This window comes from Mobula hypostoma, chromosome 5, assembly GCF_963921235.1.
Source record: "Mobula hypostoma chromosome 5, sMobHyp1.1, whole genome shotgun sequence".
Classification (NCBI taxonomy): domain Eukaryota; kingdom Metazoa; phylum Chordata; class Chondrichthyes; order Myliobatiformes; family Myliobatidae; genus Mobula; species Mobula hypostoma.
This window is the reverse complement of record NC_086101.1, coordinates 157,632,642-157,876,434: the sequence shown is the minus strand read 5'-3', so window position 1 is coordinate 157,876,434 and position 243,793 is coordinate 157,632,642. Positions and strand designations below refer to the sequence as shown.

Below are 243,793 nucleotides of genomic sequence, written 5' to 3'. Positions count from 1 at the left end.
CATTACAGTATGCTGCACCTCAGCATACCTCTGCTCATGGCAATAAACTGACGACTCGAACTTCTTCACACAGAATGTGCTCAGTATGCGGAACGAGCTTCCAGTGGAAGTGGTTGAGGCATTAACGCTATTTAAAGAAAGGTTTGAAGGAATATGGGTCAAACGCGGGCAAATGGGACTTGATTACATGAAAATCTTGTTGGCATGGACAACGAAGCTAAAGGGCCTATTTCCGTGCTACGTGACTGGATGTCAGGTGGATGTAAACGGGTAGTTGGGTCAGCACGCACTCGAAGGGCCGGTTTCCACCAGCTGGACAACCTGCAGTCGCTGCGAACCGCCCCTTTTCAGCCAACTTTTCGACTCATTGGCCTGGCCAATGGCGTAAAGTCTTTGGAAAGGAAATTCGGCTTCTGCGTCACCCTCCGCAGCCGCAGCCGATGACGTAGCTGCGTTTGTTTTGGCGCGCGCCGGCCCGACGCCTTGTACTAGACGCGCGACCTACGTTTGAACGGAGGAGGAAAAAACCGCGAAAGCGGCAGAGTAACGGCTGGCGGCGGCGGCGGCTCACGATGAACGAACAGGCGGCACTGCCTCGGCTGGTGGGTCTTCGGCGGCCTTGGGTCTGGGCTGGGGAAGCGTAAGGAATTATTAAGTTGTCAACGTTACTGTCAAGAAAGGAAGTGGGAGAGGGTTGAGGGAGGGGAGGAATGGATAGGGTGGGAGAGGAGGGTGTGCAACATGTTGTGTTTAGGTTCGTTGTGAAAGTTGGCGGACTATCCACCCGTTCTCCGGACTCTCGGACTGACAGACCGCCCCAACAGCGCAGTTCAATTAGTGAATAAAAATGGGCGTGGGGGTGTTAATCGAAATTGTGGTTATAAAAGTGATGAAAACAAAGTCTATTTCCCTAATAGAATGGGAGTTAATATAAAACTCGGAGCAGTCCCCATAACTTGAAAGTTATTCAAATATTTATTGGTGCAACAGATTGACCTGAACTATCCTAGATAATTAATGTGAGATTTCTTTGTCGTAGACTTGGAGATCCCTGTATGTATAATTATTAAGGGACATGAGAAAGATCTTGTACAAAGACAAAGAACAGTATGCAATTCAGTGATTATAGGGATAGAAAGCTGTAAGGAAGGTGATCAGAGTTGCAATGAATTGCCAAGTAAAAGCTTGATTGAAGTCTGAATCTGAAAGACTGCACTGAGGCTTCCAAAGATACTGTAATTTAAAGGTATTCTGTAATCTTTCCACGGATGCTGGCCGACCTGCTGAGTTCCTCCAGGGTGTTGTGAGTGTTGCTTTGACCCCAGCATCTGCAGATTATTTTGTGCCTGTAATTTAAAGGTTCTTTGATATTGGAAGCAGGCAATGAATGAGTTGGCAAACAAGTTGAAATAAGTACTTGGTATCAAGTTTTGTGATGCAGAATGAAAATGATGTATCACTGGAACAAGAAAGGCTCAATGAAAAAGAAGAAGAGCAGTTAGACTATTGGTGTGTGAGATCTGAGAGCACAGCCTCAGAATAAAGGGATGTCCATCTAATATAGGTCAGGAATTTCTTCAGCCAGAGGGTGGAGTTATTGCTTCAGAGGGCTGTGGAGGCCAGGTCAATGGGTGTGCTTAAGACAGCAATCGATTGGTAATTGATCAATAGGATGGTTTAAGGTTATGAAGAGAAAACAGGAGAATGGAATTTTGAAAAAATCAGCCATGATTGAATGGTGGAGTAGACTCAGTGTGCTGAATGATCCCTGTATCTTATGGTCTTATGTGTAAAATTAGACTTGTATTTCAACGTATTTCAAACTTTCTGTTTCACAGTATTTAAAAGGAAAGGATGCATTTGCTAATCCTTTATTCCAGTTTCAAAAATAATGTCACTTGAGAAATTATTTCTTTGAATTGGGAAAACCATTATCTCTCCATGATGGGAACACCCGGCACCACTTTGCTGTCCTCCTTCAATTTGGGCACTGAGGGTCTAATGATTCTCAGGAGTAGTGGAGATGCAAAAAATTTCAGTGAAGCTAAGAGAACATCCTTGAATTTCTTTCTTTGTCCATCTGGTAATCTTTTGTTGTGACAAAGCCCAGAGTAGAGTGCTTTTTCTAGCAGTTTGAAATCTGGTGTGTGTGCATCATAGTCTGTGGCATTGTGGCACCAACTGAGTTTATCAGAGCCTCCATGCTGGAGATGTTAGTTTGGGTGGTTACTTTGACATTTATTCATTTACCTTGCCTGTGGACTTGAAGGATTTTTGCAGAGACAACATTGGTATTACCACTCCAGTGTGCCTTGAGCAAAATGCTCTAAATAGTCCAGTCTAACCAGTATGGCGCTGGTGATATACTGTGATGTTTTGTGGAAAACTCAGTTGAAAGTACATTTATTGTCAAAGCAGTATATAGCATACAATCCCGAGATTCATCATCTTGAAGGCAGCCACAGAAACAAAGAAACACAATAGAACCTGTTGAAAGAAAAGCCCCACTCAACAAGACCATCAAGCATTCAATGTGTGAAAAAACAGATCGTGCAAACAATAAAAATTAAACAGCTGATATTAACCGCAAAGTCCATGGTTGCAGAGTCAGTTCAGTTCAGCACTGAAGTGCCCTGATCAAATCGCGATCAAAAGAAGTAAACAAAAGCTCAAGGAACATGAACTGCAGTGTCCCCAAAAGTGAGTCCACAACGGAGGAGTGTGGTAGAGCAAAGGGATCTGGGAATACAGGTGCATAATTCGTTGAAAGTGGCATCAAAGGTAGATAGGGTCATAAAGAAAGCTTTTGGCACATTGGCCTTCGTACATCAATGTATTGCTTACAGAAGGTGGGGTTTTATGTTGATATTGTATTTGGTGTTGGTGAGGTCTAATTTGGAGTACTGTGGGCAGTTTTGGTCACCTACCTACAGAAAAGATGTAAATAAAGTTGAAAGAGTTCAAAGAAAATTTACATGGATGTTGCTAGGTCTGGAGGACCTGAGTTATATAAGGAAAGATTGAATAGATTAAGACTGTATTCCTTAGAATGTAGAAGTTTGAGAGGAGATTTTGTCGAGGTATACAAAATTATTAGGGATATAGATAGGGTAAATGCAAGCAGGTTTTTTCTGCTAAGTGTGGGTAGGACTACAACCAGAGGTCATGGGTTAAGGATGAAAAGTGAAATGTTTAAGGGGAACATGAGGGGAAACTTCATTCAGAGGGTTGTGAGGGTGTGAATGAGCTGTCAGCACAAGTGCTGCATGCGAGCTCGATTTCAAAGTTTTAGAGAAGTTTGGATAGGGACATGGATGGTAGCGGTATGGAGGACTATGGTCCCAGTGCAGGTTGATCAGAGTAGGCAGTTTCAATGGTTTCAGCATGGGCTAGAGGGGCCAAAGGGCCTGTTTCTGTGCTGTACTTCTCTATGACTCTATGAGATGAGTGGAAGCTATCTAGAAGCCCGATGACTGTAGGGCGACAGCTGCACCTGAACCTAGGTTCCAATACCGCTGCATTTTCCGCATGCTGACAGACAGTGCTGAACACCAGTTCATTTTCCCCTCTCGTCCTTGATGATCTTAATTCTGTTTGATGCCTAAATTGGCACAGAGCAATGGAGCCAACCACAGGTTCATGTTCTGCCATAAGGCGCAGTGTACTTCCTCAGCGGTGGCCGTAGCTGCACGTAACTAGTAAATCCTCCAGAAGATCACAAAAGCGCCAGGTCATAGAGTAGCCCAAAAATACATTCTTAAAAGGGAAATTACATGCTGCAATTGATCGCAGTTCAGAAGAAGTATGTTAGAAGAAGAGTATCTAGTAGTTTTGTAAGCTTGCTGCAATATGTTGCCATGGTCACTGGCGCCTTCTTGCCAGAGATGGATGACAGGTTGAGCACCCTTTATCTGAAATAGAAGTTGATGAAAATTTCAGAAACATTGAATAAAGTGAAAAACAAAGACCTTGATTGAGTATTGAAAGAGTGGATTTATCAGCATTGGAGTAAATATATGCTGTTTAAATATAGGCTAATCATGAAAAAAGCAAAGATCTGTCATAATGATCTGAAAACTGAAAGTAATTGTGAATATTCAGGAGGCTGGTTGCAGAAATCTAAGAAAAGGCACAGTATTAACTTTTTAAAGATTTATGGTGATAAAGCTTTTGCTCATCACAAAGCAGCAGAGAAATTCATTGAGTTTTCCATGATCGTTGTTGATGGAAATCTAACACTCTGCATCAGTAGATATGTGTGATAAACAAGATTAAGACAAAGACTGCTTACTGGTAACATACAGATTTCGAGTTGGAACCCGAACTATCTCATTATACTGTATATTCCAAAACTCGAAATGTTTTCAGCCTCAAGCATTTCGGATAAGAGGTACTCAAGCTGCAGTAGATGTACTTCTGAACTGTGATCATTGCAATCCGCGACCTGTAATTTCCCTTTAAGAAACATACTTTTGAGCAGTCTCAACAAACCAGCGATTTTGAAGGATTCAGTAAACTTGACTTTGAGGAATGCATGTATGGTATTGCATTTGCAGTGGATGAAGGTTGGCCGTTGCTAGAAGAGCCAAATTAAACCGTGGAGGCCTGAGAATGGAAAACAAACCGGTGCTCAGCTTCACCACTCTGCCAGCCAAGATGACCCACCTAAACCCACCCTGCCTGCCTGTGTTTGCCTCCTCCTCCCCCTCCCCCCTTCTTACCACCATCTGGTGGGTGGTGTAGGAGTCTTGGGTCCTGTGCCGTAAGGATCAGGAATAGTTGCTGCCCTATAACCATCAGATTTTACTTGCCTCAACGCTGAACTGAATAGACACCCTGTAGACTCACTCTTGGAGACTCTGCTGTGTTGTGTATGGTTTTCGTGGATTCTGTTCTATCTTTTTATTTTCCTGTTAGTGCTGCAAAAAATGAATCTCAGTGCTTTATATGGTGTACATACTTTGATAATAAATTTACTCTAAGCTTTGGTTCAGAGGTGTAGAGGAGGCTGGTCTTCATTGCTACTTGTTCAACCATAAGAATTGTGCTAGTTTTGAGATGTTGATCTTCAAATATTCATGCATTTACGGTCAAGGGCTGTGTTATTGCACTGATGGTAATGCTGATATTCCTTATTGATGTCCATCTTCAGTGAGATATAGTTATAGAGAAGTGGTCCATAAGTGGAGACGAAGGTAGACAGGATGGTGAAGAAGGTGTTTGGCATGTTTGTTTTCATCATTGCTGCTAGAGGGACATGAACTTGGTGAAAGACACCTTGGTGATTGCACTGCTCCTGGGAAACGCGGTCTCATTCTGCCCTGCAGAGCTGATGTACGGTTAGAATGACAATAAAGTTTTTTGAATCTTTTGAATCTTTGAATCTTTGGTCTCTGAAACTTACTGGTTTTCTGACAGTGTAAGATGTCTGATAGTGAATATTGCAGACTGGCATGTTCCAGGCAACAGGAGTAGGTGCTGAGGTGTGCACTGAAGCTTGGTGCAACCATTGCTTAAGGCTCTGAGAAGGATCACAGTCTAAGGTCCTTCTGCTACCGCATATGGAGTGGAGTTGAGTGGGAAAGCACCTCAAGCAATGAAAGGGGTATCATCTCAGTGAGCCATGTATGTGGCTGTGGTCTTTTTCTTTAAAAGTTTACAATACTGAATGCAATGACCGTGAAGGCAAGTTTTTTTTGCTCTGTTCCTTCTTTTGTATATATATATTTTTATTTTGAATAAAGTCTATTTTTGAAACAGTGGATTCCAGGTACTTGGGCCACACCCGGACCAGTATATTTTAGCCCAATTAAGTGGCTATCTAAATTAGCCAAATGGAAAGAGTTAAAATGTATAAAAAAGACAGACAACTGTTTAGCTGAGTAAATTATGTATTTAAATGAAGTACAGAACTAATATTGCTACAGCACTATAAAACTGTATTAGTTCCTAATAGTTACCAACGTAGGAATTCATCTAGTGTACATCTGTTCTTTTGACTGTAAATGAACAAAATCAGTGCAACATTATCTAGTCCAGATAATGGACTGCCTTCATATAATGCTTTAGACAATTCCAACCTCCAAATCTTCATTTTCATTGTAACATTCAAGATAATTATTGATACCTTCAAATTCTTCATAGTTCCTAGCTTGTTGAATTAGTGAAATTGTTTCATTTTCAGTCCTGGCCATTTCTGGCATCTCTAAGCCTGAATGCTTGAAACTGCAGTGAGCAAAACAGTTCTGAATTGTCTTGCTGCTTATTTCTTACTAATGATCAGTGCAAAAATTACTGTCTTCTGAATGCAAATGCATGCAACTGAGGCTATTTAAAAAGTGTTCAATCTAAGCACGGTGTAGTATCTAGTGGCCACACAAGTGCACGCAACTGCGAGTAGTTAGAAACTGTCCCAATTGAAGGGCATAGTGTCCCAAATAAATGTCGGGAATCCTGGCTATTTTCTCAATTAGTTTTTGTCTTTATTAGTTGTCCCAAATAAGTGGTTGCCCTGATTAACTGATGACCCAATTAACCAGAATCCACTGTATTAAAGAAAAAGGCATTGGGATGTCATGTTTCAGCTGTATAAGATGTTGATAAGACTGCATTTGGAATACTGTGTATGGTTCTATTTGCCTGGGTATAGTAAAGATGCAGAAACTATTCATGAGGATGTTACTGGGACTGGAGGATTTGAGGTACAGGTTAGGCTGTTTAGAAACTGTGATTAGACTGAGACCTTCTGCAATGTAGGAGGCTGAAGGATGACCTCATGGAGGTTTATAAAATCACGAGAAATGTAGATGAGGTGATGTTCTTAGTCTTTTTCCTAGGCTAAAGCAATCTTAAAACTAGAATGCATATGTATAAGGTAAGAGGAGAAAATTTTAAAAGGGATCTGAAGGGCATCTGTGTTTTATATGGAATCTACAGAATGAGCTGCTGGTGGAAGCTGAGGAGGTGGGTTCAATTTAAAGTCTAGAAGACAGTTGGGCAGGCACAGTACTGTGCAGAATTCTGAGGCACGTATTCTGTATATAGCTAGGGTGCCTAAGACTTTTGCATGTTAACATGGAGAGGAGAGCAAGTTTGTAAATCTGGCAAGAGCAAATAGATGTTGAGCGCCACGGGAGGGGTGTGAGACAGGTGGCAGAGAAGAAGTGCTAGGGATGGGAGGGGGGGTGCATGCAGACACACACAACTGTGAGACACCAGGCAAGGTGATCTGATTACAAACAATTGGTTTATTGATCATTACAGAATGCCTCTCTGGTGCTTCCCACTCTCTCCCCTCTCCCTTCTCTTTTTCCCAACCATGATTCCCTTCTCCCTGCTCCTTTCCCGCTCTCAGTTTACAATAGAGACCCATATCAAAATCAGATTTATCATCACTCACATGTCATGAATTTTTTTGTTGTGGCAGCAGTACTGTTCAATACATAAAATTACTGCAGTACTGTGCATAGGAAAGGTTTAGAGGGATACGGGCTAATCGTGGGGAAATGGAAGTTTGACATCTTAGATGAGTTGGGGCATAGGGTTTACCTCATGTTCTTTGACATTCCAGGATATTGTTGCAGACCTTCATTGTATAGGGTTGTACAATAACCTTTATTCTACGGGGTGTCTGAAGTATCTACAATCTGATGAACTGTGGAAATAGCAAATGGCATGCTCTCAAGTTACAATTGGAGAGAACTATGTTTTGAAGTGATTTGGAATGTTGTATTAGTGTGTAGCTCAGGTAAAAAAAAATCTGAGAGGGGTGGCAAATTTAAGGGATTTAAATGGTTACTATTTTGGTTAGTGGGCACATGTCCAAGTGGTTAAGGCCTTCGACTAGCGACCTGAAAGTCGTGAGTTGGAGCCCCAGCCGAGGGAACGTGTTGTGTCCTTGAGCAAGGCACTTAACCACAAATTGCTCTGCGACGACACTGGTGCCAAGCTGTATCGGCCCTTGCCCTTCCCTTGGACAACATCGGTATCATGGAGAGGGGAGTCTTGCAGCATGGGCAACTGCCAGTCTTCCATACAACCTTGCCCAGGCCTGCACCCTGGAGAGTGAAGACTTTTCAGGTGCAGATCCATGGTCTCGCAAGACTAACGGATGCCTTAATTTTGGTTAATCACGATAAAGCACTGATCCTTTTAAGATCTTTTGAATTACAAGAATAGAGAATTTAGGGCCCTTAGATTGGCCATTCTGCAGTTGTGGTTTAAAACACCTTCAAAAAATCTAGAATATTTATCCCTAACATGCTGATTGAGGCAAGGTCAGCAGAAAATATCAAAATATGACATGTTTAAGCTTTTGTAGTACAGTGTGTTCAGGTTTACAGAGCAATGATGAGAGTGATAGAACTACGTCAATCTGCTGTGCCACCTCTTTGGAAATCTCAGTAGCTTGACATCTGGTTCATTTGATTTTGTTTCTTGTGCTCCCTTTGAGCTTATTGGAACCCCATTACAGCGTTCTGTTTAACCTAATCAGGGTCTTGTTTTCCTTTGTCCTTTTAAACGCAACTGATTCACTGGAAAACTTTGTGTTTTATTGTGAAAGATCTTTAAAAAAAAATCTTGGATCTGTATTGGGTAATAGTATTAATTACATATGTCCATATCTGTCTATCCAGCAATACAAAACTCGTGATGGTGCTGGATTGTCAGATTTTACAATAGATGGAGTTAACATACAGATCAACCATGATTTAGGAGAGGAGAAGATGGCGGCGCGACGCAGTGCGCAGCGGCCACTCTGGTGATGAATATCTGTTTTTTGTCAAGTAGGGTGCCGTGCCCTTCAATTGAGACAGTTTCTAACTACTCGTAGTTGTGTGCACTTGTGTGGCCACTAGATACTACACTGTGCACAATCCTGATTTGATGGAGGCAGACGTGAGAGCACAGAGGAACATCTGGTGAGACTTCTGAAATGCCTGTTTCGCTGCCACTGCTACTGTGTGATCCAGAATCTCCGGAGGGGAAGGCCCCCGAGTCCTCTGCTTTGCTTGTTGCTCGGCAGCCGGGGCGGGGTCGAAGCACTCGGCAGAGATGGTGCTTGGTGTCGGAGGGCTGGTCGCAGGCTCGAAGTTTTCGGATGGACTTAGAGTCAGCTGTGGTTGGGTGCTTCCAGGGTGCTGCGTTGGCAAGTTTGCGGTGCTGGAGGTTCATGGCAGGGAGAGTTTCTCCCTTCTACCGTCTGCGTGAGATGATGAGGCTGTCGGGACTTTGAGACTTTTTTTCTTATCGTGCCCATGGTCTGCTCTTTATCAAATTACGGTATTGCTTTGCACTGTTGTAACTATATGTTATAATTATGTGGTTTTTGTCAGTTTTAGTCTTGGTCTGTCTTGTGTTTCCGTGATATCATACTGGAGGAACATTGTATCATTTTTAATGCATGCATTTCTAAATGATAATAAACAAGGACTGAGTGTCCTCATAGTCTAGTCTAATCTAATCTAATTTATTTGAAGAGCAGAACAGCAAAACAAGCCCTGTTTCTTATCCCCACCTAGGCACTCACACAGTCCTCTAATCCCAGAACAAGCAATTTTGGCCTCCAGCCTCCAATGAACTTGCAGATTCACAGATATTGGGTTTCAACTTCCTCAGTGAACTCGGGGCTCCAGCCATCAAGTGTCAACCTATGGATGACCCTATATGGGGACTGTGAACGCTAGACCTCAAACGCTACACTCTTTGATGACAGGACTCCAAACAGCCCTTGACCTGAACACTCTGATGACTGAGACCCTGAACACTAGGCCTCGAATGTTGATTCACCTACCCAGCAGCTCATGATTCCTGCCCGCATGGTACTCCAATCCTGGAACCCACTGACACCTCGCTGGTGGGGGGGGGGGTTGCCACCAGCCTTTGTCAACACTGATCTGCTCGCCCGACATCCAACCATGGACGTCCTTTACTCCGTGTTCAAGTCACTGGTCAGACATAAAATGGAGGCCTAGAATCCAACCTGACCCTTAACTCTATACTGCATGACCATCCTTACAAAGTTTAAAAAACAACCAAGTCTGATCCATGACCTTGACAGAGATCATAGTTCTTTATCTTTTGACTGAAAACATTTTATCTGTTCCTATACAGTTACTAATGTTAAATCAAGTGCCAGTACACCCTATCCTCATTATATGCGGGGGATACGTTCCTTGAAGTTGACGCATAATGTGAATAATTATTTAAATAGAGAAAATAGGGATGCGTTCTTGAGGGCTTCCTAAATATGTTTTATCTGTAATTTATTCACATTTTAATACCAATATGACACAAAAGCAGTATCACAAGGCAACATTGGTATTATATTTAATCAATTTAAGGTAATATTCAACGTAATAAATCATAGAAAGTTTACATACTAGGGAGTACAAGTCTCACCAACAGTGGCGGGTGTGTTTGCTCCCCGGGAGACGAGTGGTTGTTGTGGTGTCGGGCAGCTTTACATGGATGAGGTGGATGGTTGTGTGTCGTCAGGATCATCAAGGACAGCCAGGAGTGAAGGAAGACTCACAGAACTCTCAGTACTGCCGGTAGCAGGAGATGACACTGTTTTGAAGAAGGTGGTGAGGATTGTTTGCTTGGCAGCATTTTGTTTTTCAGCATAAATTTGCTTGTAGGGAAGAAGGCTTGACTGCAGGGAACGACTGAAATGCTGACTCCGTTCTAAACTTGGGTCCGTGTCCATCGCCATTTGTGCCAAGTGTTCTGCAACCTTAAAAAAACTCTGCCAGTTGCTTCAGAGTGGAAGACCTGACCTCTTTCCAGGATTCTTCAATGTTGTTGATGGCGTGTCTGATGTTGAAGGTAAACTCCTGGGATTTTCAGAATCGTCTGTTGCTTGCACATCTGAGAGACAGTTTGCCGTAAAAAAAAACGCCTTGAATGTGGATATCACACCTTGGTCGAGTGGTTGAATAAGCGATGTTGTGTTAGGTGGCAGGAAATGTATTTATGTTAGGATAAATGCTGTCCAAATGTTTAGGATGGGCTGGTGCATTGTAAAGCAACTAAAGAACTTTAAAGGCAAGATTCTGTTCCCGGCAGTAGTCTTCAGCCTCAACAGCAGAATGATTAGCAAACCAATCTTCAAAGATTTGACCAGTGACCCATACTTTCTTGTTAGCTGCCCAGTGGACAGGAAGCATATTCTTACTCAAACCCTTAAGAGCACAGGGGTTTAATGAATGGTAAATTAAGAGAGGCTTCATCTTACAGTGTCCTTTGGCATTGGAACACATAAGCAAAGTCAATTTATCCTTTGCTGCCTTGAAACCTGATGCAATTTTTTCATCCTTATGTAGCCCCCCTGGCCACCCTCAGGGTCGCTCGGCTCGCTGTCGTCTAGGGAAACAGCCTCGGCCCCGCCAAACTGGATAATTTGTTTGTGTGGATGCCGTGTGAGGTACCCGACCCCGCCCAAATAACAGACAATACACCAGATGCAATTAAATGATTTACAGTTTATAGATATTACTGGAACTATATAATTAAAAGAGAATAAAATATAAAAGGAAAATAAAAGGCGCCACACTTATCAAAGTTCAATCTCTTTGTGCACAAAAACCATTGGAGCTCAAGGACCTTCTTCTTCACCCTGCGACCCCCTCGGACCACCTCGACCGGCCGCCTGGGACCAACAACGGTGGTTGACCAGACGCTCCACATGAGTCCGTCTCCGTCTCCTCGCCGAACGTCCCACTCGGGGTCCGACCCCGTTAGCGGACTCACAGCACCTCGTCCATCCTCTGTCTCGCTCTCCCGCCTTCTGCCCCAAAACCCCGCGCATACAGTATTTTCAAATACACCAAAACCGTAACAACTATCCCAATTGGTTAATAACGTATTTCTTATCACCCTCTAAACCACAACACGCTGCTAGCGCAAACTTTCTCAGCGTTTAACACAACAAAGCCGCATTCCCCAGATTAACATAATAAAGACGCCATTTTAATTAGCCTCCGTAGTAACATAAAAATCGAAACTCCCTTACACTTACTTATGTAAGTGCGTTTCGGCATACGCTTCCAAAAAAGCCCGGTCTTGTCTGTATTAAACACCTACTTTGGTGTGATGCCCAACTCAGCTCTCATAGCCCGCAACTGCACAGGGTAGAGTCCCAGAGCTGTGTTACCTTCACCTGACGCCGCCTTGTTTATAATTTCCAACTTTTTTTCCAAGTGTTAAAGCGGTTCTCTGCTGCTTGGCTGATGGCCCAGGACTTGACATCGGACGCTTAGGAGGCATAGTTAAATATTTCATGCACAAAATCACTGCGCCATAGGTAAAAACACAGAAGTTTAAGAGTGCAAGATCGCACATCCACACGTTGCCAAAACCAATGCGAGACTGGTGGGAGTGAGACTGTGAGGCATGCGCATGTGACTTGTATTGGCGGGAAAGCAGTGCTCCTCACATATCTCTGAGTTTTGGATGCATAAAGCAAGAAGTTGGTAGAAATAGGTTCCTCACATAACTGTGAATTCGCATTGTCTGAAGATGCATATATCAAGGATAGGGTGTACCATTTCTATAATTTTTCATCCAGTTAAATGGACGACATAATTTTGAGCCTGGCATTGATTCTGACATGGTCCCGGAGGACTGAAAAATTGCAAATGCCACTCCACTCTTTAAGAAGGGAAGAAGGCAAAAGGAAGGAAATTATAGGCCTGTTAGCCTAACCTCCATGGTTGGGAACGTGTTGGAGTCTATTAAGAATGAGGTTTGGAGACTAATGATAAAATAAATCAGTTGGCATGGTTTCTGTAAAGGGAAATCTTCCTTGACAAAACTGTTAAGAGTTCCTTGAAGAAGTAACCAGCAGGGTGGACAAAGGAGAGGGAGTGGATGCCATTTACTTAGATTTTCAGAAGGTGTTTGATAAGATGCCACACATGAAGCTGCTTAACAAGATAAAATGCTGTGGTGTTATGGGAAAGATGCTGGCGTGGGTAGAGGCAGGTTAACAGCAAGTGGGAATAAAAGGGGCCTTTTCTGGTTGGCTGCCAGTGGTGTTCTTCAGGGGTAATTATTGGGGTTGCTACTTTTCACACTGTTGTCAGTGAATTAGATAATAGAATTGATGGCTTTGTGCAAAGTTTATGGATGATACGAAGACAGGTGGAGGGGTAGGTGTGTTGAGGAAGCAATGTGATTGCAGCAGACTTAGACAAATTGGAAGAATGGACAAAAAAGTGGCAGATGAAATACAGTGTTGGGAAATGTATGATAATGGATTTTGGTAAAAGGAACAATAGTGCAGACCATTGTCTAAATGGGGAGAAAATTCAAACATCAGAGGTGCATAGGGACTGAGGAGTCCTCATGCAAGACTCCCAAAAGGTTAATTTACAGGTTGAGTCTGTGGTAAAAAAGGCAAATGCAATGTTGGCATTTATTTAGACCATAAGACATAAGAGCAGAATTAGGCAATTTGGCCCATTGCGTCTGCTCCATTCAGTCATAGCTGATCCTTTTTTTCCCTCCTCAGCCTCAATTCCTGGCCTTCTCAGAATCAGAATCGGGTTTATTATCACTGGCATGTGTCGTGAAATTTGTTAACTTAGCAGCAGCAGTTCAATGCAATACATAATATAGAAGAAGAAAAATAGATAAATAAATCAATTACAGTATATGTATAATGGATAGATTAAAATTCATGCAAAAACAATTATTACATACAGGTGTCCCCCGCTTTTCGAACGTTCACTTTATGAAACCTCACTGTTACGAAAGACGTACATTAGTACCCTGTTTTCGCTAACAGGTTTTTTCACTGTTATGAAAAGAGCAGTGCGCGAAAAATGGCGGCGTGCGAAAAAAAGGCTGCATGTGAAGAAAAATGGCGGCGTGCGGAAAAAAAAAGCAGCGCGCGCCCTGAGCAGCCAAGCTCCTCCCCCAGAACTGCATTCTAGCCGTCATTGCTTAAACATGTGCTTTATCTTGATTTATTTTGTGCATCCGTTAGCAAGATGAGTTCGAAGGTATCGGAAAAGCCTAAAAGAGCTCGTAAGGGTATTACACTTAGAGTAAAACTAGACATAATTAAGCATTTCGATCGTGGTGAACGAAGTAAGGATATCGTCCACATGTTGAACTTGCCTGCATCCACCATTCGCACTATTTATACGTAGAGAGAAGAAATCTTGAAAGCTGCCGATGTTACTGTTGGTTCTGCTCGTAGCAAAGTGGTCTCTCTTAGTCGGCATCTAGTAATGGATAAAATGGAAGGTCTATTGCTTGAATGGATTGATGGGTGTACAAAACGTGGTGTTCCTTTAAGTTATCTTATACTTAAGGAGAAATCAGTCAGTCTTTTTAATAAGCTGAAACAGAAAGCACTGGCCGATGGTGATGAAAATTTTGCAAAAGTGGAATTTAAGGGTAGTCACGGGTGTTTGATCGGTTTCTGAGGCAAGGGCAGCTTCGTAGTTTAACATTTACTGGAGAGAGTGCTTTGGCTGATAACTGAAGCTGCTGAAAGGTTCCCAGCAGAACTGAAGAAAATAATTACAGAAGGTGGTTATTCGTATAAGCAAGTGTTTAACTGTGACGAAACTGCAATTTATTGGAAAAAATTGCCGAGTAAGACATTTATTTCGAAAGAAGAAAAGCAGGCTAAGGGACACAAGGCATCGAAGGACAGGTTTACCCTAATGCCTATTATTAACGCCACTAAGCCTCTACTAGTGTAACGTTCAGAAAATCCGAGGGCACTTAAAGACATTGATAAGAAAACACTTCCCGTTGTGTTCCGTTCACATCCAAGCAGTTGGAACACCCAAGTGCTTTTTTCTGAGTACATGAGCAGATATGTTAGTCCTTTTGTTGAAAAATACTGTAGAGAAAATAACTTCAATAATAGGTGTCTTGTGATTGTCGATAATTGTGCTGCTCATCCGCCTGCCATTACCGAGTATGGCAGTAACATTCATGTTGCGTTCTTACCGCCGAATACGACATCGTTGCTGCAGCCCTGTGACCAAGGCCTAATAGCCACAATTAAGGCTTACTATACACAAAATGTGATGCGTTTTATTGTAAATGCTATGACAGAGAGGGCAACTCCAAAGCATCTTTGCGAAAGATCTGGAAAGACTACAATATAAAACTGGCAATCGCCAACATTGGAGATGCTCTCGATAGGCTAACAGTCTCGATGAGAAATTGTGTTAGGAGGAAACTATGTCCCGAAGCAGAGAACGATTTTAAAGGCTTCGAACCATCAACAATAAATATGACAATAGTGAGCTTGGCTAATGAGGCTGGGTTTGTGGAAGTTGACGATGATGATGTTGAAGAGGTTTTGGCATCCCATGACCAAGAATTGACAGATGAAGAGCTGATGCAATTGCAAGAGGAAAGGATAACAATCGAAACCGAACACAGTATTGAAAATGAAGTCGTCCAGGGACTGAACGTGAAGCAGTTGCGTGAGATTTTCGCTGTGATTGACAGCGCTGCAATGATTGCAGAAAAGTATGACTTTAATTTTGAAAGGGCACGTAGGTTTAGGGCAGGTTTGCAGGATGTTTTGAGTGCTTACAAAGAACTCTGATCTAAAAATGCACGAGGCTCAGCAGTCAAATATACTGTCGTTTTTCAAGCCTTGCACATCAGCCACAACAGATGACGAACCTCGATCTTTGACATCGAGGCAGGCAGACATAGAAGAAGATGACCTGGCTGCCCTATTGGAAATAGACTACGATGAGATGACACCCCAGTCCCCTCTACCTCCCACCACCCCAATTTCCGATGACTCAGCCTAAAACACCATCCCGATTCCCGTAAGTGAAACTACACTGTACATACATTATTTCTACTTTATATAGGTTGTGTATTTTTGTGTTATTTAGTATGATTTGTTATTTGGTATGATTTGGCAGCCTCATAGCTTAAAGGTTACTGGAGAGAGTGCTTCTGCCCAGAGTGCATGCGTGAGATTTTCGCTGCGCTAGACAGTACTTCAATGATTGCAAAAAGTATTTCTACTTTATATAGGCTGTGTATTTATCATATCATTCCTGCTTTTACTATATGTTACTGTTATTTTAAGTTTTATGTGTTATTTGGCATGATTTGGTAGGTTATTTTTTGGGTCTGGAAATGCTCAAAAATTTTTCTCATATTAATAAATAGTAATTGCTTCTTCACTTTACGACATTTTGGCTTACGAACTGTTTCATTGGAACGCTCTACCTTCGGATGGCGGGGGAAACCTGTATATTAAAAAAGTGAGGTAGTGTTCATGGGATCAATATCCATTTAGGAATCAGATGACAGGGGGAAGAAGCTGGTCCTGAGTTGCTGAGTGTGTGCCGTCAGGCTTCTATACCTCCTACCTGATTGTAACAGGAGGAAAGGGAATGCCCTAGGTACTAGGGGTCCTTGATAATGGACGCTGCATCTCTGAGACACTGCTCCTTGAAGATGTCTGGGTACTTTGTAGGCTAGTACCCAAGATGGAGCGGACTAAATTTAAGACCATCTACAGCTTCTTTCTGTCCTATGCAGTAGCCACCCCGCCCCATCCCCCATACTGGACAGTGAGGCAGCCTGTCAGCGTGCTCTCCCATGGTACATATATAGAAGTTTCTGAGTGTTTTTGTTGATTTATTCAATCCCTACAAGGTCATAATGAAGAATAGACACTGTCTTGTCTTATTTGTAGTTGCATCGATATGCTGGGACCAGGTTAGGTCCTCGGAGATCTTGACACCCAGGAACTTGAAACTGCTCACTCTATCCACTTCTGATCCCTCTGTGAGGATTGGTATGTGTTCCTTCGTCTTACCCTTCCTGAAGTCCACAATCAGCTCTTTCATCTTACTGACGTTGAGTGCAAGGTTGTTGCTGTGACACCATTCCACTAGTTGGTATATCTCGCTCCTGTACACCCTCTCGTCTCCATCTGAGATTCTAATAACAATGATTGGATCATCAGCAAATTTATAGATGGTATTTGAGCTATGCCTAGCTACACAGTCATGGGTATAGAGAGAGTAGAGCAGTAGGCTAAGCAGACATCCCTGAGATGCACCAGTGTTGATTGTCAGCGAGGAGGATATGTTATCACCAATCCACACAGATTGTGGTCTTCTGGTTAGGAAGTTGAGGATTCAATTGCAGAGGGAGGTACAGAGGCCCGGTTCTGTAAATTCTCAATCAGGATTGTGGGAATGATGGTGTTAAATGCTGAGCTATAGTCAATGAACAGCATCCTGATGTATGTGTTTGTATTGTCCAGGTGGTCTAAGGCCATGTGAAGAGCCATTGAGATTTCATTTCGTCTGCGTCGACCTATAGTGGCGATTGGCAAATTGCAGTGGGTCCAGGTCTTTGCTGAGGCAGGAGTTCACTTTAGTCATGACCAATCTCTGAAAGCATTTCGTCAGCATAGATGTGAATGCTACTGGGCGATAGTCATTAAGGCAGCTCACATTATTCTTCTTGGGCACTGGCATAATTTTTGCCTTTTTGAAGCAAGTGGGGACTTCCGCCGTTAGCAGTGAGAGTTTGAAAATGTCCTTGAATACTCCTACCTGTTGGTTGAGAGAAGTTTTCAGAGCTTTATCAGGTATTTCGTCAGGATCTTCTGCCTTATGAGCGTTCACCCTCTTTTAAAGACAGCCAAACATCGGCCTCCAAGACAGAGATCAAAGGGTCACTGGGTGCAGCAGGGATCTTCACAGCCGTAACCTTCGATGCCGTGTCCAATCAAGAACCTCTCAAGCTCTGCCTTAAATGCACCAATGACCTGGACTCCACAGCTGCCTGTGGTAATAAATTCTGGAAAATCAGCACCCTCTGGCTAAAGAAATTACTCAGCAACCCTGTTTTAAATGGACACTCCTCTATCCTGAGGCTGTGCCCTCTAGTCCTAGATACCCCCACAATGGGAAACAACCTTTCCACATCTACTCTGTCTAGACCATTCAACATTAGAAAGGTTTCAATAAGAACCCCCTCATCCTTCTAAATTCCAGTGAGTACAGACTCAGAGCTATCAGACTTTCCTTGTATGATTACCCTTTCATTCCTAGAATCATCCTTGTGAATCTCTGTTGAACCCTCCAATGCCAGCACATCTTTCCTGGATGAGGAGACCAAAACGGTTCACAATACTTAAGGTTAGACCTTACAAGTGCCTTATAAAACCTCAACATCACATCCCTGCTCTTGTATTCTAGACCTTTTGAAATGAATGCTAACATTGCATTTGCTTTTCTTACCACGAACTCTAGCTGCAAGTTAACTTTAGGGTATTCTGTACAAGGACTCACAAGTCCCTTTGCATCTCAGAGTTTTGGATTTTCGCCCCGTTTAGAAAATAGTCTGCACATTTATTTCTACTGCCAAAGTGCATGACCATTCATTTACCAACATTGTATTTCATTTGCCACTTTCTTGCCCATTTTCCTAATCTAAGTCCTTCTGTATCCTACCTATTTCTTCAACACTACCTGTCCCTCCACCAATCTTCATATCATCTGCAAACTTGGCAACAAAACCATCTATTCCATTATCTAAATCAGTGGTCCCCAACCACTGGGCCGCGGACCGGTACCGGGCTGCAAAGCATGTGCTACCGGGCCACGAAGAAACAATATGATTTGGCGATATGAAACGATATGAGTCAGCTGCACCTTTCCTCATTTCCTGTCACGCCCACTGTTGAATTTGAACGCAAGCGAGGTCATTACTCACGCGAGGTTATCAGTCGGTCATTAACCTGCAGAGACAGCTGAGGCCGAGATTGCAAAAAAAAAAGAAAGCTTCCTTCAACAGAAAATACAACGAGTCGTACATAAAATATGGCTTTATTGTGACCGGTGACTCGCACGCTTCAAGCCCCCTGTGTGTGATATGTGGAGACAAGCTGTCTAATGAGGCAATGAAGCCCTTAAAACTGCTTTGGAGCCTTGAGTCCGAGCACCCTGCACTTAAAGACAAACCCGTTGAGTTTTTTGAGGGGAAAAAACGTAAGCAAGTGCTGAGAGCAACCACCTCCACAAATGTTGCTGCTGTGAGAGCATTGTACTTAGTGGCTAGCTATATTGCTAAGGCTAAGAAGCCTTTCACTGTTGGTGAAGAATTGATTCTGCCTGCTGCCAAGGACATGTGCCGTGAACTGTTGGGAGAAGCTGCAGCTAACAAGATGATACAGGTTTGTCTTTTAGCTACCGTAGTTTCAAGGAGAATCAATGACATAGCGGAGGACATCGAAGCACAGCTGTTGGAACGGCTTAACGAGTCTGGTTTCACGACCCGAGTCAAAGAGGTTGCTCCTGAATGCCATTCTACACACAGGGAAATGCTGGCTAGCCGAAAAATGTCACTTGATCTTAACAGCGTTTTGAGTGATGTTGTTGAAGTTATCAATCACATCAAAGCAAAAGCCCTGAACTCGCGTCTGTTTGAGCCCCTTTGCGAGGAAATGGATGCAGAGCACAAACGCCTTCTCTTACGCACTGAAGTCAGGTGGCTATCAAGGGGGAGAGCCCTGGCCAGGGTTTTTGAGATAAGAGAGCAGCTACAGAGATTTCTTTCAAGAAGAAAGTCACCACTGACAGCACACCTCAGTGACGAGGAGTGGATAGCAAAACTCGCTTATCTGTGTGACATCTTTCAACCTCAGTGAACTCAATTTGTCACTTCGGGGGAGAATGACAACTGTCTTCAAGTTGACAGATAAAGTGTCTGTTTTCACAGCCAAAATGGAACTGTGGGGACGGCAAATGGACAGGGGCATATTTGACATGTTCCCAACATTAGCTGGGATTTTGGGAGAGACTGAGGCTGCATCGTACTTCTCTCAGCTGGTGCGTGATCACCTGTCTTCACTGTCGACAGAATTCGAGCATTATTTCTCAACCGCAAATGACCCAAGACGTGCAAAGGAATGGGTCCGTGACCCATTTGTGAATGTCCCTGGTGAATCATCCTTGTCAGCGCAGGAAGGAGATCAACTCCTTGAGCTAGCAAATGACGTTGGGCTGAAAAGTATATTTGACATAACATCTCTGCTGGCATTCTGGATCAAAGTCAAGGCTGAATATTCTGAGATAGCCACGAAAGCACTGAAAACATTGCTTCCATTCCCAACATCATATCTCTGTGAAGCGGAGTTTTCTGCAATGCATGCAACGAAAACTACAAACCCCATTTCCAGAAAAGTTGGGATATTTTCCAAAGTGCAATAAAAACAAAAAATCTGTGATATGTTAATTCAGGTGAACCTTTATTTAACTGACAAAAGTACAAAGAAAAGATTTTCAATAGTTTTACTGACCAACTTAATTGTATTTTGTAAACATACATAAATTTAGAATTTGATGGCTGCAACGCACTCAACAAAAGTTGGGACAGAGGCATATTTACCATTGTGTTATATCACCTTTCCTTTTAATAACACATTTTAATCGTTTTGGAACTGAGGATACTAATTGTAGTAAATTTGCAATTGGAAATTTTGTCCATTCTTGCTTGATATCAGATTTCAGCTGCTCAACAGTCCGTGGTCTCCATTGTCTGGTTCTCCTCTTCATGATGCGCCATACATTTTCAGTAGGAGATAAATCTGGACTGGCAGCAGGCCAGTCAAGCACACGCACTCTGTGTCTACAAAGCCATGCTGTTGTAGCCCGTGCAGAATGTGGTCTGGCATTGTCCTGCTGAAATAAGCATGGACGTCCCGGGAAGAGGCGTCGCCTTGATGGCAACATATGTATCTCTAAAATCCAAATATACGCCTCAGAGTCAATGGTACCTTCACATACGTGGAACTCACCCATGCCATGGGCACTGATGCACCCCCATGCTGGCTTTTGCCAGTGATGCACAGATGCTGGCTTTTGCACCTTTCGCTGATAACAATCTGGCTGGTCGTTTTCATCTTTGGCACGGAGAACTCGATGCCGTTTTTTCCGAAAACTAGCTGAAGTGTGGACTCATCTGACCACAGCACACAGTTCCACAGTCTTTCGGTCCATCTGAGATGAGTTCGGGCCCAGAGAACTCGCCGGCGTTTCTGCATAGAGTTGATGTATGGCTTCTTCCTTGCGTAATACAGTTTCAAGTTGCATTTCTGGATGCAGCGATGGACTGTGTTGAGTGACAATGGTTTTCCGAAGTACTCCCGAGCCCAGGTGGCTATAATTGTCACAGTAGCATGACGGTTTCTTAGGCAGTACCGCCTGAGGGCTCAAAGATCGTGCTCATTCAACAGTGGTTTCCGACCTTGCCCTTTACGCACTGAGATGTCTCTGAATTCTCTGAATCTTTTCACAATATTATGTACTGTAGATGTTGAAAGACCTAAATTCTCTGCAATCCTGCGTTGAAAAATGTTCCTTTTGAACTGACTAATAATTCTTTCACAAATTTTGGCACAAAGGGGTGAGCCACGACCCATCCTTGCTTGCAAAGACTGAGCCTTTGATGGATGCTACTTTTATACCCAGTCATGACCTCACCTGCTACCAATTAGCCTGCTTAATGTGGAGTCTTCCAAACTGGTGTTACTTGAATATTCTGTGCACTTTTCAATCTTATTTTAATTCTGTCCCAACTTTTGTTGAGTGTGTTGCAGCCATCAAATTCTAAATTTGTGTATGTTTACAAAATACAATTGAGTTGGTCAGTAAAACTATTGAAAATCTTTTCTTTGTACTTTTGTCAGTTAAATAAAGGTTCACGTGAACTAACATCACAGATTTTTGTTTTTATTGCATTTTGGAAAATATCCCAACTTTTCTGGAAATGGGGTTTGTAAATTGTGGAATAGACTGGACATAAGGAACTCCCTTATAATTGACTTATCACTATATTCATGCAAGGAAAATATGCACTGTGTGTTTAGTATTAAATTCGTTTGATAAACCCTTTTAGAAAAGAAATTGAGTGATTAGCCTCTGATAAGTGACTTATAGTTGACTTATCACCTATATTCTGGTCGTGATTAACAACCATCTCCCCCCCCCCCAGTTGGCCAGTCCGCGGTGCAAAAAACATTGGGGACCCCTGATCTAAATCGTTGATGTACCCCTGCGGAACACCACTAGTCATTGGCAGCCGACCAGAAAAGTATCCTTTTATTCCCATTCACTGCCTCTGACCAATCAGCCAATGCTCTAATCATGTTAGTCACTTTCCTGTAATACCACGGGCTCTTAACTTGGTAAGCAGCCTCATGTGTGGCACCTTGTCAAAGGCCTTCTGAAAGTCCAAATAAACAACATCCACTGCATTCCCTTTGTCTATCCTACTACTTGTAATCTCCTCAAAGAATTCCAACTGGTTTGTCAGGCAGGATTTTCCCTGAAGGGAACCATGCTGACTTTGTACTATCTTGTCCTGTATCACCAAGTACTCCATCATCTCATTCTTAACAATCGACTCCAAAATCTTCCCAACCACTGAGGTCAGGCTAACTGGTGTATAATTTCCTTCCTGCTGCCTTCCTCCTTTCTTAAAGAGTGGAGTAACACTTGCAATTTTCCAGTCCTCTGGCACCATGCCAGAGTCCAATGATTTCTGAAAGATCATTTCTAATGCTACCACAATCTCTATTGCTACCTCTTTCAGAACCCTTGGGTGCATTTCCTCTGGTCCGGGTGATTTATGTACCTTTAGGTCTTTCAGCTTTTTGAGCACCTTCTTTCTTGTAACAGTAACTGCACCCACTAAATTTTTGCTTTTTTGTATGCCCTTTCTTTTGCTTTTGCATTAGTTTTGACTTCCCTTGTCAGCCACAGTTGTACTACTTTGCCATTTGAGTATTTCTTTGTCTTTGGAATACATCTATCCTGCACCTTCCTCATTTTTCCAAGAAACACATGCCTTTGCTGCCTTGCTGTCATCCCTGCCAACACTGCCTTCCAGTTTACTTTGGCTAACTGCTGTCATGCCACTGTAATTTCATTTACTCCACTGAAATACTGCTACATCAGACTGTACTTTCTCCCTATCAAATTTCACGATGAACTCAATCATATTGTGATCACTGCCTCCTAAGGGTTCTTGTACCTTAAGCTCTCAGTTCACCTCTGGTTCATTACATAACACCATGTCCAGTACAGCTGATCCCCGAGTAGGCTCAATGACAAACTGCTCAAAAAAGCCATTTAACGGACTTACCACTCTTGAGATCCATTACCAACCTGATTTTCCAAATTGACTTGCATATTATAATCTCCCATGACTATGATAACATTTTGATGTGCTTTTTCTATTTTCTGTTGTAATCTGTGGTCCACATCCCAGCTACTGTTTGGATGGCAGTATATAACTGCCATCAGGGTCCTTTTAGCTTGCAGTTTTGTAACTCAACCCAGAAGGATTCAGCATCTTCTGATCTTATGTCACATCTTTCTATTGATTTCATGCCGTTCTTTACCAGCAGAGTCATGCCACTCCCTCTGCCTACCCTCCTATTTCTCCAGTACAACGTAACCTTGGACATTCTGCTCCCAACTACAACCATCCTTTAGCCATGATTCAGTGATGGCCACAACATCATACCTGACGATCTGTAATAGTGCAACAAGATCATCCACTTTATTTCTTATACTTCGTGCATTGAGATTTAACATTTCGAGTACTGTATTTGCTACCCTTTTTGACTCCCTATTCCTAATGCACTGATACTTACCCTGCTGGCTGCAATTATGTCCTATCATCTGCCTGCCCTTCCTGACAGTCTTTCCTTTTTTACCATCCATCCTATCCTGAGTCCCTTCATTCCAGTTCCCACACCCCTGTCAAATTAGTTTAAATCCTCCCCAACTGCTCTAACAAACCTGCCATGAGAATATTGGTCCCCCTTGGGTTCAGGTGCAACCCGTCACTTTTGAACAGATCATACCTCTCCCAGAAAAGATCCCAATGATCCAAGAACCTGAAACCCTGCCCCCTGCACCAGCTTCTCAGCCACACATTAATTTGCCATATCATCCTGTTTCTCCCTTCCATGGCATGTGGCACAGGCAGCCATCCAGAAATTACTACTCAGGAGGTCCTTCTTCTCAGCTTTCAGCTCAGCTCTCTAAATTCTCTTTTCAGGACCTCTTTGCTTTTCTTTCCTATGTCATTGGTACCGATATGTACCAGATGTCTTGGCTGCTCTCCCTTAACTCTACCCAGAAGGATTTAACTTTCCTGTAACTCTTGATTAATTATCTCCTTCTCTCCCGCACAAGCTGAAGGTCATTCAGCTGCTGCTTCAGATCTGGAACGCAGCCTCCAAGGAGCTGCAGCTGGATGCACTTAATGCAGATGTAGTTCGCTGGGAGACTCTGAGTCTCCTAGGACAGCGGTCCCCAACCACCGGGCCACAAAGCATGCGCTACCGGGCTGCGAGGAAATGATATGATTTGGCGATATGAGTCAGCTGCACCTTTCCGCATTCCCTGTCACGCCCACTGTTGAGCTGGAATGCACACAAGGTCATTACCCACGCATCATCCGTGTCAGCGCGGGAAGGAGATCAACTCCTTGAGCTTGCAAATGACGGCGGGCTAAAAAGTATGTTTGACATAATATCTCTGCCAGCATTCTGGATCAAACTCAAGGCTAAATATCCTGAGGTAACCATGAAAGCACTGAAAAGGTTGCTTCCATTTCCGATATATCTCTGCAATGAATGCAACGAAAACTAAATTGCAGAATAGACTAGACATAAGGAACCCCCTTTGAGTATCGCTGTCTCCCATCACCCCTCGATAGGACTGTCTTGTTGCAGGAAAACAAGTATTCAGCCCAGGGCTCCCACTGATTCAGCGATATTGGTGCGTTGCAATGATTTTATATGTTCATATGGGGAAAATATGTGCTGTGTGTTTAATATCCAAACATTACTTAAAATGTTATGATGCTATTGACTTATAAGTGACTTATATAACCATATAACAATTACAGCACGGAAGCAGGCGATCTCAGCCCTTTTAGCCCGTGCCGACGCTACTCTCACCTAGTTCCACCGACCTGCACTCAGCCCATAACCCTCCATTCCTCTCCTGTCCATATACCTATCCAATTTTTCTTTAAATGATTATATCAAACCTGCCTCTACCACTTCTACTGGAAGTTCGTTCAATACTTTCTTCAAGCTCCACTGTCCTCCCCTGATAATTGACTTATCACTATATTCATGCAAGGAAACTATGGGCTGTGTGTTTAATATTAAATTTGTTAGATAAACCCTTTTAGAAATGAAATTGAGTGTATTAGCCACTTATCACCTATATTCCGGTCATGATTAACCCCCCCCCCGAACAGAATCGCCAAAAACGATTTGTAGGGGGAAAAAATTGGCACGTACACACATGCACACTAGTGCCCATGCAAGGCTTCATGGTCATTGTAGTCTTTCTCCGGGTAAACACAATGTATTTGACCGCTACTTTTGTCAGTTGGCAACCCTACTCCCCCCCCCCCCACCTCCCAGTCGGCCGGTCCGCAAGAATATTGTCAATATTAAACCGGTCTGCAGTGCAAAAAAGGTTGGGGACCCCTGTCCTAGGACTCCAGCATCTGGCATGAAGAACACACAACAGTCATTTACTGCACTAGGGATAGTAAGGGGGGAAGAAAAAAGGGAACCTTAACAAAAGCTTACCCAGAGCCAGCACCTCTTTCGAGCTGAAGCCTTCTTTGAGTCACAGCTTGACACCACTGGCCTACTCCTAACAATGGCCGCCCTGCTTGTCCCTTCTGTACTTTTAAACAAGCGTCCCTGATCTGCAAGAAACCTTGTCACTGTGACCTGCTCCTGCTGCTGATTGGGCTGCCAGAATGAGTTTGAATGCCTGCAAAAGTCTCCTTTTAAGGGGAATGGAATATAAAAGCAAGAAGATAAGGCTGAGCCTTTACGAGACACCAGTCAGGCCGCATGGAGCGTTGTCAACAGTTTTATCTCAGAAAGGATGCGTTGTCATTGGAGAAAGTCTTCACGAGGATGATCATTTGGCAGCGTTGGGCCTGTACTCAGTGGAATTTAGAAGAATGCATGGTGATCTCATTGAAACCTACTGAATGTTGAAAGTACTAGATAAAGTGGATGTAGAGATGATGTTTCCTACAGTGGGTGTATCTAGAACTAGAGGGTACAGCCTCAAAATTGAAGGGTGACCCTTTAGAACAGAGGAAAGGAAGATTTTTTTTAACGAGAGTAGTAAATCAGTGGAATGCTGTGTCTCACAGTATGGTGGGGGCCAAGTCAGTGGGTAGATTTAAAGTGGAAGTCGATAGTTTCCTGATTGGTCAGAGCATTAAAGGATATGGCAAGAAGGCCATTATGTAGTGATGGGATCCAGAACCAGCTATGATGGAATGACTCTATGGGCTGAATGGCATAATCTGCTGATATGTCTTATAGTGCTGTAGCAGTCTTACAGCTTCAATGAATATGGTTTTATTCTGATCTATGATATCATTTGAGTGGCTGCATGATATTTCTCCAAGTGCCTCCTTCATCCTGTAAGTGCGATGGTTGTTGGTTTAATTGACTATTTAAAATTTTTGCCTAGCATGTCTGACTGATGGTGCTTGGGAAACTGAAACGTCTGAAGGTAGATAATTCACCTAGACCAGATGGGTTACACCATATCCTTAACAATCGATTCCAGCATCTAGCCAAACACAGGTCAGATTAATTGGTCTATAATTTCCTGTTTTCTCCCTCTCTCCCTTCTTGAAGAGTGGAGTGACATTTGCAATTTTCCAGTCATCTGGAACCATTGATTCTTCAAACATTATTACTACTGCCTCCACAAGAGACATGCCTCTTCTGGTTAGGAAGATGTTAGAGTCATTTGTTAAGGATATGGTTTCAGGGTACATGAAGGCATGTGATAAAATTGGCTGTAGTCAACATTGTTTCCTTGAGGGAAAATCTTGCCTTTCAAATCTGTTGGAATTCCTTGAAGAAATAACAAGCAGGATAGACAAAGGGGAATCAGTGAAGGTGGTTCACTTGGATTTTCAGAAGATGTTTGACAAGGTGCCACCCATGAGGCTGCTAAACAAGTTAAGAGCCCATTATATTATAGGAAAGATTCTAGCATGGATAGAGCATTGGCTTATCGGCAGGAGGCAAGGAGTGGGAATAAAGGGAGCCTTTTCTGGTTGGTTGCTCGAGGTGGTGTTCCATAGGGGGTCTGTGTTGGGACTGCTTTTTACATTATATGCATTGGACACGTGGCCAAGTGGTTAAGGCGTTCGTCTAGTTATCTGAAGGTTGCTAGTTCGAGCCTCAGCTCTGGCAGCATGTTTGTGCCCTTGAGCAAGGCACTTAATCACATATTGCTCTAGTCTGTGCAAGGAGTGGCACCCCACACAGACTTCCGATCTGCGCCTTGTAAGGCATGAAAATGCCCGATGCAGGCCTCTCATGGTCTGAGTCGACGTTCCTCCCTTTACATTATATGTCAATGATTGGATAAAGGAATTGATGGCCTTGTGGCCAAGTTTACAGATGATTCGAAGATGGGCGGAGGGTTAGGTAATGTTCAGGAAGCAGAGAGGTTACGGATGGACTTAAACATTAGAAAAATGGACAAGGAAATGGTAGATGGAATACTGTGCTGGGAAGTATATGGTCATGCACTTTGGTAGAAGAAGTAAGAGCATTGACTATTTTCTAAATAGAGAGAAAATTCAAAAGTCTGAGGCACAAAGGGACTTGGGAGTCCTTGTATAGGGTAGGATTCCTTAAAGGTTAACTTGTAGGTTGAGTCTGTGATGAGGAAGGCAAATGCGATGTTAGCATTCAATTCCAGAGGATTAAAATGTAATAGCAAGGATGTAAAGTTAAGGCTTTATAAGGCGCTGGTGAGGCCTCACTTGGAGTATTGTGAGCAGTTTTTGACTATAAGATATAGGAGCAGAATTAGGCCATTTGGCCTATAGAGTGCTTCACCATTTGATAATGGCTGACGCAGTTTTCCTCTCAGCCCCAATCTCCTGCCTTCTCCCCAAATCCCTTCATGCTCTGACCAATCGAGAACCTCTTGTTACGTACCCCGTAACTGGGTTGCCAAACCAGCAGAAATGGATCACTCAGTTGGAGTCTGGATTACTAGAACTAAGAAAGTTTTATTAAAGAAACGAGCAACACAGTAATCGAAAGGATAATAAATGCAACAGTTCAGCAATGATAAACACACATGTACACCGAATTAAGATAACAGGATCAATCAAGCTCTATTGTTGTCTAGGGGTAAATGACCAATTTCAAAGTGACGCAAAGTTCAGTCCAATTTAGTTCAGTTCGCAGTAATCGTTGCCGTGGCGATGGACAATGTGGGGGAAGGAGAGAGAGAACAAGAATGAATGATCATTCAAAACGGCTTCCACACACAGACCTGCGATATTGCTCACAAGCAGCTTTTTGGGCGAGTCCTTTGTGATGTCACCTGAGGTCATCTGTGACCCCTCCTCCAGATGCGGTCGATCCTCTGCAGTGAACCTGGCACCCAAGCAAGGGTGGACACACACCGGGTTCCCGCTGATCGTACCTTTCCACCCTGTGCGTCTATGGCTTGGTTCCGCAACCAGCCTTCCAAATGACTCCCGCCGACTTGCGGGGGGGCACCGCTTCCAGGGTCTCGTTACCTTGTGGTGTCGTGTGTGTCTTGCCTTAGCGAACCTGTCCCTTTTTATCCCCCTGCTGGGGTATCGCTTGTCCGTCACTTCAAACAGTTCAGGGTTCAAAGGGGGAGCCGCTCTTGACAATACCCAGACTGATGGCTCCTTCATTAACATCTCCAAATGCTGCTTCATTGTGTTCCTTATCGCTCCCTCCCCTGAGGACAGGTGGCAGACCAACTGCTGATGCCACTGGTGCTAGCCCAGGCCAGCAAACATCTTAATTTATGTGTATTCTCGTCACACTCTCCACCTCTGTTTTATATATACACATAAAAAACTGGCCTCCCCAGCTGCTTGTGTCAAAGAATTCCACAGGTTCACCACTCTCTGTCTAAAGAAATTCCTCCTCATCTCCATTCTAAAAGGACACTCTACCCCTCTATTTTGAGGCTGTGTCCTCTGCTTTTAGACTCTCCCACCATTGAAAACATTATCTCCTCATCCACTCTATCAAGGCCTTTCATCATTTGATAGATTTCAATGAGATCACCCCTAATTCTTCTGAACTCCAGTGAATTCGGGCCCAAAGCCAACATACGGTCTTCATATCAAATGCCATCCAATCCTGCAATCATTTTTATGAGCCTCTTTTGAACCTTCTCCAGTTTCAGCACATCCCTTCCAAGATGAGGGGCCCAAAACTGCTCGCAATACTCCAAGTGAAGCTTGACCGGTGCTTTATAATGTCTCAACATTACATCCTTGCTTTTGTAGTCTAGTCCTCTTGAAATGAATGCTAACATTGCATTTGCCTTCCTCACCACAGACTCAACCTGCAAATTAACCTTTAGAGAATCCTGCACAAGGACTCCCAACTCCCTTTGCACCATAGTTTTTTGGCATTTTCTCTCCATTTTGGAAATAATCAACCCTTTCATTTCTTCTACCAAAGGCATATTTTCCTGACACTTTATTTCATCTGCCATTTCCTTGCCCATTCTCCTAATCTGTCTTAAGTCCTTCTGTAGCCCCTCTACTTCCTTAAAACTACCTGACCCTCTAACTATCTTCATATTGCCTGCAAACTTTACAACAAAGCCATCAATTCCATTATCCAAATCATTGAGATATAATGTAAAAAGAATCTGTCTTAACACCGACCCCTGTGAAACACCACTAGTCGCTAGCAGCCAGCCAGAAATGGCCTCCTTTATTCCCACTCTTTGCCTCTTGACAATCAGCCACTGTTTTATCCATTCTAGAATCTTTCCTGTAATACTGTAGGCTCTTAACTTGATAAGCAGCTTCACGCCTGGCACCTTGTCAAAGGCTTTCTGAAAATCTAAATACACAACATCAGCCGATTCTCCTTTATCTATTCTGCTGTTATTTCTTCAAAGAATTCCAACAGATTTGTCAGGCAAGATTTTCCCTTGAGATAATCATGCTGACTATGGCCTATTTTATCATGTGCCTCCAAGTACCCCAGGACCTCATCCTTAATAATCGATTCCAACAGCTTTCCAACCACTGAGGTCAGACTAACTGTTCTATAGTTTTCTTTCTACTGCCTCTCTCCCTTCTTGAAGAATGGAGTGACATTTGCAATTTTCCAGTCTTCTGGAACTATTCCATAATCTAGTGATTCTTGAAAGATCATTACTAATGTCTCCACGATATCTTCAGCTCCCTCTTTTAGAACTTTGTGGTGTACACCATCTGATCCAGGTGTCTTATCTACCTTCAGACCTTTTAATTTCCCATGAACCTCCTCTCTAGTTATGGTAACTTAACACACTTCATGACCCCTGACACCTGGAACTTCCACTATACTACTTGTGTTTTCTACTGTGAAGAATGATGCAAAATACTTATTCAGTTTCTCCACCATTTTGTTGTTCCCCCATTACTACTTGTCCAGCATCATTTTCCGGTGATACATTATCCAATCTCACCTTTTACACTTAATGTATTTGAAGAAACTTTTGGTACTCTCTTTAATATTATTGGTGAGCTTACTTTCATATTCTGTCCTTACCTTTTTAATGACTTTTTAGTTACCTTCTGTTGGGTTTTAAAAGCTTCCCAGTCCTCTAACTTCCTACTAATTTTTGATCTGTTACGTGCACTCTCTTTGGCTTTTATGTTGGCTTCGACTTCTCTTGTTATCCACGGTTGTGTCATCTTTCCTTCAGAGTACTTCTTTGGGATGTATCTATCCTGTGCCTTCCAAATTGCTCCCAGAAATTTCAGACATTACTGTTCTGCCAATGTTGTTTTCCAGTCAATTCTGGCCAACTCCTCTTTCATGTCTCTGTAATTCCCTTTACTCCACTGTAATACTGATACATCTGACTTTAGCTTCTCCTCAAATTTCAGGGTGACTTTGATCATTTGTGATCATTTGCCCTAAAGGTTCTTTTACCTTAAGCTCTCTAATCAATTCTGGTTCATTGCACAACACCCAATCCAGAATACCTGATCTCTTAGTGGGCTCAAACATGAGCTGCTCTAAAAACCCATCTCGAAGACTTTCTAGAAATTCCCCCGACTGGAATCCAGCACCAGGCTGATTTTCCCAATCTACTTGCATAGTGCAGTCCCCCAGAACTATTGTAACATTGCCCTTTTAGCATGTATTTTCTATCTTCTTTTGTAATTTGTAGGCCACATCCTTACTACTGTTTGGGGGGGCGGGGGGGCGTCTGTATACAACTCCATTCAGAGTCTTTTTACTCTTGCAGTTCCTTAGTTCTATCCAAAATGATACAACACCTTCTGACCCTATGTCACCTCTTTTTATTAACTTGATTTAATTTTTTACCAACAGAGCAATGCCGCCCCCCCCCCCGCTTTCCTGCCTATCCTTTCAATACAATGTGTATCCTTGGACATTAAGCTCCCAGCTATAATCTTCTTTCAGCCATAATTCAGTGATGTCTGCTACATCATTTCTGTCAATTTGCAGCTATGCTGCCAGTTCATCGACCTTATTTTGTATACTGTGCGCATTCAAACACAACACCTTCAGTCCTATATTCACTGTTTTTGATTTTGTCGGCCTTTTACATTGCAACTCATCCTGTTGACTGCAATTTTGCCCTATCAACAGCCTTTTATCTAAGAAAGGATGTGTTGACATTGGGAGAATTTTCAACAGAGGTTCACAAAAATGATTCAGGGGTTGAATGGCTTATCATATGAGTCTCACTGGAATTGGGAAGAATGAAGGGGGATCTGATAGAAACCTATCAAGTGTTCAAAGGCCTGAGTAGGGTGGATGTGGAAAGGATGTTTCCTATGGTGGGGGAGTCTAAGACCAGATGACACGGCCTGAGAATAGAGAGATGTCCGTTTAGAACAAAGGTGAGAAGGAATTTCTTTAGCCAGAGTGTGGTGAATCTGTGGAGTTCGTTGCCCTAGGTGGCTATGGAGCCTTAGTCATTGGGTATATTTAAGGCAGAGGTTGATAGCTTTGTGATTTTCTCACTGTTACCATCAGGTAGAAGGTAATGAAGCCTGAAGGCACACACTTAGCGATTCAGGAAAAGCTTCTTCCCCTCCACCATCCGATTTCTAAATGAACATTGAATCTTTGGACACTACCTCACTTTTTTTAATATATAGTATTTACGTTTTAAAAAAATCTGTTTAATATATGTAATTGATTTGTTTATTATTGTTTATTTATTTTTCTCTCTGCTAGATTATGTATTGCATTGAGCTGCTGCTGCTAAGTTAACAAATTTCATGTCACATGCCGGTGATAATAAACCTGATTATGATTCTGATTAGTCAGGGCATGAAGAGATACGGGGAGAAGCCAGGACATTGGGGCTAAGAGGGAAATGGATCAGCCATGATGAAATGGCGGAGCGGACTCGATGGGCCAAATAGCCTAATTCTGCTACTTTGTCAGATGGTCTTATTTTGGCTTTATATCACTAATTTTAGATTTTTCTGTAAGCTTACTGGCCATGCTAATTACATTATCATCAAAATAATAAATATAGATGACAAACAATAGTGCAACCAGCACCAATAGCTGTGATACACTACTGGTCATAGACCACCAATCTGGAAGATAAGCCCCCATTATCACCTTTTGACTCCTTCGTCTACAAGCTAATTTTGTATCCATTGGCTAACTCAACCTGGATCACTTCTATACTAATTTTCCTGACTAGTCTATCGTGCAGAATCTCATAGAATGCTTTGGTGAAGTTATTGTAGACCACGACTACCTTAATTCTATTCATCCCCTCTTCAAAATATCAAAACTTAGTCATATTTGTAAGATATAATTTCCATGTACAAAGCCATGTTGACTATCCCTAATCAGTCAAGAGAAAATCTGCAAATTCTGGAAATCCAGAGCAATATACAGCAACAAAATGCTGGAAAACTCAGCGGGCCAGGCAGCATCTATGGAAAAGAGTCAATGTTTTGGTCTGAGACCCTTCATCAGGACAGGAAAGAGAGGAGAGAAGTCAGAATGAGAAGGTGCGGGAAGGGGGAGGAAGAAGCACAAGGTTGCAGGTGATAGGCAAAACCAGGAGAGGGTGAAAAAAAGAGCTGGGAAGTTGATTGGTAAAAGAGATAAAGGGCTGGAGAAGGGGTAATCTGATTGGAGAGGACAAAAGACCATGGAAGAAAGGGAAGGGGGATGGGCACCAGAGGGAGGTGATGGGCAGGTAAGGAGATAAGGTGAGAGAAAGAACAGGGAAATGGTGACATGGGGAGAGGGCGGTGGGGGGGGAGGCAATTACCAGAAGTTCAAGAAACTGATGTTCATGCCATCAGGTTGAGGGCTGCCCAGGGGGGTTGCTCCTTCAACCTAAGTGTGGCCTCATCGCAGCAGTAGAGGAGACCATGGACTGATGTGTCAGAATGGGTCTGATAAGTAGAATTGAAGTGGGTGGTCATTGGGAGATCTCGCTTTTTGTGGCGGATGGGGTAAAAGTGCGTGGCAAAGGGGTCTCCCAGTCTACGTTAGGTCTCACTGATATACAGGATGCCACATTAGGAGCACCAGATACAGTACATGACCCCAACCAACTCGCAGATGAAGTGTTGCCTCACCTGGGAGGGCTGTTTGGGGTCCTGAATGATAGTGACGGAGGATGTGTAGAGACAGGTGAGGCACTTGTTCCACTTGGAAGGGTAAGTGCCGGGGGGAGATTAGTGGGGAGGGACAAATGGATGAGAGACACGTGGAGAGCGATCTCTGCCAATCGTGTGAGGGTAGGGAAAGATATGCTTGCTGATGGAATCTTGTATGTGATGGTGAAAGTTGCGGAGAACTATGAGCTAGATGTGGAGGATATTGGGGTAGTAGGTGAGGACAAGAGGAACCCTACCCTTGACGTAGCAGTGGGGGCATAGGGTGAGGGCAGATGTGCTTGAAATGGAAGAGATGTGGGTGAGGGCAGTGTTGATGGTGGAGGAAGGGAAGCCCCTTTCTTTGAAGGAGGAGGACATTTCAGTTGTTCTGGAGTGAAGAGCCTCCTCCTGAGAACAGATGCAGCAGCAATGGAGGGACTGAGAGAAGGGGATGGAATGTTTACAGGTGACAGGTTGAGAAAAGTTATAGTCCAGATAGATGTGAGAGTCAGTGGTTATATGAAAGATATCAGTAGATAGACTGACCTCCGACTTGGAGACAGAGATTGAAAAAGGAGAGAGAGAGAAAGGTGTCAGAAATGGACCAAGTAAATTTAAGGACAGAATGGAACTTTGCCTCCATCTTCTACCCCTGAGGCAGTTGGGTACCTTAGACTGCTGAAGCAGGAGGTTAAACATATCAGTGAGCACTCGAGTCAGTTGATCAGCACAGGTATTTTAGCACTTGACCAGGTATCCAATCTGGGTCTGATGCTTTCTGTGGGTTCACCCTCCTGAAGGATGTGCTCACGTTATACACTATCTTTCTTTTATAAAGTAGATATATCCAAAGTATTATTAATTTCCATTAAGTGTCATCTTTTGCTTATTTAATACAGATAAAAATATTCATTTAAGACCTTGCCCACCTGTCGTTCCATACATTGAAGAGGACTTCCTCCCTATAGATAGTCTTTTGCTTTTAGTATATTTGTAGAATCTATTGGATTCTCTTCTACCTTATTTGCCAGAGATATCTCATTTTCCTTTTCGCCCTGCTGATTTCCCACTTAAGTGTACTCCTACATGTCTTATATTTAGGGTTTCACTTGTTCCCAGCTGCTGTATGCCTCATTTTTCCTGACTTGACCCTTAGGATTCTTTGTGAACCAGGATTCCCTCATCTTCTCTTAGTTAGTCCTGACGAAGGGTCTCGGCCGGAAACGTCGACTGTACCTTCTTCCTATAGATGCTGTCTGGCCTGCTGCGTCACTAGCAATTTTTATGTGTGTTGCTTGAAATTGCAGCATCTGCAGATTTTCTCGTGTTTGCGTTTTTAAATTCCCTAATTTTGCCAACCTTGTCCTTTTCTCTTACAGGAACATATTGTAACTAAAATCCCCATCTCACTTTTAAAAGCCTCCCACTTGCCAGAAATCCACTTACGTGCCAACAGCCTCCCCCAATCAAACTTTGGAAATTCCTTCAAAATCTGTCTCCCCACTTTAATTTGTGGGCCAGTCCTTTTCCACAACTGTTTGTAAAACTAATAGAATTATGATCGCTGCACCCAAAATGCTCCTCCACTGACACTTCAGTCACTTTTCATTCTGTTTTATTTATTATTTAGAGCGCAGAACACATCCTTCTAGCCCAATGACTAATGAACTTACTAACTGGTATGATTTGGAAAGTAGGAGGAAACCAGAATACACTTCAGTCACTTTCCATGCCTCATTTAAGAAATCTAGAGTTGTGGATCCTCTCCAATTGAACCATCTACATTGATGTAGATTGTGGGACTGCTTTATTGAGCGCATTCGCTCCATCTGTAAAAAGCAAGATCCAACCATTTGAATTCAAATCCCCGTTCCCATTTTGACGTGTCAATCCATGGTTGCCTGTATTGCCATGATGAGGCCACTCTCAGGTTGGTGGAGCAACATCTCATATTCCTATTCCAACCTGCTGGCATGAACATTGATTTTACTAACTTCCAGTAATTCCCCTCCCCTTTCGATTCCCCACTTTGGCTGCCCCTTAACTACTCTCTTCTCACCTACATGCCTGTCTGTCACCTCCCCCGGTGCCTTTCCTCCTTCCCTTTCTCCTGTGGTCCACTTTTTTTCTCCTATTAGATTTCTTCTTCTCCAGTCCTTTACCTTTTCCATCCTTCACTTCTTCACTTCTCAGTTTCACCTATCACCTTTTAGCTTGTACTCCTTCTCCTTCCCACCCATCTTCTTATTCTGGCTTACTCCCCCTTCCATTCCAGTCCTGATGAAAGGTCTTGGCCCAAAACATCAGCTGTTCATTTCCATAGCTGCTGCCTGACCTACTGAGTTCCTCCAGCATTTTGTGTGTGTTGCTCTGGATTTCCAGAATCTGTAGGATCGCTTGTGATTACAGGCCATCTACCTGCTTTAGAAAATTGATGTTACCGTGATAAATTGTTGGCATTTTATACTACCTTTTGTTTTTCAGGAATTGCCTAAACAGCCATACAGAAGTAGATTCTACAGAGGCAATGCATTTGGGAGGTAAAGGACCATTGAATGGTTTCTGTTTGGAATAGATGAATGATTTGTGAAGGCCTATGCTGATACTAAGTAAAATTTCATTTATCTGCATGTATTTACAAAATTAGTGATTAAAGTTCAAAATAAAAGTATTACCAAAGTACATATATATCACCATGTACAACCCTGAGACTGGTTTTCAAATAGTAAATTACATAAACAGTAAATCCAAGAAACGTAATAGAATCAGTGAAAGACCACACCCAACAGGAAGGACACACGACCAATGTGCAAAAGACAACAAACTGCAAATATAAAAGGGAAAAAAAATATTAATAATAAATAAGCAATAAATATTGAGTACATGAGATAAGAGTCCTTGAAAGGGAGCCCATAGGTTGTGAGAAGTTCATTGATGGGGCGAGTAAAGTTAAATGTAATTCAATTGCATTTCCTGGAAAATTGTCCACTTTTTTGTTTTTCCTTCTGACATATGAATAGCTGAGTAGGTGTCCTTTGAATTTATAGTTTTACAATCATAAGAAAAGTGAAGGGGGGAAAAAACCCTGGATTCTTTGCAGTTGAATTGTAATGTTTACTAGAATATCTGCATTTGAGTAAATGTTGCGTAATTTAGAATCATAGAACCTTAGAACACCGCAGCACCAAAACAGGCCTTCGGCCCATTGTGTCTCTTTCGAACTATTAATGTGCCTAGTCCCGTCGATCTGCACCTGGACCATAGCCCGCCACACTCCTCGCTTCCAAGTAGCTATCGAAATTTCTTTTAAATGTTGAAATTGAACCTGAATCCACCACTTCCACTCTTAGTTCATTCCACACTCACACCACCCTCTGAATGAAGACATTCCCCCCTCATGTTCCTCTGAACATTTCACTTTTCACTTTTAACCCATGACCTCTAGTTGTACTCACCAAATCTAAGTGGAAAAAGCCTGCTTGCATTTACTCAACCTATACCCTTCATAATTTTGTATACCTCTATCAAATTTCCTCTCATTCTCATACGCTCTAGGGAATAAGATCCCAAGTTATTCAACCTTTCCCTTTAACTCAAGTCCTGGCAGCATTCCTGTATATTTTCTCTGTGCTCTTTCAACCTTATTCATGCCTTTCCAGTGTGCAGGTGATCAGAGTTGCACACAATACTCCAAATTGGGCCTCACCAACATCTTATACAACTTTAAGATAACATCCCAACATCAGTACTCAATACTTTGATTTATGAAGGCCAGTGTGCTTAAAGCTCTTTACAAATGTTATCTATGTCTTCCTAGAATCTTCTCTTCTACCGCATTCCTCCATGCCCTACTGGTCACCGTTTAAGTTCTACCCTGGTTTGTCCTCCCAAAGTGTAATACCTCAGACTTGTTTCAAAGGTACATTTAATGTCAGAGAAATGTATAGAATGTACATCCTGAAATGGTTTTTCTTTGCAACCATCCATGAAAACAGAGGAGTGCCCCAAAGTATGAATGACAGTTAAATGTTAGAACCCTAAAGTCCCCCCAGCTAACCTCCCTCCCTCATGTAAGTGGCAGCAAGCACGATCCCCCTTCCCCCCACCAGCAAAAAATAGCATTGGCACCCATCACCAAGCACTCAAGCATGTAGCAAAAGCAACAGCAAAGACACAGACTTGCAGTACTCCAAAAACTATGCGTTTACCCAGTATTCGACATACCACGTTCTCTCTTTCCCTAATAAGGGGGAAAGAGATGTCTCCGTTTCACAGTGAGAGGGAAGAAATAACAAATAACTCGCTGGTTTACGATATTAAAAGTCCGTTGTGTCGCTTTTTCCGAGCTCTGTGCCCAAAGATCTCAGGTCTCTGGGCACACAGCCAAAGATCTTCCAGTTCCCATGGCACACCGGTCTGTAGGGACACTGACTTTCGATCTGCCTGTCTCCAGAGCCTCGAGATCCTAGGCCTCCAAAGGAGAGCCGAACTTTTAGGCCACGCCCTTGGCATGTCGGATAATGGCCAGTCGTGAAATCCTGAGAGTGGGTGCCATTCCCGCAAAGAACTGAAGTCAGCGTGCAACTCCAGGTCAAGGTCTTCAAAAGAACCCTGAAAGGGAAGAATGGAGATATTAAAGATGGAAATAGAGTTGTTTCTGAAGATGCAAGCAAAGGAGTCGCCGTTTAGTGCCATCTTGACTAAGCTCCGCCCTCCAATCTTGTCTACATTAAATTCCATTTGCTGTATTTCAGCCCTTTTGTTTTTTAGCTGGTCCAGGTCCCACTGCAAGCTTTCCTTGCTGTTCACTATGTCCCCAAAATTGGTGTCATTCACAAATGTTCAGTTTACGACATTTTCTAGATCTTTAATTATAGCTGACAAACAACAGACCCAGCACCAATCCCTGCGGCACACCACTTGTCACAGGTCTCCAGTCAGAGGCAACCATCTACTACCACTGTCTGGTTATTCCCATCAAGCTAATGTCTAATCCAATTTACTACCTCATCCTGAATGCCAAGGGACTGAACCTTTTCAATAACCTTCCATGCGCAATCCTGTCAAAGGCCTTGCTAGAGACAACATAGATAACATCCGCTGCTTTGCCTTCATCGACTTTCCTGGTAACTGGTAACTTCCTCGAAAAAGATTGGTTTGACACAACCTACTATGTACGAAACTATGTTGATTATCCCTAATCAGTCCTTGTCTATCCAAATACATGTACTGTATATCCAGTCCCTTGGAATGCCTTCTCACAATTTACCCACTGCTGATGTCAGATGTACTAGCCTATAATTTCCTGGCTTATTTTTAGACAATGGAACAACATTAGCTATCCTCGAATCCTGTGGCACCTCAACCTGATGCTAAGGATGTGTTGAATATCTCCGTAGGATCCTTGCAATTTCTGCACTAGCCTGTCAAGGGAACACCCTGTCAGGATCTGGGGATTTATCCAACCTAATTTGTCTCAAGACTGCAAGCACTCCCTCTTTAATCTGTATATGGTCCGTAACCTTGCTGTTGTTTTGCCTTACTTCCATAGACTCTATGTCCATTTCCTGAGTAAATACAGAAGCAAAAATTTTATTTATGATTTCCCCCCATCTCTTTAGGCTCTGCAAAGAAGACCACATAGGTCTTCAATTTTGTCCCTTGCTATCCATTTGTTTTTAATCTATCTATTGAAGCCCTTGGGATTCTCCTTCACCTTGTTTGGTAGTGCAACCTTATGCCTCCTTTTGGCCCTCCTCATTTCCTTCTTAAGTGTACTCCTCGAGTATCTCATTTTCTCCTTCCTATCTGTACCTGCTATGCACCTCCTTTTTCTTTTCCCCTCATTCAGGTCCTCAATATTTTTTTGAAAACCAAAGTTCCCTAAACCTGTTATCCTTGCCTTTTATTCAGACAGGAACATAAACTCTGTATTCTCAGCATTTCACTTTTTAAAGCCTCCCATTTACTAAGTACACCTTTGCCTGAAAACAACCTGTCCCCATCTACACTTGCCAGATCCTTTCTGATACCATCAAAATTAGCCTTTCTCCAATTTAGAGTCTCAACCTGAGGACCAGACCTATCCTTTCTCCTTAATTATATTGAAACTATTGGCATTGTGATCATAGATTCAAAGTGTTCAATGATTTAAAGTTCTGTCACTTGCACTGTCTCATTCCCTTACTGGAGATCTAGTATTGCATTCTCTCTAATTGGGACCTCTGTGTATTGATTAAGGAAATTTTTCCGAGCATATTTGATAAACTCTATCCCATTTAGCCCAATTGCAGTATGGGAATCCCAGTCAATATATGGAAAGTTAAAATCACCTACTATCACAACCTTGCGTTTCTTGCAACAGTCTGCGATCTCTACAAATTTGCGCCTCTAAATCCTGCTGACTATTGGGTCGTCTATAGTATAAAGTGGATTTCTGTTATTTGGGGCACACAGGGACCAGTACATTTTTGCCCAATTAAGCAGCGGCCTCAATTAGCCAAAGTTTCATGGAAATAGTTAAAAAGTATAAAAGACAAACTACCATTTAACAGTGTAACAAATTGTGTATTTAAATGAAATACAGGACAAATTAGAACACTGTCAATACTGCTAGCACACCATGGGCTAACGTTGTCCCAGTATATAAGAAAGGTGACCACACTGACCCTGGTAGCTACAGACCAGTAAGCTTAATGTGTATCGTTGGTAAGATAATGGAAACGTTAATAAAGAATAAGAAGGAAAAGTAGCTGATAAGAATAGGCAGAAAGCTAGCATGGGTTCAGAAAGGGGAAATCATGTTTTACTAATATGCTGGAGTTCTAAGAAGAGGCAACTAAAATTTGTGATAGCAATCAAGTGGTTGATATTATTTACTTGGACTTTCAGAAAGTTTTTGACAAGGTATCCCACAAAAGGCGAATAATCAAATTACAGGAGGTAGGGATTCAGGGAAGGTATGCGAATGTGTGTAAAATTGGCTCAAAAACAGAAAACAATGGTTTATGGTGAGAGGATCATTTTTGGGATCTGCAGGGATCAGTTCTGGGGCCACATCTATTTCATTAATGATTTGGATAAGCACTAACAAATAAACTAGTAAAGTTTGCAGATGACACAAAATTAGGGGATGTGCTGATAACGTTCAGGCAGCAGAATCAATACAGTTAGACGTAAACAAAATCCAGATCTGGGCGGAAAATATGGTACATGAAAGTTAATGTAATAAATGTAAAATATTACATTTAGAAAGTATTACATTTTAGGAAATAGAAATATTAAATATGAATATACAATGGGGCAGGGTCTTGAGTTAGAAAGTATGAGAAGTATTTGGGTATCCTGGTAGACCCATCACTATCAACATCTAGACAATGCACAGAAGCAATTAGGAAGGTTAGTGGAATGTGGAGTTCAAGTCTAGAGCCATTCTCCTTAAGCTGTATAATGTGCTTGTGAGGCCACACCTTGAATAGTGTGTACAATTTTGGTCTCCATATTTTGTGTTGGATGTGAAGGCACTGGAGAGAATTCATAGAAGGGTGACGAGACTCATTCCAGGTCTGCAGGACATGAGCTATGAAGAAAGATTGAAAATATTAAATCTTTTTAGCCTAAGTAGATGTAGAATGAAAGGAAACATGATAGAAAATTTCGAAATCATTGAGGGTATATGTAAGGTGGATGCCAGCTGCTATTTCAAAATTAATCTATCAGCAAGTACACGGGGCCATAGGTGGAAACTGGTTAAAGAGAGATTTCAAACTAACATCAGGAAGCATTTCTTTACACAACAAGTTGTGGACACAACGAACAAACTACCTAGTTGTGTAGTTGAGAGTAGTACCTTAGCGACTTTCAAATCTAAACTCTATAATTATTTCAACACACTATGTGAATAAGAATTTGGCAAGCTTTGAAGACTGTCGATACCTTCAAATTCTTTATAGGTCCTAACTTGTTGAATTAGTGAAATTGTTTCGTTTTTACTGAGCCATTTCTGACATCTCCAAGCCTGAATGCTTGAAGCTGCAGTGATCAAAGCTGTTCTGAATTGTCTTGCTGCTTATTTCTCTCCAACTATTATTGACAAAAATCACCCATGTTTGAACACAAACACGAAACTGACACTATTTAAAAACTGTTCTCTGTTAGCACAGTGTAGTGTTTAATGGCGACACAAGTGTATTTGTCTGCTGATAGTAGGAAGTTGGTCGGCAACGGTCCCCTTCCTTAATTAACCAGCATAGAGTCCCAAATAAATGAAGAGGATCCCATCTATTTTTGTGACTAGTTTCTGTTCTTTAAGAGTTGTACCAAGTAAGTGGCTGTCCCAATTAACTGATGACCCAATTAACTAGAATCTCTTGTAATCCCATTAACTTGATCATCCCTTTCTTATTCCTCAATTCCACCCATATAACCTCAGTAGATGAGCTCTCTGCTCTGTACTGTCTGTACTCTGCCTTAACATCTTCCCGCACTAGTATTGCCACTCCTGCCTGTTTAAACTTCCCTGCTCTATCATGTCTAAAGCAAAGGAGCCCCGAAACATTGAGCTGCCAGTGTTGCCGCTCCTGCAACCAAGTCTCATTAATAGCTACAAAGTCATAATTTGATGTACTGATCCATGCCCTATGCTCATCTGCCTTTCCTAGAGTACTTGCTTTGAAATATACCTAACTCAGAACATTAGTCCCACCATGCTCAACCTTTTGATTCCTGACTTTGTATGTAGGCTTAACAATGTCTTTCCTTACCACCGCTCTATTATCTGCTCTGGTGCTCTGGTTTCCCACTCCACTGTAACTCTAGTTTAAACCAAATCCCCACCTATTATCTTCCTATTTCTGGCCTGCTACATGGCACAGGAAGCAACCTGAGATCACAGCCCTGGAGATCCTGTCCTTTAACTTGGCACCTAACTCTACACTTACTTTGCAGGACCTTATCACCCTTCCTACCCATGTCATTGCTACCAACGTGGACCACTGCTTCTGGTACTCACCCTCCCACTTAAGAATATTATGGACTCGATCCAAGATGTCCTTGACCCTGGCACTCAGGAGTCAACATATCATCTGGGAATTTTGTTCTTGCCCTCAGAACCTTTTGTTTGTCCCACTAACTGTTGATCCCCCTATCACTACAACTTTCCTATTCTTTCCTTCTGAGCCACAATATAGTTGTCACACTGAATTATTAATGAGCGCACAGTATTTACATTGCATTTTACACAGTTAATGAATATTTTGCTTGCAGTTTCATGTGAAATATGAAAAAAAATTGTTGAATGCACGGAAAGAGTCTTTTAGGCTTTTTTGCCTGCAGCATTTCTTTGAAAGAATTATCCCCCTCTCATGTTCTTTCCTAATAGCTTTTAAAATATTTCCTTTTCAAGTATATATCCACGTCCATTCTGAAGTGTATGTATGTGATTGGGATACAGCCTTTCTGAACCCTGGTATTTAATTTAATTTTGGAAAAACATTGATGTTATGTTTTGTTCAGCCCGTGCAATTCCTCTGATCCAAGGTGTCACAGAGATACCTCTACATTGAACCTGTTCTCTCAGATTCTCCTTAAGAAAGTAATTCGGGTATAAAACCAAGTAAACAACAGGGATTCTGCAGATGCTGGAAATTCAAGCAACACACATCAAAGTTGCTGGTGAACGCAGCAGGTCAGGTAGCATCTCTAGGAAGAGGTACAGTCGACGTTTCAGGCCGAGACCCTTTGTCAGGACGAAGGGTCTCGGCCTGAAACGTCGACTGTACCTCTTCCTAGAGATGCTGCCTGGCCTGCTGTGTTCACCAGTAACTTTGATGTGTGTTGATAAAACCAAGTATTTGCTTTCTAAATAGCTGCAGTGGAATGGTTCTGTAGTCTTGGAAATATTAATTGAAAATCTCTCTTTTGCAGGAAACATAAGGTGTAGCACTATTGTGGCCAATCTGTAGTGGGAGGCATGTTACATGATTGGCTAAAAATCCTGCTGTAGGGTTCCAGTCTGAAACATGGGCATACACCTTTGCCTCGAGGAATGCTGCTTGAACGATTGAGTTCTTATTAGACCATAAGACGAAGGAGCAGAAGTCGGCCATTCATCCCATCGAGTCTGCTTCGCCATTTTATCATGAGCTGATCCATTCTCCCATTTAGTCCCACTCCCCCGCCTTCTCACCATAACCTTTGATGCCTTGGCTACTCAGATACCTATCAATCTCTGCCTTAAATACACCCAATGACTTGGCGTCCACTTCTGCCTGTGGCAACAAATTCCATAGATTTACCACCCTCTGGCTAAAAAAATTTCTTCACATTTCTGTTCTGAATGGGCGCTCTTCAATCCTTAAGTCATGCCCTCTCGTACTAGACTCCCCCATCATGGGAAACAACTTTGCCACATCCATTCTGTCCATGCCTTTCAACATTCGAATTGTTTCTATGAGGTCTCCCCTCATTCTTCTAAACTCCAAGGAATACAGTCCAAGAGCGGACAAACGTTCCTCATACGTTAACCCTCTCATTCCCGGAATTATTCTAGTGAATCTTCTCTGTACCCTCTCCAACGTCAGCACATCCTTCCGTAAATAAGGAGACCAAAACTGCCCACAGTACTCCAAGTGAGGTCTCACCAGTGCCTTATAGAGCCTGAACATCACATCCCTGCTCCTATACTCTATTCTTCTAGAAATGAATGCCAACATTGCATTCGCCTTCTTCACCACCAACTTAACCTGGAGGTTAACCTTAAGGGTATCCTGTACGAGGACTCCCAAGTCCCGTTGCATCTCAGAACTTTGAATTCTCTCCCCATTTAAATAATAGTCTGCCCGTTTATTTCTTCTGCCAAACCATACACTTTCCAATGTTGTATTTCATTTGCCACTTCTTTGTCTTTGCTGTGTTCTTTATTTTTTTTTCTTCTAACATTTGTATATCTGTGCACTTTTAATGCTATTGTGACTCTGTAATTTCCTTTGAGATCAATAAAGTATCTATTTATCTTCTTTCATTGTCAAAAATAATCCCAGGCCAAATTATTTTATAGTGTATAATTACTTGAAACTAGTTCACAAATATAAATTGTATAGGCTATATAAATGGTCATTAACAACAATAAAATATTACATACTATAACATACTAATATTTAATTTGCCGATTTTGGTTATAGCCCCAAGAGGTGACAATTGGTAATCTACATTTATTTTATAAAGCTGCAATCTTGTATAGTGAATTTTATAACTAAATCTTTAGGTTTCACAAAATATGCTAAGTTATTTGGATTTGTGTCAGGAAAAAAATAATGTTTTATTTTAATTTCTTTCAAACTTTCTAGACTGACGGGAAGACCAATGAACATCATCTTGCAGAAAAATGCAAACACATCAGCGATTGTTAACAACTTCTTGGCTGGACTAGGTGAACTGAAGTACTCAATTTAAATGCAATCCATTAAACAATATAAACGGTTAAACAAAATGTACTTACTGAACTATGATCTTTTGCAACAATAAGTCTGATTTTGGCTGTATCTGATGGATTTGGAAGGAAAAGGTATTTAGAAATTACTCAGCAGTGGTCCAGGGAGGTATTAGTGGTGTGGCAGTGTGCTCAACTAACGTTTGAGGCGTGTGCTGAAGGAGTGGCAAGAGAAAATTTGTAAGGGTGGATAAAAAGAAAGGTCAATTAAAGATAAAGCTGATCTGATGTTAAATGCTCCTTTCTTCCTCTGCTACCTCACGTTCTAGTAATCATTTTGTTCATGCATGATGTTATTTTCAGAAATATTTCTGAGAACGAATCTTTGACAAATTAATTGAGGGTAAAAGATTTATACTCCTTATGGTGACCATGTAATAGAGAAGTGAAATAGGAAATAAATGTTTGTGGTTATTCTTTGGATATTTTGTTTATTACACCTATAAGGATAGATGAGATGGTAGGTGAACCTTCTTGCATCTCTCTCTGAACACAAGCACAGGAAAATAAGAGCAGAAGTAGATCACCTGGGCCCACAAGCCTGCCTGCCTGCCTTACCATTCAGTTTGATCATGGCTGATCTGCCACAGCCCGAGAAACCTCTGTGCCATATTAGCTAAAGGTGATTCACCATTCTTTTGGAGAGGAACGTTGTGTGTTCCTCAGTTTAAAATGATCACCCACAGTTTAAAATCCTCCCATTGATGAACCATCTTAACATCTACTCTATTGTGCCCCACTTTGATCTTTTATTGTTTAATGTGATCACCCCCTCATAAATAACCCTATCATTTTTTAAATAAGGGCTTTAAAGCTGTAACAGTACTTCATCCTTACCAACATCCTCTGCAATTGTAACAAAACGTCCACTATTTTTAAACAATATATTCCTTTGCAATGAAGCATAAACTACTATTTGTCTTCCAGCTACCTGCTGCATTTTCATGCTAACTCTGTGTTTCATGAACAAGGGTCTATAAATCAATAGTTCTCAACATTCTTCTTCTATTTAGATAGTTATGTTTTTGGTTCATTTTACTGAAGTGCTTGACTTTGTACTTTTTCTATATTAGACTCCATTTTCCAAGTTTTCACTTGCCACTCAACCTATCTTTCAATTTTGCATGTTTCAGATAGCCTCATTGTAATATATCCTTCCTACAATTTCTTATGTCATCAGCAAACTTTGATTTCTTTCCAGTAGTTCCTATTATAGATAGTAAATAATTGAAGGCCAAGAATCAATCTTCGTAGTACTTCAAAGTCAAACTACATTTATTATGAAAGTATGTATACCATATTCAACCTTGAGATTCATCTCCTTACAGGCAGCCATAAAAGAAAGAAACCCAATGGAACCCATTTTTAAAAAAAACTGTCAAACACCCAATGTGCAGAGGTAAAAAAAATCATGCAAACAACAAAAGTAAGCAAATAACATTCAGAACTTAAGTTCATGGAAGTGAGTCCACTGTCAAAAAGCCTATCGTCACTGCAGCCGATTCAGGAGCCTGTTAGTTGCAGGCATCAGTTCAGCGCACAGCCAAGTAAACCTCATGGAGCAGCGATCTGAACATTAGCCTGTACCTCTCTTCCAGCCCTGACATCTTGACCTTTTTAGTCTGACCCGACATGTAAATCAGCCAAACCTTGTGTAGTTCCTCGCTGTTGGACCGGACCCTGCAGCTTCGATAAGCTCTTGGGCCTAGGCCCTGCCACCTCAATTCGGCCCGTCCCGGCCCTTTCCAAGCTGCTTATATCCTTAAAATATGAAAAAGACCCATTTCTTCTAATCCTCTTTGTGATAATCAGTCACCAATGTGTGTTAACAAATTTCTATCAGAATCCTGAGCATCTTGTCTTGTACATAAACCTTTCATGTGATACCTTATCAAATACCTTTTTGAAATCCAAATGTACTACATCGGATTTCCTTACTGTTGACTCTGCTATTTACCTCTTCAAAGATGTAATGCAAATTTGTCAAAAGTATTCCTTTCACAAAACCATGTTGACATGCTGTAATTGCATTAACTTTCTCTATATGAACATATCTCCCTTGAATATTGACTTCGGCATCTTATCAACAGAAGATTATTAAAAGGTCTACCATTTCCTCCTTTTTGTCTCACTCGCTTCCTGAATGAGAAATTTACATTTGTGGATGCCCAATCTATAGTATTTCTGTAATATTTTGGATGGCTATGATTATTTACATAGGCTATTTTTAGCTGAAAGAATTTGCCTTGATTTCACAGTTGACTTCCAGACTCCATCTTGAAATTTGGAAAGAGAAGACCACTGAACCTCTGGAATTGCCAAATACACCTAAAGAACAAAACTAAATAATCTTGACATTTGATGCAGGAAGAAAGCTACTTCTATAAGAGAGGATTTTTTTTTAAAGTTGTAGATGTATGTGTAGAAACACATTTGTACCTGGAATAGAGATATATGGCAAATTCCTGTAATGGCCATCAAATACTAATAAGTCCTAAAGCTGTTACTAGACAAATAACAGTATATGTAAACTGCTGTTCATTCTAATTTCAAATTGAGAAATCTTGATGTTGGTCTCTATCAGCATTGCTGAAACCCGTTTGGCTAATTTGTTAAAATTGTCATCTTGTGGAGAAAATGACACATGGACTGTTTGACAGATATTAATTCTCAATTATTTTTCCAGATAGTATTAATAATACTGGGCCACAAATAGATTCTACATCCCATTTTGAAGTTAGGTTTTCAAAAGGGGAAAACCCAATGAATGAATCTCCGAAGGATCTTCAGTGTAAAAAGGTGATTAAGTATATTTTATTTTATCTTAAGTAGTTTCTAATTTAATTTTTTAGTTTTATCTTTTTCCTTGTCTTTTACTGAAATTTGATATTAGTGATGGAGTGATACAGCCGGGAAACAGGCCCTTTGGCCCACCAAGCTCGTACTGACCAAAAGCCCATTTATGCTAATCCTTTAATAATTTATTTTCCCACATTCCCATCCAATACCACTAGATCTTACCACTTATACACAGTTTGCACAATTTGTAGCAGCCAGTTAATCCATTAGTTCGCACATTTGGGATGTGGAAGGAAACCAAATGTAACTTTTTGTGATATGTTTCCGTTTGGGTGGTGGGGAGAAGATGCGTGTATCAAAGGAGGTGTAAGATACTCCTGCCCTCCACTAAATGCAGGTCACCCTTGGGCAAGGTGTAGCACCTGCTTAGCCCCCTGATGTGGGTCAAGTGAAGCTATGGGAGCAGGTGGTGGATGGTTGTATGAACAGCTGGTGCATATAACAATTCCTGGTTATGCGACCATTGACGCCAGGCAGGCAGTCTCTGAAGAGTATTGGTAATGGCTGGGGTCACCAGTCTTGTAAAGGCACTGCCCAAAAGAAAGCAATGGTAAACCATTTCTATAGAAATAATCTATAGAAGTATTTGCCAAGAACATCCCTGGTCATGGAAAGATCATGGCTGCCTACGTCATATGACTTGGCACATAACGAATGAATGCACCTCCATTGTGAATAACATGATAGATTTTATTCTTGGGTAATTGAAATTATTTTTACCTGCTCAGGAACAAATACAGTTTAAGGTACTCTGATACCCAGGGTTTTGGAGCTAAGCTCAATGCCTGTGGTAAGGATTGTATGTAAGCTGCTTTTCTTTTCAAACTTTTTTATTGTTGTACAAAAGAAATAACATGAGTACATTGAAGTAACAACATCTACAACGTCTCAAAAGACATTATCTTAAAGATTGAAAAAAATTTTTTTGATAACAAAAAAAACCTACTAAGCAGAAAAAGTGAGAAAAAAAAAGAACCCATTAGGTGTACAACCCCGGAGTCATGCGTCATACAAAAAGCTTCTAAAAAATAAACATCAAACCGCCAGCAAGAAAAGAAAATATCCTAAAAAATTTCCAATTAGATCATGGAAAAATCTATCAATTAGCTCAAATGATAGTAACGAGCAAATGAGCCCCATCTTTTCTCAAAATCAAATAAAGGTTCAAAGGTTTGACTTCTAATTTTCTCCAAACTAAGACATAGCATCACTTGAGAGAACCATTGTACAAAGTGGGAGCTGATGTATCCTTCCACTTCAACAAAATGGCCCTCCTAGCTATCAATGTAACAAATGCAATAATATGTTGGTCAGACACAGAAATACCATGAATATTTTGAGGAATTATCCCAAAAAGCACAGTTAGCTGCTTTTATGCATGAGCTGTGGTTTTTGAGGTTTGTTTACTGCTGGATTCTTCTTGATAAGTGCTCATGTAATTAAATAATGCATGCTAGATATTGGCCATGATACTCATATTGCCATATTTCATTATAACCCAGAAAATTGTCAGTTGGCTCACCAAGTCCTCCACTAATTTTCCCTTTAACCATTTGTTCCACATTCCCGTCAAACCCACCCCCAAGTTTCAGCCGCCAGTCTAGTCTAGGGGCAGTGTACTGCAGCTGATTAACCTACCAGTGCAGTAGAATTTGAGATGTAGGACGAGGTAGGGGGAAAACCCATGTGGTCACAGGGAGAAGGTGACCTATTTAATTTAGTAGTGTTCCATCAGTTTTGGATTGCCTTCTGACCAGATCCTAAAGTTGAAAGGATCTCTGTCATTCCTTGTTATTTTAGCACAGATACATTGCGAACCATCTTCTATTGGCATACCCATTTTTGCTAAGAACTGCAGAACAGTGATTGTAAACTATATGATGCAAGCATACAGTTAATTTTTAATTTTCAAAGTGCAGGGAAGATTTTTTAAAATACTGAAAAAGCATTTCTTTTTGCACCTAGGAACAGTCTATTACTAGAACACAATTGCAGCCACCTGAAAGTAGTCAATCTCATCAGGCACCAGAATATTACACAGTCAAGGAGGGAGAAAATAATGGTTTGTACTATTTATTTAATTTGGTCTTTTTTATGTTCAGTTCATCTCAGCAGTATTTGCCCTGAACAGTCCTTTCAGGTGAGGCAGCACTTCACATATGAATCTATCGGTGTCATTTATTGCATCTGGTGCCCTAGGTATGGTCTCTACATCAGCGAGACTTAGTGCATATAGGGGGTTCGCTTTGTCAAGCATGTTGCTCAGTCTGGAACTGCTGTTGTCAAGCTATTTTAATTCCATGACCCATTCCCATAATGAGATGTCTGCCCATGGCCTCCTCTGCTGCCAAGTTGAGTCTAGATGTAGATTAGAAGAACAATGTCTCATTCATCTTGGTAATCTTGAACCTGATGGCATCAACGGAAATTTCGCTATTTCCAGTAACTACTCCGCTTCCCAACCCCACCTTCTGTTTTCGCTTATCCTTCTGACTCATTATCCTTTCTCTTTCTCCTTACAACCTACTTACCAGCTACACCTTCCTCCCTCTGGTCCCTGCCTCCTTCCATTTATTCCATAGTCCACTGTCCTTTCCTCAGATTTCATCTTTTTCTGCCCTTTTCTTCTTCCACCTATTACTTTCTAACTACTCACATCATTCTCACTTCTACCCCTCCCCTCCTTACCCATCTTCCTCCCCTCACCTAGATTCACATATCTGCTGCCAGCTCATGTTCCTCATCACCTTCTCCCCAGTCTTTTATTTTGATTTCTGTTCTACCGTCCAGTCCTGATGAAAGGTCTCGGCCTAACTTTTGCGATTGTTCCTTCCATAGATGTTGCCTGAGCTGCTGAGTTCCTCCAGCACTTTTAGTGTGTTGTTCCATTTCGGCATCTCCAGTCTTTGTGTCCCTGTAGTTTTAATATACATTTTGCCACATGCAGTATGATGAGAAAGACAGCATGCCGGTGGATCAGCTTGCACGTAGCTGAAAATTATTTTTAAACTTTGTCAGAAATTCAAAGTCCAGGAAGCACTGGTACCTTCATTGTGAAATTTATAGAAGTCCTCCACAGGGATTAAAATGTTTAAAATAACATGCTGTTAATTCTTTGCAATGTTGACTGAATTTCATGTTCTTTATCATCTACCACTCTAACTTCAAGACCTGTAAAATCCACGGCCTGTATTAACTTCTTGTGGGTGGGGGGAAGGAATCTCATACATAGAATCTTAGCAGCTGTTACCTTGTTTACTTGAATTTCTTGTGCTGTGCTACTTGACTCCCTATGTTTTGTTGGTTACACCAAGTATGCACTTTTTTTCAGGTATGGTGCAACAGATTATTTCGAATAAATCAGATAGATAAATATCTGGTGAATTCAACACGATAAGTTTCAAATCAACTTGGGTGTGAATTGAGAAGGCAGATTATATAAGGGCAAATATGGAGGCTAATCCTTTGAAGGACGAGTTATTCTCTGTAGACCATGCTATTTGTTGTTCATCATCTTTATTCTTCAATGCAGTTATTGCTAGCATTGCTGTTTATGAAGCAGTTTGCTGATGTTGTGTTCTTTAGCGACTTATGATGACAAGCGACCTTTGCACTTTGCCATGTGTCTGGCATTTAGCGTCTGTGTCTGCATATCAATTAAAATGAAAATTGTTTTTTAAAATTCCTGTTTCCAGAATTTTAATGCGATGATCATTTTATGTATTCTCCTTTTAAAGGCTCAAGCAGTTCAAAAAAGCAGACTGCTCTTCGGGTAGAACAAGCAGCTATTGTTTCTGACAAAGCCAATGCAGGTGCCGATGGTGATGGTGTTCACATCTCTGATGCTAATGAAGATGGAAAAGATTTTGATGAACCAGAAGGATCGCTCCTCATTGATGTAGAGACACTAGTATTGGAGACTGATGCATTCCCTGCAGAAAAATTTGGGACCACTTATGATGTAGAAACATCAATAGTTAACTCAACTCCATATCCTTCAAAACCTTCGCAAAGTTCTAAACCAAACATGAGGTATGAAACTAGTGTCTTAATATAATAAGAATTGAGTGATAGTATACAGACTTGAGGAAAATATTAATGGTAGCAAATTTTCCAACTTTTCCAGTACCACTCATTCTTTTGACAAGGATAATTTACAAAAAAATTACATATTAAAAATACAAGTAACTTGCAGAATTCACAGTTTAAGAAAACAGTTGCTGGCAACATGTAAAGCACAATCCCTCTTTAAAACGTCTAAATGTAATATATAGACCTTACAGCACAGAAATGAACCATCAAGTAGTAGAGGACACTTCATTTGAGCCTCCTATTCTTTTTAATCTAACCATCAGCCTAATCTTGTTTTCTTCTCCCTAATCTGTTGATACGGTTTTCTCTTAAATGCACTGATGCTATTAACTTCAGCTTGTTGTAGGCTGTTCCTGTCCTCTCATTCTTTTGGTAAAAACACTTCATTTGAATTCACTTTTTTTGAGATGATAATCTTACATTGATGAACTTTAATTCTGCATTTTCCCATAAATACAAACACTGGGTAAACTTACTGAAATCTTTTAAACTCCTCTGATTGGTCACCTTCCCTCATATGCCTTGTCCACTAGCCAACACCAGCATGTTAGTTTTCAAGCTAAAGGAGACCATCCTTTCCTGAGAAACGAGAGATGCAATTGTGCAGTTGTGGCAACCTCGTAAATTGTTTATTTTATTATCATATCTCCTCTCTGTTATCTTTCACAGAGCTGAGAAGAGTTGGAAGCAGATACTATAGCAATGTTTATGAGACAATTTGACAGACCCATGAACATGCAGGGAATAGAGAGATATAAGCTATGTACAAGAAGGTGTACTGTTTAAAATGGCATTATGATCAGCACAGTCATTCCTGTGCTTTATCTGCTGTGGACTTAACCTTTTGAAATCCATGCTAATGTTACAACAGTACAAGTCTTTATTGAGACCACTTTTGAGTATTGTGTGCAGGTTCGGTCAGCCAGCTGCAAGGAAGGATATCATTCAGCTGAAAAGGTTGCAGAAAGATTCATGAGGATGTTGTCAGGACTGGAGTACTTGAATTATTGGAAGGAGAGGCCAGATAGGCATGGACTTTTCCTGGAGCATAGGAGGCTGAGGCGCTGATCATATAAAATCCACATTCTATTTTTTCCTTTTGTATCTTTAATCATTCATGATGTGCTGTCATTGTTTATTGTGTTTTTAACGGAGTATATTTTTCCCAAGGTATATACTCGTGTTTCCTGTTCCTCTTCTGTGACATATTTGCCAATATTATTGGTCATTTTAGTTTTTCTAAATTCCATTTCCAGTATTTTAGTACCAGATTTTTTAACGTATAGTTTATATCTTCCATATGCAGATTTTGAAATTGCTACTGAGCTCATTTTATAAAATTCCATTTCATAGGTTATGTTTTAATACAAGTGTAACGCCCATTGCTGTGAAGAGTCCGAATGTAAGAGCTCAACAGAAGAATATCGTCTCAAACGCTTTAGGAGTTGAAGAACCCAAGACTTTGCCAAGCTGTTTTGGAAAGAAGTATGTATATCTTTAGGTATATAATGCACACCAATGTTCTCTCAGCTTTAGACTGAATTCCTTAACTGTGGATTGTCAATGGATGTTTCGTCTCTCTGGACCATTGCCTTTAACCCTAGGTATCTATTTCTCTGACATGTGCAGAGCTTGCTGGAAATTTGTGAAGATAGGAAATCTCTGCCTCATCCTAGAGATATTGAAACTATGGTCAGCACCACTGCCTGTGGTCAGTTAAGTGAGAGGCACAGGCTAGCCATTAAGCTTCCAATGTATTTCAGTGATTCATGTTTTGGGGCAGTGAACTATTGATTGACAAATGAGCTATAGATTTTTTTTACTGTAACTTTTAAGCATGGCTGCATATTTTAATATTTATTTTATGTCTATTCATAGAGAAATTAGTCTAAATTCAGAGCTGCTATCTATCTTTAGTTATTCAGATGGAGAGTAAAAAGCCTACCACAGCTATTAAAGATAAAAGAGAGATCAGGAGATGGGTTATAATGGAGGAGATACCAGACCAAGCCATTGAACCTATCAGGTTCTCTGTGTTCCGAGTGGACGGGTCTAAAGACCTCTCTGGGAAAAGTAAAGGTGGGGGAGTATGCTTCATGGTGAACAATGCTTGGTGTGACCCAAATCCTTGTGCACGCCCTCAAATCCTTTTGCTCCCTGGATCTGGAGTACTTTGTGCTGCTATGTCGACCTTTCTGGCTGCCTAGATAATTCACATCTGTTATTATTACAACTGTGTATATCCCACCACAGGCTGATACCAACCTGGCTGTCAATGAACTATGTAAAATCATCAATATCCATGAAACCACACACCCAGAGGCTCCTTTCGCCATCGCTGGAGACTTAAATCAAGCGTTGTTGATTACAACTTACTTGAAGTTCTGCCAACACATCGAAGTGAGCACACGAGGAGGAAGCATACTTGACCACTACTACTCTCCCTTCCACAACCACTACAAAGCACTTCTCTGCCCTCCGTTTGGAAAGTCTGATCGTTCCTCCATCTTGCTCCTGCCCGCTTACAGGCAGAAACTGAAACAGGAAGCAGCCATAGTGAAAAACATCCACTGCTGGTCCAACCAGTCAGACTCAATGTTACAAGACTGCTTTGATCGCTTCACCTGGGAGGTATTTCGAGCTGAGAACATCTCCGAGTATTACAGAAGTGGTCACAAGCTTCATTTGGAAGTGCAGTGAAGACATTATTCCCCAAAGTTGCTCCGGTCTACCTAAACCAGAAGCCTTGGATAAATAGTTAAGTGCCTGTTGTTCTCAGCGCAAGGGACAAAGCCTTCACCTCCAGAGAGCAATGGTTGCTCAAGAGATGCCACTATGATTTACATAGAGCCGTCAAGGTGGCAAAATGGCAGCACTGTGATAAAATGCAGTCACAACTCTGCAACAATGACACACACAGCATATGGCAAGGACTGCACACAATCAAGACTTAAAGAGGAAACATGGCAGTACAGCCATTATTGCAGCCTTACTCCCGGATGAGTTAGGTGTTTTTTATGCTCTGTTCAAGGTTGATAAGACTGAACCTCTGAAGAGAGCCGCCAGTGAGACCTACTCCTTGGTCATCTCCAAGGCTGAAGAATGTGGAGCATTCCAACATGTAACCAGCTGCACAGTAGTGGGGCCGGACGGCATTCCAGGAGGGTCCTCAAAGTATGTGCGAAACAGCTGGCTGGTGTGTTTACGGACATTTTTAATCTCTCCCTCTCCAGTGCGTAGTGCCCTCCTGTTTCAAATCGTCCATCATTGTCCCTGTACCTAAGAAAACCAAGGTAGCATGTCTAAATGATTGGTGCCCTGTTGCACTCATCACAATTATAAGCAAATGCTTTGAGAGGCTGGTTAAAGACTACATTTGCAGCCTGCTACCACCCACACTGGACTCCCTACAATTCACCTACCGACGGAACCAGTCCACTGATGACGCCATCCTCATTCACCTGGAATGCTGTTGCTGGAATACAATTCAGCATTGAACACCATAATTCCCTCCAGACTTTACAGGAAGCTTAGAGACCTCGGCCTGCACCCTGCCTTGTGCAGCTGGATCCTAGACTTCCTATGGGATTGCAGAAGGTGTAAGGATGGGCTCCCTCACCTCTGCCCCTCTGATGCTCTACACAGGTGCCCTCAAGGATTGTGTACTGAGTTCCCTCCTCTACTCCCTTTACACCCACACTGTGCTGCCACACACAGTTCTAAGCTGCTGATCAAATTTGCAGATAACACAGCATTGATCAGCCTTATTTCTAGTGGTGATGAGACAGCCTGCAGAGAAGAGGTTAACATCCTGACACAATGGTGCCAAGATAACAACCTCTCAATGTTCAAAAAACAAAAGAGCTGATTGTGGATTGCAGGAGGAACGGAGACAGGCTCAACATCAATGGGACTGCCGTTGAGAGGGTGAGCAGTTTCAATTTCCTCAGTATACACATCATTGAAGATCTCACCTGGACTGTACACACCGGCTGTACGGCAAAAAAAGCACAATAATGTCTCTTCCACCTCAGGCATCTGAAGAAGTTTGGCATGAGTCCCCAAATCGTCAATACCTTCTACAGGGGCACCACTGAGAGCATCCTGACTGGCTCAGCCTTGACCTCTGAGCACTACAGAGAGTGGTACAGACAGCTCAGTGCATCTGTTCCCTCAACTGAGGACATTTACAGCAGCAGGTGTGTAAAGGAGGCCTGGAAGATCATCGGGGACACCAATCATTGCAACCATAAACTGTTTCAGCTGCTTCAGTCTGGCAAATGGTACTGCAGCATTACAGCCAGGACCAACAGGCTACGGGTCAGCTTCTTTCTACAAGACATTAGACTTGTAAATTCACATGTCTGCACACTGCGATGGAGCTATGATGCAAAGACTCTTACTCCCTCACGTTGTGGGACAGATGTAAGGTATAAAAAAGTAAATAAATTAGTTGACACCAGTTTTGAATTTCAGAAAAATGGAGTAAGATAAGAAATTATACGTTATGACGGTGACTGAGCTGCTGTAGAAGGTACTAGCATCACATTTGTGGCAATTGCCTTCAGAAGGAATTTGTGCATTTATTGTCTGCACTTTATTTTTCTCCATTTGTTGAGCTTTACTAAATGGAAATCAATAATTTGATATTGTGTAAATATTACAAGTATTTGGTAATATCTAATTAAACAATAATTGGTGCCTGAGGCATATTTACATTTCATAGAACATAGAATACTGCAGCACAGTACAGGCCCTTTGCCCCACAGTGTCGTGCTGACCCTTAAACCCTGCCTCCCATATAAGCCCCCACCTTAAATTCCTCCATGTACCTGTCTAGTAGTCTCTTAAACTTCACGAGTGTATCTGCCTCCACTACTGACTCAGGCAGTGCATTCCATGCACCAGCCACTCTCTGAATGAAAAAACTTCCTCTAATATTCCCCTTGAACTTCCCACCCCTTACCTTAAAGCCATGTCCTCTTGTACTGAGCAGTGGTGCCCTGGGGAAGAGGCACTGGCTGTCCACTCTATCTATTCCACTTAATATCTTGTACACCTCTATCATGTCTCCTCTCATCCTCCTCTCCAAAGAGTAAAGCCCTAGCTCCCTTAATCTCTGATCATAATGCATACTCTCTAAACCAGGCAGCATCCTGGTAAATCTCCTCTGTAGCCTTTCCAGTGCTTCCACATCCTTCCTATAGTGAGGCAACCAGAACTGGGCACAGTACTCCAAGTGTGGCCTAACCAGAGTTTTATAGAGCTGCATCATTACCTCGCAACTCTTAAACTCTATCCCTCGACTTATGAAAGCTAACACCCCATAAGCTTTCTTAACTACCCTATCCACCTGTGAGGCAACTTTCAGGGATCTGTGGACTTGTACCCCCAGATCCCTCTGCTCCTCCACACTACCAAGTATCCTGCCATTTACTTTGTACTGTGCCTTGGAGTTTGTCCTTCCAAAGTGTACCACCTCACACTTCTCCGGGTTGAACTCCATCTGCCACTTCTCAGCCCAATACAGTTCCTGAATACAGCTTTATATTGGGTGTTCTGTGGTTCTGATTACTATTCATGCAGTTTCTGTACAGTTGAAGCTTAACCTGAATAGTTAAGTCCATTCAGTGAAAGTGACAGGATAACTTTATGGTTGTTTTTTACTTATGGGAACTGTGGCCTTATCAGTGAAGGAAAAACCAAGAGCACAGTATGAAAATAATAAGGTTACAGTAGCGGGTGTAAAATGCTGGTTACATTTCACCTGGAATATGTCTTTGAAACGATGGCAAAGCTTCAGAGAGGGGGTTCCCCGACCTTTTTTTTAATGCCATTAACCCATGGGTCCTACTTTAGAGGAATAAAGAAAAAACTTACTCGAATGACATGAGGTGAGCGATTTCAGCAATATGGAGAGATTTAAGAAGCTGGAACACAAAAGAGACTCTGGATGCTGGAATCCAGAACAAAAATCAGATTGCTGGAAGAACTCAAAGGGTACAGCAGTACAGGTCGACCTTCACTAATCCGGCACCATTGTGACTTGAGGAGTGCCGGATTAGTGAAAATGCCGAATTACAGAAGGATCACATTAAGCTTAGTCAGTGCCGGATTATCGATGGAACCGGATTACAGGTAGTCAGATTAGTGAAGGTCGACCTGTATCTGTGGAGACGATATGTGTTTGGGTTAAGGTATCTGAATTTTTCTATTCCAGGTAATAACATATACTTGCATATACTCACCTACTTGTTCTCTTCTCTGTTTTTGCTTAACTTTCTAACTCTCCTTCACCTGATTTCACCAATCACCTATTTTGTTTTTACCTGGTGTTTGTTCCTCAAATTCTCGTAATGCACGTTTTAATTTCTTTCCTTTCTTTACCTCCAGTTGTATTTGGCTTACTTGTGGAACAGAATTAATTAGCTTTAATTTCAAATCAGCCTTTTTGATAGTTGCAATCTTTTATCTAGCCCTATACTCTGCTTCACAAGCTCAATCCTTTTCTCTTGTTCTCATAAGCTCTTGTTCTCGTATTTCCAGCTCACCATTTTTTCCCATTCACACGTCTTTAGCTCTTATCTCCCTGGGTATCTGAGGTATTTGGTATATTGCAAAGCACAAGTGTTATGGATCCAGTTGGATTCAGATCTCTGTCACAGTGACAATGGTTTTGCTAGTCCAGAGAGAGAGAGTTGGAGTAGCATAGAATATCCTGGGGTCCTTCAGCCAGCTGAAATCTCCCTGCTTTCCACAATCACTGTCACCTGGGCCAAGGCAAGCTGACCTGCACTGAAGAAGCATTGCATAAGGTGAAATGGGTTCTTTAGCACAAAGGCTTAGGGTACATCCACACTACGCCAGATAATTTTGAAAATGAAGCTTTTTCTCTTCGTTTTGACCTTCTGTCCACACTGAAACGGTGTGTTCATCCCCCGAAAACGGAGATTTTCAGAAATGGTCTCCAGAGTGAATAAATCTGAAAACGCCTAATATCCGTTGTAGTGTATATGGGGTAAATGGAGAGATTTAAAAATGCTGTCATGACAACACCACAACAACGATGCTTTTTCTGCTTCTGCTTGGTACTGCGCAAGCACTGCCGGACGGCTGTTATAACGCGCAGTCAGTGTGGACGGCGTGACAGTTAAATTGTAAAGTGAGCTGTTTTGACTATTTAAAAACGCTGTCATGGCGTGCCTGAACAGATGGCCGCAGCACGGCATTTCGTTGTTTTCTTGAACCACATAACCTAACAATTTCAGAACAGACGGCAACGAGACTGAAGCCAGAAGAGTTAGAAATGTACTCACCAAATACTTTGACCCATAGCTTACTGAATAAATAAGTATACTCGCTTTGTCCTGTTTTCTGTCCTTGCTTGTATGAAGGTGGTTTACCTATTTATGCAAGTACTTCTCTGACAATAGATGTGTAACAGCCTAGTGTAACAGCCTAATGTAACGTTGTATGGAAACACAAGATAACACTGATGCAGACATGTTTTATACATTTAACAAGATGTTTTATTAATGCAACAAAGTTAGTCAGTTTTTCAGTGTTCATTGTCAGCCGGGTCCTACTGTCCATGAACTCCCTGTCGGTTGCCTCCATACGCTCCAGTATTTGTTTTTTTTAGCTTTAAGTCCTCCTGCATGAGCGCCAAGAGCAATTCCTTTGACATTTTCCTACTCTGTAACCGGACAAACGCGCACCAAGTACACAGTTTCCTCTTCCCTTGTTTTCTGTGTGTCCTGTGCGTGCCCAGTAGGAGGAGATTTGCCCAAATATCGGCCTAATGTGGACGGAGATATTTTAAAAAATGCTTAGTGTGGACGCCTGTCGTTTTTACTCGAAACCGGCGTTTTCAAAATTATCTGGCGTAGTGTAGACGTAGCCTTAGTCTTGAAGTATCCTAACAGCTGACTTTATCTTGCCAGGTAACAGATTTTCAAACAGTTTTTAAGGGTGTGTCATGGATTGTTAAGAATAATTAAAAACTAAGAGTTAAGTAAAATAAATTGAATTCAGGTTTATTAAATATGAATAAATTATAATAGCTCAACTATATCTGCATTTATCTTTTACTCAGAGTCAATAACCCCATTCAAATGTTCAGTTGCCATTTCTTAGTGTAAAGTACTTTTCAGCATGTTAGAACTTTGCTGCTGGATTCCTTACTATGTCTGGAGAAATGGATGGACAGATGCTTTAAGTATCTGTGAATCTGCAAAAGTCACCTTTCTTTCACCAAGCTGAGGTTTGAATGACTGAAAAGCAAACTGTTTGTATTTTAACACCTGCAGCATGAACAGAAATTACAGTATTTTCCAATCCATAGGAGAGATTGTGGTTTGTTTCAAAATTTAAATTGGATTGTTAGACAGAATTGCCCACAAGACTGTTCAGGAGAGGATCTCCGAATCGTACATAAAGCCAAGCAGGTTGGGCCTTAAAGCTGACCAGAATGGCATCCTTTTTTTTAATGCTAATTCAGTCTGCTTGTGTAAATGAAAAGTTCCAGTATGGTATGGTTCCTTTATTTGGACAATTTGTGATTCTTTTTATTCTGAAAGCAAAAAAAATGATTAATTAGTCTGCTTGAAATATTTTTGAAGATACTAAAATTTTATTTATGAACTGCAAAAACAAGTTCTGTCATGAATCACTTTAAAATGTCACAATGTTATAATTTTTAGCAAAGTGAACTAGAATGTTTGAACCAAGCTAAACTAACTGGACAAAGTAGTTTCGACGCTAGAGGATAAGTTCATGGAATGGATTTGAGACAGCTTTTCAAAACTTAGTTGAACCAACAAAGCAATGTGACGTTTTATATTAATGGACAGGATTAGTTATTCATAGAATAAAACATAATTTAAGGAAAATTATCATATGTAGAATTGATCCCATGTTTGCGAGCAATATGTTAACTAGAGAATCAGGGCATTCAGTTTAAATGGATGTTCGCTAAAGTGTAAGGGGGAGAGATAGCTGATAAATTCAGAAAGTAGATTAAGATATACTGTAAATGGTAATAAATTACAGACATTCTTGATATTCCTTTGAATGCAAATTTCACAGAACAAGTGGTATATTAATGGTTAACTAGAGAAGATAAGGATAATGTTGGACTAAGAGTTTCGTCATATTCCAAAATAGTTCAATTGATTTGAGAATTGAAACGAAATAGAATGTGAATGAAAATTAACAAGAATTATGAACAATGTACAAGTTTCTACAAGTATGCAAAAACCACAAATATAAATAGACAGGAAAAAGATGAATTATTATAGAAGATATGTAAATGGCAATGATGTTTAACAAATATTTAGTGCATTTTCATTGTAGGAGAAACAAAAAAAAAATAAAATTGCAAGGAATCATGGGTCAAAAAAGCATGAAACACTTTGCTATGACCAAGAGAAAGGAGAATATGATGATATGAAAAGTTGACATACTCTAGGTGTGTTGGCAGCAGAGGAAGTAAATGCTTCATATTGCAGCTGTAATTTGGTCATATTTTCAGTACAGAGTGGAAAAAAATATATCAGTTCTTCAAAGTAGCACTATAAAAACTTGGTTATTATTCTAGTTTATACTATGAATTTAACAGACTGAATAGGGAACACAGGATTGTAAAATTCTGACTTTTGAGTGCAAGGTGCAGTATTATTTCTCCGTTTAATTTCTCTCCGTGGGTTCTACAGTAAACCACCTTGTTTTGAGCATAAACTACAGATAGAAGAAAAAAGGACTAAAACAGGGTGAAGAAGAGCTCTTGTCCATTGATTCTCTCTGATCTGAACTCAACTGATCTGATTCAGGTCTCGATCTGAACTCTCCACAGATGCTGAGTGATCTGCTGAATTAGTCAATCATCTTGTTTGTTGCTCCAGTATTTTTAATCATGCACTGGCTTTAAGTTTATTGTGGTCAGGCAGATCCATTGGCTGTGGCGTGTGGATGAAAGATTATTGGGATTTGACTTTACAGGTGTGGATGCGAAGTCTGTTTCAGATTTAATATCCAGGTACCAGACGATGCAATTGCTCATTGGTCAGGCAAGTATGTCTGAAGAAAATTCTAAGTGCCCTGGTTGGATTTATACTGGGTGTGGTTAAGTTTTAATTTTGTACCTCAGCAGATCTTTGAGCATTCAAGTTGATGTTTAAAAATAATGAATACAGTTAATTACATTTGTCTTACAGACCAACTGTTTTAGGATTGACACAGCCACCACAAGTTGGGCCTCGTGTTTTTACACCAAAGTGTAATGACTTTGAATTTGAATTGGTGGAAGAAGAGAGCTTCTGTTTTGAATCATGGACTTCCATACCAAGGAAGGCACTGAGCCAGAAATCCATAGAACAAAGAAAGAAATCTATCTTGGATGTGAAGAATATAACAAAGAAAGAAAAGCATCGGAAAGCAGATGGAGACCATGTTGCTGCCTCAGATGTAAAACAAAGGGAATCAGCAAAGGAGCATTTGCCCCTTCATAAACAATCAGAGGATGCAAAATCTTGCCAACAAAACAAGCAGGGATCTAGCAGAAGCTCAGTTGTATGTACTGCAAAGAATAATACTGAGAAAGAGTTACAAAGCGAACCTTCAGCTGCCTCCGGACGGTCTTTGACCTCCAAGAAAAGAACAAAACTGGGATATGCAAAACAAGGAAAGTCAGGAGAAAAGTGTGTCGAGTTTCAGGAGAACAGAGATGATTGTGAGGCATTCCAGGAAGATTCACTTTTATGCCTTGTAAAGAAGACTAATAAAATGGATCCTAATGTACTTGAGCAGGGTGCTTTAAGTTGTAAGAACTCTGCAGAAGCTGGCAGTTCAACCAATTTAGCCAAAGCAGATGAAAGTAACAGAAAAATGCCTAGTAAAAGGCTTTGCTCTAGATTTGACACTTCAAGCAAGCAGTCTTTGACTAAACGACCAATATCAGGTAAATTATATTGTGTATTTCCTAAAATAGCATGTGATTAGTGCTACTTTTCCTGCTAAAATTGATTTGTATGTGGTATGTCAGCCAAACTAAACAGAATTATTTTACTTTGAAGCTTTGAATCGTATTTTGTGCTCATATTCTTCTGAATATTGTGTGCATTAACATCTTTTTGAGTTTTACAGCTCATGTTGCAAATAGAAGCAGAGATCGGTTTGACTTTCCACACAAAATTCATACTTTATCTACTTGTAATAAGCCACTTTGCAGCATTCTTTTTGAATAAACTTGAAGGGCTAATAACTACTGGATGTTGTTATCTCCTGCCCTGGGCAGTCCCTTGGGATTGAGGATGATCATGTCCAATTCTAGAAGTTTCTTTTAGTTCTGAAGTGGATAATGAGTCCATTGTGGGAATTGCAGATGGGTAAGTGTCGGCTAAAGGCCAGGCAAGTGAGTAGTGAGATGGTCTGCTTTTCAGCTGCTTGCACAGGGCCTTTGCTCCCAATGTGTGGTCGTAAGGTTCTCAAATCCATCTTGATCGTTTCTCCTTCATTTGTGAACCAGAGATTCCCTGGAGTCACTGGGAATGTATTTCTTCATTGATGTTTTGAGTACACCCTTTGAAAATTTGCCCCTCTGCATGGTAATCTCTTATTTGGAATAGTCTAGTCGTCGTGGCTATCCCTCCAGGTCGAGGATGATGGTCTTCGTTCTGAAGAAGTGGCCCACAGAGCAAAGATGCCTGTGCGTGTATTTGTTTACCGTGTACTTGATGTTGCACTCCAAGAAGCACACGATACTTCGCAAATCAACCAACTTATTCCAATGGCATGGAAACCACGATGATTGGAGCTGATGGATTTGTTGCAGCCTTCATCCGCCTTCACAGCCTTCATCCGCCTTCACAGCCGTTGAGTTCGAAGCAACTTCGCCCACCTGTCCACCGTTGAGGCCTTGGTTGGATTGTTCTTGGTCAAGGACCTCACCCTCGACCTTATCGCCATGGGTGACCCTACCAGGAGCATAGCTCCAGATGGCATTGCTCTCGGGATCACAGGACCACACAAGCTTCTCCACCACGACAAGGTGACAATCCACGGAGAAGAGTAGTCTAGTGTTGGGTATGTGAATGATGTTTATTGCTCAATATTGTAAATAAGATCTAACCAGAGGATCTTAATACTGGTGGTGGTGGCTTAGGTGAGGGTATGTAAATAGATTTACTTGGCCTTACGGTGATTTGGGAAATTTAGCAGAGATGGTTTGATGATATTTTTCTAGTGCTTTAATAAGCCTGATTTTGACACTTCAGGTCTCAGTGGCCTATAGGAGAATAAAAACCTGGCAAACCATAAATTTTCTGCTAGATCTAAGATCTTCATCTTTAAATACTCCTTTTCCACAATTAACCAAAGGCTGTGCTCATTCATTAAGGCTGTAGTGCATCATTGGCGTCTGCCTTTGCTGAGAGGTGATTCTTGAGATGCAGCTTCCTGTGATCTATCACTGGATGTAATCTTGAAATGAATTAACAAATCCACGGCCTCCTCTACTATAAAGATGAAGCCACACTCAGGTTGGAGGAATAACACCTTATATTCCGTCTAGGTAGCCTGCAACCTGATGGCATGAACATTGACTTCTCAAACTTCCGCTAATGCCCCACCTCCCCTTCGTACCCCTTCCGTTATGTATTTATATACACACATTCTTTTTCTCTCTCTTCTTTTTCTTCCTCTGTCGCTGTCACTATACCCCTTGCCCATCCTCTGGGCTCCCCCTCCCCCCCTTTTCTTTCTCATGTCCCATGATCCTCTCATATCCCTTTTGCCAGCTAACTGTCCAGCTCTTGGCTCCATCCCTCCCCCTCCTGTCTTGTCCTATCATTTTGGATCTCCCCCTCCCACTTTCAAATCTCTTACTAACTCTTCCTTCAGTTAGTCCTGACGAAGGGTCTCGGCCTGAAACGTCGACTGTACCTCTTCCTAGAGATGCTGCCTGGCCTGCTGCGTTCTCCAGCAAGCTTTATGTGTGTTGCTTGAAATTCCAGCATCTGCAGATTTCCTTGTGTTTGCGTAACAAAAAACACACTAGTTTCCATTCAGATTTTATATGACATGCTGTGTTTATTTTATCTACCACATTTGTGAACTCTCCAATACCTTTCTGATTTTCTGCTTAAGGAAATTTGTATTATTTGCTTGTTACCAGATCTTAATTTCTTTATGAAAGAGAATGAACTGAGGGCTCAGTGACCTTACAGTTAAAAATTTTAAAGCCAAATTCTACAGTTATTTCTCACTAAAATCAAAAATTAATTTTAAGCAATGAGCACAGTTAGGATGCAGGGTTTGCATTGAGTTGCTACGACTTGTTGCATTCGGAAGTACAGAATTATTACCACTTGAATCTTGCGGTCTGAGGGAGTTACTTTAATTCTTGTAGATGTATTGTAGTTTTCGACAGTTAAATGTTACATTTGAATGAGGAATATTAATAGAAAATCCTGCAAATCACATAACTGTGGGGAGGGTGTTGGTTAGACTGTCTTTTCATTGAATCTTGGAAATTTAGTAGACGAAGCAAGTTAGCTCATTGTGGATTTTCCTGTTTTAACTCAAAGGGAATTCTAAAAAGTTCCTTTAGAGTTAAAATGTTGGTGAAGTGAAAGGAAAATTTTGATAAATTGAGACTATCTGGTTCTAATCAGTGCTAGTTTTTAATCATAGTGGAAAATCAGTTGTATTCCATAAATGCCTTTTATAAAGCAGGTCACCCTTTTTTTAAAAAAACTGTTTTGATCAGAAATTCATGAGAGAATTGTATTACTGTACTTTATATTAAATGTTCTCATGTATTCATCAGGTAAGTGTCCAAATTGGTAGAAGTTCATTCAGTTGCAACCACTAGTTTAATGTTCATTTACAGGATCAAAAGTAGATTCTTGACGCTGAATGTCTGTCCTGAAACAAGTGTGTTCATTCCTTTTGAGAATGAAGGGGCACCTTATGGTTGCTTGAGGTTTGTTATTGCCAGGGGTGGTAGTGGGGATATTGTGAGGGGATCCAGGAATGCCCCTATTAACTGTTTGAAGAGACATAGAGAGAGACATTCATCATTGATGGTTTGTTTGGAAAGGAGAGAGAGAGACAGAGTTATTTACCACCGATGTGTTGCTTTTGAAAAGAGGGAGAGAGATGAAGATTAACGGTTGGACTGTCACTTTAAGGCATTGGAAGTAACTTTGGATTTTTACTGAGTTTGGAGTTGGAGACAGCACCGAGCAGCTTGAAAGTTGCTATGGTGACCAAAGGCTGGTTGTTGATGTTACTTTCAAGGACAGGTTGCCTGCTTGTGCACTCCTTTACAGACAAAGGAAGGAAGGACTCTTTGAGTGACAGGTGATGCTCAGCCTGGTGAAATAAATAGGAGGTCAGATGATAAAGACCTCAGGACTTTTTACCCCTAGGCTTAAAGAAGCTTGGTTTTCATACATATATATTCCACACTTACTTTATTGCTGACCTGTGTGAATTATTTACCTTGATATTACTGTATTGCGTAGTTACTAATAAATATTATTAGTTGTTAGCAATACGAGACCCCAAAGGGGTTTCTATTTCTGCTGGTTCTTTATCCCCGTCACAAGGTACGTGACAATATGCTCCCAATACCTGTTAAATGCCCCCAAATAGTCTCGTGGCCTTCACGTGTGGTGTAGCTACTAAGCCTGGCAGAACAGTTTCTACTGATAGGAGAAGGGACAAAGGTGGGTTACTGGCGCTTTAAAACCAATTGCTTTAGGCAGGTAGGGCTCACCAGCCATGGTTGGCAGCTCATCTAGGAGAAGGAAAACTGAATTCAACCCTCTGCTGCCTTGCAGCTATACCCACTCATGGAGAAGGCTTCGGGAGTAAACTCTAAGGAAAAATCTGGAGATGGAGTCCCTAAGGTAGTTCTATGTTGTGTCCAATGCTGATTGGCAACTCCTGCAACGTTGATAGTGCCATCTATATCGGTCTCTGCTTGGAGAGGGGAAGCCTGCTATATGGGTAACAACTTGGTCTCCACATCGTACTTCTCCGGCTTGCGTATCGCCAATGGAGAGTTACAATCAAATGGGGGGGGAGGGGTACACTTCTTTTCAAGAAGGGAAAAGCTTTTATCCACTACTCCAGTAGTCTTTCTCTTTTAAGGCCCTATAAAAGGTTATATTACTGACTGGCATAACTTTGGTTAGCTACTTCCTTGTATTAATTTGCTGACTTTCTTTTAAAAGAACAATTTACTTTTCCAAAGTAATGTTTTATATTTTCAGTAGGAACTATTTGAACAAATATGTTATTTCAAATTGTCAATATTTTATTGCTTATCACTATTGTGGAAAGATTTATTTGGAGCACTGTTGATAATGGCATTACGTCAGAGCCCAGTCCTGATGAAGGGTCTTGGCCCAAAATGTCAACTGTCTACTCTTTTCCATAGATGTTGAGTTGATCTGCTGAGTTGATCTGCTGAGTTGATCCAGCATTTTGTGTGTGTTGCTTGGATTTCTGCAATCTGGAGATTTTCTCTTGTTTGTGATAAAACGATGTAACTTATTTTTCTGCCCTATTTTCGTTACAGACCTGTACACTAAATGTGTGGATCTGGAATCTATCCCATTAGCTCAGAATACAGCAGATAATAATGATGAATCAGCCGGATTTGAAACATATCAGCCAAGAAAAAGCTTGTATAGTGGGAAGAATAAAGAAACTACCATTGTGAATGGATCTCTAGCTCTTTCAAGACTTCCACAGAAAAGTAAATCAAAAGGGTAAAGTCAATATATAATTTCCTAATCAGTATATAATTTCCTTTATAGTTTCCCATTGCTTCTGCTTAAAGCTAACTCTGTCTTGCTGAAGCATGGTTCTACAAGTATGATAGATTTTCACTATTTTACACAGCAACTTTCTGTATTTGTAAGTGAATAAGTAAGTTCCAGCATGTGGACTGAGCTTGACCATTCCTCATGCATCATTTTCGCTGGCAATGAAAATAGTATTTATTTGAATTCCTGATTTTTCACGCTGAATACTACTGTGCTTGTTTTCTACAAACTGGTGTGCACCTTACTTGAATCTATTCAGTTGTGGACCTATATGGAACATAAACTAACAAAATATTAAATAACAAGCAACACACATCAAAGTTGCTGGTGAACGTTGTTTGCGTTTTTTAAAATATTAAATAAATCTGTTTAAAATGGAGTCACTAAGAAACTGTCAGGAAAAACTCACAGGCAGTTATAGATTCAAGATTCATGTTTATTTATTATGGGCTCACAGAAACACTATATTCATATGTGGATATATTCATGTATGGTTGAAAGATAATTGAACTTGAAACATATAGTGAATTGTGCTGTTTGCATTAACAATTAACACACGCATTTAGTGAACTTGGGCTCAGGCTTGCAGACATGGGCTTTGCCTTCCCCTGTGGACTTGCAGAGATTCGCAGCTTTGGTTCCTGCCAATGGCTCTTGACTTCTGTATTTCCAATTTGACCCTTGGGCCTCAATCATTGGACATTTGTTCTCGAACTCTGATCCCATTGATTTGTGGGCCCAGGGGACCACAAATTCCAGAACCCGCTGATAATTCAATGAGCTGCGAGGAGGCTCTTGTCCACCTTCAACCACCCAACATCTGAATATGACTGTCCCACAACCACATCGATGGCCTGATTTTTAATTCCCCCTCATCATTGCCCATAAACCCTAACCTGATTCCCCTTTCTGTCCCCAAAACAATCCTTGCGAAGCTTAAAAAAAATTATAAAAACTGAATTTGAACCATGACTCAGCAAATAATTGTATAAATATTTATTGCCAAGAAAGTTGGGCACGACGGAACTATCTCTAAAACAGGAGAAGTTTTTAATTAGGCAAACTTATGGGTGATAAAATGCTAGTTAACTGATTCCATCTGTGAATTTTGAATTCCCCTAAAGAGAAGAAGCACTATTGGATATGTTTAATAACTAATTAAAATAAGGTACTTTGCAAGAGTATTGTGAAATTGCTAAAATTATAGTTATTTGTAAGAAGGGAGATGTAACAGGATTATTAAATAATAGGCCAGCTGGAATCAATGAGTAAGAAAGATGTATGAAGAATCAGGGATAGTTATTTGGCTGCAAGACAAGAAATGCAGATCAATGAATCAGAAGGAAAGCAAACTTTAAAGGATAGTTTATATGTTGAGGGTGAGAATGAAGTTGTGCTAAAAATGTATTAAATGATTGATGACTTAAAATATCAGTAAATGAAAAGTTCTGATGAGAGGTCCTGGACCTGAAGTATTGGCTATTTCTCTGTCCACACCTTTCCCTCCTGAATATTTCTAGCGATTATTGGAGAAATTACAAGAAAAGCTTCTGAAGACTTAATTGGGGATATTGAGCATGGATTTGTTAAAGGAATGACTCGATCATATAAGACCATCAGATAAGATATAGGAGCAGAATTAGGCCCATCGAGTCTGTTCTGCCATTTCATCATGGTTGATCCATTTCTTTCTCAGTCCTAAACTCCTGCCTTCTCCCCATAACGTTTTATGCCCTGACTTACCAAGAATTTATCAACCTCTGTCTTAAATATACCCAATAACATGGCATCCACAGCTGTCTATGGAAATGAATTCCACATATTCACACTCTTTGGCTAAAGAAATTCCTCCTCACTCTGTTCTAAATGGACGTCCCTCTATTCTGAAGCTTTGTCCTCTGGTCCTGCCACTGCCTGCAAGGAGTTTGTACGTTTTCCCTATAAATATGTGGGTTTCCTCCCACAGTGCAAAGATGTACTAGTTGGTAGGTTAGTTGGTCATTGTAAGTTGTCCCATGATTAGGCTTGGATTAAAGTGGGGATTGCTGAGCAGTGTGGCTTGAAGGGCCAGAATGGACTATTCCTCATTTTATCTCAATAAGTAAATACATTATAAAGCCTCAACATTACATCCTAGTTTGTATATGCTAGTTCTCTCGAAATGATTGTTAACATCACATTTCCCTTCCTCAACACCAACTCAACCTGTAAATTAAGGGAATTCTACACAAGGACTCCCAAGTCCTTTGCACATCAGAATTTTGAATTTTTTCTCCATATAGAAAATAATATGCTTTTATTTCTGTACATGTGCATGACTATACAGTTCCTGGCACTGCATTCCATCTGCCATTTCTTTGCTCATTCTTCTAATCCGTCTAAATTCTTCTGTAGCCTTTCTGCTTCCTCAACACTACCTGACCCTCCACCTATCATTGTTTTGCCCGCAAACTTGGCCAAAAATCCATCAATTCCGATTCACTGACATTTCATGTGAAAGGAAGCGGACCCAACACAGACCCCTGTGGAACACCAATGGTCTACGGCAGCCATTTTGTTCCAACATTTTGCCTCCTGTCAATCAACCAATGCTCTATCCATGTAATATAGTGAGCTCTTAAGTTGTGAAGCAGCCTCGTGTGGTACCTTCTCAAAGGTCTTCCGAAAATCTAAGAACACAACATCCACTGATTCTCCTTTGTCTATCCTGCTTGTTATTTCTTCAAAGAATACCAACAAATTTGTCAGGCAGGATTTTCCCTTAAGGAAACCATGCTGACTACGATCTATTTTATCAAGTGCCTCCAAGTACCCCGAAACAACATCCTTAACAATCAACTTCAGTGTCTTCCTAACCACTGTGGTCAGACTAACTGGCCTATAATTTCCATTCTTTTGCCTTCCTCCCTTCTTGAAGAGTGCAGTGACATTTGTAATTATGCAGTTCTCTGGAACCATGCCCTAATCCATTGATTCTTGAAAGATCACTACTAATGCCTCCATAATCTCTTCAGCCAGCTCTTTCAGAACCCTGGGGTGTAGACCGTCTGGTCCAGGTGACTTATCTACCTTCAGACCTTTCAGTTTCCTAAGCATCTTCTCCCTAGTAATAGCAACTGCCCACACTTCTTCCCCTTGACACTCTTGAGCTTCTGGCATATTGCCTGTGACTTCCTCAGTGAAGACTGATACAAAATACTTATTTAGTTCATCTGCTGTAACCTTGTCCCCTATTACTACCACTCCAGCATCATTTTCCAGTGGTCCTAAATCTCCCCTCTCCTCTCTTTTATACTTTATATATCTGAATAAACTTTTTGAATCCTCTTTAATATTATTGGCTTGCTTATCTTCGTATTCCTTCTTTTCCTTCTTTATGACCTTTTTAAATTGTCTTCTGTTGGTTTTTTAAAAGCTTACCAAGCTTCTAACTTCCCACTAATTTTTGCTCTATTATATGTCCTCTTTTTGTTTTTCATGTTGGCTTTGACTTCTCTTGTCAGCCATGGTTGCATCATCTTGCCTTTAGAAGTCTACTACTTCTTTGAGATGTATCTACGCTGTGCCTTCCAATTTGCTCTCAAAAATTCCAGCTATTGTTGCTCGTCATCCACACACTCACTACCCTCTGCGTAAAAAAAACCCACAAACAAACAAACTTACTCCTGACATCCCCTCTGTACCTGCTTCCAAGCACCTTAAAACTGTGCCCTTTCGTGTTAGCCATTTCAGCCATGGGAAAAAGCCTCTGACTATCCTCTCATCATCTTATACACCTCTGTCAGGTCACCTCTCATCCTCCATCATTCCAAGGAGAAAAGGCCGAGTTCACTCAACTTATTCTCGTAAGGTATGCTCCCTAATCCAGGCAACATCCTGGATTGGATGATGCAACAAGACTATGATCCAAAACAGAAATAAACAATAGAATAGGTTAAAAAGAGGAAAATTCATGTCTTGGAATGGCCAAGCCAGAGTCCAGACCTTACCTATTTGAAACGCTTGGTGGAGATTATTACTGCATAAGGAGGTTCTACCATTATTAAATACAAGGGTTCACATACTTTTTCCAACCTGGACTGTGAATGATTAAACAATGTGTTTAATAAAGACATGAAAAGTACAATTGTTTGTGTGTTATTAGTTTAAGCAGATTGTCTTTGTCTATTAACCTGTCTCAAAACTAGCTGTCAATCAGTACCCTTTGCTTCTTGTCACCAAGCCCATTTGGATCCAACGTATCACTCTCCCTCAGCTCTGCAGGCTTTTACTCCCATATCAGCTGGCTTCATCCTCCAAGAGGACCATGACTTTGTCTTAGGGTTTGGAGGCTCGCATGCTTCAATGACCCGGAGTGCTATGTTGGCTGTAGTGAGAGCGTTATGCTCCTGGTAGGGTCACCCATGCAAACAGGTCAAAGGGTAGAGGCCAGAGTAAGAGTAGTCCACCAGTCCTCCAGTTTCAGGGTTTCAGCTCAGGGCTAACAAAGCCTGACTGATAGAACAAAACTAACAAAACAACAATGAAAAATCCTTTTACATCTGAGTCTCGACCCGGAACTTGCATGACTGACGGTAATGAAAATCGAGCTACTGACATGATGAAGGAAGCCCTGAGCACCGGCAGAGATGGAGACCACTGTAATACTGATACATCTGTCTTTGTGGGCACGTGGCCAAGTGGTTAAAGCATTGGACTAACTACCTGAAGGTCGAGAGTTTGAGCCCCAGCCAAGGGAATGTGTTGTGTCCTTGAGCAAGGCACTTAATCACACATTGCTCTGCGACGACACTGGTGCCAAGCTGTATGGGTCCTAATGCCCATCCCTTGGACAACATTGGTGTCGTGGAGAAGGGAGACTTGCAGCATGAGCAACTGCTGGTCTTCCATACAACCTTGCCCAGGCTTGTGCCCTGGAGAGTGAAGACTTCCCAGGCGCAGATTCATGGTCTCGCATGACTAATGGATGCCTTATCTTTGTTTAGAATTTAGAAGAATAAAAAGGATATCTGATTTAAATTTTTAAAATCCTCATAGGATCTGACAGATCATGCAGAAAAAAAATTGTTTTCCTACTGTATGATTAATACATTGATAGCATTTGGAGTAATATTATGTTGTTATGTACTTAAATTCCATTGGTTCTTGATCGGTCATGTTACTATAGAAAGCTGCAGCAACTTCTACTTAAGAAATTAGAATTGCACATTAGTCTTGCAAGTTGCCACATTTCCTAAACGCTGTGTTTAAGTGTTACTCATTTTTTTTTATTGCAATAGAAGCTTAAATACAAGTAAAACACTTGGGGTCTTGAGCAACTTTTTTGTGAATCAACAAAAAGGATATCCATCTGAGAACGTTGTCCCATCTACCTCTGGACTTGAAAAGCAACAGGAAGAAGCACCACTTATTCCTCAAGCAAGATTTGGGATAAAGTAAGTTTTCATCTTATTTTCTGGAATTTTATGACCGATAATTATTATGACATTTTAAAATCAGGAACAGTCATGGCTTTCAATTGGCTTACTTTTGATATTTTTACACTCGGGGAAATGTTTCTGAGATAGTAAACCTGTTTTCCATCTGAGAAGGCAAGGAATTTATTTCTCCAGTAGAGATCCTGTGACCGTGGTATCCTTCTTGATAAGGGAGAACCTGGGGGAAGAAAAATCATGAAGCAAAGTATTATGGAAAACACATGGTATAGAAAACTACAGCACATAAACAAGCCCTTTGGTCCATCTGGCACACACCGAACAACTTAAACTGCGTAATCACAACAACCTGCACCCAGGCCATAGCCCTCCCATCCATGTACCTGTCCAAACTTCTTTTATACGTTGAAATTGAAATCACATCCACCAGTTGTGTTGGCAGCTCGTTCCACACTCTCTCCACCCTCTGAGTGAAGAAGTTACCCCTTGTGTTTCCCTTAAACATTTCACCTTTCACCCTTAACCCATCACCTCTAGTTATAGTCTCACCCAAGCTCAGTGGAAAAAGTCTGCTTGCATTTACCTCAAAATTTTGTACACCTCTATCAAATCTTCCCTCAATCTTCTATGTTCTAGGGAATAAAGTTCTATCCTATTCAATCTTTCCTTATAACTCAAGTCCTCCAGTTTCAACAACATCCTTGTAAATTTTCTCTGTACTCTTTCAATCTTATTGACATCTTTCCTGTAGGTAGGTGGCCAAAGATGCACACAGTACTCTAAAGTGAGCATTACCAATGTCCTGCATGATTACCACATAGCATCCCAATTCCTGTACTCAATACTTTGATCTATGAAGGCCAATGTGCGAAACGGTTTCTTTACAACCCTATCAACTTGCAACCACTTGTGTTGCATTATGGACCTGTATTCCCTGATCCCTTTGATCTACTACATTCCTCAGTGCTCTACTGCTCCCTGTGTATGACCTACCCTGGTTGGTCCTCCCAAGGTGCAACACCTCAGACTTGTCTGCATTAGACTTAATCTGCTAATTTTCAGCTGGTCCAGATTCTGCTGCAAGCTTTGGTAGTCTTCTTGGCTGTTCACTACACCCCTAATCTTGGTGGCATCCGCAAATTTGCTGCTCCAGTTAACCATATTATCATGCAGATCTTTGATACAGATGGCAAACAGCAATGAATCCAGCACCTATCCCTGTGGTACTCCACTAGTCACAGGCCTCCAGTCAGAGAGGCAACCATCTACAACCCACTCTCTAGCTTCTCCTGCAAAGCCGATGTCTAATCCAATTTACTACTTCATAATGAATGCCAAGCAACTGCCCATGTGCAACCTTATTACCTGCCTTGCTGAAGTCCATGTAGCCAACGTTCGCTACCTTGTCTTCATCAACTTTCCTGATAACTTCCTCGAAAAACTTTATTAAATTAGTTAGACACAACCTACCATGCACAAAGCCATGCTGACTATCCCTGATCAGTCCTTGTCTATCCAAGTACTCATATATGGTTCCTCAGAATACCTTCCACTAACTTTCCCTCTACTGATGTCAGACTCAGTGGCCTATATTTCCTGGCTTATTTGTAGAGTCATTCTTAAACATTGGAACAGCATTAGCTGTCCTTCAATCTGTGGGCACCTCACCATTGGCTAAGGATATTTTAAATAGTGGAGTGGTGCCGCAGCAACAACCTGGCACTCAGCTTCAGTAAGACAAAAGAGCTGATTGTGAACTTCTGGAAGGGTAAGATGAAGGAACACATACCAATCCTCGGATCAAAAGTGGAGAGAGTGAGTAGTTTCAAGTTCCTGGGTGTCAGGATCTCTGAGGACCTAACCTGGTCCCAACATAATTGATGCAGTTGTAAAGAAGGCAAGATAGTAGCTATACTTCATTAGGAGTTTGAAGAGATTTGGTATGTCAACAAATACACTCAAAAACTTCTATTGATGTATCGTGGACAACTTTCTGACAGGCTGCATCACTGTCTGGTATTGGCGGGGGGGGGTGCTACTGCACAGGACTGAAAGTAGCTGCAGAGTGTTGTAAATTTAGTCAGATCCATCTTGGGTACTAGCCTACAAAGTACCCAGGACAACTTCAAGGAGTGGTGTCTCAGAAAGGCAGCGTCCATTATTAAGGATCTCCAGAAACCAGGGCATGCTCTTTTCTCACTGATACCATCAAGTAGGAGGTACAGAAGCCTGAAGGCACACTCTCAGCGATTCAGGAACAGCTTCTTCCCCTCTGCCACCCGATTCCTAAATGGACATTGATCCTATGAACGCTACCTCACATTTGTAATAATTGGTTTTGCATAAATTTTAATCTATTCATTACACGTACACCGTATGAAGTATACGTAATAAGATTTATTTATTTATTTTTTTCTATATTATGTATTGCATTGAACTGCTGCTGCTAAGTTAACAATTTTCATGTCACATGCCGGTGTGATAATAAACTTGATTCTGATTCTCATTTTGAATATCTCTGCTAGGGCCCCTGCAATTTCTGCATTTGCCTCCCACAGAGTCTGAAGGAGCACCTTGTCCACACTAATTTGCCTCAAGACGGCAAACACCTACTCCTCTGTAATCTGTATAGGGTCCATGACTTCACTGCTGCTTTGCTTCACTTCTGTAATCTCTTTGTCCATCTCCCTTGTAAATACAGATGCAAGAAGTCCATTTAAGATCTTCCCCATCCTTTTTGGCTGCATGCATAGATTATCATTCTGATCTTCCAGAGAGCCAATTTTGTCCCTTGCATTGCTTTGCTCTTAACATATCTATAGAAGCTCTTAGGATTTTCCTTCAACTTGTCTGCTAGAGCAAATTCATGTCTTCTTTTAGCCCTCCTGATTTCGTTCATAAATGTTCTCTTGCATTTCTTATACTTGAGTAATTCATTTGTTCCTGCCTGTTATGCACCTTTTTTTTTAGTCAACCAGGACCTCAATATTTCTCAAAAACCAAGGTTCTCTAAACCTGTTATCCTTGCCTTTTATTCTGACAAACGCATAGAAGCTTTGTACTCACAAAATTTCACGTTTGAAGGCCTCTCACTTACCAAATGTACCTTTCCCAGAAAACAGCCTGTCTCAATGCACATTTGCCAGATCTTTTTTGATAACAATCAAAATTGGCCATTCTCCAATGTAGAATCTCAACTGGAGGATCAGACCTGTCCTTCTCCAGAACTACCTTGAAACTAGATGCAATGATACAAACTTCAGTTACCTGCCCTAATAGAAGATAAAGTATTGCATACTATCTTGTTGGGACTCAACATTAGTCCCACAATGTCCAGCCTTTTGATTCCTGACTTTATCTGAGGTCTTAAGAACATCTGTCTCCACAAACACTCCACTATCTGGCACTCTGGTTCCTATCTCCCTGCAACACTAGTTTAAACCCACCCTGTGCAGTTTAGCAAACCTTTCTGCTAAGATATTTGTCCCCCTCCAGTTTAGGTGCAAACATCTCTTCTGTATATGTCCCACCTTCCCGGGAAGAGAGGCCATTGATCCAAACATCTGAAGCACTTCCTCCTACACAAACTCCTTAGCCATGTGTCAAACTGTATGATCTTCCTACTTCTTGCCTCACTAGCACGTTGCACAGGTAGCAGTCCTGAGATCACAACCCTGAAGGTCCTGTCCTTTAACTTAGCACCTAACTCCATGAACTCACTTTGCAGAATCTCATCTCTTACTGCTTATATCATTGGTAACTATATGGACTAGGATCTTCAGCTGCTCATACTCCCACTTAAAAATGCTGAGGACTCTATCTGAGATCTCCCAGAACTTGACACCAGGAGGCAACATACTATCTGAGAATCTTGTTCTCATCCACAGAACCTCCTTTCTGTTCCTGTAACTAATGAATCCCCTATCACCACAGCTCACCTCTTCTCCTCCCTTCCCTTCTGAGCCACAGAGCCAGACTCAGTGCTAGAGACCTGATTTGCTGTTACTTTCCTCTGCTAGGTCACCCCAACGGTATCCGAAGTGGTATACCTTGTTGTTCAGGGGGATAGCCACAGGGGTACTCTGCATTACCTGTTTAACCCTTTTCACCCTCCTGACTGTCACTCAATTTCCTACGTCCTGTATCTTGGGTGTAACTACCTCTCTATATGTCTTATCTATCACCCCTCAGCCTCCTGAATCATCCAGAGCTCATCCATTCCAGCTCCAGCTCCTTAATGCGGAGTCTTTGAAGGTGCAGTGAGATGAACTTCTTGCAAGTAAAGTCGTCAGGGACACTGGAGGTCTCCCTGCCTTCCCACCTCCTGCAAGAGGAGCATTCAGCTATCCTGCCTGGCATCCCTATAGCTCTAACTGTGCAATTATAAAGAAGGGCAGAATAATGAAACTGGAAAAGAAATTCGACCTATAGCTTTTTGCCTTCTCTCACTCAAGCCTCTCCTTGCTGAAGCCTCGAAGAGCTAAAGCCTCAAATCCCCACTCTAAGACTGTCCACTTCAACAAAGGCTCCTCTGCTTTCCCCTGCCTTATTTTTATTTTCCCTTGTTAATGGATCTCTATTTCTGATTGGCCGATGATCAACTGCTGAAACTCCCACAAAGTGCTGCTATTTAATGCGCACTCGCTGACCGGTGTGAGTCACCTCATCTCTCAAAGAGAGGAAGGAAACTTATGAAAAACTATGATTTGCTTTCAACAGCAATTGTTGGTAGTGATTCCAGCCATTGGAGAGTGTGCCCTTATTATTAATATCTTTGGTATTACCAAGATTTGTTAATGTTGCTCTTGGTCAAATTCTGTTTTCAAGTCACCTTTGCCTTGGTGCTGGAATTTAGCTCTTTTCCCCAGGTTGGAACCAAAACCACTGGTCTACAGTTGAATAGTCTTGGCCAAGCCAAAATTTAAATTCAGTTACTAAATTCACTTGGTCACCTTATGTTCATGTGGTTCATCTCTTGACACCTCACTTCCACTTCTTGATCTCTGATTCCATCTCTGGAAACAGATTGTCTGCTGATATATTTTATAAACCTACTAACTCTCATAGCTATCTTGATTATACTTCTTCCTTCACTGTCACTTGTAAAAATGCCATTCCCTTTTCTCAGTTCCTCTGCCTCCGTGACATCTATTCTCAGGATGAGGCTTTCCTTTCCAGAACAACTGAAATGTCCTATTTCTTCAAAGAATGGGGTTTCCCTTCCTCTACCATAGATGGTGCTTTTACCACATCTTCTCTGTTTTCCGGACCTCCGTTCTCGCTCCATCTTCCCGCTGCCATAACAGGGATAGAGTAGCTCTTGTCTTTATCTACCACTCCAATGAGCCTTTGCATCCAACACATCATTGCAACTTCCACCACCTTCAGGGGCATCCTATCAGCAAACACGCAATTACCCTCCCCCCACTCTCCGCTTTCCGCAGGGTTTGCTCTCTCCATGACTGTCTCATCCATTCGTCCCACCCCACTGATTTCCCTTCTGGCATTTATCCCTGCGGGCAACACAAATACCACAACTGCCCATTAACCTCCTCCCCCCCCACCCCCTCCACTATTCAGAGCACCAAGCAGTCCTTCCAGGTGAGTCAACACTTAACCTCTGAGTCTGTTGGGGTCAACTACTGTATACGGAGCTCTCGGTACTGCCTTCTGTACATCATTGAGACGCGACATAGATTGGATGACAGTTTTGTCAAGCATCCTTGCTCCATTTTCAACAGGCAGGCTTTCCTGGTGGCCAACCATTTTAATTCCCCTCCCCAATCCCATTCTGACATGTCGGTCTATGGCCTCCTCTACTGCCACAATGAGGCCATTCTCCGACTGGATACCTCATATTTTGACTGGGTTGTCTCCAACGTGATGGCATGAACATCAATTTCTCTAACTCCCAGCAGCCTTCCCCCCCACCTTTTTTCCATTCCCCATTGTAGCTCCCGTCTCACTGTTTTTCCTCACTATTCTACCATTTCTTTCTAGTGCTGCCCTCTTCCTTTGCTCTCATGGTTCACTCAGCACTCCTATCAGATTTCTTCAACCTTTTTATCATTTCCACCCTTTGTGTCCCAGCTTCTCATTTCATCCTCCTCCCCCACCCACCTACCTTTCCCCTCACTTGGCTTCAGCTATCACCTGCTAACTTGTACTCCTCCACCCTGCTCCCCAATCTTATCGGGCTTCATCCCGAATAAGGTGAGCCTGTCTGGAGCTCGGACAAGTTACCCACCTCAGGTTCTGTGTTCCATGGGTAGAGGAACCGCAGGTGCCTCTGGCTCATCTAGAGGTGCTTTGACATGCTCATGGTCATATTGTGATGCTGGGTGCATGGCAGTGGAATACTCCAATTCTTGCAGAGCTGATTAAGGTGATCTACTGAAATATGTTCAGCTTTACCTTTCTTATCAATGATAAAAGTCTTTTCTCCATGTTCCATCATAAGGGAGCCTAAGGGGATGTTGGTGTGCATCATGGTGGATGAGAACAAACGAGGCGGAATGTAGGTCAACAGGTACCCAAGAGTGCTGTATGCCATGATGGGAGGTAGGAATAGGTGAAAGGGAATTGTATTTACTGAGGAGGGTGGAACACTGTTGAGAGGCCGTCCCAGCGGTCTTGGCATCAGGAATGAAATCACCCAGCACTCATAACAGCTGCCCGTATACCAACTCATCCATGGATGACTGTAGGTCCTCCTTTGGAACAGTTGTGAGCCCCAGCAGGATCATCATACGAACACTTGGGTCAAGCAAACCCTCAGAGCAGTCTTTAAGGAGAGATGAAACTATTCACATAGGCCATTGTACTATGGGTGATATTCTGAGGTGTGGTGTATTCTAACGCCGTGGTTCTGGGCCATCGCAGCCCAGTGGTCTGAAATGAATTGGGGACCGTGGTCAGAGGAACTATCAGATGATCAGATGGAGTGCCAAAGCGAGCAACCCAGATGCTGATGAACGCCCAAACCACGTCTGTGGTCGTCTTTGATGCTAGGGTGATGACCTCTGGCCACCTGGTGGTATGGTCCACCTTGGTAAGAAGGTGTGTAGTATTGCAGGGGGACGGGGGGTGGTAGGGAAGAGGACCAACACGGACCACCATGACAGTTAATTTTTGCCCGCTGGCACAACACACAAGCTGCGTTCCAATCATGCATGTTTTTTCTGAAGCCATGCCAAACAGTCTTTAGTGCAACTAGTTTTGGTGAGGCCTTCTGGCCTGGATGCAAAAGGCCATGTATGGAGATGAACAGTCCATCTGCAGTTTGTGGGCATGGTGGGGCAAGAGTAATTGGTTGAGACATTGCATAGGAGAGAAACCCCAGCTTCCTCGAACTTAATGTCTGCCAGCCACAGGCCCATGACTGCTGTTTGGTAAACCTAGACCTCTGTTTCAGTAACTTGGTCGACTAACATGCTGGCAGAATCAACCCCTATGTGTACGGCTTCATTAACTGTCTGTGAGAGGCAGTCGGTCACGGCATTATTTTTCCCCTTGATGTGTTGTATATCCACTGTGAGCTCGGATATGTAGCCCAGGTGGCGTTGCTGCCATGCAGACCAAGGGTCGGATATTTTGGTCATTGCGTGCACGAGGGGTTTGTGGTCAACAAATGCTATAAGATGGCGGCCCTCTAGAAGAAAATGAAAATGGCAGACAGCAAGATAGAGTCTGAGAGCTCATGGTCAAATGTGCTATACTTCCTTTTGGGGGAATGGAGCTGCCGACTGAAAGAGGCGAGAGGCTGCCACATGCCTCTGACCAGCTTTTCGTGTACAGCACACACAGCGTAGTCTGAGGAGTTAGTTGTAAATGGCTATGGATTCATTGGGGAGCAGGTGCACCAGTAGGGTTGAGTGAGGAAGAGCTTGTTTTTGGCACCATCATGTCTGCTGACCAATCAAATGTCTGATTAGAGGTATTTCCTTTAAACGCTCTATATGGGGAGAGTACAAGTTCAGAAGCTCGCAGAATAAAGCGGTGATAGAAAATTACCATGCCTAAAAACTCCTGTAGTTTTTAGTAGTAATCCATAATAGCGGCTACCTTTGATGGGTGGGGTTTCTCACCTTCTGCAGGTATGTGATGTCAGAGAAAGCCAATAGTTGACAACCCAAACTGGGACTTAGCAAGGTTAATAATCAACCCGCGTTGGCTTAAGCGCTTAAAGTATGCAGAGATGAGATACATGTTCGGATTTGGAAGCACTGGTGACAAGTTTGTCATCCAGATAAGCGAAAAGAAAATTTAAGCTTTTAATACAGAGTCCATCAGCCATTGGCTGCTGCATTTTTCAGTCCAAACAGCATGTGCAGAAATTCAAAAAGGCCAAATGGGTTTATCACAGCTGTTTTGGGAATGTCCTCTAAGCACATAGGCACCTGATGATAACCCCCAACTAGATCAACTTTGGAAAATATTAACTGTAGAATAGTCTTGAATATGTGGGACCCGGTAATGATCGGGGGTGGTAGCCTCGTTAAGGCGTTGGTAATCACAACATGAGCGGCAAACACCATTGGGCATAGAGCTCCTAATTAGATCAACTTTGGGGAATAAAATTTAACTTTCCAGCTAAACGTGCCGAAACGTCTTGAATGTGTGACAGTGGGTAACAATCGGGTGGTGGCCTTGATAAGGCAGTTGGTAATCACCACATGGGTAGCAACCATCATCGCACTTAGGGACCATGGGCTATTCAATGGTGTACAATTCCGAGTCTTTCCATGTTGGCATGCTCACCCTTCACGCTTGCCAGCTTTCCTGGGTTCAGTCTGTGCACACGGCGTGGACTGGCAGGCCAGTTGTGGGAATGTGGTGTTCAACCTCATGTTTTGCAACTAGTGGAGAACGTGGGCTTCGTGAGGTCTGGGAATTCTCCCAGCAGTTAAGTAAACTCAGATGTGGTGGTGCATGTACTTGACAGAGCTTACTGGGGGAGCAGGTTAATGACCCAGAGTCCTTGACATCTGCAAGCTGGCAGTTAAGATGGATTAACAGTCATTGGCACACAGGAAATCTGCACCAAGCAGAGGTCTGGCCACTTTAGGCAGGATGAAGTCCCATGTGTAACTTTGCCCACTGAAGCAGAGCATCACCCGTTGTGTCCTATAAGTCTGGATCTTGCAACTATTGGCAGCCTCCAGCGAGGTTTCATCACTCTTTGCCTTTTCATTAATAGGCGATGCAGGCAACACACTCAGTTGAGTACCCGTGTCACACAGGAAGTGTTGCCCAGAAAGAGTGTCTGTGATGGACAGTAGATGATCCTGGCAGCTGGAATCCACGGTGTTTACAGATCTCTGTTGTCTCGAACTCAATGTAGGACTGCCTTAGGGACTCCAGCTTCGGATATTTCCCTTGGGGTTTACTCCTGAAGCCTTCCCTATAAGTGGATATAGCCGCAAGGCAGCGAAGGTTTGAGATCAGAGCTTTCCTTCTCCGAGATGACCTGCCAGCTACGGTTAATGAGCCCCATCCACCCGAAGCGACTGGTTTCAAGGTACCAGTAATCTGCCTTTGCCTCTTCTCCTGTCAGCAGAAATAATAGCGAAGCCACGTGTGAAGGCTAGGAGCTGGGCTTGATTGTCAGAGATTATTTGTAGCGCATGCCATTTGCATCATTAAATAGGTAGTGGGAGCTTGTCCCCATTACCACTCCCGGCTATAACAACCTTAAGGAACACACTTTACTGAACTTCAAAAACTACACAACAAAATTGTGCGTAAAACCTTTTATATAACGTCATTACATAAGACCAGCCTCTTAGAGTGAAATCCCAACTCAATGTCAGTGGTTGTGAATTATGTATGTTTCTTCCTATTAGGTTATTCTACGATATTTATTGCTGTCTGTTTTGATTTTAACTATATCTGAATTTAATGTCATCTATAAATTTTCAAATTTTGTTTGCAATTTCTGTAAGCATATTATTTACTAATGTACAGTAGTTATGTAACTCCAATCCCTGAAAGCTAGTTTATCAAATCTTCAACAAATGTGATTTATGAACAGCATGTGGAACTTCCTGTTACAGCTGAAAGGAGAACCATATGCCTTCAATGTTGAGTTGTTCTGTCATTGTCATTTCTGAAATAGCATGGGACTATTAGCTGCCTTGATTTAATTTAGTTGGGCAGGAAGGTCTTATTTGGACAATGTTGCTGAGCCAGAAACTTCCCAGATAATCTAGTGCCTTTACTAACTCAAGGTGTTATTTTTATAATTTGTTTGTTATGGAAGCAGCATGATGAAGCAACATTTTACAAACATACAAAAATCAAAACAATTCTATGTTTCTCACTCTCATGTACAGTTATAGATTATAAGATGGGAAATTATTAGTTATTGTGGAAACTTAACTGCATTCTAAATAATGCACAGCCATAAGTGGTTTTCTTATGTTCAGACAACAGGTGGAACTGTAAGTGCTTAAGGACAACCGTCCTTCTATTGGACATGTAACATCAAACAACTGATGGCAGCGGAGGAATTCCTTCAAAGCTGCAGAGACCAAATTTGATCCTGACTTTGAGGATTGTCAATGTGGAAATTTCAGATTCTTAATACCATGTTTTTTGCTGATGGGTGTTCCTTGTTCCTTCTACATTTCAAAGACCTGACAATGGGTTAATTGGCTGTAGAAAATTACTACTTGCTGTAGATAATTATGTATTAACCATGTTTGTACTAGGGATAAAATACAAAAGTAGCTTCCCTTTGCTTGCTTCCGATGCAGTGTCTTTACAAGACGGGTGACCCTGACCATTGTCCATTTAAAAGGATCTACTGCTCAGCATCTGAGAAGCAGGAACCATTGATTGTGTTACTCACAACTTGCCTTCTGCTTCATTCACCACCTGTATTCCGCGGCTTCACTGTAACCCAAGTCGGGAGGCTAACAGGTGCTACACCTTGCCTAAGGGTGGTCTGGAGGTAACTGTGGTTAATGGTAACCTCATTACCCAAAGCAAATGCTCCACAGCCGGATGTAGTTTATCTTCATACCCAGAGGTAGAAATGCTACAAACCCATAACCCTGGAACAAAGTTGATGCACAGTAAGATTAAAGAATGAACGGGGAAATTACTGCTCAGCAAGTGGATGCATCAAGGCAAAAGACGGCAGCTTAATTATGAGCAAAAAGGAAATCCTAAACAGATGGACAGAATATTTAAGAGAACTTTTTGAAGACCAAAGAGGAGAAAAACCGAACATAAAGAAGAATTTTGAAGGACCTAGCATTCTAAAATCAGAAATTTGAGCAGTTGTAAATAAAACAAAACATAACCAAGCAAATGGTCCAGACAACATCGCTGTTGAAATGATACTTGCCTTAGGAGATTTTGGAATAGAGGAAATAACAGAAATAGCAAATGAAATCTATGATCATGGGGAGATACCTGATGACTTAAGTAAATCAATGTTCATCACACTTCCAAAGAAAGAGGTAGCAACAGAATGTGAGTTACATCGTACAATAAGCCTGATGAGCCACGTGGCAAAAATTATTCTCAGAGTAGTCATGATGAGAGCAAGGCGCTATATAAAACCAGAAATCACTAAAGAACAATGTGGCTTTGTGGAAAACACTGGAACCAGAAATGCATTTTTCATGCTACAGATGATCTGTGAACGAGCCATCCAGGTACAAAAAGACATCTACCTATGTTTCATTGACTTTACAAAAGCTTTTGACACTGTCAGACACCAAGATCATCTAGAAATGTTTCAAGATCTTGACATAGATGGGAAAGATATACGTTTCTTAAGAAACTTATACTGGAACCAGACAGCATCCATCAGAATAGAAGGAGAAGTGAGTGAGTATGTGAGTATCATGAGAGGAGTCAGGCAAGGTTGTGTCTTTTCGCCAGACTTATTCAACCTGTATAGTGAAAATATCTTGAGAAGTATTAAAGAATTGGAGGTCATAATATAAATAACATCAGATATGCTGATGACATCATACTAATAGTTGACTCAGAAACAAAACTTCAAGAACTACTATAGTGGCAGCAGAAAGTAATCACAGAGGCCTCTCAATCAACACCAAGAAGACAGAAAGTATGGTCATCTCCAGAAAGGCAAACATCCCACAATGTGTGATCAAGATTGGAAATACAAACATCAAACAAATCAACAAATTCAGATATCTTGACAGCCTAATAACAAGTGATAGCAGGTACGACAGATGTCAAATACAGAATAGCAATGGCGAAACAAGCCTTCCAAAAAAAGGAAGACCATATTAACAGACAGGAAGATGAGCATGTGCACTAAAAACAGAATACTGCAGTGCTACATTTATTCTATTCTGACTTATGGAAGTGAATGCTGGACCATTTCCCCAGCAATGGAAGAGAGACTGGAAGCAGCTAAATTATGGTTCTACAAGAGAATGTTGAAAATATCATGGACCACACACACATCAAATGAAGAAGTTCTCAGAAGAGCCCAAGCAGTTAGATCACTCATACCAACAATAAGAGAAAGACAACTCAGATTCCTAGCACATATCATAGGGAAAGGTGAACTAGAAAAAACTCATAGTTTCTGGAAAGATCGAGGGGAGCAAACCTAGAGGAAGACCTCGGCTTATGTACATCAAAAGCCTAGCCAGGTGGCTACACATTGAGGAAATGGAAGTTGTTCAAAGAATGAGGGGAAACCATGGTCAACAACGTCCGCATCGGATATGGTCCCTAGACAGACAGACAGTAGATAAGTGGCAAAATAATTAAAGGGAGGTTTATGTGAGGACATGAGAGAGTAAATTAAGAGTGTGTATGAGACCGGTGGGATTTTGCTGCTGGGTGCTGGCTTGGTCTTAATCTACCTCTTGTGTTGTAATAAGAAGTGTCTATTTTCATACATTAGGTTTAATGCCAGTAAAAGTCTTGACGCTAGAGAAGAATTTGATTTTCTTTTTTTTTTTTTTGCAGGTCTGCTTTAACCCCATTACCACACCCAAAACAACTTACTTCTGTAACTTCAGCACCCAACACTGAATTTGTATTTGAATCGGAAGAAGAGGAAAACTTCTGTTTTAAGTCATGGATTACAATACCGAAGAAAGCTTTTGTGCAAAAGCAGGATCCAGTTGAACTGGAGAAGGAATGTGTTGTGGGTGTGGATGCAAAGACAACAAAAAAGAAGGAAAGAAAGCAGAAGGCGGCAAAAGAGAGAACGTTCACTATTCAGTCAAAGATAAGTGATAAAAATCAGTTACCTCAAAATGAAAAAAACAAGGCAAAATATGAAAATCAATCTCAGAAACGTTCTGCATATCCATTAAAAAGTGCTGCTGAGAAGGAGCAAAAGGAAGTACACAATGAATCTTCATTCCACTCACCTCCCAGACAAAAAAAATTGAAGTCTGCCAGACCAAGGAAAAAATCTATAGTTGAATCCAATAGAGGCGAAGATCAGGAAAAGTTACAAGAGGAATTACACCAAGAACCTCATTTCTATGTTAAGGAATCTAAGAACAAAACTGAAAAGGCTGAACTTTTTGATTACAGTATGAGGGCTTCTAATAAGTTTTCAGAATCAAACTCAATACGTTTATCTTCATCCCATTCAAAACACTTGTTGCCTTCTGATAAAACAAAGTTAGAAGGCAAAAAAGGAAGACAAAGAAAGAAATTTGTGGCAAAGTCTAAAAGAGCCAAAGAACAAGAAGAAATTAAGGCCAGATTTTGTGTTCAGGAAAATGAAAATGGAATGGAAGAGTTCAGAATGTCTAAGCAGAATGCAATTCCAAAGAATCCCTCAGAATATGGATATTCAGTAAAGGATTGTAATGAAAAGAAATCAAAGCTGCCTTTATTTGCAAAATCAGGATCTGAGAACAAAAAGAGAACCAAAAAGAAACAAAAACAGAACCCAACAGGTAACAATTTATTCAGAAAAATTGTCATTTCAGCTTTATGAAAATATTATAATCCAGTACATTGTTGTTGAATATTGTAGTTTCAATAGTTGGCCAATATTCATTGGTATTTAGTCAAAGAAAAGTGGCTTTTCTGAATCCAAAATGATCAGTGAATATCACAAATTTTTAACACAAGCACAAGTGTGAGAAAACAATATGAAACAGAATTTTCTCATCTTATGTTTGCATGCATGTTTATTTTGCTTCAGGTTGTTGGCATGCATCAGCTTAGCTTGCTTCAGGCTGTTTCCATTTACTTCAGAAAATTGCATAGTTGTATGAAAATAAGATTCTTGGGAAAAGTCTCTTGCCTGTTATTTTTTTGGAAATTTATATCTTCAAGGCACTATCAAATGAAATATTAGTCTTCCTTGGCTTAGTTTTTTGTTTTCTGTATGCCTGTTTGAAATGCTTTAATGTGTTTTTCTTCTTGGGGAATATTATGTCTCTATATTGATACAGATTATCAAATCCCAAAAAAGTTTCTTTTTTAATCAGAGAATGCCATTTGACCTATAGAGTCTTTTTTAAACTAATGAACAAACTTTGCTGAATGACAATCATTGATAACATACAGTCCAGCTCATAGCATAAGAAGCATTGATTGAAATTGCAGCATTATCAAATTCTTTTTTTTTATTTTATTTTTATTTGGATAAGGAATTCACAATTATCATGTACTTTTTTCACACATATAACCTTTTCCATTTTTTTATATGTATAAAACTACAATTATTTATACATTCTTAAGTACACATTGAGATGATATAAAAGGAAAATAAACATTTAAATAGATAATTATGTACTGTGGTAAATCTAACCTATTGGGCTAAGTAATGAAATTAGTTGTTAAGAAAAATGGTAATAATAGTTTCCATACAACCCTTCTGGACCATTTCCACTGGTCCAAAATGTTGCATACAAGCCTATATACCAACCATTGTAGGTGTTTATATCCCAATTTGTTCGTGCTTGTTCCTGCCCGCAGACATAATTATCCAATCCCTATGTACTTATTTACTTAATTTTTTCATTTTTTTTTTATCCCTTTCCCAAATCTTTCCCTTTACTTGTGTTAATTCTCTATTTTCCAAAAAAAAACAACAAACATTTAGACTAGGTGTGCTTACGTTAGCAATATTACTGTGTTGATGAGAAGAGCAATATAAATCATTAGGAGAGTCATCTAAAGTCTGCTCGCATTGGGGTTATATATTCAATCCATTTATTCCAGATTTGATAAAATGTTTCTTTTTGAGTTCTCAGGGAGTAAGTCAACTTTTCCATTTTAAATATTTCCAAGATAATTTCGTACCAATCTTCTAATGTAGGTGGTATTGGATTTAGCCATTTTCTAGTGATTGATTTCTTACTTGCCGCTAAGAGGGCCTGCAGCAACTTTAAATCTTCCTTCTGTTCAAGGAACAATACATGCCCCAAATAGAGCGCCTCAAAGTTCAGAGGTATCTGGGACCTAAGTACCTTAACTAATGTTCTATGAATACCTTCCCAAAATAGACTTAATTTAGGGCAATCCCAGAAAATATGAAAATGATTTGCCTCCTTGGAGCCGCACCTTCTCCAACACATCACATTTGTATCTTTATATTTTTCCTGATATGGGGTCTTGAAGTATCTTATAATATTTTTCCAACAATGTTCTCTCCAAGTCAAAGAATTAGTCGAGGACCATTGAAAGCTGCAGACTTTCCCCCAAGCCTCCTCTGAAAGTACCAACCCCGCTTCTTTCTCCCACTTCTCTTTAATATACAGTGTATTTACATTTTTAGCATGGGAGAGTGCATTATATAGGCGAGAAACTGATTTACTAGGTATTGAACTGCAAGCCAAATTCAGAATCTTGAAAAATTCTAATTCTACTGTTGATCTATTCTATTGTATATCTACTGTATATCTACAACTCTGGTTAACATAGTTTCGTATTTGAAGGTACCTAAAAAAGTCATTATATTCTAGGCCATGTTTGTCCTGCAGGATTTGGAAACTTTGTAATACTCTTTTATCTATAAATGAGAGGTAGGTTGTAAGACCTTTCTTTATCCATAGCTCAAATCTTTTATCTCCTCTGTTGGGAAGGAATTCGGTATCATATGCACACCATCTAAAGAGTTTTAGCATGTTATTAATTCCACATGAATTAACCACCTTCTGCCATACTTTTAATGTAAGATTTATCCAAGCATTATTAAATTTTTCCAACTGGGCCATCAATCCTTTGTCAGCTATTGAGGCCTGAAGAGGAAAACTGTCAACTAATCCAAATTCTATTTCCTTCCATCTAGCCTTATATTCCCTATTACACCAATATAACAGAGGGGTTATCTGTGAGGCATAAAAATAATTTCTCAGGCAAGGAAGAACCATACCTCCTCTTTCCTTCCCTAACTGTAAGGTGTTATATCGAATTCTAGGTTTCCTTCCTTGCCAAATGAAGCGGGAAATCCATTTGTCCCATTCCCTGAATTGATTATCATCCACCTCCACTGGTAAAGTACGGAAAAGATATAATAACCGAGGAAGAATATTCATTTTTATAGTATTTATCCTTGAATTTAAACTTAAAAAGGGGATAAGATTCCATCTATGTATATCTGCTTTTATCTCTGAGATTAATGGCCCATAATTTACCTGTGACAGTGTTGAAAGATCCTTCGGCAGGGTTATTCCTAAATATTTTAATGATTTAGCTTCCCACTTAAGATCGTATGTATCCTGCAATTTTTTGGATGGTGTATAATTTAGGGACATAACCTGCGTTTTCTTTACATTTATTTTATAACCTGATATTTTCCCAAAGTCATCCAACAGTGTAAACAATCCTATAAATGATTTTTCTGGTTCACTCAGATAGACCAAAACATCATCTGCGAATAATGCCACTTTCTGTTCAATCCCTGCCACCTTGATACCTTTTACGATTTCGCTCTGTCTTATTAGTTGGGCAAGTGGTTCAATATATAGCACAAAAAGGAGAGGAGAAATTGGGCATCCCTGTCTAGTGCCTTTCTCTAAAATGAAGGAGTCAGAGAGGTCCCCATTTATCTTAATTCGGGCTGTAGGGCTATCATATAGAGTCTGAATTACTTTAATAAACCTTTCTTGAAAGCCGAATCTTCCTAACACTCTGTATAGGAATGCCCAACTAACCGAATCAAAAGCTTTCTCAGCGTCCAATCCTACTACCATTGTCTCTGTCTCGTTCTTATTAACCTGTTCTAATATGTGCAGAGTTCTCCTTATGTTGTCCTGTGTTTGTCTTTGTTGAATAAATCCAGTCTGGTCTAAATGGATTAGGCCAGGTAAAAGCTTTTCCAATCTGCGCGCTAATTTAGATGTAAATAGTTTGTAATCTAAATTAAGAACACTAATTGGCCGATAATTGCCACATTGTAGTTTATCTTTACCCTCTTTAGGAATAACTGAAATAATCGCTTCTCTCCAGGAAGGTGGAGTTTCTCCTCTCTGCAAGATCCAGTTAAAGGTGTTATGTAGTAATGGGGCTAACTGTGTCTTCAGGGACTTGTACCACTCTGAGGTAAACCCATCAGAACCCGGGGACTTTCCAGCCTTTAACCTAGAGATGGCCACGTTCAGTTCTTTGACAGTTACTGGTTCTAATAAACTTTCATTTTGTAAATCTGTAAGTTTAGGTAGATCTAAAAAATTCAATACACTGTCTATATAGGGCTCATTGGGGGCCCGGGGTTGGGAGTACAGCTCTCGATAATATGTTTCAAAACTCTCTTGAATTTTCCCTATTGTACTCTCCACAAGCTTTGTCTTTGGATTCTTTATTTTATGAATTGTATTGTCTGCTTGTTGTTTTCGTAATTTATATGCTAATAATCTAGCTGATTTACCTCCTACTTCATAATTCTTTTGTCTCAGGTAAAGAAAATTTCTTTGAGTTTCCAACGTATAAATATCATCAATTTCACTTTGCAATTTCCTAATTTCCTGTTTTCGATTTGAATTACTTTTGTTGCTATCTACAACTTGAAGTTGTTTTAATTTTCCTTGAAGGCCTGCTAATTTTTGTGCATTGATTTTTTTCATGTGAGTAGTAATGGAAATAATTTTCCCTCTCAGTACAGCTTTCAATGTATCCCATAAAATCACTGGTGATGTTTCTCCCGTGTCATTGTCTAGATATTCTTTGATTTCTCCCCTTAATCTCTCCATTACTTTTGGGTTATTAAGTATATGTGAGTTTAGCCTCCATAGTGTTTTCCTCATTTTCCTTTCCAGGATTAGAGACATAGAGACTGGGCTATGATCCGACAGATCAATTGTTGCAATATTACAGTTTTTTATCCTGAGTCTATCTGTATTAAAGATAAAGAAATAGTCTATCCTTGAATAGGCTGAATGAGGGAAAGAGTAATATGTATAATCTTTACTAGTGGGGTGTAATTCCCTCCAGACATCTATAATTCCCAACTCCTCCATCAATGAATTCACTTTCCGAGTCAGAGGTTTATTCTGAGTAACTATTCTTGGAGAATCTAATATAGGATTTAATCTAATATTAAAATCCCCTCCACAAATTACTACCCTTCGAGAACTGACCATTAGCTCAAAAATGTGTCTATAAAATGACCATTCACTACCTGGAGGAGCATAAACATTCAGCAATGTTATTTCTGTACCTTCTATTCTTCCTGTGATTTTTACAAACCGTCCTTCTTTGTCTCTAGTCTCTGAAATATGTTCATAATTAAGAGTACTTGATATTAAAGTAGCTACCCCTCTTTTGTGACTCAATTTATATGATGAATAAAATACATGCTTAAAGCCCATTCTTTTAAATTTTCCATGTTCAGATTGGCTCATATGTGTTTCCTGGAGGAAAGCTATTTGTGCCCTCTCTTTTTTCAATTTAGACATAATCTTATTTCTTTTAATTGGATTCAAAACCCCATTAACATTATAGGAAATTATTTGTACCAATTCAGTTTGTATTTTTCTCTAGTAGAAAAAAAGCACTCTCCTTTTCTAACCAAACAGTAAGCAATCCCTTCTCAACAGTAAACCAAGACATATAACCACACCCTAGACATTTCTGAACGTATAACATTTGAAAATTTTTCCCGACTTCCCACAGTGAGGCCTGAGCACCGACCCGCCTCAGTTCAGAGGGATAACCTCTATCTTCACCCTGTGTTAGAGGGCCCTCAGCAGTTTGAATAATCATAGAGAATTTTCTCCTATTTATGTCTCGACCATATTGCTATCATTCAAGTTATTCCGCCTAGTTTATTTTCAGTTACCAGTTTTCATTTTACTTTTAAGTCCGATTTACTCTTTTCAGTCATTTCTCTTAATTAATCTGTATTCTCTGTACATTCGCGTCTGAATATTTGCAGCTTTTCCTTGCAGTTTGACACTCTGGTTCGAGTGGAGCGTCCTCGCCCCACTAACTGCCACGACTTCTGCCGAATCCTCTCCAGTAGCGACTCCGGTTGGGTGATAACTTTAATAGGTAGTCCCCGGTCCGCCAGGTCTGACGTTGCCTCCTCCACCGTAGCGTAAGTTTTTGTCCCTTCGTCGTAAAAGACTCTCAGCCGAGCTGGATACAGGGTCTGGAATCTGATGTTGTTTTCCTTCAGGACTCTCCGTGTTTCCATATATTCCTTCCGTCTGGCAAGAATCCCCGGTGCGTAGTCGTGGTCTAAACTGATTTTGCAGTTGTTCCACATGAAACCTTTCTTTTGCCATGCTCTTTTAAGCACCTCTTCCTTCGTTCTGTAACTGAGAAATCTGATCAGAATCGATCTGGGCTGGGCGCCTGCCGGGGGCTGTGGTGCCAACGCGCGGTGAGCCCTTTCTATCTGTAGGTCTTTTGCGGCCGGCATATCAAGGTTCTCTCTAAGCAGCTTCTCCACGAAGGGAATCATCAATCCGGGTTTACCTTCGGTTCCTTCGGGAACTCCGTAGATCCTCCCATTTTCCCTTCTCGAGCGGCCGCCTTTATCTATTAGTTTCCACTGGAGTTGGTCTTGTAGCTTCAGCATTTCTGCTATCACTTCCTCGGCGTTTTGTAGCTTCTCTTCAATTCCAACAATCCTCGCTTCGGCTTCATCTATCCGCGAGTTAGTTTTTACTATTTCTCCTTTAATATCTTCCAGCTGTTTGCTGTTATCTTGTCGGAACTCACGAATCTCTCCGAGAATCAAAGACAGAGTCACCGATTCCCCCTCATTATCTCCGTCCTGGCTTGCCGTGGGGGAGCTAGGCCCTTCGCTTTGCTGCATCTCTTTATGTTTATCAGCCTTCGAGGCGGACTTTTTATTCTTGTTCTTAGGCATCATCCTTGCCCCTTTTATTAATATAGTTATACAATATTAAGTATTTGTCTAAATTCGATTTTGGGGCAGTTTACCTTCTTTTTTGTCGAGAGACCTTTTCCTTACGCCGCCATTCCCTTGATGACCCGGAAGTCCTCCTCAGCATTATCAAATTCAAGTTCAAGATTATTTAATGTAATTTCCAGTACACAAGTGTAAAGGAGAACAAAATAATTATTACTCTGATCTGATGCAGCACAAAAAACACGTTAAGATAAACATAATAATAATGATGATTAAGAAGCACAATAAATATAACTACATACGCTAGGTTATTTCTATTGATTGTATGTCCATAAAGTGACGCTAGGCACAGGAGTTTGGAGTGGTGGGTTAGTGGGAGTAGGTGTTGATCAGCCTTACTGCTTGGAGAAAGTAACTGTTTCTGAGTCTGGCATTGATGCTGTGTAGCCTCCTCTCTGAAGGGAGTGGGACAAATGGTCCATGAGTGGGGTCTTTCTTGATGTTATTGGCCCTTTTCCGGCACCTCTCTGTATATGGGACAGTACAGTAGTGTAGTGGCTAGCACAATGGTTTTCAGTAAAGGCAAACCAGGCACCAGGCCACGAGCTCTTCCACATCCTCCCTGTAGGCTGTCTCATCATTGTCGGTGATGAGCTCCACTGTTGCTCTGTCATCGGCAAATTTGACAATGTGATTACTCAGGTGTTTGGCTGTGCAGTCAAATATGAGCAGAGAGTACAGCAGTGGGCTCCGCTCACAGCCCTGGGAATCACCTATGTTGATGATAAAGGGGAGGGAGGAGGGGTTGTGCATCCTGCCTACCTGAGGTCTATTGGTTTGGCAGCCCAACACCCAGTTGCACGGTGGTGTATACTGTATCTATTGCTATGCGAAACAATTGCATTCTCTAAATAAGAGCTTACATGGGTCCTTCCGTTATTGTTCTTAGTAATGTGCTGACTCTTAATTGCTGTTTGCAATATCTTCTAATTTCTGTCAAATGGCTATCTCAAAATAGCATGGTCTATATTGTTGTGGATGTGATCTGCTGTTGTGGACGTCTTAACATGCTGTTTATCCACACTATTGTTTCTGTGTACACAGGGTTGATTGAGATGACTTGGCTGAGAGGTATTCTGCGAAGTGGTCCAGACTCTTATGTTGTATTGCTATCATAGATCTTTGGGACTGTTTTAAATGTTAGTGGAATAGTTTTAAATGTATCTGGTCAGGTACTTAAAAACTGTTCAAATAGGGTCAATTAAATAACTAATTAAAAATAGGAATGACTGTTAATACTGTAAAAATAAATGAAACACCATAAAATGATAGCAAATAATTAAAAGCATAATTGGAAAATAAATAAACTATTTACCATTTTAGCAGATTTAGTGAATGTATCCAATTAAATAGGGTTGTGGCTCCTAATACTACTGTCATAGACAGAGGTCTCTGTAAAAAGGTAAACTGGCAAAGACAAGTTTTATTAGGCTCTGAATCTGATTCTACTGCCGCCTAATGTAAAAATAAGTATTCAATAAGTACCTTTTATAAACTGAGGGATATGATGCACTGTACATCCAGCACATCTGCTCAATGCATCATTGCTTTGCCACTATGCCCAGTGGTGAGTCCAGCTGAAGACACAGGAGGTCATATGTACAGGCATCTTTTCTGCAGATTGTTTCAAAACTGTTATACTTTGACTATGCCTGTTTTGTGGTCTGTTGAAATACTGATTGAAGTTTGCATTTCCATAGCCACCTAGCATTAAAACTGAGCAGACCTCTGGATATCAGGTTTGGGCACCATGCAATTGACTGGTAAATTCCTTCTTATGAACATCTAAACATGTGCCTAAAATGGGAGAACTACCAAAAGGCCAAATCACATAATATGCTGATAAGTCAAAGAGAATCCTTCCTTATATTTAACATGCAGATTCCTCCATCAAGATTTGTGGATATAACCTGTACCACATGTCACAACAAATTTACCAGTCTGCTGCACTGAGATATACAGTTGGGAGGAAAAGGCTCACATGGTGTCAGATCTCCCTGTCTTCTGTTAAATCCTGTTTAATACTACTTGCTCAAAGCAAGGTCATGTATCGTTGCTGAATGAGGGACTTCAGTATTCCTCACCAAGTGGTTAGCAAAACTGTCTTTTGAGACTTCAAAGGATGTAAGTTTATCAAACTAGGACTATAGTGGGTGTTAGTAGAATCAGAAACAGAACTATGAATAAAAGATGACGAGCTGCCAGAGGAAGTGTTTGACAATATTTAATCATTTGCAAGATATTTGGAGAAGTACATGGATAGGAAAGGCTTGGAGGGAAATGGGCCCAACATAGGCAAATAGGAATAGCTTAGATGGGTACCTTGGTTGGTATGCCTGAACTGGGCCGAAGAACTCATTTGGAAACATAGAAATCTACAGCATATTACTGGCTTTTCGGTCCACAATGGTGTGCCGACCTTGTGACCTACTCTGCAAGCTGCCTAGAACTTCCCCACCGCATAGCTCTCTGTTTTTCCAAGCTCTATGTACCTATCTAAGAGTCTCTCAAAAAACCTTATTGTATCTGCCTCTACCACCTTCGCAGGCAGTGCATTCCATGTGCCCACCACTCTCTGTGTGGAAAAACTTACATCTGACATCCATGGCATTTTACTTTATGACTATATAAAGAGGGGTTTCCATAAACATCCCCATCTACGTTGTTGTTTCAACCCAGCATGAGCACAGATGAGATGGCTGAAGCCTCTGTTGTCATCTTCAGCCTCTTCTAGGACAAGAGGGCATGACTTCAGGATTGAAGGCCATCCATTTAGAACAGAGATGCGGTGAAATTACTTTAGTCAGAGGGTGGTAAACCTGATAGGTAGATAGATATACTTTATTAATCCCGAGGGAAATTTGGTTTCGTTACAGCTGCACCAACCAAGAATAGAGCGTAAATACAGCAATGCAAAAACCCCCAACAATCAAACAACAAAATGCAAACTATGCCAGATGGAAAATAAGTCCAGGACCAGTCTATTGGCTCAGGGTGTCTGACCCTCCACGGGAGGAGCTGCACGTTCGATGGCCACAGGCAGGAACGACCTCCCGTGCCGCCAAGTGTTGTATCACGGTGGAATGTGGCGGAAGTCCAACAGTAAAGAGTTCAATATCCAGTCTGCAAACACGTTCCTTGATCGTAATATGCCCCAGATTGCACCATCCGTTGTTAACCAGATCAGTAAGCACCCAACTCCTTTACGCTTACCGCTCTCAGTGCACTTCTGGTCAGCCGGAACGGTATTACCCACCGGACTCCTCTTCTCCAAAAGTTTCTGTTGTCTCGACCCGGTCCTCTTTCCTCGGCTTTGTGATCCCCTGCTGCATCCTCTGTGTGTTTTCCTCCAGATTTCAGCAGGGGTGTCCGCCGCTCTGTTCGCTAAACCGGCCGGTATTTGCTGGCCTGTGGAATACACAATGCGACCTTGCTTCTGTCCAGTGCTAAAGAAAACCCAAATAAAACTCTCTCTGCCAGCATGTTAGAGAGGGTGCAGCTTTGACGTGTTACCGTGAGAAAAAAAAATACAATAAATAACGTAAATTAAAAAGTAAGAAGAAGAAAGTAAGAATAGATCGGAACGGCTGTACCAGGCTGCATGCACGACCAGCGCATGCGCACTAAGCTGGCAGTGCTTATCCTTAATTAAGGGGCCCTATAAGGGCTTTAAAAAAATATGATCAAATGCAATATATAAGTGCTTGGAGAAAATGGAAGCCACTGGGAACTGGGTGGAAATCTGGAATTTGTTGCCATGAGCGGCTGTGGAGGCCAAGATATTGGGTGCATTTAAGGCAAAGATAGATAGGTTCTTGATTAGCCAGGGCATCAACAGGTATGGGGAGAAGGCAGGGTAGTTGGGGTGACTGGAAGAATTGTATCAGCCATGATTGAATGGCAGAGCAGACTTGATGGGCCGAATGACCTTCTTCTGCTCCTATATCTTATGGTCTTAAGTAACAGATGAATGGACTATCTCTGAAATATGAAGCATCACTGCAGTCTTAATTCTTCAGACTCTGAGCTGTGTGAAATCAGTTGAGGGAAAATGTATGGGCCCTAATAACATTGCAGCTGTAGTGTTCAAATGTAGTGCTCCAGCGTCAGCAGCAGCACCAAATATAGATTGAATATCAAGATGCGGAAAATCCCTAAGATATTTCCTGTCAAATCAATTCAAATTCAACTGGATAATAAAACCACTAGTTTTGGTAGATTCGGTTTTAAACATAGTAATGGAAGGTGTCATCAATGGGGTTATAAAGCAACATACATTCACTCGTAAGACTTAGGTCTTGGGATCTCACTATTCGAGACCTCATTATAGCCTTGGTCCATTAGCGTGCTTTAAAGTGTAGAAGAAATAAGTGAATTTCAAAGCTCCAGTGGCAGTGCTTATCCTTAATTAAGGGGTCCTATAAGGACTTTAAAAAAATATGATCAAATGCAATATATAAGTGCTTGGAGAAAATGGAAGCCACTGGAAACTGGGTGGAAAACCTTTCAATGACACCACAAGATAGTTATGATTATTGCAAGCCAATCATATCAGCTGTTGAATTTAACTGCAGGAGTTCATTAGGTCAATACTATTGATCAAACATCAGTTGTTTCAGGGATAATCTTGGCTCTGTTGTAAAGTCATACGGTTGTTAGTGATTGAGATTGTTTAGTTTCAGTTTGTATTTCTGAGTTTTGAGCATGTACCCATGTGCAACATGACCCGGAAAACAATCAGAGTTCTGCTAAGTGTTGGTCAGTTATCACTTTCATTGAGAGACAACGTATCTATCTCAATATTCAATGACTTCACCATCCCTTAATCTCCAGTTATCAAAATTCCCAAAACTTAAAAGGGCCAGCCAGATAAATACTGTGGCTACAAGTGCAGGTTAAGAGCTGTATTTTCTGTGACAAGTGATTTGCCAAAATATTTCCACCATCTACAAGCAATTCTGCTCAGATGAATGTAGCTGCCGGAGCTCTCATTTTATAGCCACTGACTAGGACAATGCATCATGCTGAACTGGTGTAGTCCCCTGGTAAGCCTCAGGCTCGCTCGGCTCGCTTTCGTCTGGGGGAGCAGTCTTCGGCCCCGCCAAACTGGGTAATCAAGTTTGTGTGGATGCTGGTGATGTACCCCACCCTGCCAAATAACAGACAATACACCATATGTGATTAAATGATTACACTTTATAGATCTTACTGAAACTATGTAATTAATAGAGATAAAATATAAAAGGAAAGTAAGAGGCGCCAAACTTATCGAAGTTCAACCACTTCGTGCACAACAGTTGGAACTCAATTAATGGAGTCTTCTTTCTACCATTTGATCCCCTCCGCCGCCTGGGACCAACCACGGTGGTCGACCAGACGTTTCACACGAGTCTGTCTTTGTCTCCTCCCAATAACCCTGGGCCTTGGACTCCCGCTCGGGGTCCGTCCTGTTGCCCAGCTTACAGCATCGCACCTCCTCTCTCTGTCCCCGTCCACCTTCTGCCCCAAAGCCTGCGAAAAACAATAGCTTACAGACACACAAGAAAAATAACATCTATCCCAATTGGTTAGCAAATGAATACAATCCTCATTATCGGTAATATAACCCAAACAAGCTGCTAGAGAGAGAACTTTCTCAGCAGTTAACATAACAAAGAAGCCATTTTATATTAGCCTTAGCAGTAACATAAAAGAAGAAACCCCTTACACTGGCATCCCATCTCATTTACCCTAAATATTCACTACAGTAGTGGTCCAACAAAAGTTTGTTTGCAATGAAGGTTTGGAACCTGGATGCTTCATTCTTCATTCAGCATAGAAGTACTATCAGTCTGAAATATTGAGTCCTGAAGCTGCACATGCAACTCATTCCTCCTAAATTTGTCTATAGGGCTTGTCATCGTAGCAGCAATGAGCTCCTTATGAGGGATGGAAACTGACTTTACTGGAGCTGCCCTAGGTGGTAAAAACACTGTGCACCTGAGAGCATATGTTGTGCAACAATAGGTAGGTCACTGCTGCATAGCCGGCTTTGCTCACATCTGTAAAGTGGTGTTATTGTACATCAGTAAAGGAAAGGTACGTCGCATCTGGAGTTTCTCCGGTTAGCGGATGATTTCCCTCCACGCCTCTCTGACATAGTGGGGAACCGCGTACGAGGCAAGTTACAGCAGTGGTTTGCCACTTTCTTCTGCTGGGTGTGCTTCCAAAGAGATCACCAGCTTGTAACCCAGCACAGAGTAACTTCTGCAAAATTCAGGTTTTTCAAATATCTAACAGTCTTGAAGATTTCCAGCTGGCAGAGTTATTTCAGTCAGCTTGTCCACTCATGAGCAACTAGTGCCGTTCTAGCCAAGCTCTTTCTTACATAGATCTTGTAGGATCTTCTTAGCAGATAGCACCACCACACTCAAGATTCCTCAAGGATCATTGATGGAACTAGCTGTGGAGAGGATCCCTATTCTGCTGAGTGATCCATCTTGGATCATGACCTTAAACTTGACAGTGTCAGACTGAATGCACCATTGCACACCCAGAACTCTCTCCACTGAAGGTATATCTTGATCCAAATCCTTTGCGTCTTTCTCTCTTTGTTCTTCTGGTATCACAGCTAGCATGCTGTCTGTTGCTTAACCACTTTATGAGTTGAACGCTGCCTTTAGCACAAATGAATACAAGGTCATGATGGAGGGACACCGCTTCTTTCACGAAGGGCATTGACACAAGTCAGTCACATAGAAGCAGTGCAAAACCACATCCACTGTCTCGCAGATGAACCGTCCTTCAGTATATTCTGTGCACTTCCTCAGAGTGAAGTTGGCACAGCTCAGTGAAGATGTTGCTCCAAAGAGATGTACCACCATTCTAAAGTCCTTGGCTGAGGTCACCATCAGGCCACCAGAGAAATCTCAGCAGATCTGCATCTTCTGCTGGTACTGTAACTTGGTGAAACATTGATTCAATATCTGCCATGATCACCACTGGTTCTTTTCAAAATCTGATTATGACTCCACTCAGTGAGCTAGTAAGATCTGCTCCCTGTAAAAGCTGAGCATCAAGTTGCATAAAAGTCACACTGAAAAGATGCTCCACAGTCACACAAAACATGAAGCTTCCTTTTCTGGTGTGGTAGACACCATGATGTGGAATATATCAGACATTCCCATCAGTGCATTCCAGATCCTGTGCTGGCACTCTTTCAGCATAACTTTCAGAGATGACATCTTTCATGAAAGGTGTAGTAGTCCAAGATGGTGCTGGTGACCATTGGTAACATTCTATGGGCTGCAGAAAATAGTTCTAAAAATTCTTTTAAATATACCTCTTGAGTTACTTTCACTGCAATATGCAGCATGTAATTTGCCTCTAAGCAATGGACTTTAAAATTAACTCAATGATCTTCATATCTCACGATCATTTGAAGGGCTTGGGAAACCAGACATGAACGACACCTTTAAAAGGTCGAAGGTGCATCGCTATGGCTGAAAGCAAGGTGGGGGGCGGGGGTACTCCAAGCCAGGGTGAAACACAGAAGGATGAGGCCTCCTTTACCCAGCATTTTGTTGGCAAATGTGCAGTTACTGGAGAACAAAGTTGAGGACCTGAGGGCAAGACTGCTGTGCCAGAGACAACTGAAAGACTGCTCCATTGTATGCTTGATTGAAACATGGCTTTCTCTGGGCGTATCAGATATAGTGATCAAACCTGAAGGCTTCTCAGTTTACAGAATGAACCAAACTGCTGATTTGGGAAAGCAAAAGGTGGAGGTGTGTGATATATGATAACCCCTCGTTGGTACTCCAATGTGGTGGTTTTGTTACTGGATTGCTTTGAGTCAATGATTTGAGCTGTGGTCAAGCATTCAACTGGGGATCTGAGAGAATACACCATGGTTACAGGCTTTATTAAAAACAGTTGTAGATGAGTGTATCCCCACTAAATCATTCAGAACTAATCAATAAGCTCCAAGACCTTGGCCTCAGTACTACCTTGTGCAATTGGATCCTAGATTTCCTCACTTGTAGACCCCAGTCAGTTTGGATTGGCAACATCTCCTCCGCAATCTTCATCTGCACAGGTACACCATAAGGCTGTGTGCTTAATCCCCTGCTATATTTGCTTTACACTTATGACTGTGTGGCTAAACATAGCTCCAATACCATATTCTAGTTTGCTTATGACATCACTGTCACTGGCCAAATCAAAGCTAGTGATGGATCAGCATATAGGAGGGAGATTGAAAATCTGGCTGAGAGGTGTCATAACAACAGCCTCTCACTCAATGTCAGCAAGACCAAGGAACTAATTATAGACTTCAGGAGAAAGAAATCCGAGGTCCATGCGCCAGTCCTCAACAGATGACCAGAGTTGGAAAGGGCCAGCAACTTCAAATTCCTAGGTGTTACTCTTTGAGAAAGAATGAAAGTATGTTCGTCGACTATAACTTAGCATTTAACACCATCATTCCCACAATCCTGATTGAGAAGTTACAGAACCTGTGCCTCTTTATCTCCCACTGCAATTGGATCCTTGACTTCCTAACCGGGAAAACCACATTCTGTGCGGATTGGTGACAATATCTCCTCCTCGCTGACGAACACCACTGGTGCACCTCCGGAGTGTATGCTTAGCCCACGGCTCTACTCTATACCCATGACTGTGTGGCTAGGCATAGCTCGAATACCACCTATAAATTTGCTGGTGATATAACCATTGCTGGTAGAATCTCAGAGGGAGACGAGACAGTGTACAGGAGCGAGATAAGCCAAATACTGGAGTGGTGTTGCAGCAACAATCTTGCACTCAATGTCAGTAAGACAAAAGAGCTGATTGTGGACTTCAGGAAGGGAAAGACGAAGGAACACATACCAATTCTCATAGAGGGATCAGAAGTGGAGAGAGTAGCAGTTTCAAGTTTCTGGGTGTCAAGATCTCTGAGGGTCTAACCTGGTCCCAACATATCAGTGCAGCTACAAAGAAGGCAAGACAGCAGCTATACTTTATTAGGAGTTTGAAAAGATTTGGAATGTCAACAAAAACACTCAAAAACTTCTATAGATGTACCGTGGAGAGCATTCTGACAGGCTACATCACTGTCTGGTATGGGGGAGCTACTACATAGGACCGAAAGAAGCTGCAGAGGGTCGTAAATTTAGTCAGCTCCATCTTGGGTACTAGCCTACAAAGTAGGACACTCAGAGCTGCTGCCTAGGTTGACTCTGTGGTTAAGAAAGCATATGGTGCATTGGACTTCATCAATCGTGGTATTGGGTATAGGAGCCGAGAGGTAATGTTACAGCTATATAGGACCCTGGTCAGACCTCACTTGGAGTACTGTGCTCAGTTCTGGTTGTCTCACTATAGGAAGGATGTGGAAAGCATAGAAAGGGTGCAGAGGAGATTTACAAGTATGATGCCTGGATTGGGGAGCATGCCTTATGAGAATAGGTTGGAGCAACGGAGGATGAGAGGTGACCTGATTAGTGGTATATAAGACGATGAGAGGCATTGATCGTGTGGATAGTCAGAGGCTGGACAGGTACATAGAGCTCAGAAAAATAGAGGGCTGTGGGTAACCCTAGGTAATTTCTAAGGTAAGGACATGTTCAGAACAGCTTTGTGGGCTGAAGCGCCTGTATTGTGCTGTAGGGTTTCTATGTTTCTAAAGTACTCGGGATACCTTCAAGGAGTGGTGTCTCAGAAAGGCAGCGTCCATTATTAAGGACCTCCAGTACCCAGGGCATGCCCTTTACTCACTGTTACCATCAGGTAGGAGGTATAGAAGCCTGAAGGCACACACTCAGCGACTCAGGAACAGCTTCTTGCCCTCTGCCATCCGATTTCTAAATGGACGTTGAACCTGTGAACACTACCTTATTTTTTTTTAATATACAGTGGCATGCAAATGTTTGGGCACCCTTGGTCAAAATTTCTGTTAATGTGAATAGCTAAGCGAGTAAAAGATGACCTGATTTCCAAAAGGCATAAAGTTAAAGATGACACGTTTCTTTAATATTTTAAGCAAGATTACTTTTTTTATTTCATTCTTTTACAGTTTCAAAATAACAAAAAAGGAAAAGGGCCTGAAGCAAAAGTTTGGGCACCCTGCGTGGTCAGTACTTAGTAACAGCCCCTTTGGCAAGTATCACAGCTTGTAAACGCTTTCTGTAGCCAACAAAGAGTCTTTCAATTCTTGTTTGGAGGATTTTCACCCATTCTTCCTTGCAAAAGGCTTTTAGTTCTGTGAGATTCTTGGGCTATCTTGCATGCACTGCTCTTTTGAGGTCTGTCCACAGATTTTCGATGATGTTTAGGTCAGGGGACTGTGAAGGCCATTGCAAAACCTTCAGCTTGCCTCTTGAGGTAGTCCATTGTGGATCTTGAGGTGTGCTTAGGATCAGTATCCTGTTGTAGAAGCCATCCTCTTTTCATCTTCAGCTTTTTTTTTTGTTACAGACGGTATGATGTTTGCTGGTATTTAATTGAATTCATTCTTCCCTCTACCACTGGCTGCAACACAAGCCCAAAGCATGATCGATCCACCCCCGTGCTGAACAGTTGGAGAGGTGTTCTTTTCATGAAATTCTGCACCCTTTTTTCTCTAATCATACCTTTGCTCATTGCGGCCAAAAAGTTGTACATTAACTTCATCAGTCCACAGGACTTGTTTCCAAAATGCATCAGGCTTGTTTAGATGTTCCTTTGCAAACTTCTGACACTGAATTTTGTGGTAAGGATGCAGGAAAGGTTTTCTTCTGCTGGCTCTTCCATGAAGGTCAGTCTTACTTGTGCAGGTGTCACTGCACAGTAGAACAGTACACCACCATTCCAGAGTCTGCTAAATCTTCCTGAAGATCTTTTGCAGTCAAAGGGTGGGTTTTGATTTGCTTTTCTAGCAATCCTATGAGCAGTTCTCTTGGAAAGTTTTCTTGGTCTTCCAGACCTCAACTTGACCTCCACCGTTCCTGGTAACTGCCATTTCTTAATTACATTACAAACTGAGGAAACGGCTACCTGAAAACACTTTCCTATCTTCTTATAGCCTTCTCCTGCTTTGTGGGCATCATTTATTTTAATTTTCAGAGTGCTAGGCAGCTGCTTAGAGGAGCCCATGGCTGCTGATTGTTGGGACAAGGTTTGAGGAGTCAGGGTATTTATACAGCTTTGAAATTTGTGTCACCTGGCCTTTCCTAACGATGATTGTGAACAAGCCATAGCCCTAACAAGCTAATTAAGGTCTGAAACCTTAGTAAAAATTATCTGAGCGCTCAAATCTCTTGGGGGTGCCCAAACTGTTGCATGGTGCTCCTTTCCTTTTTCTCACTCTAAAATTGTACAAAACAAAAATGATACACTAATCTTGCTTAAAATGTTGTAAAAAATGTTTCATCTTTAACTTTATGACTTTTGGAGATCAGTTCATCTTCTACTCACTTAACTATTCACTAACAGAAATTTTGACCAGGGGTGCCCAAACTTTTGCATGCCACTGTATATTCTGTTTTTGCACGAATAGATTTTTAATCTATTCAATATAGATGTAGTATAATCGATATACTTATTTATTATTATTATTTTCATTATTATTTTTCTATATTATGTATATTATGAACGTGCCGGTGATAATAAATGATTCTGATTCAGATTCTGACTTCCTTTTGAGTTTCCGGAGATTAGACATGACATCTCACACTTCAACAAACTTCTGTAGATGTGTAGTGACTGGCTGCATCATAGCCTGGTATGGAAACATGAATGCCCTTGAACAGAAAATCGTATAAAAAGTATTGAATTTGACCCTGTGCATGGGTCTAGACATTTTCCACCGTCTAGACCCATGAATGGCCAACTTGGCCAGGCCCAGGAGCAAGCCCACTAGTAGATCCTCGTCATTACTTGTCCCCTTCTGTACTGGGTGCCCATACATAAGGAGTGTGGGGCTGAAGTGCAACCAGAACCTCAGGAGCAGCCCTTTCATATACTTAAACGGGCTGCAACCTCTCACATTCCATATAAGTGTGGTACACTGATTCCTTCCAGCCACAGAATGGGCAGGTGGATGGGGTGTCAGTGAACCTACTTAAAAACCTGTTGCATGGTATTACCTTACGCAACACTGTCCATGCCAGGTCCCAAATATATATGGAAAGGACCCCTGGAATAAAGAGATTTCCACTGTGGACCTCCTCCACTGCCAAATAGTAAAACAGACTGCCAAGGCAAGGAAGTGAAAGGTGTACATAACAGCCTGTACAAGAAACGCTATGGAGCATCACAGAAGGGCAAGGCGGGCATCTCCGTGTGATGTCCCAGATGTGGGGTCCTCTCCCACGTGGTATCTGAGGCTGTGTCTGACAGGCAATTCCAGTCAATCAGGTGGTGGTGCAGCCAGAACTTTTCCACTTCTCTGAGCCCCCTCAAAGTGGCGCTGCTGATGCTGTCTGCTTGAAGCCGTGTGCCCTCCTGCATGTTGTGTCCCCGGTGGCAAAAGTGCGTCGTCAGCACATGCCATCTCTGAGGGTGGTTGCTTCCGATCATGGAGGACTGACCGCTCTCTCCGATCGGAAGACTCAGTTCCACAGCAGAAACCCTATGCTTCCTATTGCTGCAGAAGAAGTCCACCAGCTTATTCTGGGTCCTGGAGACAAAAAGCAGTGGGTGTTACCATATCTTTACAATGAAAGCTGCTTATCAATACGTTTTACATGGACTGGTGATCCAAGTTGTCCCATTCTATTGTGCCTAGCCTATGGCAAACAACTTACAAATGTAGCAATGGCTCCAGCAAAACTGAAAAGACACTTATCTACAAATCACAGCCATATGACATGTATGATTATTTTAAATGACTATTGAAATCTCAAGACAAACAAAGCTTTTGAAAATAAAGTCACAGTCAGTAAAAGGACTTGGGAAGCAAGTAAATTCATAGCTTTAAGACTGGTTCACTTGAGAATGTTAAAAAACTGTGAAAACCTGGACAAAGAGCACACCAATCTCCTGCATACAGAAATCCAGTGGCTTAGCAAGGGAAGAGTTCTTAACAGGGTGTTTGAGCTGAAAGGTGAATTACAGGAGTAGTTTAAAGAAAATAGGCCAGATTTTGCTAAGTGCTTTGAAGATAAAGAATGCATACAGAAACTAGCCAACCTAACAGACATTTTTCATCATATGAACCAGTTTAACAAGTCTCTGCAAGGCCTTGGAGAAGATGTTTTGACTTCAAATGACAAGATTCCTGGATTTAAAAGGAAACTGAATCTTTGGAAAAAGTGTGCTGCAAAAGGAAATCTTGAAATTTTTCCACTGCTGTTTGGGCTTGAGAGAGAGGATGAATATCAGGAAGTCTTGAGTCTTATTGAAGACCAACTGGAAGAAATGCAGAACAAAATTGAACAGTATTTTTCCTCCCTTTCAACACAAGTGTATGACTGAGTGAGGGACCCTTTATCTGAATCTTCTGCTCAGCCTGAAAACTTGAATTTGAGAGAAGAGGAAGTGCTTTGTGAGCTGCACACTGATCATGCACTTAAGATGAGATTACTGACCTGAACAAGTTCTAGATTCCTGTGAAAGAAGTGTATCCTGCTATTCATAGGAAAGCAATGAATATTTTGTTGCAGTTTTCAACTTCTTACATGTGTAAGCAAGCTTTTTCTTGTTTAACAAGCATCAAGAACAAGGATAGAAAAGGAAAGAGAGTAATTTCAAGAAAGGTAAGCTAAGCTTAACAGCTTTTTTTCTTCAAGAAAGGTGGGCTAAAATTCATTCTCTATTCAAAAGAGCATTGACAATTGTTTTTGGATTATTATATCCACAATTTACTGATCATGCTAATGTACCGTGAGCTCCAGATGTAATAATTTTTATGCAGGGGTTCCCTGAGACCTGAAATTTGTTTTGAATGGTTCCTCCAGAGCAAAAAGTTTGAGAAAGGCTGTATTTGGTAGTTCACAATAGTTTTTACCATCTGAGCCAGCTACTTTCAATCCTGAAACAATATAGCTACGAGCAACCTTATTTTGACGCATGCAGTGTAAGAGAATGCGTGTCCTTTTTCCTGTGAGGTTGAGCTTGTTCATGAGGACCTCAGTGCCGAAAACTGCTGTATTCCCTTGATCTGGGAAAGCATAAATAGCCACAGTCTTGTTACCTTTTTTAGACTTCACCTGTACTTGAATTATGGGAAGTTTACTATCATGATCACCAGCCTCTGTAAGGTTGTAATTCTTTCTCTGCTTGTTTTGATTCTCCATCCTTTTCATTAGAAAGAAGAAGTATGCTGGGATGCCTGCTACTGCATACCTTGCATGAAAGACACTTTCTGCAATCCTCGCTGATGTGTCCTGTATACAAACAGCCAAAGCAGGCACCATTTTCTTTTAGGAAGGCAATCTTCTCACTCCGAGCCAAAGGAGGCATGAATCCAATGTAGAACAGACAAACCCTTTTGGCTGCTGAGATCATTTCTCTTCCAGTAGTTCCAGGTTCACTTTTAGCTTTGCTTCTCACTGTAGGCGCAGTAGTGGAAAAACTGCTTCCTTTAGCCTTAGGACTAAATCAGCCTCTGTTTTAATATGTACAGAGGAATGTAGATATAGAAGATTTTCTTCCTGCAGCAGAACTTCAAGTTCTGACATTTGACTCACTGTTGTTCGGGTTTGCATCATCCTGTAGGTCACCTGCTATATGCTTAGTCAAAACATGCCTTGGAATTTGAGAAACATCGTCTGATGGAAGGTGAGATATAAATTCACTTGTTGTAGCAACATGACCATCATTGTAACATGTTTGGGTCAACCATTGTTTCACATCCTCTAAGAATGCACTACTAAGACTATCAATGTTTGAAAATCATTTGTTCTGTTTTCTCTGTTCGTCCTTCAGAAGTAATAAGATTAGTATGTGATGTTGCTTAACAACAACTTTGTAGAGATTAGTTAAGTTCTCAAGACAAGATTGCACTTGTAAGGCATTTTCCTTATTTTCCATAAGATCCTTAATTGATGGTATTAAACCTTCAATTTTATTCACATTTGTTTTACACTTCTTTTGAAGACTTCCGATTCTATCCACTAAAGCTTTCGCAGTAAGTTCAATTTCTCTTTTGCAAGCCTCGACTTCACCGTCACTGACGGTGAATTCCATGCTTCGATTCACTCATGTTACTTTCTCCTTTCTGTGCAACTTGCAATTAACTCTTTTTTTGCCCACAGCACATTCTCTAATGTTCCAAACAATTAAACATGGGCATCAAACAAATTGTCCACATATCCACAGCACTTAAACCATGCCAAACAAATAGTATTAAATACAAATGTCAGGATAATGTTTCAACACTTTAATAAAACAAAGTGACGAATCTTCAGGCAAATCCCATGCAATCGAGCAACGGTTCCTAATGGATACATAGCGCTAACCATTCAAACAACAAAGACGTAACTTGAATCAACAGAAGGTAGCAGATAAATCCTTCTGCAAGTTGCTCCAGTTTTCCCAACAGGCAATCCTTTGGTGTAGCCTGGTTTTCATTTGGTGTAACTTTTTTTTGTTGAAAAAAAAAATTTAGTTGTTACTTGAAAACAACCAAAGCCACTGAGAGACTGAGTCAGGGTGTTGATGTGCTTCCAAATAACTGAGTTCCAAGTCGAGAAAAGTATGTTTGATCCTTTATATGAAAACAACAAAGATGAACTACCTTGTAGCTATAAATAACAAAATTGGCAATATAGCGGAATAAAAGTTAAGGTTGTTGACCAATGCGCCACAAGGCACGCAAAGGAAAAACATAATCAAATGAAGATTGTAAGTTAGTGAAACAGCGAAATAAGCACACAACAAAAAAAATCACACCCAGCTCACTCCTTCATAAAACCAGAACTAATTAGCTGAAACAAAGTACGAATATGTAACGATACTCATTCTGTTCTACCACGCCTCAACCCAAGTGATTATAAATTATAACTCCATTATAAATGTCCATCATGAGATACAATGTAGACAGACAGAAAATAGATATATGGCTTCTACATGCAGGATTGAAATAAATAGTTTGAGTTTCTGACACCAATTGTGGTCAATCAGTAGGTACTATTAGGAGGGGCCTAAACTGTTGCCCTTTCTTATAGAGCCCTTGCAGTGGCAAGTGGGTGCAGCTTCTGCGTGTCCTTAGCACGTGGTCCTCTACTTTTGTGTATGTCAATTTGTGGCAAGTGATTGTAGACCAGCTTTACATAATGAGTTTTGGGCAGATGACAGGATATCTTTCACCATATTTTTGATATTTCAGTAACAGTTGAATTTCTCTTTTTGTGTCTCCATGGAAACAGCCTATACAGAATGAAGTTGTTGGGGATGACCTTACATAAATACCCCTCTATCTCATCAAGGAAATGGGGACTCATCTCATTTTCATCGTAATTGCCAGAAAGGCAACATGCCTTGGTCAATATGGTGCCAATTATGAAAGACCTGGTGGGGAGGGCCTTTCATAGGAATAGCCAAGCAAGGCCTTGGTGAATGTTTGAAAACTTTGATGAAGCATTCTGCCGAATGACTTCAGCCTGTTTCAGCCAGTATACTGGATCAACACACATCAAAGTTGCTGGTGAACGCAGCAGGCCAGGCAGCATCTCTAGGAAGAGGTACAGTCGATGTTTCGGGCCGAGATCCTTCGTCAGGACTAACTGAAGGAAGAGCTAGTAAGAGATTTGAAAGTGGGAGGGGGAGATCCAAAATGATAGGAGAAGACAGGAGGGGGAGGGATGGAGCCAAGAGCTGGACAGGTGATTGGCAAAAGGGATATGAGAGGATCATGGGACAGGAGGCCCAGGGAGAAGGAAAAGGGGGAGGGGGGGAACCCAGAGAATGGGCAAGGGGTATAGTCAGAGGGACAGAGGGAGAAAAAGGAGAGAGAGAGAAAGAATGTGTGTATATAAGTAAATAACAGATGGGGTATGAGGGGGAGGTGGGGCATTAGCAGAAGTTAGAGAAGTCAATGTTCATGCCATCAGGTTGGAGGCTACCCAGACGGAATATAAGGTGTTGTTCCTCCAACCTGAGTGTGGCTTCATCTTTACAGTAGAGGAGGCCATGGATAGACATATCAGAATGGGAATGGGACGTGGAATTAAAATGTGTGGCCACTGGGAGATCCTGCTTTCTCTGGCCGACAGAGCCTAGGTGTTCAGCAAAACGATCTCCCAGTCTGCGTCGGGTCTCGCCAATATATAGATGGCCACATTGAGAGCAACAGACACAGTCTATCACCCCAGCCGACTCACAGGTGAAGTGTCGCCTCACCTGGAAGGTTGTCTGGGGCCCTGAATCGTGGTAGGGAGGAAGTGTAAGGGCATGTGTAGCACTTGTTCCACTTACAAGGATAAGTGCCAGGAGATCAGTGGGGAGGGATGGGGGGGACAAATGGACAAGGGAGTCGCCTAGGGAGCGATCCCTGCGGAAAGCAGAGAGGGGTGGGGAGGGAAAGATGTGCTTAGTGGTGGGATCCCGTTGGACGTGGCGGAAGTTACGGAGAATAGTATGTTGGACCTGGAGGCTGGTGGGGTGGTCGGTGAGGACCAGGGGAACCCTATTTCTAGTGGGGAGACGGGAGGATGGAGTGAGAGCAGATGTGCGTGAAATGGGGGAGATGCGTTTGAGAGCAGAGTTGATGGTGGAGGAAGGGTTTAAGTATACTGGATCTACTTCTTTTCCTGCTGGGCTCTGATTATATTTTCTGCAGTTTATTGATTAATTTATTTGTTACTGAAGGATGATCTTATGGATAAGGCATCAAAGTTGTGAAACATTCAATCGCAACGTGACTGGACAACGTTTTTGCAAAATTGGGGAAAATAAATTTAAATGTTCTCTCTGTGGCTGCATGGGTTTCCTCCGGGTGTTCAATAAATCTTGCAGTAGCACTTGTTGTATGCATAGCTAAGGTCTAAGAAATGCAGCCTAGTACCAAGGTAGCCATTAGAATAAGAGCCCTTGTTTAGTTTTATTCCTTTGATTGCAGGTTTATATATTGAGGTTTTGCAATTCAGCCAGTTTTTGATTTCCGGATTAAAAGCATGATTGCTATAGCAGTTTGAGCAAACAAGTGATTCTTTGACTCAACAGCTAATCAGAGTTATGGTAAACGTTACTTCTGCCAAAACTGATGGAAAGTGGATTGTTACAAGTAGATAGTCTGTGGTAACGGGGGAAGTGAAACATCTTTAATTTCTCCAGGCAGTAATTAAAATGCTACTTCCAATTATGTTATCTAATAATACTAAAAATAAATGAATGTGAGCACATCCTAGTATGAATTCAAATAACAAAAACTTAAAATCCTTCGACTTAGTTTGCTAATTTGTTTGAAAACAATTTGCAAATCACACTTTCCTAAAGTGGTCTGCCACTCAGCAAGCGATCGACCTGTCAATCACGTAGAAATTCCGTGATCATTTTACTCGTTTTCTGTTGGTGCAAGGTGTTCATTTCCGATGGTCAGTAGATGCAAGTAAAACTGTTTGGGTGATGCGGCTAATCGATTTGTATGCCTTCTGCAAATCATCTTCATGCATATATTACCCGTTGCTTTCGACCGAATTCAGTTTGAAAATCCAATTCGCCGCAACCACACTGTTTGCCAGAGTGAAGGATTCTGAAACCAACTTGTGTCAAACCACCATCCTCGATTGACAAGCACGGCTTCTGCCCAAAAACTCAGTTTCTTCAAGTAGCCCTAGTAGTTTAAGCAATTGTTTTCCTAATAGGTTAGCAGATTAGATGGAAATTCGGAAGCTGAGTAATGGATATTTTGCATCTAGTAAAGGACGTGTAAAATGCATGGCTTTTAGGTGTACCCTGACACTGAAACTAAATTACTCGTATATTTGCATGACAACTGGTTGATTTATTTTTGGGTGGGGTATATTTGTAAGTGTTTGAGAATGAAGTCATGTGTTTTACAGTATCTCCATGAGCCTTTGGTGAGCCTTGTGTCAATTCGAAACCTCCACTGCCTGCCGAATTTCCCGATACAGAAATGCCAAACAACACAGGGTCGAACTTTTAAGTCCTGGGGTCTATTGTGGGCTGTAATGTTTTTTCAAAGATTCCGTATGCTTGAGGAATAAGAACATTTTATGGTATCCTGTTCAAAAACTTACGTGAGGCCTTTTTTCCCCTCAAAGTTGTCGCTCGTTAAAGCTTTAAAATTTATACTGAATGAGTCATTTAAGTTTGGAGTTTCTACATGATCAGTGCATCTGATTAGTACATTGGTATTTTAGCAATCTTTTACAAACGTTAAATATAGCTAATGCCGCACTCCAGTATTAATTAGTGAGGACATTTATTGCGAATAGAAACTAATAGCATTGTTCCAAGGTATTCTTTAAGAGTGGGGGAGCCTCGTATATTACATAAAGTATAAGCACAGACATCCTGGACTAAAATACCTGTTTCTGTGATTTAAATTCCATGGAATTTATTACATAACAACAAATGTCTGGAAAAATAAGTTAACTTACAAATTTACAAACAAAAAGCATAAGAAATAAAGGCACAAATAGACTTCTCTGCAGCTTAGCATGATTATGGCTGATGTTATACCTCTCTGCCACATTAGCCCTAACACATTATCTAATTATTAATATATAAAATTTTAAAAAACATTCATCTCCTGAGATGTTGCACTTCATTGTCTAATGCCTTCATTGTTTGGTTTGTATAATTTTAGGGTCTCTTATTTTGAGTTGAACTAAATCAGTTTCAGTCTTTTAGCTGAAGTTCTATCATTTTATGATCATTGTAAAAGCATCCATCATTTCTTGAGTTCTTCTTCCATACCATTGCTGCTAATTTGGTTTGCCTAGATTTTAAATTGATATACAAGTAAGTCCTTTAAGATTATGTTATCTTTGTTGCATCCAATTTTAATTTTTTAATTTATACTATTCCCAATACTGCCATTGCCAATACTGTTTAAAGGTTTATAGTTAACTCCAACTATGTTTTCTTCCTCTTGATTTTTTTTCTTACATACAAATTATTATTTCTCTTGATTTTCTGAGCAAAGATCCTTTTTCTCCATTGCCTTTGTTTCATTCTTTAATATCAGGGCTGCCTCATTCCTTTCACAATCAAGAGAAAATCTGCAGGTGCTGGAAAGCAAAGCAACGCACACGAAATGCTGGAGCAACTCAGCAGGGCAGGTAGCATCTATGGAGAAAATTAGAATTGATGTTTCGGGCAGAGACCCTTCAGTCCTGCCAAAGGGTCTTGGCCTGAAACATCGACTCTACTTTTTTCCATAGATGCTGCCTGGCTTGCTGAGTTCCTCCAGCACTTTCTGTGTGTTGCTCCATTCCTTTTTCCTTTTTGCCAATCTTCTGTTCCAAACCTTGGTCATTTTGCAACCTTGTCTCAAAAATAGCTGTGAGATAATAATGGTTCATTTCTAATTGTGTTATTATTGCACTGACTACTACACACATTCCAAGCCATCAGTTTTATATTTTTAACACTTATCTCTGCTCTTGGTCTAATTAGAAGCATATTAGTATCCCACTCATCACTGGTACAACTCCTCTCGTCACTACCCCACAGAGCATTGGTTCTTGGTCCTTCCATCTGAATGTTTATAGGTACAAACTCCATTTTAAAAGAGACATTTCTTTGGGCTGTGAACCCTACTGGTGGTCCTGCAGCAAAGAATTACCCACAACTCATTGTGGAGCGGCTGCCAGGGGTAAGTGGTAGGACAATTTCTTTTTGTTGAAGATGATCATTTGTGGCATGTATTTCGCCTAACCCTTTTCAGTCCATGTTGGAAAATAGATAAGTACTCAAATTGAGTTTATTTTCTATTACAATAGGGAAAACAACTTAAAACATAAATTTTCATTAAACGCTTTGAACATCCTGAGATGAAATTGGTACAAAGACGGCAATTCTTGCTCTTTAATGTTATTTTCATTAATTATTGTTATTTTATTTCAGTTAACAAAGGAATGTCAAAGAAGGAAACTCAACCAATGAAACATGGCTCTTCCAAGAAAAGTCTTCCTTCTTACCATGAACCTGAAGAGAACCCTACACAAGATAATGCTTTCAATGTACGTTTAAGGAGCCGACGCCTTATCAGACCACCACCAAAGTGGTGGGTGGTACAGCATTCTGACAATGATTTGCAAACAGAGTTGAACACAAATTACTCACCAGAACCGGAGGCTAATTTACAAGGAAGGTTGGCGACCTTAAAGTTTGCAAAGGCACAAATGAAGAAAAAGATGGTTATGAAAACATCTTCATCTGCTCAACTGGAGACAAAAGAGCATAGTTCAGAGGAACACACCTCAGAGAAGGATGTTTCTGAAGATGTTTGTTATCCAGATAGTCCACCAGGAGATCATGTTCGTAATATATCAGATAAGAAGCAAGGTAGAAAACAAAAGTACACTTCAGCCTCAACCAAACCAAAAAAGCGATTGTTTTCGGAGGCTGAAGAAGAAAAGGCCAAACCCTCTGATAGGCACCAGCGCAAAAAGCAAAAATTCCTTCAGAAACAGGAAGTTCATAATATCGGTGTACATGATAAAAATGGAATGGAACAAAATGAGAATTCTGATGAACTTACAGACTCTGCACATGTTTCTCCAACTTCAAGGCAAACTAAGCGCCTTAACTCTTTATCATCAAAACCAACTAAACAAAAGCCCAAAGGATCTTTAGAATCTTTCGGCACTACTTGTGTTGTGAAGGTTACACAAAAACCTGCTCATGAATCTCCAGAAATGATCAAAGTTTCTTCAGGGAGTCCAAATCGGGCCCTAATGAGTCCCAGAAAGTCCAATTCTGGACTGGCTAATCAACCTTGTATGAGTGCACAGGTTTCCACATCTACTCCACATGCTGTTGTGAGCACAGGAAGATACCAAAATAAGACCATTCCTTCTCAACAGACACTAGATGAGAATGAGGAGGGTGATGAATGCACTACCTCTGTAAAAAGGAAGGGAACTTTAAAGCAAGGACAGCTCTGTAGCGATTTGTAAGTAGGCAAACCTTTTCAAGGACTTCAGTATTATAAAGAATACAGCATAATTGTCCAACTTATTCAACATTTCTTTAGCTGTTAAAGGACTGAAGGAAGAAAGCCTGAGAGCTACAAAATGTTATTAATCTATCTTGTGTTAAAACAAATTTCAGTCTGTTCATAATTTTAGAAGTTTCAAATTGTGTATTAATTTTTCTTTACTTTTAGGCCTGTTTTTAATAAGAGTGGGCCAGGGCCCACTGTGAACTATCAAGAATCATCAGATGTAGGAGACAGTGGACATATTGAGCATGAAGGTACGATAGTTAAAAGTTGAAATATGCTGAAGAAAATATGGTTTAATGTAACTTAAAAAAAATTCTTTCAAAGGAATTTGTTATTAATGTTACATTTTTCTTTAAATAATTACTTTCCGGCTCTGCCCCAAAATAGTAAATCTTTGTGTCTGAATGTGAAGACATTGTCCTCCTCCTCAGGCCTTTGGTCACATCAGTCCCTTATCACCAGGTTTCTTTCCCTTTCCCACCTACTATTACTCACACATTTCTCCTAATCAATTGGCCCACCCCATCTCCCTATTTAGTCCAATTGTCCCTTGTACTACCTTACCACTGTTGTAATGAAATGATCTATGTGGATGACATGACAAACAGTTTTTTCGCTGACCTTGGTACATGTGACAATAATAAAGCAGTTTACCAATTTAAATCTACTTTTCTTTCCTATCAGATGCCATTATCTACAACCCTTTGATGGCCTCACTTGTCACCTCCTAGTCTCTATTGCTGTTTCTATCCTTCCCTCTTCATGGAGTGATGAGTTAAGACTTTGGTTCATAGAGGCTTTGACGAGAAGAGGCGGAGGCTGCACATAGATTTTTTTTCATTTAATGTTTCTTTCTTTTGTATTGTGCAGTTAGAGCAATGGGGATGCCAGGCAGGACAATGGAATGCTCTTGCATGATGTGGGAAGGCAGGGAGACCTCCAGTGTTCCTGAGGATTACACCTGCAAGAAGTGCATCCAGCTGCAATGTCTTAGAGACCATGTTAAAGAATTGGAGCTGGATGAACTCCAGGTCATTTGTAAGGCTAAGGGGATTGATTGATAGGACATACAGGGAGGTCGTTACACCCAAGGTGTGGGACACAGATAACTCAGTGACCATCAGGAGAGGAAAGGGGATAGACGGCCTTGCAGAGTACCCCTGTGGCCATTCCCCTCAACAACAGATATATCACTTTGGATACCATTGGGGGTTGGGTGGGATGACCTAGCAGAGGAAAGCCACAGCAGTCAGGTCTCTGGCATTGTTGGTTTCTGTGGCTCAAAAGGGAAGGGGGAAGAAGAGGTGAGCGGTAGCGATAGGGGATTCAGTGGCTGGGGGAACAGCCAGGAGATTCTATGGCCAAGATCAAGATTTCCCTGGATGACGTGTTGCCTCCCGACTGTTAGGGTCAGGGACATCTTGAATTGAGTCCACAGCATTTTTAAGTAGGAGGCTGAGATCGTGGTCAGTACCAATGACATAGGTAAGAAGGGTGATGATGTCCTGCAAAGTGAGTTCAGGGAGCTAAGTGCTAAGAGTCTAAAGGCGAGGACCTCCCAGGTTGTGATCTTAGGATTGCAACCCATGCCATCTTCTAGTGAGGCCAGAAGTAGTAAGATAATACAGTTTAAAGCATGGCTAAGGAGATAGTGCAGGAGGGAGGGCTAAAGAGATCATTGAGCTCTCTTCCAGGGAAGGTGGCACCTGTACACGTGGAATGGCTTGTACCTGAACTGGAAGGGGTATGATGTTCTTGTAGGAAAATTTGCTTGTGCTGCATGGAGGTGAGGGGGTTTAAACTAGAGTTGCTGGGGAATGGGAACCAGAGTGCCAAAGCATATAGTGGTGTGGTCGTGGGAAAAGATGGTGTCAAGCCTAAGACAAAGTCAGGAATTGAACGATTGAACATAGTGAGAATAATAGAATCAGAAAATCTACAGCACAATACAGGCCCTTCGGCCCACCAAGCTGTGTCGACCATGTCCTTACCTTAGAAATTACCTAGGGTTAGCCATAGCCCTCTATTTTTCTGAGCTCCATGTACCTGTCAAGGAGTCTCTTAAAAGACCCTATCATATCCGCCGCCACCACCGTCTCTGGCAACCCCTTCCACACACTCACCACTCTCTACACAAAAAAACTTACCCCTGACATCTCCTCCGCACCTACTTCCAAGCACCTGAAAACTGTACCCTCTCATGCTAGCCATTTCAGCCCTGGGAAAAAGCGACTGATTATCCACACGATCAATGCCTCTCATCATCTTATACACCTTTATCAGGTCACCTCTCATCCTCAGTTGCTCCAAGGAAAAAAGGCAGAGTTCACTCAACTTGTGCTCGTAAGGCATGCTCCCCAATCCAGGCAACATCCTTGTAAATCTCCTCTGCACCCTTTTTATGGTTTCCACATCCTTCCTGTAGTGAGGTGACCAGAACTGAACACTACTCCAAGTGGGGTCTGACCAGGGTCCTATGTAGCTGCAACATTACCTCGGCTCTTAAACTCAATCGCACGATTGAGGAAGGCCAATGCATTGTATGCTTTCTTAACCACAGAGTCAGCCTGCACAGCAGCTTTGAGTGTTCTACGGACTCGGACCCCAAGATCTCTCTGATCCTCCACACTTGCAAGAGTCTTACCATTAATACTATATTCTGCCATCATATTTGAACTACCAAAATGAACCACCTCACACTTACCTGGGTTGAACTCCATCTGCCACTTCTCAACCCAGTTTTGCATCCTACCAATGTCTCGCTGTAACATCTGACAGCCCTCCACACTATCCACAACACCCGCAACCTTTGTGTCATCAGCAAATCTACTAACCCATCCCTCCACTTCCTCATCCAGATCATTTATAAAAATCACGAAGAGTAGGGGTCCCAGACAGATCCCTGAGGCACACCACTGGTCACTGACCTCCATGCAGAATATGTCCCGTCTACAACCACTCTTTGTCTTATGTGGGCAAGCCAGTTCTGGATCTAATGATCCTTAATGATCTAAGTTGTGTATATTTCAATGCCAGTATTGTAGGGAAGGCGGATGAGCTCAGGGCATGGATCAACACTTGGAATTATGACATTGTAGCCATTAGAGAGACTTAGTTGCAGGAGGGGCAGGACTGGCTGCTCAGTGTTCCAGGGTTCTGTTGTTTCAGATATGATAGAATGGGAGGGATTAAAGGGGGAGGGGTAATATTATTAGTCAGGGAAATTATCATGGCAGTTTGCAGACAGGACAGACTGGACAGCTTGCCTAGTGAGGCTATATTAGTTATACTGAGGAATAAGAAAGGGATGACTGCCTTAATAGGCTTATATTATAAATCACCCAGTAGTCAGGGAGATTGAGAGGTGCAAATTAGTAGAGAGATTGTGGACCATTGCACGAAACATTACAATGTGACTGTAGGTGATTTTAACTTTTCACATATTGATTGGGACACCCATACTGTAAAAGGGCTGAATGGGATAGAGTTTGTCAAATGTGTTCAGGAAAGTTTCCTTAATCAAGGCATGGAGGTCCAACTAGACCAAAGTGTGACACTAGACACTAGGGCAGATGATAGAAGTTTGTGTAGTGTTCATAATACCTTTCATTTCAATATAGATTTTCTTGTGTTTGTGTTATCTAATATCTTTACATTTTTAACTATTTCTCTCTATTCAGATTAGTAAATGCATGTTCTTTGCTAGTAGAAACAGAGAAAACCTACAGCACAATACAGGCACTTCGGCCCACAAAGTTGTGCCGAACATGACGTTACTTAGCACTGTCTAGGCTCACCCGTAGCCCTCTATTTTTCTAAGCTCCATTGCTCCAAGGAGAAAAGGCCGAGTTCACGCAACCTATTCTCATAAGGCATGCTCCCCAATCCAGGCAACATCCTTGTAAATCTCCTCTGCACCCTTTCTTTGGTTTCCACATCCTTCCAGTAGTGAGGCGACCAGAATTGAGCACATTACTCCAAGTGGGGTCTGACCAGGGTCCTATATAGCTGCAACATTACCTCTCGACTCTTAAACTCAATCCCACGGTTGATGAAGGCCAATCCACCATATGCCTTCTTAACCACAGAGTCAACCTGTGCAGCAGCTTTGAGTGTCCTATGGATTCGGAGCCCAAGATCCCTCAGATCCTCCACACTGCCAAGAGTCTTACCAGTCATGTTATATTCTGCCATCATATTTGACCTACCAAAATGATCCACCTCACACTTATCTGGGTTGAACTCCATCTGCCACTTCTCAGCCCAGTTTTGCATCCTATCGATGTCCCGCTGTAACCTCTGGCAGCCGTCCACACTATCCACAACACCCCCAACTTTTGTGTCATCAGCAAATTTACTATTGATAGAGAAGTTCAATGCAAAAATAGGGAGTTTATGTTTCAGGTATATAAGATATTGTTGAGATGACATCTGGAATGCTGTGTAGTGTTGAGGAAGGATGTTAGTTGAACAGAAGGTTTGCTTGTCTTTAATATGTGGAATGATTCAGTTGTCATATGGATAAGGGAAGGTGAGGTTTGTACGTACTGGTATTTGGAAAAGTGGAACTGAATTGATGGTCATGTATAAGTTGTGGAGAGGATGCTTCCTGTTATGGGAGAATCTGAAGTTAGTGTTTACTATTTTATTTTCTTTGGCGGTCTTGAATCTTTGAAATTCTTTTTCTTAAAGGCCAATATTAATGGTGTGTTTAAATATTTTTAATGTGGAGATAGCTTTTTGAGCAAACAAGTGAAAGGTTACTGGTGGAAGAAGGAATTCAGAGTTGAGGTGGCTGTCAGATATGCCATGATGTCATTAAGTAACCAGCCAGGTTCTTATTTCTGTGGTTATACCTTATTTGCCATTGCTAATGTTGGGGAATCTGTTTATGAATCCTGAGCCGGATGTAGGTGTTTTTCCTTAATTTTTGTTTTTTACATTTTTAATAATTTAAAGGTGTTTAGTGGTATTTTGATGATTCAAGAATATTTTAATTGTTTTATTTTGATTTAATAGTTTTGAAATCTTAAGCACAAACTTCTTAGCCCATTACCCCTACTGGGGCATAGGGTACCAACAGTAACTCGCCAGCATCCTTTGTCCTTGGCCACTCTTTCAAGTTGTGTCTAAATATAGCCCATCTTCAAATCTTTCCTCTCCCTGAGATGTGTCTTTGAAGCTTTAGTTGGTGTTTCTGTAGCTCTTTTTTTTTTGCAGGATGGGTTTGCTAGTCCTATGCCCAATTAAGCACATACGGAAATACTAAAAACATAGAGAGCTTTAATGGATAACAAAGTCTAGGGCAAGGCTTTGGAGGTTTCCAGAAAGATTTTGTGTGCAGATCTTGTTCTGGTTTCCTGTGCCACTCTTGAGTATGTTGTTTGAAGCCTTGTTATCTCTCGGGGTTTGCAATTTGACACTAGGACTTTCCAGACAGTGAAATCAGCTTTCCAGATGATAGGGTGTTCAAGTGGCAGGTCTGGTAGAATAGGAAATTCCAACCGATTGAATACTGTCTGCTGCTGTATTTATACCTGCTTCTAACTTTGTCGTATAATCTTCTGGAAGAATCTACCCCAAGATTATGAAAATCTAACCCATGCAAACTAATCCCACGTCCCTCCATTCCCTGCCTATTCATGTGCCTGACTAAATGTCTCTTAAGCCTTGCTATGAAAACTTCCCCTGGTTGTGCATTCCAGGCACCTAACACTGAATATTTTAATAAAAACACATGCTATGTAAATTTCTTTTAAATGTCTCCCCCCTCACCTTAAACCTCTGCCCTGTAGTGTTGGACATTTCCATCTTGAGTAAAAGACTACCCTATGTATACCTGTCGTAGTTCTACAAACACACCAAAGGAAATCAATCCAAGATTGTCCAACCTATCCTTTTATCTGATATTCTCCAATCCGACAACATCCTGGTGAATCTCATCTGTAACCTCTCCAAAGCCTTTCTGTAATGTGGTGAGAAGAACTGCACACGATGCTCCAAATGTGGCCTAACCAGGATTCAGGTCTGGGCGTGGATTAGTAGATGAGTTAACTTCTCAGTTGCTGAAGCATTCTAAGCTAAGATCATTGTATCCTCTTCTGTTTTGAGTAGGCACAATTAAGAATAAGTACAAATAACGTGGTAGTTCTGTATCGATCTTTTCCTTTGAACTGGAAGTACAATTCTTAGTCTTTCTAAGTACTATAGGGCAAGTATACTAATGCTGTTCAATTTTACTATCATATTGACTAACCTTCTAAATGATTGCTTCTTCATCTTTTGATTTTATTCTGAAAGTATGCAAAATTTGTATATTTTTTCTTCCATATTGTTCAAGGAAGAGCAATTTTTTTGATGTTATTTCTTTTTGCAGGTAGTTTGAATTCTGCTGTAAACAGATCACAAAATTGAGTATAAATTATAACATGGAAATCATCTGTTTTACAAAGCCATCTCATGAAAGCAAAGTCAGTGTACTTGTCATTGAATCCTGGAAAACAGTGGATTTTACTGATATTTACTGGCATGATATGATTGGATGCTTTATTAGCTCACACCCTGTTTGTTCTTTCTGTACACTGGCACAACTAATTAACTCATTCATAAATTATTTTTTTATTGGTACACAAAATAATCAAGTTTGTAAATGTTCTTTTTTGGAAAAATTGAAGGATGTCTTTGTCCATCTGATGTGGGGCATGTAATAGGTATTTAAAGAACAACATTTATGTTGATTTTAGTTGTATATTAGTTCTAGGTCTTCAATCAATAAATAATTTTATGTGTTTTCTAAAACATTGTTATGTTAATGATAGATTTCAACTTTCTTAAAGATTTTATTCTGTTTTATGATTTGAGTAGTTGACAACTATGAGAAGCAGCCATCTGAAGGAGAGGAAGGTTTGAAATCAACCCGTGTGTGGAGCGAAAAGGAAAGCAGTGAAATATTTATGGGTTGGTATCCTTATTTAAAGTCTGTTAGGTAGTATGTTGAACTTACTGGTTCTAGTATATTTAAGAAGATGTTCTTTAATTTGCATGAAGAGAAATGGGATAAAATTGTAATTGGAAGTACAGTAGTAGCTGAGTCTGGTACTCTAGTTTCCTTGATTTGTAGTTAGGTTTGATGAACATAGGCAAGTAGTTATTAAAGTGCTACTTTATACATTATGAAAGCTTTACCTTTGCACATTCCTCACACAATTAATTTAATCTTCACACAAAAATGCATTGGTCATCACTAAAACAAGACGGATAATGCGAACATATAAAAATTTAAATTATGACCTGTTTTTGTTGTGTGCCAAAGGCATATCTAAGTGCATAGAAACCTTTATAGTTCTGCTCATTTAAAAGAAAATGGTTAAGTTACAAGAATAATATTAATTGTGATAAGATTATAATCCCAGCACAGAGGAAGACAATTTGGTCCAATATGCCTGTACCAACTTTTCATCAGAGCATTCAATCTGATTTCATTGCTCTTCTTATGTGCCCTTTTTAGCCACATGTCACTGTTTCAAAGGTCACTTGCAATTTCTGCGTTCTAATAACCAGGAAACCTAATCTTTCATACTGTCAGTAAATGTTGATTTTCCCCCCACCCCCATGGCCCAGTCAAATGTAAAAAAAATGTTGAGGTTCCAGTACATATCCATTGTTCACTATTAGCTGAATCTTGCCAAGCTAAGAAATAGGAATTTATTCCTATTCTCTATTCAGTTACTTCGTCTTGCCACTGGAATGTAAATGTCATTTGAACCAGTTTATTTTATAAGGCATTATTATATATTTTGAAATTCTAACTACCAGGCATTTAAAAAATATTTTTCCTGCATTATCACTGTGAATTGCACTTATCCCAATTTTCCTGGTATTAATCAGTTCAGCTTGCATATAATTGGTTGATCCTGTTTCTAATTTTTCAACAGTTATATTATTGAACCTAGTTCTTTGGAATACTACTTCTTTTGTGGAATTTAGATAAACTCAGATTAGTAATGCTATTTCATCATTTACACTTCTATGTATTTTTCAGTGTAGAACCTCAGACTGGTGACTTATTAATTGAGATTCATTCCAATGCATTTTAATACATCTTTTTAATATACTTAAGATATACACTTATTTTAGCAGTGCTCAGAAAATTAGCTGCTATTTGTAGAGTGGATAATATTGCTTGAGACAATTGGTTTGAGACATTCAATACCTTTTTTCACTTTGATCATCATCCATTGGCATAGGCTTTGGTCATTTGTATTAATGGGATAAGTTACAGAATGGAAAAATAGATAATTTTTGATAGAAAAATGTACAACAAAAGGATTTAAATATGAATGATAGATCAGTGTTTTTTCTTATGCCCAGGAATAATCACTTTGAATTTGATGTCAATAGTTTAACTCTTTTTCCCCTTCTTTTTCAGATTGTGTTAAAACTTCTGAAATGTGCAACTTCTTTTATCCTTTAAGGACTGAGTATGATGATAATAGGTCCATTGCAATCTGCAAGAGTTTAAATATGAAAACATTTTCTTGTGGGAAACTTGTACTGGGACCATACAAAGAAAAGGGTTGTCAGATGGTTTATAAAGACACCATGGTAAGTTAGTTTTTCCATTTGAAACTTTGTGTGGTTATTGATAACTATGGCTGCAGGTAATATAAGATACTGAAGTAAGAGATAGAACATTTTCTGAAGGGTAATCTGTCCAGAAATAAGGAAGGTTAAATTCGTTGATACTCTGCTGTGATGCGTTTTTTTAGGAAGAATGGGGAGGTACATTTTTTTGAAATGGTGATTTTTCTTAAAGGTTGATAGACAAATTAAGAATACTTTGCTTTCCCAAATAGAGGGATCCTTGGCCTTATATTTAAAAAAAACAAAGATAGTCATCTCAAACAGCAGGAATTCTGCAGATACTGGAAATTCAAGCAACACACACCAAAGTTGCTGGTGAATGCAGCAGGCCAGGCAGCATCTCTAGGAAGACGTACAGTGGACGTTTCAGGCCGAGACCCTTCGTCAGGACTAACTGAAGGAAGAGTTAGTAAGAGATTTGAAAGTGGGAGGGGGAGGAGGAGATCCAAAATGATAAGAGAAGACAGGAGGGGGAGGGATGGAGCCAAGAGCTGGACAGGTGATTGGCAAAGGGGATATGAGAGGATCATGGGACAGGAGGCCCAGGGAGAAAGACAAGGGGGGGGGGAGGAAACCCAGAGGATGGGCAAGGGGCATAGTCAGAGGGACAGAGGGAGAAAAAGGAGAGTGAGAGAAAGAATGTGTGTATAAAATAAATAACGGAGGGGGTACGAGGGGGAGGTGGAGCATTAGCGGAAGTTAGAGAAGTCAATGTTCATGCCATCAGGTTGGAGGCTACCCAGACGGAATATAAGGTGTTGTTCCTCCAATCTGAGTGTGACTTCATCTTTACAGTAGAGGAGGCCGTGGATAGACATATCAGAATGGGAATGGGATGTGGAATTAAAATGTGTGGCCACTGGGAGATCCTGCTTATCGAAAAGTTGAAGAGCTGAAGAAATTACAGATGGGGAGCAGTGAGAGATGGTTTCACTGAACTCCCGTCGAAGAGAGGATCTAAACTTCCGCCACCTCTAACGGGATTCCACCACTAAGCACATCTTTCCCTCCTTCCCCCCCCCCCCGCTTTCTGCAGGGATTGCTCCCTACGCGACTCCCTTCCCCCCATCCCTCCCCACTGATATCCCTCCTGGCACTTATCCTTGTAAGCGGAACAAGTGCTACACATGCCCTTACACTTCCTCCCTTACCACCATTCAGGACCCCAGACAGTCCTTCCAGGTGAGGCGACACTTCACCTGTGAGTCAGCTGGGGTGATATACTGTGTCCGGTGCTCCCGATGTGGCCTTTTGTATATTGGCGAGACCCGACGCGGACTGGGAGACCGCTTTGCTGAACACCTACGCTCTGTCCGCCAGAGAAAGCAGGATCTCCCAGTGGCCACACATTTTAATTCCACATCCCTTTCCCATTCTGACATGTCTATCCATGGCCTCCTCTACTGTAAAGATGAAGCCATACTCAGGTTGGAGGAACAACACCTTATATTCCGACTGGGTAGCCTCCAACCTGATGGCATGAACATTGACTTCTCTAACTTCTGCTAATGCCCCACCTCCCCCTCGTACCCCATCCGTTATTTATTTTTATACGCACATTCTTTCTCTCACTCTCCTTTTTCTCCCTCTGTCCCTCTGACTATACCCCTTGCCCATCCTCTGGGTTTCCCCCCCACTTGTCTTTCTCCCTGGGCCTCCTGTCCCATGATCCTCTCATATCCCTTTTGCCAATCACCTGTCCAGCTCTTGGCTCCATCCCTCCCCCTCCTGTCTTCTCCTATCATTTTGGATCTCCCCCTCCCCCTCCCACTTTCAAATCTCTTACTAACTCTTCCTTCAGTTAGTCCTGACGAAGGGTCTCGGCCTGAAACGTCGACTATATCTCCTCTTCCAAGAGATGCTGCCTGGCCTGCTGCGTTCACCAGCAACTTTGATGTGTGTTGCTCAAAGATAGTCATCTCATTTGTGTCATGAGTGGTACCAATGATGATTGGACATACAAATAAATGAACAAATCTGCCCTATTATCTCCATCAGTCTTGCTGCAGTAAAATTAGCATTGATGGTTTCAAGGATCTGCAAAGATGGTTCTTCTTCATTAACTGCAAGTTGCCATTTGCTTCAAAGTAATTGAAGTGACACAGTGCACAAAGTCTTAGAACTGCTCTGAAATCCATCATATGTTGTGTATATGAAAAACTTACTTGCAGCATCATCACAGGCACATAGCATTAGCAATACAATGTTCACAAGAAAATACAAATTAAACATATTATACAAATTTATATAAGAAAGGGCACAACTAAGACAAAAAAATAACGAAGTTCATTGTAGTGCAAGATGGTAAAAGTCATGATGTTGCTGAGCTAGTGATTAGGGTTGTAGACGTTGTACAAATGCTTGAAGAGAAGTAGTTGTTCTTAATCCGGGTGGTGTAGGACCTCAGGCTTCTGTACCACTTGCCCAATGGTAGCATGCAAAGATGTTATAGTCTGGATGGTGGGTATATTTGATGATAGTTATTCCCCTCTTAAGGCCCTCGTTTAGGTATTTTCGATGGTGGGGAGAGATGTGGCCATAATGTATTGGGCTGTGTCCACTATTCTCTGCAGCTTCTTAATTACTTGTGCATTTGAACTGTTGTACCACACCATGACGCAACCAGTCAGGATACTTTCAATAGTGCATCTGTAGAGGTTTGTTAGTGTTTGGCGATATGCTAATCCTCCCACTTTTCTAAGAAAGTAGAGTTGCAAGTGTGGCTTTCTTGTGATTGCATTTATGTTCTGGGCACAGGACAAGTCATTTTGCTGAAGCATATTAGGCCTTAAGATTTTTCTTCAGTACTGGTGTTTTAATATGACATTAGTATGACTTTGAAAACTGCCTTGCCTATCCAAACCTGAGTCCTGCCTATGTTTTATGATCCAGTGTTTGAACGTTCCAATTTTCCATTCTAACTCCAGCATTTGATTACTGCCTGTGGTTATTTAAATAGTTTCTTTCCAGTTTTTTGAATTCAAATCTTCTAAAGATTTCTAATGGTACTTATGAAAGCATTGAATAAACTGTAAAATAGCAAAAGTGGACCATAGTGTGATTCAGTACTTGCTTTCTAGATTGTAAGCTTTCAGGATCTCTTCATTGATGTTTCTGGGATTGCAAATTCATGCTTGTCTGATTGATTAAGCTGCTATATCAATTGGATTTAAAGAAAAACTTTGTCTTTTTGCCTGTCAACTTTGTTTTTGATGCACATTAATTATATTACAGATATTTCACATCCTAAAGGGTGATCTAGTTATTACAATATACCGTACAACATACCGTCTCAAAGACGGCGATTACTTCTTCGTACCTTCAGGTAATTGGTCTTTTGTCCTTTAAACTTGTCTCAATGCAAGTTTCACAAGAAGCTGTTTTGTGTAATACTACAATCATCGAAGTTTCAGACAAACAATATATACACATACCCAGTGTGCACATTCTTTCCTGTCATCCCTTCCAATTTAAACATATCGTATTAATTTCTATTTCTATAAACTAAATGGATGTATCAGTCACCAGTGAGTAAAATATCAGTAACTAAAACAGAAAGTTAATTTTCTACTATTGTAGAGTTATAGAGTTTTACTGCACAGATATGAGCCCTTGGGCTCACTGTGTCATGCCAGGTTTTTTGTCTAGTTTTGGATCTAATTAACCAATTCAATTTGGATCCGATGTGACTTAATCTTCTGGACCAGCCTACTGTGCAGGTTATTGTCAAATGCCTCACTAAGTCCATATACAAGCATGTATTCTTTTTAGTTATCTGAAACTCAAATTAGTAATGCAAGATTCTTCCTGCAAAGCCATGCTGATTATCCCTATCAGCCTCTGTCTTTCCAAATATAGGTAAATCCTTTGATGTTGTAGTGTTCACCAGGCTTGGTAATTAGCTTGCAGATGTTTCATCACCAGTTGAGGTGACATTCTCAGTACGTAGTTGTTGGTGTTTCTCTCTTGGAGTGTGTGTGTTTATATAGTCCCCCTGTCATGAGGAGGACAGACGATACACTGGAGACATTCAACTACAAGAAGGGTACACACACGGACCAAGTATTGAACTACCACCCAGGCTGCCACAAGAAAAGCTGCATTCGTACCTATTTAAGAGAGCACAAAGACACTGTAGGACCACTCAATTTCAGACCAGGAAAGAGAAGTATTTATTCAGAGTGCTCCGTAACAACAGTTACCCATGGAATTTCATCAGGAGATGCTTACTAAGGAGAGAAGGTTGCGCAGACCTTACTCAACACACATTGAAACATGTGAATATATCAAGATTATCTCAGAAATGACAGCTCGACTGTTCGAACTTCATGGCATCACAGTCACTCAAAAATTAACTGCAAATTTAAGGAAGCTTGTCTCTAGAACCAAGTTACCTGTAAAGACAAATGACAAGCAATGTGGTGTACAGAATCATCTGTGAAGACTGCAGCAAGAGCTACCTCAACCAGACAGGATGTAAACTCACAACTCGTTTATGGGAACACAATCTGGTGGTACGGAGACGTGATCTACTGTCACTGGTCTTGGTACATGAAGGCCAAGAAGGGCGCCACTTTAGCTGGGACACTGTAGAGGTTCTGGCGCAGGCAAACATGATGCAGGCATGAGAATTTTTAGAAGCATAGTTCTCTTCTGATAACTCTGTAAGCAAACATATTTAAATAGATGCCATCTATGAACCCCTTGGAGCCAAAGAAATGAAAGTCAGTAGTTTGCAACTAATTGCCAAGCTTGGCGAGCACTGCAACATCAAACGCCTCGACCCAAGCTACCAGTATTCACCACCATCCTATGCATAAATCCTGTCCCTTAGAAATTTGTCCAATAATTTCACTGCCACTGATTTAAGGCTCACTAGCCTGTAGTTATCTGGCTTGTCCCTGATGCCCTTTTTGAATGGCCTTCCCTTTGGTCAGGGTACTTAAGGAGGTGGCTTTAGAAATCGTGGACGCATTGGTAATCATTTTCCAATGTCCTGTAGATTCAGGATTAGTTCCTGTGGATTGGAGGGTAACTAATGTTGTCCCTCTCTTCGAGAAGGGAGGAAGAGAGAAAACAGGGAATTATAGACCGGTTAGCCTGATGTTGGTGGTGGGAAAGATGCTGGAGTCAATTATAAAAGATGAAATTACGACTCATGTGGATAGTAGTAACAGGATTGGTCCGAGTCAGCTTGGATTTATGAAGGGGAAATCGTGCTTGACTAATCTTCTGGAATTTTTTGAGGATGTAACTATGAAAATGGACAAGGGAGAGCCAGTCGATGTAGTGTACCTGGACTTCCAGAAAGCCTTTGATAAAGTCCCACATAGGAGATTAGTGGGCAAAATTAGGGCACATGGTATTGGGGGCAGAGTACTGGCATGGATTGAAAATTGGCTGGCTGACAGAAAACAAAGAGTAGCGATTAACGGGTCCCTTTTGGAATGGCAGGCGGTGACCAGTCGGGTACCGCAGGGTTCAGTGCTGGGACCGCAGCTGTTTACAATATATATTAATGATTTAGATGAGGGAATTAAAAGTAACATCGGCAAACTTGCCGATGACACGAAGCTGGGTGGCTGTGTGAAATGTGAGGAGGATGATATTAGCCAGAGAAAGTGGCTCACCTGAGGACTGGGAGAAATTCAGAGTTCAGCAGAGGAGGACAAAGGGCTTAATTAGGAAGGGGAAAAAAGATTGAGAGAAAACTGGCAGAGAACATAAAAACGGACTGTAAAAGCTTTTATAGATATGTAAAAAGGAAAAGACTGGTAAAGACAAATGTAGGTCCCCTGCAGACAGAAACAGGTGAATTGATTATGGGGAGCAAGGACATGGCAGACCAATTGAATAATTACTTTGGTTCTGTCTTCACTAAGGAGGACATAAATAATCTTCCAGAAATAGTAAGGGACAGAGGGTCCAGTGAGATGGAGGAACTGAGTGAAATACATGTTAGTAGGGAAGTGGTGTTAGGTAAATTGAAGGGATTGAAGGCAGATAAATCCCCAGGGCCAGATGGTCTGCATCCTAGAGTGCTTAAGGAAGTAGCCCAGGATATAGTGGATGCATTAGTGATAATTTTTCAAAACTCATTAGATTCTGGACTAGTTCCTGAGGATTGGAGGGTGGCTAATGTAACCCCAATTTTTAAAAAAGGAGGGAGAGAGAAACCGGGGAATTATAGACCGGTTAGCCTAACGTCGGTGGTGGGGAAACTGCTGGAGTCAGTTATCAAGGATGTGATAACAGCACATTTGGAAAGCGGAGAAATGATCGGACAAAGTCAGCATGGATTTGTGAAAGGAAAATCATGTCTGACGAATCTCATAGAATTTTTTGAGGATGTAACTAGTAGAGTGGATAGGGGAGAACCAGTGGATGTGGTATATTTGGATTTTCAAAAGGCTTTTGACAAGGTCCCACACAGGAGATTAGTGTGCAAACTTAAAGCACACGGTATTGGGGGTAAGGTACTGGTGTGGGTGGAGAATTGGTTAGCAGACAGGAAGCAAAGAGTGGGAATAAACGGGACCTTTTCAGAATGGCAGGCGGTGACTAGTGGGGTACCGCAAGGCTCAGTGCTGGGACCCCAGTTGTTTACAATATATATTAATGACTTGGATGAGGGAATTAAATGCAGCATCTCCAAGTTTGCGGATGACACGAAGCTGGGCGGCAGTGTTAGCAGTGAGGAGGATGCTAAGAGGATGCAGGGTGACTTGGATAGGTTGGGTGAGTGGGTAAACTCATGGCAGATGCAATTTAATGTGGATAAATGTGAAGTTATCCACTTTGATGGCAAAAATAGGAAAACAGATTATTATCTGAATGGTGGCTGATTAGGAAAAGGGGAGGTGCAACGAGACCTGGGTGTCATTATACACCAGTCATTGAAAGTGGGCATGCAGGTACAGCAGGCGGTGAAAAAGGCGAATGGTATGCTGGCATTTATAGCGAGAGGATTCGAGTACAGGAGCAGGGAGGTACTACTGCAGTTGTACAAGGCCTTGGTGAGACCACACCTGGAGTATTGTGTGCAGTTTTGGTCCCCTAATCTGAGGAAAGACATCTTTGCCATAGAGGGAGTACAAAGAAGGTTCACCAGATTGATTCCTGGGATAACAGGACTTTCATATGAAGAAAGACTGGATGAACTGGGCTTGTACTCGTTGGAATTTAGAAGATTGAGGGGGGATCTGATTGAAACGTATAAGATCCTAAAGGGATTGGACAGGCTAGATGCAGGAAGATTGTTCCCGATGTTGGGGAAGTCCAGAACGAGGGGTCACAGTTTGAGGATAGAGGGGAAGCCTTTTAGGACCGAGATTAGGAAAAACTTCTTCACACAGAGAGTGGTGAATCTGTGGAATTCTCTGCCACAGCAAACTGTTGAGGCCAGTTCATTGGCTATATTTAAGAGGGAGTTAGATATGGCCCTTGTGGCTACAGGGGTCAGGGGGTATGGAGGGAAGGCTGGGGTGGGGTTCTGAGTTGGATGATCAGCCGTGATCATAATAAATGGCGGTGCAGGCTCGAAGGGCCGAATGGCCTACTCCTGCACCTATTTTCTATGTTTCTATGTTATGAGAATGCAGTGTGACTTGGACAGGCTGGGTGAGTGGGCAGATGCATGGCAGATGCTGTTTAATGTGGACAAGTGTGAGGTTATCCACTTTGGTGGTAAGAACGGGAAGGCAGATTATTATCTAAATGGAGTCAAGTTAGGAAAAGGGGAAGCACAATGAGATCTAGGTGTTCTTGTACATCAGTCACTGAAAGCAAGCATTCAAGTACAGCAGGCAGTGAAGAAAGCTAATGGCATGCTTGCCTTCATAACAAGGGGAGTTGAGTATAAGAGCAAAGAGGTCCTTCTGCAGCTGTACAGGGCCCTGGTGAGACCACACCTGGAGTACTGTGTGCAGTTTTGGTCTCCAAATTTGAGGAAGGACATTCTTGCTATTGAGGGAGTGCAGCGTAGGTTCACTAGGTTAATTCCCGGGATGGTGGGACTGTCATATCTCGAAAGATTGGAGCGACTGGGCTTGTAAACTCTGGAATTTAGAAGGCTGAGAGGGGATCTTATTGAAACATATAAGATTATTAAGGGATTGGACGCGCTGCAGGCAGGAAGCATGTTCCCGCTGATGGGTGAGTCCAGAACCAGAGGCCACAGTTTAAGAATTAGGGGTAGGCCATTTAGAATGGAGTTGAGGAAAAACTTTTTCACTCAGAGAGTGGTGGATATATGGAATGCTCTGCCCCAGAAGGCTGTGGAGGGCAAGTCTCTGGATGCTTTCAAAAAAGAGATGGATAGAGCTCTTTAAAGATAGTGGAATCAAAGGTTATGGGGATAAGGCAGGAACTGGATACTGATAGTGGATGATCAGCCATGATCACAGTGAATGGTGGTACTGACTCGAAGGGCCTACTCCTGCACCTATTGTCTATTGTCTATTGTTCCTGAGGTCCACAGACCCCTCGGTTAATAGAAAGGGTCCATGGCATAAAAAAGGTTGAGAACCCCTGCCTTTTGTGAATGAAGATGAAAAGTGTTCAATTCAGGTATTGTACACATTCTCTGGCTCCATACATGGATTACTCCTTTCCCTGGCTACCCTCTTGCTGATTATATAATTGTAACTGCATTGTAAATCAATAGCTAAGTTAACTGAGCCTATCAGCATTATCAGTATGTGTATTACATACGCTAGTAAAAAAATTTCTCTTTTCAATATTTTTATTGATATATAAATTGCATGAATACAAATACAAAATTCATAAGGATACAAGTAAATAATATGAATTACATTACATTTAAATCACAGTAATATGATCACAGTATCCCATATTCCAAATCAATCATATAGAAAAAAATGATTGAATTATGAAATGAAATAGAATAAAATAGTTGTATTTTATTTAAAAAGATCTACCTCCACTACCAAAATAAGCTGGTTGGTAAAAAAAAAAGAAGAAAAAAGAAAAATACCTTACCATATGATATTATAATAATAATGGCTCAGATCCATACCTTAATAACAGTTCAAAAGATTCTAATATTACATTGCCAATAAATTTGATAGGCTGGAAAGTGGTTGTCAACCCATCCAGTTAATTGTCAAATAAATTTTCAATTAATGTATGAAAATTATCCTGTCTTATTTACTGAGACCTATTTTCTCTTTCATAGGTAACACTTACAATGTTACGAATCTTCAGGATACTGAGGCTGTTCTGCTTTTTACGCAACTGAAAGGAGCCGCAGTTATGTAAACAATGTAGTCAAAGAACAATTTTTGACGCTTGTAATTTGGACTGTATTTCAAAATAGTTTGTGAGCAATTTTGCTTTGAAAATTTGTACACAATGAAGTTGATGTAAGAAACTCATCATTTGTAATAAAAGCAAATAGCTTGTATCATTTATTAGAATAATTGAGTATTATGGAATTTTTGAATTATTGTCTGCTTTGAAATATACCAGTACTACATAGACTTTGCAATTTTTTATGTGTATAATACACTGGAATAAGGACTGATAAATATTGTAATTAGGCTAGAATTTTAAACAAATTTTCAGTAGTTAAGTGCAATCTGTTGCTTTATTTACATAAATTTAGTTTTAACAGCAAAAGATGAATTTCTTTCAAATATGCAGTGGGATTTATTGTAAAATAGTAACTAAACATAAATCAACATCTTAGTGCTCTGAATTTCTGTAGAGAAATGAAAGATGATAGGAATCCAAAATAGGCCCACACTCAGCAAAATAATTTAAGCAAAAACACCTCTGCAGAAGTATATTTAGTTATGTCAATGCTAAGGAAATGTATTCAACAAACTATTATTTTTCTGGGTCTTCTTTCTTTTTGTTGAGATTGTCCAAGATAATTTTTAATTTTTCAGTTAAGGTGCAGAGGAAATTTCTATTTTGAATAGTACATAATGTTGTGAGATTAGTACTTGTATACTGTAGATGAATTATTTAGTTAAGAAAAAAGGATGTAGTGAAACAATTAATAAAAGAAAGTGTTCCCCTTTTTCCTTATTTGTCACAATGATATTAATGTAACTGAGAATCTTAACTGTTTATAATTAGAATTAAACAGTACTCCCCCCTTACTAATTCTCTGTACAGTAAACAAATTAATTTATTTTTCTATCTTCAACTGTCGTAAATGAGTGGAATATTTTGTAAACTGAACTGTACTTGTAACAACTCATTAGTTTTTCTAAAAAAAAATTGACTTTCAAAAACCTGGGGAAGTTAAAAGATGCCGAAGTATCTATGTATAAAATAATGCTTTGTTCCAGCTAGAGAATATTTGCAGGGAAAACAATGTTGGTGCTTTAAAAAAAAAATCTTGCATTTAGAATGAACAAATTATGATTTTTTCTTTTGCTGCTGAACTCTGGAGGTACTTTCATTAATTTGTAATTTTACATCATGATGGGATTTTGTCATGGAACTTCTTCCCCAATTTCCTGCTCTCATCTAACGTTGTTTATTTCCTTGGATGAAACTGACAAACTCATGTCTGTTAACTGGTTTCCACCATTTGTAGCATTAACTCCAATGACAGGCCTACTGTCTGCTCAGGATTTATCCAGTTACATCTTGTGAAGCATGCCATCCTTCATTAACATTTTAAAATTGTATTTACACTGGCTAGCTAAAAATATTTCCTCAAATTCAATGTGACCCATTTAATTATCTCACTAAATTTGCATTCTGTGTCTTAAAATTTTATTTTTTTTCTTCTGATAGTTGTACTACTGTGGTTTTGTGCATGGAGTGACTGTTGGTGTCCAGAAATGGGTCATTAACAACTCGTACAACTGGGAATTATTCTTTGGCACAATGGCATGCTGCATTTAAGAATCCATTTTGTAAATATTTTGATCTTTTTCTCAACTTCATTCTATATTTTTTCCAATTTTTGTTTTATTTTATATCTCACTCATAACCGGAATGCAGATTATCATAAGCTAGATCTCTGCTGAGGCATTTATTAAAAAAGATTACTATTTAAAACAAAAGAAATAAAGCGAATCACTTACTTTCAGTTACCTTGTCCATCTAGATCAACCCATTCAAATGGAAAGGCTATGCTATGTATGGAAAAGCTGACAGGTTGGATATGAAACAAGTCTAGGAGCGAAATGCGTGGTCAATGCAGTGGGCATCTGACTTCAACCATGTGCCATAATTTCACGGTGAAGTGTGCAGGTGCAGAAGTAATATATGCTTAAACTTATGAGAAGCATCTTGCGCAAAAGGCAAGTACATTTTTGGCTGGCATAAATTGTCCATGAGTTCTGGATGTACTCTAAAATGCCTCCTGTTCAAAGGACAATTAAGAGCTAATTACATTAATTAGTCTTGAGCAACATGACTGGATCATCATAGGATGGCAGGTTTCATTCCATAAAAGACGTTTATAGATCAGAAGAATTTTTGTAATTATCTGATACATTTGCCATTACCAGTATTTAAAATTTATAAGATTTTGTTTAATTATTTGAATTTAAGTTTTCCAGCTATATTGAGCAGGGCTTAAACTTATTGTCATATGAACAGATTAGGTCTTGTGCCATTAGTTCAGCTATTGTATGTAACTGCTGTATGAATGTCCTGTTTACAATTGCAGGATATTAGTAATTAGAGGATGTAGAATGAAGATATTTACCAAAGAAAGTAATTCCACAACAATTTTTTGCCTTTTATTTAACTGGTAAAATTACCCATTTGAATATCAGCAAGTCTGGTTTATGTATGTTTATCGTAAAATATTGAATTTTCATGTTTACTCAGTGATATTTGGGGCCATGTCTTTCGGTGTGCTGTGCTACATGTTTCTAGTGGTGAATTGGCATTTGGATTCTACATCAGGCTAAATGAGGTGCAGTAAATAAAAATAGAAATCTGATAAAGGGTCCCAGGCCTGAAACATTAACTGCTCCTTCCACACGCTGCCTTACTTGCTGAGAAGTCTCTTTAAATTTTTGGTTTTATTTTAAATCTGAGAGGATCTGTGAGCCCACTGATTTTGATGATAGTAAGAAGGTGAAAAACTGTTTCCATTTCAGTTGATTTTAATTTAAAATAAAAATACAATCTTATTTTTTCAAAGAACTTCTGAGGCTTTTAGTAATATTGGGGTTTGCCTGACTGCTTATCTATCAATCCACATATTGCAACTGGCAATCAACTCTTGATAGATCCATAGAACAAATAAATAAGGTTGTTACTTGATTCTACTGAACAATTCATTAAATATCCCATTTTCCTTTAATTATGCTGTTAATTTTCCAGGGCTTAGTAAGCAATTCCCTGTAGGAAGTGGGCTGGATGCAATGACATTAATTTTGTGATGATTTCATTTTGAAATAAATTTGAAAGGATATATTTAACTTTAATAAGTGACTCACATATTTGAAAATAAGGGTTCTTGTTAGGAGATGGAATTCAATAGGCAAGGAATGCCCGTAGCTTCAAGTCTGAAATAAAATTGGCTGCATGAATTTTAAATGTTATCATTCTTTCATACTAACTTTTTCTTACCAAATTACTCCATCTAAATCAGAGATATGTTGCCTTGTATTTCTTAGGTACAAGGATGATGGTGGTCTTAAATCTGGTGGAAGACTCAGATTGAAGCAGGGAGAGGTTAAAAGATGTCTGCAATTATCCCTGCCAGCTGATCTACAGAGGATCTGAGGACTTGGCCAGGGACACTGTCCAGGCTGGTTCACTCTGGAAGACTGATCTTGGGTCTGCAATGGTGTTTGGGTTCAGGTGCTGTGGAGGCTGTAGAGGTGACTGATGACATTCCAATACTCTTCTGTTCAAAAGATGTATAGTAAGGGGTGCAGTGTTGTCAATGCTGCCTGACTTTGTTCTGTAGCCCATTATAACATGTAAGCCCTGCCACAGCTGGCAGCTGATCTGGGACTTGGCTTTGCACTGGTATTATCTCTTGTCATCCCTGTTAGCTTTACAAAGATTGTATCCCTATTTTGTGTAAATGTCAGGGTCACCCGATTTGAAACATGTTGCCCTAGACCAATAGGGAGTGGATCTCCCAATCCATCCATGCTTTTCAGTTTGGGAACATTTGGATTATCCTCTTTTATTATATATTATCCTCAACGCGTCTTCCTCAACACTCCTACCTCAACTCCCCTGTATTTGATTGCTGAGCAGTGGAAATACAAGAGTATTCTATTACTTTAGTCTTTTTAGAACAGTGCCCTTAACCTTGTCATTGAATCTCTTGGTTCCAGTCCAATGCAAATTTTTGGTGTTGAATTTTGAAAAGATGAGCCACCATACACTTTTAGCACTGTCCAATTCCCAAAATTGAACAGGAAAACTTGGATTACATAATTAGTTTGTATCAGTTTGTTAAATTATAATCAAATGTTTTAGTCAGAATTTTATAGAACAATATTAGAATAGACTGAGCATATTTGAGTAAACTGGTTAATGTTCTTGACCAAAGGTTTTTGGAGTTCAATGATAGTGTGCTTTAATTTGATTTGTGTTGTTTTGAATGAAGAAAGCTTAATGCTTTAAATGCGTACCAACCAATTATTGGAGTTAATCTTTTTCTATGCATAGATATCTTTATTTCTTTCTCAAAGAAATCAGATAACTGATTTCTCCTGTTTTTGGCAGTTTGTTCTATGTGCTCAGTGGAGAACAGTGCTGCAGAACACAGCAAGAAAAAATATTACCAAAACATCATAAAATGAATTAAAGTATACAGTGCTAGGAAAAGTCAAATAAAGCAGGGCTGTCAGTAATTGTAAACAAAATAGTGTGAGTGAGATGATTGAAAACAATCCTACCAAATTCTTCAGCATTGGATCCTCTCTGCCTCAGCCAAAGAATATTGTTTCGAAACAAAACAAAGCTGCCTGAAGAGCTCAGTAGGTCAGGGACCATCAGTGGATAAAATAGGCAGTCACCATTTCGTGTTGAGATCCTTTGTCTGGACTGATGAATCCAACATTGATTTGAATTGAACTTAAGATTTCACTCCTTTTATTCTCATAAGATAACTTGTTACTTCAACTCGCCATCAGGTGGAGCACTTAACTAATCATTGCAGTTCACTGCTTTTTGCTCAGAAAGTCAGATGTTGTTCCAAAGAAAACCTTTGTAGGGCAACAACAGCTCTGGAAATTGAATACTGACTTAAAAGAGAAAGCATCAAAGCAGCCAGCTTTGTTATTATTCTCAGTTTATTGCTTTATAGGATTCCTGACATAAACATTTATAGACATAGGTGACATCCTTGAGATGATCGATTTTTATAAGTGCAAATTAAAAGGCATAAAAAGGTGGCTTCATAATCTAACAACTTTAAGTAGCCTGGACATTTCATATTTCCAAATATAGAATCAAATAATACAGTCTGGTGCTTCTGAGGAAGTGCAATGCTTTCTGAAAAGATTAAACTGACAGTCCCTTCAGCTGTACTGGAAGAGAAATAAGAAAGTATTCCAAGATGTTATTTCTAGTATTTATTCCTAAATCACCAGCACCTTTTAAAAGAAGATTTGACAGTGAAATGATTTGAGATGTCTTAGTGAAAGGCCTATATAAATTAAAATATTTGTTGAACCATTTCTGTGGCATTTGCACAATAAATTATTCTTTTCTCAGTATAACTAGTGCTGTTGTGTGATATGTTTTAAGGCTCCAGCCTTAGGCACTTTGCAAAGGGTACAATTTGGGCTTTGTCAGATCTCTGACATAATTAGAGATGAAGATTATGTCTAGCAAGCAAAGGCACGTTTCTAGAAACAAAAAAAAAGGTGAGTCAGTTAAATAAAAGCAGAATGTTCAAATTATCCAGCAAATCAGGAAGCATTTGTTGAGGGAGAAAGCGGGTTAATGATTCAGATCAGTGAGCTTTCATCACAGCTGAAACAGTTTAGCTTCCTTTGAAAAACACATAACCCACTAGAAGTTGTCTTCTCTGGACAAAAGGGAGAGACAATAATGTTTTGCTAAAATAAAGGTACCTTTACGACACCAATGAATCTTTAATACACTATTCAAAGTAAGTTAACCTATACTTTTATATTCCATATACATGATTGTTTCTGGTGTGTTCTGCAGTATTTTAAAAGGAGTGGGGTCATTGTGAAGAAAACTGACTCTTATTAAGGTGGAGCTGGATTTAATGTTTTTTTTGTACCATAGGGGCATTGCTGGAAAGACTAGTATTTGGTGTTTATCCCCAATCTTACATTGAGAAGGTGTTGGTAAACTGCCTTTTTGAAGTGCTGCCATGCTATTCATTAATTCTATGGGAAAACCTGTCCCAGCAACAATGAAAGAATGGAGATATACGCACAGTGGCCACTTCAGTAGGTGTAGAAATGGAACTTAGTGTAGTCTCCTGCTGCTGTAGCCTATCCACTTTAAGGAATGATGTGCATTCAGAGATGCTCTGTGCATACCACTATTGCAATGCGTGGTTATTTAAGATGCTGTTGTCTTCCTGTCAGCTTGAACCAGTCTGGCCATTTTCCTCTGATCTCTCATTCACTAGGTGTTTTCATTCACTGTTATTTTCTGCTTTTTGCACTATCCTCTGTAAACTCAAGTGATTGTTGTGCTTGAAAATCTCAGGAGATCAGGTATTTCTGAGATGCACAAACCACCCCGTCTGGTACCAACAGTCATTCCATGGTCAAAGTCATTTAGATCACATTTCTTCTCCATTCTGATGTTTGGTCTGAACAACAATTGACCACGTCTGCATATTTTTATGCATTGATTTGCTGCCACGTGATTGTCAGATTGGATATTTGCATTATTGAGCAGATGTACAGCTTACTAATAAAGTGGCTACTGAGTGTAAGTATTGCTGTTGCCTGGGTGCTCCAAGACTGAGTGGTGAGCCACTGAGATGGTGTCCACTGTAGACCTAATGTTGTAGTAGGCAAATTGCAGTGGGTCCAGGGCCTTACTTAGACAGAAGTTAAGTTTAGCCATGATCAACCTCTCAAAGTAGTTCATCACAGAAGATGTGTGCAACTGTCTGAGTCGTGACAGCTCACTCTACTCTTCTTGGGCACTGGTATGATTGATGCCTTTTGAAGTAGCTGTAAACCTCTGACTGTAGCAATGAGAGACTGAAGATGACTTTGAACACTCCCACCAGTTGTTGGGCACAGATTTTCAGTGCCTTACCACATCCATGATCAGGGCCTGATGCCTTGCGAGCCTTCTGGTTTGGGTATGTCTGGTAAGTTCTCACTCACACTCATCACTCGGATCTTGAGGAAGTTGGTGACAACTGTGGCACATCAATTCACACCTAAAGATGAATCCTTGAATATTAATCCCAATGTATTAATTCAAAACAATCCCGTAAATGCTCCTCAGTCTCCCTTAACCATATCTTTGTGGTCCTCTTCACTGATACTGATAGACAAATAAGACTAAAAGCAGTCCCACAAATAGGATATTTTATATTCCGAATTCATATGCCATGGAATTTAGCAGTGTAGCCTTTAACAGCATGGTAATTTGGAAAATATATCATTAGCCTGTGCTTAAGATTTTCTTTTAATTTGTACAGCTGTGCTGTTGAATAATTTCAAGCAATCTTAGTCTTTTATTTCACTCAAGCCTGCAGTAGCCGAATAATTATATATTGTATGTGCACTCTATTTGTAGAAGTTGCTGAAGTCCTCTCTCAGAAGTCTACTTTTCTTTACATTATAAGGGATGTGTTAACATGTATTAAAAGTGTTGGAAAATCCAGTTAGTTTTGTGGGGTTTAATTCTCACAAGCCACCATAACAAAATGATTGTCAGTGTATTAATTAACAGTTTTATATGATAAAATGCAAGAATAATTTGTAAAAATCTGTGTATTTAGATGTAGTCAGATGTATCAAAGCATGTTCTATGTTAGCAGCCTTTTTTTGCAAACTGACCACAAACTGACCATAGACTGAAATCTTTGGGAATAGAATGTTAATATTAGAGAATATCTCCATCCTGTTCTCTCTCAATTTATCTCAAAATAATGCATAAAAATCCCAGAATCTGATGAAAGACAACTAATCTGATGCATCCTGCAGGGAGTTATTTAACACAGATGAACTGCCATAGCTAGTTGGATATATTCTGCAGAAATTGTTGAAGGATCAAACAGTGGTCAGCAGGTGGCAGTGTGAACAAAATTGATGTGGAGCATTAAGGCAGTCTGAATTAATATTGTGCTCTTAATGTCCTAAAATATGCCCTAAGATGTTTCTCAGGAGTGTAATTAGATAAATATTGACACTGAACCAAAGAAAGAGATATTGGACAGGTGACCAAAAGCTAGGTCAGTAGGGTAAGTTTTGAGCGGAATATAAAAGGGCTAGTAAAGAAACATTGTGATCGATATGGATTTCTGGACCTTAGTATTGCAGCTAGTGTGTGGGAAGTGTAAACGTTAACTCCATTACTTAGGAAATGCCAGAAAGTGAAAAGTAGCATCTGTAAACCAGAAAACTAAATTAGTAGTTGGAAAAATGCTGCAAATTATTGCCCATGACTGATAACGGTAGACTTTAAAAACACATTAGCATGGGCTCACGAAAGGAAAATGAGGGTTTGTTTGATGTTATAACTGTATACAGTGAGCCAGTTGTGTATTTGGACCTTCAATAAAATATTGCATAAGAGATTATTTAAAATTTAAGAGTGTGCAGTATGGCAGGTCATGCATAGAGGATTGATTAATAACATAAATTAGAGAATAGGAGTAAACCAGGTTTAAGGTTGAAGGCTTTAAAGAGTACAGTGCCAGAGGTTCTAGTGGTGAGACCCAGATGTTCATAACCTATATCTGATGGAAGTATCAGTTGTAATAGATCCTAGTTTGTTGATGGTTCAAATCGGGAACACAGTATGAACTATAAGTAGGAAGGATGTAGCAAAGTTTCAGAAGATTATAGACCTATTAAATGAATGGGCAGGGACATGGCATATGGAATATATTGTGGGAAATTGTGAGTTCAACCACTTTGGCAAAAAAAAAGGAAGAAGTTTTTTTCAAATGGTGAGGAAACCTGTGTTTCCTATATACAAGTCATTAAAAGTTAACTTGCAGGAACAATAAGCTTTATTTTGCCATTATTGCTTAAAAAACTTGAGTGCAGGAAAAGAACTGTGTTGTATCAATTATAAAAAGGCTCTGGTAAGAATGGATTTGGAATATTGTATGTAGATCTGACCCTCCTCCTGAGGAATGGGCATACCTGCAATAGAGGGCTGGAGTGAAGATTCACCTGACTGATAACTGGGAAGAGTAGACTGAGTATTTTTTTGCCTTCAATTTGGAAGAAGGGAAGGTGACTTTACTGAACTGTCTAACCTTCTTATGGAGCTGATAGGTTAGGTGTGAAGTTGATATCCCTTGTGGCTCTGGCATTAATAGCCAGAATCTTAACATGAAGGATTAGTCATTCAGGAGAGGTAAATGGAAATTTCTCCATGTAGATGTATTTCAATGGTGTATTCTGATAATGACACTCAGTCCTCAGTGCCATATTGTTTCTACAATAACTTACTGTTATATAAATTACTCTCAATATAACATCTCTCATAACAGTTAAGTATCTATATGAATGTTTGAATTGGTGAAGCATAGAAGGCGAAGGCTAAGTGATGTTAAATGTGATTAGAATTAATAGGTCCTGAATGGTCAACGCAGACATGGTGGGCAAAGCCAAAGAGCCTGTTTCTGTGCTGTTTAGCTCAAATGATATTATAAAATAAATGATGACAGAACCTGCAAAGGGCAGTTTACAATCGTTTACATTGCATGGCATACAGAAATTATTATGAAAGAGTGGAAAATCACCCGTAAACTGAGTTATAGAAATGAACTGCAATCTTTCACGAATGCTAACTGCTGCTCAGAAAAATGTAATCTGCATAATTGTGAACATTTCCAACAAAGTAGTGAACTGTGCTCTGAAACAGCTGCCTCCACTGAGCAGACCCTAGAGTACCAATGGAACCGTGAAATGCAGTGTAGCTGAGATGATCTTAAAAAGGCAATTAAAGACAGACAATAATTAAAGAGGAATGCCAAGGGTTGAAAAATTACCTGCTACTCAGTGGGGAGACACAATCAGTTTTTTAATGAAATGAGAGGTGAATTCTGACTTTGGGATTTGTTGTAACATTGTCTGTGTAGTGTTCTTTACTATATATTATATGTGCCTTGGGCTGATTGTGCTTATTACTATGTAATGTACATTAATATGAGGAAAATGCTTTTCATCCTATGGTGCCTGAAAAGAAAATACTTATTTTACTTAGAAATACAGCATGGAACAGGCCCTACTGAGTCACTGAGCCAGGCTGCCCAGAAACCCATTGATTTTAGCCGTATAGCCTAATCACAGAAAAATTTATAATGACCAATAAACCGACTAACCAATATGCTTTTGGACTGTGAGACGAAACTGTAACACCTGGAGGAAACACACGTGCACACACAGGAAGGAACGTACAAACTTGCTTACAAAGGGTTTCAGAATTGAACTCTTGACACCCTCGGCTGTAATAGTGTTGCGCTATGCCTGAATTTCTAAAGGCATGAAATAGTTAAGCAATCTCAATTTAAAAAATGAATGGTAGATTCATGTAAACTTTGGCTCCTCCCACTTCCTCCAAACTAAAGGTGTAGCCATGGGCACTCGTATGGGTCCCAGATATGCCTGCTTTTTTGTTGGCTTTGTGGAACAGTCCACGTTCCAAGCCTATACTGGTATCTGTCCCCCACTTTTCCTTTGCTACATCGATGACTGCATTGGCGCTGCTTCCTGCCCGCATGCTGAGCTTGTTGGCTTCATTAACTTTGCCTCCAACTTTCACTCTACTGTCAAGTTTACCTGGTCCATTTCCAACACCTCCCTCCCCTTTCTTGATCTTTCTGTCTCTATCTCTGGAGACAGCTTATCTACTGATGTCTACTGTAAGCCTACGGACTCACAGCTACCTGGGCTATTCCTCTTCTCACCCTGTCTCTTGCAAAAATGCCATCCCCTTCTCGCAATTCCTCCGTCTCCACCACATCTGCTCTCAGGATGAGGCTTTTCATTCCAGGATGAAGGAGATGTCCTCCTTTTTTAAAGAAAGGGGTTTCCCTTCCTCCACCATCAACTCTGCTCTCAAATGTATCTCTCCCATTTCACGCACATCTGCTCTCACCCCATCCTCCTGGAACTCCACTAGGAATAGGGTTCCCCTTGTCCTCACCTACCACCCCAACAGCCTCTGGGTCCAACATATTATTCTCCATAATGTCCGCCACCTCCAATGGGATCCCACCACTAAGCACATCTTTCCCTCCCCCCCCCCACCGCTTTCTGCAGGGATCGCTCCCTATGGGACTCCCTTGTCCATTCGTTCCCCCCCCCATCCCTTCCCACTGATCTCCCTCCTGGCACTTATCCTTGTAAGCGGAACAAGTGCTACACATGCCCTTACACTTCCTCCCTCACCAGCATTCACGGCCCCAGACAGTCCTTTCAGGTGAGGCGACATTTCACCTGTGAGTTGGCTGGGGTGATATACTGCGTCTGGTGCTCCCGATGCAGCCTTCTATATATTGGTGAGACCTGACACAGGCTGGGAGACCATTTCGCTGTACACCTACACTCTGTCTGCCAGAGAAAACAGGATCGCCCAGTGGCCACACATTTTAATTCCACATCCCATTCCCATTCTGATATGTTTATCCACGGCCGCCTCTACTGTCAAGATGAAGCCACACTCAGGTTGGAGGAACAACACCTTATATTCCGTCTGGGTAGCCTCCAACCTGATGGCATGAACATTGACTTCTCTAACTTCCGCTAATGCCCCACCTCCCCCTTGTACCCCATCCGTTATTTACTTATATACACACATTCTTTCTCTCTCTCCTTTTTCTCCCTCTGTCCCTCTGACTATACCCCTTGCCCATTCTCTGGGCTTCCCCCCTCCCCCTTTCTTTCTCCCTAGGCCTCCCGTCGCATGATTCTCTCATATCCCTTTTGCTAATCACCTGTCCAGCTCTTGGCTCCATACCTCCCCCTCCTGTCTTCTCCTATCATTTCAGATCTCCCCTCCCCCCAACACTTTCAAATCTCTTACTATCTCTTCTTTCAGTCCTGGCGAAGGGTCTTGGCCCGAGATGTCGACTGTACTGCTCCCTATAGATGCTGCCTGTCCTGCTGTGTTCACCAGCAGTTTTTTATGTGTGTTGCAGTAAATTCATGTATCTGCAGTTTCTCCATTGATGTTTTCATGGATGCTCTAGATTTTTTTTTATAGTATCTCATTACCTCAAGAATCACCTTTCTTGGCATTTGAAAAGCAGACAGAATCTGGCAGATTCAGAGCATCGGTATCAAGTGGACAAAGTAATCATAAACAACACAGGGAATATGGCAAATTAAGTTGAGGATTTCTTCAGTACATCAAAGTTCAAAGTAAATTTATTATCGAACATGTATGCAGCATGTTAATATATTCTATCTTAAGATTCATTTTCTTGCAGGCATTTGCAGCAGCAAAAAAGAAATACAATAGTATTTATGAAAAAAGCTATACATAAACAGACTATCAAACTACCAATGTGCAAAAAAAAACAAATTGTGCAAATATAACATGTTTGACAACTAAGAAAATGAGTTGTAATAATTTCTTGAAACTGAGTAGGTTGTAGAATAAATTCAAAGTAGTGGTGATTGAAGTTATGCATGCCAATTCAGGAGCCTAATTTGTTCCTGAACCTGTACCTCCTGTGTGATGGCAGTAGCAAGAAGAGGCTATGGCCTAGATGATGAGGGTCTTTGATGATGATTTCTTCTGGCTGCACTCTGTGTAAATATACTCCGTGGTGGGCAGAGCTGAATCAACTACTTTTTTTAGGCTTTTTCATTCGTGGTGATTTGTGTTTCCATACCAGGCCATGATACAACCAGTTATGATACTTTCATCTTATGGGCCGGTCTCAGGACAGATCCTCAGTTAACGACAAAGAGTTCCAGTTATGATGCTTTCATCTTATAGGCTGGTCTCAGGACAGATCCTCAGTTAACGACAAAGAGTTTAAAGACACTAATCTCTCCAGCTCTATTCCCCTAACAAGGATTGGCTTATGGACCTCTGACTTCTTCCTCTGATAGTTGATAATAAGCTCTTTGGTTTTGCTGACATTGAGCGAGAGGTTGTTTTGGCACCACTCAACCAGATTTTCAATCTTTCCTCTATATGCCACTTTGCACATGACGAGGTTTTCCAGAGGTTATACCTGGAATTGTACTTTCCTAGATCTCCAGCCCTAAACACTACCAATCTAGTTCTCAGCATATTTTGAAACTGTTGGTTCATCCAGTGCTTTTGGTTGCAGAAGATTGAATGATTGTATGTATGAGGGAGCAGCTGGGAAGTAGCCTTTGTTAGCCCAGCAGAAGCTCGATATTCCGGATGAGCTGAGACAGAGATACTGAAGCTGCAGGTCAGGTGAAAAATGGCGCAACAAGAGACGGAGATATAAACCATACCTTCCGTCAATCATTATGGGGAATGTAAGATTGCTGGCAAATAAAATGGAGGAACTAGCAATACTCACAAGGTCATAGAACAAATGCCGGGAGTGCAGCGTTACGTGTTTCACTGAGACATGGCTACATGAGCAAATCCCAGATTACAATGTTACTGTGAATGGGTTTTCAACACTATGAGCAAACAGAGTTTATCTACAGTGTGGTAAGAGGAAAAGAAGTGGGCTTGCTATGCTTGTGAACAACAGATGATGTAATCCTGGTCACAATTCTGTGAAAGAACAAATCTGCAGTCCAGACATTGAACTGCTTGCTGTGAGTTTACTTCTGTATTATCTACCTTGTGAATTCAGCTACGCTATATTACTTGTTGTTTACATCCCACCTTCCCGATTCAGTCCTGATATTGTATGTGACATCATACTATCATTGCAAGATTCCAGAATCAACACCCCGATGCTTTCATTGCAGTATCAGGAGACTTAAGTCATGTTTTTCTCTCGATAGCCCTACCCATCTTTGATCAGTTTGTCAAGTGTCATACAAAAGAAAATAAAGCACTGGACCTCTTGTATGCAAATATTAAAGATGCATAAGTTCCACGGCTCTTCCCGCACTTGGAAGATCAGGTCACAACTTGGTTCACCTCATGCCCTTGTATAAGCCCAAAGTACAGCAACAACTAGTTACCACTAAGGCAGTAAAGGAATGGTCTCCAGAGGCCAACAAGGCCTTGAAGGGCTGCTTTGAGGTTACTGACTGGAATGCACTTTGTGGACCATGTAGGGAGGACGTTAATGAACTTGCTGATTGCATCACTGGCTACATCAACTTCTGTGTGGACACTGATACCATCAAGGACTGTTCACTGCTTCCATAACAACAAACCATGGGTCAACAGTGATTTAAAGGTTCTTCTCAATCACAAAAACAGAGCCGTTAGATCAGAAGACAGTGAGGAATTGAAACGTGCAGAGGGAGCTAAAGGAGAATATCAAGGTGGCTAAAGAGGAATACAGAAGAGAGCTAGAGAACAAGTTTGGGCAGAGTAGCACATGGGAGATGTGGAGTAGCATGAAGAACGTCACTGGTTTCAATCAGCCTAGCTGTAGAGCCTTGGAATGCAGCCATGAATGGGCTAATGAGTTATACCAATTCTTCAATACGTTTGACAATTGCACTCCCCTCAGTACACCATCCCAGATGCCAAGGCACCCAATGCTCCTCAGCACCAACACCTCCCTCCTTCCTCCTCTCCTCTCCAGTTCAACATGTAGATGAACAACACAGGCTTTCACTGTCTATACCCCCTCTTACCATCCACACCTCCACATATCAACTGTTATTGTCCCAATCTTCACCTCCCCCAACCACCACCTGCCATGAACTCCCCAGTCATCATGGACTCACCTTCACTACTGGGCAGGTGAGAAGGGCTCTGGGGAAACTCAGATGCTGCAAAGCATCGGGACTGAATGGTGTAAACCCCAAGGACCTGAAGGAATGTGCTGAGCAGCTGTGAGGAGTTCTCCAGCATGCTTTCAATTTGAGTCTCAGCCTGGGAAGGGTCCTGACTGTGGAAAACATCATGTGTGGTCCCAGTACCCAAGAAGGGCTGACCGAAAGCCTTGAATGATTCCCTGACCTCATACATCATGAAGACCCTAGGGAGGCTGGTCCTGGCTCACCTCCAACTCCTGGTCATGTCAGCCCTCGATCCCCTGCAGTTTGCCTACCAGGAGCTCTGTATAGCTCTGTTTACCACACCCTGCTATCGTGGACAACCTCCTCAATACTACCATCACTTCTTACCTGGACAGTGTTAATGTGCACCCATTACTGTATAATATTGTGGCCATTCTTGTACTACTATCTTATCAGTGTGAACTTGGAAATCTTGCAATCTTTGACTTGTAAGTCTTGTGCATCTTATTTTTAAGATAATGTATGTTTTTATCCTTTTTTACTTTTCTAATATTTGTATATCTGTGCACTTGTAATGCTACTATGACACTGTAATTAACTTTGGGATGAATGAAGTATCTATCTATCTATCTATTTTGTGGGGACACCCTCACCTATGTATTTCCTTATAAAGTCCATGATAACTGTGGTGTTTTCATTCAGGTCTTCTGATGAGTCCTCGACATAGCCCAGTCCACCATCTCCAAGCAGTAACTTAGTTGCTCCTCTGTCTCCTGAAAACACCTCTTTGTTGGACTTAACTGTTCCCTTGCCTTCTCTACTTCCTGGAGTGGACATTGGATTTGAGAATGACTGGGTGCAGAATCCAATAGTTACTGAGTTAAGATAATCCAATTCACTTTTATTCAGCACCATTGGTGAAGAATATGTATAGATATGCATCCATCATCCATGGTGAGGTTAGATTGCTTCTCTTCCACTGAAGCTGCATGCCTACAGTCGGCACTCTCACATTTCTATCAAACAAATGGTACCAGGACATCCGTGACCTGTTTGCACTGATATGAAAATGGAGGAAATGATGGAACCTAGTCCTTTTCCTGAATGATGCCATAAGACTCATTCCGGTGTTTTTTTTTGTGAGCTTTCCACTTATTGGTAAATTGGTTTATTATTGTCACATATACTGAGGTAGAGTACATTGTCATGTACTTTGTCTTTGCATGCCATTCAAACCCATCATTTTATTATAAAAATGCATTGAGGTGCTGGTTAACATCCATCTGTCTTGAAGGACAATGGGTGATGATGATGATCATCATCACAGGCCTGGACGAATGTATGGAGATCCTGAGATCAAGATCCCCCTCTCAGAATCACCAGTGTAGTCCAAAGGAAAGCTTATTAAGCAATGTGTTTGGCACCAGCTTGGCTGCAGGAGCTGCTGGAAGGATGTTCAATAACGTGCAGCTGCCTAAGAGGCTCCGCTCTGGATTTGCTGTCTGTGTTTACTCCTGTAGCCTTTGTCATTCCCAAGGCTGCCCACAAGGCAGTGAGGCTATTTACCCATAGGCGGGGGTCTGGTTCATGAGTACCAGGACGTGTCCACACACCGGTGGGCCTGTGTGCTACCTGTGCAGAAGCCAGACCTGCTCCACATTCTCTCTCGTTCATCCAGAGTTGGAAAAGAGTTTAGTTTCTGTGTGTTGTCAGTAAGGAGGCACTACATGAGGTTTGCTGTTGAACAGGCTGTGTACTTGCAGAGAGAGTCATAGTCATACTTTATTGATTCCGGGGGAAATTGGTTTTCGTTACAGTTGCACCATAAATAATAAATAGTAATAGAACCATAAATAGTTAAATAGTAATATGTAAATTATGTCAGTAAATTATAAAATAAGTCCAAGACCAGCCTATCGGCTCAGGGTGTCTGACCCTCCAAGGGAGGAGTTGTAAAGTTTGATGGCCACAGGCAGGAATGACTTCCTATGATGCTCTGTGCTGCATCTCGGTGGAATGAGTCTCTGGCTGAATGTACTCCTGTGCCCACCCAGTACATTATGTAGTGGATGGGAGACATTGACCAAGATGGCATGCAACTTAGACAGCATCCTCTCTTCAGACACCACCGTGAGAGAGTCCATTTCCATCCCCACAATATCACTGGCCTTACAAATGAGTTTGTTGATTCCGTTGGTGTCTGCTACCCTCAGCCTGCTGCCCCAGCACACAACAGCAAACATGATAGCACTGGCCACCACAGACTTATAGAACATCCTCAGCATCATCCGGCAGATGTTAAAGGACCTGAGTTTCCTCAGGAAATAGAGATGGCTCTGACCCTTCTTGTAGACAGCCTCAGTGTTCTTTGACCAGTCCAGTTTATTATCAATTTGTATCCCCAGGTATTTGTAATCCTCCACCATGTCCACACTGACCCCCTGCATGGAAACAGGCGTTTCCGGTACCTTAGCTCTCCTCAGGTCTACCACCAGCTCCTTAGTCTTTTTCACATTAAGCTGCAGATAATTCTGCTCACACCATGTGACAAAGTTTCCTACCGTAGCCCTGTACTCAGCCTCATCTCCCTTGCTGATGCATCCAACTATGGCAGAGTCATCAGAAAACTTCCGAAGATGACAAGACTCTGTGCAGTAGTTGAAGTCTGAGGTGTAAATGGTGAAGAGAAAGGGAGACAAGACAGTCCCCTGTGGAGCCCCAGTGCTGCTGATCACTCTGTCGGACCTATGCGTTTGGCTCTCCTTTTTGCAAGACTACTCGCCAGCAGTGGAAGCTGAAAGTGATAACGACAAGCACTCCCCACTACACCACCACACAAGGTGCATCACAACAGCAATTTTGACACCATTGAGGTAGTATAAGGGAAAACAAAATACAGAATAAAGTATTACAGTAGAAAGAGCGGTGAAGGTAGTCAATAAGGTGCAAGGCTATAACGAGGTAGATTGTGAGGAATGTCCTATTATTTTAGGAGACTGTTTAATAGTCTTCAGTGGGGTGGAAGCTGTCCTTAAGCCTAGTGGTATGTGTTTTCAGACTTTTATCAGGAAGGTGAAGAGAGGATGTTGGGTTTCTCTACACTCACTAGCACTTCATGAAACAGCAAGTATTGATTCCTCAACTGATATCTGAGTAAGAAATAACAGGGTGAGCAAGTATACTGCTGCACAATACCACAGTTATACCCTCTGGTGGAACATGGTTGTGGGACAAATACTGCTTTGTCTAGCTATTTATGTTTATTTATTTGATTTTAAACAGAATATGGGATATAGTAGCTCAGAGTTATTGAGGAAACCGTTTCTCTCATTTGTTCTGAGAGTGCTCTTTGAATGAGTTATCCAATTATTCCCACCTCTCTACTGTTTTTCCATTGTCCTGAAAGTTCCTTTCAAATATATGTGAGTCCCTTCTGAAATGAATTTGTTTCTACCTCCAGTGAATGCAAATCAGATCATAACTGCATTAAAAAAAATCCTCATCTTCCTTCTGATTTTTTTTTTGCGGTTACCTATCAGGTGATAACTAATGAAAGCTTTTTATGATTTTGAACATTGCTATTAAACCTCCTTTAAACATGCTCTGTCCTAAGGAAGATATGCCCATTTTCTTTGTTCCCTCTGCATAACTGATGTCCTTCATCTCTAGGACCATTGTAATAAATGTCTTCTTTCCCTCTGTGACAGACTGGGGATTGAATTCAACAATAGGTGGAGGAAGGAGTACTGAATAAAACTACATTACAAATTCAAAGAAGATGGCTTAGAAACTACTTGACCCTGAAACTTTGTTGGTCTGTCAAAGTGCTTGAGAGGATTAGTTTGGAGAACAATGTTTCAATGAATATCTCAGCTTGTTCTTGGACTAATTATTCATGTACCTCTGGATATTTCTTTGAGTAGATAATTTCCTTTAAAATACAGTTGTGATTTTGCAGCAGTGAAACAACCTGTAATTACATGTTAGCTGAGTAATTTGATACTACTATTCACTTATATGTGGGCATTGGTTATGCAATGAATGTCACTTCTGAAAACCCCATATCAGCAAAATGCTATTTGCAGTTATAAAGAGGTAAGGTTTCAGGGTTTGCAATTACACTGTGATAATTACATGGTTATGAGTTTAATTTGAATTATAACAAAATCTGATTCCTTTATGCATAAAAAATGATAATTTACAACTCATACTGGTTGATTGCAAAGCTCATTTTGCTGTCCAAATATATATTGAATGGCAGATATTCATAATCTTGGCCTGGTATGTCCAGAAGCTTGGAATTAATTTTCACAGGCTTTACAAGGGGCCTTAATTTCTAATAAACTTTTTACTTTTCTACACTTCAAATTATTTCAGTCTTTGCTTGAGCACCAGGATACTCTCTTGTGGGAGAGAGATCTGTTCTCACCTCATTTTTAGAGGTAGTTCAGGTAGGCACTGTATTGCGGTTTGTCTCCTCCTTAGATTATTCTCTGTGTTTTATTAGTGTCTGAAGATTTCTGCCACCCTCACATTCTTCTCCCGTCTATGTCAGTTGAAATCTTGAGCAGTGAGGGGATGTTGGGTGGTTGGTGCAATGACAGATTATAGAGTGACACAACCAGAAACTGACCCTTCAGCCTACTGTGTCTGTGAAAACCATTAATCATTCCCTTTTACAGGGAAGGAAAGCTGCCATCCTTCCCCAGTCTCGCCAAAATTTGATTTCACATTGTAGCTATGAGGTTGACTCATAGATTCCTAGAATCATAGAACAATGAGGCTCAGTGAAGCTATCCTGGACATGTTGTCCTCATAGCTAGTCTCAATTACCAGTCTCCAGCCTATTTCCCTCCTGGCCCCTCCCCTGTATTTACCTATCTAACTGCTTCATAAATAATATTATTGTGCCTGACTTAACCACTTCCTCTAGCAGCTCGTTCCATCTGTATGAAATAGTTACCCTCAGGTCCCTTTTAAGTCTTGCACCTTTCTCCCTAAATCAATGCCCTCTACTTTTAGACTTGCCTACCCTTGGAAAAAATTGCAACTGTCCACCTTATCTGTGCCACTCATACTTTTAAATACTTTTATAAAATCACCTTCCTATATTAATTTCAAGGAATAAAGGGCATTTCTGTCCAACCTCTCCCTATAACTCAGGCTGTCTAGTCCTGGCAACATTCTTGTAAATCTTTTGCATAATCTTTTCAGTTGTCATTCCTATTACAGGGTGACCAAAACTGTACACAGTACTCAAATGTGCCCCCAACAATTACTTACACTGCAACATAATGTCCCAACACCAGTACTTAATTTCTGACTGGTGAACGTAGCCATTCTAAGCAGCTTTTCACCATCTGTGACACCACATTCAATGATCCATGCACTTGTACTCCTCAATCCCTCTGTTCCACTGCACTTCCTAGTGTCCTACCATTCATAGTTAGAGTTGTACACAGATTTGACTTTCCAAAATGCACCATCTCTCACTTAGTTGTATTGAAATCCATTTGCTACTCCTCAGCCCACCTACCTAACTGATCAAGATCCCCCTAAAATCTATGAATAGCTTCTTCACTATCAACAGCACCTGCTAATTTTGTGTCATCTGCAAACTTACTGATCCAAGCCTATGTATTCACATCTGAATCATTTAAACAAATAACAAGGAACCCAATGTCAACTCCTGTGGCACACCACTAGTCACTGGTCTCCATTCTAAGAAACAACTTTCAACCACCATCCTCTGCTTTCTACTTCCAAGGCAATTTTGAGTCAACCTAACTCACTTTCATGGATTCTATGGGACCTAACATTCCAGACTAGCTTGCTAAAGTCCAAATAAACAACATCTACCGCCCTACCTTCATCTACTCTTTTGGTTACCTCTTCAAAGAACTTAAAAGATTTGTCAAACGTGGTTTCTCATGCACAAAGCTATGGTGACTCCTAGTCAGACTATCTAAGTTTTGGTAGATTCTGTCCCTCCAGTAACTTCCCTGCTACTAATGTCATACTGACTGGCCTGTAGTTGCTTTGCTTGTTCCTGTCACCCTTCTTAAACAATGGTACAATTCTTAGTAATCTGAATTGGCCTAGTAAGATGCTAGTTACCATAACCACCATGTTATGCAGAAAAAGGATCTAACCACTCTGTATTGAACTGACTCTGTATTCTGACACTACCAGCAAACTTAGAGACCTTGCAGAGTTCTCCTGATAAATATCTGGAGACTAATGTCTACATTCAAAGACCTGTTCAACAAGCTAGTCAAACAAAATTGATCAAAGTTATCTTCACCAATTTATACCCACAGACAAAACACCAGGCAACTCGATCTGTTTTCTCCCTCAGCTGGGCAGATCTACCAGAGGTGATGGCATTGTGATACACAGAAACAAGATGATTGCCTTTGGAGTCCTCAGCATTGACTCCAGACAAAATGAAGTATCATGCTATGTGTTGAAACATAAAAGTCCATTATTAAGCACCTCCAGCACCCAGGGCATGCCCTTTTCTCACTGTTACCATCAGGTAGGTGGTACAGAAGCCTGAAGGCACACACTCAGTGATTCAGGAACAGCTTCTTCCCCTTTGCCATCCGATTCCTAAATGGACATTGAACCCTTGGGCACTACCTCACTTTTTTAATATACAGTATTTCTGTTTTTTTGCATGGTTTTTAAACCTATTCAATATACATATGCTGTAATTGATTTACTTATTATTATTATTTTATTTATTTTTTTCCCTCTTCTATATTATGTATAGCATTGAACTGCTGCTGCTTGGTTAACAAGTTTCACGTCACATGCCGGTGATAATAAACCTGATTCCAATTCTGACATAAACAAAGGAACTTCCTCCTTCAGCTACTGATTCAAAACTCCTCCTCCTCAACGCTGATAGTAGTTAGGGCACAGTATTTATTCATTTCTCAGGCTCTGGGTGTTTCACACAAGCTCCATATTTGATTCCATATCTGTAGTCAGTCGATGTAATCCTTAAAGTGAAGACATTGTCATGATTGGGTGGGGAGCTTGAGGATTAAGGACTGCTGATGTTTTATCAAGTCAGGATGGTGCATAACTTGGAGTGAAACTTTGGATAATGTTTGTTCTTGGTGGAATAGTTGCCAGGTTTGGGAATGATTGATCAGGCCTGAGTGAGTAACAGCAGTGTACTTTGTGGATGGTACACACTGAATGTGAGGGTTGTGGATGAAGTGTCAGTCAGTTGAGGTACTCTATTCTAGATGAGTGATATTGGAGCTGTACTCCTCCAGGGTAACAGAGGGCACTGCTTCTTACTCCTGAGGTGCTTTGCCGATAGTCAAAAGTCTTGTGTTAGGAGGAGAGTTGCTCACTACAACATGCCCAATATACAACTTAGTTCTGTATTACCACATCATTCTAATGGTATTATAGAAGTTGGAGTTTGATGGATTTGATCTTTTATCTTATAACATTTCCTGTGTTCCAAATTAATTCTTCAAATCACAAAATTCTAGAGCCACCTGAGAAATGGCAGGGAGGATCTCCACTTTCAACAGGTGACAAGCATGCCAGGAGACCTGCTCTGGTGTTCCTACTATTTGTGGATCTAAAAAAAAATGAGGAAGAGATTTCCAGCTTGTGGTGAATGCTAACAGTTCCCTAGAATGTGCCCACTTGCACCAGATGAATGTAAACCAAAACACACAGGAAACACAGCGGTTTTGGCAGCTGCAGAAAGAAATTTAAAAAACAGAATGAATCTTTCAGGTTGAGGACTCTTCATCTTTGAAAAGGCTTTGATCTGAAACATTAACTTTATTTCTCTTTCAACAAATGCTTCCTGATCTGCAGTGTGTGTTCCCAGCATTTTCTGCTTTAATTTCAGATTTAAAGGAAATTTTCCAAATCAGATTTTTTTCAAACCAGATGTCTGTTTGCCCAGTACGTCATTCTTAGTGGAATGGTATAATTCTTATTCCCAAATCAAGTTGCACAGATCTGTGGACATAACCTTCAGAGCTTTGTGAGGTTGTGAAATGTACGTTGGAAAACAATGCTTTTTTCCCGTCTTATTTGCCCTGCCCAAAGAGAGTATTAAAGTCAGCAGAACATTAACTCTCTTGGTGTTGATGCTGAGCAAGGCTATTAAATAAAATAGCTGTAGGATTATGATTTTAAGAAGATACCAGGAGGCAGATGGAATGAGCAAATACATGCCAGTTGAACTTTAGCACAGAGAAGTGAAAAAAAAAGGAAAAATAAGATAATTTAAATTCTACAAATGTACAAAATCATCTGGGTGCATTAGATGTGCAAATTTTTGAAGATGGTAGGACTGGTTCAGAGAGTGGTTCAGAAAACACAGACTTCTGCACCTTATAACTTGTGAGGAAGAAAACAGAACAATTAAGGTTTTGTTGAATCTCCAGAAACACCCAGTCACAAAAAGAGAACGGTGTCCAGTTTACTGTATTAGGGATGTGAAGGTGCAGGAAAATGATGGTGAATGTCCATGGGCATGAGAAATCTCCATTGTGTGGATACAAAGAGAAAAGGTGGGAGTGCCTTCCTTAGAACAGAGAATTTTGAATGGTTATATGAAATTGGTGCCCAGGTTCACTCAGAGTTTAGTCATGCTCTGGGATTTACTTCCTGAAACCGGATTCGGTCATGAGGTTCAAAGGAGAATTCAGTATCTGTGGGAAGAAAAGATTGTAGAGTATGGGAAAAGAACTGTGAAATAGGACTGACTCGGATTTTTCATGCAGAAAGCCAGCAAGGCTTGATGGGCTGAATGTCTCCATTCACACTGTAGCAATGCTGCAGTTCTACAGCCTTGGCTCACATTAATAAGCTGAAGCAGTTGATAAATTAATCATTTTCAGGATATGTAGACTTTTTCCAATCTGGTTACAAACATCTGTCAAGTTGTATGTGCCCTTTAGCTGCTGCTTTCCCTCATTCTATTTCTAAATGCATTGTACAAATTGGTTGTGTTTTAGTTGTTAAACATATTAATTAAAATAAAATCAATTGTGACAGAGAAGGACAGTGCTTGGCTTTGAGTTAACATCACGTGATTGACAAATGAAGGGCTGTCAGTAACTCCTTTAATTCTTTAGAAAAAGCTCATCAAACATCTCACAAAATGCAGGTTTGAAATGTGCTTTGTTAAACTGTTCTGACTGCTGTAAGGAGATTATACCTCCTGTTAAGCTGGAACCTAAGGAACAACTGAGTAGTTGTCAACATCCCATCTATATTAGAACAACAAAACAAATTAGGGAAACATTTTACAATGCACTGTCAATGCTTTCATTTCTGTAGTTTGTACTTTTGTATTGTGTGTGTGTATCAAAGCTCAAAGTAAATTTATTATCAATAAATGTAACCCAGCGATTCATTCTCTTGCAGGCATTCACAGCAGGACAAAGAAATACCAACAGAATCCAGGAAATACTACACACAATGACTGACAAAAACCAATGTGCAAAAGAAGACAGGCTGTGCAAATACAAAACAAAATAAGTAAAATTATTGATAGATAAATAAGATCGAGAACACAAGTTATAGAACCCTTGAAAGTGAGTTCATAGGTTGTGGAATCAGTTCAGTGAAGTTATCCACATTGGTTCAGGAACCTGATGATTGAAGGGTAGTAACTGTTCCTGAACCTAGCTGGTGTGGGACCTAAGGCTCCTGTACCGCTGTTATGTTTTGTAAACTGTAAAGCATTAAACTAATTGCAAGAAAAAGACTGGCGTACAAGAGAATGGGTCGTATTTCATTTGGACCTCATGACTTTAAGAGAGGTGTGCACATGTGATGATGTATGCCATTTATGTACTTTTACATATAACCTGTAAATAAATATTTAAGCAAACAATGCTTAATCAAACAATATATTTACAATTTTACTCAAATATTACTGAAATATTAAATACTCAACAGTCCTCACTGTTTAGCTATAAACTCAATAGAGAATGTATCTCAACTCCTGTTTATACACAATATATTTTATAATACATCTGCTATATACAGACATCCACAGCAGAGTAAATTTTAAATTGTCCCATTCAGGCCTAAATATTTAATTGCTGTGGAGGCTTTCTTACCCTTGTGGGGTGATGTCCTTCCTGACAAGGGGTTGATGGTGCGGGGATCACTCTAGGTGAGACTTGTGCCTGCGATACAATCTCAGATTCTGGAGCCACCTCAGTGGTGGTTGTGGACATAGGCTCTGAGACTGCAGGCAGTAGTTCTGACAGCTCAGGAGTTGATTTTGGACACCCTTCTTCTGTATGTTTTGGCATCTCGAACAGTACTTGGGAGCTTCACGATACGGATTATAATTGCAATTTCAAATTCCTGGATGTCAACATCTCAGAGGACTTAAACTGGAAGCAACATATTGATGCAGCTATAAAGAAGAAAAGACAGTGGCTATATTTCATTAGGAGTTTGACAAGATTTGGTTTGTCAACTAAAACACTTGAAAACTTCCACAAATGTACCGGGTAGCACATTTTGACTGGCTTCATCACTTCATCATGTCTAGTATATTGGGGGGGGATTACTGCACATGATCAAAATAAGTTGCAGAAACTTGTAAAATTAGTCAACTCTATCATGGGTATCAGCCTCCATAGTACCCAAGATATCTTCAAGGAGTGGTGCTTAGGAAGGCGGCATCCATCATTCAGGATCCCTACCAATCAGGACGTGCCCTCTTCTCATTGTTACCATCAGGAAGGAGGCACAGAAGCCTAAAGGCACAAACTCAGCAATTCGGGAACAGCATCTTCCCCTCTGCCATCCATTTTTTAAGTGGACATTGAACCCATGAGCACTGCCTCACTGCTTTTTTGTTTCTGTTATTTTGCACTACTTATTTTAACTATTTTATATATATATATATATTTATTTAATGTAACTCAGTTTTTTCCTCCATACTTATTGATCATGTATTTCATTGTACTGCTGCTGTAAAGTTGTCGCATTTCTCAACATATTTCAGTGATATTAAATCAGATACTGAGTACAGTGTCTGACGTCACCAGTCTCTTTACCTTTTTGAAAATACCCCACACCGCCTTGCCCATTGCCAGTTCTTACTGATCTGTCGTAATGAGTTCAAGGGGTGGAGCACAGTAGCTAGGTTTGACAGGAGCCTGTTATAGTAACTGACAAATCCTAAAAAGGACTGCAACTGTGACACATCCTTTGGCCTTGGGGCATCCACCACTGTTTGTTGAATTTTCTCAGCACACTTGTGTAATCCTGGCACATCAATGCTGTGACCACAGTCAGTGACGTTTGGTTTAAGGAGTTCACACTTGTTGCATTGTGCTCTGAGCCCATATTCTTTTAATCTTTTTAACACTGTCTTGGAGATTTTGGCAATGTTTCTTGTCATCTTTGCCAGTAACAATGATGTTATCCAAGTTCACTGAGGTGTGGGCACGTGGCCAAATGGTTAAGGCATTGGACTAGCGACCTGAAGGTTGTGAGTTCGAGCCCCAGCCGAGGGAACCTGTTGTGTCCTTGAGCAAGGCACTTAATCATACATTGCTTTGCGACGACACCGGTGCCAAGCTGCATGGGTCCTAATGCCCTTCCCTTGGACAACATTGGTGTTGTGGAGAGGGGAGACTTGCAGCATGGGCAACTGCTGGTCTTCCATACAACCTTGCCCAGGCCTGTGCCCTGGAGAGTGAAGACTTTCCAGGCGCAGATCCATGGTCTTGCAAGAGTAACGGATGCCTTTAATCCAGGTTCACTGAGTGCAGGTGTAGATGCTACTCTAAAAATAAGTCAATTATAGCAATAAAGCAATTTTTGTGAGTGTTTATGGTGATAAACACTTTGGACTCTTCTTCCATCTCTATCTGTAGGTACCCCTCAGCTAAGACCACTTTGGTTTTGGTTTAGCCATTGCAATTTTGTTCATACTCACTTTCATTCCTGACTGCAACTCAGTTGTGTCTCTGCTGTTTCCATTGATACAGTTATTTCCACTGCTATTTTAAATGAGAGTTTGCTTCAGTTAGGAGTTTTTTAATGCTTTCCTAGATTGTAAGACCATAAGGCATAGGAACAGGTTTAGACCATTCAACCCCTGAGTCCACTTTGCTATTTCATCATGGCTGATCCCAGATCCCATTCAACCCCATATACCTGCCCTCTCACCATATCTCTTGATGCCCTGAGCAATCAGGAATCTATCAACTTCCCTATTAGGCATACCCACGGACTTGGCCTCCACCACAGTCTGTGGCACAGCATTCCACAGATTTACCACTCTGGCTGAAAAAAATTCTCCCTACTTCTGTCATAAAAGGTCACCCCTCAAGTTTGAGGCTGTGCCGTCTAGTTCTGGATGCCGCCACCAGAGGGAATGTCCTCTCCACTTCCTCCTTATCTCGTTCTTTCAACATTCATTAGTTTTCAATGAGATCCCCTCACATTCTTCTAAGTTCCAGTGAATACAGGCCCAAAGCTGCCAAACACTCCTCACATGTTAACCCCTTCATTTCTAGGATCATCCTTGTGATCCTCCTCTGGACTCTCTCCAATGAAAATATATTCTTTCTTAGATAATGGGCCTATGGGGCCCTTCTTATAAGACTCCATAAACTAAATGATTTCTCAGTGCATCTTTAAGTCCATCATTAAAATGGCAATGCTCAGACAATCGCTTCAATTCTGCCACATACGTTGAAATGGCCTCCCCTTCTTTTGGATTCTACTTATGAAACCTAAAGCATTTTGCAATCAACATTGGTGTCAGATCTGAATGCTCCTGTATTACCTTCGCTCTATCAACAATGCTCATTTCGGCTGGTTTGATTGGAGCAGTTAAACTTCTAAGCAAACTGTATGCCTTTAAATCTAATGCACTCAATGATACTGGTACTTGTTTTTCATTGGCTGTTTCATTTTCTTTAAAATACTATTCAATTAGCTCAGTATACATATCTGGAGAGGAAGAATCTCAGAGTTGTATACTTTGATAATAAATGAACTTTTGGATCCTTTAAATATTCCAGTTATCTCTTGTGCAAATGAATGTGTCAGTCTTTCCAATGTAACCAGGCATTTCTGCTGTTTTTTAAAATTTATTCTTATTATCATCCAGTTATCACTGTTTATGAACCCATGAATTTGTCCATTCTCTGCCTTTCTTTTAAACTTGATCATCTTTCCTTTTTTGAAGAAAATATGCTGCTCTGAAGAAAAGAAATGTGTTGTGATTTTTTTGAAAACTCAGCAGTTTCTTGCTGTGCTTTTTTTTAACTCGACCGTCTCCCTGTTTTTCAACGGGTATTTATATGTCTTGGGTTCATTTAAAAAAATACCTCGTTGCAAAATCTAACAGTAGCAAACTCAAAAACATTAAACTATTTGCAAGAAAAAGATGGGAGCCCAAGAGTATGAGTCTTGTTTTGTTTTTACTTTAAGCAAGCACATATACAGTTGAAGTCAGAATTTTACATACACCTTAGTTAAATCCATTTAAACTCAGTTTTCACAATTCCTGACATTTAATCCTAGAAAACATTCTCTGTCTTAGGTCAGTTAGGATCACTACTTTATTTTAAGAATGTGAAATGTCAGAATAATAGTAGAGAGAATGATTCATTTCAGCTTTTATTTCTTTCATCACTTTCCCAGTGGGTCAGAAGTTTACATACACCTTGTTAGTATTTGGTAGCGTTGCCTTTAAATTGCTTAACTTGGGTCAAACATTTTGGGTTGCCTTCCACAAGCTTCTCACAGTAAGTTGCTGGAATTTTGTTCCATTCCTCCAGACAGAACTGGTGTAACTGAGTCAGGTTTGTAGGCCTCCTTGCTCGCACACGCTTTTTCAGTTCTGCCCAAAATTTTTCATCAGATTGAGGTCAGGGCTTTGTGATGGCCACTCCAATACCTTGACTTTGTTGTCCTTAAGCAATTTTGCCACAACTTTGGAGGTATGCTTGGGGTCATTGTCCATTTGGAAGACCCATTTGCGACCGAGCTTTAACTTCCTGGCTGATGTCTTGAGATGTTGCTTCAATATATCCACATAATTTTCCTTCCTCATGATGCCATCTATTTTGTGAAGTGCACCATTCCCTCCTGCAGCAAAGCACCCCCACAACATGGTGCTGCCACACCCATGCTTCACGGTTGGATGGTGTTCTTTGGCTTGCAAGCCTTACCCTTTTTCCTCCAAACATAACAATGGTCATTATGGCCAAACAATTCGGTTTTGTTTCATCAGACCAGAGGACATTTCTCCAAAAAGTAAGATCTTTGTCCCCATGTGCAATTGCAAACTGTAGTCTGGCTTTTTTATTGCGGTTTGGAGCAGTGGCTTCTTTCCTGCTGAGCAGCCTTTCAGGTTATGTCGATATAGGATTCGTTTTACTGTGGATATAGATATTTGTCTACCTGTTTCCTCCAGCATCTTCACAAGTTCCTTTGCTGTTGTTTTGGGATTGATTTGCACTTTTCGTGCCAAAGTACGTTCATCTCTAGGAGATAGAATGCATCTCCTTCCTGAGCGGTATGACAGCTGCGTGGTCCCATGGTGTTTATACTATTGTTCGTACAGATGAACGTGGTACCTTCAGGCGTTTGGAAATTGCTTCCAAGGATGAACCAGACATGAAATCATTTTCTGACCTCAATCCGATAGAAATTTTGTGGGCAGAGCTGAAAAAGCGTGTACGAGCAAGGAGGCCTACAAACCTGACTCAGTTATACCAGTTCTTTCTGGAGAAATGGGACAAAATTCCAGCAACTTACTGTGAGAAGCTTGTGGAAGGCAACCCAAAACATTTGACCCAAGTTTAACAGTTTAAAGGCAATGCTACCAAATACTAACAAAGTGTATGTAAACTTCTGACCCACTGGGAAAGTGATGAAAGAAATAAAAGCTGAAATAAATCATTCTCTCTACTATTAATCTGACATTTCACATTCTTAAAATAAAGTAGTGATCCTAACTGACCTAAGACAGGGAATGTTTTCTAGGATTAAATGTCAGAAATTGTGAAAAACTGAGTTTAAATGTATTTGGCTAAGGTGTATGTAAAATTCTGACTTCAACTGTATGATATGCCTGAGTGATGGTGTATGTTACTTACATACTTCTGCATACAATCCATAATAAATTATTTAAATTAGCAAGAATACGTAATCAAACAATTTATTTACAATATTACTGAAATAACAATATCACAACAACCTGCTTCCCAAAGGCAGCAGTGAGAAGAGAGCATGGCCTGGATAGTTCGGGTCCTTGACGATAGATGCTGCTTTCTTGTGGTATCGATCCTTTGTAGATGTGGGGAGAGCTTTTCTTGTGATGGACTGGACTGTATCCATTACTTTTTGTGGGCTGTTACATTCTTTGCCATTAATATTTCCAAACTAGCCGAAGGGCCTGTACTGCTCTATATTCTATGTTAACTGGCTGAAGCTAATGCTATGTTTAAACTTACCATAATGTTTCAGTCCCCTCAATAAATCTGTACAACCACAGCAGTTGAATGAAGTTTGGAATTCCTTCCTGGAAATTCAGGACTAAGGTATATTAATTTTTGTAGTCAGCAGGTTTGAGGTGGCCTCTGATCCCTGAGAAATGAAGGCCTTCTTTCTGGCAGTCAGATGGACTTGTAAATTGATGCGCAAGCTGTACTTCAGAAAATTACTGAAGGCAGCTGTTCTATCCCAATCAGGGTACTGTTTGCCAAATGGTTTTCTGTAGGCTGCACACAATTATATCGGGTGCTTACTGAGTGACAGGAAGCCAACCTTTAAAAGACCAGCTTTACACCTTCTGGCTGCACAAGAATTCCCTGTGACCTGACACTCCAGGTTTCCCTTTGCATCCTTCAAGCAAACTCCTCATCAACTCTCCCATTAGTAATCGAAGGATGGGCTAGCTGGATGCAACATTAGCGTACTTATTTAATACCTACATTTCACTGTTTTCACACCAACAGGAGGATAACAGCTGATGCGAGATCTGCTTTGGACTTTGAGCCAGGTGAGATAGTAATTTACTGAAGTTTTTTTTCTATTTCGGACACTAAATTGTTTGCTTGTGAGATTTGTTTATTCTATATGTGCACAGTACACTGACTGCATGTGGTTAAAGGAGCTACATAATTTTTCCATTTGATAAACTAGAAAGAACTAGGATGAAAGCTGAAACATGAAAAGGGAACCATAAAGATCTGTTACAAGATGTCAGAGAGACATTGTATCTTCATTCCTCTGCTGAAGGAATGTGTGTGCGTGTGTGAGCATGGATGCTCAACATTCTGAAAAACAGATTGTGTGCCTTGCAATTACAATCTCTCCCCATCAGCAAGCCCAAAGTCTGAATCACCAATTGCAGTTGGCACCAAATTTGACACCATGGCTTGCTGCCGTAAACCCTCACACGGGTGAACAACTTCTGCTATTGTTTCAGTTCCACAGCAACAATGATGGTTTAACAAATTGGACCAAAATAATGTTGAGAATTTAGGCTGCTTTCCTTTCTACTTCTCTGGTCCCTTTCAGAATAAGCACTGCCTCTTTCCTCATGAATTTAACCTTCCAGTGAGACTGTTACTAACGTACATTTAGGTCAGTGTTCTTCACAAATCGTGCTGAAATTGTAAGCTGAACAGGAACAATGATGTACTATCCAGCAGTGCCAGTGGAATGGGGGAAGTGCGGTGGCTGGGGAATACAACCCTTATGGGACCTCCTAGGTTTGCAATGAAGAGCAGGAATTCTCGCCAATTTAAGCTTTGAAATTACTGAAGCCTGCTCACTGATCCCTCTCTTAAAGCTTGAGCAGAGAGTTGTGAGAATCTCAACAAATAAAAGTTAAATGTTGCCTTGACCACTATGTGTATAGCTGTGGCTGCATCAGGAGCCTGGAATGGGGAACACCATCATACTGCCGGTGCTCGAGGAGAAGGGAACTTCGCAGGGCAATCAGACATGGGAACACTTAAGCCTTTCCACCTTTAATATTGAGATGAGACTTCAAATGATAAAAAGCAGCTCTTCCTTCAAATGATAGTAAATCAGCAATTCCATCAATTTTATTCTCCATTGATTTCTCTACAGTCCAAGGTCTCTCACAAACTTATCACACTCCCAATTAATTGATACCTTTGGGATGTGGGAGGGAACCAGATCATCCAAAGAAATCCTCATGGTTACGGGGAGTAGGTACAAACTCCATGGACAGAAGCCAAGGTCAGGATTAGATTAGATTATGAGGACACGCAGTCCTCTTTTATTGTCATTTGGTAATGCATGCATTAAGAAATGATACAATATTCCTCCAGTGTGATATCACAAAAACACAGGACAGACCAAGACTGAAAAACTAACAAAAAACACATAATTATAACTTATAGTTACAACAGTGCAACAATACCATAACTTGATGAAGAACAGGCCATAGCACAGTAAAAAAGTTCAAAGTCTCTCGAATGTCCCACATCTCACGCAGACGGGAGAAGGAAGAAAACTCTCCCTGCCATGCCCGACCACAGTCTGACTCTGAGTCGTCCGAAAACTTCGAGCCTCCGATCAGCAATCCGACACCGAGTACCAAGCACCATCTCTATCGGAACACTTCCACCTCAGCCTCGGTCGCCAGCAACAGGCAAAGCCGGGGATTTTGGGGCCTTCCCTCCGGAAGATTCTCGGTCGCCCAGAAACAGCAGCAGTGAACCGGCGTTTCAGAAATTTCTCCAGATGTTCCTCTGTGTTTTCACATCTGTCTCCATCAAATCAGAATTGTCCACGGCCCCTATTTAACAGATACGATATCATTTCACCAGAGAGCTGTGTCGCGCTGCCATCTTTTCCTCCTGCTGTAGTTACTTTTCCCAGCAAAAATGGCCGTTTATTGGTAATATCAGATCATGTTACTCACACAGATGGTGGCAGAAATCTGAAATTCTCACCACTAAACAATGCGGCATAACTATGAATTTCAAAACTCAGTTCTGTAGGTATAAAGCACATAGGTTTTTGTTATGCTACATGAATTATTATGAAGTGTTACAGAGCCAATGGAGTTAACAGTACAGCCACAATCATATTGAATGGGGTTCGATGGGCTGAATAGGCTGCTTCTGTTTCCTTTGGGTATTTTCACTGCACTGACTGAGAATGGTAACTCAGCTAAGTCTTTGAATCAAGATATGACTCTGGACTCTTTCCTTACTTACCTGGTGCAGCCTGTAACAATGGAGTTGATCAATAAAGACTGAAAATGTGCGAAGGTGGTGTGAACTCTTTGCAGGGTTGAATTCACATCTCAGATTAAAGACATCGATCTAACATCCGAAACAAGAATCACTGGCAAATCAGAATGACTACCTCTCACTTGTTCAAAAAATTGGCCACAGGGATACAGAAAGATGCACACAAATTACTAACTGCTGTGAAAAGATCAACTTACTTTCAAAAACAAAAATGTTCCAACTTTTTTTAAGGAGATGGTGGTTGTTCTTTTTAGGTCAGTCATTCCTTTAATTGTTTGATGTTAGTGTAGAAAATATTTATAAAAATAAACATTGCCAGTTGTCTATTTGATATAACTTCATTTTCTAACAGCAGTTAGGACATCCATCAATCCTTTTGAAAGCGAGGCAGAGTCCAGATAATCTTATTTGACACCTCTTGTGCCTCTTGATAAATGACCTTTCATTGAATTTAATGATCCTTCCACTCACAGAAAACCCATTTTTCAGTTCAGTCAATGATGAGTTGACTCCCAGTTGGACATTTGCCAGTATTCTGCTGGTACCGAAACTAGTGCCAAGCATTTGAAACTCAGCTTGGCTTCAATTCTTGTTTTCTTTTGGAGGTGCGCGGCTCAGCAACAGTTAGTGAAATGGTCCTGTGGACAGTGCAGGTAGTCACTTAGTGACCTGTTTCCCAGGGTTAAGAATAAAATGCAGTCATTTTTTAAAATTATCTTACTCTTCTGAGGTGAGGTTCAACATTTCAACTTCCAGCCACTCTACTGGTTCCACTGTGCTGACAAGCTGCTTTTAAGGTACTGAAAGCTCCTCCACTGAGACACTGGGAAGGCCATTACCTTCAGTGTCCATCACAGATCTGTTCCCATTAAGTATAGTTCTTACCCATCAGCTCTCAGCCCTGCATCTGTCGATTTAAATTAGACCCAAGACCACTAATTCCTTATAATTCTGTTCTAAAAAAGGAGAAATGCAGAAGGAAGGGGAACTACAAGCCAGTTCTTGAAAAAAATTGCATTTAATTTATATGTTTTTTGTGAATGCTGCTTACGTGATGCAATATGCCTGTCCAGTGCTACAAGTAATTTTTTTTCCTTGCATGTGCTTATACATTACGTACTTGTATATTATACAATAAACTTGACTTTGGCTTTGAAAAGCTATTGGTGGCAAGATTCTAGAGTCAATAATTAAAGAAGAAATAACTAAAACTTTAGGAAAGCTGAATAAAATTAAGCGTGGTCAGCATGATTTTATGAAAGGTAAATCATGGGGTACCATGGTAGCATAAAGGTTAGTGTGACACTATTAAGCCAGGGGAGCTCCAGAGTTTGGTGTTTAATTCTGGTGCTGTTCTCTGTACGTCCTCCCTGTGGAATGCAAAGGTTTTCCCCAGGTACTCCAGTTTCCTCCCACAGTCCAAAGACGTACCAGATAGGTTAATTGGTCATAGTAAACTGTCCCGTGATTAGGTTGGGGTTGATTGGGGCTGTGGATTGCTGGGGCAGTGTGGCTCAAAGGGGCTGCTCTGTGCTGTAATACTAAATAAATAACTAAATCGAACAAATGTTTGACAAATATTTTTGAATTCTTTTAGGTTGTAACAGAGCAGGTTGACAGAGGGGAATCTGCAGATGTAATATATTTAGATTTCCAAAAAAACATTTGACATGGCACATTGTAGGAGGCTAGTGCATAAATTAAAAGCCTGTGGAATCAGAATAGATTGAAAACTGACTGTCTTGTGGAGAGCAGAGTTTTGGGAGCTGCTGGTGAATCCCTTGTGATTATATTCCTCTTGCCCGTTATGGATATTTTCAACCATGTTAACTATGCTTAAACATAAGTTGTCTTGCATTTACAGGAAATGGACCATTAATAATGAGGAATGATTTATTGGGCTACATTCACTCTAAGTGTTTCCATTTGGCATGCTTTGTGAAACAGAAATACACAACAGACCATATACCAACCAGCTTCTGAAAGAGAGAGGTGAGATTGCTGAATTAAATAGTAATCATGTGATAAAGTTAGAACAGTGCGGTGGCAGCAATTTGAGCATTTCTAGAGCAGGCAGTTTGTGTAATTCTTCTGATAAATGCTTCCATATCCATCATCATTCACTTTAAGGTACAGGCCAATCACAGGGGTTAATATCTAGTCTTCTACACTTGCGATAAGATGACAGTAAACATTGGTACAGCCCATCCCTAGGTCATAAATATCTAATCTAATGCCACCCCTACATCAAGCTCATAGTCCCAATAGTATTAAAATCAAAGGTCGATGTAACTATACACTGAACACTTGTTCATACAGATGGCACAGCTAGTTTCCTCTCTCTTTCTTTCTCTCCGCTTTGAGTAACAGTTCTTTCTTATCAATTTTCAGTGCTTTTGATGTCGGTCATTACCAGAGTGTGAATGCATTTTTAGCATAGCGAGGGATTTTTCTGTACTTTCTGACTTATGGACAAAATCAACTTCTGGACATCTACAAGAACAGAACCTGTTCATTATCGGGAAGAGTTTTATCATCAAATCCATCTTCCTTCAGTTTATTGAAATTAACGTCATGAAAAACATATGGGTTTTATGATAAGTGGACAATAAGCTCCAACATTTCACAAGAATTGCTCTAGGATCAGGAGAAGGCCAGTTGTTCCTTTGCATCTTCTCTGCCTGTAATTATCATGGCTAACCTTTCACCTTTGCGTCATTTTACTGCACTAATCCTCTACTCCTTAATTCCTTTCAAATTCAAAATCCATCTGTGTCTGTCATAAATGCATTTGAAGTCTGAGGTTCCAGAGACCCAAGTGCAGAGAATTACAAAGGTGTATCATCCTCCTGAGCGACCAATCCCTAATCTTGAGACTGTGACACTTTGCTCTGGACACTGCAGCCATAAGAAACGTCATTCCTGCATCTACTCTCATTTTCTGTAAGATATTTTCATGTTTCAGTCAGATTACCCTTTGTTTTTCTGAAGTCAAGAGAATACAGGGCCAGTATGTTTAATCTCCTCACACTGGACAAAGCTGCTACCCTGGATTTTGTCCAGATGTACCTTTGCCCTGCTCACTCTCAGAGGGGAGACCAGACCTGTACACAGTATTCCAGGCCCTACATAACTGAAGTTAGATATCTCCGGTCTTGTACTCAGCCCCTCTACAGTAAAATCCAACATCTCATTTGTTTTCCTAATTGTCTGCCATTTCTGCACGTTAACTTTGTGTACAAGGACATTCTGATCCCAGCAAAACCTTTCAATCTCCCAGCATTTAAAAAGCATTCTGCCTTCTAGCAAAGTGAAATCTTCACGCTTTCCACATTAATTTCCATCTGCCACATGGTAGCCCATTCACTCAGCCTGTCTACTATATATCACCTTGAGGCCTCTCTGTATCTTGTTGCCAATTGTAACTTGATCGTCTCATCCAAATCGATGATTGTGAACAGCTGGGAACTCAGTACTCCATTATTCACAGCTTCACAACCCAAATATGATGAACCCGTGCTCAATCAATGCCAGTATTTCATAATGTTTTGCCTTGCTTTGGATTCTGACTCTGGGAGCAGTACAGTGACAGCTGAGAGAGCTGCTGCCTCTCAGTTTCTGTGACCCGGATTCAATCCTGACCTCAGTCTGTGTGGAGCTTGTACATTATTCCTATGACCACGTGAATTTCCTTGGGTGATCCGGTTTCTTCCCACATTTCAAAAATCTTTGGGCTGGTTGGTTAATTTGCAGTTGTAAATTGGCTGTAGAATGTAAGAGATTGGTAGTTTCTGCAGGAAGTTAACAGGAATATGGGGAGAGCAAAATGGGTTTGGGTAGGATTAGTGTAAATGAGTGCTTGATAGTGAACATGAATCTAGTAGGCTGAAGGTCCTCTTTCTGCTTGATGTCGCTTTGTAACTGTATCTCTAGAACTCCTTTCCGAAGTCTGTAAATTCTTTAAGTGAAGTGGAGAGAGTGTTGGGGTGTAGTGCGAATGATGTGAAGACATTGGGCAGTCCTCTGTCCTCAGCATTATGAAGAACGTCCTTATGGAATTAAATAGTCTGTACAGATTTCCCACTTTGCACCAACATCAAGCATTCCCAGCTCAGTGAAGGAACATTCACACGCAGAATTAAAACTTCAGCCCTGCCTTCGCAGAGCCTATCAGAATCAGCTTTAGAAGAATACTACCTACCCCATACCACCAGTGAAGCATCTTTCAGTCTCCCACACCAGGTCTTTACAGCACCCCTCCAAGCAAGAGTTCCAGTGTAGTCAATTAGTGCTCAATTATAAACTCATTTGCAATGTAGTCCCATGCCTATAAAAAAATTGGGTTGATTGTCTCAAGCTTATTTTATTTGGTACCCTTCCAGATGGTAGAGAAGGGAAATTTTCATCTTATAGACTCTGTTCTGAGAGAAATTTTCACATTGACTATTTTATATCTTTATATTTTTCATACATTAAATTCTAAGAAAGTAAAAAATAGCTTTATTAACCAACCAATTTTGCTGAGCAGTTTTATCAAAATACCACCCCTCTAGATGACATTGTAAACTAACCACACATATCGGACTGTAGATTTGTGGGCAATTTAAAGCAAACTATGCTTAAATGGCTCAAGGTTTTCAAATAGAAAATTTTGTGCATTGATACTCAAGCTAGTTGTGCGGTGTGGAATTGTTCATGACCAAGCGCAATTGGGCAATGCTTTTCACATCATTTATTAAACAATATTTAATTTTGTCTACTTGGTCAGTTTGATAAATAATGCATAAAACAGCTTTACTTTAAAATAGCAACTTAATCTGTCTTAACCAATGACTTTGACAGTATATTAAGTAAACAGAAGTTACTTTGAGAAGTTACAGAATTATTTATCAGGTTTGCTGATCTGTTGGTAAATTTTTCAGAAAATTTATTGCTTTTCATCATTTATTACATACTAAAAGAGCTGAATTTTAAAAGTCAACAAATAGGCACAGAGAAGTTAATGTACGTTGTGAACAGTTTTGTTTGCAGAGAAAACTTCAACTGTCACTGTTCAGTTTGGACAGGATCAAATTAATGTTTGAAATTCTTCAATGAGTTTTTGCTAGTTTGACCAATTTTGCATGAATTGCTCTCAAAAGACCACTGTAACCTCAGAAAATCTCCCAGACATGGTCACCAAGCTACCAGATGACTCTTGCATAACAGTAATGCACACTTCAAGTAGATTTCAAATTCAAATAACTTCCAAATCTGCTCAGTTGAAATGCTTCATTTTAATAGCCCATAGCCAGGTACTAATATTTTAATCCATTATTGAAGGCACAAATACTCAAATTTATTGCCAGCCTACTTTGTATTCCAATGGAGTTTCACATGAGCAAGGGATTTGCATTGCATTCTGGTCTGAATAGGATTGTAACCAAACAATAATGAGTCAAATGATTCTTTATTTAAATTGCATTGAATTAAGTTTTTGCTTGAAATTATTTTTAGCGTCATCATTGCCAATGGCACAATAGCTGTTTGGATCTATGTCAAAACAGGATTCTGATGTGATTTTAAAATCTTTAGTATTTTGCAAATCATCAGAAATAGATACAGCAACACCACAAGTGCCCTGCTCCTCCAGACAAAAAAACCATTGCTGATCTCCTCTCTCTCTACCACCTTCCTACACAAACTCCCTGTACCAATGCTATAACCACTGTTAACATAGAGAATATGCTTTCTGAACCTTGTTCATTGAAATTAGAAAAATTCCGGAGGACTAAATTTTCACAGGTTTGCTTCCGTGATTAACAAATGAAGGATCAACACTTAATATTTTGTTAACTTATAGGTTCAAGTGGCAGAACAGGATATTTACTTCAGAATCCAGGTGAGATCCTTCCATCTGTACAAAATTTCAGGCAATTCATTCCCCAAGATACCCTGCCAGATAATCCAGAGACTGAGCTCCAAGGATTTGGCATTGGTGGAGGAGTTCGGCATGGGCTGAAGTTCTGTAAGTTCCAGTGTTTTAGCAGTTGATTCAGAAACTAACTGATAATATTTTTGTGATCAAAGGACTGAGTGGTCAATGAAGTTAAGCAAAATCATCTTTTGTCCATTGAACCCTATATGAACCCTATGGAAATACCAGCAATTGCATCTGCACCAGGCTTTAGCCTTGCACAACAGACAGAGCCTCTTTTCTCCTCCAGAAACCCAGGGTAATTTTCCAGATTTAGGACTGTGGACAGACAGATATGCTTTTTAATTTCAAAATATCTCTATTTAACTCTGCCCAGCATCTGCTGAAATCAACCAATGGCACCGATCCACTCACAAATGAGCTACAAGTGTCCTAACATCCATCCATGATCGTGTGGAAAGAGGACTGACAAGGTATGTCTTGACCTACACTATTTCTTTGTTTGGAGGCCTAGCCCTCAGTTTGGTAGGATAAAGATTTTATAGTGATTAATCTTCTGCTGCTGATTTGAAGTGATGTTCTCCATGTATCTCTCTATGTGCTGAGGGATACTATCTTCTCTCACCCTCCAGACAGTAAATTCCTGACCCTCCATATTCTTCAGCTGAATTACTTTTATCTTCAACCCTTCAACATTAACTTAACTTGTCTCTTCTTGCCGCTGACATCTCTGTCGAATTCTTTTTGCTCAACCTTGATAGGTTTCTCATAACTTTGTACCTCAGCATTAATTCACAATCAAATTATATTAAGTACAATTTCAGTTAACTAAATCAGTAAAGAAATGATCCATTCCACCAGCTAGGATTTTGTCTTCAGTTTGTTTGATGCTTTTGTCTAAATCTCTTTAAAAATATTGTTTCATGTCAAAGTATCGGAATTTTCAAAATTCTGATTGATGTGTGGGAAATGTATCCATCTCCCTCCACTAAAACAAACCTCGCTTTACTTTGGCCACCGTCAGATAATGTTTGCTGAACATTGCCCATATTCATTCCAAAGAGAACAATCCTGGATTTTTCCAGATCTATAATTCTCCTAACCTGGCGTCTTGCATACAAATCTTCTCTGGAAAGAGAGAAAATCAAATGTTGAACTTTGTTTCCAATATACTTTTTAGGAGTGGGAAGGTGTGATGTGAGGAGCTCCGCCCTGAATGTACCAGGTGCTGGTTCTCAATGTCTGAGTCAGATGTGGTGCAAGTTATTATTCCTGAGAGCCCATGTCTTTCCAATCTGTTCTTCAGTATACTACATATCTTACTGTATTTGTCTCTTTACTTTTGTCTTTGATTCTCTTTCTCCCCCCTTCTCTTTTAATTAATGATTTTTTTTTCACTTTGCATATTTTGACTGCAATCTCCCATTATCCTCCATCTGCAGAGTCCTGCATTCACATAGAAAGAATCCTCGCAAAAACATAACTGACTGGGCTATGTCTGGCTGATATGAAACTATAAAAATATAGATATTGTAATTCAGAAACATTATAGACTGCAATAAATTTAAGTTCCTAAATTGTTACCATGAAGAAATAATTTAAAATGTTTTATTTCCAAAAAGCACAGTTATTTAAAACGGGCACACTATGCCGACTGAAAAAGACAACAGGCTCACTGCTAAAGCCTTAATCATAGAGCATCTACCTGCAAATCAGCAAATCCTAAGCTTTATGAGAGCAATTAAATATTTTTGAAGTGAGTGACAAATAACCAGGCTGCTTGTTGCTTGGTGATATTACGGTCTGCTTTCTGCCAAAGACATGGTTTGGTGGGTTAATTGGCCACCGTAAATGACCCCTTCAGGTGAGAGGTAGATTCTGAGGGTATGTAGGGAGAATAAACAAATAAGTTGCATGTGTGTCTTTTGGTTGACATTGACTGGATGGGCTGAAAGGCCTGTTCCCTTAAGGTGCGTATGTGTTGCACTCCTAAGGAGAATCACCCTGCTTTCATCGTGGTATCTTGCAATCCTTCCTGTCCACCTGATAGCAGGCTATAAGTCTGGCAACTCACCCGGAGAGGACCAAAGCTTACACAGCACCTGGACAGTAGCACACTGAAGTGTTAGCCTGGTTGTCTCTGGAATGGGCTTGAGCTTAGAGGCATCAGAGGTAGATACTGAGAGAAGATAGCTTTGCTGCTTTGATGTGATTTTTGTCATTGGACCGAGCTCGGTGAAATTTTAACAGATGGAGCACACCAGTTGGGGTGCTGTTGGTATTCAGATAGAGTAGATAATTGCAATCACAAGCTGGCACCAAACCAGCAGTTCCCTGGGTGTACTGAGGTGTGTTTAGTTCTGTAAGTTCCCTTCTCAGTGGAGTTTTACATTCACTCAGCTTGTCTATATACCTAACAGCTTCTCTACATCCTCCTCTCCATTCACAATCCCATTGAGCTTAGCATCATCAGCAAACTTGAAAACATGATATTTGGTTCCCACAGCTGAGTTGTTGATAGAGATCATGGACAGTTTTAAGCTTCTGCAATTTTGCTTGGAAATCAATGCAGTTTCAATGCTTTACACAGCCACAGATTGGGAGCAGCTGGGGCTGTCAGCCGCTATTTTCTGACTTCATTTAAATTTCATTTTAAAGATGTCCACTCTCCTTAACTTACACTCTTTGTTTTTGAAACACAATGGGAAGCAGAAGTAACATGCCAGCTTTGTAAATAACTTTAATAACTGAGCAAATAAAAATGGGAATTTGTGCACACTGATGCCCCATAGTTCAGTGACTCAGACAGATAACTGCTATTTAACCTGTAGCAAATGACCTACTTTTTCACCATTCATGAAAGTACTGGTATGGCTAAATTACATTTCAGTGTTCTCAGTAATAAGGGAATAGTGGTGCATAGATCACAGCTTAAGGTCAGAGAGAAAAATGTGGTAATAGTTCGTCTAACAACATAATTATTAACTCTAATTGGGTAATGCTAAAGCTGTACATCCTTTGTGCCTATTTTTTAAATATAATGTTACAGACTGGTAAGTCAGTCAATTGGGAGTAGGCTTCCAGAACAGAGCTGGGAAGGCTGAATATTTTCTGACGGGGGATAATGGAATGAAGAATTTTTGTTGTAGGTTAATTTTAATGAAACAACCGTGAAGCTGATGTGTTCTTCTGAGGTTTGCTGGCTTGCGGTTTTTTAAAGTTTGATGTAACTTGTCAATTGTATTCACTTGGCAAAAATATTCTTCCCCAGATAGGCACAGTTTGATTCTTCAAACTCCAGTGTAACTTTTGGGTTAGTTATAGAAAAGTAATTTCTCAAGCAAGTCACTCCATTGGAAATACCTCATTATCTACAATAAAAATTTAAGATTGCTTGATGTCATTTCCAGTACACAAGTGTAAAGCAGAACAAAATAATTTACACCGGATCCAATACAGCACAAAAAACACAATAAGAGCACAATAATAAAAGAAAAGCACAATATACATATGTATACATAGTATATCAGTTAGCTTATATACATAGATTGATTGTATGTCCATAAAGTGATGCTAGGCATGGGAGTGTCTGTACATAAAGTGACTACAGGGAATGATAAAGTAGTGGTGATGGGGGCGGGGGAGGATGTGGAGGGGTGGAGTTAGTAGATGGAGGTGTTGATCAGCCTTACAGCTTGTGGAAAGCAACTGTTTTTGAGGCTGGTTGTCCCAGCATCAATGCTATGTAGCCTCCTCCCTGAGGAGAGTGGGATAAACAGTCCATGAGCAGGGTGGGTGGGATCCTTCATGATTCTGCTGACCTTTTCCAGCACCTTTCTGTACATGCTCTATGTTCCTGATGGCAATTAGGCAGGTGCCATGATGTGCTAGGTAGTTTTGACTACCCATTGCAGAGTTTTCCTGTCCACCATAGTGCAGCTTTTGCACCACGCATTGATGCAGCTTGTTAGGTCTGTTGGTCAGGAAGTTGAACACACAGTTGCACGGTGATGTATTTAGGCGGAGGAGTAGAGGTTTGTTTGCCGAGGAGTAGGGGTTTGTTCGCCAGGGTGTAAGGAACAATAGTGTTGAATGCTGAAATAAAATCCAGAAACAGCATTCTGACGCAAGCGTCCCTGTTTTCTAGGTGTGCCAGGGCCAGGTGCACGATGGATGCTATGGCATATTCGTAGAGCTGTTCTGCTGGTAAACATGTGGAGAGTGTCTATTGTGGCAGGAACAGAGTTTCTGATACGTGCCATTATCAGGTATTCAAGGCACTTCTGGATGATTGGTGTCAGTGCCACCAGGCAGTAGTTGTTTGGTTCTGAAGATGTAGAGTTCTTTGGCTCAGATTTGAAGCATGTGGGGACAGCAGCCTGGATGAGTGATCTGTTGAAGATGTCGGTGAAGACGTCAGTAAGTTGGTGTACCCACTCCCTGAGTATTCAGCCTGAGATGTTGTCTGGCATGGTTGCCTTACGGGGGTTGATTTTCTGCAAAGTCCTTCTCATATCTGCTGTTATTACAGGCAGTGGCTGCTCACCTGGGGGGGTGGGGTGGGGGTGGGGGGTAGCTCTTGTGGCTGGCATTGTGGTTGCATGCTTCGAAGCATGCATTAACAACTGCTTAGAGTGCCAGGGAGAGAGACGTCACTGTATAGTCAATGCTGTTTTCCCTTGGCTGGACAGTAGTGCCCTTGATGCCCAGGCCCATATACTGGGGATTGTTATCGGACAGGTATTGCTGAATTTTTGAGCATAGGTGGTCTTTGCCCGCTTGTGCTTTAGATGTGGCTGTGCTAAAAGTTGTTCTGCCACCAGCCTTGAAGGCAGCATCCCGTGCTTTTATTAGGGAGCACACCTCAGTGTTTAGCCAGGGCCTCTGGAAGGTCATGAGATGACTGTTCTTGATGTACCAACATTGACTACGTACTTACTGATGTAGCTGGTGACATATGAGGCATATTCCTCAAGGTCTGTGTCTTCTCTGTTTGTGGCAGCTTCCTTAAACATCTGCCAGTTGGTCTATTCAGAACAGTCTTGAAACCGAGAGACCATCATCATTTGGTGATGGTCCTCTGGATTGGCTTCTTAACTGGTAGTTAACATTCCTTTTTTTTTGATGAGCTGTCAGACTTTCCAGTTAAGTCATAAAACTGTTGTGTTTCAATACTCAGACGGACTGCCACTAACATTCACAGCTTCTCAACTGGTTCAATGGTGTTCTGCATTTGGTTTGTCTCAGCTGGTAGCATTAGTAGACTGTGGGCTGAAACACTACTGGAGGACCTGGACATGGATTTTATCCTTTCAGTTCAATGCGCTCCAAGGAAAAATGTGGTGCTGTTGGAGATACCACTTTGTCTGAACATGTCCCAGTGGTGGTAATGGTAGTTAGCCCTCATACCTTCCCAATTTTTGGTCTTATACCATCTCTAGGCCTCAGACTGACAATGCAAAACCACCTGTGCAATGTTAAAACTGAATGAAAAGCAAATGCTTTCCTCTCATACATTGTGAAGTGATCCTTGCTTTCATTCAGCTTGTTAGCTCAAACTTATTGTCATTAATATTTCATGTTGCTGTGTCAATGGAGCAGACAGCTCTCATCTCCGGAGACCAGTGATTGCTCTGTAAGATGTATTGTTTAAATCTGGCAATGGACAGTTAATTCCTAAATTAGAGCCTATTACTGAGCTAAGTAAAATTACTGCTTTTATCAGTAAACTTGAAGAGATTATACATAGAAATGTAATAGTTCTTTGTAGATTCTTCAGGGTCAGGAGTGGTATCAAGCATCCAGGATGGTGAAGGAGGATCTGGAACAGAATTGTCTGTCCCTACTTGATTAAAGCAGAGAAAACAAAATTGTTGGTCTGTGTCTGCACCAGCAAGCAATTCCTTACACAGTGAAGTAGGACCTAGCACCAATCTGATGCCCGTTACACTTCTGGACTACCTTCAGAGGTGACCTTTATCTGGTATTATGTCCCAGCAAGAAGGTGCCAAATGCAGTCAGTAACACGGGTTAAATTGGCAATGTCAGCAATACCACCAGCACTTCATAATCTAAGAAATTTATGCCCCTGCTTCCCAGGAAAGAAAGCTTCATCAGGGTGGTTATTTATAGGAACGAAAGCCCCACAGGTTCTGCCTCCAAAGGAGAAAGTTGTTTAACTTCCTCATATGTGGATCCAGGAGTAGTTTCCTCAATGACATCACAATCCAAGAGCATGTTTCTAGGTCCTGCCTCAGTCACTTCCCCTTTTCCGTAACTGTGATTGTTTGCCACCTTCCAGGACTTCCCTGAAGGTAATTTCTGAATGCTCTTCATTGAATGGGCTGCCTGAACATTTGCCACATGTTTTTGCAGCCCTCTGTTCACACAAAATGGATGTGGACTTGGGGGAAAAAAAGCTTGTGTTTCCCTCAGACATTGCGGCTACAACACTCCGGCCAGACATGGTCCTGTGGTCCACAACAGCCAAGCTGGCATATGTTGTGGAATTGACAGTACCATGGGAAGGTGGTGTCGAAGAAGCTTATGAGAGGAAAAAGACCAAGTACTCTGAACTGGCAACTGAAGCTTCCCAGAATGGCTGGAAGACCAAGATTTTCCCTGTAGAAGTGGGATGCAGGGGATTCGTTGCTACATCTACGACCAGACTATTGAAGGAGATGGGGGTGAGGGGTCACTCCCTCCAACAAGCAATCAAGTCCTTGTCAAATGCAGCAGAAGAAAGCAGCAATTGGATCTGGATTAAAAGGAAAGACAACAACTGGGCTGCAAGATGAAGACAGGAGGGTATGGAACTGAGGGGGGTGTATCTGGGACGCCAGGTAGCACTGTTGAGCCCTCTGGAGACGTCTTGGGCTTATCAGCAAAACGTCAAAGAAGGAGGGTGCCCACCTGATGACCCCGATGACGTACCTACCCTCCCTCCTTGTCACCACTCCAAACCCCCTGCCAACATCGAGAGTGCCGACTTACCATAGGGATTGAAACATCAAGTCCTAGTAGCTCTACTACTGCAGCATGTTTTCGCAGCTCTCTGTTCCCACAAACTGAGGTAGAAGTTGATTGCTCCTCAGGCTTCTGCTCACTAACCTGGGCACAGATCGTTTGGGCCGACGTGTTCTATCTGTATCTTAATCTTGATTGCAAGTAGTGGCATCGCCAGTCTATAAAAGCAATAGTCAGGGAAAGGCTAATATCATTAAGATAATTAGAAAGCACTTTTACAATCTTAATTGGAAAATTAATTGTTATGCAAATCAGCATTATAGTGTCATCTGATAGAATAAGCTGTAGAGCTCATGGAATCACAGCAAAGGTTAAACTGGTAAATTGGTTTATTATTGTCACATGTAGCAAGGTACAGTGAAAAACATAGCTTCTTTACTGATAAATTCATTACACTAGTGTATTGAGTGGTGTAAGGTAAAACAATAAGAGAGCAGAATAAAGTGTTACAGTACAGAAAGAGTGCAGGCAAAGTCACAGCGGGGTAGATTGTGAGTTCAAGAGTCCATCTTATTGCATTAGGGAGCCATTCTATAATCTTATATCAACAGGACAGAAGCTCTCCCTGAGCCTGGTGGTATGGTGCCTTCTTGCTTTTGTATGTTCTGCCCAATGGAAAGGGTTAGAATAGAGAATGCTGGAGTGGGTGGGATCATTGATGAAGCTGGCTGCTTTACCGGGGCAGTGGGATGTACAGACAGAGTCCATGGAGGGAAGCCTGCTTTCTGTGATGGGCTGAGTTTTGTCCACAATTGTCTGTAGTTTCATGCAACAATGGTCAGAGCAGCTGCCATGCCAGGGTGTGATGTATCTAGATAGGATGCTTTCTATGAGGCATCGATAAAACTCAAGCACAAGAGAGGAAATTCCACCCATGAAGTCCACCCAACTCTGTACAATTGAATCCAGCTGGCTCCACTACACAAGCTGTAATGTTCATCAAAGGGCTTCCAATCATTCTCTTGCACACCTCATGTGGATTTTATGCTTCTGCAGCTCATATTTTCTCAAAAAAAGGTGACAATCTACTCGTGCTTCTCCCTGCTACTAAAAGGCAGTCAATGTTATCACTCTGGTGCTCGAGTCTGATCTTCAGAGTAGTGTGACGTATTTGGTAAATGTGTACTCTTCAGCTGAAATGGCAACTGTCTAGATATCCATCAATTTATTCTGGAGGCCTTAGCAGTAACCAAACGGAAAAATGGATCAAGAATGGAGTGATTGAGTACTACCAGTGAGGGTTATTCTGACACTGGATTTCAGCAGGAGACACAGACAATGGCATTAGTGTAGATAGGTATCATGATGAGCATGGACAAAGAGGGTCAGAAGGTTGGTGTGAACTGCTGTGGTTCTATGGTCAGCTTTCGTAGACCTTTCCCATTTGACACTGAAGAAAAGGATTCATTCTAAATTAATAATTGCCATCAGGTTCCGGCTACTCCTTCCAGCAGTGAATAACCTCTTCATTCCTGGCATGAGCCTTGAGTGGCTTTCTTTGATGTTGGTCAGTACACCTGAGAACTTCCTGCTCCTCTGCTGGTGAATCTCTCTCCAACTTTTACATCCTTGATATAATGTTGTGAAGATTAAGGGGATCACAAAAAAGAGAAAATCCGCAGATGATGGAAATCCAACCAACACACACAAAATGCCAGGCAGCATCTATGGATAAAAGTACAGTCAACGTTTCAGGCCAAGTTAAGGGGATGTTGTGACGTTTGTAACATCTTGTTAAATACTACATCACATCTAATCTCTGCTATCTCCATGGTCCAGTGACACCAATATATTGGTGCCTCTTTTAACTCTGTTCACATGATCTAAGTCTCAGGATTCATTTGGTTTTGGTTCTTTCAGGGAACGTTTGTGTTTTCAGCTAATTGTTTAGCTGTTTACCTTTCTCACTTCCTGCTCTGTTTGTTAGTCTGTGGTGCAGATATTTTGGTTTCCTCCAGTCCTGCTCCCTGAGCTGGGCTGTGCTCCCGTTACAATTTAAACACCTATTCACGTTTATAATATTGTGCTGCTCTGGTGGGCTTTCCCTCTGGGTTCGAGTGTGTGTTTAACCCGAGGATATGCAACATCTCCTGTGGTGACTTCTGTCTCTATTATAAGCCTCTGCTGGTCTGAGAGAATACCAAGGAGATTTAGTTTTCAGACTTTCCATAAATCATGGTTGTTTATCTTTTTTAAGTATTCAAGGTGCAGTAAGTGTTGGTAACAAGCCCTTCGTGTGCTTTGGAAGTTCGACTTCATATTTTTCACTTAGTCCTTGAGAAGGACCAACAGCACCTTGTTGTGTATGATGCTACTGAATTGGCTTATTATTGTTACATTTACTGAGATACAGAGAAAAGCTTTTATTTGCATGCCATACAGACAGATCATTCCATATGTAAGTACATCGAGATAGAACAAAAAAAAACAGAATGCAGAATAGAGTGTTACAGTTACAGAGAGAGCGCAGTCACAACTGTCACAACTATGGATTCTGCTGCAGAGTCTAGGACCCGTGAAGTCAGGCTGCGCAACAAGTTTGGCAATTTTGATCATGAGTGTGCACGTTCCAACTAATTACTCTTCATTAAGGTGCTATTTAACCCCCTTCTTTTTATTTTGGTCTTGTTGAGACTTGACCAAAAGAACAGCAATATTTACATTCTCTGCTTACCCTTGTCCTGGTCTGGGAATGAAGACTACTGTTTTGACAGATGCTGTAAAGGAGCAGTACTCATTTAGCATTTAGTTATTGTTTCCACTGCAGTGTTGGCGTTAATTTTCAGTTAGAGAGCTTTTATTTAATGGCTCTGTTGGCCTGACATTTATTGTTTTCTTTTCCTTTAAATTATGCAACAGTTCTCATTAAAGTCAGTGAACTGTTGACCCACTTCAGTTTCCCTCTCCCTCTCCCTCTCCCTCTCCCTCTCCCTCTCCCTCTCCCCCCTCCCCCTCCAAATATACTTGTTTTAAATATTGTCAGTCACTTCACCCCGCGGGACTCTTTTTTTAAAAAGGAGGGATGAATGTGGTAAACCATATATATGTTGTAACTGGGTTAACTGTCTGGACACGCCCCTCTGCTGACTGCCCCTCTGGCTCCTCCCACAGAGTCCTGTATAAAGGTGTTTCGCCTTGCCCCTCCACCTCAGTCCTGGGGCAGACATTCACCATGGAGATCTTATTGCACAGCGAATAAAAGCCTTTCAGTATTTACCCCAACCTCAGTCTTTTGGAGTTATTGAAGGTGCTTCACCCTCTCCCTCTCCCTCTCCCTCTCCCCCTCCCCTCTTCCTCTCCCCTCTCTCCCCTCTCCCCTTCCCCCTCTCCCCTTCCCCCTCTCCCCTTCCCCCTCTCCCCTTCCCCCTCTCCCCTTCCCCCTCCTCCCCTTCCCCCTCCTCCCTCCTCCCTCCTCTCTCCCCTCTCTCCCCTCTCTCCCCTCTCTCCCCTCTCTCCCCTCTCTCCCCTCTCCCCCCTCTCCCCCCTCTCCCCCCCTCTCCCCCCCTCTCTCCCCCTCATCTCCCTCTCCACTTGGGTCTTATCTGAACATCTTGACAAGTACAGGTATTTGAATGAGTTTGGGGAAAAGAAGGACATTGGGCCACACCTGTGTTTCCATTTTGATGGGTATTTTTAGACATAGACATAGACATACTTTATTGATCCGGAGGGAAACTGAGTTTCGTTACAGCTGCACCAACCAGGAATAGAGAATAAATATAGCAATACAAAAACCAGAAACAATCAAACAACAATATGCAAACTATGCCAGATGGAAATAAGTCCAGGACCAGCCTATTGGCTCAGGGTGTCTGACTCTCCACGGGAGGAGCTGCAAAGTTCGATGGCCACAGGCAGGAACAACCTCCCATGACGCCCAGTGTTGTATTTCGGTGGAATATGGCCAGAGTCCAACAGCAAAAAGATCAATATCCGGGCTACAAACACGTTCCTCGATCGTAATATGACTAGGATTGCACCATCCGTTGTTAACCAGAACAGCAAGCCCCCAACTCCTTTACTGTCACCGCTCTCAGTGCCCTTCCGGTCAGCCCGAATGGTCTGGAAGACCTCCATGGAAAAGTTTTGGTCGGGTATGTCCTCGTGCAGCCCCGTTTCAGTAAAGCACATAACAATGCACTCCCGAAATGTTCTCTGACTCCTGGCTAGCACCGTCAACTCGTCCATTTTATTACCCAGCAAACTCCTCTTCTCCATAAGTCTCTGTTGTCTCGACCCAGTCCTCTTTCCTCGCCTTTTTGATCCCCCTCTACATCCTCTGTGTGTTTTCCTCCAGATTTCAGCTGGGGTGTCCGCTGCTCTGTTCACTAAACCAGCGGCATAAGCACAATCAGCTGGAATTTGGGAATTTGTCCAATTTTTAGGCAGAGTACAGGAAGCCATTGTTCAAAAATAACTTTCCACAGGAAAGAAATCACTGCAATATTTAATCAAAGTTCTCAGCAATGTGCATGTTTGTCTGTATTCCAGCAGCTTAGGCACATTCTTTTCTTGCCCTTAATGGGCTTCTGTTTGGATATATCAGTTAATTGCACACCAGGTTTGCTCCAAGGCTGACAGCTAACAATTAATTAATGGTAGTTATAATTAAAATGAAGTTTCAGGGAGGAGATTATCCAATGCCCCTCACCATGGTGTTCCTTATATCCTATTTGTTAACAGATACAGTGCCTCTGTTTTATTGCAGAATCCTCACTCTCAGCAAACTGTACAAGTGAGGTGCAGAAAAAAAGAGGTTTCTCTTTGTGAACCAAGTATTCTGATGCTGCCCAATAGAGAAACATCTTCGTCTTGTTATTGTTGTAGAGGAGGAGTGTTCCTCTCGGGTAATCTTTGCCGTTGGGCAAACATCACCCAGTTCATGTTCAGAAATCTCTTTCACAGAACATTTTTCACTGTTCCTGTCATTATGACCTGTGCTAAACTCCAGGTGCAACATGAACTCCACGGCACTTTGCCAAAGCAACAATTCTTCAGCTATGTCCAGTATGAAGAAGCTCTGTATGAGCCAGTGTTGACGTTTCTGCTGACTGAGGCAATGGTTTCCACTTACTTAGAGGTGTAGCATGGTAACAGACCCATGCTGACAAATAGACCTATGTGACCAATTAACGTACCAACAGGTACGTCTTTGGAATGTGGAAGGAAACTGGAGAACTCAGAGGTGCAACCTGTAAAGCAGGAATCAACCCCTCCCTCTACCTGTAAAACAAAGACACTTACCCACCTTCCTTCTCCTGAAAACAGGAACTCTTCCACCTGTAAAACAGGGAGCCGTTCCCACCACACTAATCCCATTTATACACAACTTTCACCCTGTCTGACCTCTACAACTATCTTCAGCTCCTCTCAGCTCCACTCCTGACTTCTGTGAAATCTCCATTTTCCCATCATGTCTGTATTAATGGCAATGTTTTTGACTATGCCAAGCTATAAATCTGGAATTACCCCTTCCCTTTAAACCTGCTTCACCAGCCCATCAAAGCATATTTCTACTGGACGGAGATGCACCCTGCAGTGCACTCTATGCACAGGGTGTTGGTGTATGCTGCACTGTGACCAGCAGTGAAGCTTGGAATGGTGGAGAGATCAGAATCTTTAACACTGCTTCCTTAGCTATTCCACATGGCCAGTGTTGGGAACAGAAAGATGAGGAACAAAATGCAACATCAAAGGTTATAAAATTGCTTGGTTACCAGCTTGGGTTTTTGTTGGTAGGGTCACGCTGATTCCACCAAAGGATCAATATCTTAACAGAAAGTGAGAACTATACTTTCCATGAATTAGCTTCAGAATATGAAAGACACAACCAGTTCAGTAAATGCCCAGTCACGGCTTACACTGGTCTTCATGGGGTTCAGACACCCGTGACAGCGACTCCTTATTAACAACGTGGAAAAGTATTTGCTAACTAGCAGACATGGATGCGGTGGCCGAAAAAGCTGTACAAAAATATCTTTCAGTTTCAACTAAAAAGCAAAATTTTTCACCACTTAATCATGAGGGAAGTCAACAGATGTGCCGCAAAAGAAATTTAATATTCCGTTGCCCACTTCTGTCTGTCATCTGGTGCAATCTCAAATGTTGTAGGCTATGGGGCAGCAATTTGGGTGTAGGATGGGACAGTGAGTGAGGGCTTGGGTGTGGGATGGGACAATGAGTGAGGGGGTAGGGTGTGGGACGGGACAGTGAGTAAGGGGGTAGGATGGGACAGTGAATGAGGGGGTTGGGTGTAGGATGGGACAGTGAGTGAGTGGGTTGGGTGTGGAATGGGACAGTGAATGAGGGGGTTGCGTGTGGGATGGGACAGTGAGTGAGGGGGTTGGGTACGGGATGGGACAGTGAGTGAGGGGTTGGGTACAGGATGGGACAGTGAGTGAGGGGGTTGGGTGTTGGATGGGACAGTGAGTGAGGGGGTTGGGTGTTGGATGGGACAGTGAGTGAGGGGGTTGGGTGTGGGATGGGACAGTGAGTGAGGGGGTTGGGTGTGGGATGGGACAGTGAGTGAGGAGGTTAGGTGTGGGATGGGATAGTGAGTGAGGGGGTTGGGTGTGGGATGGGACAGTGATGAGGGGTTGGTTGTGTGATGGGACAGTGAGTGAGGGGTTGGGTACAGGATGGGACAGTGAATGAGGGGTTGGGTACAGGATGGGACTGTGAGTGAGGGGTTTGGGTGTGGGACGGGACAATGAGTGAGAGGTTTGGGTGTGGGACGGGACAATGAGTGAGGGGTTGGGTGTAGGATGGGACAGTGAGTGAGGGGGTTGGGTGCAGGATGGGACAGTGAGTGAGGGGGTTGGGTGTGGGATGGGACAGTGAGTGAGGGGTTGGGTGTAGGATGAGACAGTGAGTGAGGGGTTGAGTGTAGGATGGGACAGTGAGTGAGTGGGTTGGGTGTGGGACGGGACAGTGAGTGAGGGGTTGGTTGTGGGATGGGACTGAGTGAGGGGTTGGGTACAGGATGGGACAGTGAGTGAAGGGTTGGGTCTGGGACGGGACAGTGAGTGAGGGGGTTGGGTGTGGGACGGGACAGTGAGTGAGAGTTGGGTGTGGGATGTGACAGTGAGTGAGGGGTTGGGTGTGGGATGGGGCAGTGAGTGAGGGGTTGGGTACAGGATGGGATAGTGAGTGAGGGGTTGGGTACAGGATGGGACAGTGATTGAGGGGGTTGGGTGTGGGATGGGACAGTGAGTGAGGAGTTGGTTGTGGGATGGGACTGTGAGTGAGGGGTTGGGTTCAGGATGGGACAGTGAGTGAGGGGTTGGGTACAGGATGGGACAGTGAGTGAGGGGTTGGGTGTAGGATGGGACAGTGAGTGAGTGGGTTGGGTGTGGGACGGGACAGTGAGTGAGGGGTTTGGGTGTGGGACGGGACAGTGAGTGAGGGGTTGGTTGTGGGATGGGACTGAGTGAGGGGTTGGGTACAGGATGGGACAGTGAGTGAAGGGTTGTGTCTGGGACGGGACAGTGAGTGAAGGGGTTGGGTCTGGGACGGGACAGTGAGTGAGAGTTGGGTGTGGGATGTGACAGTGAGTGAGGGGTTGGGTGTGGGATGGGGCAGTGAGTGAGGGGTTGGGTACAGGATGGGATAGTGAGTGAGGGGTTGGGTACAGGATGGGACAGTGATTGAGGGGGTTGGGTGTGGGATGGGACAGTGAGTGAGGAGTTGGTTGTGGGATGGGACTGTGAGTGAGGGGTTGGGTTCAGGATGGGACAGTGAGTGAGGGGTTGGGTACAGGATGGGACAGTGAGTGAGGGGTTTGGGTGTGGGATGGGACAGTGAGTGAGGGTTGGTTGTGGGATGGGACAGTGAGTGAGGGGGTTGCGTGTGGGATGGGACAGTGAGTGAGGGGTTGGGTGTAGGATGGGACAGTGAGTGAGTGGGTTGGGTGTGGGACAGGACAGTGAGTGAGGGGTTTGGGTGTGGGACGGGACAGTGAGGGAGGGGGTTGGGTGTGGGATGGGACAGTGAGTGAGGGGTTTGGGTCTGGGACGGGACAGTGAGTGAGGGGGTTGGGTGTGGGACGGGACAGTGAGTGAGGGGTTGGTTGTGGGATGGGACTGTGAGTGAGGGGTTGGGTACAGGATGGGACAGTGAGTGAGGGGTTGGTTCTGGGACGGGACAGTGAGTGAGGGGGTTGGGTGTGCGACGGGACAGTGAGGGAGGGGTTGGGTGTGGGATGGGACAGTGAGTGAGGGGTTGGGTACAGGATGGGATAGTGAGTAAGGGGTTGGGTACTGGATGGGACAGTGATTGAGGGGGTTGGGTGTGGGATGGGATAGTGAGTGAGGGGTTGGGTGTGGGATGGGACAGTGAGTAAGGGGGTTGGGTGTAGGATGGGACAGTGAGTGAGGGGTTGGGTGTAGGATGGGACAGTGAGTGAGGGGGTTGAGTGTAGGATGGGACAGTGAGTGAGGGGTTGAGTGTAGGATGGGACAGTGAGTGAGTGGGTTGGGTGTGGGACAGGACAGTGAGTGAGGGGTTTGGGTGTGGGACGGGACAGTGAGGGAGGGGGTTGGGTGTGGGACGGGACAGTGAGTGAGGGGTTTGGGTCTGGGACGGGACAGTGAGTGAGGGGGTTGGGTGTGGGACGGGACAGTGAGTGAGGGGTTGGTTGTGGGATGGGACTGTGAGTGAGGGGTTGGGTACAGGATGGGACAGTGAGTGAGGGGTTGGTTCTGGGACGGGACAGTGAGTGAGGGGGTTGGGTGTGCGACGGGACAGTGAGTGAGGGGTTGGGTGTGGGATGGGACAGTGAGTGAGGGGTTGGGTACAGGATGGGATAGTGAGTAAGGGGTTGGGTACTGGATGGGACAGTGATTGAGGGGGTTGGGTGTGGGATGGGATAGTGAGTGAGGGGTTGGGTGTGGGATGGGACAGTGAGTAAGGGGGTTGGGTGTAGGATGGGACAGTGAGTGAGGGGTTGGGTGTAGGATGGGACAGTGAGTGAGGGGGTTGAGTGTAGGATGGGACAGTGAGTGAGGGGTTGAGTGTAGGATGGGACAGTGAGTGAGTGGGTTGGGTGTGGGACAGGACAGTGAGTGAGGGGTTTGGGTGTGGGACGGGACAGTGAGGGAGGGGGTTGGGTGTGGGACGGGACAGTGAGTGAGGGGTTTGGGTCTGGGACGGGACAGTGAGTGAGGGGGTTGGGTGTGGGACGGGACAGTGAGTGAGGAGTTGGTTGTGGGATGGGACTGTGAGTGAGGGGTTGGGTACAGGATGGGACAGTGAGTGAGGGGTTGGGTCTGGGACGGGACAGTGAGTGAGGGGGTTGGGTGTGGGACGGGACAGTGAGTGAGGGGGTTGGGTGTGCGACGGGACAGTGAGTGAGGGGTTGGGTGTGGGATGGGACAGTGAGTGAGGGGTTGGGTACAGGATGGGATAGTGAGTAAGGGGTTGGGTACTGGATGGGACAGTGATTGAGGGGGTTGGGTGTGGGATGGGATAGTGAGTGAGGGGTTGGGTGTGGGATGGGACAGTGAGTGAGGGGGTTGGGTGTTGGATGGGGCAGTGAGTGAGGGGTTTGGGTGTAGGATGGGACAGTGAGTGAGGGGGTTGGGTGCAGGATGGGACAGTGAGTGAGGGGGTTGGGTGCAGGATGGGACAGTGAGTGAGGGAGTTGGGTGTGGGATGGGACAGTGAGTGAGGAGGTTGGGTGTGGGATGGGACAGTGAGTGAGGGGTTGGGTGTGGGATGGGACAGTGAGTGAGGGGGTTGGGTGTGGGATGGGACAGTGAGGGCGTTGTGTGTTGGATGGGGCAGTGAGTGAGGGGGTTGGGTGTGGGATGGGACAGTGAGTGAGGGGGTTGGGTGTGGGATGGGGCAGTGAGTGAGGGGTTCGGGTGTGGGATTGGACAGTGAGTTAGGGGTTTGGGTGTGGGATGGGACAGTGAGTGAGGGGTTGGGTATGGGATGGGACAGTGAGTGAGGGGGTTGGGTGTGGGATGGGACAGTGAGTGAGGGGTTGGTTGTGGGATGGGACAGTGAGTGAGGGGTTGGGTACAGGATGGACAGTGAGTGAGGGGTTGGGTTTGGGATGGGACAGTGAGTGAGGGAGTTGGGTGTGGAATGGGACAGTGAGTGAGGGGGTAGGATGGGATAGTGAGTGAGGGGGTTGGGTGTGGGACGGGACAGTGAGTGAGGGGTTTGGGTGTGGGATGGGACAGTGAGTGAGGGAGTTGGGTGTAGTATGGGACAGTGAGTGAGGGGTCTGGGTATAAATGGGGCAGTGAGTGAGGGGGTTGGGTACAGGATGGGACAGTGAGTGAGGGGTTGGGTCTGGGACGGGACAGTGAGTGAGGGGGTTGGGTGTGGGACGGGACAGTGAGTGAGGGGTTGGTTGTGGGATGGGACTGTGAGTGAGGGAGTTGGGTGTGGAATGGGACAGTGAGTGAGGGGGTAGGATGGGATAGTGAGTGAGGGGGTTGGGTGTGGGACGGGACAGTGAGTGAGGGGTTTGGGTGTGGGATGGGACAGTGAGTGAGGGAGTTGGGTGTAGGATGGGACAGTGAGTGAGGGGTCTGGGTATAAATGGGGCAGTGAGTGAGGGGGTTGGGTACAGGATGGGACAGTGAGTGAGGGGTTGGGTCTGGGACGGGACAGTGAGTGAGGGGGTTGGGTGTGCGACGGGACAGTGAGTGAGGGGTTGGGTACAGGATGGGATAGTGAGTGAGGGGTTGGGTACTGGATGGGACAGTGATTGAGGGGGTTGGGTGTGGGATGGGATAGTGAGTGAGGGGTTGGGTGCAGGATGGGACAGTGAGTGAGGGGGTTGGGTGCAGGATGGGACAGTGAGTGAGGGGTTGGGTGTGGGATGGGACAGTGAGTGAGGGGGTTGGGTGTGGGATGGGACAGTGAGTGAGGGGTTGGGTGTGGGATGGGACAGTAAGTGAGGGGGTTGGGTGTGGGATGGGACAGTGAGTGAGGGCGTTGTGTGTTGGATGGGGCAGTGAGTGAGGGGGTTGGGTGTGGGATGGGGTAGTGAGTGAGGGGGTTGTGTGTGGGATGGGACAGTGAGTGAGGGGGTTGGGTGTGGGATGGGGCAGTGAGTGAGGGGTTCGGGTGTGGGATTGGACAGTGAGTTAGGGGTTTGGGTGTGGGATGGGACAGTGAGTGAGGGGTTGAGTATGGGATGGGACAGTGAGTGAGGGGGTTGGGTGTGGGATGGGACAGTAAGTGAGGGGGTTGGGTGTGGGATGGGACAGTGAGTGAGGGGTTGGGTGTGGGATGGGACAGTGAGTGAGGGGGTTGGGTGTGGGATGGGACAGTGAGTGAGGGCGTTGTGTGTTGGATGGGGCAGTGAATGAGGGGGTTGGGTGTGGGATGGGGTAGTGAGTGAGGGGGTTGCGTGTGGGATGGGACAGTGAGTGAGGGGTTGGGTACAGGATGGGACAGTGAGTGAGGGGTTGGGTACAGGATGGGACAGTGAGTGAGGGGTTGGGTTTGGGACGGGACAGTGAGTGAGGGAGTTGGGTGTGGGATGGGACAGTGAGTGAGGGAGTTGGGTGTGGAATGGGACAGTGAGTGAGGGGGTAGGATGGGATAGTGAGTGAGGGGGTTGGGTGTGGGACGGGACAGTGAGTGAGGGGTTTGGGTGTGGGATGGGACAGTGAGTGAGGGAGTTGGATGTAGGATGGGACAGTGAGTGAGGGGTCTGGGTATAAATGGGGCAGTGAGTGAGGGGGTTGGGTACAGGATGGAGCAGTGAGTGAGGGGGTTGTGTGTGGGATGGGACAGTGAGATAGGGAGTTGGGTATAGGATGCCCCGCTGTTGGTGAGAGGGTGGGGTGCAGGGTGCGGAATGAGATATGTTTGTTCATGTTGCTCTCTCACTCAGGTTTAGATTGGGAGATGTGACAAATCAGTAGAAATTTCGCTGCCTTTACCGAAATATCTAAAATTGAGGTGTGGTTGGATTGGTCGTCACTGAAATGTATCTTGGTTTGCTTGTTATCTTCTGCTGCCCCAGAATGACTGTGCTGCGGACTTTGAGCGATACTAAAGTGAATTGAAAATCTCTATATTGCCATTTAATTATGAGCTTAAACGAAGTCTGCAGCAGCCAGCCGAGCAGCTAATTATCCATCGGTCGTCACTACAGCTAAATGCACTGCAGTTAAACCCAGGTGTGGGGTCAGTCAGTCTGCTGAAATCATCAGCTATGAAGCCTCAGCGGTGTCTGATATGTGGTGATCAAGGGAATCCTAAATGCTGAGGAAACTACAGTAAACTATTGCAGCTGATCCAGCCAGCAGCTCCTGATGGTGCCTGCGGCACTCTGTCATTGAACATGGACACTCCACTAATGTGGCTACTTGCCAAGAAATGTTATTGAGATGAGGGTCAAGGGTTTGACTGTACTACTGTGTTGCCCACTTGTTCTCTGGTCCATTGTGAATGTACTTTCTGCATCATGTTGTGGAATAGAAACGCATCATGTTCTTTCTTATGTATTCCCAATCCAAGTGGAAGTGTGGAAGCCTGCAAGGCTGCTATTTGTGATTCTGAACCTCACTGGTACATGCTTGTGAAGGTTTCCCTGGTGGCTGTATGAGACTGGATCAGCAGGGGACTTTGACAAGACTGACAAATGCCTTGTAGTTTGGCAGAGCGTAATTACTCTTGTTGGAAGCAATGTCCTGAACTCCTTCCACACCCACAATCAGTGGTTAAATGTACATTGTAACACAGAACCAATTGTTATCACTGGAAGTCTGTGCCTCTGAGCTGGAAGCTGGTACTTGTTCTCCTTCATGTTCCCAGTGGTTTTGTGGTACTCCTTTGGGGACCTGTTAATCAAACAGAGGATACCGCACAAGGACACGTTTCCCCCGCCAGATAGTGAACGTAGAATTTCTGTTCTTTCATGGTTACTCTCAAGTGAACATGAAAGTTAAGTTAACCATTTTACTTTGTGACTCCTTGTGACAATGCAGGCATAAAACTTCCACTTGGGATTACAATAAAAAGATGGTGTTCCAGTGAAGAAAAATGTAAACATGTTTACTCGGCCAGCTGTTGACATTGACTTATTAGGCAAGGTAAAAGTGGTCAGATGTATAGTAAAATACTGGGGAGCATTTGGGTTTAACTCACAAGATAATATTTTTTTAAAAAGTCTCAAAAATCTGTAGTATAGTATTTTCCTTGTTTGAGAAGGTGTGTGGGAAATATTCATAGTTTTCAAACCAGTAAGGTGCATATTGCAGTCAATGCTGGCTTGTGCATCAACCCCTCCCAATGAATCAGAATCAGGTTTAATATCACTGGCATATGATGTGAAATTTGTTGAATTTGCAGCAGCAGTACAATGCAATGCACAATAATACAGTATAGAGAAAAAACTGTGAATTACAGTGTGTGTGTGTGTATATATATATGTGTGTGTAATTGTTAAATTAAGTAAGTAGTTCAAAAACAGAACTTAAGAAAACGTAGTGAGGTAGCATTCATGGGTTCAGTGTAAATTCAGAAATCGGATGGCAGAGGGGAAGATGCTGCCATCCGAGTTACCAGATTTCCTCCTTGACTGAACCTTCCTGGTCACAGGGTGGCTATAAATTTGGTGATGCTTTTCCCTTTCATGTGAAGTATTTCTATCTGAAAACAATTTAACAGAAACCATTGTGTAGGGGCATTTTTAGAATCACAGATTGATACAGCATGGAAACAGGCCCCACAGCCTAACTGGTCCATGGCAGTTAAGATGCCCATCCAAACTAGTTACATTTACTTGTGATTGGTTCATATTTCTCTAAACCTTTCCTATTCATGGACTTGTCCAGTGATGGAAAATCACCATTAGCTTCCAATTATCAAGTACGTGGATCTCGTCAACTGTCCAGGTTTAAAATGCAAGTTATCGTGGCTGTTTCTCCAAACTGTGTCAAGGAGAACATTCAATGCAAAGTACAGAAAGGTGGAAAATGTCTGCTGCTTGTTGCTACAAGGAAAGTGCCTTTTGCAGCATATATTTCAGCAGTTGAACGTGCAGTCAAGAAATGAAAAAGAAATGTCCATAATATCCTTCAGTATTGCAATGGAAGTTCCAGAGATAATTTATAAAAGATACATAGGAACAGCTCAAGCTGTCTGTACCACTGTCATGGGACATGAACAGGACAGCCAGTGCCATGGGGTTTATGAGACTGGGATGCTTTGGAGTATGCATGGTGGCAGTCTAATAGTTATTCAATCTGTAATATGTTCAACATACAGAATGTAAAAGCTCTTGTGAATTTTGCCCATGAACTAAAATGCAGAGTTATACATTCATATTGACATATTTTGCAGTTCTATTTTATATATAGGTGGCTCTTATGTTGTGAGGGGTGTTCATGGTTCTTGAAAGTAGACCATGTCATGATTTTCCATAATGTTGTGTCAAGAAATGTGATTTGAAATAAAATTGTGGTTATTTATTTACATTTTTTTTACATGAATTTGAGTGAATATTTATTCCCTATTCCAGATATTTGAGATGATTTTAAAATTCTTTGAGGATAAGAGAAACACCAGTTGGTACAGAACTGTAAAGGACTCAGTCCTCTCTTTCTCAACAAAAGATCCAACAAGTTCCCCGCAACCACCACCCTCCTCCATCTCGCCGAACTGGTCGTCACCCTCAACAATTTCTCCTTCGGCTCCTCTCACTTTCTCCAGAATCAAGGGGTAGCCATGGGCACCCACATGGGCCCCAGCTCTGCCTGCCTTTTTGTTGGCTATGTAGAACAGACTATGTTCCAAGCCTTCCCTGGTATTGCTCCCCAACTCTTCCTTCGCTACATTGGTGACTGTATTAGTGCTGCTGACTTGCACCCAAGCTGAGCTCGTCGATTTTATCAACTTTGCCCCCAACATCCACCCTACCCTTAAGTTCGCTTGGACAATTTCAGACACCTTCCTCCACTTTCTCAACCTCTCTATCTCTATCTCTGGAGACAACTGTCTACTGACAACTTTTCCGAATGCTATTCCCTTTTCTCTCCACTGCATCTGTTCCCAGGATGAAGCCTTCCTTTCCAGGACATCATTGATGTTCTTCTTCTTTAAAGAATGGTGTTTCCCTTCCTCCACCATTGATGCTGCCCTCACCTGCATCTTCTCCATTTCCTGGACACTAACGCTCACTCCATCTTCCTGCTGCCTGAACAGGGATAGAGTTCCTCTTATCCTTACCTACTACCCCACGGCCTCCAAACCTAACAAAATTCTCTAGCTCTTTACCTTTCCCACCCGTCTGGTTTCACCTGTTATTTTCCAGCTATCCTCCTTCCCCTACCCTCACCTTTTCCTTCTGGTGTCTTCCCCCTTCCTTTCCAGTCCTGAAGAAAGGTCTCGGCCTGAAATGCTTATTCATTTCAATAGATGCTGCTTGACCTGCAGATTTCCTCCAGCACTTTGTGCGGGTTGCTTTGGATTTTCAGCATCTACAGAAACTCTTGTGCTTATCACTCCTCTCCATATCTGACAAATACACAGCTGTTCCTAACAGAGCTTATTTCACAGGCTGGAACTCAGAGTGATTTAGAACTGAGATATTCAGGGGCTTCACTTCCATGCGCAGACCCATCCAGACACATGGGCATGATAGAAATTCTGATAAATGATAGATAGATAGATAGACTTACTTTATTGATCCCGAGGGAAATTGGGTTTCGTTACAGCTGCACCAACCAAGAATAGAGCATAAATATAGCAATACAAAACCACGAACAATCAAACAACAATATGTAAACTATGCCAGATGGAAATAAGTCCAGGACCAGCCTATTGGCTCAGGGTGTCTGACCCTCCACAGGAGGAGCTGCAAAGTTCGATGGTCACAGGCAAGAACAACCTCCCATGACGCCCAGTGTTGCATCTCGGTGGAATATGGTCGGAGTCCAACAGCAAAAAGTTCAATATCCGGGCTACAAACACGTTCCTTGATCTTTTGTCTTTGAAGTCTTTGCTTTCTTTCTTTTTAAATCTTTTTATTGAATAAGTATACAAAAAGGTAAGCCATATAGACACTAATACACTGTTAGAATATAATAAAATTACAGAAGATATTAATACAAAAAAAATACTACAAACAATGTAATTTAAACATAACATACCAAGGTAACATAACAGTATACTAATTTTTACATATATATCAGTAGAGAAAAGGAAAAAAAAAACCCCCAAAAAAACCCACCGTGCAACTAACTAAAAGCAAAGCAAAGCAATGGGCTAACTTGAAACCAAACAGAGTTAAACTTAAAATCATGTCCTCAATCCCGACCTCCATTAAAAACAGTAAAAAAAACAAGAAGGGTATATATTACATTAAATGAAAATATTGAATAAAAGATCTCCAAGTCTGTTCAAATTTAAATGAGGAGTCATAAAGATTGCTTCTAATTTTCTCCAAATTCAAGCATAATATCGTCTGAGAAAACCGAAAAAAGGTAGTTGGAGCATTAAGCTCTTTCCAATGTTGTAAGATACATCTTTTCGCCATTAAAGTAAGAAATGCAATCATTCTACGGGCTGAAGGGGAGAGATTACTGGAAATTTTAGGTAGTCCAAAGATAGCAGTAATAGGGTGAGGAGAGATATCTATATAGAAGTCTTTGCTTTCTGTCAGGACGTGTGGAGATGGCGGAATGGTTCCTGTTGGAGTCAGGGTATAAAATCAAATGGACAAGGCCTTCAGTCCCACCTTCAGACTTTCCACGATTTTAAGAACCTTACCTTTAGCTCCTGGCTGTACAACTTACAGCACCTATATTTTAGCAAAAACAAAACCAGCTTCTGCTTCACGGATAAGGAAAGAAAGGCGTCCCTGCAGCTTGGCAGTGTAGCAGGATTCATTACCCTTGTTCCTGCAGTATAGTAGAGGAAAGCAGGGGGCCAAAAGCTTTGTGTACACAGGCGATTCGTTTAGGTGCTGTAGGTGTTTGTGCACTTAAACAAGTTGTGAAATTGATACTCCCTGTTCAGTCCCCGTTGAGCAGCACAGACAGCTGACATCTATCTTGTGCCATGCTTTCTTGATGCCTGCTCTAACACACTGGGCCAGTTACACAGTGCAAATCTCCTGCAACATATTGGCTCTCAACAGGCAGGTGATTCCTCATGCCTGTATTGTTTAAAGGGATCATTCACTTCTACTTTCCTTAGAGAGGCTTAGGGTTACAATTTAACGTATCAAAACCATCTTCAGTGTTACTTGTGACCCAAGCATTGCATTCAAACATGAAATCCCACCCTACACGACTAAAGCTAACTCCAATAATCAATTTTCAAATATCTATTTAATTTCACTCATTGCTAAATACAACCTGGAAGTAAGAATGCTACCAGTTTACTTTTGTGTAATGTGTAGGCTTATGTCAAATGAACTTTGTAAGATGGAGTTACTGAACCTAGCTAACTCTGTTGGATAACTGTGTGGGAATACTGATTCCAATAAAGAATTCTGGTGTAAGATTAGTTCAATATGTAATGCTAAATGTACTACAATATTAAAAAGGGATTTCTACTTAAGGTCCTCCAGGAGGTTACTTTCAGAAAAGTGCCCAGGAAAGTGCTTTAAAATTATATAAATCTCTGTCTACCGCTCATCTACACTCTATATATTTGGGTTGGATTAAAGGCATTAGCAGAGAGAAACCTCAAGGTCATTGTTTCTCTGGATCAGTGGGGATGTGTTTGGAAAATGGTGCATTCATCAACTTATTCATTATGTGACCATACATTGTGGCTTCCAGTAAGGGCAGCTGGAGCACAGGTGACAGCCAATGATTTATGTTGGTGACGTGAGCTGGAAAGAGGCACCTTGGTACATGTTCTTGAGGTTTGTACGTTCTGCTTCTTTCTTTACTCCTCTGTAAAAGTTGCAGACGGCAAGTGGCTGAATCAAATTGTTGGATAATCGTCACCGCATTCTATACCAACTCCATTGTTGTTGGTCAGAGTAACGCATATCTAATCAGAGGAATTTTGGTAACCTTAACAAAAATGGTGATAATCTGAGGATGTCAGCTCATGGGAACTGGAGATACCTAGTTCATGGTCAGCAAACCAAGAACTCCTCTGTATTACATTTTTAGCAGTGGTTCAGCTTTGCAGGCAAAGTTTCTCTTTTTGAAATACTTTGAGTATTAAAACTACCAAAAGAGGAAAAGTTTAACATTACCTGATGGGAACATTAGGAATGGAAATTGACCATCCTGACCCAATCATTAGTTTATAGTAAATTTGTACCTTGGCCTCATTTAAATTTATTATCAAAGTGCATTTATGTTACCATATACTACCCTGAGATTCATATTCTTGTGAGCATTCACAGTAAGTACAAGGAAACACAACAGAATAAATGAAAAACCACCCACTGCACACAACAAAGATGGACAACCAAAGTGCAAAAGACAACAAAAGGCAAATACAAAAAAAATGTCATAAATATATAAGCAATAAATATCAAGAACATGAGATGCAGAGTCCTTGATAGTGAGTCCATTGGTTGTGGAATCAATTCAGTGTTGGTGTGAGTGAAGTTATTCCTTCTGGTTTGAGAGCCTGACTGTTGAAGGATAATAGCTATTCTAGAACCTGGTGGAATGGCACATAAGGCTCCTGTATTTCCTTCCTGATGGTAACAGTGAGAAGAGAGCATGGCATGGATGGTGGGGGCCCTTGATGGTGGATGCTGCTTTCCTATGACAGCGCCCCTTAGTATATGCAAACACTAGGAATTCTGCAGATGCTGGAAATTCAAGCAACACACATCAAAGTTGCTGGTGAACGCAGCAGGCCAGGCAGCATCTCTAGGAAGAGGTACAGTTGACGTTTCAGGCCGAGTCCTGACGAAGGGTCTTGGCCTGAAACATCGACTGTACCTTTTCCTAGAGATGCTGCCTGGCCTGCTGCGTTCACCAGCAACTTTGATGTGTGTTGCCCCTTAGTATATGTTTACCTGCGATGCACTGTGCTGTATCCACTAAATTTGTAGGCTTTTCCATTCAAGGGCATTGGTGTTTCCATACCAGGCTATGATGCAACTAGCCAGTATACCCTCCACCACTAATCTGCAGAAATTTGTCAAAGTTTTAGATGATGTGCCGAATCTTGGCAAACTTCTAAGAAAGTGGAGGTACCATGTTCCATTACCTTATTCATTCAGGGGATGTGGGCTTTGCAGACTGAGCCAATGTATAATTGTCTGTCTCTAGTTGCCTTTGAGAAGGTGGTGATGAGCTGTGGTCCTGAAATGATACAGTCCTTCGGTGCGGGTATAATCAAAACGTTGTGAGGGAGGGACTCTGATCTAGAGATGATAAAGGAATCGGCGATATACCTGTATTTCCAAGTCAGGATAGTGTGTGACTTGGAGGGCAACTTCCAGAGGACTGTTCCTGTGCTTGTGCTGCCTTCATCCTTCTGGCTGGTAGAGATCATAGGATTTTTAAGGTGCTGGGTGCCTAAGGAGTCTTGGTGAGTTGGGTGTGGATGGTACAAACTTCTGTTTCTATGTATTGCTGGTGGAGCAAGTGAATGGCTGTGAATGAGGTGCCCATCTAGTTGGCTGCTCTATCCTCCACTGTGTTGAGCTTTTTGAGTGCTGTAAAGCTGCACTCACCCAGGCAAGTGAAGAGTATCCCATCATGCTTCTGACTTTCTGACTGGATCTTTGCAGATGGTGGGCAGGCTTTGGGCGGTTAGTTGGTGGATTATACACCATAGGATTTCAAGCTTCTCATTGTGTTCCTTTCTCAATTCTGATAACCAAATGACCTCACAATCTCCCTTATCATTTTCTTACAGCTTGTTGTCCACCCGTGCTCATTTCTCTGTATCTGTAGCACGATATTCTGGATCCTGTTATTACATTTCCCTCGATGTACTGAAGTGCTAAATTGATCTGTTTGCATGGCGTACTAAACAAAGTTTGACACTCTGCCTTCGTACATCCAATAATAATAAACCAATTTACCAATTTATCAAAACCTTTGATGTCTAAAGCTGCAAGCATTGTTCCAAATGTGGCTTTACTTACAAGTTCCACTAGGTTAAAACAATCTATTTTGACATTGCTAAATATTCTTAAGATACATCTTGACATTAGTCCGCTTATGACAAGAGCTTTGCATTGATTGGATATTTCCAGCAAAAGATCAATATTCTCTCCTAAATCGATTTCCTTTTCCTACTTTGTCAATAGTTCACAAAACAGAACCATTGATTGTGTACATTTTCATATTTTCAGTTCCATCAGCTATTTCTCCATTCACTTAGTTCAAAGAACTGAGCGGAGTTGTGGAATGATAGCATCATTGAGGCAGATCAAGCAGCTCATTCAGTCTGCACTGGCTCCATGTAAGAGTGATCCAACTAGACTCAATCCCAGGCCTTCTCCATAAATCCCTGCTAATAATTTCTTTCTGGGGTGGCACGGTAGTGTAACAGTTAGCTCGTCGCTTTACAGCTCCGGCAGCCGGGGTTCAGTTCCTGCCCTCGTCTATAAGAAGGTCATACGTTCTAACCGTGACCGCATGGGTTTCCTCTGGGCGCTCCAGTTTCCTCCCACATTCCAAAGGGGGAGGAGAAGATGGCGGCGCGAAGCAGCGCGCGTGGCCTCTCTGGTGAATGATATCTGTATTTGTTAAGTAGGATGCCATGCACAATCCTGATTTGATGGAGACAGACGTGAGAAGCACGGAGGAACATCTGGAGAAACTTCTGGAATGCCCGCTTCACTGCCGCTGCTACTGTGCGATCGAGAATCTCCGGAAGGGAAGGCCCCGAATCCTTGGCTTTGCCTGTTGCTAGGCAGCAGGGCTGGGGCGAAGCGCTCGGCAGAGATGGTGCTCGATGTCGGAGGGTTGGTCGGAGGCTCAAAGTTTTCGGACGGACTTGGAGTCGGCTGTGGTCAGGTGCTTCCAGGGTGCTGCACCGGCAAGTTTGCAGCGCTGGAGGTTCATGGCAGGGAGAGTTTTTCTTCCTTCTACTGTCTGCGTGAGATGATGGGACTTTCGAGACTTTGAGACTTTTTTTTTACCGTGCCCATGGTCTGTTCTTTATCAAATTACGGTATTGCTTTGCACTGTTGTAACTATATATTATAATTATGTGGTTTTTGTCAGTTTTTTAGTCTTGGTCTGTCTTGTGTTTCTGTGATATCATACTGGAGGAACATTGTATCATTTCTTAATGCATGCATTACTGAATGACAATAAACGAGGACCGCGTGTCCTCATAATTTAATCTAATCTAATCTAAAGACCGCGGTTAGTAGATTAACTGGTCACATGGGTGTAACTGGGTGGTGTGGGCTTGGGCCTGGTTACTGACCCAAATTTCTGAATTAAACAAAATTTATAAGTGTTTATAACAATCTTGAGGTAGTTACTAATTTTCATAATATTTATTGGAAGAACTATATATTGCCCGATTTTGATTGAGTAGTGTGAATAATAATGCCAGTTAAACTCTGAAATAACAACACAAAATGTTGGAAACTCTCAGCTGGTCAGGTAACACCTGAAGAGAGAGAACCAGCTAACGTTCAGGTCGAGGAGATGGGACAGGACAGCATGACACATGGACTTGAACACAAAGGCCTGACAGTCTTAAAACTGAGTAACAGCTAAACTGGAAAATGAGAGGTTGCTGTCGGGGAGTGATGACTAAATGTGAGTGACTTGAGGTGAGTTAGCAGAGAAGGAGATGTGGATCAGAACTAATGGAAGGTGGAATGTTAAAAGAATTCAGATGTAGAGATGAAAACTGCTAATGCTCTTTACAGGAGTTGTTAATATATGGTGTAGTATTCCATCCACATTAACATTATGATGGAATATTATTGCCAGTCTGATTGATTATTATTATTAATGATATGATAGGATATTTGTGTTAGATCGATTGTGATAGGACCATTATTCACTGCATTTATATATCATGTAGCATTTGCTTTAGGAATTCAGCTATATGGAGTTACAAATCAGCCAGAGGGACATTTTCACTAAATCTTAAAATATTAGAGATATAATAATGGCAGTGTACAGTGCTAGCCAATCTGTAAAAGATCATGCAGTATGTTAGCCTGCGTTTTATCTAGCTAGATCTTCACAGACTGAATCAACTGTCAATCTGACACACTTTCTGAGGTTGAATAGAATCAGCTACGGGATTAATTAAGTAAAACAAATGTAAAAATAAGCCATGAAGGGGGACTAATTATAGAGTCTGGAAAGGTGCAAAACAGGACAGAGTACAAAGGATGGATTCCTATTCCCACTGACAGTCTGAAAGGATGAGATTTGTGAAGGATGATTACTTGGTATAATTACACAGGTGGTGTGGCATCACACAGCGCATACTAAAATCTATCCATCGTAAGAAATGGCACTGTGTGGAATGAGGTCTGGCTCTAGGATTCACTTAAACTGTCCTTTAGATTTTTGTGTTTGTATCACAGACAATCTTTAGCGTCATTACTGAATTGATCTAGTTGGCATAGTAATTTCCAAACCTATCTGTGGATGCATTTACCAAAAATAGTGGAAAAGTATAATTTATTTTGCTATATCACAATATAGTACAGATTAAGTATTCTGTTCACCATCATTTTTCAGGTGTTTTCGTTTGAGAATGTGACCAGCAAGGTATTTTTTTACACATCCCTGGTTTCTTGACAAGGAAGTGACAACATATGTCCTTCTCTATGGTCAGCAGTGAATCACCAGTCCAAACACCCTCTTGTAACCCTTGCTAACAGAGATAATCATTTCCGTGAATTCCATCTCTCATGCTGAATGGGGGTCGGTGTTATAGATACAAGCCCAATAATGTAATCAGAATTAGAATTAGGGTTATTATCACTGAGATGTGTCATGAAATTAGTTGTTTTGTGGCAGCAGTACATAACAATACATAAAAATTGCTGTAGGTTATACTAAGAAATATATATAAAATAATTTTAGTGTAAAAAGAGAGCAGAACAGTAAGGTAGTGTCCATGGGTTCATGAGCAATTCAGAAATCTGATGGAAGAAGGTGTTCAAAAATGTTGAATGTGTGTCTTCTGGCTCCTGTACCTCCTCTGGCAAAACCAATTTGCTAGTGTAGCCGACATTATATTGTTCCTGTCTGCAGCTGGCTTGCTTGGTGTTCATTGCTTTGATGGATTCAGTGCTTTCGGCTACTAACACTCGAGCAGCTTGGTGAATTCTGGACCCAATTTTCTAGTTCCCACAAGTACTTCTGTCAGTACTGCCTGAGCTTTACACTTCATTTTGGGAATATTTACTCTATGACTTACTGCAGTATGATCAATCCGTAGGAATCATAACCGATCCCACTTTGTGCTAAAGGATCAGAAAATATTCTGTTGGGGGAACTCAGTGGACAAGCAGAATCTCGGAGGGGAAAGGAGTTGTCAGTGTTTTGGGCCAAAACCCTACATCAGGCCAACATTGATAATTCCTTTACCCCCACTGATGCGGCTTGACTTATTGAGTCCCTCCAGCATTTTGTGTGTTGCTCCAAATTTTGGCATCTGTAGTCCATTGTACTGGAGGCTGTTCGAGGGGAAAATAGAGGATCCTGCTGGAGGATGTGAGGACTCGGAAATCTATCTGCACCTTCCAGCTCCAGCTCTGAGATATAAGAAGGCTTTGACCCATCGGTGACCAGTGGCGATGTTCGCACAGTATTGTGGGCTCAAGCCATCAGGGAGGACTTGAGTACGTTATCTCAGTGACACTTGATTGCAGCACTAAATGTGTGTCAGGCAATTGGAAATGCCTTCTGCTAGATGTGTTGTTTATACAAAAGAGCAGGGGCGTTGGTCTGCTAACCAATTCAGTCCCATTGTTACTGCCATCAGATGCAGAGCTGGTCATTGAAAAATTTGCAAGCAGCTTGCTGTACAGATATTAGCCACCATGTTTCCAAAATTACCTTATTGAATGCTGTTCAAAGTGATTTGGCTGGATATAAACTTTCTTTGGATTCTCTGTGAGAGTGAAAGATATTGTGCATACACAAACGTCTTATTGCTTTCTAAAACAAGATAAAGTCTGCAGATGTTGCAAATCCAAGCAACACACACAAAATGCTGGAGGAACTCCACAGGTCGGGCAGCATCTATGGAGAGGAGTAAACAGTTGACAGGTCAGGCAGCATCTATGGGTTTTCAGGCCGAGACCCTTCACAAGACTGTTGCTTTCTAATGCTGCTGACTGACGGTGACTGAATTCCCCTCGGCCTTGCTTACTCCTCTGTAGAACTGGCCGTTTCACCAAAGTTCAAAGTAAATTTATTATCCAGGTATGTATATGTCACTGTATACTACCCTGAGATTCATTTTATTGGAAGCATTCCCAGTAGAACAAAGAAAAACAGTGGAATCAGTGAAAATCTATGCACAGAGACTGACAAACAACCAATGTGGAAAAGTCAAAATGTGTAAAGACAAAAAATAATAATAAACGAATAGGTAAATAAACAATAATGAGACCATGAGTTGTAGAGTCTCTGCAAGTGACTCCATAGACTGTGGAATTAGTTCAGTGTTGAGGTGAGAAAAGTTATTCACACTGGTACAGGAGCCTCATGACTGAAGGTTAATAGCTGCTCCTGAACCTGGTTGTGTGGGACCCAAGGCTTCTGTACTTCCTTTCTAATCCCAGCAGTGAGGTGAGTGCCTGACCTAGATAATAGGGTCCTTGACCTATGCTCCTTTTTTGTGGCAGCAGTCCTTGTAGATGTGCTTAATGGTGGAGAGGGTTTTCCCAGTGTTGGATAATCCAATGCAGGAGGGATCCAGCATCTGAACAAGTTTACCAGAAAGTACTGCAGTGAAAGTGGGCTGCAGGCAAGTAAAGCAAATAAGACAGGAAGACATGTAGCTGTATTAGAAAGTTTACAAAGGGATTGGATGGATTTGTCAGGGTGGATGCATGGTACACTGGTTCCATTTAATATCAGAGAATGTGTACAATATATTGTATAAATTCAATGTACTGTGATAGGATTACTCACTGTATTATTAGAGCTTTGGGCATAATTTAAGGAGTTTCAATATGGGTCACATTTAGAATGCCAAAAAAAAAGCTCGTGCTCAGGGTTACAGGTCACAGTACTGCAGGGAGTTGTTAACATGGATTGAAGATCAGTTATCACACAGCAGACAGTCAAAATAAATGGGTCATTTTCAGGCTGGAAGGATATAACTAGTCCCAAGGATCAGTTCTCAGGCCTTCATTATTTACTCTCTATATTAGTCATAGAGTCAGAGAGAAGTGCAGCACAGAAACAGGCCCTTCAGCCCATCTAGTCCATGTCAAAACCATTTAACCTGCCTATTCCCATAACCCGGACCAGGACCATAACCCCATATGCCTACTATCCAGGTACCTATCCAAACTTCTCTTAAATGTTGAAATCAAACTCGCACGGATCACTTATGCTGGCAGCTCATTCCACACTCTCATGACCCTCTGAGTGAAAAGGTTTCCCCTCTTGTTCCCCTTAAACTTTTCACCTTTCACCCTTAAGCCATGAACTCTGGTTGTAATCCCACCCAACCTCAGTGAAAAAAGCCTGCTTGTATTTACCCTATCTATACCTCTCATAATTTTGTATACCCCTATCGAATCTCCCCTCAATCTTCTATGTTCTAAAGAATACAGTCCTAACCTATTCAGTATTTCCTCATAACTCAGGTCCTCCAGACCCGGCAATATCCTTGTGAAATTTCTCTGTACTCTTTCAACCTTTCGACCTTGTTACATCTTTCCTTCAGGTAGATGACCAAAACTGCACGCAATACTCCAAATTAGGCTTCACCAATATCTAACACGACTTCAACATAACATGCCATTTTCTGTATTCAGCACATTGATTTATGAAGGCCAATGTGCCAAAAGCTTTCTTTATGACCCTATCTCCGGTGACACCACTTTCAATGAATTATATGCCTGTATTCCCCGATCCCTTTGCTCTACCACACTCCTCAGTGCCCTACTGTTCACTGTGTAAGACCTACCCCGGTTGGTCCTACCAAAGCGCAAAATCTCGCACTTGCCTGCATTAAATTCCATCTGCCATTTTTCAGCCCATTTTCCCAGCTGATGTAGATCCCTTTGTAAGTCATGATAGCTTCCTCTCTGTCCACTACACCTCCAACCTTGGTGTCATCTGCAAACTTGCAGATCCAGCTGATCGCATTATCATCCAGACCAGTGGTCCCCAACCTCCGGGCCGCGAAGAATACAGGGGTGCAGCGGTAGTCGAAACGCACCCAGCACGTCTTTAAGAAAAAAAGCCGAAATAAACAAGCTAATTAATTAGGTGCCGCCTGGCACGTAAACGTCGGCCCAGATCAGAGGCGATTGCGGCCCGGAGGTTGGGGACAACTGATTCAGATCATTGATGTAGGTGACAAACAACAAAGGACACTGCACCAATCCCTGTAGCACTCCACTCATCACAAGCCTCCAGTCAGAGAGGCAACCCTCTACTACTACTTACTGGCTTCTCCCAAAAACCCAATATCTAATCTAATTTACTACCTCATATTGAATGCCAAGCAATTGAACCTTCTTGACCAACCTCCCAAGTGGGATCTTGTCAAATGCCTTACTAAAGTCCATGTAGATAACATCCACTGTCTTGCCTTCATCCATATTCCAGGTAACATCCTTGAAAAACCTTCTAAGACATGATCTACCACCATGAAGCCATGCTGACCATCTTTAACCAGTCCATGTCTATCCAAACATATTAGGTCCCTTAAAATACTTTTCAATAACTTTCCCACAACTGATGTCAAACTCACCAGCCTATAATTTCCTGATTTCTGTTTTGAAACAGCAGAACAAAATTGGCTATCCTCCAATCCTCTGGTACCTCTCCTGTCGCTAAGGATGTTTTAAATATCTTTGCTAGTGTCCTGGCAATTTCTTCACTTGCCTCTTGTAGGGTCTGAGGGAACACCTTGTCAGGCCTTGGTGATTTATCCACCCTGATTTGCCTCAGGGTAGCAAACACCTCTTCCTCTGTAATTTGTACAGGGTTCATAAAGTTTATGCCGCTTTGCCTAACTTCTACGGATTCTGTATCCATCTCCCAAGTAAATACAGATGCAAAGAATGCATTTAAGATCTCCTGGATTTGTTTTGGCATCCCCACATGCCAGATCATTTCTAATACCATTAAAATTGGCTTTTCTCCAATTTAGAATCTCAGCCGGTGGACCAGACCTATCGCTTTGCATATTTACTTTGAAACTAATGGCATTGTGTCACTGGATACAAAGTTTTCTACACAAATTTCTATCACCTGCCCTGTCTCATTCCCTAATAGCAGATCCAGTGTCAGATGCTGTCTTGTTAGGATTTCTACTTGGTGATGAAGGAAAATTTCCTGAACACATTTGACAAACTCAGTCGCTTTTAGTCCTTTTACAGTATGGGAGTCCCAGTCAATATGTCCAAAATTAAAATCACCCACAATAACAACTTTATGTTTCATGCAACAGTCTGAAAACTCTTTATAAATTTGTTCCTCTAAATCCCTCAGACTGTTGGGCAGTCTGTAATATAGCCCCCTTTACGTGGTCATATGTGGTTTATATTTATTGTGCTTTTTATTGTTATATTCTTTTTTTTTATTGTGGCTTTTTTACGCTGCATCTGATCCAGAGTAAAAATTATTTTGTTCTCCTTTAGAACTGTATCTGGAAATGGCAATAAACAATCTTGAATGTAGAATCTTGATGTGGGAAAGTGTGAGGTTGTGCACTTTGGTAAGAAGATTCAAAATGTAGGTGGTTCGTAGGAATATCTCCTTTCAGAGGGTGGTGCATGTCAGGAATTAGCTATGCTAGAATGTTGTCAGGGAAGGATCACTGGAGGTATTTGAAGAAGAGATGGAAAATTTTTGACAAAATCAGGGAAATGAGGACTGTGCGGAGCTGGTACAGAAGAGGAACTGACGCCTAGGGTAGATCAGCCATGATCTTATTGAATGGTGGGACAAGGATGAAAGAACAGGTGAACAACTCCTCCTCCCATTCTCTTGTGTTCTTATGATTTTTTGTCCTGATTGAACAAGGAAAATAATTTGAGATTCAAACTTAGACTGCTCCTTCTTCCTTTTTGGTTAGAATCCTGAGTTAGAACACCATTAATGTGATTAGTGCAAGGGGACCATTTGCTAATTTCTAGTTATTGATTAAATAAAAGTACAGAGTTCAATACTCACAATTGACCAACTTAGACTGAATCAATGGAAACTAAAATCAAAGCTGGAAAAAGCCTAGAATTGGAGGCTTGATTACGAAAATACCAATCTTAGACAGACCAAGAAGTATCCACTTCCCACTGTGAGGAAGCCATTTGCTGATCAATAACACTGCATTTATTCTGGGGACGGAATTCTAAAACCTCTCCCTCCAATGATGTCAAATTAGGAGCTACTCAGTTCCTGCCAATATTGATTACGGATAATGTCACTTTCCTTGGGTTTAACATGCTTTGAAGAATGTTATGCTAAACGTTACAACTCACTGATGTGACTCTTGAGGAGCAGAGAGCACATTGACTTACACCATAGACATTGATGCTGCGCAGTCAGAAACCACGTCTTTACTTCAATGTCATATTTCATGGCCCATTTATTTCCGTTAATTCATAATGCTGGATGATCCCAAATTTTGTCCCATTAGGTACTGGGAAGAGCAAAGCCGATTCCGTCAATCCCTGCCGCAAATTCTGCTCATTGGCTGCTGACTCCATCCCTTTCCCTTGCTAACAAGTGATTGTTCTGAGCCTTGGTGTTGGTGATCATTCCTGAGATAAACTCCCGTCCCCTCACTGGGCTGCCTGCTCCTAGCTGCATACTATTGCCTTTATTTATCTCTGATTCTCTCTGGTGCTGATGTAACATCATTTGACAATTCTGATGCCCTTCTGGAGAGTCTCCACTGTCAATCTGATTTTATCCATAATACTGATATCTGTATAGTAATCCTAAGTACCTGGCATCCTTGTGCTTGCTGATCATGTTTGCCCCTTGTTCTGGTAACATCCCCGTCATCTCAGTTGCTCATGTACAGTGACCACTGTATTCTAGTCCATTGTACCTATGTTACTATTCTGCTGAGAATCCAGCGTTCCTCCAACACCAGCTTCGCTCTCCTATCACCCCTCCTTCCTCACTGTCAATCCCAACTGCCTTCAGCTACTTGGACATCATCTCTGAAACTGCCCTCCCAAACCCTTTCTTTTGCCTTTAAGTCTCTCTAAAATGCTCCTCTTTGCCCAGGTTTATGGTCACTTTGTTAATTTCTATCCTGTGAAGGTCATGGCATAAAGGCACCGTGCAAATACACCACTGGTCACAATGCAGAACTGGGCTCTGAGACTGTGCTCAATCAGATGTCTCTCTCACTGCTGTTGTACAAGTCTGGCACTTGCCCACTGGCATTTCTGGAGATCTGGAAGGAGTTTTACCTGTTTAAGAGAAATAATAGCCCATGGAACTTTTAAAAAAAAGGTAAAGGAAGGAAGAAAAAAAATTAATGTGAAAGGGCAACATTCTGAAAAGTAAAGACATTGAGGACAGTGGGAAGAAGTGATGAGGGTGGTGGTAGGAATTTTCCACTTTGTCAAACAAATCAGAGGACTGAATAAAGAAATCATCTCACAAACAGAGAAACATAGGTTCCGGGTAAAAATCCCTTCTCATTCTGCTGTTGTGCCATCTGAATTAATATTGTAAAAGTTTTAAAACAAGCTAATAAATCCATTCAGATATTTAAACTTTAGCTGTTTCAATAATGTTTGCTGTTTGACTTTATATCCTGCTGAATCCATAAAAGGTTTGTCCCACTTTGGTTGAAGGAAGAAAGAAAAAAATATTCATGGAAACTGTTTTTAAGAAATTAATCCAAAAGTTAATGATGAAGTAATACACCGACCATTACTTGAGTGCAACTTACATTGTAACTTCAGGCAGTGTGCTCATCTCAACTAGGAAATTGGTGATAATCCAGTTTGTGACCTACGTCACAAAGTACCTCAATGATTTGGAAATTGCTGCACATTCTCACATCAGTCACCCTGTTGGAACAAATACGGTGTCCATGGTGCCTAATTCAAGTTTTCCATCATGCCAAACTCCTTTTAACTTGTACTTCTTGATTCTTTTACATTCATCTGGTTTGGTCAGGCCTGCCCTCTTCACTTGTGTCCCAGACCCCTTGTACACTGACTGCTTCCATCTGGTATTTACGTCAGAGTCACAGAAATTAAACAGCCTCGGGCAAATCTAACGGAGGAGGGAAATGCTTGTGTTCAATTCCAAGAATCTTCAACCAATACTGGACAAAAACGAGTAAAGAAAAGTGCTCTAAATGCTAATCTGATCTTTACAGAAATGGAGCAGAGGAAAAGATTATTGGTATTAAGGATCCCATTTCTATCAATAATGTTGAATTTGTGTAAGGTAATTTTTTACCTTAACCAGTCAAACTGCTGCTGCTACTGTGTGATCGAGAATCTCTGGAGGGGAAGGCCCCAAATCCTTGGCTTTGTCTGTTGCCTGTTGCTGGGGCCGGGGTTGAAGCGCTCGGCAGAGATGGTGCTCGGTGTCGGAGAGCTGGTCGGAGGCTTGGGGTTTTCGGATGAACTCGGAGTCGGACTGTGGTCGGATGCTTCCAGGATGCTGCATCGGCAAGTTTGTGGCACTGGAGGGTCACCGTCTGTGCGAGATGCTGGGACTTTCGAGAGGCTTTGAGACTTTTTACCGTGCCCATGGTCTGTTCTTTATCAAATTATGGTATTGCTTTGCACTGTTGTAACTATATGTCATAATTATGTGATTTTTGTCAGTTTTTCAGTCGGTTTGTCATGTGTTTCTGTGATATCATTCTGGAGAAACATTGTATCATTTCTTAATGCATGCATTATTAAATGACAACAAAAGAGGACTGCGTGTCCTCATAATGTAATCTAATCTAATGATGGGTGCTGATGGGCAGTATGGACAACGTGGGCCGAAGGGCTTGGTTCTGAGTTTCCCATCAACAAGTTGGACTTCATACAACACTGCTCCATCAATTTGTTGTTCCTCCTTTCCCACTAGAGGGCAGCAAAGGTCAGTATTTAATCTCACTCGTAGAATTTCTCCTTCACAATCGACATTGAAACCTCCACTAACTTACGTTGCATCAGGACATTTTTTTGAGCAATTTAAATGAAAACACTTCAACCAAATATATACATTCATCAAAATATATTTTCTTAATGAAATGGACCTCAAGTCACTTTGATGTCAATAAGCATTTTTGAAGCATAGATTTTCAGTACAGGACGTGAGACATTATTGTGTTGACAGTTTTACAAAAACCCTTAAGTTAAAATACATCCAATAACACATGTCAGACATTCTTCAAGGAAGAACTATTGATCAACCACAAGGCTGAATTTCTACATTTGTTGTTGAAATTTGATGGAATCTTTTGCCTTCAGAAAGTGCCTGTCTTCTCCCAGTTGTTGCAACTGTCAACACTACTTAAAATGCACTCTCCCAAAACTCTTTTCACAACTTATTTTTTAACACTTTCTTTGCAATTTTATCAGGAATTAAGCACTATTTGATTTATCCGCTAACAATAATTGTGCCGTGTATTTTTTAGCAAGTATCTTAACACATAGTGTATAGATTCAAGATTCAAGATTGTTTAATGTCATTTCCTGTACACAGGTGTAAAGGAGAAGCAAATAATTCTGAAAAACACACAAAAACTCACAAAAGATAAAGAACAGAATGTTAATAATAAAAAAACCCAATAACTATAAATAGGTAAGATAGCTTATTGAATGTCCATAAAGTGACACTAGGCTGTAGAGAAGGTGGCTGACAGGAAATAATAAAGTAGTAGTGGAGTTGTGGGTGGAGGTGTTGATCAGCCTTACTACTTGGGGAAAATAACTTTTTTTGAGTCTGGTGGTCCTAGCATGGATGCAATGTAACGTCCTCCCGGATGGGAGTGGGACAAACAGTCCATGAGCACAAGACAGTCCTTGGGTGGGATCCTTCATGACATTACTGGCCCTTTTCCAGTACCTTTCTGTATTTATACCTTTGATGGCGGGTCAGCTGGTGCCAGTGATGCTTTGTGCAGTTTTGACTACTCATAGAGCCTTCCTGTCCACTGCAGTGCAGTTTCTGTACCGATCAGTGATGCAGCATGTTAGGATGCTCTCTACTGGGCATCTGTAGAAGGACTTGAGTATAGATGTGCAAGGTCCAGCTCTCTTTAGCCTCTCAGAAAGTAGAGGCTTTGGTGAGCTTTCTTGACTGTGTAGGAAGTGTTCTGGGACCATGAGAGGTCGTGTGTGATGTGGACTTCCAAGAGTTTGAAACTGCTTGCAATTTCCACTGCTGTGCCGTTGATATAAGGGGAGGGATGAGTTCTCCTGAAGTCAATAACCATCTCCTTCGTCTTGTTAACATTTTGTGACTGGTACCAGGCCTCAAGCTCTTCCACCTCCTCTCTATAGGCTGCCTTATCATTGTTGGTCTTGAGCCTCAATACTGTTGTGTCAATGACGATATGATTGCTCAAGGATTTTATTGAGGGCTTTGAAACATGTTATAATGGTCACAAAGAACCTGCTTTACATGGACAATTCCTTTGCCATTAGTTTGGCAATGGTGTGAGGAAGAACCATTTCACCTTTGAATAAAGCTTGGAGTATACACTCATTGGCACTTTATTAGAGACACCTGCATATGTATAATTATAAATTATACATTATCGAAGGGCACAGGAGAATGAGGGGTGATGTTAATGATCAGCACATCAAGGGGCATAGGAAGTGTATCCATTTGGGTTACCCGTAGAAATCGGCCATAGCAGAACATTGCATTCACAATGGCCATAGGATCAACTTTGACGACACAAAACTACTGTTCCGAGCCAATGGCGTTTGGGGCTGTTTGGTAAAAGAAGTCATCGGAGTAAAACTAGAGGAAAGGAATTTTAATAAAGGCGGAAGTTTCACTCCAAGTAAAGAACTGGAATTCAACTGTAAACAAGCTGGGAGAGTGGAATCCTGAATGGACGAGGACTAACCAATCAGGACAGACAGACTACAGGGGTATAAATAGCACTGGACTAGACATGTTCCAGACATCAGTTCTGAAGAAGATGGCAGAGTTTGTCATCAAAATATTGGTTATAATTGATACCTGTCCCCGGCTGGAAGCCCGGGAAGAGTTTATTCATCATATATGCTGGGGAAGCACTAGATCCTCTTTCATTATGTCATTCCGAGGGGCATTGACAAAGTGAAGATACGCAGTCTTTTTCCCAGAGGAGGGGAATCAAGAACTAGAAGTTTAAGGTGAGGGGGAGAGGGTTAATAGGAACCTGCGGGATAACTTTTTCACCCAAAGGGTGGTCAGTATATGGAATGAGCTTCCCAATGAAGTGGTTGCCTCAACCAGGTACGTTAACAACATTTAAAAGGCATTTGGACAGGTACATGGATAGGAAAGGTTTAGAGGGATATGGGCTAAACATGGGCAAGTGGAATTAGCTTAAGTGGGCATCTTGATCAGCTGGGACCAGTTAGGTCAAAGAGCCTGTTTCTATGCTGTATGACTAAGGCTCTGTGACCCTACCTGTTGATGTAGTACAGAGCTAATCTGCTGAATGCAGCAGCATTTGCTTCCCTGTTTTAACCCTTCCATTACTATATCTTCACTGGAACAGCTTTCCTTCAGGGTCAAGAAGGTGCCAGCGAATAATGATTCTTCGGGTAACTCTTTCAGATAGCAAATCTTTCCAATTATTTCACTTTTTCTACACCGCCTGCTTGTTCTTTTTGTCTTGTTTGTGTTATGGAAACTGTTGTAGCCTGTGACGTGCCAGTTTGAATCTTGATCGAGGGATCCAGCACTGTGCTGCATCTGGAGAGCTGCCTTAGAGATGGGGGGGAGGGTGCCAAAGAGGTCCGAGACCACAAGCTGACTTGCGGAAAAGACCAGAGATGAGGTGCGGGGTCGTGAACGACCCCATCTTGAAGCAGTGAGGAAGATTGAAGCATTGAGATGAATGTGCAGGGTGCCAGCGATGGTTTGGTGTGAGACAATCAGTAGCTAGCCCCAGATTGACCTGGACTAGTGGCTTTCAGACCCGGGTTGGTGATCACTCTTTGTGGAAACACTGAGTTTACGCAGCTGCTCTTCATGTATGCAGACGAAATGATGTTTCCCATATTCTGAGATTTATGTGATTATTGGACTGTATATTGGTTTCCTTCAGTTTTTTGTTTTTTTTTCTTGTGGACAATTGGTGTGGGGGTGATCTGTTAATTTTTTTGTGTGCGGGGGTGCTTTAGGGGTTTGATGTTACTGTCGCTGTTCTTTTCTGTGAGTGAGGGGGTCAGGGATTGTCATGTGTAGAGGATTGTTAATTGTTATTGTGGCTGTTTTTGCTGCAGGCGAGGGGGTATTTTGGGGTCTGCAAGTTTTGTTTCTTTTCATTTTGGTGCTTCCTGGGGAGGAGTTGATGTGTTTTCTTTCATCAGCACCCATGGTCTTTCTGTATTTAATGGCTATCTGGAGAAGACACTTATCAGAGTTTAGTACATGCATACTTTGACAATAAAATGAATCTTTGAACCTTTGTTAAAAAAAGACCAAGCAGAAGGCTATTCAGCTTGTGCTAAAACCTTACTGCCATTACCAGTGTGTGGGAAGAGTACGTATGTGCTGCCTTTGTAGTCAGTTATTTTTATTTGTCATTTAGCACCCTTTGCTGGTAGTTTTGTATAGCAGTCATTTTGGTCATGTGATCTGTGTCTCTCATTGATGGCATCATCTCAGTAGGTGTCGAGACAGTTCTCCACGTAGAGTTGAGGGAGAGCTTGTGCCTTTTTATCCGACATTATCCTGACGTTCATGTCTTTGAAAACATCATTGGTATGTAAACGTAATCTTTGGGTTTATTATTTATTGATGTACATGCATATTTCCACAAATCAGAGATATTTGAATGGTTTGTATGCAGATAAAATACAGATGGAATATTCATGCGGGCCACATGTCTGGCTAACCTGTAGTGAGAAAATGTGCATAAGATACATTGTATGTAGCAACATCTTGCTTACCAGTAGCCTATCTTTATGATATATTTGGAACTTATTTGTATACAGTATCTTGTGTATTATTTGGTATCATTTGTGGTATACTTAATGCTTGCCTTGTACTTACCATAAAGGGAATTTGGACACCTTTTGATATTATTTTTTTTCTTTCTGTCAGTTTTACCCTACTGCCATTTGCTACATTAAAGAATGTCAACTTGGAATGTTTTTGTCAGTGTAGTAATTGGGGGTGGAATTCATCTGCCTGTCAATTCAAGCAAGGCATGTGAAGAGGACAAGACAACATATATAAAATGAGCTTGTATGCAGAAGAAAGCAGGGATATAAAGTCCAGTATCTAGAAATGAGTAATGAATATAAAATACTGAACCTATTTATGCTGTTATTTGTAGTGTCAGCCTTATGACAGAGATATAACTTTACACCCCATTCTCTTGCACTAGCTCTGGCAGCAGTGTGGAATGAATCACTAAGTCGGAAGCCAGAGCTTCATCTGAGCATCAATGTATTCTGCACCATCTCCATTTGACCCTGTTGATAGGACTCAAAATATGAGGGTCAGAGTCTGGCCTCGATAGAGAGGGATGTGAAAGCAGTCATATGTCTGTTACACCTGAATATTTCCCAACCGAGGACATATCAGGATGGGTCTGGATTTTCCCTGGAACAACACTGCATCCAGGCAGACAGGACCCTGTGCGGACACCTGCCTTTTTGTAAACTATGTCTATGTTTATTCAGATATTGGCATGAGCCATCTTATCTAAGAGTCGTTAAGCCCTTCTGCTTTTTTCTTAATCTCATTAAGTTTATTCTGACTGGCACGGAATTTCAGCATACTGCGCTTATTTGAAGCAAATTCCCAATTAGCGCAGGTCGCATGCTCGTTGTGTGTTTGGAGAATGATTTGGCTCGCAGTGTCTCTCAATCAAGCCATCGATGTTCACTTGGAATTCCTATGGATAACTCTTGTTTCTGTCTTTACATGGGAGTCTTTTGTTCCTCCGCACCTGGCTTCAGTCGTCTGTCAGCACATATTGTGACAGATTTAGTAATGGATAGCATCTCATGTAAATGCATGGGGGTGTAGCAGCATAAACAGGCTTAAAAACAATCAAAAATTATGAACACCAACCATTGTCCCCCAGATACCTGTCAAAACAGAAATAAATGATAGAAATGCATCTGTTATAGTCATAGTCATAGTCATACTTCATTAATCCCGGGGGAAATTGGTTTTCATTACAGTTGCTCCATTAATAATAAATAGTAATAGAACCATAAATAGTTAAATAGTAATATGTAAATTATGTCAGTAAATTATGAAATAAGTCCAGGACCAGCCTATTGGCTCAGGATGTCTGACCCTCCAAGGGAGGAGTTGTAAAGCTTGATGGCCACAGGCAGGAATGACTTCCTATGATGCTCTGTGTTGCATCTCAGGCGGAATGAGTCTCTGGCTGAATGTACTCCTGTGCCCACCCAGTACATTATGTAGTGGAATGATGATTATAGATGATTATTACAAATGTAGCTGTTGTAGGTCTATATAACGGTTCTCTTACCTGATTGGATGAGATCTTGACCTCAGTCTACTGTTCTATGAATTTACACATTGTCTCCTTGCACTGCACATTCTCTGTAGCTGTTACACTTTGTTCTGCATTCTGTGATTGCTTTTCCTTGGTACTACCTCAATGTATTGATGTGATGAGGTGATCTGTATGGACGGAATGCAATACAGAGTTTTTCACTGTACCTTGTTACATGTGATGGTAATAATCCAATGTATCTAATGAGATCTGTGGCCTATGGGACTAACTGAACATTTCACTGACTCTTAGTTGTGCTGCTTTGATTAGGGAAGTTGCTATTATTCAACTAATGTGTAGATTTGATGAGGCAGTACCCTCATTGTTGTTGATATCAGTTCCATAATGATTACAAGAACCACTCTTGTAGCTTGTAATGAGTTCAGAGATTTGTTCTTTATTTAGTAAACCTTTAACGAGCTGACAACCTAAGCAATGCCTTTTTATTTCCAAACTGTGTCCAACACTTTGTCTTCATTGTCAACCCTTTAAGTAATGATGTATTGATCAGAGATAGCAAAATGAGCCTTCCTGAGAGCACTGTGTCTACCTCAGACAGTCGTTAAGCACTACGTGTAAGTAATCATGAATTGAGATGCTGCCAGAAGAAGTGTCTCTTTTTGCATTCCCACAACCTTCCCTGACTGTAATGAGACAGATGTTCAGAAAATCCGACACTGCCCAAGACATCAGAAGGAGTCTTGCGGACACGAGGAATTCTGCAGATGCTGGAATTTCAAGCAACACACATCAAAGTTGCTGGTGAACGCAGCAGGCCAGGCAGCATCTGTAGGAAGAGGTACAGTCAACGTTTCGGGCCGAGACCCTTCGTCAGGACTAACTGAAGGAAGAGCTAGTAAGAGATCTGAAAGTGGGAGGGGGAGGGGGAGATCCAAAATGAAAGGAGAAGACAGGAGGAGGAGGGATGGAGCCAAGAGCTGGACAGGTGATTGGCAAAGGGGATATGAGAGAATCATGGGACAGGAGGTCTAGGGAGAAGGAAAAGGAGGAGGGGGGGGAAAACCCAGAGGATGGGCAAGGGGTATAGTCAGAGGGACAGAGGGAGAAAAAGGAGAGAGAGAGAAAGAATGTGTGTATATAAATAACGGATGGGGTACGAGAGGGAGGTGGGGCATTAGCGGAAGTTTGAGAAGTCAATGTTCATGCCATCAGGTTGGAGGCTACCCAGACGGAATATAAGGTGTTGTTCCTCCAACCTGAGTGTGGCTTCATCTTTACAGTAGAGGAGGCTGTGGATAGACATGTCACAATGGGAATGGGACGTGGAATTAAAATGTGTGGCCACTGGGAGATCCTGCTTTCTCTGGTGGACAGAGCATAGGTGTTCAGCAAAGCGGAATCCCACCACTAAGCACATCTTTCCCTCCTCCCCGACCCCCCCCGCTTTCTGCAGGGATCGCTCCCTACGCGACTCCCTTCCCCCCATCCCTCCCCACCGATCTCCCTCCTGGCACTTATCCTTGTAAGCGGAACAAGTGCTACACATGCCCTTACACTTCCTCCCTCACCACCATTCAGGGCCCCAGAGAGTCCTTCCAGGTGAGGCAACACTTCACCTGTGAGTCGGCTGGGGTTATATACTGTGTTCGGTGCTCCCAGTATGGCCTTCTGTATATCAGTAAGAAATTCCAGCACCTCCAAATGGATCCCACCACCAAGCACATCTTTCCCTGCCCTCCCACTTTCTGCTTTCTGCAGAGATCACTCCATATGCGACTCCCTTGTCCATTCGTCCCTCCCCACTGGTCTCCCTCTTGGTACTTATTCTTGCAAGCGGAACAAGTGCTACAGCTGCCCCTACACCTTCTCCCTCACTACTATTCAGGGCCCCAAACAGTCCTTCCAGGTGAGGCAACACTTCACCTGCTGGGGTCATCTACTGTGTGTCCTCCTGTATATCAACGAGACCTGACATAGATTTGGGGATCACTTCACTGAGCAGCTGCGTTCCGTCTGCCAGAAGAGGTGGGATCTCCCAGTGGCCACCCATTTTAATTCCACTTCCCATTCCCATTCCAATATATTCAACTATGGCCTCCTCTACTGTCATAATGAGGCCACACTCAGGTTGGAGGAACAACACCTTATATTCTGTTTGGGTAGCCTCCAGCCTGTTGGCATGGACATCAATTTCTCAGACTTCTGGTAATGCCCCCACACCCTCTCCTTCACCATTTCCTATCCCCCTTTCCCTCTCTCATTTTATCTCCTTGCCCACCTATCACCTCCCTCTGGTGCTCCTCCCCACTTTTTCTTTCTTCCATGGCCTTCTGTCTTTTTCACCAATCGACTTCCCAGCTCTTTACTTCATCCCTCCCCCTCCAGGTTTCACTTATCAGCTGGTGTTTTTCTCTCTCCTCTCTCTCCCTCCCCCCACCTTTTAAATTTTAAATCAGCTTTCTTTCCCCAGTCCTGCTGAAATGTCGATGGTACTTTTTTCCATAGATGCTGCCTGGCCTGCTGAGTTCCTCCAGCATTGTGTGTGTGTTGCAATGCTTCAATGATTCAATTTAATATCAGAGAATGTATACTGTATAAATAAATCCTTACTCTTCCCAGACATCCACGAAACAGAAAAACCCCAAAGAATGAATGACAGAAAACGTTAGAACCCCAAAGCCGCATCCCCCACCCACACACAAACGGCAGCAAGAGCGTCAACCCTCTGTCCTCCCCCTCCCCCCACTTGCTCCATCAAAAGCATTGACCCCCCCTCACCTCCCAGCACGCAAGCAATAGCAAAGCCCCCCAGAGACCATGACCTAGAGTCCGTCAAAAACTACTGTCACCCCAACACTTTGACATCTCAGACAGCCACTCTCTCTCTCACTAGCGAGGAAGAGAGAGATTGCTCCTGCAACAGAGAAGAGGGAGACCAGCAGATGCTGTTTCGATGTTACAGTCTGCAGTGTCGCTTATTCGAGTTCCCCTGACTTGAGGGCCTGTTGTCCACATAGGCGTACACTGCTCCCTCGTTGTTTCAATCTCCCACAGCGCTTCAAGTCAGCAACACCGGCGAGGAATTAGGTCATCCGCAGGGCCACACCTGTTGATCTCGAAAACGTCAGACGCTCGGCAAGTTCTGAGAGCAAGAACCCACCGTAGTTTGTGTTCAGCTGTAGATCACGGACTTCAACAGGACCCCAGCCGCCTTGAACGGGTAAAAGGAGACATTAGAAGAGAAGAAATTGAACTGTTTCACAGATGAACTGGAAGAAGTTGCCCAGGGCCGCAGAAACCTCTGGCACAATCTTTAGCTCCTCCCACGCATGATGTTCTGGGAACTTGAAGCTTTCAACCCTCATGTTGCAAAGATGAGCATGTGCATCACCCAACTTCCTGAGGTCGGTGACTGGCTTTTTAAATTTGATGACATTGAGGGAAAGGTTGTTGTCATGATACTATGTCACTAGGCCCGCTATCTCCTTGTACTCTGACTCATCGTTATCTGCGATTCGGCCCACTGCTGGAGTGTCAGCTACAAACTTGCAGATGGACTTGGAGCAGAATCTGGCCGTGCAGTACTGAATGTGTAGGGAGTAGAGTGGGGGGCTGAGGATGCAGCCTTGTGCAGCAACAGTGCTGAGCATAATGGTAGCTGAGTTTTTGCTGCCCTGGAATCAGTGCTTAGAGCATTTCCTAACTTACCGTGCTGCCCCCAGTCACACAATCATTGCCTGCACACTGATTTAGCTTGTTGTACTTGTAGGCCGAATGAGAATCCCCGAATAAGAAGTTTGAGGTGCTTTAACATTGTTTACATCTCTCTGGGCTCTGTGCTCTCAGAAACGGATAAGGTGACCGCCTGGCGTGAGGGGAAATGAGCAGCAAGCAATGGGATCTTGCAGTTCAGATGAAAGGTCTCAGCAATGGCAACTTCACCCACAGATGCTGCCTGGCCCTCTGATTTCCTCCAGCATCCTGTTTGTTGATTGAGGTATGACCACCGCTCATTTCCCAGCCTGACTTTATCCCATTCTCCAGCCGAGCAGCTAGCCGGGCTGAGTTAAAGCTCCATCTCTTCGGCAGTGCCTTTCATTGGTCAAGGATGCTGCAGGGACATGGCTCTGTCATCCCCCTCCCCCCCCGGCCATGGAGACTAAAGCTGCTCCCCGCCAGTCTCCTGGCTCTTCCTGTTTGTGTTGCTCAGTGACCCTAACTAGCAGCATGAGCTGAACTTCCCTAAAAAGCAGTTTGCTTTTTTTTTGCCTATTTACCTCCAGTTGTTTCGATAAAGATGAAGCCTGCCTGTTCGTGGACCAGGTACTTGTGAAAGCCAAGGTAATTACGGCTGACTGATGGGAAAGCCAGCTGTGCTGACCGAGACCAATGTCACCCCTCCACAGCAGTCAGCTGCCAGGATGATAGATGAGTGATGTGCGCTTGTAATACAAACTGAAGCATTAGTCAAACACTGAGAAAATGAGCGAGCTCTGAGAATGCCTCATCTCACCTGCTCTAAATGCCAATAGTGATAAAGATCGGTATCCATTTACTAGACATGCAATAGATACCCAAGGAGATGTATCTCAACTGCCCTCTACCATGTGTTTTTTGCAACTGCTTTATTTCTGCCTGGGAAAAGTCTTTAAGTAATCTATTGGATGGTGGGAGTTAAAAAAAATCTGCTCTGCTCTTGAAGATATTGAATGTCATATAAAAGGAATTGCTTTAAGAGCCATCTGGAGACATGGATATGTGACCCAGTGCTCAGTAATGGACTTCCATGTGACGCTGTTATTACTCTGGTAGTGTCCCTGTAAGGAGGTGTTGATTCTGCTTTGCGAAGCGTTATTGCTGCTAACTCACTTTAATTGTGTTATCAAGGCTTGAGGCAAATAAGTAGGAGGTCTAACTAGGAATTCAATTTTCCTACAAATAAATATACCATTTTCCCCCCAGTGAGGCACTGTACACATGTAATTCAGCTTCTCAGGTGAAACAAACCCTTGGAAAGATATTCAACAAGGGGTGTTGGATGTGATTGCCCTTCTCATATTATTGAACTCAGGGTCAAGACTCCTATGAACAGGTAATGTCAGAATTATTCTAGTGTTTATAAAGAGGAGCTTGTCTGTGCATTACTGTTTTTGAGATAATATAATAAGCCTGTCCCAAACACAGACTAGGTGGGCTGAAAGGCTAGTTTCTGTGCTGTGGTATATAGTTTTCTATAACCAGGTGGAAATTCTTTAGATGAAATCAATATTAGAATTCTTGATTAGTCAGGGCATGAAAGGACGTGGGAGAAGGCAGGAGACTGGGCTGAGAGGGAACACAGATCAGCCATGATGGAATGGCAGAGAAGACTGGATGGACCAAATGGCCTAATTTGCTCCTGTATCTTATGGTCTTATGGTTTATTCAGGAAATGTATGGTGGCCAATTTGTGCATAGAAAGATCATATACATGGCAACCAATCAGAATCTGTTCACAAACCTCCACACACACTCCAGCTGACAGATAACCCTGAAGTTAAGGAGTGGGAAGTTACACTGGGGGTCACAAGGACTGTGATAGTTGTGTCAATGGGATTTCAGGGTACACTGGGGGATTGGGGGTCACAAGGACTGTGATAGTTGTGTCAATGGGATTTCAGGGTACACTGGGGGATTGGGGGTCACAAGTACTGTGATAGTTGTGTCAATGGGATTTCAGGGTACACTGGGGGATTGGGGGTCACAAGGACTGTGATAGTTGTGTCAATGGGATTTCAGGGTACACTGGGGGATTGGGGGTCACAAGGACTGTGATAGTTGTGTCAATGGGATTTCAGGCCTTCAGAACCTTGAAGGAAAGAGTGCTGTCACTTCTGAACAGAGTTAGGGAGTCACGTCAGGTTTCAGATGACTTTAGCTGCCATTCAGGTTTGCTGTGGTTTGATGGAACATATGTACGGATTTTTCATCACGTCTTGCCCCATGCTGCGAAGAGATTACTTCCTTAACTAGTATCAACTTTTCTAATGTTTCTGTGAACTTTCTCTGGGCCACTTGCAGCAGGAACCTAATCTGCATCCTGAGAAACTGAGGCAATCCTGAAGACTCAGCAACCCAACTCCACCGTATTCATTCCAGAGCAGCGCTACAAACAGGTTCAAAACTTCTCCTTCACATCTTCTTAACCACAGATGTGAATGAATTTAGTGGGACCAGAAAAGCAAAAAGTCAATTAAATTAATTGCCATGAAAACACCAGACAATATGATGAGATTCAATAATCTTAAAAACAAGAAAATGCTAATACAGCCAGATTTGCCTTCAGTGTTCAGCCTTTTATTCTTTTATTTTAGATTTACAGCATCTGCAGTTTTTATTATTTTTATTGAAGAGATGCAATACCATCTGCTTGTACAATTTTCTCGGCAATGTTTTGGCTGAGGCGGCTGACTGAAACTGAATTACCAAGGTAAATGGCCTATGACAGTGTGTTAAAGTCCAGAGGATGACAGCTTGCATTCATATGTATAACATTAACAATGTAACACCATGCAAGGCCCCAGCAGCTCTCAGAATAATGCTCAGACAAGATGTCCCATGGATCTAGTGCAGAGATGTTAGATGGAGAAACAGATAGATTTTCATCCTACCTCCACTCCTCACATACCTATTTAAATCCCGTTAAATTCTTTGTCTAGAAACTGGATTACTGAAACTTTCTGTGTGAATGGGAGCCAAACTTTATGATTCTCTGTTTGGAAGGGAAGTCACGGAGTCCGCTATTGTCCTTTCGGAAGTTTGTGAGTCTTGTACGTTGTACATTATTGCACGGGGAGCAGTGGCAAGTGCTGGCATGTAATTCCATTTCTTGGGTTTTTAATGAAATGTGTGGCTGAAGTCAGCACTGACTATTCATGCAGAGCAAAGCTAGCTTTATCATAACCAGAGGTTGCAGGACACTAAGTCTGGGGCCAGGGCAAAATTCGAAAGAACTCCCTTCTAAATAAAACACATGACTGACCCTCCCTGAGGGTGGCCGTCCATGCCACCTCCCCCAGTCACGACTCTTCCAGCTTGACACTGGAACTGATCTCTGACTACTGATCTGTCACCTTACACTTTTCCATATCTTCCCAGACCGTATCTTCTCCCTACCAATCTCCTAGCAGCCAAAACTTCTGATTGCTAGTCTCCAATGGTTCTTTCTGCTCCTCTCTGGCCCTACATCATGTCATGAGCCCTTCAGACCTCTGTGGCTTGCTGTAGAGCCTTGGGCTTCTGGGATTCTTGAGCACCTGTATTTACGAATTGTTAGAGTAATTTAGCCTAGGTGCTTTCAGCTTGGTCTTGTCAGGTTGATTGTGACCGGCTCGTGTTTCCTGTATTCTGTGATTATTTCAAGGTGACTTTCATTGTGCTCTGTAATCGGAGTCCTACTGTGTGTTTGTGGAGAATGGTTCGTCTCACAGTGTTGTTCACTCATGCCTCTGATGCTCTGTTGGTATTCCTGTGTCTAAGCTCTTGTTTCTGTCTCTTCATGGGGAGTCTGCTGCACCTCAGCTCCTGGGTCGGTCGTCAACAGACCTCACTGTGACGAAGCCTGCCCTCCTCTGGTCCTGGGTCGACCTGGTGTCAGCGACCACTGTGACATTAGAGGGATATAGGTCAAACACATATAGGTCAGATAGGGAGCTTGGTCGGTTTGGAATAGCTGGGCCGAATGGCTTGTTTCTGTCCTGAACTACTCTGACTCTAAGACTACTTCAAATAATTAAAATAATTGCACATACATGAAATCAGATTTTTGGGACCAGATAGCTTACCAAACTGCAATTGTCAAAACTAATTTAAGCCTCATGCAAATAAGCACTTACTTCTCTGTTTATTTAGCAGCAGGACCAGTCACTCTGATTGACCATGTCAATCGATGTAACTTCCCTTCTACATTCTCATCAAATGGGTCACATCGTTGAACTTGACAGAATAACCAAGTTAATGGCTGACAACTTGATCCACATGCCAATAGAGTCTGCTTCATTTCTGTTTGAACCAGGAGGAGCGATTTGTGGACAGTCCTTGTGTTGTCATGTAAAGCTTGGCCTTGCATACTGCACAATCACAATGCACACTAATGTGCTGTGAAATTGTCTTGTCTTAACTTTAGTTAAGCAACGTTTCTGCCATAAGCCTGTTTATAGTCTGTGGATCTCGTGAAAGAGAGTGTAGACTGAAGACCATTGAGAGAAGTTCAAGAAGTGACTGATAAGTATCATTAAAGCTGCAAATCAAAGAAGACTGAATTCTTGTTCACAAATACAACGTTGGTCTGGGAACTCCCTCACTTTTTTGTCAGTAATTTCTAGACCCATTTTATTGAACTCAGGGACAACCCATTGCTCCATAGTTACTTGTCCACTCCTTCGAGCAGAGAGATTGACAAATGCTTCTAAATTTGTGAATTTTGACCGGTTCCCCATAGATGTTAGGTGATCCTTTATCTCTTCAAAAACATTGGTAGAGTTTCTCAAGCTGCCCCTGTTTGAGTATTAGAAGTAATATTAGTTGAAATAACTAAAGTGCTCTTGGATGATATCGGCTTCATTTAAGTGGTAAAAGTAATTTTCACACATGCAATCACAATGTAAAAGACAAGTTTATGTTCTGTGCTCTGTAATTTTATTTATAAAGGAGTTCTTAAAAAAATCAGGGCCTTTCCATTTATGTTTTGCTTTGTGCTGTTTCCACTGCCCTTTTACTGTTGAAAATAGAGCATGCTCAGATGGAGCAAGAAACAGCCAAATACTCCCTGCACATGTTTTTGTCCTGAAGAAGGATCTCAGCTCAAAACATCGACTGTTTGTTTATTTCCATGCATGCTGCCTGACCTGCTCAGTTTTCCTCCAGCAGTCTGTGTAAGCTACAATGGTGTCTGGTTTTCAAGGTGTTTAGGGTGAAGGTAGGGTTAGCAGGCCATAGCTGCAATGGCAGTATGGAAAGGCCCAGGCACATCCCCCTGTGGCCGTCCAAGCTAAGCAAGCTTGGCTGTGGAGAGGGCAAAGCTGGGGAATTCTCGTCTCGAATCGTGGGTATCTTGCACCAAACGATCGGTGGCAGAGATCCGAGGCGTCGCAGGGCCTTAACCTTCCTGTCTCTTTCCTGGAACTAAAGAGTGACAATCTGATGCTGTTTACTGAGTGCTTTCCTTCCATGTGACATCCCTAATGCAACTTACTTGCCTGTTAGTAACCACACTTAAAAACATTTGGAAAGGCAAATCCACAGGAAAGGTTTAGATCCGGCTCAAATGCAGCAAATGAGACCATGGGGTATCTTAGTCAGCGTGAAGCAGTTGGGCCAAATAGCCTGTATCCATGCTGTCTCACTCTTTGTATCTGCAAGGTCACATGCTGTTGCATTTTCCATGGAAGGGCTGAGGTTCACTGCTGGCAGATGTGAGGTAGCTTCTAGTCCTCTGCCAACCCCCTTGCTTCACTTCACCTTTCCCTGGGCGATCTTCACCACTTCCACGTTGCTCTTGCTCCCAATGTGTCTCATCTTGCTCTCTGTTAATATTTTTGGTAAGAAAGTTGTAGGCTGTGATTTGCTGTTCCAGAACGAGCTTTGCAACGTTCCCTCTGATCGATACATCAAACTAGACTGTGACAGAAATTTAGATGTAGAGGAGTATCTCACTCAGCTCCTTGAGCCCATCTCCATTCCATAAGACCATAAGATATAGGAGCAGAATTAGGCCATTTGGTCTGTCGAGTCTGCTCCACCATGTTATCATGGCTGATCCAATTTTCTTCTCAGCCCCGTTCTCCAGCCTTCTCCCCAGATCCCTTCATGCCCTGACCAGTCAAGAATCTAGCAACCTCTGCTTCAAATATGTGTAAAGACTTGGCCTCCACAGTCACCTGTGGCAATGAATTTCACAGATTCACCACTCTCTGGCTAACGAAATGCCTCCTCATCTATATTCTAAAAGGACACCCCTCCATTAACATTATCCTGGAAAATGATAGAATTGGGGAAGGGCAAATTATGAGGCTACAAGGCTAGAACTTGCGGGTGTGAATTGGAATGAAGTTTTTGCAGGGAAATGTACTATGGACATGTGGTCGATATTTAGAGATTTCTTGCAGGATGTTAGGGATGAATTTGTCCCGGTGAGAAAGATAAAGAATAGTAGGGTGAAGGAACCATGGGTGACAAGTGAGGTGGAAAATCTAGTCAGGTGGAAGAAGGCAGCATACATGAGGTTCAGGAAGCAAGGTTCAGATGGGTCTATTGAGGAATATAGGGAAGCAAGAAAGGAGCTTAAGAAGGGGCTGAGAAGAGCAAGAAGGGGGCATGAAAAGGCCTTGGCGAGTAGGGTAAAGGAAAACCCAAGGCATTCTTCAATTATGTGAAGAACAAAAGGATGACAGGAGTGAAGGTAGGCCCGATTAGAGATAAAGGTGGGAAGATGTACCTGAAGGTTGTGGAAGTGAGCGAGGTCCTCAATGAATACTTCTCTTCGGTATTCACCAATGAGAGGGAACTTGATGATGGTGAGGACAATATGAGTGAAGTTGATGTTCTGGAGCATGTTGATATTAAGGCAGAGGAGGTATTGGAGTTGTTAAAATACATTAGGACGGATAAGTCCCCAGGGCCTGACGGAATATTCCCCAGGCTGCTCCATGAGGCGAGGGAAGAGATTGCTGAGCCTCTGGCTAGGATCTTTATATCCTTGTTGTCCACGGGAATGATACTGGAGGATTGGAGGGAGGCGAATGTTGTCCCCTTGTTCAAAAAAGGTAGTAGGGATAGTCCGGATAATTATAGACCAGTGAGCCTTATGTCTGTGGTGGGAAAGTTGTTGGAAAAGATTCTTAGAGATAGGATCTCTGGGCATTTAGAGAATCATGGTCTGATCAGGGACAGTCAGCATGGCTTTGTGAAGGGCAGATCGTGTCTAACAAGCCTGAGAGAGTTCTTTGAGGAGGTGACAAGGCGTAGTGCAGTGGATGTGATCTATATGGATTTTAGTAAGGCACTTGACAATGTTCCACACGGCAGGCTTATTCAGAAAGTCAGAAGGCATGGGACCTAGGGAAGTTTGGTCAGGTGGATTCAGAATTGGCTTGCCTGCAGAAGGCAGAGGGGCATGTTAGAGGGAGTACATTCAGATTGGAGGATTGTGACTAGTGGTGTCCCACAAGGATCTGTTCTGGGACCTCTACTTTTCATGATTTTTATTAACAACCTGGATGTGGGGGTAGAAGGGTGAGCTGGCAAGTTTGCAGATGACACAAAGGTTGGTGGTGTTGTAGGTAGTGTAGAGGATCATCGAAGATTGCAGAGAGACATTGATAGGATGCAGAAGTGGGCTGAGAAGTGGCAGATGGAGTTCAACCCGGAGAAGTGTGAGGTGGTATACTTTGGGAGGACAAACTCCAAGGCAGAGTACAAAGTAAGTGGCAGGATACTTGGTAGTGTGGAGGAGCAGAGGGATCTGGGGGTACATGTCCACAGATCCCTGAAAGTTGCCTCACAGGTAGATAGGGTAGTTAAGAAAGCTTATGGGGTGTTAGCTTTCATAAGTCGAGGGACAGAGTTTAAGAGTCGCGATGTAATGATGCAGCTCTGTAAAACTCTGATTAGGCCACACTTGGAGTACTGTGTCCTTCCTCACTATGGGAAGGATGTGGAAGCATTGGAAAGGGTACAGAGGAGGTTTACCAGGATGCTGCCTGGTTTAGAGAGTATGCATTATGATCAGAGATTAAGGGAGCTAGGGCTTTACTCGTTGGAGAGAAGGAGGATGAGGGGAGACATGATAGAGGTGTACAAGATAATAAGCGGAATAGATAGAGTGGATAGCCAGCGCCTCTTCCCCAGGGCACCACTGCTTAATACAAGAGGAGATGACTTTAAGGTAATGGGTGGGAAGTTCAAAGGGGATATTAGAGCAAGGTTTTTTACTCAGAGAGTGGTTAGTGCATGGAATGCACTGCCTGAGTCAATGGTGGAGGCAGATACACTAGTGAAGTTTAAGAGACTACTAGACAGGTATATGGAGGAATTTAAGGTGGGGGTTATATGGGAGGCAGGGTTTGAGGGTTGGCACAACATTGTGGGATGAAGGACCTGTACCGTGCTGTACTGTTCTATGTTCTATGTTCTATTCTAAGGTTGTGTCCTCTGGTCTTAGACTCCCCCACCATAGGAAGTATCCTCTCCACATCCACTGTTTCGAGGCCTTTCAATATTCGATAGGTTTCAATGAGGTCACTTCTCATTCTTCTGAGCTCCAGTGAGTACAGGCCGAGACGCATCAGACGCTCTCCATATGACCAGCCGTTCAATCATGGCTGATCTGTTACCCAGCTATGATCACCTTTGATCTGTATCATTTGAGAATGATGAAACAGTGAGAAAATGGCATTACAGTGACCTGTCAAAACCTTTAAATTGTACAAAAGGTTTTGATTATAAGTTTCAGCTTGAATGGACAGTTTGCTGATGTGCTGTTCTCTCTGGATAGCACTAGGTCAACATTCCTGAACTCATTGCTATGATTGCTTCTATTATGGGGGTAAACACAATCAGAAGCTGAGACTCTGATTTCCAAGAATGACTTTGTTTAACCCCCTTCATGGCTCTGCATATATTCATTTAATATGATAACCCGAAAGCCATCCAGGTCGTGATAAAAATGAAACAGCCATTACAATAATTGTTCATGTATGTGAAATAACTGGGGCTGCTGTAGGCAGCTTGCTGGGATCATCATCTCCAGCCAACATTGTACTTTTTACTTAAATGGTGAGAGATTACAGATACAGAAAGAACTAGTTCCTAAAGCTTGCATGCAGGTTCTGCAAATCTGTTGAATAATATTAATCACTGCTAGTGATTTGAATAGAAAAGTAAGGAAGTTACAGTATATTTCAGTTATATAGAGTGTTTGTGAGATTGCTTCTGGAGTACAGTATGCTGTGTTCAAAGTTCAAGGTAAATTTATTATCAGAGTACATGTATGTCACCATGGACGACCCTGAGATATATTTTCTTGTGGGCATTCATAGTCGGTACAAAGAAACACAATTGAATCAATGAAAAACTACACATAAACAAAGACTGATAAGCAATCAATATGCAAATACAAAAATCATAATAATATTTATTATTATTATACCTTGACACACCTTCTATACAGGGATGATTTGCAGTCCTTCATCAGTAAAGCTAAAGGAATTTATTCAAATAATAGAACTATTTTCAAAATATCTAAGCACAAACTTGTGACTAGAGAAGTGCAGATGTCAAACATAAAGAAGGGTGCAATGGAGCTACTAGAACATAAAACAGAGCAGCAGGATACAATACAATTGATGGATGAATATGAACATGTAAGTATCTGGGATATCAACAAGTAAAGAAAATAGATCACAGTGTGATAAAGGGAAAACCTTTGACAGAACTTACATGAAGGCTTAAGAAAATCTGCCAAACAGAGCTCAATAATAAAAATATAACAAAGGCAATAAACACTTTCGCTATACCCACATTCATGTATTCTTTTGACATAATATCATGGTCCAAAACTGGTCTGGAGTATTTTCAAAGAAAAGTAAGAACTGAAGGGACAAATTTTAGAAAACATCATGTGTACTCAAACACACTTAGATTAACATTACCTTAGATGGAAGGAGGAAGGGGAATAATAGACATAGAAAATTTACACAATAGTCAGATAAAACTTCTAAAGATATACTTTCATCATCAAAAACGAGATTCGGCACTGCTGGCAAGCATATGGAATTCTGGTCAGAAGTACACACCACTAAACTTAAATGTAAGCACAACCCAGAAAAATGAAAAAGTTATTACTATAGAAGAAAAAAGTTAACCAATGGAAGAGCTTGACTCTCCATGGAAGAGACGTCCCAGGAACTGAACGGAGTAAATGTTGACAAAGAAGCACTGAATGCTTTGCTCAGAGTTGGAGACCTCTTCCCAGAGGGGTTCTTTGAGCCAATACAGGTTAACACAAAAATGATCAAAAACACATAATAAATGGTTAACAATTTTAAGATGATAAATGCAGAAAATGCCAAGAGAAACCAGAAACAATCCAACGCATTGCAGAATCCTGCAGCAGTTTAACACAATCTGATTACACACACAGGCATAATCAAGTGGCAAACATTCACTAAAACCTTGCTTTAAAATAGAAACTCATAGAAGACACCATACTTTTATATAAATACAAGCCTGAACCAATTTTAGACACAGAGTTCTACAAATTATATTACGACTGATCCATTATTACAGATAGGGTAATCCATAATAACCCACTGTATATACTTATACAGGATAAACAAACAAGAATGACTTACTTAATAAATATAGCCATTCCAAGCACATATACCATACAGAAATCAGTAAGTGAAAAGCACCAGAAATATGTTCAGTTAAAAGAGGAAATTGAAAGACTATGGAACATGAACAGGGTATACATTGTCCCAATAGTAATATCTCCAACTGGTATCATCCTAAAGTCACTACACAATAACATTAAACAATTAGGCCCAAAAAGTAATATTTACCTCCAGAAAGCCACAATACTAAACCCCACTAGAATAGTCTGAAAGTTCCTAGCAACTGAGAAATGAGTGTACTCGGCTATGCCGCAGCTCAGGTTTTACCAGCTTGAGCTGAGGAAGAATAAAAATACAATAATAATAATAATAATAATAATAATAATACTAATCTGCAGCACTGGAACCAGGGATGGCCAGCAGCAGACCCCTGTGGATGGGACAAGATGGCAGCACTGACCTCTGACAGCAGGAGGCAAGCTTTGGAGAACTCGTCAGACGGGGAGCTGCTTAGCCGTGTAGACTTGGAGGGACAGGTGAGGTGCCAGGGCTGGGTTTTGGGTTCTGCAGGACAGTTTGGGATCTGGGGCGAAGACATCCATCAGCGTAAAGTCAGCCGCAGCCACAACCGCCCCCCCCGCCACCCCAGCAATCCTGAAATAAATCCAGACACACCCATGCCCAGATATTGGGCAGTGGTCTGGTCAGTGTCTGCACTCCGTATTAGGGGTGGATGAAACTAAAACCTGGCTGTAGGTATAGAAAGCAATACCCTTTCACTTTAGAAATGGAAAGATGTCTATGAACCACAGAACCATAGAACATTACAGCACAGAAACAGGCCTTTTGGCCCTTCTTGGCTGTGCCGAACCATTTTTCTGCCTAGTCCCGCTGACCTGCACCTGGACCATATCCCTCCATACACCTCTCATCCATGTACCTGTCCAAGTTTTTCTTAAATGTTAAAAGTGAGCCCACATTTACCACTTCATCTGGCAGCTCATTCCACACTCCCACCACTCTCTGTGTGAAGAAGCCCCTCCCCAATGTTCCCCTTAAACTTTTTCCCCCTCACCCTTAACCCATGTCCTCTGTTTTTTTTTCTCCCCTAGCCTCAGTGAAAAAAGCCTGCTTGCATTCACTCTATCTATACCCATCATAATTTTATATACCTTTATCAAATCTCCCCTCATTCTTCTATGCTCCAACGAATGAAGTCCTAACCTATTCAACCTTTCTCTGTAACTCAGTTTCTAAAGTCCCAGCAACATCCTTGTAAACCTTCTCTGCACTCTTTCAACCTTATTAATATCGTTCCTGTAATTTGGTGACCAAAACTGAACACAATACTCCAGATTCAGCCTCACCAATGCCTTATACAACCTCATTATAAAATTCCAACTCTTCTACTCAATACTTTGATTAATAAAGGCCAATGTACCAAAAGCTCTCTTTACGACCCTATCTCCCTGTGACGCCACTTTTAAGGAATTTTGTATCTGTATTCCCAGATCCCTCTGTTCTACTGCACTCCTCAATGCCTTACCATTTACCTTGTATGCTCTACCTTGGTTTGTCCTTCCAAAGTGCAATACCTCACACATGTCTGTATTAAACTCCATCTGCCATTTTTCAGCCCATTTTTCCAGCTGGTCCAAATCCCTCTGCAAGCTTTGAAAACCTTCCTCACTGTCCACTACACCTCCAATCTTTGTATCATCAGCAAATTTGCTGATCCAACTTACCACATTATCATTCAGATCATTGATATAGATGACAAATAACAATGGACCCAGCACTGATCCCTGTGGCACACCACTAGTCACAGGCCTCCACTCAGAGAAGCAATCCTCCACTACCACTCTTTGGCTTCTTCCATTGAGCCAATGTCTAATCCGTTTTACTACCTCTCCGTGTATACCTAGCAACTGAATCTTCCTAACTAACCTCCCATGCGAGACCTTGTCAAAGGCCTTACTGAAGTCCACTGCCTTCCCTTCATCCACTTTCCTGGTAACTTCCTCAAAAAACTCTAATAGATTTGTTAAACATGATCTAAAATGCACAAAACCATGTTGACTCTCCCTAATAAGTCCTTGTCAATCCAAATGCTTGTAGATCCTATCTCTTAGTACTCCTTCCAATAATTTACCTACTACTGACATCAATCTTACCGGCCTATAATTTCCCAGATTACTTTTGGAGCCTTTTTTAAACAACGGAACAACATGAGCTATTCTCCAATCCTCCAGTACCTCACGCGTAGATACCGACTTTTAAATATATCTGCTAGGGCCCCTGCAATTTCAACACTAGTCTCCTTCAAGGTCTGAGGGAATACCCTGTCAGGTCCTGGGGATTTATCCATTTTAATTTGCCTCAAGATAGCAAACACCTCCTCCTCTTCAATCTGTATTGGTTCCATGACCTCACTACTTGTTTGCCTTAATTCCATTGACTCCATGCCAGTTTCCTTAGTAAATACAGACGCAAAAAAAAAAAATTAAGATCTCCCCTATTTCTTTTGGTTCCATACATAGCCGACCACTCTGATCTTCAAGCGGACCAATTTTATGGAATAGAGTAATATGGCTGCTGCCTGGGGATGGCCAGGGCATGCCGAGAGTTAGTGCTAGGTGTGACAGTAAGCAGACCACTAGTGATATACTGCTGAATAGGTTGGCAAGCACCGGCAAACCAGAGGAAAGTACAGCCAGCATTCAACATAACCAACGAACATCATAGACTGTGACTGATGCAGGTGCTTCTCAGGGGAGCAGTCCACTTACAAATGAGGCCACTCAAGTAGTTAAGAGAAGAAGGACATGCATGAAATGTTCATTAGAAGTAAACACATTCTTAATGCAAGTATATTACCAAGTGACTGAACTTGAGACTGATATGACAGCATACGAGGACAAACTTCATCAACAGTTTATAGTGCAATATCCCTTCATGCAAGTACATGCACAACGAAAAGCAGTTCAACATAGAGTGATACTGAAAAATAATTTAATCCTTATAGACATGTTAAACGAAATAAAACATGAAGTTGCACAAGAGCTAGAAAGAAACCAACCTAAAGACCACGACAACAAGAAAATAATGATGCTGCGACCCATGAAACACTGATGAAAATACAATAATTTCAACTGCTTCGCAATCAGATGTTAACAGCAACAACACAGATGTAGAGCCTTTGCAGAATGCTGATGAATGAAGCTGAGCTTTCAGGCAAAACTATCCTAATATTTAACACTACACTAACAGAATATATGGGCATTGACCCAACTAAAAACCCCTTCACAGCAAAATAAAGTAATTTATCAAAAGTTGCAAAAATTGTTAAAACTTTCATTTAGGAAAACTTGAAACATTGGAAGAACTACATTCAATAACATACTGTGCAGCATTAATAGCAGTGCAGTGTATTGGCTCCAAGATAGAAGCACTCATTAATAGAAACTCAAAACTGAGTAATGAAATGAGAACACCAAAATGGCAGAAGAGATTTAAAAAAATTTTTGAAACCTTAGGAGCAGAAATAGCCCGCCTAATGGAGTTTAAAAAGGATAACCTGAGCAAGAAAGGTAAGAGAAAAGCTAAGAAAATACTGAGGAAATATAAGGTCCATACAAGTGTACGGGGTCTTTTTTTTTAAGTTAAATTTAAAATGTCTTCTTTGTTATGTTATACTGGGGAATGCTTCTTTGTTATGTTAAATGCTGAGAAAGTCTCTAGCTAGACAGTTGCTTGGGTTAATACAGACAACAGGGTGCTATTAGCCAATGGGTGTTCATGTATTGTTTTGTTTTTGGATGATAATGCTGTATCATATGACTGGGGACGGGGTTTTGTTGGGGAGTTGGAGGAGAGTTGGGGAGGATGGTGGACATGCGGGGGTTTTTGGCGGGGAGTCGGAGGAGAGACGGGGAGGATGGCGGACGTGCGGAAAGGCTCCGGTCGATCACTTCGGGTGGTCCCGAGCCGTGAGTCGACAGGATTCAGGTGGTCATCAGGAATCGATTGAGCTCCAACGGTTGAGCACGAAGAACTTGGACTTTGATAAGTCTTGGCGCCTTTTTTTTCATTACTTCCTTTTCTGTATCAAATTTATGTTAATGTCATAGAATTAGTAATATCTATAAAGTGTACTTGGTAAAACGTACTGGGTGTGCTGGCTGACGATTGATGTTTGGGATTGATTTGGGGGGCAACCGACTCCGTGGGAAATGTTGAGGCGGGTGCTGGGTGGGATTTCCCCTAGACATATACGAGCCAATATAACTGAGCGTTACACAAGGTATGCTCAACCTAACAAAAGCATTGTAGAGTTTATAGATACATTAAAACAAAAGCTTGGTGTATACAAAGCCAGACTAAATAGATACTTGAATGCACCAGACAAAGAATACAGAATGATCAGTTCAGAAATAATGAAAAAGGTTCATATAGGACATTGAATCTAATTTTGACACACCAAAGCGCCACCAACCCCAGCACTGATTTACCAACAAACACAGAGATAATGAACTTTAGTGTAATATCTGGTCAAACATAGTCATGCACAATCAAGAAGCAAGCTGGATTAGAGAGGAAAAAGAATGCATACACACGATTGAAGAAATACAGATACCTGAAGTTACAATGGATATGCTGAAAGAGGTTATGAAAATACCGGAAGTGATGATATTCATAACTATTGGTGTAAAATTTACTTGGCTTCATCTGTACTTATTAATGCATATCATCAATTTTCTTAAAAATCCTGAAAAAGTGCCTGAATTTTTGACAGAAGATAAAACATATCTTTTACCCAAAGGGGAAATCACAAACAATCCATCAAAATATCGCTCTATTACTTGTTTACAAACTATATATAAAATTGTAATATTGTGTATCTCACAACTAATCACCATTCACTTAGATAACCACAATATACTTACAGAAGAGCAGAATGGATGCTCTAAGGGTATGAAAGGATGTAAAGAACAACTGATGATAGATTCCATAATTCTAAGTCAAACCCGGTAGAAAAGCAGACATCTTTCATGTTGCTATATTGACTACCAAAAGGCCCACACTGATGGTTAATAGAAATTCCTAATATATATAAACTGCACCCAATATTTGTGAAATTCCTGCAACATCTGATGAAGCATTGGTGTACTTTCTCTATGAACAACCCAATAAGAGCAACCACTGTAGTCAAAATAAATCAAAAATTTTCCAAGGTAACTTCTTAAGTTCGCTCTGGTTTTGTCTAGTTTTAAACCCGCTCTCTACTTTACTGAGTTTGATGAAAATTGGGTATCAAATCAGAAACAACCAAATGAATTATACCTTGATAAACATTCTATATGTGGATAATTTTAAATTATATGCTCCTTCATCAGTAAAGCAAAAGCTATTCATTCAAATAGTAGAACTATTTTTGAAAGATATGAACATGAACTTTGGACTGGATAAATGCCGAACATTAAACATAGAGAAAGGTACAATAGAGCTAATAGAATACAAAACAAAACAGCAGGATACAATACAACCGATGGATGAAAATGAAACATGTAAGTATCTGGGATATCAACAAGGAAAGAAAATAGATCATAGTGTAATAAAGGGGAAACTTCTGACAGAATTTCCTTCAAGGTTTAAGAAAATCTGCCAGACACAGTTGACAAGGTAAAAATATAACAAAGGAATTAAACACTTTTGCCATACCCATATTCTTTTGGTATAATATATTGATCTCAAACCGATTTGGAAAATTTACAAACAAAAATAGTAAATGAAATGACACATTGTAGCTATGTGCTACACACACAGCTAGAAATAACGACACGCAGTCTGTAAGTCGCACTCGAGACTCGTTTAATCAAATTTCGCGGCACTGGCTTTTAAGCAATTCCCTTCCAGTCCTCTCCGGGTGGAAATGACGTCAGAGGTGCATTACAAAAGTCTCTCCCCACGCATGGGCTATTTTGTGAGCTGGTTCGCTTGTGTAAAAAGTGGGTCACCATATAACCCTCCCCCCCACCCCAGAACCAGCGATACACTCCCAATGTCCACAGTCTGGATCAGTCCCTGTTTGCGTGGTCTGCCTCTGCGCGCGGTGCCTGAACCTCGACTGGCTGCGCCAGTCCACATGGTTTGAGTCGGTCCACCATGAAAACCTCCTCTTTCCCCCCTTGAGGCTGGTATGAACTATCCTGGGACAACCAAGAGTGTGCCATACACCAGCTCAGCTGACGAGGTGTGCAGATCCTCTTTGGGTGCTCTGCGGATTCCAAGCAAGACCCAGGGAAGCTCGTCCACCCAGTTAGGCCCTTTCAGGTGGGCCATGAGAGCCGACTTTAAGTGACGGTGGAAGCGTTCCACTAGTCCGTTCGACTGTGGGTGGTAGGCAGTTGTGTAGTGTAATTGTGTCCCCAACAGGCAGGCCACAGCCAACCACAGGCTGGAGGTGAACTGGGCGCCTCTGTTGGAGGTAATGTGGGCCGGTATCCCGAAGCGTGCTACCCAGTTTGCAATCAGCGCTCGGGCGCAGGAATCGGCGGTGGTGTCGGTGAGCGGGACTGCCTCTGGCCATCTGGTGAACCGGTCTACCATAGTTAGGAGGTACCGCGCTCCTCGCAACACTGGCAGGGGCCCCACGATATCCACATGAATGTGGTCGAACCTCCGGCGGGTGGGTTCGAACCGCTGCGGCGGGGCTTTGGTGTGCCGCTGCACCTTGGCTGTTTGGCACTGAGTGCACATTTTGGCCCATTCGCTGACCTGTTTGCGAAGTCCGTGCCACACGAACTTGCTGGAGACCATCTGGACAGTTGTCCTGATAGTTGGGTGTGCCAAGTCGTGTATGGAGTTGAAAACTCGCCGCCGCCAGGCTGCTGGGACGATGGGGCGAGGTTGGCTGGTAGCCACGTCACACAGGAGGGTCCTCTCACCTGGGCCTATGAGGAAGTCTTGCAGCTGCAAACTTGAGACTGCGGTCCTGTAGCTGGGCATCTCGTCGTCTGCCTGCTGTGCCTCCGCCAGTGCTGCATAGTCCACCCCCTGGGACAGGGCCTGGATAGCTGGTCTGGAGAGTGAGTCCGCCACGACGTTGTCCTTTCCTGAGACATGCCGGATGTCCATCGTGTACTCGGAGATGTAGGACAGATGTCACTGCTGGCGAGCCGACTAGGGATCGGACACCTTTGTGAACACGAAGGTCAACGGTTTGCGGTCTGTGAACGCGGTGAACGGCCTGCCTTCTAAGAAGCACCTGAAATGCCGGATTGCCAGATATAGTGCCAACAGCTCCCGGTTGAAGGCTCTGTACTTGAATTCGGTGGCCGTAGGTGCCTGCTGAAGAACGCCGGGGGTTGCCAGTGCCCCTCGATGAGTTGCTCCAGCACCCCACCGACTGCTGTGTTGGATGCGTCCACTGTGAGGGTGGTTGGAACGTCCGTTCTGGGGTGCACCAGCATCGCGGTGTCTGCCAAGGCTTCCTTGGCTTTAATGAAAGCGGCCGCAACCTTTTCATCGAAAGTAATGTCCTTGCCTTTACCCGACATCGGGGTGAATAAAGGGCGCATGATACGGGCTGCTGAGGGGAGGAAGCGGTGGTAGAAGTTCACCATACCAACGAACTCCTGCAGGCCTTTGACTGTGTTGGGCCAGGCGAAGTGGCGGATTGCGTCTACCTTGACGGGCAGAGGTTTTGCCCCGTCTTTGGTAATCCTGTGGCCCAGGAAGTCGATCGTGTCGAGTACGAACTGACATTTGGCCGGGTTGATCGTGAGGCTGAAATCACTCAGGCGGGAGTAGAGCTGGCGGAAGTGGGACAGATGCTCCTGACGACTCCTGCTGGCTATGAGGATGTTGTCCAAATAGATGAACGCAAAGTCCAGGTCGCGTCCCACCGCATCCATTAGCCGCTGGAACGTCTGTGCGGTATTCTTCAGGCCGAACGGCATTCGGAGGAATTCGAACAGGCCGAACGGGGTGATGAGTGCTGTTTTGGGGATGTCTTCAGGGTGTACCGGGATTTGTACCCCCATGGCGACCAGTGTGAAGTCCCACGTGAACTGGCTGGGGTTGACCTGTAGCTGCAACGTGCGGGTGCTGTAGGTCCGAATCTTGTGGATGTCCTACCCCGTCGGGGGTAAGACGCTGATCTCCGCTCCAGTGTTGACCAAGAAGCGGCGTCCCGACTGTTTGTTCCAGAAGTACAGGAGGCTGTCCTGGTGGCCAGCTGCCGTAGCCATTAGCGGTGGCTGGCCCTGGCGTTTCCCGGGAACTTGCAGGGCGGGTGACAACGGCGGGCTTCTGTGCCCCACCGCTGGTGGTAGAAACACCACTGTTCATTGGCCTCCTCACTCCTTCCTCTGGGTTGTGTGCACTCCGTTGCTGGGCCTGGTCTGGCCTGCTGTTGGGCACGTGGCTTGGTAATCTGTCCGACGGACGCCCCGCTCTCCCTCTTGGCTTTCCACAGCACATCTGCCCGGGCCGCCACCTTCCGGGGGTCACTGAAATCTGCGTTGGCCAGCAGCAGATGTATGTCCTCGGGCAGTTGTTCTAGGAACGCCTGCTCAAACATGAGGCAGGGCTTGTGTTCTTCAGCCAGGGCCAGCATCTCGTTCATTAATGCTGATGGCGGCCTGTCTCCCAATCCATCCAGGTGCAGCAAGTGGGCACCTCGCTCACACCGTGAGAGGCCAAAGGTCCCTATGAGCAGCGCTTTGAATGCTGCCTATTTGCCTTCTTCCGGGGGCGACTGTATGAAATCCTCAAACTGGGCGGGTGTCTCCTGGTCAAGGGGGCTCACCACGTAATAGTAACATGTGGAATCCGAAGATATCTGCCGAATCTGGAACTGGGCTTCTGCTTGGTCAAAGCACACGCATGGTTGCAGCATCCAGAAAGTTGGCAGTTTTAGCGAAACTGCATGAACAGATGAAGAAGAGTCAATCATCTTTGGTCCAAATCCCGTTTGGACCGTCGGGGTCACCAATGTAGCGATGTGCTACACACAGAGCTAGAAATAACGACACGCAGTCTGTAAGTTGCACTCGAGACTCGTTTATTCAAACTTCGCAGCACTGGCTTTTAAGCAATTCCCTTCCAGCCCTCTCCGGGCGGAAATGACGTCAGAGGTGCATTACAAAAGTCTCTCTCCGCACGCGGGCTATTTTGTGAGCTGGTTCGCTTGTGTAGAAAGTGGGTCGCCACAACATTTTAGAAAACAGTCTGTACACTCGAATGTACTTAGATTAACAAAACCTAGGACAGAGGAGAAAGGGGAGTACCAGTCATAAAAAATTTACACAACAGTCAGGTAAGCCTTCTGAGAATTTATTTTCTTCAACGAAAACAGGATTCAGCACTCCACACAAACATATACAATTCTGTTAAGAAGTACAAAACACTGAACTTAAATGAAAATACAACACAGGAAAATGAAGAAATATTGCTATAGAAAAAAAAACAATAAATGGACAATATTGGGAACATGAGTTGTAGAATCCTTGAAAGTAATTCCACAGGTTAAGTTCGGTGATCAGTTTAATGTTGAGGTCAGTGAATTTATCCGCGCTGGTTCAGGAGCCTGTTGGTTGAAAGATAATAACAATTACTAAACCTTGGTGTGGGAATTTTTTGACCTTTAGAAGAAAGGGAGAAGGCAGAAAGATTGAGGAATGCAATGTCGATACCAAAGCAAAAGTTTGAAAAGGGAAATGAAAAAGTACAGCGAAGTAAATTGCAGAAGACACAAAGATGACTAGATTCTAAAAGGACAATGAGTGTAAGAGCACTTTATCTGAATGTCCCCAGTATTTGAAACAAGGTCAGTGAAATTATGGCACAAATTAGTACAAATAGGTATAACTTAGTGGCCTTTACAGAGTCGTAGATGCAGCGTGGAGATAACTGGCATTAAATTACCTGAATAGATGGTACCAGGTAATACAGGATATGAAAGAAGGCATGAGAAGTGGGGTAGAGCTCCTAGTTAAGAATGAGATCAGGGAGATAGTGAAAGACAACGTAAGATCTAAGGAGAAGAACGCTGACTCCACAGAACCATAGAACATTACAGCACAGAAACGAGCCTTTTGGCCCTTTTTGGCTGTGCCGAACCATTTTTCTGCCTAGTCCCACTGACCTGCACCTGGACCATATCCCTCCATACACCTCTCATCCATGTACCTGTCCAAGTTTTTAAAAGTGAGCCTGCATTTACCACTTCATCCGGCAGCTCATTCCACACTCCCACCACTCTCTGTGTGAAGAAGCCCCCCCCCCATGTTCCCTTTAAACTTTTCCCCCTTCACCCTTAACCCATGTCCTCTGGTTTTTTTTCTCCCCTAGCCTCAGTGGAAAAAGCCTGCTTGCATTCACTCTATCTATACCCATCATAATTTTATATACCTCTATCAAATCTCCCCTCATTGTTCTACGCTCCAGGGAATAAAGTCCTAACCTATTCAACCTTTCTCTGTAACTCAGTTTCTCAAGGCCCAGCAACATCCTTGTAAACCTTCTCTGCACTCTTTCAACCTTATTAATATCGTTCCTGTAATTTGGTGACCAAAACTGTACACAATACTCCAGATTCAGCCTCACCAATGCCTTATACAACCTCACCATAACACTCCAACTCTTGTCCTCAATACTTTGATTTATAGAGGCCAATGTACCAAAAGCTCTCTTTACGACCCTATCTACCTGTGACACCACTTTTAGGGAATTTTGTATCTGTATTCCCAGATCCCTCTGTTCCACTGCACTCCTCAGTGCCCTACCATTTACCTTGCACGCTCTACCTTGGTTTGTCCTTCCAAAGTGCAATGCCTCACACTTGTCTGTATTAAACTCCATCTGCCATTTTTTAGCCCATTTTTCCAGCTGGTCCAAATCCCTCTGCAAGCTTTGAAAACCTTCCTCACTGTCCACTACACCTCCAATCTTTGTATCATCAGCAAATTTGCTGATCCAATTTACCACATTATCATCCAGATCATTGATATTGATGACAAATAACAATGGACCCAGCACTGATCCCTGTGGCACACCACTAGTCACAGGCCTCCACTCAGAGAAGCAATCCTCTACTACCACTCTCTGGCTTCTTCCACTGAGCCAATGTCTAATCCATTTTACTACCTCTCCATGTTTACCTAGCGACTGAATCTTCCCAACTAACCTCCCATGCGGAACCTTGTAAAGGCCTTACTGAAGTCCATGTAGACAATATCCACTGCTTTCCCTTCATCCACTTTCCTGGTAACCCCCCCGAAAAACTCCAATAGTTTTGTTAAACATGACCTACCATGCACAAAGCCATGTCGACTCTCCCTAATAAGTCCCTGTCTATCCAAATACTTGTAGATCCTATCTCTTAGCACTCCTTCCAATAATTTACCTACTAGCAACGTCAAATTTACTGGCCTATAATTTCCCAGATTACTTTAGAGCCTTTTTTAAACAACGGAACAACATGAGCCACTCTCCAATCCTCTGGCATCTCACCCGTAGACACCGACATTTTAAATATATCTGCCAGGGCCCCTGCAATTTCAACACTAGTCTCCTTCAAGGTCTGTGGGAATACCCTGTCAGGTCCTGGGGATTTATCCACTCTGATTTGCCTCAAGATAGCAAGCACCTCCTCCTCTTCAATCTGTATAGGTTCCATGACCTCACTACTTGTTTGCCTTATTTCTATAGACTCCATGCCAATTTCCTTAGTAAATACAGATGCAAAAAAAAACATTTAAGATCTCCCCCATTGCTTTTGGTTCCATACATAACTGACCACTCTGATCTTCGAGAGGACCAATTTTATCCCTTACTATTCTTTTGCTCTTAATATACCTGTAGAAGCTCTTCGGATTATCGTTCACCTTGACTGCCAAAACAACCTCATGTCTTCTTTTAGCCCTCCTGATTTCTTTCTTAAGTATTTTTTTGCACTTTTTATACTCCTCAAGCACCTTATTTGCTCCCTGTTTCCTATATATGTCATACATCTCTCTTCTTCTTTATCAGAGTTCCAATATCCCTTGAGAACCAAGGTTGCTTATTTTTATTCACTTTGCCTTTAGACCTGACAGGAACATACAAACTCTGCACTCTCAAAATTTCTCCTTTGAAGGCCTCCCACTTACCAATCACATCCTTGCCAGAGAACAACCTGTCCCAATCCACGCCTTTTAGATCCTTTCTCATTTCTTCAAATTTGGCCTTTTTCCAGTGTAGAACATCAACCCGAGGACCAGATCTATCTTTATCCATGATCAAGTTCAAACTAGTGGTGTTATGATCATTGGAACCAAAGTGTTCCCCTACACACACTTCCGTCACCTGTCCTAACTCGTTTCCTAATAGGAGATCTAATATTGCCTCCTCTCTAGTTGGTACCTCTATATATTGATTTAGAAAACTTTCCTGAAGACATTTTACAAACTCTAACCTGTCTAGACCTTTAACAGCATGGGAGTCCCAATCAATATGTGGAAAATTAAAATCCCCTACTATCACAGCTTTATGTTTACTGCAGTTGTCTGCTGTCTCTCTGCAGATTTGCTCCTCCAATTCTCGCTGACTATTGGGTGGTCTATAATACAACCACATTAATGTGGTCATACCTTTCCTGTTTCTCAGCTCCACCCATATGGCCTTCGTAGACAAGCACTCTAACCTGTCCTGCCTGAGCACTGCTGTAACATTTTCCCTGACAAGCAATGCCACCCCTCCACCCTTCATTCCTTTGCCTCTATCACGTCTGAAACATCGGAACCCTGGAACATTAAGCTGCCAGCCCTACCCCTCCTGCAGCCAAGTTTCACTAATGGCTATGATGTCGTAATTCCACGTGTCAATCCACGCCCTCAGCTCGTCTGCCTTCCCCACAATACACCTTGCATTGAAATAGACACACCTCAGAAGATATTACCACCACA

At 41.8% G+C, this 243,793-nt stretch overlaps 1 protein-coding gene across 1 annotated transcript; it reads left to right on the top strand.

Annotated features, from left to right (window-relative positions):
* The first annotated feature begins 477 nt into the window (after nucleotides 1-477).
* LOC134347087 (uncharacterized) lies at nucleotides 478-136,572 on the top strand. Its single transcript, XM_063049200.1, has 17 exons — nucleotides 478-602; nucleotides 36,202-36,257; nucleotides 45,063-45,145; nucleotides 47,892-48,004; nucleotides 50,030-50,126; nucleotides 51,802-52,096; nucleotides 53,510-53,641; nucleotides 62,371-63,113; nucleotides 67,743-67,935; nucleotides 73,272-73,427; nucleotides 86,391-87,340; nucleotides 114,769-115,819; nucleotides 116,033-116,121; nucleotides 122,735-122,827; nucleotides 124,299-124,474; nucleotides 127,748-127,838; nucleotides 133,710-136,572. Exons 1-17 carry the CDS (start codon nucleotides 573-575, stop codon nucleotides 133,790-133,792), a joined length of 4,431 nt encoding a protein of 1,476 aa, XP_062905270.1. The 5' UTR covers nucleotides 478-572; the 3' UTR covers nucleotides 133,793-136,572.
* Nucleotides 136,573-243,793: the final 107,221 nt, after the last annotated feature.

Bases quoted from the DNA above. Each gene is read 5' to 3' on its own strand.
- LOC134347087 (XM_063049200.1), top strand. From the start codon at position 573: ATGAACGAACAGGCGGCACTGCCTCGGCTG. The intron at 50,127-51,801 runs GTTTGTACTATT...CTCCTTTTAAAG, and splicing joins CAAGGAGGGAGAAAATAATG to GCTCAAGCAGTTCAAAAAAG. The intron at 122,828-124,298 runs GTTGGTATCCTT...CTTCTTTTTCAG, and splicing joins AAGCAGTGAAATATTTATGG to ATTGTGTTAAAACTTCTGAA.